The sequence below is a fragment of the Pimephales promelas genome, chromosome 12 (genome assembly GCF_988280905.1).
Source record: "Pimephales promelas chromosome 12, fPimPro1.hap1.1, whole genome shotgun sequence".
NCBI classification, from domain to species: Eukaryota; Metazoa; Chordata; class Actinopteri; order Cypriniformes; family Leuciscidae; genus Pimephales; species Pimephales promelas.
This window is the reverse complement of record NC_142780.1, coordinates 25597314-25885671: the sequence shown is the minus strand read 5'-3', so window position 1 is coordinate 25885671 and position 288358 is coordinate 25597314. Positions and strand designations below refer to the sequence as shown.

Below are 288358 nucleotides of genomic sequence, written 5' to 3'. Positions count from 1 at the left end.
AAATCAAAATTTCGACCAGAAAAAAAAACGACAGTGTTACCCCTTATGTTTTTTTTGGGGGGGCGAAAAATTAAGTTTCCCCAATCTTCTCAAAACTCTGGATTCTGATAGATGGCCATGAGACTTCGACCTGAGTGCAACAATGGAGGCTCTAGACCCTTCCAGAGCTGAGATATAAAAAATCTAAATTTCGACCAGAAAAAAAAAAACGACAGTGTTACCCCTTACGTTTTTTTTGGGGGGGCGAAAAATTAAGTTTCCCCAATCTTCTCAAAACTCTGGATTCTGATAGAGGGCCATGAGACTTCGACCTGAGTGCAACAATGGAGGCTCTAGACCCTTCCAGAGCTGAGATATTAAAAATCAAAATTTCGACCAGAAAAAAAAACGACAGTGTTACCCTTACGTTTTTTTTGGGGGGGCGAAAAATTAAGTTTCCCCAATCTTCTCAAAACTCTGCATTCTGATAGAGGGCCATGAGACTTAGACCTGAGTGCAACAATGGAGGCTCTAGACCCTTCCAGAGCTGAGATATCAAAAATCAAAATTTCGACCAGAAAAAAAAACGACAGTGTTACCCTTTACGTTTTTTTTTTGGGGCGAAAAATTAAGTATCCCCAATCTTCTCAAAACTCTGGATTCTGATAGAGGGCCATGAGACTTCGACCTGAGTGCAACAATGGAGGCTCTAGACCCTTCCAGAGCTGAGATATCAACAATCTAAATTTCGACCAGAAAAAAAAAACGACAGTGTTACCCCTTACGTTTTTTTGGGGGGGGCGAAAAATTAAGTTTCCCCAATCTTCTCAAAACTCTGGATTCTGATAGAGGGCCATGAGACTTCGACCTGAGTGCAACAATGGAGGCTCTAGACCCTTCCAGAGCTGAGATATCAAAAATCAAAATTTCGACCAGAAAAAAAAACGACAGTGTTACCCCTTACGTTTTTTTTGGGGGGGCAAAAAATTAAGTTTCCCCAATCTTCTCAAAACTCTGGATTCTGATAGAGGGCCATGAGACTTAGACCTGAGTGCAACAATGGAGGCTCTAGACCCTTCCAGAGCTGAGATATCAAAAATCAAAATTTCGACCAGAAAAAAAACGACAGTGTTACCCCTTACGTTTTTTTGGGGGGGGCGAAAAATTAAGTATCCCCAATCTTCTCAAAACTCTGGATTCTGATAGAGGGCCATGAGACTTCGACCTGAGTGCAACAATGGAGGCTCTAGACCCTTCCAGAGCTGAGATATCAAAAATCAAAATTTCGACCAGAAAAAAAAACGACAGTGTTACCCCTTACGTTTTTTTTTTTTTTGGCGAAAAATTAAGTATCCCCAATCTTCTCAAAACTCTGGATTCTGATAGAGGGCCATGAGACTTCGACCTGAGTGCAACAATGGAGGCTCTAGACCCTTCCAGAGCTGAGATATCAAAAATCAAAATTTCGACCAGAAAAAAAAACGACAGTGTTACCCCTTACGTTTTTTTTGGGGGGGCGAAAAATTAAGTTTCCCCAATCTTCTCAAAACTCTGGATTCTGATAGAGGGCCATGAGACTTCGACCTGAGTGCAACAATGGAGGCTCTAGACCCTTCCAGAGCTGAGATATCAAAAATCAAAATTTCGACCAGAAAAAAAAACGACAGTGTTACCCCTTACGTTTTTTTTGGGGGGGGCGAAAAATTAAGTTTCCCCAATCTTCTCAAAACTCTGGATTCTGATAGAGGGCCATGAGACTTAGACCTGAGTGCAACAATGGAGGCTCTAGACCCTTCCAGAGCTGAGATATCACAAATCAAAATTTCGACCAGAAAAAAAACGACAGTGTTACCCCTTACGTTTTTTTTGGGGGGGCGAAAAATTAAGTATCCCCAATCTTCTCAAAACTCTGGATTCTGATAGAGGCCCATGAGACTTCGACCTGAGTGCAACAATGGAGGCTCTAGACCCTTCCACAGCTGAGATATTAAAAATCAAAATTTCGACCAGTAAAAAAAACGACAGTGTTACCCCTTACGTTTTTTTTGGGGGGGCGAAAAATTACGTTTCCCCAATCTTCTCAAAACTCTGCATTCTGATAGAGGGCCATGAGACTTAGACCTGAGTGCAACAATGGAGGCTCTAGACCCTTCCAGAGCTGAGATATCAAAAATCAAAATTTCGACCAGAAAAAAAAACGACAGTGTTACCCCTTACATTTTTTTTTTTGGGGCGAAAAATTAAGTATCCCCAATCTTCTCAAAACTCTGGATTCTGATAGAGGGCCATGAGACTTCGACCTGAGTGCAACAATGGAGGCTCTAGACCCTTCCAGAGCTGAGATATCAACAATCTAAATTTCGACCAGAAAAAAAAACGACAGTGTTACCCCTTACGTTTTTTTTGGGGGGGCGAAAAATTAAGTTTCCCCAATCTTCTCAAAACTCTGGATTCTGATAGAGGGCCATGAGACTTAGACCTGAGTGCAACAATGGAGGCTCTAGGCCCTTCCAGAGCTGAGATATCACAAATCAAAATTTCGACCAGAAAAAAAACGACAGTGTTACCCCTTACGTTTTTTTTGGAGGGGCGAAAAATTAAGTATCCCCAATCTTCTCAAAACTCTGGATTCTGATAGAGGGCCATGAGACTTCGACCTGAGTGCAACAATGGAGGCTCTAGACCCTTCCAGAGCTGAGATATTAAAAATCAAAATTTCGACCAGAAAAAAAAACGACAGTGTTACCCCTTACGTTTTTTTTGGGGGGGCGAAAAATTACGTTTCCCCAATCTTCTCAAAACTCTGCATTCTGATAGAGGGCCTTGAGACTTAGACCTGAGTGCAACAATGGAGGCTCTAGACCCTTCCAGAGCTGAGATATCAAAAATCAAAATTTCGACCAGAAAAAAAAAACGACAGTGTTACCCCTTACATTTTTTTTTTTTGGGGCGAAAAATTAAGTATCCCCAATCTTCTCAAAACTCTGGATTCTGATAGAGGGCCATGAGACTTCGACCTGAGTGCAACAATGGAGGCTCTAGACCCTTCCAGAGCTGAGATATCAACAATCTAAATTTCGACCAGAAAAAAAAAACGACAGTGTTACCCCTTACGTTTTTTTTGGGGGGGCCAAAAATTAAGTTTCCCCAATCTTCTCAAAACTCTGGATTCTGATAGAGGGCCATGAGACTTCGACCTGAGTGCAACAATGGAGGCTCTAGACCCTTCCAGAGCTGAGATATCAAAAATCAAAATTTCGACCAGAAAAAAAACCGACAGTGTTACCCCTTACGTTTTTTTTGGGGGGGCGAAAAATTAAGTTTCCCCAATCTTCTCAAAACTCTGGATTCTGATAGAGGGCCATGATACTTCGACCTGAGTGCAACAATGGAGGCTCTAGACCCTTCCAGAGCTGAGATATCAAAAATCAAAATTTCGACCAGAAAAAAAAACGACAGTGTTACCCCTTACGTTTTTTTGGGGGGGCGAAAAATCAAGTTTCCCCAATCTTCTCAAAACTCTGGATTCTGATAGAGGGCCATGAGACTTAGACCTGAGTGCAACAATGGAGGCTCTAGACCCTTCCAGAGCTGAGATATCACAAATCAAAATTTCGACCAGAAAAAAAACGACAGTGTTACCCCTTACGTTTTTTTTGGGGGGGCGAAAAATTAAGTATCCCCAATCTTCTCAAAACTCTGGATTCTGATAGAGGGCCATGAGACTTCGACCTGAGTGCAACAATGGAGGCTCTAGACCCTTCCAGAGCTGAGATATTAAAAATCAAAATTTCGACCAGAAAAAAAAAACGACAGTGTTACCCCTTACGTTTTTTTTGGGGGGGCGAAAAATTAAGTTTCCCCAATCTTCTCAAAACTCTGCATTCTGATAGAGGGCCATGAGACTTAGACCTGAGTGCAACAATGGAGGCTCTAGACCCTTCCAGAGCTGAGATATCAAAAATCAAAATTTCGACCAGAAAAAAAAACGACAGTGTTACCCCTTACATTTTTTTTTTTGGGCGAAAAAAAATTAAGTATCCCCAATCTTCTCAAAACTCTGGATTCTGATAGAGGGCCATGAGACTTCGACCTGAGTGCAACAATGGAGGCTCTAGACCCTTCCAGAGCTGAGATATCAACAATCTAAATTTCGACCAGAAAAAAAAAACGACAGTGTTACCCCTTACGTTTTTTTGGGGGGGGGCGAAAAATTAAGTTTCCCCAATCTTCTCAAAACTCTGGATTCTGATAGAGGGCCATGAGACTTCGACCTGAGTGCAACAATGGAGGCTCTAGACCCTTCCAGAGCTGAGATATCACAAATCAAAATTTCGACCAGAAAAAAAACGACAGTGTTACCCCTTACGTTTTTTTTGGGGGGGGCGAAAAATTAAGTATCCCCAATCTTCTCAAAACTCTGGATTCTGATAGAGGGCCATGAGACTTCGACCTGAGTGCAACAATGGAGGCTCTAGACCCTTCCAGAGCTGAGATATTAAAAATCAAAATTTCGACCAGAAAAAAAAACGACAGTGTTACCCCTTACATTTTTTTTTTGGGGCGAAAAATTAAGTATCCCCAATCTTCTCAAAACTCTGGATTCTGATAGAGGGCCATGAGACTTCGACCTGAGTGCAACAATGGAGGCTCTAGACCCTTCCAGAGCTGAGATATCAACAATCTAAATTTCGACCAGAAAAAAAAAACGACAGTGTTACCCCTTACGTTTTTTTGGGGGGGGCGAAAAATTAAGTTTCCCCAATCTTCTCAAAACTCTGGATTCTGATAGAGGGCCATGAGACTTCGACCTGAGTGCAACAATGGAGGCTCTAGACCCTTCCAGAGCTGAGATATCACAAATCAAAATTTCGACCAGAAAAAAACCGACAGTGTTACCCCTTACGTTTTTTTTGGGGGGGCGAAAAATTAAGTATCCCCAATCTTCTCAAAACTCTGGATTCTGATAGAGGGCCATGAGACTTCGACCTGAGTGCAACAATGGAGGCTCTAGACCCTTCCAGAGCTGAGATATTAAAAATCAAAATTTCGACCAGAAAAAAAAACGACAGTGTTACCCCTTACGTTTTTTTGGGGGGGGCAAAAAATTAAGTTTCCCCAATCTTCTCAAAACTCTGGATTCTGATAGAGGGCCATGAGACTTAGACCTGAGTGCAACAATGGAGGCTCTAGACCCTTCCAGAGCTGAGATATCAAAAATCAAAATTTCGACCAGAAAAAAAAACGACAGTGTTACCCCTTACGTTTTTTTTTTTGGCGAAAAATTAAGTTTCCCCAATCTTCTCAAAACTCTGGATTCTGATAGATGGCCATGAGACTTCGACCTGAGTGCAACAATGGAGGCTCTAGACCCTTCCAGAGCTGAGATATAAAAAATCTAAATTTCGACCAGAAAAAAAAAACGACAGTGTTACCCCTTACGTTTTTTTTGGGGGGGGGGGCGAAAAATTAAGTTTCCCCAATCTTCTCAAAACTCTGGATTCTGATAGAGGGCCATGAGACTTCGACCTGAGTGCAACAATGGAGGCTCTAGACCCTTCCAGAGCTGAGATATAAAAAATCTAAATTTCGACCAGAAAAAAAAACGACAGTGTTACCCCTTACGTCTTTTTTTCTTGGGGCGAAAAATTAAGTATCCCCAATCTTATCAAAACTCTGGATTCTGATAGAGGGCCATGAGACTTCGACCTGAGTGCAACAATGGAGGCTCTAGACCGTTCCAGAGCTGAGATATCAAAAATCTAAATTTCGACCAGAAAAAAAAAACGACAGTGTTACCCCTTACGTTTTTTTTGGGGGGGCGAAAAATTAAGTTTCCCCAATCTTCTCAAAACTCTGGATTCTGATAGAGGGCCATGAGACTTCGACCTGAGTGCAACAAAAGGAGGCTCTAGACCCTTCCAGAGCTGAGATATCAAAAATCTAAATTTCGACCAGAAAAAAAAACGACAGTGTTACCCCTTACGTTTTTTGTTTTTTTTTGGCGAAAAATTAAGTATCCCCAATCTTCTCAAAACTCTGGATTCTGATAGAGGGCCATGAGACTTCGACCTGAGTGCAACAATGGAGGCTCTAGACCCTTCCAGAGCTGAGATATCAAAAATCAAAATTTCGACCAGAAAAAAAAAACGACAGTGTTACCCCTTACATTTTTTTTTTTTGGGGCGAAAAATTAAGTATCCCCAATCTTCTCAAAACTCTGGATTCTGATAGAGGGCCATGAGACTTAGACCTGAGTGCAACAATGGAGGCTCTAGACCCTTCCAGAGCTGAGATATCAACAATCTAAATTTCGACCAGAAAAAAAAAACGACAGTGTTACCCCTTACGTTTTTTTTGGGGGGGCCAAAAATTAAGTTTCCCCAATCTTCTCAAAACTCTGGATTCTGATAGAGGGCCATGAGACTTCGACCTGAGTGCAACAATGGAGGCTCTAGACCCTTCCAGAGCTGAGATATCAAAAATCAAAATTTCGACCAGAAAAAAAACCGACAGTGTTACCCCTTACGTTTTTTTTGGGGGGGCGAAAAATTAAGTTTCCCCAATCTTCTCAAAACTCTGGATTCTGATAGAGGGCCATGATACTTCGACCTGAGTGCAACAATGGAGGCTCTAGACCCTTCCAGAGCTGAGATATCAAAAATCAAAATTTCGACCAGAAAAAAAAACGACAGTGTTACCCCTTACGTTTTTTTGGGGGGGCGAAAAATCAAGTTTCCCCAATCTTCTCAAAACTCTGGATTCTGATAGAGGGCCATGAGACTTAGACCTGAGTGCAACAATGGAGGCTCTAGACCCTTCCAGAGCTGAGATATCACAAATCAAAATTTCGACCAGAAAAAAAACGACAGTGTTACCCCTTACGTTTTTTTTGGGGGGGCGAAAAATTAAGTATCCCCAATCTTCTCAAAACTCTGGATTCTGATAGAGGGCCATGAGACTTCGACCTGAGTGCAACAATGGAGGCTCTAGACCCTTCCAGAGCTGAGATATTAAAAATCAAAATTTCGACCAGAAAAAAAAAACGACAGTGTTACCCCTTACGTTTTTTTTGGGGGGGCGAAAAATTAAGTTTCCCCAATCTTCTCAAAACTCTGCATTCTGATAGAGGGCCATGAGACTTAGACCTGAGTGCAACAATGGAGGCTCTAGACCCTTCCAGAGCTGAGATATCAAAAATCAAAATTTCGACCAGAAAAAAAAACGACAGTGTTACCCCTTACATTTTTTTTTTTGGGCGAAAAAAAATTAAGTATCCCCAATCTTCTCAAAACTCTGGATTCTGATAGAGGGCCATGAGACTTCGACCTGAGTGCAACAATGGAGGCTCTAGACCCTTCCAGAGCTGAGATATCAACAATCTAAATTTCGACCAGAAAAAAAAAACGACAGTGTTACCCCTTACGTTTTTTTGGGGGGGGGCGAAAAATTAAGTTTCCCCAATCTTCTCAAAACTCTGGATTCTGATAGAGGGCCATGAGACTTCGACCTGAGTGCAACAATGGAGGCTCTAGACCCTTCCAGAGCTGAGATATCACAAATCAAAATTTCGACCAGAAAAAAAACGACAGTGTTACCCCTTACGTTTTTTTTGGGGGGGGCGAAAAATTAAGTATCCCCAATCTTCTCAAAACTCTGGATTCTGATAGAGGGCCATGAGACTTCGACCTGAGTGCAACAATGGAGGCTCTAGACCCTTCCAGAGCTGAGATATTAAAAATCAAAATTTCGACCAGAAAAAAAAACGACAGTGTTACCCCTTACATTTTTTTTTTGGGGCGAAAAATTAAGTATCCCCAATCTTCTCAAAACTCTGGATTCTGATAGAGGGCCATGAGACTTCGACCTGAGTGCAACAATGGAGGCTCTAGACCCTTCCAGAGCTGAGATATCAACAATCTAAATTTCGACCAGAAAAAAAAAACGACAGTGTTACCCCTTACGTTTTTTTGGGGGGGGCGAAAAATTAAGTTTCCCCAATCTTCTCAAAACTCTGGATTCTGATAGAGGGCCATGAGACTTCGACCTGAGTGCAACAATGGAGGCTCTAGACCCTTCCAGAGCTGAGATATCACAAATCAAAATTTCGACCAGAAAAAAACCGACAGTGTTACCCCTTACGTTTTTTTTGGGGGGGCGAAAAATTAAGTATCCCCAATCTTCTCAAAACTCTGGATTCTGATAGAGGGCCATGAGACTTCGACCTGAGTGCAACAATGGAGGCTCTAGACCCTTCCAGAGCTGAGATATTAAAAATCAAAATTTCGACCAGAAAAAAAAACGACAGTGTTACCCCTTACGTTTTTTTGGGGGGGGCAAAAAATTAAGTTTCCCCAATCTTCTCAAAACTCTGGATTCTGATAGAGGGCCATGAGACTTAGACCTGAGTGCAACAATGGAGGCTCTAGACCCTTCCAGAGCTGAGATATCAAAAATCAAAATTTCGACCAGAAAAAAAAACGACAGTGTTACCCCTTACGTTTTTTTTTTTGGCGAAAAATTAAGTTTCCCCAATCTTCTCAAAACTCTGGATTCTGATAGATGGCCATGAGACTTCGACCTGAGTGCAACAATGGAGGCTCTAGACCCTTCCAGAGCTGAGATATAAAAAATCTAAATTTCGACCAGAAAAAAAAAACGACAGTGTTACCCCTTACGTTTTTTTTGGGGGGGGGGGCGAAAAATTAAGTTTCCCCAATCTTCTCAAAACTCTGGATTCTGATAGAGGGCCATGAGACTTCGACCTGAGTGCAACAATGGAGGCTCTAGACCCTTCCAGAGCTGAGATATAAAAAATCTAAATTTCGACCAGAAAAAAAAACGACAGTGTTACCCCTTACGTCTTTTTTTCTTGGGGCGAAAAATTAAGTATCCCCAATCTTATCAAAACTCTGGATTCTGATAGAGGGCCATGAGACTTCGACCTGAGTGCAACAATGGAGGCTCTAGACCGTTCCAGAGCTGAGATATCAAAAATCTAAATTTCGACCAGAAAAAAAAAACGACAGTGTTACCCCTTACGTTTTTTTTGGGGGGGCGAAAAATTAAGTTTCCCCAATCTTCTCAAAACTCTGGATTCTGATAGAGGGCCATGAGACTTCGACCTGAGTGCAACAAAAGGAGGCTCTAGACCCTTCCAGAGCTGAGATATCAAAAATCTAAATTTCGACCAGAAAAAAAAACGACAGTGTTACCCCTTACGTTTTTTGTTTTTTTTTGGCGAAAAATTAAGTATCCCCAATCTTCTCAAAACTCTGGATTCTGATAGAGGGCCATGAGACTTCGACCTGAGTGCAACAATGGAGGCTCTAGACCCTTCCAGAGCTGAGATATCAAAAATCAAAATTTCGACCAGAAAAAAAAAACGACAGTGTTACCCCTTACATTTTTTTTTTTTGGGGCGAAAAATTAAGTATCCCCAATCTTCTCAAAACTCTGGATTCTGATAGAGGGCCATGAGACTTAGACCTGAGTGCAACAATGGAGGCTCTAGACCCTTCCAGAGCTGAGATATCAACAATCTAAATTTCGACCAGAAAAAAAAAACGACAGTGTTACCCCTTACGTTTTTTTTGGGGGGGCGAAAAATTAAGTTTCCCCAATCTTCTCAAAACTCTGGATTCTGATAGAGGGCCATGAGACTTCGACCTGAGTGCAACAATGGAGGCTCTAGACCCTTCCAGAGCTGAGATATCAAAAATCAAAATTTCGACCAGAAAAAAAAACGACAGTGTTACCCCTTACGTTTTTTTTGGGGGGGCGAAAAATTAAGTTTCCCCAATCTTCTCAAAACTCTGGATTCTGATAGAGGGCCATGATACTTCGACCTGAGTGCAACAATGGAGGCTCTAGACCCTTCCAGAGCTGAGATATCAAAAATCAAAATTTCGACCAGAAAAAAAAAACGACAGTGTTACCCCTTACGTTTTTTTGGGGGGGCGAAAAATCAAGTTTCCCCAATCTTCTCAAAACTCTGGATTCTGATAGAGGGCCATGAGACTTAGACCTGAGTGCAACAATGGAGGCTCTAGACCCTTCCAGAGCTGAGATATCACAAATCAAAATTTCGACCAGAAAAAAAACGACAGTGTTACCCCTTACGTTTTTTTTGGGGGGGCGAAAAATTAAGTATCCCCAATCTTCTCAAAACTCTGGATTCTGATAGAGGGCCATGAGACTTCGACCTGAGTGCAACAATGGAGGCTCTAGACCCTTCCAGAGCTGAGATATTAAAAATCAAAATTTCGACCAGAAAAAAAAAACGACAGTGTTACCCCTTACGTTTTTTTTGGGGGGGCGAAAAATTAAGTTTCCCCAATCTTCTCAAAACTCTGGATTCTGATAGAGGGCCATGAGACTTAGACCTGAGTGCAACAATGGAGGCTCTAGACCCTTCCAGAGCTGAGATATCAACAATCTAAATTTCGACCAGAAAAAAAAACGACAGTGTTACCCCTTACGTTTTTTTGGGGGGGGCGAAAAATTAAGTTTCCCCAATCTTCTCAAAACTCTGGATTCTGATAGAGGGCCATGAGACTTCGACCTGAGTGCAACAATGGAGGCTCTAGACCCTTCCAGAGCTGAGATATCACAAATCAAAATTTCGACCAGAAAAAAAACGACAGTGTTACCCCTTACGTTTTTTTTGGGGGGGCGAAAAATTAAGTATCCCCAATCTTCTCAAAACTCTGGATTCTGATAGAGGGCCATGAGACTTCGACCTGAGTGCAACAATGGAGGCTCTAGACCCTTCCAGAGCTGAGATATTAAAAATCAAAATTTCGACCAGAAAAAAAAACGACAGTGTTACCCCTTACATTTTTTTTTTGGGGCGAAAAATTAAGTATCCCCAATCTTCTCAAAACTCTGGATTCTGATAGAGGGCCATGAGACTTCGACCTGAGTGCAACAATGGAGGCTCTAGACCCTTCCAGAGCTGAGATATCAACAATCTAAATTTCGACCAGAAAAAAAAAACGACAGTGTTACCCCTTACGTTTTTTTGGGGGGGGCGAAAAATTAAGTTTCCCCAATCTTCTCAAAACTCTGGATTCTGATAGAGGGCCATGAGACTTCGACCTGAGTGCAACAATGGAGGCTCTAGACCCTTCCAGAGCTGAGATATCACAAATCAAAATTTCGACCAGAAAAAAACCGACAGTGTTACCCCTTACGTTTTTTTTGGGGGGGCGAAAAATTAAGTATCCCCAATCTTCTCAAAACTCTGGATTCTGATAGAGGGCCATGAGACTTCGACCTGAGTGCAACAATGGAGGCTCTAGACCCTTCCAGAGCTGAGATATTAAAAATCAAAATTTCGACCAGAAAAAAAAACGACAGTGTTACCCCTTACGTTTTTTTGGGGGGGGCAAAAAATTAAGTTTCCCCAATCGTCTCAAAACTCTGGATTCTGATAGAGGGCCATGAGACTTAGACCCGAGTGCAACAATGGAGGCTCTAGACCCTTCCAGAGCTGAGACATCAAAAATCAAAATTTCGACCAGAAAAAAAAACGACAGTGTTACCCCTTACGTTTTTTTTTTTGGCGAAAAATTAAGTTTCCCCAATCTTCTCAAAACTCTGGATTCTGATAGATGGCCATGAGACTTCGACCTGAGTGCAACAATGGAGGCTCTAGACCCTTCCAGAGCTGAGATATAAAAAATCTAAATTTCGACCAGAAAAAAAAAACGACAGTGTTACCCCTTACGTTTTTTTGGGGGGGGGGGGGGCGAAAAATTAAGTTTCCCCAATCTTCTCAAAACTCTGGATTCTGATAGAGGGCCATGAGACTTCGACCTGAGTGCAACAATGGAGGCTCTAGACCCTTCCAGAGCTGAGATATAAAAAATCTAAATTTCGACCAGAAAAAAAAACGACAGTGTTACCCCTTACATTTTTTTTTTGGGGCGAAAAATTAAGTATCCCCAATCTTCTCAAAACTCTGGATTCTGATAGAGGGCCATGAGACTTCGACCTGAGTGCAACAATGGAGGCTCTAGACCCTTCCAGAGCTAAGATATCAACAATCTAAATTTCGACCAGAAAAAAAAAACGACAGTGTTACCCCTTACGTTTTTTTGGGGGGGGCGAAAAATTAAGTTTCCCCAATCTTCTCAAAACTCTGGATTCTGATAGAGGGCCATGAGACTTCGACCTGAGTGCAACAATGGAGGCTCTAGACCCTTCCAGAGCTGAGATATCACAAATCAAAATTTCGACCAGAAAAAAACCGACAGTGTTACCCCTTACGTTTTTTTTGGGGGGGCGAAAAATTAAGTATCCCCAATCTTCTCAAAACTCTGGATTCTGATAGAGGGCCATGAGACTTCGACCTGAGTGCAACAATGGAGGCTCTAGACCCTTCCAGAGCTGAGATATTAAAAATCAAAATTTCGACCAGAAAAAAAAACGACAGTGTTACCCCTTACGTTTTTTTGGGGGGGGCAAAAAATTAAGTTTCCCCAATCTTCTCAAAACTCTGGATTCTGATAGAGGGCCATGAGACTTAGACCTGAGTGCAACAATGGAGGCTCTAGACCCTTCCAGAGCTGAGATATCAAAAATCAAAATTTCGACCAGAAAAAAAAACGACAGTGTTACCCCTTACGTTTTTTTTTTTGGCGAAAAATTAAGTTTCCCCAATCTTCTCAAAACTCTGGATTCTGATAGATGGCCATGAGACTTCGACCTGAGTGCAACAATGGAGGCTCTAGACCCTTCCAGAGCTGAGATATAAAAAATCTAAATTTCGACCAGAAAAAAAAAACGACAGTGTTACCCCTTACGTTTTTTTTGGGGGGGGGGCGAAAAATTAAGTTTCCCCAATCTTCTCAAAACTCTGGATTCTGATAGAGGGCCATGAGACTTCGACCTGAGTGCAACAATGGAGGCTCTAGACCCTTCCAGAGCTGAGATATAAAAAATCTAAATTTCGACCAGAAAAAAAAACGACAGTGTTACCCCTTACGTCTTTTTTTCTTGGGGCGAAAAATTAAGTATCCCCAATCTTATCAAAACTCTGGATTCTGATAGAGGGCCATGAGACTTCGACCTGAGTGCAACAATGGAGGCTCTAGACCGTTCCAGAGCTGAGATATCAAAAATCTAAATTTCGACCAGAAAAAAAAAACGACAGTGTTACCCCTTACGTTTTTTTTGGGGGGGCGAAAAATTAAGTTTCCCCAATCTTCTCAAAACTCTGGATTCTGATAGAGGGCCATGAGACTTCGACCTGAGTGCAACAAAAGGAGGCTCTAGACCCTTCCAGAGCTGAGATATCAAAAATCTAAATTTCGACCAGAAAAAAAAACGACAGTGTTACCCCTTACGTTTTTTGTTTTTTTTTGGCGAAAAATTAAGTATCCCCAATCTTCTCAAAACTCTGGATTCTGATAGAGGGCCATGAGACTTCGACCTGAGTGCAACAATGGAGGCTCTAGACCCTTCCAGAGCTGAGATATCAAAAATCAAAATTTCGACCAGAAAAAAAAAACGACAGTGTTACCCCTTACGTTTTTTTGGTGGGGGCGAAAAATTAAGTTTCCCCAATCTTCTCAAAACTCTGGATTCTGATAGAGGGCTATGAGACTTAGACCTGAGTGCAACAATGGAGGCTCTAGACCCTTCCAGAGCTGAGATACCAAAAATCTAAATTTCGACCAGAAAAAAAAAACGACAGTGTTACCCCTTACGTTTTTTTTGGGGGGGCGAAAAATTAAGTTTCCCCAATCTTCTCAAAACTCTGGATTCTGATAGAGGGCCATGAGACTTCGACCTGAGTGCAACAATGGAGGCTCTAGACCCTTCCAGAGCTGAGATATCAAAAATCAAAATTTCGACCAGAAAAAAAAAAAACGACAGTGTTACCCCTTACATTTTTTTGGGGGGGCAAAAAATTAAGTTTCCCCAATCTTCTCAAAACTCTGGATTCTGATAGAGGGCCATGAGACTTAGACCTGAGTGCAACAATGGAGGCTCTAGACCCTTCCAGAGCTGAGATATCACAAATCAAAATTTCGACCAGAAAAAAAAACGACAGTGTTACCCCTTACGTTTTTTTTGGGGGGGGGCGAAAAATTAAGTTTCCCCAATCTTCTCAAAACTCTGCATTCTGATAGAGGGCCATGAGACTTAGACCTGAGTGCAACAATGGAGGCTCTAGACACTTCCAGAGCTGAGATATCAAAAATCAAAATTTCGACCAGAAAAAAAAAAACGACAGTGTTACCCCTTACGTTTTTTTTTTGGGGCGAAAAATTAAGTATCCCCAATCTTCTCAAAACTCTGGATTCTGATAGAGGGCCATGAGACTTCGACCTGAGTGCAACAATGGAGGCTCTAGACCCTTCCAGAGCTGAGATATCAAAAATCAAAATTTCGACCAGAAAAAAAAACGACAGTGTTACCCCTTACGTTTTTTTTGGGGGGGGCAAAAAATTAAGTTTCCCCAATCTTCTCAAAACTTTGGATTCTGATAGAGGGCCATGAGACTTAGACCTGAGTGCAACAATGGAGGCTCTAGACCCTTCCAGAGCTGAGATATCAAAAATCAAAATTTCGACCAGAAAAAAAACGACAGTGTTACCCCTTACGTTTTTTTTGGGGGGGCGAAAAATTAAGTATCCCCAATCTTCTCAAAACTCTGGATTCTGATAGAGGGCCATGAGACTTCGACCTGAGTGCAACAATGGAGGCTCTAGACCCTTCCAGAGCTGAGATATCAAAAATCAAAATTTCGACCAGAAAAAAAAACGACAGTGTTACCCCTTACGTTTTTTTTGGGGGGGGGGGCGAAAAATTAAGTTTCCCCAATCTTCTCAAAACTCTGCATTCTGATAGAGGGCCATGAGACTTAGACCTGAGTGCAACAATGGAGGCTCTAGACACTTCCAGAGCTGAGATATCAAAAATCAAAATTTCGACCAGAAAAAAAAACGACAGTGTTACCCCTTACGTTTTTTTTTTGGGGCGAAAAATTAAGTATCCCCAATCTTCTCAAAACTCTGGATTCTGATAGAGGGCCATGAGACTTCGACCTGAGTGCAACAATGGAGGCTCTAGACCCTTCCAGAGCTGAAATATCAAAAATCAAAATTTCGACCAGAAAAAAAACGACAGTGTTACCCCTTACGTTTTTTTGGGGGGGGCGAAAAATTAAGTATCCCCAATCTTCTCAAAACTCTGGATTCTGATAGAGGGCCATGAGACTTCGACCTGAGTGCAACAATGGAGGCTCTAGACCCTTCCAGAGCTGAGATATCAAAAATCAAAATTTCGACCAGAAAAAAAAACGACAGTGTTACCCCTTACGTTTTTTTGGGGGGGGGGGGGGCGAAAAATTAGGTTTCCCCAATCTTCTCAAAACTCTGCATTCTGATAGAGGGCCATGAGACTTAGACCTGAGTGCAACAATGGAGGCTCTAGACACTTCCAGAGCTGAGATATCAAAAATCAAAATTTCGACCAGAAAAAAAAACGACAGTGTTACCCCTTACGTTTTTTTTTTTGGGGCGAAAAATTAAGTATCCCCAATCTTCTCAAAACTCTGGATTCTGATAGAGGGCCATGAGACTTCGACCTGAGTGCAACAATGGAGGCTCTAGACCCTTCCAGAGCTGAGATATCAAAAATCAAAATTTCGACCAGAAAAAAAAACGACAGTGTTACCCCTTACGTTTTTTTTTGGGGGGGCAAAAAATTAAGTTTCCCCAATCTTCTCAAAACTTTGGATTCTGATAGAGGGCCATGAGACTTAGACCTGAGTGCAACAATGGAGGCTCTAGACCCTTCCAGAGCTGAGATATCAAAAATCAAAATTTCGACCAGAAAAAAAACGACAGTGTTACCCCTTACGTTTTTTTGGGGGGGGCGAAAAATTAAGTATCCCCAATCTTCTCAAAACTCTGGATTCTGATAGAGGGCCATGAGACTTCGACCTGAGTGCAACAATGGAGGCTCTAGACCCTTCCAGAGCTGAGATATCAAAAAAATCAAAATTTCGACCAGAAAAAAAAACGACAGTGTTACCCCTTATGTTTTTTTGGGGGGGGGCGAAAAATTAAGTTTCCCCAATCTTCTCAAAACTCTGCATTCTGATAGAGGGCCATGAGACTTAGACCTGAGTGCAACAATGGAGGCTCTAGACACTTCCAGAGCTGAGATATCAAAAATCAAAATTTCGACCAGAAAAAAAAACGACAGTGTTACCCCTTACGTTTTTTTTTTGGGGCGAAAAATTAAGTATCCCCAATCTTCTCAAAACTCTGGATTCTGATAGAGGGCCATGAGACTTCGACCTGAGTGCAACAATGGAGGCTCTAGACCCTTCCAGAGCTGAAATATCAAAAATCAAAATTTCGACCAGAAAAAAAACGACAGTGTTACCCCTTACGTTTTTTTTGGGGGGGCGAAAAATTAAGTATCCCCAATCTTCTCAAAACTCTGGATTCTGATAGAGGGCCATGAGACTTCGACCTGAGTGCAACAATGGAGGCTCTAGACCCTTCCAGAGCTGAGATATCAAAAATCAAAATTTCGACCAGAAAAAAAAACGACAGTGTTACCCCTTACGTTTTTTTTGGGGGGGGGCGAAAAATTAAGTTTCCCCAATCTTCTCAAAACTCTGCATTCTGATAGAGGGCCATGAGACTTAGACCTGAGTGCAACAATGGAGGCTCTAGACACTTCCAGAGCTGAGATATCAAAAATCAAAATTTCGACCAGAAAAAAAAACGACAGTGTTACCCCTTACGTTTTTTTTTTTGGGGCGAAAAATTAAGTATCCCCAATCTTCTCAAAACTCTGGATTCTGATAGAGGGCCATGAGACTTCGACCTGAGTGCAACAATGGAGGCTCTAGACCCTTCCAGAGCTGAGATATCAAAAATCAAAATTTCGACCAGAAAAAAAAACGACAGTGTTACCCCTTACGTTTTTTTTTGGGGGGGCAAAAAATTAAGTTTCCCCAATCTTTTCAAAACTCTGGATTCTGATAGAGGGCCATGAGACTTAGACCTGAGTGCAACAATGGAGGCTCTAGACCCTTCCAGAGCTGAGATATCAAAAATCAAAATTTCGACCAGAAAAAAAACGACAGTGTTACCCCTTACGTTTTTTTTGGGGGGGCGAAAAATTAAGTATCCCCAATCTTCTCAAAACTCTGGATTCTGATAGAGGGCCATGAGACTTCGACCTGAGTGCAACAATGGAGGCTCTAGACCCTTCCAGAGCTGAGATATCAAAAATCAAAATTTCGACCAGAAAAAAAAACGACAGTGTTACCCCTTACGTTTTTTTGGTGGGGGCGAAAAATTAAGTTTCCCCAATCTTCTCAAAACTCTGGATTCTGATAGAGGGCCATGAGACTTCGACCTGAGTGCAACAATGGAGGCTCTAGACCCTTCCAGAGCTGAGATATCACAAATCAAAATTTCGACCAGAAAAAAACCGACAGTGTTACCCCTTACGTTTTTTTTGGGGGGGCGAAAAATTAAGTATCCCCAATCTTCTCAAAACTCTGGATTCTGATAGAGGGCCATGAGACTTCGACCTGAGTGCAACAATGGAGGCTCTAGACCCTTCCAGAGCTGAGATATTAAAAATCAAAATTTCGACCAGAAAAAAAAACGACAGTGTTACCCCTTACGTTTTTTTGGGGGGGGCAAAAAATTAAGTTTCCCCAATCTTCTCAAAACTCTGGATTCTGATAGAGGGCCATGAGACTTAGACCTGAGTGCAACAATGGAGGCTCTAGACCCTTCCAGAGCTGAGATATCAAAAATCAAAATTTCGACCAGAAAAAAAAACGACAGTGTTACCCCTTACGTTTTTTTTTTGGCGAAAAATTAAGTTTCCCCAATCTTCTCAAAACTCTGGATTCTGATAGATGGCCATGAGACTTCGACCTGAGTGCAACAATGGAGGCTCTAGACCCTTCCAGAGCTGAGATATAAAAAATCTAAATTTCGACCAGAAAAAAAAAACGACAGTGTTACCCCTTACGTTTTTTTTGGGGGGGGGGGGCGAAAAATTAAGTTTCCCCAATCTTCTCAAAACTCTGGATTCTGATAGAGGGCCATGAGACTTCGACCTGAGTGCAACAATGGAGGCTCTAGACCCTTCCAGAGCTGAGATATAAAAAATCTAAATTTCGACCAGAAAAAAAAACGACAGTGTTACCCCTTACGTCTTTTTTTCTTGGGGCGAAAAATTAAGTATCCCCAATCTTATCAAAACTCTGGATTCTGATAGAGGGCCATGAGACTTCGACCTGAGTGCAACAATGGAGGCTCTAGACCGTTCCAGAGCTGAGATATCAAAAATCTAAATTTCGACCAGAAAAAAAAAACGACAGTGTTACCCCTTACGTTTTTTTTGGGGGGGCGAAAAATTAAGTTTCCCCAATCTTCTCAAAACTCTGGATTCTGATAGAGGGCCATGAGACTTCGACCTGAGTGCAACAAAAGGAGGCTCTAGACCCTTCCAGAGCTGAGATATCAAAAATCTAAATTTCGACCAGAAAAAAAAACGACAGTGTTACCCCTTACGTTTTTTGTTTTTTTTTGGCGAAAAATTAAGTATCCCCAATCTTCTCAAAACTCTGGATTCTGATAGAGGGCCATGAGACTTCGACCTGAGTGCAACAATGGAGGCTCTAGACCCTTCCAGAGCTGAGATACCAAAAATCTAAATTTCGACCAGAAAAAAAAAACGACAGTGTTACCCCTTACGTTTTTTTTGGGGGGGCGAAAAATTAAGTTTCCCCAATCTTCTCAAAACTCTGGATTCTGATAGAGGGCCATGAGACTTCGACCTGAGTGCAACAATGGAGGCTCTAGACCCTTCCAGAGCTGAGATATCAAAAATCAAAATTTCGACCAGAAAAAAAAAAAACGACAGTGTTACCCCTTACATTTTTTTGGGGGGGCAAAAAATTAAGTTTCCCCAATCTTCTCAAAACTCTGGATTCTGATAGAGGGCCATGAGACTTAGACCTGAGTGCAACAATGGAGGCTCTAGACCCTTCCAGAGCTGAGATATCACAAATCAAAATTTCGACCAGAAAAAAAAACGACAGTGTTACCCCTTACGTTTTTTTTGGGGGGGGGGGCGAAAAATTAAGTTTCCCCAATCTTCTCAAAACTCTGCATTCTGATAGAGGGCCATGAGACTTAGACCTGAGTGCAACAATGGAGGCTCTAGACACTTCCAGAGCTGAGATATCAAAAATCAAAATTTCGACCAGAAAAAAAAACGACAGTGTTACCCCTTACGTTTTTTTTTTGGGGCGAAAAATTAAGTATCCCCAATCTTCTCAAAACTCTGGATTCTGATAGAGGGCCATGAGACTTCGACCTGAGTGCAACAATGGAGGCTCTAGACCCTTCCAGAGCTGAGATATCAAAAATCAAAATTTCGACCAGAAAAAAAAACGACAGTGTTACCCCTTACGTTTTTTTTGGGGGGGGCAAAAAATTAAGTTTCCCCAATCTTCTCAAAACTTTGGATTCTGATAGAGGGCCATGAGACTTAGACCTGAGTGCAACAATGGAGGCTCTAGACCCTTCCAGAGCTGAGATATCAAAAATCAAAATTTCGACCAGAAAAAAAACGACAGTGTTACCCCTTACGTTTTTTTGGGGGGGCGAAAAATTAAGTATCCCCAATCTTCTCAAAACTCTGGATTCTGATAGAGGGCCATGAGACTTCGACCTGAGTGCAACAATGGAGGCTCTAGACCCTTCCAGAGCTGAGATATCAAAAATCAAAATTTCGACCAGAAAAAAAAACGACAGTGTTACCCCTTACGTTTTTTTTGGGGGGGGGCGAAAAATTAAGTTTCCCCAATCTTCTCAAAACTCTGCATTCTGATAGAGGGCCATGAGACTTAGACCTGAGTGCAACAATGGAGGCTCTAGACACTTCCAGAGCTGAGATATCAAAAATCAAAATTTCGACCAGAAAAAAAAACGACAGTGTTACCCCTTACGTTTTTTTTTGGGGGCGAAAAATTAAGTATCCCCAATCTTCTCAAAACTCTGGATTCTGATAGAGGGCCATGAGACTTCGACCTGAGTGCAACAATGGAGGCTCTAGACCCTTCCAGAGCTGAAATATCAAAAATCAAAATTTCGACCAGAAAAAAAACGACAGTGTTACCCCTTTCGTTTTTTTTGGGGGGGCGAAAAATTAAGTATCCCCAATCTTCTCAAAACTCTGGATTCTGATAGAGGGCCATGAGACTTCGACCTGAGTGCAACAATGGAGGCTCTAGACCCTTCCAGAGCTGAGATATCAAAAATCAAAATTTCGACCAGAAAAAAAAACGACAGTGTTACCCCTTACGTTTTTTTTGGGGGGGGGCGAAAAATTAAGTTTCCCCAATCTTCTCAAAACTCTGCATTCTGATAGAGGGCCATGAGACTTAGACCTGAGTGCAACAATGGAGGCTCTAGACACTTCCAGAGCTGAGATATCAAAAATCAAAATTTCGACCAGAAAAAAAAACGACAGTGTTACCCCTTACGTTTTTTTTTTGGGGCGAAAAATTAAGTATCCCCAATCTTCTCAAAACTCTGGATTCTGATAGAGGGCCATGAGACTTCGACCTGAGTGCAACAATGGAGGCTCTAGACCCTTCCAGAGCTGAGATATCAAAAATCAAAATTTCGACCAGAAAAAAAAACGACAGTGTTACCCCTTACGTTTTTTTTTGGGGGGGCAAAAAATTAAGTTTCCCCAATCTTCTCAAAACTTTGGATTCTGATAGAGGGCCATGAGACTTAGACCTGAGTGCAACAATGGAGGCTCTAGACCCTTCCAGAGCTGAGATATCAAAAATCAAAATTTCGACCAGAAAAAAAACGACAGTGTTACCCCTTACGTTTTTTTGGGGGGGGCGAAAAATTAAGTATCCCCAATCTTCTCAAAACTCTGGATTCTGATAGAGGGCCATGAGACTTCGACCTGAGTGCAACAATGGAGGCTCTAGACCCTTCCAGAGCTGAGATATCAAAAATCAAAATTTCGACCAGAAAAAAAAACGACAGTGTTACCCCTTATGTTTTTTTGGGGGGGGGCGAAAAATTAAGTTTCCCCAATCTTCTCAAAACTCTGCATTCTGATAGAGGGCCATGAGACTTAGACCTGAGTGCAACAATGGAGGCTCTAGACACTTCCAGAGCTGAGATATCAAAAATCAAAATTTCGACCAGAAAAAAAAACGACAGTGTTACCCCTTACGTTTTTTTTTTGGGGCGAAAAATTAAGTATCCCCAATCTTCTCAAAACTCTGGATTCTGATAGAGGGCCATGAGACTTCGACCTGAGTGCAACAATGGAGGCTCTAGACCCTTCCAGAGCTGAAATATCAAAAATCAAAATTTCGACCAGAAAAAAAACGACAGTGTTACCCCTTACGTTTTTTTTGGGGGGGCGAAAAATTAAGTATCCCCAATCTTCTCAAAACTCTGGATTCTGATAGAGGGCCATGAGACTTCGACCTGAGTGCAACAATGGAGGCTCTAGACCCTTCCAGAGCTGAGATATCAAAAATCAAAATTTCGACCAGAAAAAAAAACGACAGTGTTACCCCTTACGTTTTTTTTGGGGGGGGGCGAAAAATTAAGTTTCCCCAATCTTCTCAAAACTCTGCATTCTGATAGAGGGCCATGAGACTTAGACCTGAGTGCAACAATGGAGGCTCTAGACACTTCCAGAGCTGAGATATCAAAAATCAAAATTTCGACCAGAAAAAAAAACGACAGTGTTACCCCTTACGTTTTTTTTTTGGGGCGAAAAATTAAGTATCCCCAATCTTCTCAAAACTCTGGATTCTGATAGAGGGCCATGAGACTTCGACCTGAGTGCAACAATGGAGGCTCTAGACCCTTCCAGAGCTGAGATATCAAAAATCAAAATTTCGACCAGAAAAAAAAACGACAGTGTTACCCCTTACGTTTTTTTTTGGGGGGGCAAAAAATTAAGTTTCCCCAATCTTTTCAAAACTCTGGATTCTGATAGAGGGCCATGAGACTTAGACCTGAGTGCAACAATGGAGGCTCTAGACCCTTCCAGAGCTGAGATATCAAAAATCAAAATTTCGACCAGAAAAAAAACGACAGTGTTACCCCTTACGTTTTTTTTGGGGGGGCGAAAAATTAAGTATCCCCAATCTTCTCAAAACTCTGGATTCTGATAGAGGGCCATGAGACTTCGACCTGAGTGCAACAATGGAGGCTCTAGACCCTTCCAGAGCTGAGATATCAAAAATCAAAATTTCGACCAGAAAAAAAAACGACAGTGTTACCCCTTACGTTTTTTTGGTGGGGGCGAAAAATTAAGTTTCCCCAATCTTCTCAAAACTCTGGATTCTGATAGAGGGCCATGAGACTTCGACCTGAGTGCAACAATGGAGGCTCTAGACCCTTCCAGAGCTGAGATATCACAAATCAAAATTTCGACCAGAAAAAAACCGACAGTGTTACCCCTTACGTTTTTTTTGGGGGGGCGAAAAATTAAGTATCCCCAATCTTCTCAAAACTCTGGATTCTGATAGAGGGCCATGAGACTTCGACCTGAGTGCAACAATGGAGGCTCTAGACCCTTCCAGAGCTGAGATATTAAAAATCAAAATTTCGACCAGAAAAAAAAACGACAGTGTTACCCCTTACGTTTTTTTGGGGGGGGCAAAAAATTAAGTTTCCCCAATCTTCTCAAAACTCTGGATTCTGATAGAGGGCCATGAGACTTAGACCTGAGTGCAACAATGGAGGCTCTAGACCCTTCCAGAGCTGAGATATCAAAAATCAAAATTTCGACCAGAAAAAAAAACGACAGTGTTACCCCTTACGTTTTTTTTTTGGCGAAAAATTAAGTTTCCCCAATCTTCTCAAAACTCTGGATTCTGATAGATGGCCATGAGACTTCGACCTGAGTGCAACAATGGAGGCTCTAGACCCTTCCAGAGCTGAGATATAAAAAATCTAAATTTCGACCAGAAAAAAAAAACGACAGTGTTACCCCTTACGTTTTTTTTGGGGGGGGGGGGCGAAAAATTAAGTTTCCCCAATCTTCTCAAAACTCTGGATTCTGATAGAGGGCCATGAGACTTCGACCTGAGTGCAACAATGGAGGCTCTAGACCCTTCCAGAGCTGAGATATAAAAAATCTAAATTTCGACCAGAAAAAAAAACGACAGTGTTACCCCTTACGTCTTTTTTTCTTGGGGCGAAAAATTAAGTATCCCCAATCTTATCAAAACTCTGGATTCTGATAGAGGGCCATGAGACTTCGACCTGAGTGCAACAATGGAGGCTCTAGACCGTTCCAGAGCTGAGATATCAAAAATCTAAATTTCGACCAGAAAAAAAAAACGACAGTGTTACCCCTTACGTTTTTTTTTGGGGGGGCGAAAAATTAAGTTTCCCCAATCTTCTCAAAACTCTGGATTCTGATAGAGGGCCATGAGACTTCGACCTGAGTGCAACAAAAGGAGGCTCTAGACCCTTCCAGAGCTGAGATATCAAAAATCTAAATTTCGACCAGAAAAAAAAACGACAGTGTTACCCCTTACGTTTTTTGTTTTTTTTTTGGCGAAAAATTAAGTATCCCCAATCTTCTCAAAACTCTGGATTCTGATAGAGGGCCATGAGACTTCGACCTGAGTGCAACAATGGAGGCTCTAGACCCTTCCAGAGCTGAGATACCAAAAATCTAAATTTCGACCAGAAAAAAAAAACGACAGTGTTACCCCTTACGTTTTTTTTGGGGGGGCGAAAAATTAAGTTTCCCCAATCTTCTCAAAACTCTGGATTCTGATAGAGGGCCATGAGACTTCGACCTGAGTGCAACAATGGAGGCTCTAGACCCTTCCAGAGCTGAGATATCAAAAATCAAAATTTCGACCAGAAAAAAAAAAACGACAGTGTTACCCCTTACATTTTTTTGGGGGGGCAAAAAATTAAGTTTCCCCAATCTTCTCAAAACTCTGGATTCTGATAGAGGGCCATGAGACTTAGACCTGAGTGCAACAATGGAGGCTCTAGACCCTTCCAGAGCTGAGATATCACAAATCAAAATTTCGACCAGAAAAAAAAACGACAGTGTTACCCCTTACGTTTTTTTTGGGGGGGGGGCGAAAAATTAAGTTTCCCCAATCTTCTCAAAACTCTGCATTCTGATAGAGGGCCATGAGACTTAGACCTGAGTGCAACAATGGAGGCTCTAGACACTTCCAGAGCTGAGATATCAAAAATCAAAATTTCGACCAGAAAAAAAAACGACAGTGTTACCCCTTACGTTTTTTTTTTGGGGCGAAAAATTAAGTATCCCCAATCTTCTCAAAACTCTGGATTCTGATAGAGGGCCATGAGACTTCGACCTGAGTGCAACAATGGAGGCTCTAGACCCTTCCAGAGCTGAGATATCAAAAATCAAAATTTCGACCAGAAAAAAAAACGACAGTGTTACCCCTTACGTTTTTTTTGGGGGGGGCAAAAAATTAAGTTTCCCCAATCTTCTCAAAACTTTGGATTCTGATAGAGGGCCATGAGACTTAGACCTGAGTGCAACAATGGAGGCTCTAGACCCTTCCAGAGCTGAGATATCAAAAATCAAAATTTCGACCAGAAAAAAAACGACAGTGTTACCCCTTACGTTTTTTTGGGGGGGCGAAAAATTAAGTATCCCCAATCTTCTCAAAACTCTGGATTCTGATAGAGGGCCATGAGACTTCGACCTGAGTGCAACAATGGAGGCTCTAGACCCTTCCAGAGCTGAGATATCAAAAATCAAAATTTCGACCAGAAAAAAAAACGACAGTGTTACCCCTTACGTTTTTTTTGGGGGGGGGCGAAAAATTAAGTTTCCCCAATCTTCTCAAAACTCTGCATTCTGATAGAGGGCCATGAGACTTAGACCTGAGTGCAACAATGGAGGCTCTAGACACTTCCAGAGCTGAGATATCAAAAATCAAAATTTCGACCAGAAAAAAAAACGACAGTGTTACCCCTTACGTTTTTTTTTGGGGGCGAAAAATTAAGTATCCCCAATCTTCTCAAAACTCTGGATTCTGATAGAGGGCCATGAGACTTCGACCTGAGTGCAACAATGGAGGCTCTAGACCCTTCCAGAGCTGAAATATCAAAAATCAAAATTTCGACCAGAAAAAAAACGACAGTGTTACCCCTTTCGTTTTTTTTGGGGGGGCGAAAAATTAAGTATCCCCAATCTTCTCAAAACTCTGGATTCTGATAGAGGGCCATGAGACTTCGACCTGAGTGCAACAATGGAGGCTCTAGACCCTTCCAGAGCTGAGATATCAAAAATCAAAATTTCGACCAGAAAAAAAAACGACAGTGTTACCCCTTACGTTTTTTTTGGGGGGGGGCGAAAAATTAAGTTTCCCCAATCTTCTCAAAACTCTGCATTCTGATAGAGGGCCATGAGACTTAGACCTGAGTGCAACAATGGAGGCTCTAGACACTTCCAGAGCTGAGATATCAAAAATCAAAATTTCGACCAGAAAAAAAAACGACAGTGTTACCCCTTACGTTTTTTTTTTGGGGCGAAAAATTAAGTATCCCCAATCTTCTCAAAACTCTGGATTCTGATAGAGGGCCATGAGACTTCGACCTGAGTGCAACAATGGAGGCTCTAGACCCTTCCAGAGCTGAGATATCAAAAATCAAAATTTCGACCAGAAAAAAAAACGACAGTGTTACCCCTTACGTTTTTTTTGGGGGGGGGCAAAAAATTAAGTTTCCCCAATCTTTTCAAAACTCTGGATTCTGATAGAGGGCCATGAGACTTAGACCTGAGTGCAACAATGGAGGCTCTAGACCCTTCCAGAGCTGAGATATCAAAAATCAAAATTTCGACCAGAAAAAAAACGACAGTGTTACCCCTTACGTTTTTTTGGGGGGGGCGAAAAATTAAGTATCCCCAATCTTCTCAAAACTCTGGATTCTGATAGAGGGCCATGAGACTTCGACCTGAGTGCAACAATGGAGGCTCTAGACCCTTCCAGAGCTGAGATATCAAAAATCAAAATTTCGACCAGAAAAAAAAACGACAGTGTTACCCCTTACGTTTTTTTTTTTTTGGCGAAAAATTAAGTATCCCCAATCTTCTCAAAACTCTGGATTCTGATAGAGGGCCATGAGACTTCGACCTGAGTGCAACAATGGAGGCTCTAGACCCTTCCAGAGCTGAGATATCAAAAATCAAAATTTCGACCAGAAAAAAAAACGACAGTGTTACCCCTTATGTTTTTTTGGGGGGGGGCGAAAAATTAAGTTTCCCCAATCTTCTCAAAACTCTGCATTCTGATAGAGGGCCATGAGACTTAGACCTGAGTGCAACAATGGAGGCTCTAGACCCTTCCAGAGCTGAGATATCAAAAATCAAAATTTCGACCAGAAAAAAAAACGACAGTGTTACCCCTTACGTTTTTTTTTTGGGGCGAAAAATTAAGTATCCCCAATCTTCTCAAAACTCTGGATTCTGATAGAGGGCCATGAGACTTCGACCTGAGTGCAACAATGGAGGCTCTAGACCCTTCCAGAGCTGAGATATCAACAATCTAAATTTCGACCAGAAAAAAAAACGACAGTGTTACCCCTTACGTTTTTTTTGGGGGGGCGAAAAATTAAGTTTCCCCAATCTTCTCAAAACTCTGGATTCTGATAGAGGGCCATGAGACTTCGACCTGAGTGCAACAATGGAGGCTCTAGACCCTTCCAGAGCTGAGATATCAAAAATCAAAATTTCGACCAGAAAAAAAAACGACAGTGTTACCCCTTACGTTTTTTTTGGGGGGGCAAAAAATTAAGTTTCCCCAATCTTCTCAAAACTCTGGATTCTGATAGAGGGCCATGAGACTTAGACCTGAGTGCAACAATGGAGGCTCTAGACCCTTCCAGAGCTGAGATATCAAAAATCAAAATTTCGACCAGAAAAAAAACGACAGTGTTACCCCTTACGTTTTTTGGGGGGGGGCGAAAAATTAAGTATCCCCAATCTTCTCAAAACTCTGGATTCTGATAGAGGGCCATGAGACTTCGACCTGAGTGCAACAATGGAGGCTCTAGACCCTTCCAGAGCTGAGATATCAAAAATCAAAATTTCGACCAGAAAAAAAAACGACAGTGTTACCCCTTACGTTTTTTTTTTTTTTGGCGAAAAATTAAGTATCCCCAATCTTCTCAAAACTCTGGATTCTGATAGAGGGCCATGAGACTTCGACCTGAGTGCAACAATGGAGGCTCTAGACCCTTCCAGAGCTGAGATATCAAAAATCAAAATTTCGACCAGAAAAAAAAACGACAGTGTTACCCCTTATGTTTTTTTTGGGGGGGCGAAAAATTAAGTTTCCCCAATCTTCTCAAAACTCTGGATTCTGATAGATGGCCATGAGACTTCGACCTGAGTGCAACAATGGAGGCTCTAGACCCTTCCAGAGCTGAGATATAAAAAAATCTAAATTTCGACCAGAAAAAAAAAACGACAGTGTTACCCCTTACGTTTTTTTTGGGGGGGCGAAAAATTAAGTTTCCCCAATCTTCTCAAAACTCTGGATTCTGATAGAGGGCCATGAGACTTCGACCTGAGTGCAACAATGGAGGCTCTAGACCCTTCCAGAGCTGAGATATTAAAAATCAAAATTTCGACCAGAAAAAAAAACGACAGTGTTACCCCTTACGTTTTTTTTGGGGGGGCGAAAAATTAAGTTTCCCCAATCTTCTCAAAACTCTGCATTCTGATAGAGGGCCATGAGGCTTAGACCTGAGTGCAACAATGGAGGCTCTAGACCCTTCCAGAGCTGAGATATCAAAAATCAAAATTTCGACCAGAAAAAAAAACGACAGTGTTACCCTTTACGTTTTTTTTTTTTGGGGCGAAAAATTAAGTATCCCCAATCTTCTCAAAACTCTGGATTCTGATAGAGGGCCATGAGACTTCGACCTGAGTGCAACAATGGAGGCTCTAGACCCTTCCAGAGCTGAGATATCAACAATCTAAATTTCGACCAGAAAAAAAAAAACGACAGTGTTACCCCTTACGTTTTTTTTGGGGGGGCGAAAAATTAAGTTTCCCCAATCTTCTCAAAACTCTGGATTCTGATAGAGGGCCATGAGACTTCGACCTGAGTGCAACAATGGAGGCTCTAGACCCTTCCAGAGCTGAGATATCAAAAATCAAAATTTCGACCAGAAAAAAAAACGACAGTGTTACCCCTTACGTTTTTTTTGGGGGGGGGCAAAAAATTAAGTTTCCCCAATCTTCTCAAAACTCTGGATTCTGATAGAGGGCCATGAGACTTAGACCTGAGTGCAACAATGGAGGCTCTAGACCCTTCCAGAGCTGAGATATCAAAAATCAAAATTTCGACCAGAAAAAAAACGACAGTGTTACCCCTTACGTTTTTTTGGGGGGGGCGAAAAATTAAGTATCCCCAATCTTCTCAAAACTCTGGATTCTGACAGAGGGCCATGAGACTTCGACCTGAGTGCAACAATGGAGGCTCTAGACCCTTCCAGAGCTGAGATATCAAAAATCAAAATTTCGACCAGAAAAAAAAACGACAGTGTTACCCCTTACGTTTTTTTTTTTTTGGCGAAAAATTAAGTATCCCCAATCTTCTCAAAACTCTGGATTCTGATAGAGGGCCATGAGACTTCGACCTGAGTGCAACAATGGAGGCTCTAGACCCTTCCAGAGCTGAGATATCAAAAATCAAAATTTCGACCAGAAAAAAAAACGACAGTGTTACCCCTTACGTTTTTTTGGGGGGGGGCGAAAAATTAAGTTTCCCCAATCTTCTCAAAACTCTGGATTCTGATAGAGGGCCATGAGACTTCGACCTGAGTGCAACAATGGAGGCTCTAGACCCTTCCAGAGCTGAGATATCAAAAATCAAAATTTCGACCAGAAAAAAAAACGACAGTGTTACCCCTTACGTTTTTTTGGGGGGGGCGAAAAATTAAGTTTCCCCAATCTTCTCAAAACTCTGGATTCTGATAGAGGGCCATGAGACTTAGACCTGAGTGCAACAATGGAGGCTCTAGACCCTTCCAGAGCTGAGATATCACAAATCAAAATTTCGACCAGAAAAAAAACGACAGTGTTACCCCTTACGTTTTTTTTGGGGGGGCGAAAAATTAAGTATCCCCAATCTTCTCAAAACTCTGGATTCTGATAGAGGGCCATGAGACTTCGACCTGAGTGCAACAATGGAGGCTCTAGACCCTTCCAGAGCTGAGATATTAAAAATCAAAATTTCGACCAGAAAAAAAAAACGACAGTGTTACCCCTTACGTTTTTTTGGGGGGGGGGGCGAAAAATTACGTTTCCCCAATCTTCTCAAAACTCTGCATTCTGATAGAGGGCCTTGAGACTTAGACCTGAGTGCAACAATGGAGGCTCTAGACCCTTCCAGAGCTGAGATATCAAAAATCAAAATTTCGACCAGAAAAAAAAACGACAGTGTTACCCCTTACATTTTTTTTTTTTGGGGTGAAAAATTAAGTATCCCCAATCTTCTCAAAACTCTGGATTCTGATAGAGGGCCATGAGACTTCGACCTGAGTGCAACAATGGAGGCTCTAGACCCTTCCAGAGCTGAGATATTAACAATCTAAATTTCGACCAGAAAAAAAAAACGACAGTGTTACCCCTTACGTTTTTTTTGGGGGGGCGAAAAATTAAGTTTCCCCAATCTTCTCAAAACTCTGGATTCTGATAGAGGGCCATGAGACTTCTACCTGAGTGCAACAATGGAGGCTCTAGACCCTTCCAGAGCTGAGATATCAAAAATCAAAATTTCGACCAGAAAAAAAAACGACAGTGTTACCCCTTACGTTTTTTTTTTTTTGGCGAAAAATTAAGTATCCCCAATCTTCTCAAAACTCTGGATTCTGATAGAGGGCCATGAGACTTCGACCTGAGTGCAACAATGGAGGCTCTAGACCCTTCCAGAGCTGAGATATTAACAATCTAAATTTCGACCAGAAAAAAAAAACGACAGTGTTACCCCTTACGTTTTTTTTGGGGGGGGCGAAAAATTAAGTTTCCCCAATCTTCTCAAAACTCTGGATTCTGATAGAGGGCCATGAGACTTAGACCTGAGTGCAACAATGGAGGCTCTAGACCCTTCCAGAGCTGAGATATCAAAAATCAAAATTTCGACCAGAAAAAAAAACGACAGTGTTACCCCTTACGTTTTTTTTTTTTTTGGCGAAAAATTAAGTATCCCCAATCTTCTCAAAACTCTGGATTCTGATAGAGGGCCATGAGACTTCGACCTGAGTGCAACAATGGAGGCTCTAGACCCTTCCAGAGCTGAGATATCAAAAATCAAAATTTCGACCAGAAAAAAAAACGACAGTGTTACCCCTTACGTTTTTTTGGGGGGGGCGAAAAATTAAGTTTCCCCAATCTTCTCAAAACTCTGGATTCTGATAGAGGGCCATGAGACTTCGACCTGAGTGCAACAATGGAGGCTCTAGACCCTTCCAGAGCTGAGATATCAAAAATAAAAATTTCGACCAGAAAAAAAAACGACAGTGTTACCCCTTACGTTTTTTTGGGGGGGGGCGAAAAATTAAGTTTCCCCAATCTTCTCAAAACTCTGGATTCTGATAGAGGGCCATGAGACTTAGACCTGAGTGCAACAATGGAGGCTCTAGACCCTTCCAGAGCTGAGATATCACAAATCAAATTATCGACCAGAAAAAAAACGACAGTGTTACCCCTTACGTTTTTTTTTTTTGGGGCGAAAAATTAAGTATCCCCAATCTTCTCAAAACTCTGGATTCTGATAGAGGGCCATGAGACTTCGGCCTGAGTGCAACAATGGAGGCTCTAGACCCTTCCAGAGCTGAGATATCAACAATCTAAATTTCGACCAGAAAAAAAAAACGACAGTGTTACCCCTTACGTTTTTTTTGGGGGGGCGAAAAATTAAGTTTCCCCAATCTTCTCAAAACTCTGGATTCTGATAGAGGGCCATGAGACTTAGACCTGAGTGCAACAATGGAGGCTCTAGACCCTTCCAGAGCTGAGATATCACAAATCAAAATTTCGACCAGAAAAAAAACGACAGTGTTACCCCTTACGTTTTTTTTGGGGGGGCGAAAAATTAAGTATCCCCAATCTTCTCAAAACTCTGGATTCTGATAGAGGGCCATGAGACTTCGACCTGAGTGCAACAATGGAGGCTCTAGACCCTTCCAGAGCTGAGATATTAAAAATCAAAATTTCGACCAGAAAAAAAAAACGACAGTGTTACCCCTTACGTTTTTTGGGGGGGGGGCGAAAAATTACGTTTCCCCAATCTTCTCAAAACTCTGCATTCTGATAGAGGGCCTTGAGACTTAGACCTGAGTGCAACAATGGAGGCTCTAGACCCTTCCAGAGCTGAGATATCAAAAATCAAAATTTCGACCAGAAAAAAAAACGACAGTGTTACCCCTTACATTTTTTTTTTTGGGGGTGAAAAATTAAGTATCCCCAATCTTCTCAAAACTCTGGATTCCGATAGAGGGCCATGAGACTTCGACCTGAGTGCAACAATGGAGGCTCTAGACCCTTCCAGAGCTGAGATATCAACAATCTAAATTTCGACCAGAAAAAAAAAACGACAGTGTTACCCCTTACGTTTTTTTTGGGGGGGCGAAAAATTAAGTTTCCCCAATCTTCTCAAAACTCTGGATTCTGATAGAGGGCCATGAGACTTCTACCTGAGTGCAACAATGGAGGCTCTAGACCCTTCCAGAGCTGAGATATCAAAAATCAAAATTTCGACCAGAAAAAAAAACGACAGTGTTACCCCTTACGTTTTTTTGGGGGGGGCGAAAAATTAAGTTTCCCCAATCTTCTCAAAACTCTGGATTCTGATAGAGGGCCATGAGACTTAGACCTGAGTGCAACAATGGAGGCTCTAGACCCTTCCAGAGCTGAGATATCAAAAATCAAAATTTCGACCAGAAAAAAAAACGACAGTGTTACCCCTTACGTTTTTTTTTTTTTTGGCGAAAAATTAAGTATCCCCAATCTTCTCAAAACTCTGGATTCTGATAGAGGGCCATGAGACTTCGACCTGAGTGCAACAATGGAGGCTCTAGACCCTTCCAGAGCTGAGATATCAAAAATCAAAATTTCGACCAGAAAAAAAAACGACAGTGTTACCCCTTACGTTTTTTTGGGGGGGGCGAAAAATTAAGTTTCCCCAATCTTCTCAAAACTCTGGATTCTGATAGAGGGCCATGAGACTTCGACCTGAGTGCAACAATGGAGGCTCTAGACCCTTCCAGAGCTGAGATATCAAAAATAAAAATTTCGACCAGAAAAAAAAACGACAGTGTTACCCCTTACGTTTTTTTTGGGGGGGGCGAAAAATTAAGTTTCCCCAATCTTCTCAAAACTCTGGATTCTGATAGAGGGCCATGAGACTTAGACCTGAGTGCAACAATGGAGGCTCTAGACCCTTCCAGAGCTGAGATATCACAAATCAAAATTTCGACCAGAAAAAAAACGACAGTGTTACCCCTTACGTTTTTTTTGGGTGGGCGAAAAATTAAGTATCCCCAATCTTCTCAAAACTCTGGATTCTGATAGAGGGCCATGAGACTTCGACCTGAGTGCAACAATGGAGGCTCTAGACCCTTCCAGAGCTGAGATATTAAAAATCAAAATTTCGACCAGAAAAAAAAACGACAGTGTTACCCCTTACGTTTTTTTTGGGGGGGGGCGAAAAATTACGTTTCCCCAATCTTCTCAAAACTCTGCATTCTGATAGAGGGCCATGATACTTAGACCTGAGTGCAACAATGGAGGCTCTAGACCCTTCCAGAGCTGAGATATCAAAAATCAAAATTTCGACCAGAAAAAAAAACGACAGTGTTACCCCTTACATTTTTTTTTGGGGGGCGAAAAATTAAGTATCCCCAATCTTCTCAAAACTCTGGATTCTGATAGAGGGCCATGAGACTTCAACCTGAGTGCAACAATGGAGGCTCTAGACCCTTCCAGAGCTGAGATATCAACAATCTAAATTTCGACCAGAAAAAAAAAACGACAGTGTAACCCCTTACGTTTTTTTTGGGGGGGCGAAAAATTAAGTTTCCCCAATCTTCTCAAAACTCTGGATTCTGATAGAGGGCCATGAGACTTAGACCTGAGTGCAACAATGGAGGCTCTAGACCCTTCCAGAGCTGAGATATCACAAATCAAAATTTCGACCAGAAAAAAAAACGACAGTGTTACCCCTTACATTTTTTTGGGGGGGGCGAAAAATTAAGTATCCCCAATCTTCTCAAAACTCTGGATTCTGATAGAGGGCCATGAGACTTCGACCTGAGTGCAACAATGGAGGCTCTAGACCCTTCCAGAGCTGAGATATTAAAAATCAAAATTTCGACCAGAAAAAAAAACGACAGTGTTACCCCTTACGTTTTTTTTTGGGGGGGCGAAAAATTACGTTTCCCCAATCTTCTCAAAACTCTGCATTCTGATAGAGGGCCATGAGACTTAGACCTGAGTGCAACAATGGAGGCTCTAGACCCTTCCAGAGCTGAGATATAAAAAATCTAAATTTCGACCAGAAAAAAAAAACCACAGTGTTACCCCTTACGTCTTTTTTTCTTGGGGCGAAAAATTAAGTTTCCCCAATCTTCTCAAAACTCTGGATTCTGATAGAGGGCCATGAGACTTCGACCTGAGTGCAACAATGGAGGCTCTAGACCCTTCCAGAGCTGAGATATAAAAAATCTAAATTTCGACCAGAAAAAAAAACGACAGTGTTACCCCTTACGTCTTTTTTTCTTGGGGTGAAAAATTAAGTAATCCCAATCTTATCAAAACTCTGGATTCTGATAGAGGGCCATGAGACTGAGACCTGAGTGCAACAATGGAGGCTCTAGACCCTTCCAGAGCTGAGATATAAAAAATCTAAATTTCGACCAGAAAAAAAAAAACGACAGTGTTACCCCTTACGTTTTTTTTGGGGGGGCAAAAAATTAAGTTTCCCCAAAAGGATTCTGATAGAGGGCCATGAGACTTCGACCTGAGTGCAACAATGGAGGCTCTAGACCCTTCCAGAGCTGAGATATCAAAAATCAAAATTTCGACCAGAAAAAAAAACGACAGTGTTACCCCTTACGTTTTTTTTTTTTTTTTTGGGCGAAAAATTAAGTATCCCCAATCTTCTCAAAACTCTGGATTCTGATAGAGGGCCATGAGACTTCGACCTGAGTGCAATAATGGAGGCTCTAGACCCTTCCAGAGCTGAGATATCAAAAATCAAAATTTCGACCTGAAAAAAAAAACGACAGTGTTACCCCTTACGTTTTTTTTTTTTTGGGCGAAAAATTAAGTATCCCCAATCTTCTCAAAACTCTGGATTCTGATAGAGGGCCATGAGACTTCGACCTGAGTGCAATAATGGAGGCTCTAGACCCTTCCAGAGCTGAGATATCAAAAATCAAAATTTCGACCAGAAAAAAAACGACAGTGTTACCCCTTATGTTTTTTTGGGGGGGGCGAAAAATTAAGTTTCCCCAATCTTCTCAAAACTCTGGATTCTGATAGAGGGCCATGAGACTTAGACCTGAGTGCAACAATGGAGGCTCTAGACCCTTCCAGAGCTGAGATATCAAAAATCAAAATTCCGACCAGAAAAAAAACGACAGTGTTACCCCTTACGTTTTTTTTTTTTTTGGCGAAAAATTAAGTTTCCCCAATCTTCTCAAAACTCTGGATTCTGATAGAGGGCCATGAGACTTCCACCTGAGTGCAACAATGGAGGCTCTAGGCCCTTCCAGAGCTGAGATATCAAAAATCAAAATTTCGACCAGAAAAAAAAACGACAGTGTTACCCCTTATGTTTTTTTGGGGGGGGGCGAAAAATTAAGTTTCCCCAATCTTCTCAAAACTCTGGATTCTGATAGAGGGCCATGAGACTTCGACCTGAGTGCAACAATGGAGGCTCTAGACCCTTCCAGAGCTGAGATATCAAAAATCAAAATTCCGACCAGAAAAAAAAACGACAGTGTTACCCCCTACGTTTTTTTTGGGGGGGGGGGCGAAAAATTAAGTTTCCCCAATCTTCTCAAAACTCTGGATTCTGATAGAGGGCCATGAGACTTCGACCGGAGTGCAACAATGGAGGCTCTAGACCCTTCCAGAGCTGAGATATCAAAAATCAAAATTTCGACCAGAAAAAAAAAACGACAGTGTTACCCCTTACAGTTTTTTTTTTTTTGGGGGGGGGGGAAATTAAGTTTCCCCAATCTTCTCAAAACTCTGGATTCTGATAGAGGGCCATGAGACTTCGACCTGAGTGCAACAATGGAGGCTCTAGACCCTTCCAGAGCTGAGATATCAAAAATCTAAATTTCGACCAGAAAAAAAAACGACAGTGTTACCCCTTACGTTTTTTTGGGGGGGGGGGGCGAAAAATTAAGTTTCCCCAATCTTCTCAAAACTCTGGATTCTGATAGAGGGCCATGAGACTTCGACCTGAGTGCAACAATGGAGGCTCTAGACCCTTCCAGAGCTGAGATATAAAAAATCTAAATTTCGACCAGAAAAAAAAAACGACAGTGTTACCCCTTACGTTTTTTTTTTTTTTTGGGGGGGGGGGGGGGATGAAAAATTAAGTTTCCCCAATCTTCTCAAAACTCTGGATTCTGATAGAGGGCCATGAGACTTCGACCTGAGTGCAACAATGGAGGCTCTAGACCCTTCCAGAGATGAGATATCAAAAATCAAAATTTTGACCAGAAAAAAAAACGACAGTGTTACCCCTTACGTTTTTTTGGGGGGGGCGAAAAATTAAGTTTCCCCAAAAGGATTCTGATAGAGGGCCATGAGACTTCGACCTGAGTGCAATAATGGAGGCTCTAGACCCTTCCAGAGCTGAGATATCAAAAATCAAAATTTCGACCTGAAAAAAAAAAACGACAGTGTTACCCCTTACGTTTTTTTTTTTTGGGCGAAAAATTAAGTATCCCCAATCTTCTCAAAACTCTGGATTCTGATAGAGGACCATGAGACTTCGACCTGAGTGCAATAATGGAGGCTCTAGACCCTTCTAGAGCTGAGATATCAAAAATCAAAATTTCGACCAGAAAAAAAAACGACAGTGTTACCCCTTATGTTTTTTTGGGGGGGGGCGAAAAATTAAGTTTCCCCAATCTTCTCAAAACTCTGGATTCTGATAGAGGGCCATGAGACTTAGACCTGAGTGCAACAATGGAGGCTCTAGACCCTTCCAGAGCTGAGATATCAAAAATCAAAATTCCGACCAGAAAAAAAAACGACAGTGTTACCCCTTACGTTTTTTTTTTTTTTTTTGGTGAAAAATTAAGTTTCCCCAATCTTCTCAAAACTCTGGATTCTGATAGAGGGCCATGAGACTTCGACCGGAGTGCAACAATGGAGGCTCTAGACCCTTCCAGAGCTGAGATATCAAAAATCAAAATTTCGACCAGAAAAAAAAAACGACAGTGTTACCCCTTACGGTTTTTTTTTTTGGGGGGGGGGGGGGGTGAAAAATTAAGTTTCCCCAATCTTCTCAAAACTCTGGATTCTGATAGAGGGCCATGAGACTTAGACCTGAGTGCAAAAATGGAGGCTCTAGACCCTTCCAGAGCTGAGATATTGAGATATTTATAATGCATAAATCAGGGTTCGAATTACAAAGTGGCTTTCGGGGGAGCCCTATTTTCCGATCCTCCCTGACTGACTTTAACACTTTTTGGTGCATGTTCGGGCATTTAAAACAATAGTGTGATGCAAAACAGGTTCGTTGTGTGTGGGTGATGGAAGGAGACACAGGGTCGGCAAATGCTGGAACTCGTGCACTTTTATTTACAAGGCTCTTTTACAGCGCCTGGTCGCGCTCAAATAACATTAACTAAAAATATCAAAAAGGCAACAGAAACAGATGATAATTAATAGGTTACTCTTTCCGCTGGACACAGCTTTCTGGATACAGATGTAGTAATCCTCTTCTCGCTGAAACCAGCTTCACTGGATAGGCTAAAGTGTATAGACCCACTCTTTCCGATGGATACAGCTTTCAGAAGTCACTTTCTCTCAGGATACGTGCACGAGCTCCCAGTCTCTCTCTCACACACTAATGTCAGCACGGCCCGCTTATATGCGGTCTCCTCACGCCAAGATTGAAATTTTACTGAAATCACAGACAGATGTTTGTCATTTGAACTTGACTCACTTATTCACCGCTCGGCTCCATCCCCTCCCCACTCTCCCACTACAGACTTCGCTGAACCACGCCCATTGCATTTATTAGTGGAGACAGATGTTCGGAAATACAATTGAGGGAATAAACACTGACACATTTTTAATATCATCATTTATTTCAGGAACCTTAATGTACAGAAAATCAAAATATATGCGACACAAAAAAGGGACAGTGTTAGAGCTCCTCCTAAATGTCTCAAAGTAGGCTTTCAGGGGAGCCCAGGTCCTTTTCAGGGGAGCCGAGCTCACCTTAGCTCCCCTGTAATTCGAACACTGGCATAAATGCTACGTGGGATCTCAATATCTCAGCTCTGGAAGGGTCTAGAGCCTCCATTTTGGCACTCAGGTCTAAGTCTCATGGCCCTCTATCAGAATCCAGCGTTTCAAGAAGATCGGAGATACTCAAAATTTTGACCCAAAAAAAAAAACGACAGTGGTACCCCTTTCGTTTTTTTTTTTTTTTTTTGGTGTGAAAAAAAAAGTTTCTCCAATCTTCTTGAAACTCTGGATTCTGATAGAGGGCCATGAGACTTAGACCTGAGTGCAAAAACGGAGGCTCTAGACCCTTCCAGAGCTGAGATATTGAGATATTTATAATGGATAAATGCTACGTTGTATCTCAATATCTCAGCTTTGGAAGGGTCTAGAGCCTCTGTTTTTGCACTCAGGTCTAAGTCTCATGGCCCTCTATCAGAATCCAGAGTTTCAAGAAGATTGGAGATACTCAAAATGTTGACCCAAAAAAAAAAACGACAGTGTTACCCCTTTCGGGGTTTTTTTTGTGAAAAAAAAAAGTTTCTCCAATCTTCTCAAAACTCTGGATTCTGATAGAGGGCCATGAGACTTAGACCTGAGTGCAAAAATGGAGGCTCTAGACCCTTCCAGAGCTGAGATATTGAGATCCCACGTAGCATTTATGCATTATAAATATCTCAATATCTCAGCTCAGGAAGGATCTAGAGCCTCCATTTTTGCACTCAGGTCTAAGTCTCATGGCCCTCTATCAGAATCCAGAGTTTCAAGAAGATCGGAGATACTAAATTTTTTGACCCAAAAAAACCCGACAGTGTTCGTTTTTTTTTTTTTGGTGTGGAAAAAAAAGTTTCTCCAATCTTCTTGAAACTCTGGATTCTGATAGAGGGCCATGAGACTTAGACCTGAGTGCAAAAACGGAGGCTCTAGACCCTTCCAGAGCTGAGATATTGAGATCCCACGTAGAATTTATGCATTATAAATATCTCAATATCTCAGCTCTGGAAGGGTCTAGAGCCTCAATTTTTGCACTCAGGTCTAAGTCTCATGGCCCTCTATCAGAATCCCAGCATGTAAATGCTGTGTTGAGCTCGTAATGTGAATCTTGTCTGTATGTTACAGGGACAGGAGAACACGCGTGTGTTTATCCAGTGGAGAAGAGGCTCATGATGCTGAATCATGTCATCAAAGGATTTGAGTGAGTGTACTACAGAAATGGATAACAACATTAAATCTTAAGTTGTAGTTTATTTGAATGATTGTAATTTCAAATGGAGAAATTACAACACTTTTCTGATTCCTGATTTCTGTGCATTTGCTGCAGAGTGCAGAGCTTTTGTGGTGGACCAGGACCTGCAAGGAAAGATGGTGGCAGCATTTGTTGGGGGAAAAAGGTTTTAGGGAATTTATTCAAATATAAAGTAAGGCTGTTTTTAATACATAAATCAAATGACATTGTGTTGTTAAAATTACTGCTTTTGTGTAATGTTTGTAGGATCTGAAATGTCTGCAGACTGGTGTGAGCACTGAGGATGAGGAACCCAGAGCCTGGAAGTGGTCCCATGAATGAGACCCTCCATCTCTCCATCTGCCCTTATGAGTCCCTCCATCTCTCCACCTGCCCTTATTGCCTCAGATTGTGAAGCGCTTGCAGTAGGATGTGGTGTTCAGCGCCTGTAAATACATGCTTGTACTTTGAATAAAGCTTTGTTTCATGTGTTGTTGACTTGTATATGCATTTGTTTGTCCAAAAAATACAAATAAAAGTAACCATCACATTTTAATTAAAGTTTCTTTCATGATAAAAACTAGTTTACTGCACTCAGCTGGGGCACCTGAGTCCATAGCACCAAGCGCCATCACATAATTCCACCGTCCACAAACTCACTATTTTTTTAAAATGGCATAAATACTACGTGGGATCTCAATATCTCAGCCCTGGAAGGGTCTAGAGCCTCCATTTTTGTACTCAGGTCTAAGTCGCATGGCCCTCTATCTGAATCCAGAGTTTCAAGAAGATTGGAGAAACTTATTTTTTCGCACAAAAAAAAAAAACGACAGGGGTACGTACCACTGTCGTTTTTTTTGGGGGGGTCGAAATTTTGAGTTTCTCTGATCTTCCTGAAACTCAGGATTCTGATAGAGGGCCATGGGACTTAGACCTGAGTGCAAAAATGGAGGCTCTAGACCCTTCCAGAGCTGAGATATTGAGATCCCAAGTAGCATTTATGCCATTATAAATATCTCAATATCTCAGCTCTGGAAGGGTCTAGAGCCTCCATTTTTGCACTCATGTCTATGTCCCATGGCCCTCTATCAGAATCCAGAGTTTCAAGAAGATTGGAGAAACTTTTTTTTCTCACCAAAAAAAAAAAACGACAGGGATACCACTGTCGTTTTTTTTTGGGGGGGGGGGGGGGTCGAAATTTTGAGTTTCTCTGATCTTCCTGAAACTCTGGATTCTGATAGAGGGCCATGGGACATAGACCTGAGTGCAAAAATGGAGGCTCTAGACCCTTCCAGAGCTGAGATATTGAGATCCCACGTAGCATTTATGCCATTATAAATATCTCAATATCTCAGCTACGCCACACTCCTGATTTCTCACGATGATGTGTCAAGCCTGAAAGATGGTCTATCTGTTGAGGCACTCGCGATCCACTAGTTTTACCGCAAATTAGTCAAAATATCCTGTAATCTTATCTATAGCGAGTGTGCATGCGAGACAGAGGTTGAGCTCCTAACCGCGCATGACGGCAGAGAGGTAAGCGAGAGCATATACATAACAGCATATAAAGCTGGCTATGTTTTTACAGGGGTAAATATTATTTCATTGTAGGGGGTAAGATGTGATGTTATAAGCATTACCCAGCATGACACCATGGTGAGGAGCATGTGCGGAAGCCGGAGTTAGGAAGTGGCCATGCGGGTAGCACTGAAGTGTTGTGATGTGCAAGTCATCAAGTAAATATGAAAAACCATCTATCACGCCTCGTCTGCTTATCAATAGTTTAAGCAAAACAACATAATCATTTCTAAGAAATGTCAATCTGGCTTCTTTTTTCATTTTCCCTTGATCTGTTATTGTGTTCATTTGCATTTTTACCTCCTGATGCTTACAGCAATACCCGTGGCTATCTAAAAATCTAAGCATCAAAATGACAAGAGGGGCTCTCTTACCTGCAGGGTATCCAATTATCAGCTCAAACCTGAGAGAAATAACTTGACTTCTAGAGAAACTGAACACTGCACAGCCCTGGCATAGTTATCCACTGCTTCATGCCTCTAAGTGGCATTTCCTTTTTACCTCAGGAAATACTCCCAGAAGCAGAACATCCAATAACAGCATTTAATTCAATTCGCTTCTAATGAGCGGGCACCCTGGTAAACTGAGTAATGAAACTTAAGTGAAGATTCAGTGCTAAAAGGGATTTCACACAGAGTTACTCATCTCATTTCAAACATAGTGTACTGAGGATAGCAGAGACCAGGGTACTTATTAAACCCAAAATATAGTGACAGGGGCATCATTAGCTTGGCTAGAAGTGCGTCACAAGGAAATGCCCATGAATAATGACACACAGGGCAGACTTTGACATGCCAGTGAAACAAATTTCCCACAAGTATAGATTGAAATTTCTCACTCAAACTAGGGGTGCTCATTTATCAAAGTCATAGGGTACAAGGAGAATTTATTTCTATTTTAAAATAATAAACATTTATTTTTAGTTTTACAAATATAGCATGGTTTAGGAATTCTGTGAACAACTGAGACAATGGATTGCATTGTTTACTTATATTTCATTATGTTAACTCGATGGTATAGCCACATTGGACAATTTAACCATCTGTGCTCTTTGGTAATTTTTGACCAAAACATTTTTATGTCAATGCTATGTGATCACACATACAAACAAAAAGATTCATGGATATGAATCTCGAAAAGGTTAAATTGTGGTGAAAAAAGTGTCACACTTTGACTCCTCACGGTCAAAAACAACCGCATTGGAAATGAATGGGAAACAAATTTCTAGTGGAACATTTTGGTACTGTGACCAAACAAAATCTTACTGAAAGCTCATTTATTTGAGATATCAATAACTTTTAACTTATAACTATTCAATAACTTTTTTCGGTTGACCTTTTTCATTTAATAATCGGACAAGTGTCATCTTTAAAAAGAGACCAAACTTAAGTCTGTGCTGCAAAGCATTCATGACAGTTTACGTTGGAAATGTCATTTTCAGGTCTCTGCTCAAAAATGGATTATAACTACAGCATAAAAATAATTTAGTACCAAAAAATACAAAATATAGTACATTCATTTCATTTAAATAATAATGAAAAGTTTTAGGGCAAGTTGACAAGCGTTCAGTCACACCTGACTGGAAAGAAACCAAGCATATTTGATGAGCTTTCTACAACCATGGCTGTGCCTGAATGGTATTAGGTCTTTTTAAGTATGCAAAAAAAAAAAAACTACAAAAAAATCAAATCAACATAATTTATTAAAATGAATTTTACAATTATTGCTTTAGTTTTTGCCATTTTTCTCTACAATATTTTATGCATTATTTAAAACAAAACGTTTAGATCCATTTAAAAAGCATTTTTGTGTTGTACTGTATAGCTGCTACATCTGAGATAGTTTAGGATTCTCTTCATTAATTAAATGTTCAATTTGTCAACACATTGTTTTTTAAAGTCTGACCCCATAGGATTCTGTGTAATAAACCAATTAATAATCAAGTAAAAAAACAAAATAACACTGGCATTTCATAAAACAGTATAAAAGAGTAGAATTTGATCTGATTTAGTCATCTGACTCCCAAGTCATTAATGTTCACTTTAATTATGAATATACACTCTTTGCTCTGTGTACTTCTGTAAAAGTTAAAGAATTCATTTACATATTATAAATTCAGGACCATTTGCTGGTAGAATAACCCATTATATTACTTTCTCTTCCAAATTAAAAAAAGATGAGGAATCCTACATGGCAGTGGCAAGGCTACATAAGGGCCAGGGTTAGTGGACTCTAACCTAAACACCTCTGATTGGCCATTGCATTCAAGAAATCAACAGATATGTCTGTGATTGGCTGCATTACTCAACGATGTAAAAAAAAACACATTGTAAATAGAAACCTTCGACACTCTCCAGAGCACAAACACAGATATGCACTGTATCATTTGCCAAATTACCAATATGCTATTATTACAGAGAAAACCGATCGTAGACCACCAGTTATGGGCAGTTTTCCCTCTAAAAGCAATGAGAAGCAGCAGAAGTCAGTGATTTGAGAGAGAAAATTCCCTCGGCCAGGGGAAGGGTAAGCCTTGCTCAGCCTTACACATACTATGTCTATGATTATTTATCTTCGTTTACTGTCCCTATTACGTTCACAGGATAGTTGATTTTGTTATTCTCATGAAACTGTTGGCTGAAAATATAATCACATTTAACTCAACTTAATTGTCAAACTATTTTTAAAATTCATGTAATTTGAGAGTAGGGATTGGTCCACCCTATTTCACCAAGGTCCGCTCACTTTTAAATTTCTGGCCTTGCCACTGCTACATGGTCAATGTTGTTGGACTCCTGGCTTCAAGTTAGCAGAACTAGAAAAAAAAATATTGAAAGACACTTGTTACTTACATTGCTCTACTGGACGTAAGATGATTGGTTTATATAAAAAATAAAATAAAATATATAAGCCAAAACATATTTTTTCTGACCTTCCAGCGATTACCACATTCATTGCACAGCACAAAGGTGGTCATTGGTTCATCAGCACTCCGAGTTTGCACCTGTGAAGGTTTAAACCATACTCAATATATTTATTTTCACAACAATTGAAATAACTTTGCATACTAGGTTTATATGCACTATAAATATCTACAGCTAAAAATCCAGTAATATTAGAAAATGCTGTTTCATCGATTTACCTGGTTGTAGGTGCAGTTTTTCTTCCTGCACTTGCCACACTGCAGCATGTCAGTCGAGGTTCCTCCAGTCTTTGCCATCTGATGTTCTCGGATAGCCTCCTGGGTCAACACGTTCCTCAACTGTTTTAGTTCATCACTAGCCATTTCCTACAACAGCAAGAACATAGTGTTCATTTATAGACAGCAGATCGGCTTCTGATATACTGCATCATCCTTCTAGGTAGAATATATTTGTTTGACGACAGTTAATTTTTGCAACATTGCACTGTAAACAAACAAATGCTCCCGTTTATACAGTACAATGGAACATCTAATATCTAATAATGTAATTCTTGTTTAAAACATAACTATCAGAACATTTTGGGCAAATGGGGTAAGAAATATTAACTTGCACTACCATTCAAAGGGGTCAGTAAGATTGATTTTACAAGGAATTGATACATTTAATCAGTAAGAATGCATTAAACTGATCAAACCACGACAGTAAATACTTAAACATACATTTATATTTCTTTTGAACTTTCTATTTACCCTTAAAACATGATGGTTTCCACAAAAATATAAAGCAGCACAACTGCTTACTGAAATCTTGAGCACCAAATCAGATATTAGAATGTCATTTCTGTTAGATCATGTGACACTGAATGGTTGAGTAATGATACTGAAAATGTAGCTTTGTCATCACAGGAATAAATTACATTTTAAAAATGATTCAATAAGCAAGCAGTTATTTTATATTGCAATAATATTTTTACAATATTACTGTTTGTACTGTATTTTTAATGCATTTTCAAATAAAATGCAGCATTGGTGAGACTTTCATATTAACTTAGTTTTATTATTTCGTTATAATTTATAAAATGAAAATATTTAAGAGGTCCAAAATGTGCAATCTACCTCAGCAGTCATGGTGGCCAGGCGGCTCAACTCGATGGCTCCAGCTAAGACATTTTTACGGAGATTGGGATTTTTGGGATCCTTCAGGTTACTTATGCGGCTGCGGACTCTGTTCTTGTATTTCATGTCTGTGGCTCTTATCTCCTGGTAGATATGTAGGACAGTTAAGGATATCTACTTTTGAATTTTAAGCAATTGTTTCACTAGTGTGAGTTTCACACTAATTTTCAAAGCAATTGTCAACCAATAATGTCCACCAAGGATATAATCCTCGATTTCAGCTGCCATGCCCTCACAGTTTGTCCCATAGTCTTTGTAGTCATCTAATAGGAAAGAAAAGCATATTGTGAGCATCATCTCCACAATAATGAGTATCAAAACAATATATTTCAGTATGTCTGTGATGCAGGTCAGACTCCGTGCGGGTGTCAAGAGTTTGTTTTGCGTACCATCTGTACGTAGTGCGGCGGTCAGCATTTCAATACATTTGTCCCTGATGGAATCCCCGGTTTGCAGACGAGGAGATAAAGGACCCACACTGGAGCTAAGCGACGGAGAGAGAGGGCTTGTGGGTGTTGTGGGTGTCTTTGGGGTCTCTGGTTTACTCTTGCTGTAAGGGAAAAACAAAAAGCAGGCGTCTTTATTGACCATGTGACAATTATTTAAAGATAGAATGTTCCAAAATCCCAACAGAATCATTGATCACTGCTGTCTGTGAACATTATTTTCAGAATTTGTTAGTCATGATTTGAATGACTTTGGGATTTTGTGTTGTATTATAACTGGAATTTAAAGCAGGCAGAATTCTAAGTATATCTGAGCCCATCCAAAAGGATGAGACATAATACTGTCTCATCTTACATAATACTGAAATAACGCCATATGGCATGCTGGTCACATCAAAATGAGTAAATAATAAAAAACAGTAAAGTATAGTTCTTGCCTTTCACTAGACTTCTTGGCCTGGGGTGAGTTGCCAGACCTTGAGTTAGTAGAATCTCTCCTGGAGAAATAACACATGAGAGTTTAAAGTATGCATTCTGTGATGAACAAGAAAGTCATGCATTTATCTTTGTAAAGGATCAGTAGGTTTGGATAAGGGATGTGCGAGACTAGTCAACTAAACAGTATGGCTGCTAGTCGACATTGGAAATAAGCTTGCAATGCTTACAGCTTGTTTCACAACAGGTTATGTGGGTCTATATACTGGTATGAAATTTGATTCCAGTTTAAAGGAGAAACATTATAATTGAAACTTAGACTGCTTAACAAGAACAGATCGGAACAGACCTATTGTATATAGACTGTTTTTTTTTTTACTATCTTCTAGGGGTTTGTTAGACAAGCCCACCAGTTGGTAATCAAATTTTATTTTAAACGTTAATGAAATTGGAACACATCCCTATGTTGGATACTTGAAGATTTCATTGCAAGACCAACTGCATTACTATAACAAGTTACCTCTCCAATTTAGTTTCACTTGATTGTCGTTTCAAAAGGTGATGGCTTGATTTGGAGTCGGTAGAGTCCTTACTATGGTAAAAGAGCAAAACACAAATGCCTGATGGTCAGTAACCATTTTATTTGGTTTTCTATATGTTTTCTTTTATTTTTAGTAATGCATGAGCAGACCTGTCTCTCCGTCCTTCCATGCTCGACTTTCTAGGATGGAGCTTTTTGGAATCCGTGGAGTCCCTTCTAGGAATAAAAGCAGAGTAGGGAATTTTGGTGACAAATTATACTGTTTTAATGAACAAAGAATCCACAAGTCTTGCAAATTGCCCTCATCCTCAAACTCCCAAGACAAAATGACAACAATGCATGCACTTCTGCTGCCCTCTGCCTACATTCTGTTGCAAAGCATCAATTCAAACCTCTCAATCTTGAGCTTCATTGATGGTCTTTTAAGTGGTTTACTGTCTCTTGTGTTTTGTCTGAGAAAGAAAAAATCATCTCAGCATTTTGGGATGGCGACAAATTATTATCACCACAAGCCATGAAAAGACTTCATCTAGTCATTCTAGTCAATCCAAACCTGTGTGACTTTCTTTAAATATATCACAAAAGTCATTCGGAAGACTTTTATGAAGCATGAAAGCAGTGTTCAAGATATTCCTTTAGTGTTCCACAGAAGAAAGTAAGTCATTCAGGTTTGAAACAAAATGAGGGTAAATGATGCCAAAAGTATTATTTTTGGGAGAACCATCCATTTAAATGAATAACACCACACTGCAACTTTTAAGTATAATTTCACTCAACAATGGTGTTGTTCAAGGGTTAGTATTCATCATATTTCAGACCTATCTTTCTCATTGTGTTGAGACATCCGTCGCTTCGGGTCTGATGTGTCTTTTCTATAGTAAAACAGTTGTTGTTATTCTTCAGATGGTGAAGTAATTAAGTAAAAACACAGGCACACAGATATTCATGTCAGCATGCTTTTCATTTCCTCTGCCCCTAACCTTTCTTTCTCTTTGTCTTTATTTGTGTCTAACGAAGGACGTTTTGTAGGTGTAGGTTGAAGATGGAGAGGAACAGGAGGGAGAGGAGAACTGGGATCCGCTGTTTCTTTTCTAAGCAAAGAAAGTCACTGATTATTTATGAGACAAACACTGCGCTTTGTTAGAACAGTGTTACGCTAAAACAAAGCGAGTGAAAGTACTTTGTTTACTTGACAACAAACCAAGCCCTAACCTTTCTTTCTTCATCTCTCGTTTCTGAGGAGGATGTAGATGGAAAGGTAAAGGAGGAAGAGGGGCATTCAGATCAATTGCTTTCTTTACCCTAGGCAACAAATATACAATTCCAATGTGGCATTAAAATGAGAACAAGGGGAAAAACGTGCGCTTCTGGCAATACTAGGTCAGCTCTTGTGAACTAGAAATTATAATTTACAATTTTACACCAATTGAATACTGAATCATTAAGAGCCAACCCTATTATTTTACAAAATAAAACAAACAAAAAACAAACTAAAGTAATAATAATATAGAATATTGTGCTCTTGTCTTCACTAAAAAAAATCTCTTTATCAAAAAAGAGGGCCATGAACTTGAACTGAAAAGTGTTCAGACCTTTCTCTGTGCTCATCTATTGATGAATGTTTGGGAGGAGGAGGAGCAGGCGGAGGAAGAGAAAGGATAGAAGCAGGAGGATGTAAAGTTTCAGAAGGATCTCTCCTGTGAAAATAGATATTTAGTGGTGACCCCCTTTGTTGGATATTTACTAAATTTTTTATAAATAATACAAATTATGAACACATTCTCCTGAGAGCAATCCCTGACCTTTCTTTCTTCACCTCTGATGAGCGCTTAGGGATAGGAATAGGAGGAGGAGGAGGAAGAGGAGGATGAGAGTGATTATGAAGAGGAAAAAGTTCATGTGTGTCTCTCCTGCAAAAAAAAAAAAAGCCAGGCTCATTGCAGTGTTGATTCAAAATGAAATCAGATATTTTGACGTCACACACTGCATGAACTTATAGCACACTGCCTAACCGTTCTTTCTTTCCATCTGAGAAGGGGCGTTTAGTAGAATGAGACTGAAGAGGACAAGATTGTAAGGAAACCAGAGTGTCTTTTCTGTGTAAGAAACGTAAACATCCAAATTCAGCATTTGAACTCCATGTACACTACTGTTCAAAAATTTGGGGTCATTAAGATTTTTTTAATGTTTCTGTATATTTAAAAAAATGGGATTTATTCCAGTGATGAATCTTCAGCATCATTACTACAGTCTTTAGTGCCACATGATCCTTCAGAAATCATTTTAATATGCTGAGGTTTTCAAGAAACATTTCTCATTACTATCAATGTAGAAAACAGTGGTGCTGCTTAATATTTTTGTGGGCACTTTTTATTGAGGATTCTTTGATGAATCGAAAGTTTGAAAGAACAGCATGTATTTGAAACAAATCTTTTGTAATATTATAGATGTCTGTCTTTAATGTCACTTTTGTTCAAATCTATATTTCCATGCTGAATTCAAGTATTTATATAAAAAAAGAGAGTACTGAACCCAAACTTTTGAAAGGTAGTGTACTTTTGTTTTTGCTGTATTAGCTAACACTGTAGATCACACTACATTGACGTGTTCTTAACTAACACATGCATAAAGCTCTGACCTCTCTTTCTTTACATCTACTGATGAGCGTCTTAGAGGAGGGTGAGAAATGATTGAAGCAGGAGGGAAAAAATCAACGGGAGCATCTTTCCTAAACAAAAGTAAAAATACATCTTACATTGCAACTCTGCTAGCCCAGCATACAAGTGGGAAAAGTAAAACAAAATTATGTCAACAGGCTTGTGCACCACTCAGATTTGAGAATATGTTAAAGGGATACTCCACTTTTTTGGAAAGTGGTAAAATGAGTCTATTTCCAAAAAAAGTGGAATATCACTTTAAGGATATTCCTGATTTTTAATTGAGGTAGCAAACATGATGTATAATTGTAATTTAAGGATTATATAAATGATTACGTAGAGTAATTTTTAAACTATAACATGTTGGACATTTTGTTGTACTGTCGAGAATTTTTTTTTCCTTCATTTTATTGTTTTGATGTTTGAGTATTTAACTTTAAGTTAAATCTAATTTTAATCTAATTCATGTAAAAAAATATATATTTTAGAAATCTGGAAGGGAAACAGGCATAATTAGTCCAAAAAATTAATAATGAAATTTACCATTTTTGTTTTGTTGGAAAAATAATGAAATTCCTCCATTGTGTGACTATGTAAATACATTCAGTAAATTCCACTTTCTGTTCAATTCAAACTGAATTCAACACAAATTGAAAGTGAATTCTTAAAGCTGCAGTACGTAGCTTTTTTGGGTTAAACATCATCCAAAATACATATTTGAGAAAATACATAACCAGCCAGTGTTCAATGCTATCTGCTTGGCATAGTTCGATTCAAAGAAATAAGCTTGTAATAATGTTTTTAAGTCCAGTGGTACTGGGGGATTTCTTACTAGTTCAGATGACATTTTCTGGTAAAAAATTCTTATGTTGGTCATACTTCCAAAAAGAATAATCTGTGATTCTGAATGTCATTATCCACCTCGTTGCGGTGCACGCTGTGCCGTGTTGAGGGTGTCGAAGTACAACTCACGTAAAGTTGATAATTCCACGAATGACTGCAACTGCAGATTTCAAACAGAGATGGCGACAAAGAGGAACAACTCCGGACTGGTTTAAATTCGGATTTTTGCTTAACACTATGGCCAGGAAAACTACAATGTTAACGAAATGTTCAGAAAAAAATGCCATTCATGCAACTTTCATGACCTTGTTAGTTTGTGACATTTTAAACTTTCCTCCTAGATAATCAGAAATGAGTTTGAAATGCTGATACTTTCACCATAATAATGTGGCTTCATGTTCTGTTTTTTTTTTGTTTGTTTTTTTATGTAGTACAAGTGCTTCCTCCTAATCACAGTCACATGCTTCAACCGCATGCACAAGCCCTAACCTCTCCCTCTTCACTTCCCCAGATGGAGGAGGACACTTGAGGGGTGGAGATGAATGCGTCCATCCAGAGGGAAGATGATCACTGTTCAATGCATCTTTCCTAAACAGAATACACGTAAAAATCTAATGGCATAGTTTGGGATGAGCAGAGGGGCTTTATACAGCAGTGGGCCTTCTCACCTCTCTAGCTCCTTTTTATTGTTAATAGATTGTTTCCCTTTTTTCGGGTCACTTTCTTGTTTTCTGTTCCTGAGCTCTGCATCTCGTTTCTCTCTTCTGTGTTTTTCATCTCGTTTCTTGTTGGTGTCTAAGTGTGGTTTAATTTCCGTTGTCGATCTTCGTGGACTGACGAGATAAACAGGTTATACTTCATGACGCAAACCAATTTGCTAGCTTCAACCTCTGCGTAAATCAATGTTAGTAGCAAAATGGGCCACTCTCTTGTCGGCTTTTAGGAAGAGGTTCCTAAAGCTTTCAATTACACAGTACAAAAAATTGTTTCCATGTTTTACCCTGTTATTAGCAAACATACCTGGACTCTCTTTCAGGAGAAGTCCTATTGGGTGACCCTGATGCCTTGCTTGGATGATTGCCATTCTTCACCTCATTTGTCCTCTCAGACTTTTGATTTTTGTCAGCTGATTCTGACAAAGAAAAAAGGCATATAACTTAACATTATTAAGCCAGACTATGTTATACTGCATATGTGAATAACATTAATTATATTAGGTATTATGAACCTTTTTTTTTTCAATGGGATTTGGAGTCAGTTTGATCTGTCTCTGATTTTAAGATTTCATTCATTAACATATTACCCTTACCTAAAAGCTTCTTCCAGCTTTTGATAAGAATCTTTGCCAAGTTGACAACATCCTCATCTGTGCAATGTTTCCTTATTCCGTTCACAGACATGCCGATTCTTGTATCCTGGAACAAAGTAAATACTAAATGTTAGACAAACAGAAGCAAGAGATATAAGACAACCAATGATGACATGAACAAGAACAGATGCATTTGTGCATGAATGTTTTATCATTCATCAGTCTCACACAAAATTAAAAAAATAAAACTTTAATTATAAATCTCTCCATATTACTCAAACATTGATATTTTATTTGCATTGACCATATTGATTGCATTGTGTGTTTATATCGCTATTTGTGATACCTTTGATTTGCAGCTATATTTTCCTACAGGGATCAAAAATATATGCCAATACAATTGATCCAGACATACCTGAAGAAGCTTTAGTGTCATGTTGAAATTTTTCAATTCTCTCAGAAGATCTAGAGCTCCATCCTACACAAGCAGGGAGATTAACAATTATTAAATTACTTAACTAAGTAACTGTTATGATTTTTTTTAAATGGTTTCATGTATTTTACTTGTTTTTCACTGTTAATTTTACTGTTCTCAGACATTATAGCAACACTTTAAAAAATTACAAATCAAATAAATTCATACCGGTTTGAAACAACATGAAGGTGAGTAAAATATGGCAGAAGTTTCATTTTCATTTTTGGGTGAACTATCCCTTTAAATACTGTGCTCATGCGCGTAAAACTATTCGAGTCGGCCAAAACACACACCGCCTACTCGACCTTGTGCCATTTACTACGATAAATTCAGAACATACATGCTGTTAAGTACAAAAACCTGCATAGAACGTCAACTAAACTCTCTATAATGACCAACTTTGGTCGTTGTTCTTGTTGCTGCCCTGAATAAATCTAAAGTAAATCGGCTCAATCCTCAGCCAACACCTGTTGTCACTCGCATGCGTCTCTGTAGTCCTATTACAAACACGTCTCTCACTTGCAACTAAATTACAGAAGGCTTGTGCACGCCATATCTTAATGAAGCAGAATTAAAACGCGCAAATGCACATGCAAAAAAGTTTAAACTAGTTATTCATAAGCAGCATGCGCAGTGATCTCACAAACAAACCGCGTAAAGCGTTGCGTCAAAATTAGGATCTCACCATGTTATTTCTAGACACCATCTTGTCTAGTTTTTTAGCAATCCGCAACAGGTCCTCCTCTCGTGACATTGTGTGCGCATTAATACGCTGTAAGTGAAAATGAGATGTGTTTATAATACGTTATGTCACATAAATCGTATTAATTCAGCGAAATGTACGAAGTTTTGTTCCCACGCATAAGTTGCTCCTGCACGGCCAGTTGAGTCGGGGGGCGGGGCCTTCGGGACAGTCGGAGTTGTCAATCAATTTCATTTAGATTTATGACAATTCCTAAATATAGATGCTACCAGGGGGCGATATAAGGATTTTTAGAAAGGACACACCATGAACTTTGTAAGGGTCTATTGTATTTTATGTCTATTTTTGAATATATACATACTATGAAATTCATTCTTCTGCTGAATTCAAAATTATATAACGTCTTTCATGGCATTTGTTCCATAGTAACTTGGAAATAAGGAATAAAATAACGTCTGTTATTTAAATGTTCATTGAGTAACTCCAATTTCACTCACGCGCGTCTTGTCTGGACATTTGCAAGCATACCTCAAAAACATCAGACCGTCCGAGGCATTTGGTTCAATAGCCTACGCAGTACGCAATACAAACTCGACAGGTTTTACAGTTAAGCAGCAGCAGATGGCAACACTGTGTCATATATTAATGTACTCTGACGGTTGCATCTGCTGTGAACCCCTATGCCTGTGAAGCAGGGCAACGAATTTAAGAGATAGTTTACTCACAAATTATTATCATTTACTCAAACTCATTTCCCATGACTTTTTTTGATTGATTGATTGATTGATTGATTGATATTTTTATTTTGAACATGTAAATATAATTTTAAAACGTTATGAGAAAAAAATAATGGTAATAAAATCAGATGAACAACAAAATATAACTCCATACTTTCCAGTAAAAAAGTTTATTTACATGTAGAAGTAAAACTTATGTAGCCTACTCCTACCCCTTTAACGTTCTTTCTTAGTTTGGCAGAATGTTATTGGCTGACTATTCACTTTCATGGTATATTTTAAATAAAAATGGGAAGAGTGTCAGTCAACATTCTCCCTTTGATGAATTAACATTGTATTTCCTGTGGTAATATAGAGAATATTCACTGACACTTAAGCTTTAAACAACCTGGAATGTAGACACTATTTGGCTATTAACACATTAACCCTCCTACACTTTTCATCACACTCTTTCAATGGGAAAATTGTGTTGTGGGGCCTTTATGTCTAATTGTTATTGTTAATATGCAAAGCATGTTTGAGAGGCTGAAATAAAGCTCAGTGACATCTTTCCAAAATAACACGGCGAATATGGACTTTCATCATAACACCAGCAACTTTTCATACTGTCGTATATACAAATATTCATCACTTCGTCTTACCTACCTTGCAAGTGTGTGCTTTCTCCAATGTCTTCACCCTGAATAACCTCTATGGCTTCGATGGGTGCATAAATTATATAAAATTATCAGCATACGTTTAAAATGTGCTGAATTACAGCAGATTTCTGGGAAACAGATATATCATTACCCTTTTCAAGCACCCCACATCAGTCAGCAACTGCTACCAGTTCAACTGGAACAGACAGACAACAAGTAGAATTTGCCTGGAAGGCCCAGTTTTCAAACCACAGTGAAAAAAAACGAGAAAGAAAGAAGAAACTTGAAAAATGGTTTTCCTTTTGATGACCTCCCACTTCAATTTTACGACAAAATAATGAATCAACCAGTACCCACCTACAGTGTCTTCTCAGAGAGTTTGCGGTGTCTCTACCAATTATAGACACAAGACGCCGGACTCCGGCAATTATGGAGAGTCTGAGATGACATCAGACCAGAAAATGAATGATTTCACCGTGCTTCAGTTTTTTTAGGCGCAGTGAGCCCCTGTAATAAAACTCAAAGATGCTAGGCTGGATTGCCACGGCATGCACACCAGCCTTTGGTTATGGGTGTATTTATAAAATCTCAGCAATAGAACTTTTTTTTGTTGTTGTTGCTTAAGTTGGATAGTTCCTGTGAGCCAACATTTTTGAAGGAACCGATATTTGCTGAGGATTTGAGGTGCTCACACATCAGGAGCAGAACTAGTGCTTTGTATACATGCCTGGTCGAAACCACAAAGGTGTGTTTGTCATTATAGCTCTGAGAAAAGACAGATATTAACAGTTTCATTCAACATAATTAGTCTGGTGTTGCTCAGATGCTGCAAACCATGTTAAACGATGACCCACATTTTCAGACAATTGTTGGCTATGACATGTGTCATTGAATTAAAAGCCTTTTAACTAAACATAACTCATTCATGGAAGTGGTCACAGACATCAATTGCTTCAAAAAAGGAACTTATATCACACTCAAATTCCTGCAATTGACAATAAGTGCCTTTGTGATACCACCGATGCTGAGCTAACAAGATAGTTAAAGGCAGAAGTGTGTTAGTGAGTAAATCCCCTCTTACTCTCATTTCCCTTCCTATCTGCCATTAATCCTTTAGTGAGATCCACATCCCCTTACATAGCATATTCCAAATGCCAAATTCAGGACAATTTTTGCCACCTACAAACCCAGTTTCACTTATTTCTTAATCAGCTTAAAGAGTATTAATCAGCTTGAGAGTTGCAATGAGGGGAAATCTTTTAAACTGGCATGGAAAAAAAAGACTTGTCTAGTCTCACACATAAATGAATGTTGTATTTTCAAGTGTAATTTATTTTATTTTTGATAAACACATTTACTGTTCAAAGGTTTGTGGAAAAATTTTTTTTTAAAGAATTACAATTTTTCTACAGCAAGTATGCATTAAATTGACCAAAAGTGACAATAAGACATTTATAATGTTACAAAAGTACTGCAAAGAATCCTGAACAAAAAAAAATGTGACACTGAAGACTGGAGTAATGATGCTGAAAATTCTGCTTTTGCCATCACAGGAATATATTAAATACATTTGAAAATATATTTCAACAAAAACAGTTACTTATAAATTATAATACTATTTCATTACTTTTTTAAATGCATATATTTTTGATAATTTTGGTGAGCATATGAGGTGTTTGAGTGAATTTTGATTGATTTTATATCGATTGATACAGTTGTTTTCACAGTGCCCTTTCGTTCGGGAACTCCTGCATCTCGTTGGAGGAGTTTCCAATGAATTGGGATCACGCTAGGAAGACCAATTGCCTTCGAGTGAATTAAAACAAGCCAATGAACATTGACATGCAGGTCTTTCTCACGTTGTTCTGAGACCCCGGTTCGGATATGTGCCCAAGGTTCCTACCACTTCGTTTGTAGATCAGGTATTGAACCTGCAAGCACTGCCCCCGGAGGAGGCAGACCCAACCCTAACTTTACTCTGTCCCGTCCATGCTCTGCGTTGTTATGTGGACAGAACGCAAAGCTTCAGGACCTCAGATCAGCTCTTCGTCGGTTACAGCAGAAGGGGAAGGCTGTCTCCAAGCAGAGGTTAGCCCATTGGTTAGTGGATGCTATCGTCCGGGCTTATGAGTCTGATTTTCGTTGGATTTTTCCACGCTCGAGCTACCCTCCAGGTTAGCTCTGTCTCTTCCCCTCGACAGAGCTGTTCTGTCGACCTGTTCTGTGACTACCTCAGGGACTGCCATGTTTCATTACCCCACGGATTAGAACATATGTCTATTCCAGTGCCTCCCTTCGGGCGGGCAGGGGCTCTGCAGCGTTCCCTCCTACGGGTTGGGCACGCTTCCCCAGTTTTATCCAAAATCCACTGAGCGGCTCTTGCAGAACAGCAGTGTGATTCTTCCTAGCTAGCTCCTGCCGTAAAGAAAACTAAGAAACTACTTTGGTGGGAAGCTAAGCTGGGTGCTGGAAGGGGCCAGCACCATGGCGTTTATTATGGTATTCCAATTCATTGGAAACCCCTCCGACAAGACATAGGAGCTCCCGAACGAAAAATAACATCTCGGTTACGTATGGTAACCCTCGTTTCCTGAGGAGGGAACGGAGACATCTCGTCCCGTCGCCATACTTGCTGTACCTTTGCGGAGGACTGGACACCGTCCGGCTCCTCAGCATAAAGCCTATGTGTGTGCCCTCGCTTCCGCTTTATACCCGCACTGGCAGGAGGGGTGTGGAATGCATGTCCTGCATGCTAATGTTCATTGGCTCGTTTTAATGCACTGGCAATTGGTCTCCCTAGTGTGATTCCAATTCGTGGGAAACTCTTCCGACGAGACGTAGAATTTCCAGAACGAAAGGGAACTGTGAAAACAACTGTATCAATCAATATAAAACCCAACCCTAACCCTAACGTATCCGAGACATTTTCTTTAAAGAAGCATAATGGAGCTAAATTCTGTGGGTCATATGTAAGGCAGATCACACACTTAATTTTGGTTGCAATGTAATTCAGACAAAATCTGTACTAAATTTTTAGTTGTAGGGCAACAAAGTCAATAATAATTAATGACATATGCATGTCAACAAATGATGCAATAGTTTGTTTTTGTCAAACTGCAAATCCAATTTTGGATATTCTTATCAGGTCTAGCTCAGAGAGTTCAGTAGAGTTTATTCAATTTTTTCTTTGAGAAACAACCAATACTGCAGTCTGTAGACGTCTCTCTGCCATTCACACACACAAGTCTGCTGACTCAGCTGTTCAATAGTTGCATTAGCACTTTTCTGCTGCGATAGAACATTTAAAAGCTTTTTGACTTTCTCTGGGCTGTGCCAGCATATTTTGGGGATGGAGGATAAATGAGGACCCCTAATGCAAGTGTTGAATTTATCTGCACATAAGTATTGCATTAACCACTAGGAGAACCAGTGCTTAGTCTTTAAAATATGTGTTGGATTTGACTACTGAAGCCAACTATTCAAAAGTTTACTTGTATCATAACAACACTTCAAGACTAGACGTGAAAACACGGTGATCATCCACAGACATACTTAGCTCATTGTTATAATCTGATAAGCTCCTCTCCAGTGTTTATAACCATGTGAAGACTCATCTGTTACTATGAAACACATCCTCCCCTACCCCACATTTTTGGTTAAATGCATAACCGACTCAGAAAATGTTGGTAACTTGATGCACCTAACGTTGCTGATTGGATGTTAATGGGGTTGACCTGTGATGTTTAAAAGCAATCTCTTTGTTGTTCACACCACACACACTAACTGATGATGGCTTGGGCTGAAGCACGTCTGTGTGGACATGGTATAATAAATATATGAGAGTGGAAGGCCTTAAGCCTGCTGCCTGCCACTGAAATTAATACTGACTGTCTAACATTTGATGAAAGTAAAAAAAAGTGTTGTAAAATATAAATGATGAATGATCCATCCAAACTCATTTCAACTGTCCCTTCACTTTCGATCAGGATTTATAGATACCACATGATTCTTGCATTCTAGAGGAAGCAGGGGACTCTCCAAAAACTCTGATGGAAAATCTCCACAATGGCTTTAAGGTCGATCTCAGGTCAGAAGAAAAAAGCTGTTTTTTTCATGGGGTAAGGGATGATTTCACTAGAGAGAGGCCCAAGGCAGCTGATGTCATACGAGAGGCTGTTGGCAGGGCAACTATCTCAACACATCCGTAGACCAGAGGAGACGCAGTCCATTGGGACTTTAGCACATTGCCTTTAGCAGCCCAGAAGGTCAGGGTTTGTAAAAGACAAGGTCCTGTGACTCACCTCCATGGTCAATTTTCTGAGGGTGTTTTCCAAATCATCCCAAGCAGAGGAAGAGGTCACTACGCACAGAGGCTTAAAAACTCTTTAGTCCAGTTATTGCTCCCAAGAGGAAAAAGAAAGAAAATAATGCTGTTAATAGCTTATTCCAGTTTTCAGCTTAATGTTATTAAAGTAAGAAAGGTTTACGATGAAAATGCAATAGGGCCTTATATAGGTTTCTACATTCATTCATGATTTCCATTACACGAGAGTAAATGTTAAAACCTCATGCTGATTTTGTACTCGGCTTTCGCCAAGGTAAGCAAAACTAAGACGTAGCTTTAAAGTAAACTCCTCCATCCATTTACGCTTCTTTCCATATGGTGGTGTGACTCCCCTTCTGTCTGGCGTTAACAGCTGTAGTGTACTTGCCGCGTCAGCACACACAACGGCTGCAACTACAGTGTGGTCCCTAGTGGACCAGCACGACAACTGTCTGGATTGAGCCAAGTAGGGGACATATAGGGTCTTCAATTGGGCACCTTCTGTCCTCAGTGTTTCGTCGACTAGCCCACGACACCTCGACAGCCCACCACGACACCTCGACAGCCCACGACTAGCCCACCCCCAAACCCCCCCCCCCCCCCCCCCCCCACTCAACTCAGCCCAGCTTACTGACCTCTACTCCTGCTACTGAGACCTAACCACAATCTCACAATCTCTCCGCAACCCAACCATACACGCCAACCCGTTTGACTAAGGCTGTCGAGCCCCACTGGTGCGTTAATGCAGTTTCAGTGGCAACGGTTCCATGTGGCATACCACCTACCGCAAAACCAAAAATCAAAATAACATTATAATCAAAATAACATTAGCATTGGCATAATAACATATCTATATTGAGGGTTATTTTGACCCAAAAATGAATATTACAAACCCTTACATTTTTTTGTTGTTGTTGTTTTAGCCTTTTAATCACATGTAAACTTTGAGCAGCCATGACATCATGACTTTTGCTTAAACAACATACACGCCACTTTCAAGTAAAGTGAAATGTGCATTTTGAGCTATCCGCGTGTAATGTATGCATGTATGTCTATGCTGTTAAATGTCTGAGTGATTCCGCGTGTATGTACACGCCGTTAAATGTCCGAGCGAAACGAAGCAAAATCTAGATTTAGATCTGGGGAGTGAAATTTTTTTCCCTAGGATGGTAGGGGAAGACTCATAAATGGTATTAATCCCAGTGACGGGTAGGTTTAGGGACGGGGTTGAGGTATATATTTATATATACAGTAATGTAACATTAAGTCAACGGCGTTCATAAACATTCTGAAAAGCGTGATGGCGCGCCAAAAATGGAAATACGAATTGGCGTGTCATACATGAGCCATTTCATGAGATCCGTCTGGATCAGCAAACATACAGAAGCTCACCCGAACCTGCTTGACGATTGAGAACAAACTTCACTTGCTCTTGTGGAAGCTCAAACGTGCTGCCTAACACAGGAGAATGAATCTCGAACATGCTTGAGCTTCCGTTTACCATAACTGATCTGTGAGTTGATGAATGTTTATTTGTAAAAAGTGTCAAAGTGGTAGCTGCGTAGCTGTCAATGAAGGGACAGAAATTGCTCAGATTTTATGAAAAAATAGTCTTTTTTTTAAATTTTAACAAAAAAAATTGTTTCAAAGATGAACAAAATTCTTTAGGTTTGGAACAACATGAGGGTGCTACCCTATCTCGCGACCAATTCGTACGAATTCGTACGAATGATTCAAAAGTGGCTAATTCGTACTAATTCATACGACCTCACTCGTACAAATTTGTACGATTTGTCTAAACCCACGTGACGGTTATGTTTAGGGGCGGGGTCAGGGGTAGGTCATTCGTACGAATTCATACGAATTTGCTAATTCGTAAAATATGTACGAATTAGCTAAATCGTACTAATTTGTACGAGTGAGGTCGTACAAATTGTTACGAATTAGCCACCTCGTAAAATTCGTATGAATTCCCGTGAGATCGGGTTGGAGGGTGAGTAAATGACCGAATTTAAATTTTTGGGTAAACTGTCCCTTTAAATGAAAAAAAGTATTCATAGACAGTTGAGGTTTAGTGTTCTTTTATAAGCTCTGTTACACACATGATTTAATTAATGACTCATAAGTTGGCCATTGTAGTTGTATCTGGTGAATTAGTTCACAGTTGGAAGACAAACATCCTCTCAGTGAACCTTCCAGATCTAAAATTAGAATCCGTGGACTAATATATAAAGCGGATTTTATTAAAGGCAGCCGTGTGTCTGTAAGCTTCACTCTAGAGTAGCAGCTAAACATGGTTTTGTGATCTGATTACAATGGCAGGAACTGTCTTGCAGTAGAAACATAAATTGAAGTCTTTTAGATGGTCATTAATTAAATCGACAGTTGAATAGACATTGAATTTATAACTAATCTGTGATTTTTCAGGGTTTTTTTTGTGCAAGTTCAAAATGAGATTGTTTGATGCTTTTAATATGTGACAAATTTCTTGCTTATAGAGAAGTAAGAAGAAAAACAAGGAAGACTCATGACTCATTTACCGGTTAGGAACAGAAAAAGGAAGTGTTTGACCTAAATGCTTGATGTAAAGCAATAACATTAGGAGCAAAGAATGGAGTCAACAAGAAAACAGGCGGAAGTAAGGATATAACAGAGGGTGATTAGAAAGAAACAGGCAAAGTAGAGGAAGACACGACTGATCCGATCAAATCCCACTTTGAGCTCTCAGGCGGAGGAATCCAAGCCCACGGTGCAGTGTTGCATCATCACTTTTGAGTCTCTTGGATAACAGCAAGCTGTCTCATTATCTTCTGAGAGCTTATCCGTTCTCTACAACAATCATACAGCTGCAAAGACTGAAACCTACTCTCTCTCTCTAATTGGCTTTGTTTGGAAAGTACAAGCTGCACAGCATACACATTACGGATATCACTTTAAAGCTGCTTTGAAACAATCTATATTGTATTGTAAGAAGCGCTATATGAATAAAGGTGGCTTGACTTAAATCGTTATAGTTTAAATAAACTGAGTTAAGGAGGAGATTAAAAATTGAAACGGATATTTTGTCGTTCCTATAAGAATGGACGAATGGAAATTCTGTCGTATACTGCACAGTATATAGGTTTAGGGATCAGGGGGTGGAGCTGGGTAGGTTTAGGGGTGTGTTTAGGTATTGGGGGTGGAGCTGGGTAGGTTTAGGGGTGGGTTTAGGGTTCAGGGTGTGGAGTTGGGTAGGTTTAGGGGTGGGTTTAGGAATCAGGGGGTGGAGCTGGGTAGATTTAGGTATATGTAAGGTGGGTCCTCCCCGTGGATTTCATGTTCTGCAGTGAGGACCATCTCGATCCAAATGCAGCTTTAATTAGGGGCAATCCAGGCACGTAATCCAATAAACAGGCAATAGGTCAAAACACAGGTAGGCAGTCCAAACAAATAAACAAACAAACACAACAGGCAGGGGTCAGAGGCAAAAGAGTAATCTACAGAAGAAGCAAGAAATCCAAAAACCAAGAGCCATTAAACCAATGAAACGGCACAGAAATACAGAACATCCAAACCCTTGCAGTGAGTGAAGAAGAACATGGTTGAAATTGGCCGAGACTAACAGGGTAATGAGACACAGGTGAATACAATCAGTGATGATGAGTCCGGACAGTGAGTAATGGGAAATGTCATTTGTGAGAGTGACAACAGTCCAGGGTGAAGTGCCCTCTGGAGGCTCTCAAGGGCACTCCAGCTGGTAACCGTTACAGCCCCTGTAATGTGTGTCCACTCAGTGTTTTCATGCAATGCTTTTTTGGAATTTAGCCCACTACTATTACTGAAGGGAAAATACTACTGTGTAGCTAAATGTATGTGTGTGTTGTAAAGCCATTTTTCAGATAGCAGAAGGGAAGAGCTGTCTAAACTCTTAGAGATTTGGTTAACGGTTGACAACAAATCTACAGTAGCCGTTTCTGCTTCTCTCATTCGTTCTACTACATCCCGCCTAAGGCATGGAAAATCCCAGCATCAGCCAGAGAAAATATTCCAACAGACAAACTGAACTCTTCAACAACGCATAAATTTAAGTCAGCAGCCCAGAAGCAAAATCAGTGAACTTTAATGCTGTAATTAAGATATAACCGGGTCAAAGACATAATTTAAAGGATGGTATGTGAACATCTTTTCATCAGGTCTGAATAGTTTAGCGCACCTCCTCCAACTGATATCACTTTTTAACAGGATAAACAACACGATAAGACACATTTTAATTAAGGATATATATTCTCCTGAATTCATTATACTTTAAGCAAGTATAATAATAATAATTCATTTTCTTTTTAATTAAATATTAAATGAAATATGCAATAACAAATATAAAATATTAATATATTTTTTAAAAACATTTACAAAATAAAATAGTAAAATAAAATAATTGTATTGATCAAAAATAGCCTAATTAAAATAAATAAATAAAGAAATAAATAAATAAAAGGATGCTGACAGACTTTTCCTTTGCGGTAATAAATAACAGTTCATTCTTAATAGGCCTGCTGCACTCCTCAGCTGTCTAAGCTTAGTGAGAGATTTAATATCTGCACATAAATCATGGCAATACCCTGATGTTAGACTTCAGATGAAGGTAATGCAACCCATCAACCCAACCCATAAAGTGTCAACATTATGCTTGAAAATCCCACAGGTATTGAAACATGGTAGGTGGGATGCTGTTATCACACAACCGATCATGTTTTACTTAATTTATTTAATTATTTATAATTGACTTTTATTGTCGACTGGTGTGTATTTTTGTGAAAGAGTAGACCACCAGAGAGTACCTGTAAACAACAGAGCTTTTGTTCCAGCAGTAGCCCCCCATTGAAAGATGAGACTTTTTTTTTTAATAAAGAAAACCTGTTTTTCTCATCACAGTCAGGGAAGGTCTGACTCACCACCCTTGTGATTGACCTTGTGCTAGAGAAGGGGCCACATCACGTTTGGTTTCACAGGAAAATATTTTTGGAGAAAACCATTCTGGCTCTTATCATTCATGATAACAACTGCCATATTCACACTGTGCATTTTGGCAAAAGCATAAAATGAAGAAACTCTATTTTTGAATCATTTTTATAAACTTTCAAATATATATTTCAATTATGCATTTCACGCTTTTATGTGACAGGAAGCATCAGTGTCCAAGATACAGTTTCAAAGGGAGGAACTATTTAACTCAAAGTTATCCTAAAATATCTACCCCACCCATCTACACATGTCAGTCACCAATTCTCCCTGGTTTTCTCTAGTTTCTTCCACACAGAGCTTTTGTGTGTTTTACACAGGATCTGAGCACAGACATAGGAAGTTCAAGCCAACGAGGGAATTGTGGGTGGACATGATGTCACAGTAAAGCTAGTGTGGATGATGCAGGCTGACACAGCAGTGACTGAGAAGGAAACGCTGAGCACCCTACAACCGGTCACAGAGAGATATCATTTTATTTCAGCCAAAACTTAATGTACCGCACGGACAACACACACTAGCATACCACACGCACATACATTGACTTTAAAAGTAAGCTTCACATGGTTCAAAAAGAAGTCAATTAAGGACACCATTGAATCAAATATAACATATTTGTAGCATTGAGCTACAAATAGCTTGTAGCGTTAAGCTTTGAGTTCACGTATATTTGACAAAACCTAAAGAGAGAATAGTTCACTCAAAAAGGAAAAAAATCTGCCATAATTTACTCACAACTTCTGTGACTTTCTTTTCTTTTGTGGAACACAAAAGAAGATATTTCTGTCTATACAGTGAAAGTCAATGGGTTCCAAAATTATTTGGACAACAAGATTCTTTAAAATATCTGCAGATAACAGTGAGTAAACATAATTTTCATTTTTGTGTGAACTATTTATTTAAGAAGCCAAAACAAGAAGTCACATACCTCAAGATGGAAGTATTCCTCAAAAATGACCCTGGGAATTTGGCTAATCTTTTTGCCAAACAAAACATCAGTCAAATAAAATATAAATAAAAGTGAAGTGACTTTCCAAACAAAACAAGGGGGGGGGGGGGGGGGCACAAAATAATCCAACAAAATCATCCAAAAACACCTACGTTAGTCAATAAACATCAAAAACACAGAGCCGAATGGGTCTATCTTAGGACAGAAACTTATATCAGAAGGATTATGAAAATAAATGGCCGTTTTGTGTTCTCTTATACCTATAGAATACGGTTTAAATGAAATCCGTAATGATCATAAGCAACAACAAGAATTCTCAAGCATTTGATTGATTTATGGATGCATAGCTAGACTAAAACCGAAGCATAAGTATGGCAAAAAAAATGTCAAGTGTTTGATTACAGCTAAATCATTACCACACAGTCAGACAGTTGATAAATAACAAAGGAAACTTTCACAGAAACAACCAGTGGAACTTCAGGAAAGAGATTGATGCCATTAGGGTGCCTGTATATTTTTCAACCTTGATCAAGGACTAAGAACACTACTTCCCAGCAGCCCACGGCAGCAGCTTCTAAGAATCAAGGAAATGGGATCTCCACAGAGTTCTTCTGAAGCCAAATCCAAATCACACCCCGCCTGCCTCTGATGAATGATGTCGCACTGTAATAACTTTCCTGTGAATGTCCTCACGTTCACCCGACCATACACATTGTTCCGAAACCACCCCGAATCTACTCTAACATAAGCTGTGAACACTATGGATGTGCAGACAGTTCACGGCACTGCTGTAAACAACAACTCTGGTCAATATAAGACGTACAGCGAGAAATGGACCAGGATTAAAAAATAATGTTAAAAAAATTAAAGATTCAAAATTTGTGATTGATATTTTTGGTCAAATTATTGTCACAAGTGCATGCCGTTTATAAAATTGGTCAGATTTTTTTTTAAACCCACAAAATATAAGGAAAAAGTCTATTTAAACTTCAACTTAAAACCACAAACAATTTTAATTTTAAATATCTGATGCTCAATAAAAAAAAACATACAGTAGAATACACAAAATGTATAAAATGAGTAAACTTAAGGTATAAAAATGTAAGGTATTAAAATGTTTATTAAAATGTTAATGTTAAATACATGTGTGTGTAACGTTATTAAAATAAATTATACTGTGTAAGCAACTTAAAAAGAACAAATATGAGCAGGCTAATAGTCTGCTAAGATACAACAGGGGGGAAAAAAATCAGCAGTATAGCAGCCATCATATTCTCAAAACAAAGCATAAAGCTAAAACGAACACAATACAAATAAAAGAAAATGTGCCCACAAGTAAAACAATGAATGATTGTCTATTTCTGATTCCCTCTAAATTCACTCTAAAATGTATTTTGACTCAAAGCTTTGCACGTAAGTGCTCAAGTAAGTCCCAGTGTTCCCATAAAATGGTTTTACTGTGAAATGGGTGGATGTTGTTGAATTATGTGTGCTTTGAAACAATTTAATGTGGGCCTACAGCGCTGTTATTTATAGAAGGCGAGTTTCTGAGTGCGTTCCCGAGGTCGTGTTTATTTAGTTTCTCAGGGAGGGTAAAAACATTCCCCTCCAGAAGTTTTCAAAAGTCTTTTGCTTGAAGACAGCGAAAGAAACTTGAGACAATGGGACACTGTTGCACAGACAGTGGGATGCTCTGTGACCTTGCCCATGATCTCCGCTCCCCGTGCTGGGAACAGAGGATGTCTGAGATCATAGCCCCACAGACAGCCTTGCATCCCCCTCAGCGCACCACAGGCCGCCACACTTGGCTCAATCTCTAGCTTGCGATAACATCCGAGGCTAATTCCTCCTGGAGGCTTCACATGAGAGCCACGTGTGGGGCGAGACGACAACCAACGGAGCATCTCTCCACCTGAGAACATCTGGCCCTGGGCAGAACAACCCGCAGCTTTCATCTGGCCTTGAGAAGCATGGGGATGGAAAGAGTGACGAACTCATACTGTAAATATGGACAGTCTCAGACAGCTCACTGTTTCCTCAAAGCGCATTAGTGTATACTCTTTCTGTAGGGATCAGCGGGGCTTTGCTTTGCCAAACCTGGTGCTATCGATTTGTATTATTCTTCCTCATACATAGTAATAGTCTCAACTAGAAACACCAAACTGTTCTCAGATCAGCTTTCATACTTGCCAGCACCTGTCACGACAGTGAGCTCATTCAGAGGGAGTCTATCCTAGAAGGCTTGGATGGGTGTGTCCCGTTTATTTAAAGATCTCATTCTCAGGATGTTAGGTTAGACAGCAAATAGCTTTGCTGTTTCTATCTTTTAAGAAGGGTCCTGCCAAATGCCACAAGACTGGTCTTAACACCATGAAGTCTTTAAAGATACAACAGGGGGCTCATTCACACAAAATGTGTATTCATGCAAATCAGTAAATACCGAAAAAATGCTAGGAGCTTCCTGTAATCCAAAAACAGCCATATTTATACTGCCAAATTTAGGCTTATTCACCCATTCTATTAAAAATAAATACTGGATCCGAATCATTTTTTATGACATTTGGTTTCGATAACAGTTCCTGCACATGAATTTTTCGTCCAATGTGGATGGAGGATCAGACTAAAAATAGTGTGGAAGTGTTTAGCAGGAAACATACAGTTTACCGACTGGTAAAGTCACATTGCCAAACTAATTACTCAAGGCGGCTCTTTTTACTGAAGTGACACACGGTGCTGTGCGAAAAGTGAGGTACTATTCCAGAATCCAGATTGAATGACTCTTATGAGTAGGTTCTTTTGAGTGAAGTAATAACATACAGCGTGACCAATGAAGTCTGATTCCCAAGTTAATGACTCTCACAAGCCAGTTCTTTTTACTGAATCAAATCCATAGAACAACACAAGCAGTGAAATCTGACTCTTGAACAAAAGACTTGTATGAACTAGTTCTTTTCCAAGATCAGTTTCTCAGTTATCGGAGTCACTTACTAAAGCGCAAATCATTCATTTTCATCATGTGGACATCAGTAGTAAACCTGAACTAATACTTGTGTCAGGCTTAGGAACCTAAATCGGCGCAGTTACTGAGTGGTGACAAAATTACTTTTGTTCTTTTTTTTTTACATTAATAATTAAAATACATTTAAACCTAATATTTCTTTCTCAAAATAAAAAGAATTGTTGATGGAACCGTTAATGAATGATCAGAATCGGTTTTCATCATTCAATTCCTTACGATTCACCCCTATATTTAGGTGTGTTACACCCTGCAATTTTGTTGTTCCAATTCAAAAGGCCTGGCTAAGCAGAATGAGTGAGCATTTGCCTTTGGCTCCTAGCGGCCCATCCTCTGCCAGCACTGCACAGTGTCCAGTCAGGCCTCCAGAAGCACCTAAGCTAGGCCTGTGTTTGGTTTGGGAGCAAGGAAGTGCGGTTGGGCAGTAGGATTTGGTCTGGCCGGCATCGCCCTCCCTCCTCCCCCCTGCAAAAAACCTCCAGAGGCCTGCGGCCTAAACACTGCTGCCATTCAGCTGCCCCGCGTGCTGGGGATAAAGTTAGGATTGTTTGTCAGCGGACTGCAATGCGAGGAATGCAGAGCTCCAATTCCCCTCTGGGAAAGGAACGTTGAAGTGTGGACATTCCGTCCTTTTCTCTCTCTCACACTCTTTCTCTCTCTAGGCCTATCTAACTCTATCTCTCTCTCCAAATCACCGTTTTCTCCTCAGGAACGATCTATTTACCACATTCAGCAGCAGCCTCAATCATAACGGTTGTGACTGAAGTGGAATAACAGATCGGATCTCTCCCTGGTGAGCTATTCTGAGTTCCTGGCAATAGTGAGCTTAGAGGCCCACAAGCCCCTTCACACGAGGATTCCACATCCACTGGCATTTCCTTGCGCGCTCCATCATTCCCTGTGACATCACATTTCTGTCAGACACTCACGCAATTTCCTCCTTGCATAAACGCGATGAACTCACAGTGCCACCGGCTTTACAGCTTGACATATGGGACCGGCAGCAAGGGGCGACTTCCCTAATGAATATGTTCCTGAACTAAACAAACTCAGTGAAAGGCTTCTGCTGAGATTTTTAAAAGCTCCCATTGATGTTTCTCCCAACAAACGAGCCCAGACATCTGCAATGAGAAGCTGATACAAGGAGAACTTGCTTTCAAGCTTGTTAGAGACCACAGAGCCCATAAAGAAAGATGGTGCCTGTTCATGTGTGTTGGCCCACCGGGCCAGTGCCGTGACTTAGACCAGCAGAAGCATATGTTAACCTTTGACTTCTATAGAAGAATGATGTCACTTTATGACAATCATGTGACCAACAAAACAGTTTAATTAAAAACACCTACTGCAGCCTGACAACATCTGCTCTTCTGGCCAGCTGTGCGCTCACATGGCTCAAGAAAACCACCAATGTGCTCCATGACCATGTCACTAAATTAAAAGATAATTGGAGGATCTAGCTCACTTTTCTCTTCTACATAAGAGCACTATATTAACTTTTATTATAAAACTCATTCATGATGTTTAAAAGCTCTCTTCAAAACCTATAAATTGCCTGCAGTATAGGCAGCTGTCTTCAAAGGCAGACACCTTTGGTCATTGAAGCCCATAAGTGACTGATTTGAAACACACTATATTGCCTATAGAAACATTTGCATGCCATAAAAATAACGCTACACTCTAAAAAATGCTGGGCTGGTTTTACACAATTTTGGGTCAAATATGGACCAACCCAGCCGTTGGGTTACATTTTTAAATTGCATTTTTAATCCAACGATTGGGTTTGTCCATATTGACCAGATTGAACCCTTAATAGAGATTTGAAAGTAAATCACCCACTTGAGAGTTGTTACCACCAACCTTATTCAGTTGTGCCATCTTTTTTTCCACACCTCATATTGTCAGGATTTTTTTTTTTTTTTTGTCTACAAAACTCTTTTGGAAAGACATTTTTCCAGTGTTTGTCAGCAGAACAATCCAAAAACACCTTAACAGATGTCTATCATTCACAGCCTCTCTTTACTGTGGATGTCTTTGAAAACCCATTAAGTCTATCCCTCAGAGCCTTTTGCGATAATATCAGCTACACTGCCTCTGGCGTTGAGTATGTAATGCGTAATTGCATTGCGTTAAGTATTTCAGGTCGGACACATTTAGAACCCAATGGCGCACAAAACTGAGCTTGTGTAACTAAAATTGTCTGCATTCTCATGCTTTGGTAGAGCTTTTTTTGGACCCAATGCATCAGGCCCACTGATGTGAAGGGTGTTTGAGTAGCCTACCTTTTTAATTATAATGATTGTTTATTTATTTTTGAAAAAATCTGAGAAATCACAGCACATAGGCCTATCCTATCCTGACATTTCTACGTTTTTCAAAGATAACCTACAAAAACTAAACAATAGAAAAATTGAGCGTCAGTTACATTAACTGATATGTTCAATAGCCTATATATTTCTTCCACTGGTAATGCCACTGATTTAATAGCAGTGGCTCAGCAGATCGACATCTGGTGCTGCAGTGCTGACTGTGGGAGTTTTGAGAGTTGTCCAGCTCTGCAAGAGGGTTCACCGCCTGTGCTTGATGACCCAAGGCCAAGGCGGTTCATGCCAGACCAAAGCCGTTTGAGCGAGTTAATAGGCTATCAATAGCTTTCCTCCCTCGTCGGTTTGCGCTTAACTCTCATTACACAGACCACACATTATCAAAGCCACATGCAGATCACAGACCTCCTGTGGACATCAAAACTACACATACGACGACATGTACTTGTATAGTGAAATTTAACGCGACCGAATGTGTCCTAGTTGCCTAAATACTGTCTCATTAACCATTAATAATAAGCATATTTTACTGTGCTGATTTAAATTCGGTGACTGTGATTTTAAAAATCCCCCATAACCCCATTTTAAAAAAAACAAACTTTTTAGATGTTTTTATTAATTAAAAGTTTCAGCAGTTTATCAAAATTTTATTTTAATGTGGATGAAAAAAAATTGTCGAATAAATATTAAACATATCTAGTTTTATTGGGATATAAACACGTATATTTTATTTCTTCCATGCCTTGTGCCATGAAAATAGCATTTAATGCTAATAGGGCTAATGCTAATAATTTCTCAAAAAATGTAATAAGTCTTTTCTGATTACACCGATTAAAAGGATGAGATGGGGGTAAAAAACATCAACGAATTATAATGAGTGACCTACCTTTTGTGATCTGCACATCTTCAAGTTACAACATTATAGCATTCCTTCAAAAATAGGACTTATTTGGTTTCCTCCTATTGAAAAGAGGCTCGCCCTGTTCATTTTTCCATTCTTTTCTCTGGCCTGATTCGAATGACGAAACATGTGATAACTTTGTCTTTCCCCCCTGAGGCTTCAAAGCACATATCGTGCATTCCAGTTTATGGTTTCATCGTGATGTTTCTCCATAAAACTTATTTCAGTGATGGTAGTTTATAACAAAGGTGCGTTTAATATATATTTGACACATATTAAATGTCAAGATTAATTTAATGTCATATCGAAAATGGCAGACGTCGTGGTTGAGGGAAAAGATAACTTGTTTTTGATTGTTTGGTGTTGAAGGTGTGTGATCTTTTTTAATGAATTGAGAACCGCATTGTGTGCTACAGGCACTTTTTAGGATGTTTTAGACAGGCTGTAATTTAAAATCCCCATTTATTGAGATTGATTCAGCTATTTTGTGTTACACACCAAGATCAGGCGCTGCTTTGAATGTTGCAGACGTTTTAATTTCATAATTTGAATGGCTCATTAATGGAGAGTGAGTCGTCTTATAATAATGAATCATGATTAAAACCCTTACTTTAATTTTTTATTGAACTACATTTGGCATGAGATCACTGTCAGCAGGACTGCACAAGATCAAGAATATTATCCTTGGTGAGTAGTATGAGTTCTCTGAAACAGAAGACACATTTATTAAATTCAAACTTAATTTGTGGTTTTTCCAAATGTCAGCCTGTCAGGTTTACGAATACCATGAACATAATTATCTAAACAGTGAATATTGCACTTTCCCAGTGTTGTGAACGGTCCAGTTGACGAAGGATCCTTGAGTGATTCAAGGATGAAGACAAGGAGTGTTGTTGTTTCATGCAGGGGAAGCAAGACAGACAGGTGTGACTCACACACATAGATGTTATTGGCATGGACAGGGGAGACATATTTCCCAGCCTTAGCAAAATATTAAACATTAAATTCATTTTCCATTAAAGCTTTTCATTTTTACATGAGCCACACTTTTAGCCAAAGACATTTCTGTGCAAAATGTTTGCCTAGTTGACCCAAAAGGTATTTGGACAATTTTGGACATTCAAGACAAAATATTCAAATATTATTGCATTGGCCACAAAATATCAAACAAATCGGCATTTAAAAAAAAAAAAACTGTCAAAAGTTATTTTTATTGGATGTATAAAATTTGTTCTGCTCAGCAAGGGAAAAATACATCAAAAATACAATAAAACAGTTGTAATGTCAAATATTATCGCAAGTTAAAATAACTATGTTGTATTTTATTATGTATTTTAAAGTTTAATGTATTATTGTAAAGTCATAGCTAAATTTTCAGCATCATTACTCCAGTCTTCCCTGTCGTATGATCCCTCAGAAATCAATCCAATATGCTAATTATCTGCTCAAGAAATATTTCTTAATATTATCAATGCTGAAAACAGTTGTGCTGCTTAATACTTTTTTGGAAACTGTGAACATTCTTTATCATGATTCTTTAATGAAAAGAAAGTTTAAGCAACAATGTAAAAGTCTTTACTTCTGATTCTTGGCTGCTAAATACAACTTTTAATTTTTGTCCCCAAACTTTGAATTGTAGTGTAGTGATTGCTTGAAAAGTGTGTTTGTTCTTTACTTATAAGCATTGCCAGATAGCAAACTGACATTGAATCAACGTGGAAATATGACATCGAAACAACGTTGATCTGACATTGTTTTGCTCATCGAATTAACGTTGAACCAACGTCAGACGCGTCATTCTTTCAAAACTAACGGAAAATCAACTTGAAATCAACGCGTTGTTTCAACGTTATGAAAGCAAACCAATTTTCGATTTTCATTTAGCTTTGAAGAATGCCGCGTCTGACGTTGGTTCAACGTTAATTCGATGAGCAAAATCAACGTTGTTTCAATGTCATGAGAGACGTCGTTTCCACGTTGATTCAATGTCAGTTTGCTATCTGGGTTGTCTTGGTGTCCAAACAACTTTTTGTGATTGCTGTATGTTTGTAGGCAAAGTTGTTCATAATAACATTATATGACATATCATATTACCATTTGTGCCATGAAATGATATTGTCATGAAAGTACGCATGAGGTGTTGACCTCATTTTGAAGGCTGCTGTATTAAGTTACTGGTTATATGTTGTGCATTCTATGTTCTTTTGCGAACACAATTCTGTTATAACATTTTCTATTTTTGTTTTTCTGATGTCAAATACTGGTTTCATCTCCAATTACACTTGAGGAAAAGGGTAACAAAAATGCTCTCACAGATAACTGGTATAGATAACAGAAAATATCTGATATAAATGATATCATGATCAAACTGTAACTTGTCCCCTCTTGTCCAAAACATGTCTCAACATGTTCAAGCATTTCCTTATACTGTATATCCCTGAATGTCTCTTTCACGACACACTGAATTAAATAGCACTACCTCATCCTAATTTTTTAAGCCACTGTCTGGCACAGTGTTTCACCAGTGACACTGTTTGAACTGGGCTAGGATATTACACATGGTTTACCAATGGATGTGCTTTTCTTTAAGGTTCCTTAGTCATTTAACGTGGGTTTATTTATATCCTTATAATGTGAGAGCTAACATGAGGGAATAAGACTGGAGTATTATTCCCCCATTATTCTACTTCAGCTTTATGACTGTGCTCCCCTGATGCCTTTTGAATAGTGTGGCCAAAAATGTCTCTCCCTGACACACTGCAATAAAATATCACCTTCACTAAACAGTGAGGTTAGTACACTAAAGAATGTATATTTAACCATTATTTAGGCCTATATACATGTTCTTAAAACATACATTTCTTTAAGAATCAAAACTGTGTACAATAACACTTGTTTTCAAAGTTTAAGTTCGACATTGACATTTTTGTTTATCATATTGGCAAGTGATTCTCTTTAAAGCCACAATATGTATTTTTTCTGCTTTAAAAATAGCAAAAATAACTGTAGCCTATCTATGTTATATATTTATATTAGATGTGTACTTACATTATCCCGACAGTTTCCACCAACTTTCAAATACGGAGAAATTTATAGTTTAATTCGAAGACACGGGACGTTTCTTTATTTCCGTTTCGTCGCCCGTCTATGGCGTCATATAACCTTTGACTCCTCTCTTTTCTCTAACTTCCTTGCGGAACCCGGCGAAACCGCCAAACACAAAGGGGGAACACTGGACTACCGCCAATAAAGCTAAGAAAATGACGAAGAAAAAAAAATAGTACGTATTTTTATGTGTGTAAATCACGTGCCCGCTCACGAGCGCTCACTCTTAACAGACACTGTCCCCGGTGCTGCTCGCCCATAAAGCGCTCCCCGTTCACAGTAACCGCGTCGTATCATTTAAAACAGCCAACTGTTGCTGTTAGCGAGCCGCGCACATTGAATACTCATATGAGTCAGGCTGAGAATGTACGTGCCCGCTTTAGCGCGCTCCTGCTTACTAAACGCCTCACCTCCGGCGCCGCACAGTCACTACATTCCCTTTAGCCTTTAGCACATAGTGGATGCATAACGCAAACCCAGTCAAACGTTTGACTGCAGTATCTTATGTGCTTTATAATCCGGTGCACCCTATATATAAAAAAATGTTCTAAAATAAGTTAGGTCATTCATTGAAGGAGCGTAATATAAATATTTATATTCGTCTGTACTATAGTTATGGACCACGATTACGCTTTGCCCGCACGTTCTGCTGCTACAGCCAGCTCAGTAAAGCTCAAACGTACGGGTGAAAAATATGACCCGAGAAGGTGAAGCATGACACAGGTAAACATTGGGGTTGCATTTAAAGCTTCTCGACAAGCTAAATCTACAGAGAGATCCCGTATATCCGTATATTTTGTGAAACGATGATGTCATGTCATGAGCTGAGCTGGTTGTCATTGACAGCGACAACAACTCCCGTGAGCCCACGCACTTTCCCGACGTCATCAAAGTACGTCTTTTGTTATTATTTTAAATAAGTGGCCAAAAATCGCATACTGTACGTTTAATGTCATAAGAATGTTAAACTCTTAAATGATACTACTTCATAATTATTTAATTAATAAAAAAAGCATATTCTCTTAATATTTTTAAGGATACGTTTTATATACCAAATCTGCAAGAACATAAATCAGTTGAGTTTTAAATAAAAGCAAAATATACATGTTCTCGTATATGGAAGAGAGAATTATTTTAAGTTTTTAACTTATTATTTTAGTCTCAGGGATCTTTTTAGGTGGATGAATTTCTAAATAGATACTTTATTGATTCATTCCCAAAAGGCAATGGCACAAAAAGACTCACAATGGTGAAAGGAGAATTTACAGATCATCCAACTTGTCTAAACCTAGTTACCAATCCTGATGATTAACTAGTAGCACAGCAAGAGAACTGATGTAGAGCTCTTTAAATTGGTAAAAGAATGAACCTGTTGCAGTGACAACTTTAAAATTAAATGATTAATGCCAGGCTTCACAGACAAGACTAAAATGGATGTCTTTCTCAGGCACATTTATAAAAGCAACTTAAATGCTCTAATTTAAGTTAACTATGGCCTACTTCTGGCTTAATCTAAGCCTTGTATGTGAAACCCAGGCCGAAGACTATTTAAACTATTAAACTTTAAGCTAAAGCAATTCACAAAGATAAATTACAGTATATATATTATTCTACTAATCAGTAGAAATCATTTTTAACGTTGCATCCTTTGATCAGTTAGCTTACAACGCAATACCAGCTCCTTGATGTTTACAAAAACAATGACATGGATGTGGCTTTATGAAAAGAAATAGGATTCTATCTCCAGGGGCAGCATCAACAAAACAGCCTTTGTCTGTTTCCTTTAGTGTAACACTAAAAGAGAGACCATTGTGCTTTAGAAAGGATCCTTATGGTTCATGTTCTGGAACTGCAATGGATCCATTTCCTCAGATTAAGAGTCAGCACACATTCAGACCACAACAGTGCTAGACTTTCAAGTTTCATCACTGACCACTGTCACTTCTGCTCTGAATATATAGAAAATCCCTACCATTTGACATTATTTTCCAACACAAATTGAAACATGCCTATAAATATAAAATATGCCTAAAAATACTACTTCAAAAGAGGTTTAGAACACATGAAGATGGGTTTTGTGCTTTTTTAATCACATGGAAATACATGCCTCCATCCCTGAAAATAGAGTTTTACAATTAACAAGGAGACTGAAAAATGGTTTTAGAAAGAACAGGTCTCACTTTTTTGTACAATGTTTTTTAGGCACTTGGAATTACAACAGCAAACATTCCGTTCTTCATGACAAAATAAAATTTCTTTGGTCCTTTAAAAAACCAAAAAGCAAAACAGAGGTTGATTGAAACCACAGTCTGGCATCAAAAATAAAATAAAAACATATAGCTTCATAACGCAAAACGCAGCCTCCTTTTCGCACTTGCATAACCTGCAAGAGTTTAACTGAATCTATAATGAGCTTGAAAGAAGAAAAAAAAAGTTAGTTTTTTTTCCCCCTGCTACATGTGAAAAAGGTCTTCGTTCACTCTGCAGAACAGAAAATGTAAGGATCGGCTCAAATTAGACATACAGCAGTGAACAGTCATTCCATGTCACATTTAACACAAAAACAACTGCCATTGTTTTGTAAAAGCTCTCCTTAAACGTCAAAAACGTGTATATATTCACTTGCATATCATCTTCACCACATGGGAAGGTACAAGGGCTGAAGTCGATTTTTATCAGATGTCCACTGCAGGGGTCAGTTGCAGGGCAACCACGTTGGGTAGGAACTACTGCAGGTGTGCACCAGCGGCTGCACGTGTGCGATGTAGTAGTTACTGAAGTTGATGTCTCGCACGTAGGGTGCCGGCTGGTAATAGCACGTGACGTTGGTAACCGTGGGGATGGCGTTCTGTTCAGCCAGCACCCTCAGCGCGAGCATGGAGATGAGATTTAATGTCTGCCGTCGCTCGTGTCCCATCAAGCAAACCGTACTCTCATTGACCACGTGGTATAACGTGACCAGACAGTCATAACGTTTGTGCTCCATTCCGGCGAAGTGATTCTGCAGGTACGCCTCGAGCTTTCGCTGTTGCTCGCCTATGTCTGGAAAGTCAATGAAGAACCGGGAGCACATGTACCGCTGGAGCGATTTCATCTCCGATTCGGAGGTCGGCCGAAACCCTCGCACCAGAAGGTGGCAGTATTTTAAAAGACCACCTCCCCGGATCTCCTCTGGGTTTCGTGTTGCGATGACCTTGTTGCACAGATGGCCGAGAGCGTCCTCAAAGTCCCCATACATGCTCTCGCCCAAAACCGTCGGATGGAAGCACTCCGACATGGGCGTCTCTGAACAACGGTCGAACAGAAGAAGGGAGTCCAAGACTATGTGGAAGGAGTCCACGCTGAACTCAAATTGCCGCCTCAGAGAGTCTACAAACTTAAGCTCGACATTCTTGCCGGTGTTGTTGGAGAGGGAAATGAGGCTCCAGCGGTCGGTGTCATTGCAAACCTTCACCAACTTCTGCACATAGGCCTCCTTCAAAGTAAGTGGTGAGATTCTTTCCTTGCTGACGCCCTCGGGTAGGAAATCAAGAAGGCTGTCGAGAACCACATCCTTAACCACACGGAAAGCCTGATCATCTGACAGTGAAACACCAAAAATCAGATCCAAGTCCTTGTATCCGAGCCCCGTGTCCTGGTGCAGAACGTGACTGGCAGCAGAGCCGTTCAGCCTCACATCTCGAACCGTGATGCCTCGCTCCTCCAAACGCGCTCGAACCACCTGCATAAAAATAGTTTAAGATCAGATATCGTTTCATTTATTGGTCAATATTCGATATTTAAATTTTTACATTTAGATCACATTTGCAGTCACAATGCTCACTTCAAGTTACTCTTTAAAAATGCTTATAATTTAACACTGTTAAATGTAATCTTAAAAAAAAAAAATCATTAAAAAAAGTAAATCTCAAAATCAATGTTGTGATTCCTACACACACTTCATGTAACTTTTAAAAAAACGAATTTTATTTGTTTTATTTTTTATGCATTTAGAAAAATAAAGAATTTTATTATCAGCCAGCTAATGGTTATTCACCATAACACAAAAAGTATTTTCAGCTTACTATATAAGCCATCATTTAAAAATCCCTCATCATTACCATCCAAGTACTACGTGAACACGTAACCCTTATTTGCGCAATTTGAGGATACTTTGTTCTGCCACCACTGCTATTAGATAATTATCTTATTATTTAGCTAAGCTAAAACATTGCATGGACTCACAGATTTCTTGTATTTCCCCCTCACACTAAGAACAATTACAGTTGGTCTATAGTCAGTGATCAATAACGCATCAATTCACTATGGTCTCTTTGTTGCTGTGATTCAGTAGCCTGGCTACGTCAGACTTTGTACTTCCGTTCAATTTCAGTTTTCAGTTTTCCTCGGGCCTGAAAACAGCCGGCCAATCAACGAATAGAGGGAGGGTAGAGAGCCGTGACGACTTAGATGCTAAGCGGAGAGTTTAGGTTGCATTTTAGGTTAGGGAAATCGAACAACCGCAGATATGGCGATAAAGGGTGCAATTTGCACTGTTGTGGAAAATATTCCCGGCATTTGCAAACTGAACCCCGAACAAGAAGGGCGTTTGTTAAAAATTTTGAACGGAGGTGATGTATAAGTTGGGTTGAGAGGTGATATTGTTATGTGATTGGCTTATGGGTAACCGGGTGATTTAATACTTCCGACAAGCACCACATCCCACCCACGCGCACGAAAAAGAAAACACTTTTCAATTACACCGTTCCAGTAAGACTCTGTCTACGAAGCAAAGCAAAGTAGCAGAGTTTGGTATTACCAGGCTATAGTGATTCAGGCTGTCGAAATGTAGAATACAGACAGCCATATGCTCCAACTAAACCCCCCTGAGAGAATTTTTGAATATGCCACACACACACACATTTAACGTTATTTACTATAATTGACCTTTTAATGGTAATCTTCTATGCTGGATGCATTTATTTGCAAATGGCAAGTTATTATACGTATATGCACTTTATAAACAAAACTAGCCTTGAACTCACCGAATTAACAAAAATCTTCATTTTACTTTTCACTACTAAGCATATTCATAATGTTCCCAGTATATTTCACACACAAACTAGAGCTGAAGCTAATTGTAAAGACCAGTGTTAATGTGTTTATGGACTGTGCACTGACACATCTGTGCATCAGCAGGAATACATCCACTGAGACTTGGAAACATGCACCACTGTGTAGGCAACAGCTGCACATTATACAAAACTGCTCGCTTAAGAATACGTGAAACTACAGAGGCAGTTGTAAGATTTCACATTCAAATGAAGGTCTTATAAATCTTAAATGTGAAATCGGAAAACGCATTAATAAATGCCTGATTCAATAAAGGCAAAAATGTTGATTTTGGCACAGAACACATTTTATGCCTGCCAAGCAGATTTATATGCTTTTTATATTGTTTCGCAACCATTCAAAGATTAAAATGTGCTTAAATCAAACTCATTATCTCCGTCTAGAATGCACGTAACCTTTTTCCACAGCTCTGTCGGATTAATGTCAGTCAGCGCACCTACCCTCACTCCTGTCAATCAAATCATTAGCCTTCTATTTTTACACATTAGGTCAGATTGCAGCAATTGACCAAGTGAATGCAGTGTAGCAAGCACACATGCGGAGAACATATTACTTAAAGTTATACTTATTTGAAGCACAATTAATCCACAAGCAAATTGCAATGTGGCCAAGTGCAATTTATTAAACCACAAACTGGGTGTTATTTAAACAAAAAGTCGGTTTACTTTATTTCATAATGGACTATTGTCAATATGAACATAAGTCAATGAGGTTTCAAAAAATATTGCCAAAGCAAACAGAAACTCAAAGGTCCTTTAATTTCCACCAATGGATTGAGGGTTTAACCGGATCACCTTGCAGTGCATGTGAATATTATGATATTAAGATGATGCCAAGTCAGGTTCACAATTGCATTTAAAACCTACATTTTATGGTTCAGCTGTACATCACAGCCCAAAGCACAAGGTGCAAATGTGCAATCATGACATGGTTATGATGATAATGAAAACAGCCACAAAGTCCATGTAATGGCATGGTGCCGTGGCAAATCATTAGGGTTAGGGAAAACGACTGACAGTGAACGAGCGGCCATCTTTTGTCAATTTTGCAATGACATGTGGAGGCTGTGCAATAAAACATCAAAGTTGTTTTTTACAGGTTTTCCATGAAATATAATGGGCTTCCTAGTTGGGTTTTATTGACAGGACGTTACCATCCGTTCAAACCCAGGCAGATGGAATATTATGTAACGCAGATTGTCAAAAGCTTGACCATTTATCACGGTCCACTTCATGAGGAGCAAAACTGGATCAAAGGAGGGGAAACTTGACAGATTCCACAGTTCATACCAAGTTTCAATCTTCATTTAATTAGAACCAATATGGGCCAATCTTAGGCCAGTTTCTAAGATCTAAGAAATGTCACTGTATAGTGCATTTTTGAAAACACTGAAATAAAAGATGTCAGATGTACATATATGATTAACTGGCAATTTCCCCAAAACTGCTTTCATATGGGATCATATACATGAAATGCTGAAACGTATACACATTTTCTGTTAAACAGCGAGCACATTCTCCCTAAAGAACTTAAAACAAACCCTCTCTTGTTGGATGAAACCATAATACAGGAAGTGATCTGGAGAAAAGATCAATATCTGCTTGCATGTGTAGATGCAAACCACCACTGCTTGTGTATGAGAACAAGAATTCTTTTCATTAAAAAGGGGGGCATTGGTGCTGGTTATCACTGGACTAGCTCAAACAGTGTTACACCGCATGGGATTAGGGTCGGTTATGAGTTGCACTCGGTGTAGGATTCGTGAGAATGTCTAAGTCATTAACAAGTCACTTAAATTTGCTAAGTGCAGTGTTTTCTGTATCTGCTGGAGGGCCAAAGTTTAAGAATGTTTTGCTTATCCCCGGGGTGGGGGGTGATGGGGGGGGGGGGGACATTACACCAACATTTAGTTGGCCATGCAGTGGACATGCCAGAGTTTTGTTTTTTTTCCTTTCATTTATTCCTAGTATCTATTTTTCTAAGACTATAACTTTTTTCTACAAGTAATCCAATATGGACTAGCCTATTTTACAATTGCACTTTTTTATTATACTTCCAGATATTACTTGGCTTCTAAACTATCAGTATAGTGAATAATACCTATTCAATTGCACATTTTTGTCACTGAATTCAGTGTGCATCTGTGATTCAGATATGAACTATTCACTTTCGATTAGTAGTTAATGTATTTAATAAAATTGTACTAGTAACTCTTCATTAGGTTCTAGAAGTCCTCTCAGTATTATCTATTCCAGCTATACTAGTATTTATGAGATATACTATTATCTATAACTAGTTGTTTTTTTACTTTTAGTCTATTTCAACTAAACATCTTACAAAATCGGATTTAAATGTTAGTAGTAACACTTAAAAAAACACACTAATGTCTAATATGACCTAGTGTATATCAATTTACTACTGGGATAACTAGAATATACATTAGTTACTACCATATCTTAGTTTACAACTAAGAAATAAATACTATTAGTAAATTAATAGATATTGACTTGTCAATTTGATATAGTGACTAGCAAGAGTAGTGACTAACTGAATAGATATTAAAAACTACTGGAATACTAAATACCAGTATGTAATGAAGAATAACCAGTGAAATAGAAATAAGCAATAATACTCACTTAAGATGACTTGCTAGTAATAAAAAAATAGGTAAGAGTAACATAAATTATCGTGCTAGTTTTAAGTAACAGATTTTAAAACATCTAACCATATGTAGTATTATTATAAAAGTCAAATGTTATATAGATCCGTAAAAATGTATAGGCTTAAATAAATAAGGCTGAGGTAATGTGCAGAAAAAGTATTCAGAGAGATGCGCTTTCATAATAACCTGAACAATCTGTCGCGGCTGCACCGAAAGCGTCGGGAAGTTTCCACGTCCGTGAACTGGAACCGTCTCGCCAAGAATAGAGTCCAAACGTTGCACCTGCTCCCAAGACAACACGCAAAACCGCCGACACTGCTCTGACACATCACCGGAGGACATGTCGATGGAAAGAACAACTAGCTTTAAAAAGGCAAAAACTTCTGCTCTACACCCCACAGATATCGCTGTCTTTCCTCACAGATGACGCTCAAACGCAAAACCGTCTGTGAAAAGCACAATTCTTTCACAGTTGCTCTCGTTATCAGCTATTTAGAAATCGAGATGGTTCGTGAGGTTATCCAGCTGCGTTAGTGATTTACTTTTCCCAATCCACGCACAAGCAAGAGTCGCTGTAAGTGTTGCAGTTATGCTACAAACGCACCATCTGAATGGTCTTTATACGCATTAGATTAGCATACGCGCGTATTATTGGTTGAATATTTGCTCATGAATAATGTGATGACGCTTTTGGATTGGATTGGCGGAATCGTGCAGCTGTGACACACCCACCGGCCTCGGTTATCACATCAGTGCGTATGAGCTTTGTAATAGTCAATGACTCACTTTTAAAGGGAGGAACCAGAAACAAAACAGTATATCAATGTATGTTTTTTCCCCTCAGCATATGAGCTTTTTTGCATAGTAAAATGAAATCTGTAGCTGTAATATGTGCGGAGTAATTTTCTTCAGATAATTACATTAACCAGGTTTAATCAGTGTTTTGCTTCTCTCATATTTAAAAAATATATAAAATATTCTGGAGGTTTGATTGAACTTAAAAAAAGCAAATATCTCCACCGGACATCACTTTTGTCCACTTTTGTCTCTCTCTCTCTGTGTGTTTGTGTGCATTTTATATTTCTAATAAAATATTAGCATCGATCAAATCTACAAGACTGAAAAGATTTCATAATGATATAATATGCATACTCTTATTTACATAGATCCCCTGAGATTTCTTACCTCAGAAAAATCTTACCACGCATGTCTTTAGGCCATTATTAACTATATATGTTTTACATTAATGATATGAGCCAAATAATTGAATTAGCTTTTTTTTTCACAATAAAATAAATTTGACATGTTCCAGTAGCATAACTAAGCAAAGATTGTACAAGAGAGAACAGGATTTTTCTTCACTTTTCATCTACTCACCAAAAGTAGAAAGAAAATAGAAAACAAAAACCCCATAAATCATGAGGAAGCATCGGAACAAAAGGATTTTTAGGGAACCAAATCAGACTCAGACATCTAAAAAAAGATACATCTGGAACCATCAACTCCTACTGATGTTAACTGCAAATACACAGCTTATTACAACTGGGACTGTCATAAATCTGAATTTATGAGTCTCCTCTGTATTGGTGAATGAAGAATACATGGTTAAAGATGTCTTGATTCCCAATTTTATAATAATGATTACTGTATAACGTTAACAGTATGTTGGTGTGGACTACCAAACACTGTTCAGAATTTGGCTACACAGAGGATGAAAAGCAAGGCTGCTACGCACGATTCTCTGCAGCGTGGCATTTGTGGATGACTCAGCTCACAAGCTGTTGATCAGTCTTGGGGTCAACAGCTGCGGGGGTTGTCATAATAGATTAATGTGTATGTGATCAGAGAGCTCGACTGCTACATACCATTTCAATAGGGGAGGTCCTAATGGTGTGTGTGTGATGTCAATTTCAGTGCTGCCTGGCAACAGCATCCCCCGTCGCCAGGCAGCATGGAAGAGGGAGCCCTCATCTGTGTTCTGAGCGGGTGGTGATATGAGACACCTGCGTCATTGGCCTAAAAATAGCTTACCTTGAGGTAGCAAAGCATTGTTGGTGAAAATCCAGTGCTGGAATGATTTAGAAGGGTCACAGAACATTAAAGCGAGGAGATACTTTTAATTCACCTCGTCGTCACCGAAGGCCCTGCTGGGTGGACATGGTTCTGTAATAGCAATCCGTGAAGCACACTTCAGGGTGTATCCATTCTGCATGTAGACCTGTAGCTTAAGAAACGTTTATATATATATTTTGCAAACAACCAGATAGGCTGTTCCCAGTATCACACCCAAGTAGGTGTGCATCTAAAGCCTGAAACTGTTTATAAAGGATTCACAAGTAGTCTTTTTTTGTTTGGAATGCTGTTCTTAGAGCATTCTTAACACGTCGCCCATCACAGCTTAAGGTCTAATTGAATTCTACCACCCGCATTCTGGTGTAACTGTGCTTTTCATAGGTTGAGGTTCTGACAATGACTTACTCAAATCATCAAAAGAATAAACACAAAGGGCTTAATACAGCACCAAAAAATGTGTTGTACCATTAGTTGCAGTATGGAATGTATCATTTGATTGGTGGATGTCATTACAATCGGCTGATAATAAAGAGAAAGGATAAATAAGGCCATTCTTGAAGGCATAAGGCCTATAAATGAACATACAGCTCACTCACTAGAATGACAAATCCTGGAGAATGTCACAAGACTGACATCTCAATGTGACTTAGCAGGGTTTGACATAATGATCATGAGTACATTTTATCCATATTTCATTAGAGCTCGGGTGAGGCATAAGGCTTTGTGAATAGGATAGAAACACCAGAGTTATGACGCACATTGCATAACACTGCAAGCGAATAGTTGGCTGAAAGAAATTCATACAGGTTTGGTACAATCTGAGGGTCACAAGTTCGCCAAAATGAGTGGACTATTTCCACATGCCAATTAGTTTGCTATTTTGCAAATGAAAATGAAATTAAATTTACATATTTTAGAGTGAATTATGTGTGGATTAAAGGGGTAGGTCACTTTGAAATTATTTTTTGGTATGTTTTAGCTTACCTTGAGGGCATCCAAGATTTAGGTGTCTTTGTTTTCACAGTAGTTTCAATTTTGATATTTTTAGGTCAAACTGTTCTTGTCTGTCAGTCATATACAGGAGGTCTATGGGGTCCACCTCAAAGAGCATGCACAAAGAAGTCCAAATTAAACAAGATTTAATGACTCGTAAATGTAAGTACACATTGATGGCCTAAGACACGAAACAAGCAGTTTGTGTGAGAAAACGAACAGTATTTATATTGTTTTACATCTTGTAACCAGAGCCATGTCCAAGTGATCTGAGGGTGCGGGCGCTTCGGTCTGCGCAAGCGCTGGAAGGGATTTCTCGCACAGTTGTGAAAAAAATTTAACGTTGTCTGTTGATGTATCAAAATCGTCTTCCATTGCGATTGCCTGTATAGCTAAATATGTTTAGATCTTCACATTGAAAGGTAAACCTCTGTGTAAAAAATGAGTGACTTACACACACGAGAGACCACTTCCGGTGCTTGCGCTGACCGAAGCGCCCGCGTCCTCAGATCACTTGGATGTTGCTGTGGTTACAAGAGGTAAAACGATACAAAATACTGTTTGTTTTCTCACACAAACCGCTCGTTTCGTGTCTTAGGCCATCAATGTGTACTTACATTAAGGAGTCATTAAATCATGTTTAATTTGGACTTCTCTGTGCATGCTCTTTGAAGTGGTGACTATAGACCTGCATTATATGACTGACAGACAAGAACAGTTTGACCTAAAAATATCAAAATTGAAACTACTGCAGAAACAAAGACACCTAAATCTGCCCTTGAGGTAAGCTAAAACATATCAAAAATAGTTTTCAAAGTGAACTATCCCTTTAAAGTGCATTACCTTTCAAAAGTTTAGATTTTTTTTACTAAGTCTGCATTAATTTGATAAAAAAAAATACAGTAAATTCAGTAATATTGTGAAATACTATTACAATTCAAAATAAGCTGTTTTTATTTGAATATATTTTAAAGTGTAATTTATTCCATTGAAAGTAAAGCTTAATTTTTTAGCATCATTCCCCCAGTCTTCAGTGTCACATGATCCTTCAGAAATTATTCTAATATGCTGATTTGGTGCTCAAGAAACATTTCTTATTATTATCAATGTTGAAAACAGATGATAAAACAGCAAGTGTTTGAAAATAGAAATCTTTTGTATCATTGTAAATGTTTTTACTGTCACTTTTGATAAATTGAATGCATCCTTGCTGAATAGAAATATTAATTAATTAAAAGAAAATCTGACTGACAATGCCATTTGTCTTTTAGTTTTGGTGTTACTTGGCCATTCTTTAAACTATTGTAGGGTTTGCTCCTGTTAATGTTTGATAAGATCAACAAGTTCTTATCTAGAAGTCCCATGAGACTGTTCAATTACTGGAATCACATTATGTAAGCTTATCTTTGATGTAAAACCTTCTTGCTGACTGACGGACTTTTATGTAACATAATTTAGTTTAAGTCAAAGTGAACACATCATTTTTACACATTTGCTGCAGAGCTTATTATGATCAGTTTAATCTATCTTATCTCAGGTTTAATTCTATTTCCATTTTGTTACATTTCATTGTTGCATAAGTACACAAGCGTCTTGTCTACCTGGTCATGGTGTTCAAAATTCTAATTCTCCATGAAACCACACAGACAAAGGAACAGCCCAACCCATGATAATCTCCCTTGAGGCCCTGTAACACTTTGGACTTAAAGTGGCTACTCTATTTGATTGATTAAAAGCCTATTTTTTTTGTCATGTTTGCTTTACATTTGCGTCATGGGCAGCAAGGTGTGCCAGTCGCAAATTTCCTTCAATTAACTAATCTTTTGTATTTATTTAGGTAACAACAAATTATTTTCTTCAATTAACAGAATGCTTAGCACTGGTTAAGAAAGATTATAACTTGTAGTTCAGCCCTATATCATATTCGGTTTTGGTGGGAGGGGTGGATGACTTGTAACAGTTGCTCTAAGTGTCAAATTTACTGCAGGCCTCTTGTTGCGTAAGAATATCTGCATTTGTCGCTGGAGAAATGAAAAGTGTGGGTGGATATTCACAGATGAAAAATTAACTGATACAACAGTCATTCTTAGAGGATTTGTGAGCATCGTTTCTCTCTCACGCCAAACCACATGTAAAAAGATTGTTTATGTAATACAGTCCAACTGGTTATATACCATTCATATACAGTAACACTGCAAATCTCAAGAGTGACATGAATTGATTTTGTACCACATATAACATTTTCCAGCACACTTCCTAAAAGAGAAGGCGAAGCGAACCTAAAATTACAAGACCTCCCCTCCCTGAATGGAACATCCTACATCAGTAAGAGAACCCCAGCCTTAAAATGAACCATATCAGGAGTTACACAACCAGCGCATATCTGTGCTCATGTATTCGAGCTGGTTCTCCGTAGCCAGACTACCTCACCAGTGAAACGGAAGAAGCAATGATGCATACTAAAGGCCAAAATTGTGCTTTGACATATCAGGAGTCCTCTAGCAGACAAGAAACTCTGCGACTGTCACTGCCAGTGCAGACGTCATCTAAGCTCCTATCTGCAATAATATCCTTTTAAAAACACACAGTAATATGTTAAAATTTGGTGCTTTTAGATAAACCGACCGATAGATAGATCGATAAACCAATAGATAGATAGAATTCAGTGTTTCTCCTCAGATCCTAAAGGGCACATCCATCTTCGTGCAGCTTCCAGTCTCAGCGCTACAGCCAAAGTCCATAATGACAACGCATCCAATAAAAACAGTGAGATGCTATGATTATACAACTAAGTTCCATCTTTAGAGCTCACAAGTAAAGAGCAGTGGCGAGAGATCCAAGAAAAACCACAATGATCTACAGTTGTTGCTTGGCCAATTGAATGCTTAGTAAATGTTCATAAGGCATCTATTTGTGTATCTGTGCTATCCAATCCTAAAATGTTCAACAACCATGGATTTAACAAATTAGATAATATATACTTTCATAATGGTATTCCTGAAATCATGAGGTTTCCAAGACAACAAAATATAGATTTCTAAATCAGATTTCAGTTCTGACTTTAGTTGGCTAAAGTAAATGTATTTTGTTTTAGGGATTTTTAGATATTTCTACTGGAAAACGAGACAAAAACACTTTTTGATTTGCGGTGAAACTTCAGGTTCGTAGGGTAACGTCAGACCCAAGTCTCATTGAATAAAATCGCGCTGTGGCTAGCAGTATGGGGAAACCCAGGCTGTCAGGTTATGGTAATTCTCCAACCAATATCACATCAAATTTAATCAGGAAGATATGATTATGTGACTCAGAATCTGTTTGCTATGCCATGAGGTCATTTTATGAGTCCTGGTAGACATGCACTCTATTTAGATTCATTTAACATCTTTGCTAGCATATCAGCCAATGAATCAGATACTGTGTGTATATACACAAATAGAGCTTAATACACTCACCATGTGTAAGACATGTGGTTGTACGTTTTTTTTGGGATGTCTGTCCACATATTTCACAAAGGGATTCAGCAACCACATTACTGGAAGATAGCATGAATCTCCCGTTACCTAGAAAAACAAAACAATGTTTATGGAAACACTTATCAGGGATTTCTTTATTGTTATTGCACCTGGTATGACCTATTTAACGTGTAGTCTGTTACATAACCTTTAATGTCTCTCTTCATGAAAACATACCTCTTAGACATTGTAAAAAAAAATATATATTTTATTATTTATGTCCTAAAAGTAATAGGGAAATAACCAGATAAACAATGCCATAATACACGTTGGGGAATTCACTCTCATGTACATAAGTGTTTGTGGACACTGACATTTTAACTGTGGTTTTATTGAGATTTTACTTGGTTTTATAAAGATAAGCAAATTGGTTTGCATGTCCAAAGGAGCCTGTTGAATAAGTCACTACACTCTCAGATTTATGAGTTCTCGTCACAGAACTTTTTTAGTTCTCCATGAATGCACTTGAGAAAAATTCAGGAGTTTATCTTGATCATTTGCCGACAACTTCTCACACCCAAAAATTTAAATTCTGTAATTTACTCACCTTCATGATGTTCCAAGCCGGCATGACTCCCTTTCTTCTGTGAATCACAAAGGGAGACAATTTTAATAATGAGCTTGGGGCCGTATTTTAAAAATAATGGAAGTTATTTTTAAAAAAGTGTTCAGAACTTATTTGATTGCTTTGCATGAGTAAGACTGCATAAGTACTAAATCAGGTTGGGAACAAAAAGAAGGTAAGTAATATGACAGAATGTTCATTTTTACATCCAGAGACACAAATTGTAACAATTGTACAGTTACCATGCAGAGAAAGAAGTGCTAATGAGTTAAAATGAGCATTTAACCAGGGATATTAAGCAATGAACCCATTAGAGATGGAGGGAAAGCATATCAGCAGGACCCTGATAAGATCTGACCTGCTAACAAACCGTGTTGTGTACTCAAGACTCGGACTCGGTCTCGGGACCATATTTTAATGGTCTCGGTCTTGTCATGGACTCGTGTGCATTTTGACTCGTACTTGAACTTGTTCCTGAGTCCCATTCAAAATATGTCATGATTATTACTGTATGTTAATATTTCTTTAAATTGTTGTTTGATTGAAATGTCCAATGATTGCTGACTTTCTTGTGCACCACACTGCACATAACTTGAGACTATAATATTCGCAGTGCACAAATGCAGCATGACCCAGGTCAGGTGTGATGTGGAGCCTCTAGCTCAACTATGTATTGAAAATGTCTGCCTTATAATCCATTATTCAGTTTGCAAGAGCCACACAGAATGTGTAAGAGCACTTACTTATTGTAATAATTGTCATAATTGTAACCTTTACACCACCTACAATGTGGCCTTTTTTACCATTACAGTGTACTTGATTCCATAGTATATTTTATTTACTGTTTGAGTATGGTGGCAATTTTATTGTTACCACCAAATATTTTACATTTAGGTCTGGTTTCAGACCCAATCTTAGGTTATCCAACCTCTCTAGTCTCTGTCTCCACTCGACTGTCTTTGGTCTCGGTCTCGACTACAACACTGCTAACAAACCAAAGGTATCGACAGGTATCACAGAACCCTTTGTCCTGAATAAAAAAAAATATGCCGAACATTATTTTGCCAAAATCTTTTTTGAACGTGTTTCATTAAAATTCCACAAACTATTTCTTTTTTATTTTGGGGGGGGAATAAATTAGAAAATACTTTTGTTGATCAAGGATGTGTTAAATTGATCAAAAGTTACAGTAAACACATGTTTGGCCCTATAGAGGAAAAGCAGCATATGGTTCTTCATGGTTTAGCATCAATGAAACCTTTCATTATATAAGGTTCTTTATAGTGAAAAATAGTTCTTCCGATTAATTCTTCAATTTAAGGGTCTATGGGGAACCAAAAATTGTTCTTCTCTATGGCATCAATAATAACCCCCACCCCCCTTTGGAAAATGTATTTTTAATAGCTTATGTGCAATTTATTCGAAATCCCTGAACAGATCTCTTGATTTACTTAAGGAAAAGAGCAGCATGAACATTCTTCAAAATTTCTTGTTTTGTGTTCCACTGAAGAGAGAAAATCCCAGGTTTGAAATTAGGTCAATGACACAGGTTTACAACTGTTTTTGAATGAAATATATGAGAATGTTTTAAGAGAGCTACAGAAAAGAGGTTACACTTTATTTTAAGGTGTCCTTGTTACAGTTTAATTATACACTTAAGAGCAATATTAATTAATAACATGTACTTACTATTGGGTTAGGATTAGATTTTGGTTTAGGGTAAATTGGATGAAATTATGCATAATTTGCTGTCATTACAATTGCAAGTATGTGTAACGTGGAACAAAGTCACTGTAAAATAAGGAAGATTTCCACTGCATTACATCAGCTTTCAGGTGAGGACAGCGGAGTCAAAACCTCAATGTAATTATTTGACTTAAAACAAGCCTGGAACCTTCACCCTTGAACAGTATATCACAGCGTCATGTGTGTACATGGTGTGTGGGTGGACTACAGCGCTTCAAGGAGTAAAGGGTACACACACTTGATGCATAATTTGGGAAATTTATCAGTGATTCTTGGTGAATTTATAACACACGTTTTCCATTAACATCTAATATTATTTAAGGGTCTGTTCAACTTTGATCGTCACTGCAACATTAGAATGCAAATGTTAACTAATTGTGAGTAAATGCAACGAACTCATTGTCTATTAGCGAGTTTCGTCTAATCCTTCACCTGTCAGGCTATTGATCCAATTACAAATGACGGGTGATTTGGACTTATTCCCATATCTTGTCCCATTGATTAGCATAGACCACTGATTGAGCAGAGACTGAACAACTTCTCATGGAGGGCAGAGAAAATGTGAGTAACTAGACCGTATTTGCTTTCGCTGAGGAGAAAATAGAATTTCAGTTTCAGTGAATGACTTGATAAGCAACGCAGTGGCTGTAACTGTGAGGAAATACCATAAGCACACATTCCCTTTTAATTTTCACCATGTGTTTGAAGTGAGTGCTCTCCAAGCCATTTAACACGTGAACACACAATGAAGTGATACTTTACCCTTCTGTGATTTATTGTATTTCCCTCTAGGCACTCTCACTAAAGGAACCTAATTTAAAACTCTTCAGAAAAAAAACACATGCCTGAACATAATGGTATAACAATATGTTGCTACAGTAAATGAGAGGGTTGTAATAGTTTTTGAGGTTCTGGCGAGCAAAATGCTTCCAAACGAACAGTTTTACTTTAAAATAAATAAAAGCTACGTTTAAAAAAGTTGCATGAACATTCTTCAGAATTGTGTTCCAGATATGATTACAGTTACAGTACGGTGACTATCTTCATTTCCTGCAGAAAAGCATTAAAGGGGTTATGAATTGGCTTTTTAAATTGTATTATATTGTTGTCTGAGGTCAACTTATGATGTTTGCTTGGTTTTTGCATTCAAAACCATAAAAATGAATAAGTAATAGGCTATTTTCTATTACCTAGTTTTTATGGGCGCCTCGCATTGAAGACTTAGAATTAAACACCCACTGCTGTGAGTGGATAACAGTTTTGCATATTATAATGAGTTTCAACTCACCCGTCGATGCACTTGGGGGAAATTGTTTTGAAAACGTCCAATGTTGTAAAATGGCAACCGGAATGATTCACCCATACATGTTCGACCCAGAGGCGGGGCTTAACCGGCCGTGTTGAAGTAGGCTTTGATCTTCTTTTGCGGGGTGGTGTTTTATCCTCTTTAACGTCATAGTTCCCCACTTCCAAAATGAGTCGATTGCTGAGCCTGGTGTCAATAATAGCTTTTATAGGATTAAAAAGGACGTTTTCAGTTCTGAAACTTACAGGATATTCTTATAATATGATAACCTCTTAGATGTCAAAAGCTCAAGGAAAATTTGATTTCTCAGCTCATCACCCCTTTAAAAAAAACTACTGCAAACAATAGGATCGTATTAGTAGTTTACCCAAACCAGCAAAAAGCTAATGCACCAGAACAAGCCTGAATCTAAAATATTGAGATACATAAGCCATGCCTAAATCAATGCAGGCTTGTTATTCTGGCTCAATAAAGGAGGGCATGAACTCCTTTGAAGAACTATACCTCCAACCCTCTGCATATAGGCCACAATGTCCATCTGAAGAGCATTATGTTTTAGCCTTATCAATCACTGGCCTTGACATCTGCAATAAAATACTGCCCTCTTCATCTGACCTGTGCCAGCAAACCCTTTGTAGTACTCAACAGGCTAATAGCATCACGGGATGAAGCATAAAAACACTGGTATATGATTTCTTGACTGTTGATTAACCAACAATCACCTTACATGAAATCCAACATATGAAAACAGAAGAAACACTTGCAATGACAAACTTTCACGAATGAACAACTCAAACATAAATGTCTGGTGCATGTTAAATAATTAAATTCAGGAGCCTTACTGGCACAATTAAGAAAAACTGACACAAGACAGGAACAGCACAAAAATAAACGGGTGTAAAAATATGCAAAGATGAATGCAAAAAAAAAGGCTCTTTGCCAGATCAATCTGACATGTAGTACTTTTAATATTGGACACAGATGCTGAGTGCTGAGAAACCTTGGCTTCATCTTCTTCTAGACTAATAAATCTAAGACTGTAAACCTGCTTTTAGAGCTAAGGTAAAAAAAAATAAAAAAGAAGTATGAAATGCTTCATGGGGTGAGCTTTTGAAGTCAAAATGCCAATAAATAATACGCCACTGATACGCTAATGAGATCCGCAATTAAAAACAACAACAAATAACAATTAATACAAACTAGATTTGTACTTGATTGTGCAAAACTCACCACCACAATGTTAGGGAGTTGTTGGTAGTTGCCAGGGCATGGCTACGGTATTCTGGGTTTACAGGACCAAATCGGTGTTCCGGTTGACAGGGTCCCTACGAAGTGTTCACTGCTCCCTATTCCCCTACGCACAAGATATCGGAACACTCTGGAACATCATCCTATACACAAATGAAGCTACAGTATAGTTCCAATTGGAATTTGAAATATAATGACACAATATGCTTATGTAAATAAATGTAATGTAAACGTACATAACGCATGCATGTTTATTTGTATACATTTTAATTTATTATTTTTTTAATTTATATAAATTGTCATGTTTGTTAAATTGAGTGATACATGTGTCAAAATCATTAATATGAAAATGAATGTCATTTAATTTAATTATGTTTTTTTTTTTTTTTTTTACAATAATAATGATAGTTGCACCGCAACAAATACCTGTGACCAACCCTGTACAAAACACATTGGACTAATAAAAAAATAGCCTCAACTCATTTTTAGTGTGTTCATTTTATTCAAACCTCTTTAGTGCCTGAGATTCGCAATGACTAGTGGGTAATTTTCCCTATGCCTGTATCATATTGGAATCTCATTTAAGATGGCGAAAAACCCAGTGAAGTCCACTTCGCAGGGCACTCATGGTCAAATAGAACGCGACTCAAGTATCTAATCGCTTCAATGTTCTGTTCCTTTAATTTTTCTTGCCCATTTTATCATCTGTCAAATGAAAACTGTGAAAAGTATCACTTAAAAAAGATATGAGATATATCTGTAGCACAAATGGATTTGTTCAAATCCTAAACCCTAAGTGTAAGCAATAGAAAAAGCCTCAACAAGCACCACTAATGTGATATGACCAGTCGTAACTATTTCCTGTTTGTCTAGCATCTACAAAGAAGATAAACACCTGTAATCGCCACAATATTAAAGTGGCTGAGGAAGAATGTTTTGCGTCTGAGATGCAAAAGAAGGTACAAATTACAACATGCTGACAGTGTTCATTTTCGCTCAATTGAAATCAGCGTAGGTTGAAAAATAGCAACTTGCAATATCTTCAAGCCAACGTGAAGCGGCCCAGACAAAAGCCGCCGTCTATGTGATGCTTTTGACCATCTTCCTAGTTGGATAAGAGGATGTGGTCTAGGCCAAACACCATTTCATAGCTTTGCAATGACAGACACTTTTCCTTCACTATAACCACATTTGATGTTGTTTTTAAAATTGTTAGTCAAAACGAGCAGATGTTTTCTCTTTTTAAAGCAAATCATTCAAAAAAAATCTAAATGACTTGGACTTTTGTGTACAATTAATTTTATGTACAAAGGAAGAGCTTCTTAAACATGCCATGTAACAACAAAGCAAACCTCAAATCAACTGGGAAATTTCACTTCCTCGGCTCCAGAGTTCTCTAAGAATTGTGGCACGGGTACATTTTCATCTGGAGTCCCAGAAGTTTGAGTTGTTATATTTGTATTTTAGAATAGAATAGAAGCAAGGGTTGCATGAGTGTAATTGTGGTAAATTGTGGGTTAAATTTAATCACTATTTAAAGAAATCTGATGCTAAATACCAATAGAAAAGTAAGAAGCTCCAAGAAAAAGCACTGGATCAAACTCAGCTGACGATTTTGTTCTTCCCTACTGACTTTTTGAAAGTCTAGACTAGCTTACACAAAGAGAGAGGATGCAGCAACCCCGCTATTATGCTTTTAATCATTTCCCATATCCAAACCAGAAATGTCAGCTTGATGGCACTATGGTAAAGCCAAATACCACATCCAAAAAAGCTCAAGTACTGTGAATGCAAATACTTGAGTATATCAAACAGGCAATCAATCAACAATGCCTCCAGGAGAAACAAACTCCTCATGTGACGCATGCAAACAAGAAGTGGAAAACTGTGCCATCTACTGTTTAAATGAACGTGCCCTGTCTGGTAACACAGAAAGTAACAAAAGATGTTATGATTGTGTCCCTCAAAATCAGATGAAAGCATTCATACAAATAAATAACCTTTAGAAAGAACATTTGTTTATTACTTTAAGTCTTCAGGTGAAAAAGGATAGTAACACAAAACACAAGAAAAGTTATACATTCTTTTACTTTCCCTCAAACACTGCTGGCAGTGATAAACTTCTATTTAAGGACTAGTTCTTAGATGTGCAAGACATTTCAACTCATACGGTCAACTTTATTAATGTGCCAGACTCTTTACAAAAGAAAAACTGTCTTGATGATGATGTACATGTAACTGACTCATAATTCATCATTGATCAATTTCAAGGCAAAAGGTTTCAGTTATAACAGTTCTTCGAACAAGCTTAGTAAAAACACTTTAATAAAAACAATCAGAAAACATTTTTTGACCCACTAATAAAAAAATCAGAAATACTACAGGGTTTTTCCTAGATTCAAAATTATTTTAAGTGGTATCTTACAATACATAGACGTGCAATTTTTATTGATTACACTAAATGCAAATAACTAATAATAATAAGCATCATAATATGTATTCTAATTGTTATTATATTTACGTAGGATATAAGAGATCTAAGCATCTGGAACTTTATGAATTTGACAATTTTTGGTAACACTTTGCAAGAAGGTAAAATTTCGTAGGCTTAAAAATTAAAAACTTTTGTATGTATTAATCTAAGTTGTAGTTAATGTTTGTTCATAATACATTAACATTTCGAGTTGTATAAACTATCATTAGTTAGAGTATTATTATACGTAGAATTTAACATTAACAAATGCAGTGGATGTATAGATTTCATTGTTAGATCTTGATACATTAGTTACCTACAATCGAGTGTTACCAATTTTCCTACCTCAAAATGTTCAAGGAAGTCAAACTAACGTCACGTGTAAAACTTTCAGAACTGTAAGAAGAAGAAAAAAAACAAGTTAACTTCCACATTTGCATCCCAGAGATTATTGATTATGAATTTAGGGCTAACTAGTTGTTTAAGGTGTTTGACACCTCAATGGGTCACACAGGTTTTATGATTTGTTGTTTGCGTTGTGCTGTAACACTTTCCATTTCAAAACGTAGAACTCAGGATAAAGAGACAACGATCTGATGGGGAAAATACCGCATCAAAGGCTAATATTATTTGCTTTAGGAAACACAAATTTTCACGTTGGTAGCCACCAAAGAAATTTTCAAAGAAGGAAAAACCCTGTATTAAAAGAGCACAAAATAAGCAGAAATATAAATGCTGTTAATTCACTAGAAGTCACAACATTATACAGGAGATGATAAGCTCTGGATCAAAAGTAACAGTGTATCAAATACAAAGGTAACTCTATAACACTCAAATCCTGAGCTCTCGGATACTGTTGGTGCAAATATTTTTAAACCAATGACTTTATTGTAGGTCTTTAACGCCACACAAAATCAAGAGAAATGAACAAGTGACTCTGAAATACGGCTGTTTTTAGACCCAAGTGACCTTTCAAAGCATATAATTATTGCATCAATGGCAAAAGGCTGAACAAATGGCTTGAGGTTCCATAAAACACTGATCACCTGCTGATATTTCTGTGCAAAAGGACTTAAAACCAAATGCATCTACTAAAGATGTTTTGCAGTTCTGTGTATGTTGATGATAACGGAACAAAAATTTTGAAATCGCTCTTTTATAAAAAAAAAAAAAATCAATCCAGGCTTATTCTCATTTGTTGAAAGATGGCATGTTTCCTGAGAGGATCCTGAGTATAGAACGTCACAGTTTTTTAAAAGGTGTGTTGCTGTTTTCAAAGCGATAACAGAGAGGAGAATATTTGCACAAGGCTGCTGGTGGCTGAGATACTGCGCTCAGTTCAGTGGGATAAAGCCCATGTCGGGAGCGTCACTAAAAAAGAGCGGACTGTGGCCGAGGGAGTACGGGGGGCTGGGTAGATGCAACACGGGTTTGTGTGTGTGAAGAGCAGCCCGTTTGTTCCCTCTCTGGGGGCAAGGCATGTCTGTGGGGCGTCGGGCCTGGCGGCCTGAGCAGCCGGTGGAAGGCTTGCTGGGGGGAGAGACCATGATGGAGACTGTACTTAGTGGACTCTCTTGGGTAACCGGTGAGGTTTTGGGTGTGCCTGGAGTGCAGGTGCTCTGGATCACTGTAGAGTGTGCTATTGATTCTATAAACTCCTTTGTGCCCTGTGTGCACTGCAAAAAAAATGGCAACAAAAAAAGGGTAAGAGACTAAAGACATATTAGATCACACTCACAGTCATACTTTATAGGGTATGCAAGTGCGAACTGATGTTAATGCAGAAGAGCATGAGTATGAGAAGCTAGCCAAATCAGAATAAAGATGAAAGTAGGTTAGTACTGCCAGGAAATGAATGAGAAGAAAATGTGGAAACCAAGCTTGTTTTACGGTTTCCAATGGATGAAGCTGATTTTATAAGTGGTTCTCCAGGGGTCACAAAAGGATGAAAACTCTTCCTTAACATCAGGATAAACATCCATCATGAGAAGAGGTGGAAAAGAACACATGCGCATGATAACTAGCATGACCTCAGTCGTCAGAATCCCAAGACTGGATGAAAGCGAGATAAGCACAGACGAATCTTGATGATGATACATTAGTTAGGAAACAATGACATAATGGAGGAAAAACAAAACAACTGCAGACCTCTGGCGAGCACTAATATATGAACACATGACCATTATAAAATGGAGTAAAAACAGATGTCAGCTAAAACACTCAACTCATTCAGGAGAAAGAAGGAACAGAGAACAGACGACGATATTAATGATTTCCGCTCTCATGAGGGACATGTTTTAAGCAAAGAAATGGAAGCCAAGCAGACAGCCAACGAGTCATGAGAAGGTGGTCACGAATGGCATGCAAGCAGCCCCATAACACACCCTTACCATTGAACGTCAGTGAGCAGCAGGAGCCTTCAGGCAGTGCAGGAGAGCGCAAACTCCTGACAGTTCTCCTCCTGTGTAAGGTTTATAACTTCAAACATCAGGGCTTGATGGAGGTCAATATCAAAACAGCACAATAAACTAATATGATTTGTATTTGTGGACTTTTTTTCCAAGCTAAGAGCATTAAAAACATACATTTTTAAAATATCCTCCTTGGCATGATTTCACACCACTCTAGATTTGTAACACTCTAGATTTGATTTTTGTGCATAATCATATCTTCACACATGAGGATCATTAAGTGTAACTCTTTCCCAGCAAGACATCATTAGCCAGGGTTAATAAATATGATTAAACTTGGATAACCTCACATGCAGTTTCACATGCTTTTCTATGTCAAAGCTTAAGTTTCAGATCTGTTAAAATTGTGGTTTCTGTTTATATTTCCACTACTGTTTAAAGTTTGAGGACATTAAGACTATGTTTTTGAAAGTAGACTCTTATGCTCACAAAGGATTCATTTATTTGATTAAGAAAAACTGCAACACTGAAATACTAATAAAATTCAAAATAGCCGTTTTCTATAGTAATATATTATAAAATGCAATTTATTTCAGAGATGGCAAAGCTGAATTTGTAGCAGCCGTAATATATATATAGCCTAATATGCTGATTTGCAGCTTAAGAAATATTTTTTATAATTATGAATGTTAAAACAGTTGCGTCTGATTTTGCATTTGTTTGAAATTGTTTATTTTTTATTTTTTGTAACTGTAAAAGTCCAAGTTAAACCTTACTGACCCCAAACTTTTAAACGGTAGTTTATGGATTGAAATGCCACAGAATGCTTTTTGGTGGATGGTGGATGCAGTAATGCATGAGGATGTTATACCATAGCTACCAGGGCTTTACAGTGCAACAGCCATGTATATGTGACATATACTAAGAAAAATATGCCTGTTTTATACCTGTGGAACAATTGTGTGGCCTGTGCTACAAAATGTTCAACCTCTGTAGCACCAGTGTAATGTAAAAAAAAATAACAAATAAAAATCCCCTGGCTACAACGCTTTAACTGTTAAAAAAACCCTCTTTATGTTATGATTTTGTAACTAATGCTCCGACTTGAAGATATCACATGACGAGGCACTTAGTGTTGTTTTTGGAGGCCTGTTTTAATTTTAGTCTAGTCTTTGTGTCAATCTGTCATTTTTATTTCTATTAGAAATCACGTCCATACTCTTTATTCCAGTCTAGTTTTAGTCGACAAAAACTGATGAAAATTGCATTTTAGTCTCTTTTTAGTAATGCAAATCTATTTAACCTAGTCAATATAGTCTAAGTACCTAGTAGTATTTTTATTTTAGCCAAACCCATTTTAAACAATCTTATCTTCTGATAGTTATATTATTATATTATTGTTAGCTTATAGACTCAAGAATAGATCCATTCCAGACATGGAAGACGCTCTGATTTGAATTTACAACATATTTATTTTACCAACCAAACATGTTAGAAGTAGCCTACACACATGATGAAATGAAAGTTTTTCCAAATATCATTTCTTCTTTTTCTGCCAAAGACGAATCCCTTTCTCTGTGTCAGACTTAACTTTGTTTGTTGTCATTTATGCTAAGTCCTGTTTCACACATACTCCGCTTGCAGTGTGTATTTTTCCCGCACCCATTAATAGCCTATGGTTAGAGCGTTCACACCGCACGCGGATGCGGTCCGGCAATGCGCTCCAGGAGTGGTGCGTACATAACAGCAGAGCAGAGATCTACATAGTACCTCAACAACACAACATAATGGATGTAGGCTAAAAACATTGATTTGAAATTAAAAATAGAGAATTAATGTTGTGATGGTGGAACAGCCGTAGATCAGTTGCGTACTGCAAACGCAGCACATGTGAAAGCACAATAGCGCATGCTGCTCCTGCATACACACCGCAACACGCATCGCATACGCACTACACACGGAGTATGTGTGAAACAGCCGTAACTCCCGCAGCCGCATTTTCTAAATAATGGGCTTGAGGATGTGAAGTGCGATCTGATGCAGCCCCTGAAGTGACACAGGAAACAGAAATGCTGCATAATAATAATGCAAGTCTCGTTTTGGTCAACAAAAATGAAGAGACATTTTAGCATAGTTTTTTTTTTGTAAACCACATTGTGTCGTTTTTTTATTCGTCAACAATATTGCATTATACATTTAATGATAGTCATCGTCACATGACCATCATTTACGTTGCATCTCGTCTCGTTTTCGTCACGTGATAAAGGTTCGTCGATGGCAATATTTAGTCATAATTTTCGTCAACGAAACCAACACTAGAGGAACTCTTACCATGTTTGTGTCATTCTTGGCCATGAAAGGAGGGAGCTCAGCATCAGAGGTCACAGTTTGAGGTGCGTCATCTGGAGGTAAAAAGCCTCTTCTGTCAATCAAGCTGTAAAAGATGAAAAAGATGAGTGCGTGACCTATTTTGACTGGACTTTCAAAACAAAGCATAGACTGACCTCGGAAAGTCGTCAAAGAATTGCACAACTAACATGTCATGGCTGAGAAACTGTACATCAGTCTGAAGCTAAATGACAAGCAGTTGACATCCTTCACTTACTCATTAACAAACTCAAATACTTATCATTTTTAAACATCTGCGGTACTTACCTGGGTGGTATTGGCCCACACAGCACCACACAACAGTTTGTGAAGATGTTGCTATAGGTGTAGGGATTCCCTGAATCTTCACCTCTTTTACTGGACCAAGAGCCTTTGATCTGCAATGTACAAAACGCTGCAATTAAACGATAAGTATTGATTACATTATTAAATACTTGATTATATAGCTTTTTGATATTATCGATTCAATTTATGCATTCATGGTGATATTTACATCTTCGTTGGTTGTGAGGTTGGAGGCCACAAGATAAGTATGGAAACCTGACAGACCCAGAATGGACCAGATGGAGAAGAAGCAAATGACCAGCTCCACAACAGTGCAGGAAGGGTTAAGGGGTGAAAATATGTTGTAAATTTGTGTCAGTGTCCAGATAAACATTATAAAGGCCCATTCACACCAAGAACAAGATTACATTGTTTTGTTTAATCTAAGCATGAGCTGTAATTTTCTTCTCTCCTGCTTCAAGCTATTTCAAGTCTGGTGGATTCTTACTTGCTGTCTTTGTTTTTCTTGCTAATCAGTAGAAAAAAAAACTGAAACTGAAAAAAAAAAAACCTGAAAAAAATCAGTTTCAGTTTTTGATTTCATTTTTTTTTTTTTTGATGTTATCGTTATAGGTGTGATATAGCCAGGGAAAACCCAGTCAACTTCCAGCAAATTTAGATTTGCTCTGAAAGTTAGTCTGGCAAAGAGCTCATTCAAGCCCATTTCCAATCTGTCGAAATCGCAGCACCAATCAGAAACATTGGGGCAGGCTTTACACGATGACGACAGCGCTGCAGATTTTGTAGCCTACATTACAAAGATGGATGCCGCTGTCGAACATCAGCTCGTTCGAATCAGCTATCGAGTCTAATTTAAGCGATTTGAACGTTTCCTTTTTGGTAAAAACCGAGCAAAGAACAACACTCAGAGATGTTTCTCCGCCGGCCGCCGCTCTGCATACGTCACTCTGATTGGTTTTAGGTCCACTCGTGACGACCGTTGGTGACGCCCCTCTGGAAATAATTAGTCTATGACGCTTTGCCAGACCATAACTCAGTTACAACTTTAACCAGGCTAGGTGTGATATAGTCTCTGCCACAAACTTAAAAGGGGGCTGGACACCAGCAAAATCTGTATCTAGCGGCAGCTGTTGCCGTCCTGACAGGAGAGAAGGGCGTGGTGGAATCCTTGAGCCGATTAGGGATGAATGGGATTAGGAAATAGGCGGAACCAACAGCAGTTTAAACATATAATGAACTCTGTCAGCCGTGCTATTGTCTGCTTACTGTTACCACAGTAAAAAAGGATATCTGGCTGGCCTGTCCTGTATTGCCTGGATGATACCGCCTGCAACTTGTGATCCTGTTGACAAAAGTAACTGATCAGAGAACAAAACTGCTTCAAAATGTACTCACAAAAAGTCAGTCAAAACACAATCTCAAACGTATCTACAGTACTTTTAAAAAGTGTGCATTTAATTAATCCAAAATACAAAGTAACTAGGGCTGGGTATTGAGTTAGATACTTTTTAGGCACCGACCGAATTGCCTCAATACCATTGAGTATCAAAAAAGGTCCAAATTTCGATACCTTGGGGCTATATCTTGTCAACATCAGTGAAACAATAAGCATGCAGGATGGATGATGTGCAATCATCAATTACTGGTGATTGGCTGTGGCGAGGCATTAAAGAAAAACACCAGTTTATTTCGACTTGACAGCAAAAGCGCACGATGCAATGAATGTCACAGAAGAGCACCGCCGTTCATAAACACAGAGACACGCAGAACTTACAGGATTCATATTTAAATCGTCCTTTTGCGGTTTAATATACTCACTTTGACAACATTTAATTTGAGAGAAACTATCATACCATCACAGAAGGTCTACACGGCAACCAGTCAAAATAAAAGTTTGAAATAGAAATATATTACTTTTGTACAGTATAATGTACACATTAGTGCAATACTACTACTACAACTAATAATAATAATAATACAATTAATTTGAAAACAAATTTTAATGTTACAGCCTCTGCTATAACATTATCTGTTCATAAAATTGGTATCGAAAAAGGTATCGGTCAGAAACCGGTATCGATATTGACATTTTAAAGAAAAAATACTCCGTAATAATAACTGTAATAATGTGGAATATTTTTTGCAATTTAAAATAACTGTTTTCAATCTTAATATATTTCAAAAATGTAATTTATTCCTGTGATAACAAAGCTGAGTTTTCAGCAGCCATTATTTCAGTCTTCAGTGTCACATGATCCTTCAGAAATCATTCTAATATGCTGATTTGATGCTTAAGAAACATTTCAAATTATTATCACTGTTGAAACACTGCGATATTCTTGTGAAAACTGTGATGCATTCTTTCTAAAATTCTTTCAGCAGAGCAAGTTCAAAGCAGAATTTTTTTTTTATAATGAATGACTTTCCTTTCACTTTTGATCAAAATTAATTAGTCCTTTCTGAATAACAATATTTATTTCTCTTAAAAAGATGTTTACTGACTTTGCTTTTGAACAGTATTGTACATTATTTGAACAAACCCGATTTCAATGTATACACATGCACTCAAATCTCATCTCCCCACTGACAACTATATTACACAACCACCAAGGCTGTTTTTGTGTGAAAGTGACTGTGGTAAAACTTACGTATAGTGAGGTGAGTAATCACACAGCCAAAGATAAAGGAGGTCAGAAATGATAGTGACACTATGAAGGCATAAAAAAAGCGATAGTTGCGCTTTCCAACACAGTTCCCGACCCAAGGACAGTGATGGTCGAACCGCTCTACAAGGGGAACAGAGCAGAACATAATGAGACACAACACTTACAAGAAACCTCCGTGCATTCTCATGCAATGATTATAAGGAAGGGATTGCACCACAGATGCAACATTATATTTTGTAGCTTTTAAAGACTCCCATAGGTTTTTAAACCAGTATGACTTCCTTCCATGAAATTACAATAAATGGGTACTTGAAAAAGCACAGTAAATGTTTCAGACAAATTAACCAAATGTTTCAAACAAATTAACCAAATGACTTGTGGTTTCTTCTGGGGTTTTTTTGTTTTGTTTTGTTCAGCACTTTGGTCAGCTGTGTTAAATGTGCTTTACAAATAAAACAAACTTGAAAACAAAAACTATTCTGTGGACAAAAAAAAAAAAAAAAAAAACACTCCTCACAAAATATCTTATTTTATGTTACCACAGAACATTCAGATTTGAAACAACATGAGGGTGAGTAAATCATTACAAAATTTCCATTTAATAACTGCATGAAAAAACAGCAACCAAGTCATCATTTAATTTGGGGTTTAGAATAAAATACAGGTGAGTGATAGAGATAACATTTAATCTCTAAATGAAATATTGAATATTATTAAATTTTAAATGCAGAAACTTTGTATGCTAAAAAAATCCTTTCTTACCGACACAGTTGTCACACAGGCTGCAGTGGGATGTCCGGGGCGGACGGAACATCTTGCATGTGAAACAATATTTAAGCTTTACCACCTGGTCATTTATGAGTATCTCTTTAGTGCGGGGAGGTGGACGGTATGTTGAAGATCCAGAATTATCTTGAAAGAAACCCACAATTTTATTATAAACATATACAAGTTAAAAGGCAAAATTAAGACAAATAACAAAGTACATATTCAATGCCTCACCAATCTGTCTCTCTATGTCCGCAGCCTCATCCGGCAAAGCCCTGGGTAAGATCCCTGGGTCTGTAAAACTGGTTTGAAGGAGGGTGAAGATGACAAATACAAATAACACCCCACCGATTACTGGAATGAAGATAGTGAGGTGATCCACCAGAAAGGGGCAACTGTTATCAATCAAGCACAAAGACAAGAACAAAGTTATCAGCTGATACAAACATGGTTTAAAAAGCTTACTTTCTGATGATAAACCATGACCATGCAGATGCAACTCTTAGGGTGGTGGTGGTGGAGATGTCTCTATTGTCAAAAATAGTAGCATTGTCTAGCAGTGTGCACACTGGGGTCTCTGTGAGTAAGTGCATTCTACTCACTCAAATGTGAAGAATAAGCCACTGGTGATGACAATAAGGACGATGGTCAGCGGGAGCACACCACACTGTCTGGCCAACATAATACGACCATCACAGTAGAAGCGATTATTCCCAGGGAAAATCTCCCATTTTCTCCGCAAGCGCTGGGAGCTTTTCCTCCCACAGGGCAGGGTGGAGGACGTTCCGGTGGTTGATGTTCTGAGCGCTCGTGGGTCAATTTGTTGATACTCACAGTTTTTCATTTTCAGAAAATAACTGACGGTCTAGAGTTCGTAACGTTAGATGTAACGTAACCTTAAGAACAGGTTAAATTAACTTGTTACAAATTATTAAAGATACCGTCAGAAATGTACTGACAATTCACTTACCGTGACGTGCTGCTAATATTAATAGAACAAACAACTAACACTTAACGTTACTGAACTCATTTAACGTTAACTGAAAGTCCACATAGCACATAATACGTTGCTCAATGCATTCGTTTGGAACTAAACATCCCCTATAGGGACTATAACGATGAACAATTATTATATTATCATGCCATGTTGTTGCTTTCAATAACTTAGGAGTCTCTTGGCCAAGCTAATTGCGTTAGCTTTTTGACTAACGTTAGCTGTCAACTATCTCAGCGGACATTACTCCTCACGCGCTGTTCAATCGTCATTTGAACGACACTCGGCTCCTCGCGCTGCCCAATCGCTGTCCAACCGCAACGAGTCTGATGGGAATCAAAAATTAGATCAGACTATGTTGTTTATAATTTTCTAGGAGCTAATATAACCGAGCGTTAAGCTATGGATGAGATACAACAATATTTACCTCAGTACGATTACTTCCCTAGCCGAGGACTACCTGAAGAAAGCGACCAATGATGACTCGCAAGGGATGCGTCATCTAAGTCAGACCAATGAAAGATCACTTCCGAGACACTACCACACCCTCTGTATAGTTTTTTTCTGATCCTTATTTGTTGAACAAAAATTTAAAATGTAACAAATATATGCAAAATATCCCAAATATGAATGTAATACAATGGGGCAAAGTGATCCAACTTCTTGTTCTCCTTTAAAAATAATAAAAAATAAATAAAGCAAAGAGCACGTTTTTGTTGTTTTGTAAAGCTGGTCCAATTAACAAAAAAGGCCAACTAAAATATTAATAAATACTATTCTTTACTGTTAAATACTAACAGTAAATAAATAATATTAAAATAACATTGGAACTGTCACAGTCACAGACTCTTTTTTTGACCATTTTTATATGAATACACCACTTAAGACACTTTGTATCCACTAGATGGTGTTACAACACAATATAACAGAGATCTTGTGATGTGACCATGTGCAAACCTATTTTTTACAGTCTTTTTAAACTACAGTCAGTTTATATTTTTTATGGATATCAAAAGTAACTTAGCATTAAAGCACAGCATATAGTTTGCCTAAGGTTGTTTTTTTTTTCCTAATAGAAGAGAAAAAAGATACAGGACTAATTTGTAAACAATCCAAAAAGGATATTTATTAAATAGTTATCCAATACAAAAATATATATTAGCCATTTAAGGAACACCAGAAACGTCTTAAAATAATAAAATGCATTAATTACAAAGATATTTGCCAAGCAGCAATAATATAATTCAAAACCAGGGCAGAGGAATGTTATGAAGACTGAAACAAGCTAATTGCATTCCTGTAACGTTAAGTCCAGGGAAAGAAGTTACAGTGCAGAGCCAGACCTAAAAACCAATATGATATGAAATACCCTAGGATGCATCGTGTATAAACTGAGCAAGACTGCCATTGCATCAAGAGGTAAAGGACTTGATTATTTCTGCACATCCCCACAGCACATCTTAAGCGAGGTTTGTGATCCTTTTGTTGTTGTATTTGGTCAGGCCTGAACAGCCTTTCATCTTGCAGCAGAGGTTCATACTGAAAAAGCAGGTGGCCACTGATCCAGTAGAGCACAGGCGAAGAGGAAGCAAGAAACCGTGTCAACACCTGAGAGGACACAATAAAACAAGGCATGTTGAGCAAGTATACTACAAGTCACATAATAATGATCAATTTCAATAATCTTACCTGCACATGCATAAAGAAAATCCCAAAAAGGAGAAGGACAGAACTGTGCACAATGTAAACAAAGACTTTTGGGTTACAGAAGCCATGCAGTTTTCTGTCTTTTCCTCTGTGTCCCAAACCCAAAAACATACAAAACACTGGGTTAGTCCATATGTACATACATGAGGCGATGGACCCCAGAATTGCAACAGGCAGCGCCAAAATAAAGTTGGGTATCTGCTTCCATTGAAAGTATCGAAGGAAGCCCACATCCCAATAAGCGTCTTGTATGTACGAATACAAAAGTGGTATTCGCCATTGGCACCATCTTGGTGTTGGAGAGTCTGCATCAGCCACACGGTATCCTTTGTCCCGGGCCAAATTAAGCAGCACAGGGGGAACTTCAGTAGCAGTTGGATGGCAAAATGTTTGGTAACCATAGAACTGAAACAGGCAAAAAGGTAGCGCTACAAGAGCTGCATAAAATGCTCCTATGAGCACAAAACGAATAAGCTCCCAGACATAGTGACGATATCGAACGCACCCTTCTCCTTTGCTAAAGGCCCGGGTACGGGCAAGACCCCATTGCAAAGAGAGATACAGCAAAAATCCAGCATTCACTAGCCCATTGGCACGAGCACCCGTAGCAAACCCCAGCAGAAGACAAGCTCCTATTGTGAATCTTTTCTCTAGTAACCAGAGGCCTGAGAAGGTGAGAGCTGCAAAGAGAGTCTCTGAATAGCCTGCAACCATAAAAACATTAGCTGGTGTCAGACAGTACATCAAGACTGCAACAAGGGCAAGTTTTCTGTTCTGCACCACCAAACGACTCAGTTTGTATAATGCCACGGCACTTGTGACAAAAAGAATACTATTGCCTATAGCCACAGCTAAAACTAATCGGCCATGCATTGTGAGAAATCCACACATAGGCCACAAAGCCGTGGCTGCCAGTAATCTCAGGATGAGAGGAAACAGAGGAAAGAATGCAAAATTGTGTTCATATAAGTATCCACGTTCTGCAATGAAGATGAAATGCTCTGCATCCCAGTGACTAAGGCCGCCAAATAATGCTTCGATGACAGGGTCAAGCAGGAGAGGGGTCTCTGATCGCGGAGGGCTAAAGGCATCTGCCACATGGTCTGGAATCACTGCATTCAGTATAGTCTGCAAAGGGGCACAAAACAAACAGCAGTTTTCATATACCCACTTCTGCAGTATGTCACTCTAATCGCGCTTATTTCATGGCGCTTATATCAAGTAATAAATGAAGACATCATGCAGAATACAAGTACAAATACATAATTTTATTTTAGTCTATTTCAGTCGTTCATGTCAGTTGCTTACCTGTAAAAATAGAGAAAGCAGTCGCGTGAACGTTGCAAACTGTACAACTGTCCACACGTCTTGATTTTCACAATTTGAGGGTGACATGTTTTACAGAAACTTTCAACAAAAACAAAACATTTCCCTCACTGAAAATAATCAAAACAGGCTCAGTAAATTACCAGATACGATAAGCGAGGCATCCTTAAAACACAATGAGCCAAAAATGGCAATATTCTTTTTTTTTCCATTGAGTTTGTAACAGCAAAAAACATCGCTGTCGCAGTCGAATAAAACAAAATAGATTGTATTTACGTTTTTTAAATTCGTCTCATAAAGCCACTAAATGGAACGATAGAAGTAATGACACGCACTTCCGTCATGCAGTCATATTTATGTCAAAATAAAAGTCCCATTACCTTAACCGATACCTTATATAAACCATTCATAATATATTACTTATCTAATGAATACTTTCAGAATAGCTAACCATTCAATTATTTTTCTACTTCATAAACGAAGAAAATATGTATATTTTGCTTCAGCTTTTCATGGTCTCACTATGAAATATTCATTCCTTTCAACTAATAATATTAAACTATAGTAGGCTATCAGAGTAATATTAAATCTTGCTCCTTAAACTAATTTGTAACATACAAAGACAACGTTATAAAAAATACGTTTAAACTTTGATTTGATTTAACCATCCATTCATAATCACATTCTATGATAAATGGACTGTACTTTATTAAATAAAATAAAACATCTAAATGAAAATAATCACAAACATCTTACCAAGATTTAATGTACATTTATTCTTACCACGTGGAACATATAGTATAAAGATTTCATAGTGAATAAATGATATTCATTGAGCCAAAAAGGGGAAAAAACAAGGAATTTACATTAAGCTACATAGTCTGAAATACAAATATGCAGAATTCATATCACTGGAGAAAAAATATCTCAACTGTGTTCTTCATCTAGAGTTATTTTGTTGTACCAGGAGAAGAAATTAAAATATTTCAGTTGTTTGCTGCACTATAGAGGAACCGTGGAGGCCAAAAGATGGTTTAGTTTATATACCTAGGGATTTTGATGCAATTAACCCAACTTAAGTGTCCGCTCTTATTCTTCAAGGATAAAAAGGGATAAGAAGCAAGAGTGTGTGAAAGACAGAGAGAGAAAAGGAGGTGTAAATGTACAACATCTTATATACAGTACAGCCTCGGCCGCATCTTAAGTTGAAAACCAGTCCTAGGAGGTGATTTATTTATAGGGGTCAATTCATACAATCAAGGGTTAAAGAGAAGAGGTCAGGGTGTTGTACGTCCTTGATACTTTGGGGGGGTTATTCTCCTCACCAGCAAACTAATGGTTTAAAAACGGAGCTGACTGAGCCAACATTTTCCCCATGTGGAACAGTGCAGTATGTTTGCAGTATGTTTACAGTTGTGGAGTAATGTACAGAAAATGATAACTCATTTCTGCTGTACACGCGTCCAGAAAGTTTGACCGTGTAGCATCAAAATACAACCACCAAACAATGAAGAGTCTACCTGTTAATGTGAACAAGAGCTGTGTATTATCTGCACCCTCTGGGAGAGAACAAAAGAACAATTAACCCCAAAACTTACTGTAAACAAGACAGCAACTTTGGTAAATAGTTTGTTTTGTTTTTTTCAAGCTATTTATTTTATTCATTTATTTATTTTATTATAAAAAGTTATTTCACCTCAGACAAGGACACAAAAGTTGGGGTCCCTGTCCATGTCATCTAGTTGGCATCAGTGTTACAGTTTGTGTCAGTGTGTTGAGGCTCTGGTTCATGAACCACAGCAAATTCGTGACAACCTTCCCAAAGTGAGATGCTGAGAAAAGGGGGACCAGTGGGTGTAATATGAAAGGGCTTGCATAAATTAAAAAAGAAAGAAAGAAAAAAAAAGAAAGTCAATTTTCTCTGCTTTCAATCCCCACTCACAAATGGGGAGGACAGGCAAGGGGGAAGTACGAAAACCAGAGAAGGTGGAGCCATAGCTCCGCACAGCTGTCATGACTGGCCTATCAAAAAGAGTACATCACAGATGACATGGGACACCAATGAGTTCATGAGTGGGGAGACAGAAAGGTCCAGTAGCCGCGATTCATAGAGCGTAAACTCAGAGTGGTTCTCCTCCACCTTAGCGAGGGCAAGCAGAGCCCGAGCAGCCCGTCGCATCATGTCCACACTTGTTGGCTCAAAGTGTGACCCCTGCATGTGCAGTAAGGAACCTTGGCTCTGCTGGAACTGTGTAGCCGCTAAGCTGTCCTCCAAGAAACCCAACAGATTCCCTACACTGGCCTTCTGTACCGCAATGGCACGGGCTGCCAGGCTGTCACCCTGTGCAAGATTGGCCAGCAGCACGACTGCCATCTCCCGACAAACAGGCACCTTTCGCTCTCCAACAAGACGCACAAGGTTCCCAAAGAGCTTCTCTAATCTACTAAAAGGTGACGTTGCCAGAATTAGGTCCACATTGTTGTCCTGAATGCTGAGCTTACAGAGGGTTTCCAGGACTAGTCTCTGGGGGGACAAGGCGCCATTAAGCCCAAGACTAGGGAAGGGGTCTTGGGCTTCGGCTGAAGGACAAACGGCCCAATGTAGCAAGCCATCCAGCAGAGGCAGGCAGATGCTCTCAGTGTAGACTGAGAAGTCAAGCTGGCCTGAGATGTTGGCAAGAGTGACTAAGCAATTTTCCCGCAGTAGCTCCAGACAGTCCCACCACCATTCATCTTTTTTGCTACTAAGACTCTCATCCACCTCTTCTTCTTTTTCGTAGGTTAAAGGTGCCTGCTTTCGCTCTGGATGCAGATGATGGAGAAGCAACAGGCGGCCCAGCAATAGCAACAGCCCTGGGTGCTTGGACATCTCCGAGTCATTGCCCGGGATGAAAGAGAGGCTGCGGACGATGTTGGAGACACAAAGGCAGCGACGGGCAAGGGAATCTTGCCAGTCTGAGAGCGTGACAAGAGGAGCTTCATCCTTGCTGTGTGGCTCATCTTCTAAAATGGCAATGCAGCTCTGACCCTGTAATGATGGGCTTGGAGGTGCTGGCCTAATGTTTTCTGGAGTTGTCGCCTCTGACAATTTCTTGTCTGGATCTTTCTCTAGGTGTGATTTCCCCTCAGAGGAAGTTTCTAAGCAGTCAGCAGGTCTGTCCTCTCTCAAATCTGAAATTCCGTTGGGCACTTTCTCAGTTGATGACTCTGGAGAGGCTGCCGGATGACTCTGGAGAGACTGCCGGTCCACTTCTTTTCGGTGCTCTTCACTGGATGAGGGCAGTGAAGGTGCCTGGCTGTCCTTCTGAGCTCCTCTCTTCTTGTCTGGGACCTGGGCAGGTAGATGCTTCCGTTGGTGCAACAGGTCCATCTTGCTTTCAAAGTGGGTCTGGATGTGTTCTGTTGTATCACCTCCACCGATACTCCAGTGCAGAAGGCCACTGTCAAATTCCTGCAATCGGCCAAGCTTATTAGAGTAGTCCACCACAAACGGATCCTTCTTTCGCACAATCTTCAAGGGAAGCTTATCAAACTTGCTAGCCTGTTTAGGCTTCTCTTGAGCCACAGCCAACTCAAGACAAGGTGGCTCCGAAGTCTTGGGTTCTGCAGGTGACTCCCCTTCAATCCCATGGCAATCTTCTTTCTTTACAGAGTCATCAAGCATTCTTGGCATTTCTTCTTGTTTTATCTGGAGCGGTGCTGAATGTTGTTCTTGATGTTTTAACCTGTGCATCTCCTCTCCTTCATCTTCCTCCTCCGTTTCTCCATCTTCCTCCATGCCCTCCACCAATACCTCGTCATCAACTGTGTCTTCATCTTTTTTGAGCACGCTGGGATCCAACAGAGCTCTTTGTCCTGGATTACCAACTTCATATTCCCTCAGAATCCCAAAGATCTCAATGAGACAACGGCGGAAATACTCAACAATTAATTCCAGGAAACCAGGGAGCTACAAAAGAAGACATTAATATGTTATTTAGGATGAAAACTTAAATAACGGAAAATACATGTCATTTCCCCAAAACAACTCACCTGCATAAGGTTGAAATTCGAAATACTGTTGTCATCATATAACAAGATGTTGATGGTGTCTAAAGCCCATGTGCTCTCTGCCAACAGTCCTGATTTAAGGGACATCATGACTCTCCATGCTTCTGGAGTGCCTACAAAAGTTATATACAGTTATATTTCCATATCTCACAGGTCTAAGCCATATAAATGGCCAAAATGTAATTCACAACAACACGCAATGAACTCTTACCAATTTCTTTCATGGTAAGACGCCTGCGCGATTTGAGAACTGGTGGAGTAGCCTCAATTGATCCTGGAGGGAAGGATAGGTCTCTTCTCATCATTGGAGGCTGTACTGAGGGAGGTACAATGTGAGATGCAGGGACTGGAGGTCCCACCTTCTGCATTTTGATATTGCTGGGCATGTAGGGTGATTTGCTGGGGGAAGTCCTACTTTCCATGGGGCGAGGCATGGGCGTGGGGCTTGACACCTGTGGAATGTGATTTTGCATGGTTTGAGGAGACTGGTAGTTGGACTGCAAGGGTCTGCTCATTGGTGGACCTGCGCTACCAGGACCATAAGGGGGCTGTCGTGGCCCAGGCCACTGCCCATCATGATTCATGCGTGGCTCAGACGACATCATGTCTTCAGATCGGTTCATTGTATGGTAGCCAGGTCCCTGGCCAGGACCAGCAGGTGGTCCTTGACGGTTAGGGTAACTGGGGTAGCCCATATCACCTCGGCCCGGCCACATGCCAGCTTGAGGACCGTCAGGACCAGACTGCATTGGACTGCCCATCATTTGAGGTGGCATGGAACCCTGGGAGTTTGGGCCTGTCCCTGCTTGCATCCGATCTCTTACAAAAGAGAACTGATTCTGAGGACCGGGCGGACGGCGCTCTGAACCGGGGTAAGAACTGTTATACTGGTTAAACATTTCCTGCTGACCACTTGAGGGACCACTAGGGGGAGCCTGTGGTGGTGGCTGTGACTGCTGAGTATTGTATGGCCCACTGAACATCTCACCGTCATGATGCCGTTTAGCTGGTGGGTAGCTCCCATCACCAGGCCTTTTGTAGTTCTAAAATGTAAACAAATTATATAAAATATATGTCAAGACTTTTAGTAACATTTATTCATTATACTAACGTCAAATAGAAAAATAAAAAAATCATTCTATTAACTGCTTTCCTACCAATTGTTGTTGCGGGTACATTCCAGGCTGCTGATTCGGATAAGCACCACCAGGAGGCGCACCTTGCCCAGGATACTGATTACTATAGGAATCATGTCTGCACAAGCACCATAAGTTGGAGAAATCAGTATAAAAGATATAGCCGATATACAAATACAATCTCCATAAAACAAATGGAGTAGTCGACTGACCGCTGCTGCTGTGGAGGGTAACGATTTGGTGAGTACATCCCAGATTCAGCATTGGAAGGCATCATATTTGGCTGTGGCACTCCAGGACCCATGCTGCCATCTGTGCCCATCCCTGACTCTGGTCTATGCAATGCAGGAGAGATTAGAGGTTATTGCATAATTCAAATAGCACCAACAAAAAAAAGGATGAGTTTATATATAAAAAGTAAAAGATTTAGTATACCTTCTGTCATAGCCGGGGCCATATGGATACTGGTGCCGCTGGCCCATAGGCATGTTTCCCATAGGGCCTTGTGGTCCCCTGTTGCACTGATCCCCGAGACTGCTGTTGGGACCCTGTCCACCAGACATGAACTGTTCTCCAACTAGGACCACAAGCACACAGCTCATTACACCATGTGACACTATTATAAAATACAAACTGATATACAAGGTGTGCAGGACAAATTATGTTACAAAAATACAACAACCAATACAAACCTTTACGCATACCACTAAAGTGGTCTTTATTGGGTTCATAGGGTCCCATGCGACCAGGCATTTCCGGGGTGCTCATGCCTGACTGGTAGCCAGAGTTTGGGGTCATAGTACTTCTCCGTGAGAAGTCGCTATCAGCAAATGGATCTTGCAAGTTCACACTACTCCTAAGAAACAGGGCAGGTAAGAAGCGGTTCACACTCAAATGACAGGCAGTAGCACAAGACAAACAAACAAAACTCACCTGCCACTTGGCATTGGGGGCATCTGGCTGTGTGGGGTGGAGGCAGGAGTAGGGGGCTTCAAGTCTCCGCCTTCCGCCATGGAGCTGCTGGTGGACTGTGGAGTCTGGGGACCCTGGAGAGAGCCAGATCCAGCTGTACCATGCAACAAAAAAAGGAGAAGTTTTGGAACATTATATTTCTATGTTCTCAATTTATATGCAAGTACTAGAACATCAATAGAACCACAAAACAAATTCTTGGGAGGGATAGTTTAAAAAAAATGCTCCCATTTCATAAAGGATTTTCTCACAAATAATGCGGAGAAATGCTCAGAATCTAATGTTGTAGACTTGTACTCTCCAATCTGCAATCATATATGTTAACATCTAACATGCTGTAAGGTTTCATGACGCTTTAAAGGTATAATTTAGGACTTCTCCAACCGGTCATTAGTGACAATGCTAAAATACATTCGTTCAAACAGAGCTTGAATTGCACCTGCAATATTAATTGATGAACTTGTAATGGTGCTGCTTCAATAACAGTCATTTTAAAACTATAAAAAAAATTGAGCAAAACATTTATTATACCTTCCTTCCTTCATTTTGAAATAGGGGGTTTGCTGCAGCAGTTTAATTGTTAAGATTTACCTGTACTAGCTTCAATACATGGCATGAGACAAATCTAAGTCACCAGCACTCACCTGGGGAGGGAGGCTGAATTTTGGCCTGGTTCTTTTTGCTATCTCCAGATATAATTTCAGGTGGTGGGTCCTCTCCACGCTCAATCTTACATTCAAAAGCATACAGACATTGGATGTACTGCTTTTTCAGAGAGCTGGCGGCACTGCTGGAGGTCCCCACATTCAGATTTGTGGCCAGCTCCCTCCATTTTTTGTTCTTATTAACCTGCAATTACAAGGATGCCAAAGCATATAAGCAAACACCCTTGAGAGATAATGAGTTGAGACCTTCAACATTATCAAAATGTATATGGACAGGCTGTATATACCTGTGTAAGACCTCCAATCTCCTTGACGGACATGTAGAGGCGGAAGAGATCAAGGGGCTTACGTCCCACAGCTGGCAGGTTACTCATGCCCATGGCTTTTTCCTCTATGAAAGCCAAGTAACGGTCTACCCACATCTTTCTTTCTGGCTCTGGGCCTATCTCATACAACCGAGTGATCTTCTCATTGGTTGTTGTGGAGGAACTTGACTTCTAGAAAGAAGCAGTTAATGTGGAAGAAATTACACATGAGGTGCAACAAAGGATGACTGATTTCTGCTGTAAAGGCATTATACGTCCATTTAAATGTTAAACAAACCTTGGATTTTGATTCTGTCTTGGGTGTACCCTCAACTTTGTTATTCATTTTCTGGGCTTGGTTAAGTTTCCCATCCATAGCAAAGTCCGGACCAGGGGACATGCCTAGGAGAGAAACAAATGTTAACCGTGATTTTAACCTGGCAAAAGATTTGTATTTACAATTTAAGTACTTTCATTTCTGCAAGGTTATGTAGTGTACAAAAAGAAACTTTTGTTATTATCTTACCACTAGTGTTGTTAGACATGTTACCACCCATGGGGTAGGGAGAACCCTGAGTGTTCATCATCCCAGGCATGTTGTTCATTGAGCCATACGGAGGTCCTGAGCCCATCATACCAGGACCAGGAGACATATTGGTGTAACCTGGTAGTCTGTGAGGGAAAACGCAATTTCAATTCAAATAGACTCGTACCACCAGTTGGATTAAAAAAAATTTGAAAAGGCTAACAAATCAGACATTTAAAATGTAACAATCCAGAAGGGGGCACGTGCAGTATGCAACGCTGTTTGCTAACCGCCACAACAGGAAAAAGACCAGAAGAGACGATCTATGCATCAACCCAAAACAAGAGTTCAGATTTAAAAAAAAATAGCTTGCTAGTTGCCTGTACGTGGTGGTTTCTTTTTTGTGACACGTTCCACTAATTTCACTGAAAGGAAACCGGGACGGCAGAAAGCGACATCCTGTTTGGTTTCTTTATTTTACAAATGCACAATGTTGTGTTGTGTTTTATTGTGAGTGTAACAAATCCCTTTAGTTTTTAATGATGTCTTCCTCTTATCTGTATGACCATGAACGACAGAGTATTTTAAGTTGTTTCTGCTGTTATAATGAGACAAAATAATTTGAAATTGTGCCGATGCGTGTCGTAGTCCAGTGTCAATATGTGTGTCCTGAAAATGGGAACCCTAAGGTGCTGCTTCACTAGCCGTCTCCTCGTGGAAAGGTGAAGTAGGCTCTTTTTCCCTCCTTTAAAATGTAATGAACCAAAGACCAAAGTCTTAAAACCAAGATTTTAAATCGCTGGTGTTTCTTACGTCACAAAATACTTTGTAGCAAATCACGTCAACATGTGGGCGGGGCTATATCATTAACTATGCTGCAAAGCAGGGGAGTCTCAATAAACCAGATTATCTCAATAGATTTTTCTGTTGATATGAATCTGTGTGTGAATTATGCACATGATGGATATTACGATGTTACGAACTATATGCCTTTCTCCACTGACTAAGTTGTTCAAAGCATTTCTATTTTTAGCAGGTAGCTGTCAGACTCTGAGATGGCAAAAAGGAACATGGTTAGTGTAACATTAGGAACACATTATTAGCGGTTGATAAGGATGTCAAGAAAGAAGCCAATCATAATAATTACCATAATGTGTCCGGCATTGTAGAAAGTGATAACATTGTGCAGCGTGTACTATAGTAAGTTGAGTAATTACGAGTAAAGCGAGTGGATCTCTGAGCTCGTGTGAGAATTTGCATATTCATGGTTTTCACGTATATTAAATGAAGGAAGGGTGTAGTTACATTCAAGCTATTTTCAGGGATGAAGATTGTTTTTTCCCCACTGGAAATTCGCTGATCAAAGATGAGTTTTAAGGGATAAAATTATTGACTACAGGGGAACACACTAAATGAGGCTACCTCAGGGGGGACTAAATGCCGATAGGTGGAACAAACTGTAATTTGTTTGCACTACTGTCTGTTTAAAATAAATGAAAAGAAACCTAGCATTGGGGATTTGTTGCCTTTTCCTGTCGTACAGATCTCGTATCGAACCGTGACCTCAAAACCAAGGTAAATACCGAATCGTGATTTCTGTGTACCGTTACACACCTAATACTTGTTAATGATATTGTGAAACTTCAGTTGCATTTTAGTTCTTGCGTACCTGTTGTGTATCGAGTTGGAAGGTCCGTGCTGTAATGCTGCAACCTCTTGGGGCTTTCTGTTGAGGCCTGGAGGAGGGCACATCCCAGTTCCCACTTGAGGGGGTATGTTGCCCATATTAGGGCCCATACCGGGACCCATGTTGGGACCCATGTTAGGACCCATGTTGGGACCCATGTTGGGACCCATGTTGGGACCAAAGGGGCGTGCACCCATCTGGCCATGAGGCATCCTCCCAGAAGCCATACCAGCAAACAGTGGCCCTCCTCCTTGCCCAGACATGGGATTCATGGATCCGCCCATGCCAGGGCCTGGGTAATTGGCATTAGGCATGCCACTGTAACCAGGCTGCCTGGGGTAACCTGAAGAGGAAGATGGAAAGTTATAAACAATACTATATAAATGATAGTTTTACAGTGACAAAGCCAGTTAAGTTCCTTAACACAGCAGATTGTAGAGAAAAATGTATATATTTACTAAGAAATCTAATACAGGGTAACATTTTCTGCAATGAAACAAAAAGTCTGAAAACCAAAATAACAGAAATAGCAGTTTGGTCAATTAAAAGTCAGCATTGGCCAAATGTGGTTGGGTCTGGAAGCCTCATTGGTGGACTTCCAGGTCCTTGAGTGCTTTAGCAGCATGTAGCGCTGCTGTAACCCACAGTCACTGTAGCTCCTCAACTGACGTGAGCCATGCTACGTCAACTCCCTTTTTTCACTACTGCTAAAAATAACCACACTGTGATCCACTGGTCACACAAACAGAAAAAGAGGGAGAGTGAGAAGGATTTGGAGGGACACCAAGAAGAGAAAGACTACAATTCAGTCCAATGTTTGCACCTCCACTACAATCACTTCTCTTAACATAAGCCTTTTTAAAATGTGCATTTTTCTTATTTTTGTTTAGATGGTATGAAATGTTTAGCACTACACCACATACCTTGTGGTCCATATTGACCACCCTGAGGCCCATAGTTTGCCACGGAGTTGTTCTGCTGATAAGGAACCATTCCAGCATGCACCTGGCCCCCAGATGACTGACGAGGAGACAAAGCAGAGCTAGACTGTGGAGACCCATAGGGTGCCATCTGAGGGTTTCTCTGCATATATCCTGTGCAGAAAACAAGATGAATCGATACAATAAATAAAAAGTGAGCATGAAGATGGAAATTGAGCCCTGTCATTGTAAAGTAAGAGGACTTGTGCAAACTGAGCTACCTCTCTCTTGGCCCATGCCAGGTTGATTCATTGAAGAGTGCATGATCCCATCAGACTGTCCACTTGAAGGGCGGGGAGGCATCTGGTTCCCTACAAATGAGAAACGCACAAATTGTAGTAACAAAAGGGAACCACATTCTATACCTTTGAGATCAAGAAGAAAATATTTTGTGACATTATGCGTTTCAAATTTAACATTTTGTGTTAAAACTGGAGAAAAACAGATTGCAAATGGGACCACAGAAATACATTTTTTATTTAATTTTGGTAAGTATTCCAAATCCTTTGCATGACAACTCTTAGGACACTTAGGATTTCTATATAATTTCTGGCTCTACCTGGCATCGTGGCAGGAGACAGAGGCCCAGAGCGAGATGCTGAGGTGCTGGCAGGCGAGCCCACCGGCGGAGAAGTGTGGGGGGAGAAGGGTGACTGTGCTGGATTGCTCTGTTCTCCTTGACTGCTAGATACTCCAGATGTGCTGACTCCAGGACTCAGAGCACCCTCCGTACCAGTGGGTAGGTCATCGATAGAACCGGATAGGTCCTAAGCAAATAAAACCGTAAAGGTCAGAAAATCTGAAACTAAAGCAGCCGTGGAAGAAATGATCTGTTGCTACTTCCGTTAAATGTTTTGATGCACATCCAAGTAAAACAGATTATTGAAACATATAAAAATAAATAAGTGTGGGGACTTGGTTCTGTCGAATTGTTCTTGATTGGATGGAGGCGGATATGAATGCAAGCTTGCAGTCAAATGCAAGAAAGGGACCGAATCAAGCGCACTAAATGATGTCTGTCATGCGTCACCAGAGAGAGGTCTGCGGAAGATCAAGTTATGAAGTTATGCAAAAAACATGCATAGATGAATCCTTCACAGTGAGATCAATGACATGCATTTATAAAATGTATAGGGTAAATTTTTATTTCATGCCAACTTCAAAATCACTACTTTTTATTTAAATTCCTTTTAGGAAGACAAAACAAAATGGCAGAGTACAACAAACAAACTCTGCTAGGACTGCGAAATTGAAGCCGTCAAGCTGACTCAAACAATTCTTCACATCATTATCTTCAGCTTTCACAGATTTTTAAAGAATAATCGCTAAAAAAGAAATCCACATTCAGCAGCACAAGAACATCTTAGGACACAATATATACATACACTGTACTGAAAATTAGCCCAAGGACAAAAACAAACAAATCTTAAATCAGCAGCACAGCAGCTAATTTAATTGTACAACAAAACTTTTCATCTTCTTAAGAATAAATCTCCCAGTGGCAGCTTCTTCCACTCTGCAACAATGAACTCTGGCACACATTTTTTCTCTCTCTGGGACACACACACACTCTCTCTCCCTCTCCCTCTCTCTCTCATACACATACAATCACACAGCCACAGGCTGCTGGCCTTATTTATCTCATCTGGGAGAAAAAGAAAAAAAAAGAAAAAGTGAGATCACAGCGTCCCTGAGGTTGCCATGGCTACGGCGGTCGGCTGCACGTGTGCTGAGTCAGCACAGCTGGGTGTCTCTCCATGTGTCCTTTTCAGACAGTCTTGCAGGTCATAACACACACTCAAATGCAATTATATCTTGGCAACAGAGAAGCAGAATTCACAAGGAAAGAAGTAAAAAGGTACCGAGAGAACCAATGACATATATTTTCGTAACGGACCACATGAAGTTCTCCATTTAGCAACAATCTCAAAGGTCCTACATAATTACTCCTGAGAAAAAGGTGCAGCTAAGGCTGAATTATGGTCACATCTTCAAACTAATTACCTGGCCTGAACTAAAAGTCAACATAAAATTGAACGCTTTCGACCGAAACAACTTGATTGTGAATTTGACGTATTCACAAATGCACAATGTATCACAATGTATCAACAGCCAGTGTGAAATGAAAGTGTCAGACTCACTGGTAGACTGGAGGGTCTGCCCTGCATGTCCTCTGTGCTGTTCTTCGATGCCAGAGGCGGGCCGGAGGTTGGAGCGCTGGACTGGGAGCTAAAAGACTCCTGGGAAATCTCCTGTTGGGGAAAAAGCCATCCCAGGTTAGTCGATATAGGTATTTAGGACAGTGGACACATGCATAGATGCTTTTGCTTACAGATATTATGGGTGCGTTTAGGTCAGTCTCATTGTTAATAATTAAAGTTTCTGTTTTTGTACTTAAGAATAACCAGTTACAATCTTACTTTTATTACCATATGTGAAATGAAATGCATTCCAGATTTTAAAATAAATGCAAAAGCAGCCATCCAATTTAGTTCAAACACAAAGTGAATATTAACCATGCAATTCACATTTACATCGTAAATAAACAGTAAATAGTTTGACAAAACATCATTCAGTGTAGAGAACATATGCAGTTACACTTGTTATTTGGCAGATACAGTCAACACTTTACAATAATGTTACATTTGTTAATGTATTGTGTATAAAATGACCATTTTCAAGTTTTTTTACAGCATTTATTAATCATTCTTAATTCATGTACGTTCATAATACTTTATTATAAAAAATATAGACTATAAGTCAAAGATTTCTTATTTCAACATTATTTTAAAGTCCACCAGGTATCGTATGCTCGCCAAGTCTGCATTTATCTTATAAAATCAAAAATACAGTAAAAGCTGTAATATTGTGAAATATTTTTTTACAATTTAAAGAACTGTTTATAATTTAATATAATTTATTTCTGTGTTGAAAAAAGCTGAAGACTGGAGTAATTCAGAGTCCTTTCATTTTCATCCACCAACTTGGATAAAAAGCAGAAAGCTTAAGTTACCTGAGGAGGAGGAGGAAATCGCTGATACGGTGATGGTTGTTGCTGCTGCTGCTGTTGTTGTTGTTGTGGGGGATTCTGGGAATATGACGTAGGCTGTCCCGGCGGCATCTGTCCGTGTCCCGCGGGCTGCTGAGAAGCAGGTGTGGGCGTCTGCGGTGGCTGCTGTGATGGTGGCGGTGGTTGCGGCTGCTGCTGTTGGGGACCTTGGCCGGGCGGGTAACTGGGCTGGGGCTGGGATGCAGGAGGGGCCTGGGAGCTCCCCTGCTGTGAGGGCTGGGACTGAGGCACCTGTTGCTGTGGATATGGAGACTGGCTAGACTGGGATGCTGCTGAGGACTGAGAGTACGGGGACTGGGACTGGGTTGGGCCCGGAGAGGGGCCGGGCATTTGACCTTGAGGCTGCTGGGACATGTGGGGTTGTTGGTAAGAAGGGCCAGTCTGTACATGCGGGCCAGATGACTGGGGTGCATGAGGTTGCTGTGAATAAGGTGCCTGACTTCCTGGTTGCCCAGGGGAAGGCTGGGGGTATGGCGACTGCTGCTGCCCAGAGTGAGGCCCCTGACCATGCTGGCCATAATAAGGCTGCTGCCCCTGCTGCACGTAACCCCCTGGTCCCTGCTGTCCGTATGATGGCATCTGCGAAAACAAGTAGGATGGCACTAAAGATCATTACACTCAAGGCATTTCCTACACTGATTTAACTCATGCGAGTAAATGGACAAAAAAAAAAAAAAACTTTTTCCATGCAATAGACAAGGTTCCCACTTCTTTTGACAAATGATGCTTTTATTCCTGTTCATTACTGTAAAGCTGCTTTGAAGCAATCTGTGTATTGTATTAAGCACTATAAAAGTTGACTTGAATTTCCATGACTTTTCCAGTCGCTCTTAATTAAAGGGTTAAAAGATTTGAATGTCCAAAAAAAAAAAAAGAAAGCCAAAAATGTCCTTAGATTTGAATGTAGGAAAACAGAGAACATTCCATAATATTTTAACACACAGCATAAGAAAAATGGATATTTCCACATCAGAAATTTCCATGACCCTACCAGGCCTAGAAATCACATTTTCTTTAATTCCGATATTGTTGATATGAGTTTAAATGGACAAATGTCAATACAGGGACAGAGTTTATGGTTAAAGTAACAAGATCAGATGGGTTTTATTTATTGTTTATAACCTGTACATAATGAGCCCAACCACATTTTATTCTTCATATTCCCTAAATAATAAGAAATTGATAAAGATTTAGCTTTTTTTTTTTACCAGAAAGTGTGACCTTATCTGGCATCACATTTGTAATAATTTATTAAGGCTAGGAATGGCAATGTCCCACCTGAGATCCCACCTGGGACACAATATGCTAGTGCTACATTTTTGTATTGTTTTGTAACACCAAAAAAACAGCCAAGAATTAAACCATTTTAATTCAAATTAAGAATATAATCATTGTTAATCAGTCTTTTTTCCTCACAAGAGCATGGATTCTGGGAGTTAAACATTTAGTTTGGTGCTGCTAAACTAACTTTAGACGCTTAAAAATCTTGGGAAAGTACTAAAAAATTACATGGATACCAGTACATCGAAATCACAATTGAAGAACACTGCAAACCAATCCAGTATTTCCCCCAAATGGCCGAGTGCATTGTAGTGTTAACAAAATATGCATTATTAGTTACAACATTTCCAGAATATTGTCATTTAATAACAAGAGTGCAGCACATAAAGCAAAAAATGGTAACAATGGGTTGGGACAGTATAAATGGCGTAACATACGACGTATCCCTGAAACCCAAGTCAAAGTGTGAAACCCTTAAAACACTGAGAAAGAGCAATGACCTGTTGGCCGTACTGCATACGTCCTTGCATGCCCATAGGGTATCTCTGAGGGCCAGGGGGCCCATAGCCCTGGCCTGGGTAAGCAGGGCCCTGCTGGGGCCCTGAAGGAGGCCCTTGATGGGGCTGCTGGGAGTAAGGCCCACCTGACCCATATGGCTGACCGCGCATTTTCCCCATTTGATCCATGGAGCCTGGAGTCTGTGGAACGAGAGTGACAAAGAGGTTTTGAGCAAAGGAAACTCAGATAATCAGAAAAGCATAAACTGAATTTGACACAAAGACATCTACAAAGCCTTCAAAAACTCAAGGACACATTTTCCAAACCATAAAAAAAAAATAATAATAATAAAACTCTGCAACTGCAATCCCACACTGGAGAATTTGATTTTAAAAAGCCAGGGTGGAAATGAAAGAATAGCAAGGACAACATAAAAATGCAAGAACCCACAAGAGAAGACGAAAGAAGAGAACAGCCAGGGGGGGAAACGATAGTGGAAAAAGAAGGAAAATGAGAGACAGCAAATAACCCTCTGCTGCCGATTCCCACGGTTATTAACCTGACCGTTACCTTGCTCAGCCTTAGTTAAGGAAGTCAACAGTGCTATATATAACTCATTTCAAATGGAGGGCAGTCTGCCGAATATTTAACACATCCCAGCTGTAGCTCTGCTTGAGCCGCGGCCAAGTCAGCTTTTCCTTTTTTCGAAAAAAGACGGCAATCTTGGCACCGAATGAATGACACAGGGCTTAATGACATGAGTGGAGAAGTCCAGCTTGACTTGCAATGAGTGCTGTTGCATAAAAGTCCAAAATGAGGGGTCATGTAAATATTGGAGTTGGAATAGCACTCATGTTTTTGTAAACTAGCAAATATTGGGAACAAAACAACTGCACAAACATGGATGAACTAGGGCTGGGCAATATATCGAGTTTACAGAATAAGAATATATATTGATACATCGTACAAACGACATGCAGTTTATATCGACATACAGTAGTATTATGTTACAAGCGCATCTGAAAAACTGCAGAGAACACGCAAGTGAGCTGCTGTGGGGAAAGTGCATAATCAAATTTGTCCCAAATATGAGACATGCTTGATGTTAAGGGCTTCAAAATAACTCGTAAGATATAGTTAACACGGCTTGCCCATCAAATGCTCTGACAGTGTGTTGTTTAAGGCGTTTGAGATATAGTGTTTTCCTCAGTGCGCAACTTACATTTCACAGGTACTTTTGTATTTATTTTTTATTTGGTGATTTTAACTTCTGTTTTTAGACTGTAATGTTGTTACAATGTAAGAACATAATGTGATTCTAACACTATTTGGCACATAATATATAGCATAGATTACATGTAGGGCAGCACGATTTATGACAAAAATCATAATTGTTGGTTATTCCCTTGAAATTGTAATTGCGATTATTACAATTTACATTGAATGATGTTTTGAATAGCAAGTGGTTCTCAACTTGTTTAGCCATGGGACCCATATTTTTCCATGGTCACCAAGCCGCGACCTACTTGTTTGGGAATAATATACATCTATTGTAATAAATTTGTTTACACATAAATTGTTGACACTGTCCCCCTTTACTTAACACACACATAAATTGCAAGAATATGACTAAATACTGATAAACAGTAGGCAGGCCTATGAGGTTAAGTTATTAAATAGCCATCCCAAACTGTTTTTTTGTTATTACCATGTAGGTATGAGCCACCATAGTCATTTAAAAATATAGAAAATAACCCAAAGTGAAAATAAAGTGGCATTTTGGGGTTACGGACACAAAAGTGGCCATGATGTATTGAGCCGTTAATGAAACATGGAAACTGCTCCTGATGATTAGAATGGATATCATCCCTGCATGCAAATCCTCCTTGTCAGCTAACACATGACATACCAGTAACACGATTTATTGGCATTTTACTTTTATTTTTTGACTTACTAATTTACAACGCAAGCACGTTGCATGCTTGTAGATTCTTTTGCACTTTATAGGCTATAGAGAAGCGATATACTGCACGCGCAATTGAAGACTTCGGGCTATAGTGCAGTATGACGGCTGACGGGACAGTAAAGTCAGTTTCTCTGAGGCGAGACATTTTTTAGTTTAGCATATACTTACGTCACAGCCACAGGTGGTTCCTATTCTGAAGTAGTCGTAATTCGCCTCTCACAACGTACCATACTTCAAACGCACTTTTTTAGTAATTGTGGCATCCGTAATCGTAATCTCAATTAGAAACTTGATTAAATGTGCAGTGCAGCCCTACCTACATGGTTACATTAAATCAGTTTTCATAGAATTCAATACAAACATCATTTGTAGGACATTGTGCATGATGTGACATTTTTTTTTTATACAGAATGTATCCAAACAGAAAGAGAATACATAGCCTACTGTATAACACTATTCAGCAAAAAAAAAAAAAAAAGATATGAACTTTTGGCCACAACACCCATCCCTAGGATGAACGGCAAAATACAGCCAGTTTCCAAAACCCATTCCTGCTGAATACAACAACAACAACAAAAAATGGCAGTACATTGTTAATAATCTGACGGATTCAAACATCGCTGCCTAACCACTTAACACACATAAAAAAATGTAAATCTTGTGAAAAAATAAATAAAATTAATTTAAATAATGTTATATTGTGTCCTCACAACATTTATTAATTTTACTACATGTCTATTTAACATTTATTAAATAATAAGTGAATGTTAATTGAATTAATAATATTATGACTTAACATTAGTCCACAATCCTGCAGGGGAAAAAGAAATGCCTTATAAATTAAAGTATTTCATCATACTAGTAATAGACTTACTCACACTTCAACAAACAAACCACAAATCACAACAGAGAGAAAATCACATCAGACTGTTTTCTATCATAATTCATTCTGTACATTCACAAAAAACCCAAAAACAATCAGAAGCATGAAATATTAAGCACACATTAATCCATTGCATCTGTTGTTTCATGATGTGAAATCTATCCAACATAAAAAATGAGATCCTGAAGGTCAGCTTAATACATTACAAAGATTACAAAGCAGCCAAATAAAGACTCCTCACCACAATATTTGATATCTTAATACAGAATACAGTTCAAAGTTTGGGGTAAATAAGATCCGTTTTATTCCACAAGGATGCATTAAATTGTTCAAGAGTGACAATAAAGGCATGTATACTTTTATAAAAGATTATTTCTAAATGCGAAATTATGTTCTGCTTCCCACAAAAAAATATTAAGCAGCACAAATAGTTTCAACATTGATAAGATATTTAAATCTTATTTACCCAAAATAAGTAGTGTACCATATTACAGCACGTAAAGCATATGGCTGGGTGATAATAAAATTAAATAATAAAATTAAGCAAATGTGTGTATATGGTGATGATTTTAATGAGCTTTTTAATTGGCCATTAAGTTCCCTAAAGAGTAGAGTCAAACAGATGCATGATCCCCCTTTTAACTCCATGGATGAAAGTTATGAAAGATGTTTTAAAAATGTCTAATGTACACACAAAACATCATCAAACAGCTGGAAAAAAGAAAGAAAATCAAGATACCATGATAGGTTTAGCTATAATTGCCCATATCCTTACATACATTACGTTTTTAAAATTTCAACATCTATCTTGAATCATGCTGCTGGTACGATTATGACACTATATTAATTAAGCATCATGTGATGGTAATTATTACGATAATAAAATATACTCAAGTCCATTAGGAAACAGATCAATCATTGTAATATAGTAATGTGATTTTTGGCATAATTATATTTCAGCTTCTGTTTAGAAGACAGGAGAGCAACATAACTGTAATGCACCATAAGTGTAGTTGCACACATTCATATTACATTTGAATCTCACACTGATATCACAAAGACCTTTTCATCTTTGCATGCGATGACCCAGAACATAAAAACAAACACTGATTTGGATTTCACAAAGTCAAATGACAATGTCCAAATGAGGCATTTATGCTGACAACGCGCTACTGTGACAAATTTGAAATGCATATGTATGTCTGAAAGCAAAACTAGGAAACAAATTGACAACAGTAAAATTCAGTGAACACTTTTAAAATGACCCTTTGTCTTATTTTTAATTTAGCTCTTAAACCATTTTTCTAGTGAATTCAAGTCAGATTTTGTAAAAATGGATGTCACAATCTGTTTGTTTCTCACAGATGACCACTGACTCAAACAAGATTAAACATCATCACTGAATGACACACACAACCATGAAAAATAAATATAGACAAGAAAGTACACCACGTTCCTATCAAATTTGCACCAGTGAAACCACATAGGATGCATGTCTAATATCTAAGAGGATTGTTTTGAATTTAGCTTGAGTTCAAACCTTGAAAGGTCTATGGCTGTAAACGCTCTGGAGTGTGAAATGACTGAGGGCAAAGCTGCTCTTGACAGTTTCCAGTGTCCTAACGGAAAAATAAAATAAATAAAAGCAGCACATGGCTAATCTGCATAAGATAAAGTGAGGGCTCCCTTGGCAGGAGAGGCTGCTGGACGGGCGCTGTGATTGGCCACGCGGGAATGGGGTGGACACTAGACGACTTACAGATCGACTGAAGCTGCAGTAAGCATAACTCTGTTTGAGATTCAATAAGGACAGAGTTCAAAGCTACAGCTAAATAGCAGAGTCAGAGTCAGAAGCTACAGCAAAATGATTCAAGCTAATATAATCAAGATCTGTACAAATTCTAAGTGACCTACACTACTGTTCAGATTTTATTATTAGGCTACTGATTTGTCTGCATTAAATTGATTAAAAGTGAGTGACCGTAAATAGGCCTACTTTTACATTGTTACCTGAAAAAAATCTATTAAATGCTGCTTTATAAAAGAATACAAAAAAGTAGCAGTTTCCACAAAAATATTAAGCAAAATAACTTTGATAAGTATAAGAAATGTTTCTTGAGCAGCAAATCAGCATATTAGAATGATTTCTGAAGAATCATGCCATACTGAAGAAGACCGTTTTAAATATCAACCCCAAACATTGTGAACAATATGATCTGGGTTTTAGTTAGTGAGGTTGGCTGCTCACATCATATGGTTTGAAGACTAATCAACAGATTTTTCATCATGATACCCGAAATATTTTTGGCCCATTTACAGATGCTGTGGAAATTGATTACCAAACCATCAAACAGCTCTTCTTGTAACACTTTACAATAAGGTTCAATAGTTACTATATTAGTTAACATTAACTAAGAATGAACAATACTACTTCAGCATTTGTTAATATTTGTTAATGTTAATTTCAATATTTACTAATACTTTATTAAAATCTTGATAACATTAGTTAATGCACTGTGAACTAACATGAACAAACAAGAAACTGCTGGATTTGTATTAACTAACGTTAACAAAGATTAACAAAAACAGTAACAAATGTATTACTCATGGTTAGTTCATGTTAGTAAGTTAATACATTAACTAATGTTTAATAAAAGAACCTAATTGTAAAGTGTTACCGCTCTTCTTTGGCGGCAAATTAAACTCACAGATCATACTTCACTTTTACAAGAACTTTACTAATAAATTTATATTTTCCAAGAAAAAAAGTGAGCAATCCCATTAGAGATCCTAATCTAGTAAACAAAAAGCATAGATAATGCTTAGATTACTACGCACATTCAAAAAAAAAAAAAAAAAAAGTCCACAGTACCATTACCATAATATAACTCCTGATTAATTTTCTTCAATGAAGAAAATTAAGAAACTGAGCAAAAAGTTTCAACCCCCTTATCAGATCAAAACTGAAGCACATGTAGCCTCAACTTAGTATTAGAAACTAAGTTAACTGTGGTAAACAGATGTAGTTCAACCTTGAAATTGCACTTAAAAGTGTTTGGACATATCCAAGACAAACAATCATGATAGGGACCACATGAACAAGAATTTAGCATGCAGTGAATGACCAGACAGGAAATAGTGCACAGCATCATACTGTAAACAACTGGCATGAATTAAAGAGTTCAAAAAGGGTTTCTAGCTCAATATCTAACAGGCTAGAGAAATAAGACACATATTCAAGTGTCTTCAATAATCAAAAACGCACTAAAGCTTCTCAGTCAATAAATGACAGAGTTTGTCATTTAAAAAAATATTTTTTTGCTGTTTATTGACATTTTAAAATAAGTTTTGAAAATAAATCTTGGTCTGGCGCACCATCACAACAGATACGAGCAACAAGATTGGCAAAAATTAGAAATTAATTACTATTTACATTATCTTTTTCCCATACATGAAATAATAATAAGGCGAACTGACAGGAATCCTTTATAAAAATGCATTTTATATGCATATTTTATACACGCATCATATAAGTTGAATAAAAGCTTATAAAATATTCACATGCAGTTAAAAGTATCAGTGTCTGAATACTGCACAACCCTCAGTTATTAAATTAATAAACTCCTTCTTTCCCAAAATGTAACTTAGTACAGTTCAACCTAAATGTGCGGATCACATTAATTTAACATATACATTACATGACTAAAAGAGTGAGGGAGATGAGGAACATGGACTAATCAGCAAGTGTTTGAGTTACATCATATGCAATTATAAATGGCCAAGAGCACAGGATGCGGAGCCAATCAGATCTCAGTGAGCATGTCAACCCAAGACCAACTGTCTCCTGCCTTTGACAGGAGGATTTTACCTCCACAATTCAAATCCCACTGCAAACCAATCTGCACTTACTCAAATCACTGGGCTTGTTTACAAGCTGCACGCACAGAGACCGACATTCAGTTGGAGTCTACGCTTTAAAAGTAAAGCTTTCCCTCGTCAAATATACTAGAAACGTCATTTTAAAGTGCGTTTAAATACATTTTAGTCCAAAATAAGGTTAATTAGTCTGTTTTTCTCGAACACAGAAGCGTGACAAGCACGTATCGGTTTACAAAACACGGGTTTTTCCACATGAAATATCCGCTTATTTTATGTTAATAGCTCTCCTAATTAACATCAGAACAGATAAACAATACACCAATCGGATAACTTACATCTTAGGTAAATATACAGAAGAATAAAGCATATAAAACACAGAAAGGCCTAAGAGGGAAAAGCTAAATGCGTTTAAGCCTTCTTGATGGAGAAGTAAGTTAGCTTGCGCTAGCATTTTCAACCAGAGATCTACCTTCAGTTCATCCAATAATAGCCAACCGTTTTCGTCTCACAACACACGTCCAGCTACGAACCTAGTGGATTTTCGAAAGTTTCGTTATTTTAACTAAAAATAAAGAGTTAAATTATGAGCTGCTATGGAAAACCAAGGAGGCAGCCATTTTATAGAGTCTCTTGCTTAGACAATTGCAAGCACAGTGCGTTTCAACCACTCATATGACTTGAGCAAAGCCAGAGAGATGCAGTTTTACAAGGCATTAGGGTTGTAATTTTACCTGATTTCTACCCAGGGGCTGCCCGGTACTTCCAGGACTCATGGGTGGCGGGTGATGGGTCCTTTGTTGCCAACCCGGATGGCCCCCACCGTACTGCCCGCCGCTGCTGCCTATATCTGCTGGTCCCTTAACACTGTCCTGGCTGTTGAAGTCGCTCGGTGGGTAATTCGGGTAGCCCCGGCCACTGCTCGGGGAGGTGAGAAGCTGGTTAAGAGTCGGAGTGGATGTTGGCTGCGGGTTTCCCATGTTATACCGCTGATTGCTGTAAGAAGCAGCCGCTGCTGGCTGCTGCTGTTGCTTGGCTGACTGCCCCCCTACCGCCTGAGCTTGAGGAGCGCTGCGCGGAGAGTTAATGCCGTAGCTCTGGCCCGGGTACGGGCTCCGGCTCCCGAACGGACTGTAGTTGTTGTACTGGTGGTTCGGGAAGCTGTGATCATGGGAGTTGGGTTGATATGAGTCCATCATGCTGCTCGACAGCGCGCCTGGCCCCGCTGCAGCTGCCATGCCAGGGCTTTGTTGTCCGCCATGTTGATGAAAAGGGGCCCGGCCGTAGTGCTGCGCGTAGTTAACGTTATAGGAAGCTGGCTGAAACCCGGGCGCGTGATGGTGTACCATCCCAGGGTGGTTGTTCCCCTCCGGTCCGGTGGTCTCATTTTGATTATTATTCACCCTCGACGGATTCCCGTTGCCGTTCTTCATCTCCGACTCCCCTCCTCCCCCAGCATTTCCCACATCGGCCCGGTCCTGCAGTTCCCCGCGAGCCGGAGATCCACTGTCTAGTCCCGGTTCCTTATTTTCCTGCTGCTTCTCCCCCGGTACCGACTCCTCCTTTGGGTCTCGATCCGGTTTTTTCAGCTCGGAAGGCGGGCTGGTGTTGAGAGAGGTAGCGCTGGCGACCTGAGCGGCCATGATCCCCCCCCCTCCTCTCCCTCTCGGCGAGTCGGTCACAATCAAACGCGAAACATTGAATGTAAATACAATAGTTTTACAACAATTTACCCGTGTCCCGACTCATCCCCACCCCTTACGCCGGACCGAATCCGGACTCCACCGTCGGCCCCGTTTTTTAGACTCTCTCTCACCGAGTTCCCGGGAAATGAAATTTAACCGACACGGAATTTGTGGGGGTTCTGTTGCAGAAGTAGACTACAGCCGAGGAACGGATCACACCAGCACGAGGCTCACTTAGATACAGCCATTTTACCGAGGTGCGCTGAGACCAGTAAAATATGGCTCGGACTCTTCGAAGTGCGGAATGGATTCGGAGAAGGGGGGCTGGTGATGGTGGTGGGAGGGGGGTGTTAAATTGACGTTGCATAACGGCAAGGTTGGAAACGGCCCCTCGAACAGATTTTGGTGGGAAAACTGTGGCTGTAGTGAACCTGAATGTAACCATATATGCAGGCATTACCATAGCATTGGTTTTATGCATTCTCCCTATGAAGCAGCTAAGCTTGTCTTACTGGTCTTCTCTAGCATAGTAAAGTCTGCAGAGTGACAAATGCTTCCCATGGCAAATTCATCTGTCACTTTAAGCTGGTCAAAATATGCATATGCCATGTTGAACATCATCATAAAAAGTAAAACAAAACAATATATATATAGGCCTATATATATATATATATATATATATTTGCAAGATAAATTTAAATACACTCCAATTCAATTCACATTTATTTGTATAGCGCTTTTCACAATACATATTGTTTCAAAGCAGCTTTACCAATTACTGGATTTCAGAAATGTGCATAATTACGCCGTTAGCTAACAAATTTAGGGCAGAAATTGAATGAATGAATCCTAAATTAATAGGATACATAGTAAAAATTTCCATTAAATACAGATTACTGCGGGTGTTTATGCATTTTAAAATTGCATTAAACTGAAGTTAGGTTAATAATTTTCACATTGTCTGGCATATACAGTACATGTCAATACATTTAATTTATCAGTACATTTTATTATTGTTTAATTTAAAAAAAAAAAACTATTTTGGTTTTCACTTGATGCAAAAGAAAGGCCAATAAGTGTCCTAAAGTCAAACCGGTTAAGAAACTGTTTTAGGGGGTTGTGCTGATAGAAATGTGTTAGGAAAGTCAGAGAAGGGAGGGCTGGTGGTGGTGGGTTGAGCTAGTCTGCAAAGCAGGAAGTGAAAATGAAAAATGAGAGGGAGGGAGAAAGAGAGAGTACGAGTAAAGAAGAAAATCAGATAAACCACACAAAGTGGTTGAAAGGCAGAATACATTATCATCAGAAAATAAGCCCATCTATTTATACTGTGGTTCAGTTTGGTATCTAAAAAGAGATAGAGAAAGGATCTCTGGGGAAAATATCTCTTTAGGAGAGAATAACACACAGTCTCGTTCTCTGCTCTCCCCACCCCCTCTCTCCCTCCCTCCCTCCCTCTCTCTGCCTGCCTCTCATTCGAGCTGAAGCTTTGCTGCTTGCAAAAGCAGCACAACTCTGCTTTGGTATCTCAGTATGGGGGATGGGCAGGGCAGCACAGCACAACCTAATGCAATGCAGAGCCGCTAGCGTTGCTGGCCAACTCTAGTTGTGTGTCCTGTGAAGTGTAGGAGATCCTCTCTGGCACTTTTTAAGAGTAGCCTATATTGAATTTGGGGAATGTAATTCTCCCTATACATATTTCATCTTACAGCAAAGAATATGGAAATCAGATGAATAATTTATGGAAAATGTGATATGATGTTTCACATGTTTGATTTGGAGATCTAAAATCTCTTTGTTAATATTTATTTGAAACCGTCAGTGAATTATAGAAAGGTTAAATATATTTAAAAATACATTTGATGCATAGTATAATAAATATATAAAGCATACAATGCTGTTATTTTACAACAAAATAGCTGAAACAATTGTGAAGATAAAGTTAATTTTTGGGAGAGAGAAGAACAGCTAATAAAAATCATTTCATTTTATGCCTTTTACCTGCATGCTTTTATCAAAGCAGCATTTTTCAATGCTGTTATTTTAGCATAATTGATACATGGGGTTGGACAATGAAACTGAAACACTGGCCGATAATGTTGAAGGTTTTACGTCTATCTTCACAGATTTTACATTAAATCAATGAGAGTAGAGTGTGAAGGTTGAATTAGCAGAGCAAAGGCACAGCTGTACATACAATATTGCAATCCACACAACATAATTGGAGAAATATCAGAGGTCAAAAGAGGACCAATTGTTGGACCAATCTATGACCAGAACAGCAAGTCTTTGTGGTGTATCGAGTTTCGAGAGTTATATGATAAAACCAGTGTTGGGGATAACGCATTACAAGTAATGTGAGTTACGTAATCAGATTACTTTTTTAAAGTATAACATTACTTTTAAATTTACAACAAAATATCTGTTACTTTTTGTAAGTCTTGCCATTTATTTACTGCAGAGGCATTGTGCGCACTGGGTAAACATGTAGTTCTATACAAAATGTAAGCAGGCCTTACTCATCTCACAGGCACAGATTCAATATTCCTCAAGGAATAAAAATGATTAAAAAACGGTGAAATGCAAACTCAGAATATTACGCAAATGTTAAATAACACATATACACTTTATGTATTTAATCTTACTTTATTAACCAACGTCTTTGCTGCTGAGTGCTTACCTTCGATGATCCAATTCAGCTATACGAATAAGCAAAAGTTACTTTTATATAAGCATCATATTTGTTTCAGTTTTATTTCTGATTTTTTTTTAACTAAAAACAAGCAAGCAACCAAAGCCTAGGTGAGAAGAAATAATGCAAAAGTAATGTAATTCATTACTCTATGTAAAAATGAGTTACTCTTTTAGGGAGTAATGCATTATTTAAAAAAAGTAACTTTGCCCAACACTGGACAAACCACATCCAACAGAACTCTCGACACAAGAGGAAGCTGTCTGAAACTCTTCAGGTACTAACCAAACAACATAAAACCACAGCTGCCCAAATCACAGTAGAATAAAATACTCTTCTGTTTCTACGAAACTGTCATTGTGAGCTGAACCTTTGGTCACTCGTTCTAATGCCAAATGTCGCTTTCAATGGTGCCAGCAGAGGAAATCTTGAGCCGTGGACAAAGTGAAACATGTATTGTCCTCTCTCTGAGTCCATCTTCACTGTCTTTACCACATCCATCCATGGGAGTTGTGGTGTGGAGAAGCCTCAAAGAGGTTTAACAATTGGCCCATTGCATGCCAAAAGATGAGCTGCAATATCATGGAATTCCCTACTGTGCTTGATGGGCACGTCACTGCCAAGCACTACTGAACCATTCTGGAGGAACATGTGCACCTAATGGTTCAAACATTGCATCCTGAAAAGGATGCTGTGTATCAGCATGATAATACACACAGCAAGACTTGTGACAGAATGCAAGTCTTCATACAAGATCATCGACTCGTAACACATTTTCCTGTGAGATCAGTTTGGCTTTCCGGATCAAACCTGTGACCTTGGTGTTGCAAGCATCAAGATCTGCCAGTCAACAACAAAACAGACACATCTGTTTTGAACTGTGATATTTAGTGTATTGTAAATGATCCCCATATTTAGAGGATATTTAAAAAAAAAAGTCTTAACATTTAGATAAAAACAAGTAATTAAATCCAATAAATTGTGCTAAATAGTGGTTGCAGATTTTCCATCTAAACACTGTCATTTCAAATTTGTTTGCTCTTTGCCTAAAATATTTGAGAGCAACATAATGATTTTGCTGAGATTTGCAAGCGAAAAATGAAAGCCAAACAAGTACAGCTTTCATCTGTCCTTGTTTGTCAACAGTTTTAATGAGGCAGAGTACAAAGTATGCCACATTTTCTGTGTAAACAAAACCATGTGTACTCAAACCCTTTCATGACCCTTGGTGCGCCAATAAGCCACATGTATACACTGCTGGTAAAGGGAGGAAACTGCTCAGCAGAGCCCTTCATTCAATCAGACTTTCATTCAATCCCTTGTTCTCAGACACACCCCCACATGGGAATCCATAAAGTAGCAAGAGCAGACACAAGGAAGTTGGTCCTCAGCCAGCAGGTTGCTGGGCAGCCGTCACACACACACAAAATTACTCTCTGAAGTGTGCTAGGGAAGGAAGTGCCACTCCAGAGAGCCATAGGAAACCATAACTGTGGCATACACTCATGACATTTATAACAACACAAGTATTTATGGCTACTTCATGATGAATGCATTTGCCTTCATCAAATGCATTTATCATGATATATGCATTTGCCTGAGAAAAAAAAAAAACAGGCATATATCTATTATACAACGTTTGTATTGTCTTCTTTTTAAAAATGTTGAGAAAGCTTTATAATGTGATTTTCAGACAATTCGTACACACATTTAGCCTACTAATTTTAGCTTAAATATATATATAAAAAATGTTTGTCTCTGTCAATTTATTTTGTCAACAGAATTTAAAGATCATGAGACCCAAATTGAAAGAAAATGTGCAAAATAAAATATTTCCTATCCAGCACATCTTGTCTTTTAGTTCAATAGCCACACACCAACTAGTTCCCGTCAGACTGAAATATCTAAACTTCTATCTGATGCCTAGAGCAAATGAAGTGTCAAGCTTGCTTGAACATACTCAAAACCTGTTAAGCAGAAACAGATTTCACATTGCCAACTCCATTCCCTGTCTGTCTCCTGTTTTTACTCTGCGGATTCGACTAAAATGTGATCTGGATCATAAACCAACATGGATAACGCTTTGGCACATTAGGTTCTATTGAGATACACAGTGTGCAATAGCATAGTTCACTCTCCACACAAGAATATTATAATCTATCATTCTTTTTCAGTTATATATTACAGTATGTCACAGCATATATAGATATATAGTTCATTTATAAATGAAACCAGCAAGTCATCTGACTGACACAAGCGTTTTGGGCAGTCTATGGGTTTGAGACAACAATGTAATTTCTTAATTCCATCCCACGTTTTACATGGTTCCCAAACCGAGTGCGCTAAGAGGCGAAGCACTTCTTTCTGGTTCCCGAAATACTTCCGTGGCTCGCACAAGTAGCCTGTGTGTTAAGGTGACTGTTGTGTGGATTTATCCTGCGAGAGTATTCCTTTCATACATAAAAATTAAATTACTAGATCATATTGTACTGATCATATTAGAAAGAAACACCTGGCCCAAACAAGACAAGTTCTACAAACACTGAGTAGCATATGTGTTAAGGTGATTGTTGTGCTTATTTATTCCTGCGGAATGCTGCGGCACTTTTATACATAACCTCAAATGACTGGATTTTACTGATATTAGTAAGAAAAACCTGACCAAAAGACAAGTTCTACAAACCCCGAGCACTATCTAACGTAACATAGTTGTCATGTCTCCCTCTCGTGTACAATGCATTCCTGTATTCCTCCGCGCTCGAGAAGGCCTTTTCAAGGTCCAGACTACACATGATATGAAAGGTGTTCCGGCTCTGCCACAAGTTCGCAAAAAACGCGCCCTGTATCATGAGAGCGAGTGAGAAAATCTGCGCAAATGATTACACTAAATCGGAACGTTTTATATTTTTTACGAGGGTGTAACCAATAATAAAATACCCAACGTTCATTGATTTCCAAACGAATTGTTGCCAATTTCACACATCTAAGCACGACAATGACGTGTTAGTTTAACGTGAGCCATATGAATTACAATTTTACTGTCAGAATAAAAATAAGTCGACTGCGGTTTTCTAAAATATAATAATAAACGAGGGAAAAGCTGACTACTATACTGTGTGAACAAGTAGCCGTTACGACTGTGACCTCTAGTGGTGAGACTTCCTTTGCGTTTACGCACTAGTCCATGAGTCTATTTATGGATCATATTTTGATATTTTTATAGACACATCCATTGTTTTGTTGATAATTTCTTTTATCTATTTTTTTTTAATTACAAAATATATATATTGATTTAATTGTTTACCTTGTGAACTCACATCTAATAAACTGAATGGTCTAGTTATTGTTTATGTTGCTACATTTTGAGACATGCATCTAAAACTATTTGAAGTGCTCAAGACAACTATTTCCTTATTACTAGATACAAATCAGTATTTTAACGTGTGGAACAAAACAATAATTTATTTATTCCATTTTTTTTTTTCATTTTCTTTGCTCCTTTGTGGAATTTCAACATGTCTACAGTGTTTTAATTTGTGAAATAAGACATCTCTGCTATTTTTTCTTTTTCTTTTTTTTTTAATCAATATAAAAAAAGGGTTACAAATCCATGACTTCATCCTCCACAGTTTTCCCAGCAGCCTCCACATATTTCTCCTGTACACCAAGAGTTCTGGGATAAATTGTTAAGGACAATGTTACAAGATTGCGATTGCATAAATGAATGGAAGTGTTAACATAACTTTCACAAAAACTAAACAGTATGATAAGGATACGTGCTGAACTGGAAGTCTGCTCCAACAGCAGCAGACATCATGGCCTGCATGTTCCTCTCCTCCAGGTCTCCAAAGCAGTAGCCGTTGGCTTTGTCCACAGTTCTCAAAACTTGCATCATGCTTTCCTTGTCCTGTAGAAAAACAGTGCTCAAAAGATAGTTTGATAGTTACATTTATGAATTTGGCAGGCGCTTTTATCCAAAGCGACTAGGGGTGTTTTCACAATTGCCAGGTTTGGTTAGATTAAAATAAACTATGGTGAGATTGATCTGTTACTAACATCCGAACCTTGGTGCAAACTGAAACAAGCAGACCGAGACCCCTGAAAACAAACTCTAGCGCAATTACACTCAAATATGAATGCAACACAGAGAAAAGACATCTAAACAAACCAAAAACAGGACAAGAGGTCACAAGATGCAACCCCAAAAAGTTTAACCCAGCACACAGCATTGTTTGGGATGTACAGTAAGTTCTATCACAATATTATATATATATATATATATATATATATATATATATATTTTTTTTTTTTCTTTTTTTTTTTTTCTTTAAATATATATCTTCGGGTCGGTGTTAAAAATTACAGTGTGAATGCTATGCAAAACAAGACTAACCCCTGGTTTCACAGACAAGGCATAAGTCTAGTCTCAGACTAAAATGCATTTTTGAGCTGTTTTAATTGAAAGCAACTTGCACTGGCTATCTTAAAACATTTTGTTATAGGTTATTGTAATTATTTTGTTTGGTCTCAAAATACATAGCAGTAATGTTTTTTTTTATGCATGTATATAAAAGCTTCTTAAATGTCCTAGTTGAGCTAAGGCCTAAACCTGGCTTAATCTTAACCCTGTATGTGAAACCAGGCCTAAATGTATCATTTTCCAAGACAACCAAACTACAACTCTAAACACAACTTAAGGGTTGGTGTGATCAAAACACACATTGTTGCATTTACTCTGTTAGTGTGGTTCATTTTGTATTTTGCCATCCGAAGCTTGATGTGCACCAAACAAGTGGACCAAAAGTCACTTTTTCTAGGGGTCTCTGTTCACTTCCAAACGAACTCTGGTGCGGTTCAATTAAAATAAGGTCGTAACACGGACCAAAGACCTCTAAACGAACTAAAAACAGGACATGATGTCACATGATGTGACTCTAAAAAGGACAAATTGCTCAATTATGCCTGTTTTTTTTCTCAGCATAGGCGCTGTGTTGCCTATTACAGTTTGGTTTGGTACAGACATCGGAACCACTGTCTCTGTTTGTGTGCAACAGAGGTTTTGTGCTATTTTGACCACACACTCTTGGGCAAAAAAAAAAAAGGGCAAAACTAAAAATGGCAAAATATTTTGTGGTCTTTTAATGATCTTAACCATTTTAATTGCATAAATACTGTTGATAAATTAACAAAGGATACAAGTTTCCCAACTTGTAGACAGCTTTTTACAGGAAGAAGAGTCAGTGTTGTTCCACTCAATGTTAATGGCTTCACGAGCATGAGCAGTAGAAAAAACGTCTCCCAGTTTTGAGTTTAATATGAGACAAAAAATAGGATTTATAGGATTTAAGTCTGGACTCTGACCAGGAAAAATCATGAGCCTGATGGACTTGTTCTGAAGCCACTAGTTGGTTGTCTTTGCAATTTAGGGAGGAGTATTGTCCTGTACTATTTTTATTAAAATAATAGTACTCGGTGCAAAAGAACCAAGCCAACCAAACTACAAGTGTGAACACAACACATCCTTACATTGCACTCAAGTTACACATTTTATCATTGTTAGCTTTCCCTGGGAATCAAACCCATGACCTTGGTGATGCTAGCACCATACTCTACTGTTTGAGTTACAGAAAAATTACAATTACAAAAGTGTGCACTAACCTGGACGTTCAGAGGTACAAAAGACACCAAGCTGTAGTCCTGGATCACTTCAGCTAACTTCACATTCAGGTGGTGAAACTTCTTGAAGAACGGGTCCAAAGCAAGGTGCTCCACCAAATACGACAGGTCAAGAACCTCAGTGTAAAAGTCCAGATTGAATGCTTGTAAGAGAGAGTTGGTATTACAGGAAAAGTTAATCAACAAATGATTCTTTATTCAGACATTCTGCATCAGTCTGGACTATTTTATCTTACCAAGTCGGCCATATTGCTCAATGAGGTCCATTTTTGAGAGCACATTGACATGTGGCAATTCAACCTGCAGCATGGTGGACAGGGATGTACACAGCACAGAGATAAACTTGGCCGGATCAGCACAGTAATGGGAATCCACCAGATGCACTGAAGTCAGCTGTAAATATCAGAAGAAATCAGACAGGAAAATACATCTTTATAAATCAGAGAGAAGTTCAGGAAAAGTACCCACCATGTACTTACCCTAAAATTCCACTTCGACAGTTTGGCAAATATATTCTTCACTGAATTATGATGTGTGTAGAGTTCCACCTGACCTGGGCAGTCAAAAAGGAAGTAGCAGTCATGGTGGTGCTTGAGCTTGTTCTCTAACCAGTCCAAATTTGCCTCTAAATATTCCATAGAGTAGATGAGGCCACCATTGGGGCCAAGTTTTAGACTGTCCATCACATCATCCAGAGTGATGAGCTCGGATATGTCCACGGCACAAGGATAAGGCAATGTTTCATTGGCAGGATCCAGGTTTACAACAACCACCTTCCGTCCAAGGTGGCTAAGGAACTCCTGCATGCCCCGGCAATAAGTGGTTTTACCTGAACCAGGTGGACCAATCACAACCTGGCCAAAATGTAGAGCTGGTTTTGAAGGATGTGATGACATCATGCTGAAGAGAGGTTCACCACTATGCAAACGGACAAACTAGGTTTCATCTAAAAGAGAAAATTACAGCTTTTTAGAAAATAGAGCCAATTCAAAAGTTTAACGATAAATTAACCATGTTCTTATTTAAAAAATTCAATTCTGTCATTAGTGTCAGTCACCATTTAACGTTACTTGTATTGTAAGGACAGTGCTGTCATTCCGGTTTGGAACAACATGATGAGTAAAATATATAGAATGATTATAATCTCTTTAAGAGAAATTGAAGATTATAATTAGCAAAAGCTAAATTTAATTTGATATTTAATTTTTAATTACTGGTAACTGTTAATTATTATTATCCTTATTATTAGATATTGACTATGTAAGATCTGCTCGGGAATAGGCACCCGTAAACAAAATATTTTAAACATATAAGACAAATGGATTACTAGAATTAACGTATATTGTAAAGTAAATATGTATAGTGTCGTAAGACAAACATACATAAACAAAACGCAAACCTTTAAAAGTCAGTGAGTTATTTCGCTGCATCACACCGCCATAGACATGCTGTGAACCGGATGTTGATTATTCCAAAATAAAAGTCCCATTAAATTGGCTTGATGCTTTAAGTTTAAGTGAATTTAGAAACTATACAAAACTTGATTAATCGGGGGAAACATAGCATAAGCTCCTCAGTTATTTATCTCACTAAAAATATGAGCACTGTATATTTTGTGATTGTCATAATATTACTTATGTAAACTGAAACATTAAAAATGTAACATTATATAATCACTGCATATAGAATTAAAAAAAATCTGAAAAAAAATTGGTTTTCTTAACTCAATGCACATTTGACAAAGAAATAACGTTTGGCTCATCAGAGGGACCATCAATTTCAACTATCCTCATTTGCTCTCACAACGTGTGCAGTCAACCATAAGGCAAAACATTCATTATTATTATCCATATTTATTTTTACAATACAAAACATCTAAAAAAAAATCAAATATGAATGTACTGTGAGAGAATAGAAAATATCTAAAGAAAGATGGCATCTTTTGTATAGCAATTTTCAAATTAGTCTAATTATTTATGAATAACCACGAGGATGATTAACTTGCTGGCGATAACTACCAGGACACAGTATGTCTCTAATCACAGACTACAAACTAAAACACATTAAACAAGCACACATCAAATACATCCAGTATATTTACAGTAACCAAATCTGGATTATATGTACTTCTTCAAGAGTATCCAAAATATAATTTTTTTTGAAGATAGATTAATTAGTTCTGGCTTTGAGCACTTGCTTTGAGTGACAACACTGTACACAGTTTGACAGGATACAAAAGCTATCCACCTGAGAATAGTCATACAGACAACTTGGGCAGGCTAAAGCATTATCGTTTCATTGTCCACAAGGTCGCCTTGTTCCTACGGAGGAAATTCTTTCGAAGAGTCCAGCACAAAACAGGTAACTTTGGTAAACGCTGAGGCGAGAACTACTCATCCAGGCCTTCATCATCCTCTTCTTCTTCTTCTTCCTTCTTTGTGTCAACCTCGGCTGTGTCAGAAAACTCATGAAGTAGTACGTACTCTCTGCTGCTGAAGCCAAACTTCAGCACATCCTTTTCTTTGAGCTCGTAGTAACGCTGAGACTCTATACGCTGATTGTTCAGGTAGGTGCCATTACCAGAACCCAGATCGATGATGTACGGCTTCACTCTCCTGCCCATGGTGCCGTCCGCCCGTGTGAACTCCACTAATCTGAAGATGATAAAAGTCACAGAGAAAAGGACAATTACTATGGGAAGAAATTTCCACATAAATTCAATAAATTAGTCACGTTAAGGCATGTGACGGTATCAAAAACTGTCATTCTAACAGGTCCAACTTTCTCATATAGCAAAAAGAACATTTAAATACAATAAAATAATACACAAAAATGCATAAACTAAACAAATGTTTCAAACAGATTAAAGTGCAACTATAGAGAACGCTAGGTTAGTTAACGTTCCATTAACTAACAATGAGCAACATCTACGATTACAGTAGTTAATCTTTGTGGATGATTAGTTCAAAAAATACAACTGTTCATTATTAGTTCATGTTAGTTCAGATCCATTAAAAATAATATAACAGATACAACTTTTGATTTTGATACAGTATTAGTAAATGTTAAAATTAACTAAGATTAATAAATGATTTCTAAGTATTTTTAGTGTCAATGTTAACAAATAAATTGACTAATGGATGGAACCTTGCTAACTAGCTATAATGTTACGGAACATTGATAAAAAGCTGGAACATTTTCAATCAATGTCTAAGACAGATTAAAATGTAAAAATGTTTATGTTCGCAAATAAATAGCCTATTGCATCTTTAAGTATTTGGTGCTGAGATAAACACCAAAGCGAATACAATCTGAATGTCTCTTAAAATAACATTTAAGTCTTTTCTTTGGTATTGTGACATAATAAAAAAGTGAAAAAATATGTAGCAGGGACTTGGTTCTATCCATCGTGGTTGATTGGATGGAGGCAGATCTGAAGGCAAGTTTGCAGTCAATGGGCCTTTTTCACATTTCTGGGGTTCTCAGAAGCAGAAGTCATCATAGATGGGTAACCCTATAGTGGTGAACGTAAACTACAACATATAACATTTTTGTGTTCCCATTTGCTCCAATAGAAAATCCATGATAGCATTTCTAGGTGAGTGAAATATCGAAATGCTGTAGAAATATCGTCCATTGTTAGTTCATGTTAATTGGTGTAGTTAACTAATACTAACAAACAAAACCTTATTGCAAAGTGTTACCAAAATATATTTTGTTGTTCTGACCTGTACTGAAAAACAGCATGCTGTTTGGAACAAGAAGGGTGGTCGATAGGAATGTCTGCAATCTTCCTCTGTCGTCCAAGTAGATAAGCACTCTGTCTGTGGATGTACATAACTGGGAGCGGCTCGTCGTTCTTAAAGGGGTACAAACGCCATCTTCTTTTGGGTATGCGGGCCTCGGGAGGCTCATTATACTTGATCACCACCCCTCTGAATGTATTTGTATCTTCCACCAAGGCACCTGATAGCTCAAAGTTGGGCTTTTCCTTCTCAGCTGCAGGGGCGGAATCACTATCCTGTTGACCACCGAAGTCCCGTTCCTCGTCGTCACCACTGCCACTCTGAGCCTCCTGCCTGAGGCGTTTCTCTCGCCGCCGTTCATTGTGTCGTTCTCTCTCAGCCTGCTGTTGCTGTTGTAAGTGGGCATCACGTTCTCTTCCCCTATTTCTGTCCTGTTCTCTGTCTCGATCTCTTTGCCGTGGATGCTCTCTGTCCCTTTTCATTCTGCGATCATTTGAATCATCCCTTCTGTCACGAGGCCGATGACTTTCAGGTCCTCTGTGATCATCTTGCTCCTGTAATAAGAACGAAATCTCCTTACAACCTCCACCTGGTATGCCTTTTAGCAGCGTGTAATATATATATATATATATATATATATAAAAATACAGAAATATAACAGTGGGCCTGTAAAGAATTTTTTTTAATTTATAAAAGGTTATAAAGCAAGCTTACAGAACTAAATCTACATAGAGTAACTTGTATTTTAAACTTCTATTAAAGAAGATAATTTACTATATGTATGACTATATTGAGTCTGTAATGTAACTATAAAAAATATATATATATAAAAAACATAAAATATCCAAAAATACTAAACATCCAAAATTTAACATGTTAAAAATGTGTATTTTAAAATCACTTTAAAAGGAAATAATAATATAGCCTATTATATATTAAGGGTCAAAGTTTAACTGTCAAAACCCTCTGTGGCCGCCTAAAAGGACTTTGCCTTTAATCACTTCGAAAGACAGTTTTCTCATGACACACGAGTTGATCTGTTTCTGTATTGAGCTCACCCGCTTTAACCTGACGTCAGTGCTGCGATGCGGGCTTCTGCTGGTCCGGGGTCGAGGTGACCTCTCCTGCTGTCTGCCCGAAGAACGGTCTCTTCTCGCAGGCGATCTGTCCTTTCTTCTGACTGGTGATCTAACGTTACAAATACAGTTCAGGAAACATTGTGTAGAAACCACTGGCTACATATAAAATAATAACCTGTTGATCCTCCCCACATACTACAATATTTGTTCGGCCAATCATTTTATTCCGCGGAGCTGTCATTTAAGATAAACAAAGTGTGAGGCTGCTTATAAACCTGCTGTCGCGTCGTCTCGGTGGAGGGCTGTTGCTGCCGCGGCTGGAGCCTGAGCTGGATCGACGTGCCCGCGGAGGCCGCGCGGGACTAACTTTTTCTTGCTTGATTTTTGTCTTTACAACCCGGCCAGGAGATTCTCTGTGTCGTCTCCTGTTATCCATTATGAAATAAGCTAGCCTATTAGCTTCGTAAAAAGGAAAAGTCGTTCATATCAAAGGAGAGTAAGAGGAGAACATGAAAACAGATTCAAACCACATTTACGAAACTCCCATGTACACTTCCGGTCCAATGATTGTACGCTGAAGAAATATGTCCCTCCTTTTCTATGGAAAACAATTTAGTTCCGCTTTTTTCAGGGCATCAATGTACCGAGTTTAAAAAAAGAGAGATGATCGAGAAATGAAATAAGAAACATTTTTAATAATATACAATAAACAATATTTTACAATTTTAACAGGTTTAATTACCCAAATAGTAAAATAAAGATAAGAAAAATGGAAATAAATGAATAAAGTGTTAAAGCGTATTAAAAAACAAAAACAAGTATATAACGAAAAGATGTAAAAGTATGTCTGTTCACTTATCAATCAAAATCATATTTAATTTTACATGCGCCAAGTCTTTTTGCTTTAACGTGCAACTTAACTTACGTTAGTAGTGCCACCAAGTGGTGAGTTCTGTCTTATTAGAAAAATAAAATACCACAATATAAGTTATTTGTGTAATTTATTTTAAAAGGCTTAAGTCATAAATATGTAATCGGTAAATTTGGCAGTAGCCCTATAGTTAGTAAAGAATGTATTTCCCACCATTCCTGCGGACTGCAGATCCTTGATGGGACCATGGATGGGACGGACAAGCCCGGTTGTTATAGCAACGTAACTGTTAAACAGCGAAACGAAACTTCTCCAGTGCTACCGAGTGAATTTGAGGTCTTCCTAAAACAAAACGCAGACTATCCTTATAAGCATGATTACTCCGTCTGACTCCTTGTTGAAGTATGATCATCCGGTGTTAGTGAGCAAAAATAGAGAGAGGAAGTCTCCAAAGGTAAGCAAAGCTATTGAATGTAAACGTTAATAAACGAATAAAAACAAATCTGCTAAAGTTAAGTATACATTGTCTTTGTAATAAAGCATTAACACTTGATTTTCATCTCTTCCTTCACATTTGACAGAGTCGCCCTTTGAAAGTGAGTCCCCGACAGATGGTTGAACTTGACACCGGCCCGGTACCACCTCCACCCAAACCCAAGAGTCCCTCAGCGGATGCCAGCAGCAAGCAGCAAACCGAGGAGGTCCTAAATTCCATTCTACCACCAAAGTAAAACAAACCTCTTACAATAATTAGTTGAAGTTTTCTTCAATTGGGTGCTGATACCACACATTAACGTTTAAAATGTTGAGTTTAGTAAGATAAATAATAATAATAATACTTATATTCAGTTTACGTATATTATAGAATTATATTGCTTTTACAAATTATTTCTTTTTACAAAGAAAGTATATTCAAACGTGAAAGTAAAAACAAAGAATTTTCAAAAGATTTCTATTTCAAAGAAATGCTGTTGACATTGAAGAGAAGACTGGAGTAATGATGCTGAAAATTCAGCTTTTAAAAAACATTTAAAAAAATAGCTATCCCCAAACCTTTCAATGGAACTATATAAATCATTCAATTGGTTATGTTGCAGTGAATGGATGGAGGATAACCAGCTATGGGTGCAGCCAGTGTCCAGTGCTCCATGCACACGAATGGATGTTATTAATTTGCAAGAACAGCTGGACAAAACCATGCAGGAGAGGCAGGCCAGAGAGACCGGCATCTGCCCAGTCCGCAGGGAGCTCTACTCTCAGTGCTTTGGTAAAAATATATTCTAAATGAAGTGTCATGTTAATAGTTCTTGACATTGATTTACATGACACTCCCTCTTTCAATCTCTTAGATGAGTTAATCAGACAAGTCACCATTAACTGTGCCGAGCGGGGGCTCCTGCTGCTGCGAGTAAGAGATGAGATTCGCACGACCATCGCTGCCTATCAGACTCTGTATGAGAGCAGTGTGGCCTTTGGCATGAGGAAAGCACTTCAGGGGGAGCAGGGAAAGTCTGACATGGAGAACAAGGTCCTTAAAAGGATAGTTAAATCAAAAACTTGCTTTCTTCTCCAGAACACACAAAAGGATATTTCAAATATATAATATATATATGTCCATATGAAAGTCAGTGGCATCCAAACCAAATCGGTTTTATTTTTGTGGGGGGAAAAACACGAGACATTATTCAAACTATCTTTTTTGTGTGTCTGTGTGTTCTGCAAAAGGAAAACCATTATCTTTAAAACTCTTGGTAGATTTCAGAGTTGGAGAGCGAGAAGCGAGATTTGGAGAGGCTACTGAATGAGCAAAAGGCTAAATGTGAAGCAATCGAGAGACGGGAAGCAGAACGGCGCGAAATCGAGGAAAAGAAGCATGCCGAAGAGGTCCAGTTCCTCAAACGAACCAACCAGCAACTCAAGGTAAAGCAGAGATAATCATAATCAGGATTTCTGTCATTACGTTTTCAGACTCTAAAGTGTCCATTTATTTTTTAGACACAACTGGAGGGCATAATCACCTTGAAGAATAAAGCCTAAATATCATTACAATATTAATACACAAACTATTCAGTTTCAAAGAATAAAACATTTATAAAAGCACCTGTTCTGAGTATTTATTGTTTCTTTTTTTTTCTCTAAACAAAAAGACAGAACAGACATAGATGCACGGGTACATGATCAGCCATTCAACACTGCTGAATCAGGACACATAGTCTTAAGTTAAAAACTTTGAAAATGCACAGTGCTGAAATGAATTGTAGTCAATGTTCAATGAGAATGGCTGGAGCCACAGTATGAATAAAGTGCATTGGTACGATTGCATCACAGATCAACCAAACCTTGACCTTTACACAAATCAGTGTGATTCCACTCCAGATGTTCCAATTTAGCCACCGACATGACGATGGAAACAGGGATTGATGTGACTGGGTTTCTGACCAGGTCTTATCGCTTAGCTCGTTTGGATTTCTTGCCATCCAAGGGCATTTTTCGGTTCTTATTCTTGTTCTTGACATTGTGCGTCTCATAATAGCGGACCCCCACTTTCTTAACTTTCTGTGCACGCTCCAGGCTTCTTTTCTGTTTGGGTGAAGTAGTTCAACAGAGAGAAAGATATTAGTTTGGTCTCAAATGTATTTAACACGTCTTTACTATGGAATCAGAAACAATGACAGCAGAAGTGGAGCTGGGAGAATAGTGCATACCTCTTTAGATGTGAGTTTGGTAGCCTGGGCAGGCTCCTCATCTTCCATAGCTTTTCTCTTTTTGCCCACTGTCACAGCTGGAAAACAAAAAGAGGTTGAGTGTCTTTTAAAAGCACCATACTTTTATTTCACAACGATGCATTAAATTGTCAAAAGTGACAGTAAAACATTTATAATGTTAAAAAGATTTCTATTTTAAATAAATGCTGTTTTTTTACTTTTTATTTACCAAAGAATCCTTAAAAATCCATCACGGTTTCCACAAAAACTGTTTTCAATGTCAATAATAGTAAGAAGAAATGTAGAAATAAATAAATGTAGAAGTTTTGTTATACAATATTACTTTTTCTACTGTATTAAGTACAGTGTTGTGCCTGAACGCGTTCAATGAACGTTAGTTCATGAATGCGTTCATATTTTGGGCAAACGTGAACTGAAGGTACTGTATTACTGCTTGATGAACGTTATTGAGAACGCGATTATTCTGGTGTATGTGAATGCACACTCTCTCAGTTTAACTTCATTCAAAAGGGTGGCAAATTTCTATAGAGCCTTCCAGACGAAAACCCAGCTTAAACACACGTAAACAGGCCTTAATATGTAGCTAAAAAACACCCAATCTGGCAACACAAGACACCAGTGTAGCATCACGGCCGCCGTCGACAAAGCAGCGAGCGAGGAGGCGTCGTATGATCATTTAAACGGATTTTATGACGAGGTCGGTGAGGATGGGAAAAATCTTACATTTCTGTGCAAACTGCCCATCAATAAAATAATTGTTGTCTGTGGTTCTATATGGGCTGTGGCAATAAATAAAAATAAAAAAAGAAGCTTGCAACATAAGAAAAAAAAGAACTATAAATGAACTTGTTCATTTTAAAATGTGTGAACTGAACTTTGAACTAGTTCATGTAGGAAGTGAACTTTCTCAACAATGATAAAGTATTACTGTATTTTGATTAAATAAAGACAGCAAATAGTGAGCATTAAATTTAATTGAAAAGATAAAAAAAAAATCTTACTCCAAAAATTCTATAAAAATATAACTTAATATATATATATATATATAAAAAATAGATGTACATTAAATATGCAGTTCTAGCAACCATATATTTTTTTAAAACACAAGCATTTGGCATCAACTTGTGTTAGTTGGGTGGGTGTACCTTTCCGTTGCAGATTCTGCTTTGCTGTGGTTTCAGTGAAAACCTTTTCAGAAAGGCCTTTAGGAATGCTGTAAAAACATCAGGACAACACATTAGAATATCAATAGATAATAGCGAAACATTGAACTCACTTTTCAATACGAGTTTAAACAAACCGTATGGCGGAGAAGTGCTTTGACTTGGCACGATCAAGAAACTGTTTCAATTTGGCAATCTTCATATCCATCTCTTTATTCACTTCACGTGTGCTCTTTTTCTCTCCTGTGGTCGGGGGGCCGGAAACAGAGGATTCTTCTTCCTGTAGTTCTCCACTCTGCTCTTTTTCCTCATCCTCGTCATTTTCCTCATCTTCCTCATCTTCTGAACCCAAGGGTTCCAGGATGTCAGGGATATCGACAGGCACAAGGTCCTCCTCGCTGAACTCCGGAGCGACGTTTAATTTGCCAAAGTTCTGCTTGACGTTACTGAAGATTTTCTGCATCTCCTCTTGTTTCTGTCTCAGCAGCTTTTGATCTTCCTGCTGGCTAGATGAGGCCCCCTCCACATCCTGAGCTTCAAGTCTGTTTTCCAACTCTTCCTTCGCAGCCGTTTCCAGCATCAGTTTTGCTTTGTACTGATTGGAAAGATCAAGTGTCAGTTTAAGACTATAAATGTTTAAAAGTGCATTAGGGTCTGCCCGTATAAAGACTGGCAAAATTCAAGAAATTTTCTTGGCCACAGCGACTTGAAAAAGGATTTGTACCAAGTAATTCAATATGCATTAAGGAAGTTACATGTAAACAAAGTCTTCAGAGGTCTTTTAGAACACAATGCTCTAATTTTACAAAAGATTTCTCTTGGAACTCATTTTTCAATGGAGACTGAGCTATTGTTTTACTAAAAGAATCTAAACTTTGTGGGAAATTAAGAACATTTACCTCTTCATCCATCTCGGCCCCAGGCGGCTTTACAAAAAAGGGGATGCGTCCCCTCTGCCAATCGTTCAAAACCATTTTAGACACGGTAGACAGATCTGGCTCTCCACCCTGTATTACAAGGACAACAAAATACCAGTCGTTACAGCACAGACATGTACAGTATTTAGACAAAGACATGTGAACTGACCCGTGTAACCAACCTGTAGGCCAAAATCCTTTTATAAAATGTGAGTGGTTTTGGCACGAGAGTATTGAAAATGTGGCTATTTGAACCTTAATTTAAATGTTTTCCACCCGTTTAAAGTAAGCAAACTGTCACATCTCAATCGGACACGAGAGGAACGAATAAACAAATGTGCCGCGAGGACCGAGCTGACAGTTCATTTTATCAGATACTCCACAACCAGAACAGACCTTAAGCAGTTTTCCGGTGCGAAAGGCGAGCTTTTCCAGGAAATCCTCGGCGGAGCTCCAGGATGGAATGCGGTATGTCTTCTGGATGTACTCCGCTTTGGCCCTCTCCAGCACCGCTCCGATGTGATCCTCCGGAGTTCGGATCTTCTCCACTTGGACCTAAAAGCAACAGATATAAAACAAGTGGATGAAGTGGCTGGCCGCTGGGATTGCAAAATCCGAACGGTTGACTTTGAGAGTCCAGGCCATCGTACCACTCCCTTCAGCACAATGTCGGTCTCGCTGTCGTCGGAGGGGTAGACGACGCCGGGACAGTCGATGAGGAAAAGGCGTCTCATTAGTGTGATATACTGCCAGACCTGTCGGACAGAAACAAAAACGGTTGGTTGTGGCATAAAGATTAAGCTTCAACCAGTCCATACATTCATCCATTTAAGAAACCACAAGACCGAAAATATTTCAATATAATGAACTGCATTTAAACAAATGCGATTTATAATCATTTGTGTCAAGCTAGCAAGCAGTCAATTAGCTTTTGAGTTAATAAAAAAGAAAATAAACAGTGATTGAAGCAAATGTAAAAGTATTATAATCAATCAAATCAATCTATTTACTCTGTTTTTATAAGAAAAGTGGAAAGAAAATGTCTAATAATTGAAGAATCACCCATATCAGGGGTACGCAAGGGAGATTTTAAATGATACAATTTATCATTTAAAACATAAACAGAAGAGCGTAGAAGTCCAGATTTGTTTAGAATTTGATTTCAATCTGGCCTCTGTCAGTAATGTGTTTTTCCTTCGCCTTGAACTTTCACTCACTCTCAGTTCCATGTTTGTAAAATGAGAGGAACATTTTGACAACATAAAAAAGTAATTTCACACAAAAACATGAATACACAAAAGTAGCAGCCAAAACCAAACTGCTGGAAACTTAAGCCATCCAAAATGTTAACATGTCAGGAGCTGGCAGGTAGTCTTGCACTCCTACAAAACTACACTACTACAAAACAAATTCAGGATCATTTAAATGACCCTTAAAAGAAGAGTGGCTCAATCGTCTTACGTTTACGATCAGTACGTAACAACTACAAGTGGACGTTATAGGAACAGCTCACCAAAAATGAAAAATCTTAAATAAAAGGCGACTTGAAATGCCAAACCCAAAATATCTTCAGTTGGTTTGGAACAACTTGGGAGTGAGTAAATGACAATTTTCATTTTTGGGTGAACTTCTAAACGATTATCATTACAAATTTAACAAGACGGTTGTGGCGCATTGCATTTTCAAGTGCATGTTATAATCGACCGAAACTCACAGCACACGCAGAGATGAGTTTGTGTGGAGCAGCATTTACAGCGAACCAATCAAGCCACTCCCAGACACTCAAATCTTTTGGATCAAGCGCTGACCGCATGGTAAAAGAACAAAATATTTTAAAAGTATTTGAAAATACAGAAAGCCATATAAATATTACAAAAGGACAAAATCCCAACATCCCAAGATGAAAACTAAAAATGATTCTGAGGCCTTACCTTAGTCTCACCAGCAAGGGGTGCCACGTTACAGACTTTTTTGGAGCGCAGGGTATTGATAACAGAGCTCTTTCCAACATTGGGGTAACCAATGAAACCAACGCTGATCTGCTTTTTGTCTGAGTGGAGCTTAGAAAAAATCAACATGGACATGTTAATAGTACATTTTGACGGTAGCAAATAAATAGAAGAGTTACATGCATATTGTCAAGTCCTCTGATATAATGTCGGTTTCATGGTATTTGCACACATTGCCTCTCACATTTCACTATTCATTTTTGAAAGGGGGGCCCCTGTCCAAAAAATGAAGACGTTATACAAAAATGTACAAAAGCCTCTTAAATGTCATTACACCTTCAGATTTATATTGCATGCATGGTAACTGGGATATTTTTGTGCCGGTGTTTTCTAACTCCTAAAAAGTGTCTTGACATATAACTCTCACAAAATTTATGTTACGTAAGCCCACACTCCTTTTTAGTATTTCCAAGTTTTTGTTTAGGGCTGTGCTCCCAAAAATAGCTCAGAGGCAGATGTGAAGACAGGAGAGGAGACCAATGGGAGGGTGGGGAGCATCTGGTACTTGACAAAACCATTGCTGTCTATATCAGTTGCCATTACGGATCATAAAACAGGCTGATCTTGTTCTAAAACTGCGGTTTGAGTAGATAAACGTTGTGGAGCCAAACTGCTGTGTATTTAAAACCTGCTGCCCCTGGTTTGCATGGCATGATGTGTATGATGTGAATGCACATAAAAATAAGCTGTAACTGTTTAAGTCCTTACCTTGCCAAACTGCCGCAGGAGCTGGATAAGGGAGCCCTTGCCGAAGGAGTTGGTAAGGCTGGCGTGAAAGGCCAAAGTGGGGTGTTCCTGAGAAAGAACTGCAACCCAGCGTTTCTACAACATACATACATGTATAAGCAAGGATCCGTAGAATGATCCTAAGTGAATGATCCTAGTTAGACAGTTTATAATGATTTATTAAACAGCCATATGCATCTTTTTTTTCTTCCAAAATCCATCCCTCTTTATAAATCGGGGTTCATCTTAAATTCAAGAGCATATTCGTATAAAATGTGTATTAATATACTTATAATTGTTTGTAGCCAGCTACCCCGACTATATCATGGTGAGAAGAAAGTGAAAGATATAAATCAATGAAATAAAAATATAGAATTTTTTTTTTTATGTTTCTCTTTGATAAATTCTAAAACTAAATCAGTTTCTGCCTTTATAAATCCCATTTTGTTTATTACTTCTGATGTAGGATGAAATTCATGGGATTTAGGATCAAATCTGGTCAAATGTGGGCTTTCTAAATATTATGTCGCAATGTCTAGACACTAGAAGTGATCTATGAAATGAAATGTTTTTGATTAGAGAGAACTGATAAAAAATAAAATAAAAAAACACGGGCTGCCCAACAAGAATCACTGCAAAATGATAAGTGATTCCCTCTAAACAACAAAAATAATGGGTTTCCCAATCATTTTCCTGTTAGGTTTACAAAAGATCGGTCATAAGTCTAAAGGAGGTAGGCAAATGTTTCTTCGGCTTGAATGCAAAAGTCTATAAACTGCGGTAGAGCTCCTTCGTTTCCTGTTGCTGCATTTCAGAATCGCCAATAACACAATTTACAAACAACAAGAATTATAGATGTGAAATATTGGAAAACATGTGTCAGGGAAAGAACTTTTAACTGGTTAACTATTACAAAAGTTGGGGCAAGCCAATTTAAACATGCCTGTCTGTCAGTGAAACAAACACCAGAGTTGGGATAATTGAATGTATGACAGGACACATTGCAGAGAGTGGCCTTTTTCCAAAAACCTAGTGAGCTGCCTTGCTGTCTACTGCCTACATAGGCGGCTCCATACATCCTAATTGTCCAGGAACAAAAAAAGCATCCATTTTGGAGCTCTACACAGGCAGGAACTAACTAAGTATTTGCTAATAATTGATACTATAATAGGCATATAAATACATAACACATAAATATGCGATTAAAGTGTTTTTATTAGATTTAACCTTAGTATATTATATATAATATAAGTATATTTATCATTAAGACTTCTGACATTTCTACCACCAACTTAAATACATATCAAAAGAGCTAGAGTTATCATAACGCTAAGCTAATAACACTATTAAAAATGCACTTTACACACAAAATGTTGGGTAAATAGTGTTTTTGTTTTGTATTACCAATATCTTCATTCCGAAATACAATTTTTTCTCCTGAATAAGTAGATTTATCATCAAAATTTTGAAACATTTTCCTTCACCAACACAGGCTACGTTAGAATATTGCTAAGCTAACGACAAAATACTCTGACACATAGCACAAACAAATGCTGGAAATAAATATGTTTAATAATATTTTTTAAGCTAGATTTAGATTTGTTTTTAATTTAGGCACTGTTCTGGGCTGACACTGTTTCTGCCATTTTTGATTGGCCTTTCCCCCAACCTAGCTTACTGAAGTGCACTTTGCTTGCATTCTACATTGAGTTTCCCTAAGTGAAGGTATCTTAAAAAGCATCAGGAAAATCAGTCCAGTCTACATAGGCAGCTCAACAGGTCTTGGAACTAGTATTGAAGTATTCAGCTTTATTTTCTTACCGTAACCCATGTGGGAATGAGGTCACACTTGTTAAGCACAAAGATGAGGTGCTTCCAAGGTTTCTCTTTCTTTAGGTAGGACTCAATGCTCTGGGAACGAGTGCCCATTGGGTCCCGAGCATCTAGCACCTGGATAACGACGTCTGAAGAGTCGATCACCTGTGCAAAACATACTTCATTTTAAGATGTGGCATCATCTGGCAGAACTGTGTGTTTTTTTTAACTATGAAAGAGCAAGTTGTTGTGAGATGTTAATAGCTACCTTATACAGCTCGCCCCAGATCCTCTTTGACTGACCCTTCTTGAAGATTTCCTCCCGAGCCTCATCCCTGCAGTGATGGCGAAATGAAATGGCTTTGAGGCATTCCAGTTATTTCATAATATATATACCCATTTACTATACAAACAGGTCATAGTTTCTGCAGTAGGGATGTACTGAGCTATAGGAACTTTAGAAATCACCCCACTCACTTGACTCCGCTGTCCTCAGACACCAAATCACGGTCTTTCTCAGTACTGTAGCTCTGAGCCGAGACCTCTGCCTTTTCAGCAAAGTCCTTCAGCTCTCCGACAGTCAAGTTGGGCCTCTTTCTTTGTGCCTTTGGCCCAAAAGTGGTCTCGAACGTCTCTGTGTCCAGAATGTGCACCTTGGAGTTCTACAAGAACCAGCAGAACATCAATTGACATACATGTCATGAGAACTGTTATATCCTCCTACCATGATCTCCACAACTTTAGGAATTTCTTTGAAGAGTAATATGTTCTTTCAGCTCTTGTAAGCATTTTTACAGCTATCTAAATTTTGCATTTTGACAGCTATCCATTCCTAAGAGGAAAGAAGACCCAATAATTTATTGGAGAGCGGAGTGTACTCAACACATTTTATGCCATAAAAGAGTATGATGTGACTTTATTTATATTGCATATAAATCTATTTTTTCCTATCTTTAGGAAAGACTGTTTGATGAAGGGCTGAAATCTGTTTGTTTAGACAGTGTAGTCTAGTCTGTATCTACTATAATAAAGATTTAGGCGTCAACAAGATGCTAAATGACAAAATACACTTAACAAGGTTAAATTTGTATTTGGTCACAGCTCCAGAAAGCATTGCACACTTTGTAACATCCCAAACAAAGAAAACTTTGATCCGATCTAGACGTATTATTCCAAAAAGAAAAATCTGATTTGTAAATACAAGGTTTACATATACATAATTGTATATACCCTACTGTTCTTAAGTTTGGTGCCAGTAAGATTTAAAAAAAAAAAAAAAAATACTTCTTTTCATCAAGGATGCATTAAATTGATCAAAAGTGATAGTAAGGACACTGACATTGCTGTAAAAAAAATCAACTTAAAATGAATGCTTTTCTTTTTAACTTTCTATTCATTAAAGCATCTTGAAAAAAAAAAAATTTATCATGGTTTACACAAAAATATTAAATCAAACTGTTTTTAACATTGTTGAAATGTTTCTTAGGCAGCAAATCAGCATATTAGAATGATTTCTGAAGGATCATGTGACACTGAAGACTGGAGTAATGACACTGAAAATTAATAAATAAATAAATTACATTCTAAAACATATTAAACTATAAAAAAAGTTGTTTTTAAATGTAATCATATTTCAGAATATGATTGTATTTATTGTATTTTTGATCAAATAACTGCAGCCTTGGTTAGCATAAAAACCTTCTTTTAAAAACATTTTACAAATCTTCCCGACCCTAAACATTTGAGCGGCAGTGTAGCTAGAATTTAACTACCATTTTAACAAAAAGGCAGTTAATTTTACAGTGCTGAAAAACAAATATTCCTATATCAAGATGACAAATCCTAAGAACAATGAACGAAACATCTTACACCTTTAACTTCACCCTGCTAAATTGCAATCTGTAATGGCCTTAAAAAAAAAAACTTTAAAAAAAACGGCCATACCACAGTTGCAACAGAGGATGGAATAAAACGACAAGCAATTTACAGATCTTGTCAAAGCCAGTAACATTTCTCGTAAGAAATTCTACTTCTGCTAAGATTGCATTTCTTCGGAACAATTGACGTCGATGATAAAAAACAATCTGATTTGAGGCTAACCAGTAACCACCACATCACAACATGTTCAAAATATTTCTGAGAAAGAAAAAAAATGTGCGCAAACAATGCCCATTATGGCACACGCAAGAGGAGCTGCTCAGACACCACAAATCAAAAAGAGAGGAAAATATTGCCAGTTCCCTGCAACCAAGGTTGAATATAAGAACAAAAACATAGTAAGTGTCACAGTTCTGAGACGAATAAAAGTAGAGTGGAGAGTTCATTACACAAGGTCCTAAAAGGTTTTGCTCACACATGGAACAGTTTAGATCCTGAAGCGAATCAACAACAGTTGCAGAAGGAACATGAAGAACAGAGCAAAACACGACATTTTGTTCTCAGCATATATTTTTGCTCTGTTCTTTACTACTATCAGTTGTATCGCAGATCAGACCCTGGCCTCACTAGTGCACTGCCGTCAGAATAACAAAATAAAAAAATCGTAAAGACTACGCTACATAGAGTGTTCTACACCAAATCGAACTTTTGCAACCAACACAAAACGAAAACAAAGTTGCACAGCTAAAAGTGCCATGCTCATCACCCACTATGGCAGTGGGACTAAGGCCGTGTGTCCACCAAAGCGTTTTTAGGGAGCTGAAAATCCCAGATGCTCTGCTGAAGAAGACGCCTAGCTTTGGGTGCTTGAGAGCGTTTTTTCAGTTGAGACGTTTCGTTGCTATGATACAGAATATTCGCAGCACAGTTTACTTGTAACTGATTTTGCAGATAATTTGTTTCATACTAAAAAAAAAAAAATTTCGTCCATTTTGTTGGGTTTGCTCTGCTGGTTGATGTCGTTGTAAAGAAAAAATGTTGTGACAGTTGGTCGGTGTGGTTTAGTCACGCCCCTCCTCCACTGTTATTGGACAGTTGGGTAAAAACTGACAGTGATGAGCGCTACTGTTTTATCCAAAGTTTAAAATTTTTCAACTCTCTGCAACCATTAAAAACGCCGGGCGGTCAATGCTTTAGGCCGTGTGTCCACCAAAGCGTTTTTTTCACGCGCCTGGCGTTTGTTTTCAATTATCTTCAATGGGAGTGCCGCGTTTTTTAAATGCCATGAGCGTAACGAGGCACTTTTTTACTGGTTGCCGAGAGTTGAAAAATTTTCAACTTTGGATAAAACGCAGTGCAGTTTTTACCCAACTGTCCAATCACAGTGGAGGAGGGGCGGGGCTAAACCACACAGACCAACTGTCACAACATTCAACATAACACATTAAAATCTAGTGTTGAGTGCTCATGTGATATTCTACATTAGTAGTGTTGTGAAATTAATTGTTGCATAATAATCGTGAAAATCATTAAATCGTGATTATTTCTCAGACAATAATCGTACTTACAAAATCCGTAATCGTTGCATCCCTAGTGGTAAGCACACGTTACAGGAGGTCTACAAGTTGAAACGTTTAGCCAAGAGCTGTCCCGAAAAACAAATACAAATGACCAAATGCAAATTTTGCCGGAAATGAACAACTGGTCATTCAAGTCGGAAATGGACTTTGCGGGTGGGCAATTTTATCCTTGAAGTATATGGTCAGGGACATTTTTGCTTATTTTTTTTTTTTTATAATCATATGACAACACCACACAGAAACTCTGCAAATCACACAAACTCTGCATATCATAAAAACAGCGCTAACAATCTATTATCAATCGTTTCCACTAATTGAAACAAAACTATATCAAAAACGTAAACTTAAATGTAAACTAGAAATTAGATGTTAAACTGGCAAAAACTGAAATAAAATTAAAGCTACAACCGATAAAAATTACCAATGAATGGCACACATCTCAATGACTAAACTTTTAAGTGAAAACTGAAAATATAAAAATAATAGCTAATTTGAAGAAATATGAATAAATAAATACCATAATACTAACTAATTTAAAGGCCAGACTTGGACGTTAACATGTTGCTACCATAGCATTATGATACTCTAAAATATGTAAAACTTAGTTTTTCAGGTTTAAGGGAATTATAAAAAATTTCCCTTTTTTAAACAGCTCATCCCAATGAATTATGGGACAGGCTGCTCAGGCTTCACGCAAACCTGTCTCCTCTCAACAAGCTACATTAGGACTAAACAGGATTTTTGTATTTAAAAACAGTGGATGTATACCAAGGTATCTGCATACTCACGTGTGCCTTTATTCGGTCATGCAGCAAGGACATCGGAAGCTTGCTCTGTTTCATCACTACTCTGTACGGACTTTTCTTTACTGCGTTCATCTCTTCTTGGAATTTCTGCAATGATGACTGCTTGATGACACGTGTATTAGCTGCACAGGGAGCACATGAGAAAAACAAAATAAATATTTATATATTAATCCTAATCCTATTTGGAAAAAAAGAGGACAATTTAGTCACATATTAGTCAGTCACAGATTAGGATTCATTAAAACTCTAAAATGGATTGCTCTTACCGAACCACTTGATGTTGGGCTCAACTCTGGCCACCGTTCCAGGAGCAACTGTGTTCTGGTACTGCAAGGGCTTGATCACCTTACCTCGATTGTTGCTGTGAGCATAATAATGGAAAAAAAACATGCATGTTTTATCAATTAACTTGAGTTCTTGTCAAAACCTCACAACCCATTACAATACATGTAAATAAATACATGCTTGCAAATATGTAGATGTATGTTGGATGTACTGCAATGGCTAAGATGTATAATTTTGTGATTTCATTAGAGTAATTGACAGTATTTTTGTTTTATTTTATTTCTATGGCTCTCTGTCTTGTATCACTTTGTGGACCCCAGGAAGATTGGCAAGTTGCAACCACTTTCTGGAAGCTAATGGGGATCCGAATAAAGAACTAGTGTTTGTTGCAAATCTGAATCTTGTATATGTAATGTTGTAAATCACAGGTCAAACTGTACCATCTCTGCTTCTGTCTGTACATATTCAACCGTCGGATGGTGGCACGGTCCCTCATGTTGTTCCCTCCAGCTCCCTTGACTCGGTCTGTAGGGTTGGGAATGTCAAAATAATATGGATAAACATTGTTATACACACAGGGACATTATTCAATCTACTTTAATTTTGGGTGAACTGTGATAGTGTGTTCAACTGGAACACAAGGCTTAACAGAATGGGTCCTTGTGTCAGTTCAGAGGTCTACCAACTGCTTTGTGTGAATGGATAATGCAAAATTTCTGTTTTTATATATTTGTAATTAATATTATGTCAAATATCACGGCTTCTGTGTACACCTCAGTTGTCTTCAGTATATTTTATCTGCCACATACATATCAACAATGAATGTTCAAAAAGTAAGGGGACAGTGAGATTTTGAAAGAAGTCTCTTATGTTTACTAAGGTTGCATTTTTTTTAAAATTAGAAATACAGAAAAACATTAAACTGTTTCAATTATAATATACTTTATAATGCCATTTATTCCTGTGATGGCAAAGCTAAATTTTCAGCAGCCATTACTCCAGGCTACAGTGTCACATGATCCTTCAGAGATCATTCTAATATGCTGATTTGATGCTCAAAACATTTATTATCATCATCACTGGTGAAAACAGACCACAATATTCTGTTGTCAATGATTCTTTGAAGAATAATTCAAAAGAACAGCATTTATTTAAATGTCTTCACTGCCACTTTTTTGATTAATTGAATGCATCCTTGCAGAATATTTTTTATTAATTTAATATTATTGTATAATGTGTAGCATGTGTCCTTAAACTTATTCTTTGTTACATTCAATACGTGTGTTAACTTCAGATCGGTTATGTGGTCATATATGCTATTTGTTTATTATTTTTTTTACAAAAACAAAGATCGCCTTTTGTTTGTAAATAGTTTATATATGAACAAAAATAATCCGATTAATAGCAAAATAGCACTGAAAGTAACAAATCTTTGGGATGTATAAAAATGTGACAACCGCTGTAAGTGACAGCTCCATAATGAAAATCATTCAAACAATTGTAGCAATCTAGTACAAATTTTTTTAATTTGATAATTTTCGTGTAAAAACAAGGCACGTTTGGCAAACTGACACGACCATCCCAATACAACTGCCAACCGCCTCTGATGGGACATTTTAATGCTTGACAGATGCCGTTATTACACGCAATCAACGAGTTACCCTGTACGTCAAGAAGCAAGTTGCTTTACAACATATAGCTAAAACGACTCGTGTACTTCTCAACAAGAGTTGGCTAATAGCGTAGCCTTGCTAGCAGTTCACATTCAGACCAGCGGTTCATTTCATCTTACCGGGATTACTACTGGAGGTTGAGGGATTTATGGAGCTTTTCCCCTTGTATTTTGGTTTAACCATTGTGATCGATTACTCCGGTACACTCCCAATACTGTAAATATAGAAATAAAGCAGTATTTCAGTCCACTGTAGATTTCCACGTGTTACAATAAACTACATAAACCAGGAAGTACGTCATCAATTAAGCGACGGATTTTCTTTCTTTTACCGTTGAGAAAAGTCAGTAGCTACTACGACTCATATCAAGCATTGGTATGCAATGTCCCAATGTAAACATACCAACTTGTTTTTGAAAAAGATTTATTGTATGCTAAGTATACTGCAAGTATATTTACATACATGTATGTAGGCCTACTTAAATACCCTGCAATTGTACTGTTGGTATAGGCCTGCTAATTTGATAAACTTATGTTAAATTGGAACAACTAATTTTTTGCACTTATCTGGAAATAGTGCTGAGGTCCGACCATGGGTCCAACTAAAGATAAACATAATGTTTGATTGATTGTGTAACTATTGCAAGTATACTTTAGGTACACTTTAAATAGGCCTATTAGCCATAGACTGGTGTAGGAGGCTACTGTAGATCATATATTTACTAAAAGTAATATTAAAACTAATTTTATGCGTAATATTAAGAAATATGCATTGTGCAATAAAAAAAAAGTACTCAAAAGTTTCATTATAATATTTATAAGGAATATAGCTATAGGAAACTAGCCTATATAAACTTGTACTTATAAATTCATCAATAATTTAAATGAAATATTGATATTTGTTAAGACAAATGCACATAGCCTATTGTGCACCAATTACTCATATTTTAAAATAGCCTACCATGTTTTTTTCCTTCTTTTATTTGTTCAGTATATTGGGTCTGAAGCAACACAAAGGTAAACCAAAGCTAGCCCATATGTAACAATGTATTTTTGGACAAACACAGCATCATTAAAGTTATTGCTCTCATGCTGTTAGATTAACAGGGAAACATTAATTTGGGAAACTCTTTATTTGCTATAAATATCAGAATGACTATTTCTGGGCCAATATAAGCATTACACTCATGTAGGACTCTGTATACCCAGAAGAGGGCATGCAGTGATAGTTATTGCTAGTTGCATTATCCTGTTCCATGTCTTTGAGCTTCAACCAGTGTCTGTTCGCTACATTTAATTAAGAATCTGTCTTCTGCTTCTGGACCGATTAAAGAGAGCAGTTCGAACTCTAAATTTTGATGCTATATAAGATGTATGACTTACCTGTTTTCTTTCAGCACATGTTCTACTCTAGATTACATTCCACTCAAGTTAAAGAAAACAAAGAGGAAAAAGGAACCAAAAACTTTGTATATTCTCAAAATGGTATTATAGAAAACATTACACAGATGCATCTAATAAACAGTTTTCAGCTTGGAGCAACGCTAAATTTGTGTTGTTTTGCCAGCCGGTGTATCGTGTAAACTTAAAACCTGCACAGAGCCTGTGTGGAATGCGTAGATAATGGCTTCTGGGGCGGCCAACACAGTCAATGAGAACCAGGCATACCTTGTATAATACTAGTATTCTATAGACTTAGGATCAGATTTACTAACAGCTTGCGTCAACGCAAACCCTCCAATGCACAATAACTATAAAATACGTTTAATATTAAAATACAATTAGGTTGTGTTAACATGACCTCAGGACATCTTAACAATCCATATTCATTTGACTTGTTTAGTAAACCTGGCCCTAAAAATCCAGGACAATAGCTTATCAGAGATCACCTTTAATAGTTTAATATCGCAGAATATTCTATAAGACTAAAACTCGTATAGTCTTTATAACTCGTAGAGTCTTTTTTTATCACAGATTTGAAACAGTTCAGACTGATGTTTTTCTTCAGTTGTTCGCTTTCACTCAGTTAAAATCAAATGTGACAACATCAGAAATGCTCTGCAAATAAAGTTCGACCAAGAGAGAAAACAAAAACAAAGCATAAATTATTTTCAGATTTAATTTTCCGTTTTAAGACCCACATTACTCTGATGTCCAGCTTGTCAAGCTGACATCATAAAAGAGAATTAGAGGCAAATCATCATGATTTCCTGAGACGTTTTCTCAGAGGACTGTCTGGCTATTAAATTGAAGTTGCGGTTACGTGAAATTCGATATTTTGTTTCCAATCCCTTTATGAAATCTGCATGACATAAAGGGACATTTTGCTCATTTAGATGAATTCTTGGCATAAACCACCATACACTTTTGCAAAATTAGATTGGATTCCAAAAGTATTTTGTTGTCTATTAAAATTTCTCATCAATAATATTTGAAAATACTGATGGCATATTAATTAGTTGCCCTGAATATTTGAATAAGCAAAAACAGTTATTTAAATTATGTCTAGAGAAGGATTTTGTTAACATAAATAGTATGCAAATAACTCGAAATTGCATTGGAAAAGTCAAACCAAAACACGTTTGATGCTAAACACTATATAATAACAGCCCGATATTGAGCTGCGTCCTAAAATAAAATATTCAGCATGTATTATCCTGTGTTATTTGAGCAATTCAACAGCAGTTGCAAACAGGTGCTCCAACAACCAATGCCAGAGTCAGAGGTTTTTTAAGATAGCTTGCTGATAGGTCAACTTTTTTCTGTCAGGGAGAGAGAATTTGCTTGTTTGATTTTTCCGTCAAGATTGGGTAAAGTTGCAGGGTCATGATATCCTTTTAGCTATTCACTTAATCTGTTCTCGGCATTGCCAGTAAACAGGCAGCCGCATGGGAGAAAGTAATGATGGATGAAGACTAAAGCCTTTGCTGGATTTTGGATGTGTCTGGCTGGTGGCGGGAAATGCACTAAGCGGGCTATTTGTTCAGGGTACCTTTATCATTCAGGTGTACGCTTGACTGTGATAAATAACTCATACTTCTACATCAATAAAATTCTTTGCATTTCATATTTCTAAAGCAGAATAGGAAAGTAAAAAAACTTGGTTACTTGTTGGTTATATACAACCAAATCTATCTGAATATATCGAACATAGTAGAGGAGGTGAACAATTCTGTTTTTTTTTTTATAAGAATACGGCCTATAATCTGCTTAATTATTAAAATTCAAGATTAAATTGTATCTTATTTACTTTATAATACCAAATATAATTGAATGCACTCATATTTGTTTAAATGTCACTTATATTGGTAGCACTTTACAATAAGGTTTCATTTGTTAACATTAACTAACAATACTTCTCCATTTATCAATCTTAATGTTAATCTCAAAATGTACTAATATCAAAAGTTGTATTTATTAACATTAGTTAACGCACTGAACATGAAGTATTATTAAGTAACATTAACAAAGGTTAATAAATGCTGTATTTATATGTTGCTCATTGTTCATGTTAATCTATGCATTAACTTATGTTAACAAATAAGCCCTTATTATAAAGTGTTACTGACATATTTAATAATATAAAGTTTGTGAGCATACACAAATATATTATAATTTATATTACAATAAATATATAATTATACTTGTGATGATTATAATATATTAAAATTGTGTTCAATGTGTTCATTGTGTTAATATTCTTCACAAATATTTCAGTTTTTCCTTTTTAATAAATGTGCTAAATTTTCACAGATGTTTTCTGCTTTGTTATTGGTGTATGGAGTGTAGATTGATAGGGAAATAGAGTAATTTAAAGTAGTTTAATTTAAGGAAGCAAAAAAACAAAAAACGTGTTTGAATATTTTTGCCTGCCACTGAAGTAATAATATTCAGTGTTAATATAAACCTGATTTTCCAATGGCAACTTTAACAATCTGATGATTATTATAGAAACGGCCAAAACAAAGCCAATGCAGGTTACAACTATGTGTCATATAATCATCTGTAGTGCAGAGATGGATATCTAGCTCCAGAGTTACCTTTCAACAGTCATGGCAGGCCTACAGCCTCCTTTTGCACTGTGCAAATCATAGCAGAGTCACTGGTAAATGATACAAGATTAACGTTTACAAAAACAATTGAAAGCAGACAGTTTCTCCTTTTTTAAAAGGCCAAATGCTATCAATTATTCTCATCAGCAAAGGAAAGTACATGATGCTATACTTAAAGCAGGATTTTAGGCTAAACTGGTCATTTAACCATCAAGATAAATTCCCTATTGGCAACACTTGACTACTGGCAAAACAGAGAGGCAAAACACTAACAGACTAAAGACATAAAACAGTTGCTCTTTTATGCAAAAGCAAAAGGATGAAGGCACAAGTACAAGCAAATTAACACAGTTTGACCTCACATTTATTATCTACATTTTATTCTTTTATTTTAAGAACCTGCAAAGGAAATGAAAATATCTGTTTGCACACTTCGTGACTTTGTACATTAATACAGGAAGCCATAGACAGTTCTCACACCAGTGATAGGTGGTAAATATTTTAAGGCGAAAGCCAAAATCTTTAAATTCGTTGTTTTTCTGGCATTCAGAGACATTCAGCAGTTTGATTGCAGCTGCTTTCCAATGAAAAAGCCAGAGGGTGATTTTTTTTTTTTTTTTTGTATCAGAGTGGCAAACATGTGGAAATGCAATATGACCATCATCTTTATATCAACAAGTGACACCACAACTCATTGCTGACAATCATGGAGGCTTTCTAGAGACTTTACATTTTGTAACATTGTAAGTTTAACAGAGTTAGCAATAAACCTTTTGCTGCTGTAGCTTCATAAGATAAGTCGGTAACACTTTACAGTAGGTTTCATTTGTTAACATTGGCTAACTACATTACTTAACATGAATTAATAATGAACTGCAATTCTACAACATTTAATAATCTTTGTTAATGTTAGTTTCAAAATTACTAATACATTATTAAAATCAAAAGTTTTATTTGTTAACATTAGTTAATGCACCGTGAACTAACATACCATACTTTATTTATATAGCACAATTTAAACAAACAGCAAGGTTACCAAAGTGCTTTACAGAGATAAAAAATAAAAGATAAAGCAAAAACTCACATCAACAATGACAGAAACAACGAAGACCGCAGCAGCTCTCATGGCCAGAGAATAAAAAAATGTTTTTAAACAAGATTTAAAAGTGTGGAGTTTGGGTGCCATTTTAATATGAACGTGAACAAACAATTGTATAGCAACAAATGTATTGCTTATGATTAGTTCATGTTAATACATTAACTAACGGTAACAAGGTAACGTGTCACCAAAAAATCCAAACATTACTTTATGTAAATATGACTTTTACCCGATTAACATGTTTCTGAGTGTAAAAAATTACACTCAGAAAGAAAAACTAAACAAACTATGACAAACACATAAAAACATAAGTGATACGAGACCGAACAGGATTTTTTTTTTCCGGGTTTATAAATGTAAACATGCTTCTGGTTAAACAAAAAAGAATCCCAAATTCACAATGATCTTTTATAAACACTTTGGTTCTTTGGTCAGACCATAATATGCTGTGGCAGAAATCATAAACATTTTTTTTTTTTACTAAAACAGTTGAGCTCCTACTTTGTCACTAGACACATTCCAGATACAGAAGATGCTATTCTAAAAGGTATGTCTCTTTCAAATCGAAACCACGCCGCTGGATAATCAAAACATGCCTCATGACAGATATTCCATTACACTGCACAGTCAAGTCGAGTTAAATCACTGTGTCTTATGATTTCATATGCCCAACTCTGGATAATATTTCAGCAGGACACGTTACTCATCTTTATCGGACAGCAATGTACAGTTAGCATGAAGCACTGCAGGCTTCAAATGAAATAAAATACTTTTTATGTTGTCAGCACAGCCATTTTTTTTAAAACTAATTCTTCTATAACCTTTGCCAATTATACAACGAAAGAAGAAAGGTGTTTGTTAATAAAGTTAAGAAGCCAGAGTTAAAATACAATAAGTTTGTATAATACAAAATAAGGATTTCCTAATATATACATTTTAAATTACTTAAAATAATGGCATTGAAAAGGCCAATGACTTTTTAATTGATCATTATTGTTGTACTTTATATATAAAAATGATTGCCTTTACACTGTAATTAACTGTAAAATATTGTAAAAACGCTATGGGGAAAAAAACTGTTAATAGGTTAAGTATTACCATAAAAAAACTGTAAAAGTTTCATGTACTTTTACTGTTAAGAGATTTTAGAAGTGAAGCAGAACAAATGAAATTATAATTTACAGTGAAAAACTGTAAACTGACATTCCCAGCATTCTCTATGTGACACTTCATATTTCAGGGTATTTTGTTCTAATAATTTCTTTGCACATTTAGAATTGTGTAGCAGTTATGCACATTTGGGTTTTATCTCTGTTTATAAACAGAATGAATGCTGTTAACATTTAATGAATGATTATTGCATGTCATGTTTTACCATGATGGCTTACTTCATGATTCATCATGGCTTCCTCTTTTAACACTTGCATATAGTATATGTTACTATGTATATATTACTAAGTATATGTAAGTTGCACATTTTCTTGTTTGTAAATTACAGGTTTACTGTAAAATGTACAGGTTGTTCAACATCAACAATTAAAACAATTTAAGAAGCAAGTGAATACATACTGCTAAATGCAAAAGGTAACATCTGAGCCAGGACATGTGTGTGTATGTGTGTGTGTGTGTGTGTTTTTGTGCTTTTTGTGTGTGTGGTGTTACATTAATCCTGTAATGTGTTTATCTTCTGTTAAGTTACTCCTTAAGCTTCCACTTGTTTAGCTCTTCGCTCCCTGGAGCCTCAGTTTTCGCACCACATAAATCACAGGGCAACATTATCTCCTGGCAGCAGCTGATGGAGATAGTGCCAGGAACACGCTCCTTAAACCACCAGTGTTTATGAGGACCCCTCTCCTATGTAATTCACCACAGTAGACAAGGAAATAATATGGTTAATATTTTGATCCTAAAATAGTGCGTGACGAACCCAATGAACTTTACCGTACTCTTTTTTTGGCCCTCTTGGTGGGCCTCTTTATACTGTGTGTCAGCAATGTGTCTGTTTTAAAAAGATCAGCCAGAAGCTCTTCTACTTGTTTCACAGCAAGAAACAGGAAAACATCTATATCTGTAAACCAGACTAGCCAGGAGCATAAGAGCCATCTGAAAAGTGTGGGGGGCTGTGGGAATGCACATTATAGCTTTTATTATAGCTTTTATATGTTACTAAATCTATTATAAGCTTAGCAGGAATTAAAGCTTGGATGATGACAGAAGATGACACATCAGAGGAAAGAAGGGATGGAGAAAGTGTGCACAGGTTTCGCCTGAAAGTAACTGGTAGGGGAATTGGTGGTGCATGGGTAGTAAGTTGAAGACTGAAGGTAATGAGGAAATGGTCTGAGACGTTGAGAGGTTTCACTAGGATATTGTCTGTGATGCAATTGCGTGTGTAGACCAGGTCCAGTTGGTTGCCTGACTTGTGAATACCTGTGGTGATGAGCCATTTGAGATCGAAGGAGGCTAAGAGAGAGGTGAAGTCTGTAGCATACGGCTTCTCTAGATCAATGCTGAAGTCGTCAAAGACTACAAGTGGGATGCCATCCTCAGGGAAAGAGGACAGCAGCACATCCAGCTCCTCTATAAAGCTTCCCAGTTGACCTGGGGGGGGGGGGGCAATATATGATTACAATATGGATCTTAATGGGAATTGTAAGTGTAATAGCATGATCAATTCATTCAAATGAGTTGTTATTGCACTGTGGGTTGAGTATTTCCAATTGTTAGAAATTGTTAGACTGGCGACGGGTGTGAGAGAAAGAGAAGTTGTTAGAGAGAGCAGCAGGGGTTGCTGAGTCTTCTGGATGAATCCAGGTCTCAGTCAAGCCCAAGATATTAAGAGTAGAATGATCTGCAAAGGCTGGAATGAAGTGAGCTTTGTTGACTGCTGATTGACAATGTTGATATGGTTGGTCTTGGCGGAATAGATCTGCTACGCTGCTGCTGTTATTGATGCTGATCAAGTACGGGAATTGCAACTGCCAATACATACACACACAATGCTGTGAACAAGCAAGACATGATGCTGCTGTACAATATAACATACATGAATTACCCCTATCAGATCCATAGAGGTGGAGCTACGAAGGTCTACAGCAAATGTCAAACCAAGTATTTGAAGGTTGAGCAGTGAGCTCATTGACTACTGACACAGCAGGAACCAATCAGCTGTGCCTTTTGAATGATAAGATTGCAAGCAGATTGAGTTTGATTGATCAGATTGACCAATCAGCCAATGCCAGTGAGTTTCATGATAGAATTTCATCACATTCAATTTGTAAAATGGAAGTTAAAGTTGCATGAAATGGAAATTGCAGGAAGTTTTATTCCCTATTGTGATGCATTTCTTTGTGAAACTGCATCTCGAACAAGAAAAAAAATGTAGGGCAGGACTTGAATTGTCGATCGGGAATTGACTGGATCATTGGATCGCTGTGGTTTGCAATTGATGTGATCTCATGTAAGTGACAGGTTGAACCTGGATTGATGTGTTTGCTGTGTGTGCAGTCATGCCAGTGGTGTGAAGATGTAGTTTTACCCTCTTTCTCAGCTTCTATGTTCGTCTAAAACCAGTAAATTAACTTAACATATTAAGGCAAGTAAAAAAGCTATTCTATTCTATTCTATTCTATTCTATTCTATTCTATTCTATTCTATTCTATTCTATTCTATTCTAACATGCAGTATTTTGCCTGGTATGCTTTGTAATGGATAGTCTGTTCATAAAGTGACTTTGTAGTGTCGATGGCACAACTAATGTTGAGAAAATGTCTATATGCTGGTTTTCTTCAAGACTTGTGTTAATCTAAAGTGTAATGCAAAACGGCTCTCCACCAATCTCAGTTTCACAAACCTCTAGTCCTGCCAGACCAAGTCTGTTTTAAGTCTAGCCTAAACAAACAAGCTTTTCCATCTCGAACAAGTCAGACAAGCTGCCATGAAATTCTAGTCTCTCTTTGCATCACTTAAGTGGATCTGGTTTGCTGATATTCCACAGGTATTTGAAGGGGCATTGGATGTGCTTTTGATGGTCAGGCATCAAAATCTGCATCTTAAAAAATAGCTAACCAAGTACTAATAGCTAAATACCTTAACTGAAAAATAAAACATCAATAAGATTAACAATTTATATGATTTTGTCTATGTTAATCAAAACATATTGATTCAGAAACATTTAGATTTAATGAAGAATCATTAGCTGTGCAATCATAAGGGAATTTATTTCTCTATTTTTCTTATTTGCTCATAAAAAGCTCACATCACAGGGTAACCCGGGAGCCTCTGACTCTAGCGGTTATCTTTTGCCCTTTAACATAGATAGGGACAACAGTGCATGGCATTTAGCTCTCAGTCATGTTCTTTCTGACTTGGGCTTCTGTTCTTTGTTCACTACCTAGACTGTAAAGACTCAGACCCATCTCTCCAGAGGAAGTAAAGTAAAGATCAAAAGAGGGCACACTACTATAATCCATTCTATCTCCTGGACAACATTCAGTTTCCACCCTTTCACTTAGAGGTTAGAGGGGAAAAAAAACAGCTCACACAAGAGCTTTTAGAAATAAATGTGGTGGATGTTGATTGAGTGCATAATGTTCAAAATGTCCAAACTTTGTGAATTATAATCCAATGCTTTAAAGGTTTCCAAAGAAACACATCTGTGGTCACTTCTGATCACTGGCTCGCCTGTCTGGCCGAGGAAGAGCAGGTTGAAAACAACCACTAAATTACGGAAAAGTTGTATAATCTCATTTAATTGTAAGAAGTAAAATGTTAGCTGTGTAACTGTGTTACAGAAGAGCCACAGAATAAAACATCTCGAAATTGAATTGGTCATGGAATAATTGTTGGCTGTGCTTTATTAAAATATTCAGAGAAACTGAACCAAAATCATTCAATTCTCCATCCTAATATGATTCCCATTCAACTTCAAGAGGCCGTAAAGATCCCTATCCCTTTGGTTGGATATTACAAAGGGGTTTTACTGAATCGCACAAAACAAATTATTTGCCCTGTCTGTTTTCTATTTTCTGTGGGCCAAAAGTATATCTCGTTCTGCACTCAATCTCTACATCCAACCTGGTGAATCTTTTTTCACGTATCTTGTCAAAGGCTGTACATTGTCAGAGAAGTGTTGTCACTTCTATTTCTCCTATACACAAACACAAATTAGTTTATCAACAGAGGCCAAAAATATGCTCCTTTAAATATTGACCTTGAGTGTCAGCAAACTGTTGTTATTTCTCAGGACAACAGGGAAATTTGTTCTGAAAAAGTTATTTCTTCAAATTTAGAGCGGTTAGCCAACTATACTTGGATTCCTTGCCTCCTTTGACCGAGAAATTGAATGACTTTTCCTGTTTCTCTTCTTTGCTCTTTCCTCAGGCCAATGTCTGTTTGACATCAAAATGGCCAGAGATGATTAGTGTTTTGGGCTGATGATGTTTATTCAGAAAATGGCCTTGACTTTTCATCAGCTGTTTCCAAGAGGATTATATGTGGTTTCAGTAAATAGGGGTCTATGACTTGTCATATGTCAGCCTCAATCACACATTTAAATGCTTTTCTGCCTACTATAGAGCCATCATGGATTTGTTTAAAACCAGTGTCATTTGCAAGATGAAAATATCACTATGCACACATTCTGGGTCAGTGTTACAAGGTAGGCATGTTGTTTGTGTGACCTCAAACTTGTGTAGCCAATACACCATATCTGGAATTAGCCTTGTTCTATGATGCACCTATTGCTCATCAATCCATCACACTAGATTTCTCCTGGGATGTAAATTTACATGAATAATGGATGCACTTTAGATACAACACACTGCTTTCGAATAATTTAATGATCTCTGCCAAGGTGGTCATAAAAATGGCTTGTATGTGAATCAGACCATATTTCTTATTCAAATGTTTCTTTGTTTAAAATGTTACTGAATCTTGGAACTTTCTGTTTATTTCTGTTCCTGTCTTTTTTCTTCTTTTACCAACAATGATTTGTGGGTTCTTATGATCAGCACAATGTTCAAAGTTAAACACTTTGAAATAAAATGAAACGAAACACTTATGTTTATTTTGTGGCACAAAGGTGCCAAAGAAATCAACTCAAGGTTTATTGACTTTGATCAAAAGAAGCACAATTTCTTTTGTGCTTCTGTTTGCACAGAAACTTCACAAAAGATCGGTTGGTATTTATAATGTGGATGCCTAATACAAATGTTGTTGGGATCTGTTCCTCACACAGCATCTCCTTTTATGTTCCGCAGAAGAAAGAAAGCCATACAAGTCGGGGCTGCTAACACAATACCGTTTTAACAGAAAACGCTTAAGTTCTCTCCATGCCAACTTTTAAGAACACTGATGGTGTGCAAATGCATACATACATACATACATCTTCTTCCGCTCATCCGGGGCCGGGTCGCGGGGGCAGCAGTCTAAGCAGAGATGCCCAGACTTCCCTCTCCCTAGACACTTCCTCCAGCTCTTCTGGGGGGATACCGAGGCGTTCCCAGGCCAGCCGGGAGACATAGTCTCTCCAGCGTGTCCTAGGTCTTCCCCGGGGCCTCCGCCCAGTGGGACGTGCCCGGAACACCTCCCCAGGAAGGCGTCCAGGAGGCATCCGGAACAGATGCCCAAGCCACCTCAGCTGACCCCTCTCGATGTGGAGGAGCAGCGGCTCTACTCTGAGCTCCTCCCGAGTGACCGAGCTTCTCACCCTATCTCTAAGGGATCGCCCAGCCACCCTGCGGAGAAAGCTCATTTCAGCCGCCTGTATCCGGGATCTTGTCCTTTCGGTCATGACCCAAAGCTCATGACCATAGGTGAGAGTAGGAACGTAGATTGACTGGTAAATCGAGAGCTTTGCCTTACGGCTCAGCTCCTTCTTCACCACAACAGATCGGTACATCGACCGCATTACTGCTGAAGCTGCACCGATCCGTCTGTCAATCTCCCGTTCCATCCTTCCCTCACTCGTGAACAAAACCCCAAGATACTTAAACTCCTCCACTTGAGGAAGGATCTCTCCACCAACCTGAAGTGGGCAAGCCACCCTTTTCCGGCTGAGGACCATGGCCTCGGATTTGGAGGTGCTTATTTTCATCCCAGCCGCTTCACACTCAGCTGCAAACCGTCCCAGTGCATGTTGAAGGTCCTGGTATGAAGGGGCCAACACGACAACATCATCCGCGAAGAGCAGAGACGAAATCGTGTGGTCCCCAAACCTGACACCCTCCGGCCCCTGGCTACGCCTAGAAATTCTGTCCATAAAAATTATGAACAGAACCGGCGACAAAGGGCAGCCCTGCCGGAGTCCAACATGCACCGGGAAGAAGTCTGACTTACTACCGGCAATGCGAACCAAGCTCCTGCTTCGGTCATACAGGGACCGGACAGCCCTTAGCAAAGGACCCCGGACCCCATATTCCCGGAGCACCCTCCACAGGCCGCCTCGGGGGACACAGTCGAATGCCTTCTCCAAATCCACAAAACACATGTGGACTGGTTGGGCAAACTCCCATGAACCCTCCAGCACCCTGTAGAGAGTATAGAGCTGGTCCAGTGTTCCACGGCCAGGACGAAAACCGCACTGTTCCTCCTGAATCCGAGGTTCCACTATCGGCCGTATTCTCCTCTCCAGTACCCTGGCATAGACTTTCCCAGGGAGGCTGAGAAGTGTGATCCCCCTATAGTTGGAACACACCCTCCGGTCCCCCTTCTTAAAAAGAGGAACCACCACCCCGGTCTGCCATCCCAGAGGCACTGTCCCCGACCGCCACGCGATGCTGCAGAGGCGTGTCAACCAAGACAGCCCCACAGCATCCAGAGACTTAAGGTATTCGGGGCGGATCTCATCCACCCCCGGTGCCTTGCCACCGAGGAGTTTCTTGACTACCTCGGTGACCTCAGCTAGGGTGATGGACGAGTCCACCTCCGAACCCTCAGCCTCTGCTTCCTCAATGGAAGACGTGACGGCGGGATTGAGGAGGTCCTCGAAGTATTCCTTCCACCGTCCGACGACATCCCCAGTCGAGGTCAACAGCCGCCCACCCCTACTGTAAACAGCATTGGTAGGGGACTGTTTCCCCTTCCTGAGGCGCCGGACAGTTTGCCAGAATTTCTTCGAGGCCAGCCGATAGTCCTTCTCCATGGCCTCACCGAACTCCTCCCAGGCCCGAGTTTTTGCCTCCACGACCACCCGGGCCGCAGTCCGCTTGGCCTGCCGGTACCTGTCAGCTGCCTCCGGAGTCCCACGAGCCAACCAGGCCCGATAGGACTCCTTCTTCAGCTTGACGGCATCCTTTACTTCCGGTGTCCACCACCGGGTTCGAGGATTGCCGCCTCGACAGGCACCGGAGACCTTACGGCCACAGCTCCGAGCAGCCGCTTCGACAATGGAGGTGGAGAACATGGTCCACTCAGACTCAATATCTCCAGCCTCCTTCGGGATCTGGTCGTAGCTCTGCCGGAGGTGAGAGTTGAAGATCTTTCTGACAGGAGATTCGGCCAAACGTTCCCAGCAAACCCTCACAGTACGCTTGGGTCTGCCGAGTCCGTCCAGCCTCCTCCCCCGCCATCGGATCCAACTCACCACCAGGTGGTGATCAGTTGACAGCTCCGCCCCTCTCTTCACCCGAGTGTCCAAGACATACGGCCGCAGGTCAGATGAAACGACCACAAAGTCGATCATCGACCTACGGCCTAGGGTGTCCTGGTGCCACGTGCACTGGTGGACACCCTTATGCTTGAACATGGTGTTCGTTATGGACAAACTGTAACTAGCACAGAAGTCCAATAACTGAACACCACTCGGGTTCAGGTCGGGGGGGCCGTTCCTGCCAATCACGCCCCTCCAGGTGTCACTGTCGTTACCCACGTGAGCGTTGAAGTCCCCCAGTAGAACAACGGAGTCCCCAGTCGGGGCACTTTCCAGCACCCCTCCCAGAGACTCCAAGAAGGCCGGGTACTCTACACTGCCGTTTGGCCCGTAGGCACAAACGACAGTGAGAGACCTATCCCCGACCCGTAGGCGCAGAGAAACGACCCTCTCGTTCACCGGGGTAAACTCCAACACATGGCGGCTGAGCTGGGGGGCTATAAGCAAGCCCACACCAGCCCGCCGCCTCTCACCATGGGCAACTCCAGAGTGGTGAAGAGTCCATCCTCTCTCAAGGAGTGTGGCTCCAGAACCCAAGCCATGCGTAGAGGTGATTCCGACTATCTCTAGTCGGAACCTCTCAACCTCACGCACAATCTCGGGCTCCTTCCCCGCCAGTGAGGTGACGTTCCACGTCCCTAAGGCTAGATTCCGTGTCCAGGGATCGGGTCGCCGAGGCCCCAGCCTTCGACTGCCGCCCAATCCTCTCTGCACCGGCCCCTTACGGCTCCTCCTGCAGGTGGTGAGCCCACGGGAAGACGGTCCCACGTCGCTTCTTCGGGCTGAGCCCGGCCGGACCCCGTGGGGAGAGGCCCGGCCACCAGGCGCTCGCATACGAGCCCCAACCCCGGGCCTGGCTCCAGGGTGGGGCCCCGGCTGCGCCATACCGGGCGACGTCACGGTCCTTGGGTGTATTTCCTTCATAAGGGGGTTTTTGAACCGCTCTTAGTCTGACCCGTCGCCTAGGACCTGTTTGCCTTGGGAGACCCTACCAGGGGCATATAGCCCCAGACAACATAGCTCCTAGGGTCATTCGGGTACTCAAACCCCTCCACCACGTTAAGGTGGCAGTTCAAGGAGGGGGTGTGCAAATGCGTATTACGAATTCATTCTATAAGTATGAGGTATCCGCGTTTGAATATGTGCGCAGGCATCAACAAACTTCTTGTCTGACTTTAAAATTTCGAATACAGAATTTTAGCGCTTCAGTATAGCCGCATGAACCGCAATCCTGACAATGATTATCTGGTAAAGGGAAGTAGGCCTTCACAGGGAGGGACTAGTGACACTTCAGGACTGCGTTGTCGTCACGTCCAGATGCAGGTCCTTCATCAGATCTGGATACGGCCTGGATCCGGCGGACTGTGGTAAACCTTGGGTCTACCTTAAAAAAAAGGATCTACCACCTGCAGACGATTTTGATATTCTAGGTATTATCAACTAGCCTGAATTTTGAGATCTCAATACACGTGTCGTGAAGGACTATAATGCATTAAGAGCTCGCTAAAGTAAACACTAATTTATAAAGGCCTGTCTCATATACAAGCTGGTGCAGTTCAACGATTTGGGAAAATAAAAGCCCGGGCTATTATTTGAAGTTTTACGGCAGATAGGGTTTTGTTTATTTTCTTCTAATAGGGTTGAAAAATAAGCAGATCTAGCAGCTTTTAAGGCCTCTCTGTATGCAATCGAGCTCTCCTTCCATGAAATGCGAAATACCTCTAGTTTAGTTTTCTTCCAGTTTCGATCTTTTTTATGGCTGCTCTCTTAAGGGCCCGAGTGTGCTTGTTGTACCACGGCATTGGACTATAGTATTGTCTTTAATCTTCTTTAAGCGCAAAGAAGCAACTGTGTCTAAAGTGCTGGAAAAGAGAGAATTAAGTTTCTGTCGCAATATTGTGTTATTCTAAGCTATCTAGGATGCTGAGATGATGAAACTGATCAGGAAGATTATTAATAAATCATTCTTTAGTGGCAGAAGTGATAGTATAAGATTTGTAACACGTTTGTAACAATGTTGTAACAACATTTGCATCTTTTTCATTATCTACATGTATATTAAAATCAACAATTAGGACTTTACCTGCAGCCAGTACTAACTCTGATAGAAAGTCATATGATGACATATTTAAAAATTCTGGTTGAACAATCCCTTTAAACTTTCAGATTTGTCAAGATGACCTTCAGTATTAATGGAGGGTTACCAGACATTCAGTATGAGAAAATGTTCTTAATTTGCAGCCAGCTCTCAGTAGAGATGACGTTTTAGGCCAAATATAACATTCAGTCTGATGCATGCTCCAGGACCTGTAAATTAGAGTAAGGTCCCCCATGCTCCTCTGGTGAATGAGCCTTGCCAGATATAATGGTGTTCTCTAGCCGGGAAGGCATCTGCGCAGGCACTCACACGGCCAAAACTGTCTTACTACACTTCCTTCCATAAATTTGCTGAAACCGAGGTCACACCATTTCTGTGTGTCCAGGCTTCATGTCAAGTGAAAGAAAAGAAGTTAACACTAACATACAGGCAAAAGGGGGAAGATAAGTTGCATCACCGTGGAAAAGTCAACCCTGAAAAATAGATGTGTCCTTGCTCTTTATTTCAGCACTTTTGTAAACTTCCAATGAAGTGATATAAAATTTAACAGTTCTGACACAAAGTCATGTCTTGCACCTCATTATTGAGTCCGCACTCTTTTGTGTGTTGAGCAAATTGGGCTTTTACCAGCACATAACCGACAACCCAATATTAAAATTTGGAATACAGCTCCAAATGTTCTCTGGTATGAATTAGTCTTGTCTGTACTTCCATGTGACTCATCTTTATTCAGAATGCATGCCAATATTTGTACCAACAATTGCCTTAGTATTGTGGTCAATTGCAACGATTCCAAATTGTTGATTACATTTTTTCATCAAGTTTATCTAAAATCTCTACAATATTGTAGAGAAAACATATGACATCAACAAAGTGATCAGCTCATCTTCATTAAATTTGTTCTCACTCACATTCCAACTAAATGTTTTTCTTCCTTTTTAACTCTGCACTTCCAAATGTCCACTCAGATGAAAGCAAAACAAGTGGCACAGAAACAGCCCTTGACAGAGACACTGCACTCATGACTTCAAAGTGCCTAATGTTACATCTCTCTCTCTCTCTCTTCCTCTGTGCAGGGCTTGATTGGGTTCAGCTGCGGCAGATTGAGTTGAGCAGCAGGAGCACTTAAATGCTGAGGAAAAACGGCAGTGCCGGAGAGCTCCATGTGCATGCATAGAGCTCCGTTGTCATTTTGTCCTTTGTCTCCTGCACCAGACATTAAGCCCAGATTGTTGGAACAGTAGCTGTTGATGTGCTGTTCTTTAGGGGGGGACATGAGGAAACCTTTTTCCTAATTTGATAGCCTAGTCCAGTTCATTCATTACGATCCAAACAGAGAAGCGACCAACCACCTCCACATTTTCCCTATTTAAATACAGTTTCACAAGTAGTGTAATTCAACCAAGAATGGTGACACAAAATAAAATGTTTTGCTTTTCTAAGCGTGTAAAGTGGATAACTATATTCAACTCGACGCAGCAACATCATCACTCGTGAAAAGTCCTGGGTTAAGTGCTATTAAAGGGTGTTTCTCAAAACCTCGAATAAAGTTGTTATTTTTGTTTTATTTCCGCACAAAAAAGTATTCTCGTTGCTTGATAAACTTATACTTGAGCCACTGTTGTCACATGGAATATTTAAACATTTTCTTCAATGACTTTCTGGGCCGTCAAGTTTAAATCCTTTAGGAGCCTATGTAGCAGTGATCCACCTCTCAAATTTAATCAAAAATATCTTCATTTTTGTTCCAAAGATGAACGAAGGTCTTAAAGGGTTGGTACAGCATGAGGGTGAGTAATTAATGACTTAATTTTCATTTTTGGCTGAACTAACCCCTTAAACGAGCAGGAAGTACCTAAGCTTTTCGATGCGGCAACATTTGCAGACAAATTTGCGCTTACTCATAAAACTGTGTTAACACTTGACAGCGTAAACATGACTAGCCAAATTGGAACTTCTCAGGAACTTCTTCATGTTATATCAGAATTATCATAAATGCGAGTTTACTATTTAAAAAAGTTCCCAAGCTGCGTGGGCCACAAACTTTAAATTACGTCGGAGGGGAGAAGGATTGCTGCTAAGACTGCTATTCTTTGTCAATGAATGTGACACTAAATATCATATTGGATTTAATCATTTCCAATTAGGCAAGAATAAACCTGCTCCATGGTTCCTGTTCTTTCTGGCGACAAAGCGCTTGAATGTGCCAAGCTTGTAATCACCACTTCAGAAGTGCTAAGTAGGAAATTTCTGATAGCATGTGAAAATAGCAATACAAGTTACCTAGTTAAGAATTGGACATGAACGTCCTCTGAAGTGGTTTCTACAACTTTGTTGAAGCTTGGGGATCGTTTTGATTCCGGAGTTCTCGAGTTGGGTGTTTCAAATCGCAATATTCTGCACTAGTCATGCAGAACGTTTACAGAACCTTTATGGAATTTTGCTATGGAAAGTTCAGACCCAGAACCATTCCTCAACCCAAGTAAACAGGGTTTGGAATGAAATGAGGGTGAGTAAATGATGGCAGAATGCTCATTTTAGGGTGAACTATCGCTTCAAGGATGAGGAGAATTTTAAAGTTCTTCCATGTTTCTGTTTTGGGTGGGGCAGAACAAAATAAAAGTTGTCTGGTGCCATAACTTCATAAGCAACTATTTGACATCTGGCTTTATGAGGGCAGAGCCCATCTGGTATAGCAATATTATGTCTTCTCCATAGAAAAAGATATTTATTTACCATACTGTGTGTTCTTCACACACAGCCGGTGTGTGATGAGAACATAAGTGTGCAATTTACTGCCACCTCACTTAGCCTGTGGCTCGCACATCTGGAATGGATCAGGTGAGAAGGTTGAAGAAAAATTAAGGAGCAGTTTAAACAGCAAAATATTTAAATTGAGCCAGCTGATATAGGATGTGTGAACTCACAGTCCTGCTGTACGAATGCAGCTTGTGAGAGCATCTGGTGCAGAGGCTTGATTTCAAGCAGACGTAAGAGGGATGCAGAAAGAAAAGCCATATAACACAGGTCATTCAATCTTCATATTATAAAGCTCTTTCACCAAGAGGCTACTTCATCACATGAAATGTTTGTCATTCAACTGTTTTTAATTTGGCGACCAATTGCTCATTTAGAGACATTGGCAGCATTTGCGTGTGTGCTGAAAGCTTCTATTTTAGTAGAACAATTAGGAGAACAAAAACATCAGTTAGTTTATAGGTTCACAAGAGAAGTGTTTTTGATGAATTAAGGAGACGGCAGGTCCATATGGTTGCCTGCAAACTTCAGCTCGTCACTTCATCACATGGCATGAAAATAGAACACAAGGAAATCCCTATAGTGGCATTCAATGTATATGGGCTGTGTGTGGAAATTGCCCAATTAAGTGTGTGACACGTCCAGACACGTGCGACATGGATAACACAGTCTCATCCCAAGTCGTCATATAACTGACGTCTCGGGATGTCTTTTGACCATACGTCAACATCCGCCTTTTTAGGGTACCCTTAAACGTCGGTTGGTTGACGATCCCGGGCCGTCATACAACTGACGCTTTACCTTTAACGTCAGTTAGGTGACGGGGTAGGTTTAGGTCTGGGGTAGGGTTAGGATCCGATAACGTCATCTAACCGACGTTTAAGGGTACCCTAAAAAGGCGGATGTTGACGTATGGTCAAAAGACGTCCCAAGACATCAGTTATATGACGTCTTGACATGGAAGGTTTGTGGCTTATGGTACAAGTCACGGACAGTACACCTGAAAAGTTCCGATTTAAGAAAAAAAAAGCAGATTTGCCTGCAGTCAGAACAAATGCTTACTGACCCAAAACTTTTGAACAGTAGTGTTTGACATTAAACCAAATATTAAATGAACTTCAACCAAAGCTAACATTTTGAATGTATAATCATGGCAACCCAATGATTAAGTAGCTCCAGTTTCCAGATTAATGTCACCAATCAAAGCCATCGTGACAATATAGCAAAAAAATGTAGTCAAGCAAATGACATAATTTGTGTTAAGAGAGGATTACAGAGGGCCAATCAGTGGTGAACTCAGTGTTTTTACAGAGAGCTACTTTCCAAGAGATGAGCTCATCTAAACTCCCAAAGATTACAGCTATGTGAATGTAAGCGTGAATTTCTTCCAGGATAAATTTATTTGCTTTATTTCAAGCAAATAAAGGCACCTTTAAAACAATCTTAAAACACTTAAGATTTATTTCAGACATGGAAATTTGGCAGTAATTAAGATGGAAAAACAAGTTACATTAATGTGTCTTGTAGGAAACTTATTAAATTATTACCTGAGTTTTATTTCTCCATAATAAGGGGTTGTATTTCTTGGCTGGGTTTTCTGATAATGATAAAACAACTTAACATAATACATTATTTTATGATGGAGTTTCACACTGCATGTGTAAGCGATACATTATTATTTCAGCATACATATTACAAAATACAGCATTCATATCGTCCGATTATATGATGTAGATCATTTCTTAGCTTTCTCGTTTTTCTGGAAACTTAACAGATGCACTCAGAAAAGCATTACAGGCCTATGAAGTAGTGGACTATATGATCTATATATCTTGATAAAGAGAGACACTTTGTATATTCATAAATCTGTTTTGAGGGCTGCACACATATATCTGCCATTATGCAACATGCATTATGTTACTGCCTAGCTACTAGACTTGAAGCTGACATTGGAAGAAGATGAGGTGGAAAAGAGAGAGAAAGCACTCATCAAAACTATTTGTAATAGTTTGTTTTTTTGTGCTAATAAGATAACAATGCTTTTGGGAAATGTGTCATGGACATTATGCAAATACTATACCAGCTTTATCTCATCTGACAAGAAATTTGATTTTTATTCATGGTGTTTACTGCAAATGACAGACTAATTACAAACACATTGACATTTCCATCGCACGGTGTATGTAAGCCAAGGTCACAGATGTAGCGCACAGCTCTGGTTTCGATTGAATGACCACCATTTTGACATTAGCAGGCTCAAAGACTTTGTGCAAAGTAGAGGCATTTCCTCTGCATATTTACACTTCCATTTAGATATACGACACAAAAAGACACAAACTTTAGTAATGAAGTGATAAAAAAAATGGCAGAAAATCTTCTGGTAATTCATTTCTTTTGCCACAAATAAACCATTAAAGTTGGTTCTGACATCAACAAGAAGGTGGCAAAAATAAAATTAGATCTTTTCACTATTTATCAGCACTGCAATATTTAATTACAATATATTTTTAAGAAGTAACAAAATAGAATGAACTTGGGAAAAAAAATCTGTGAGGCTAGATTCAAGTTCCAAAGTCTGTAACTAAGCTTGTTTCTGCCAGAAAATGAAATATTTTAAAAAGATAATAGCGACTTATCTAACAATTGCGAGTTTATATCTCACAATTCTGACTTCTTTTTTCAGAACTGAATTCTGAAGGGGAAAAAATGACTTTTTTTCTCAGCGAGTTGATATTGCATTATAAAGTTAGAATTGCGAGATAAAAAAAAGTTATAATTGTGAGATTAAAAGTCACAATTACTTCCCTCTCTCTCTCACTCTCTCTGGTGGAAACAGACTCACTTATTTAAATCTGAAATAATACAGTATGCAGCTAGATTTTATTTAACTTTACAGAAATTAGCTCTGGAGAAATTTGAATTTTGAAAGAATATTGTTAGACTTATGCCTTGACCTAAGTGACCTGAATCTTCTATGCCCCCCCCCCCCCCCCAGCTTTTTTTGTTTGAAAAGCGTGAAAGTATTTATTTGAAAGTTTGAAAATGTTTATTTGAACATTGAGAAAATGTTGAACTCGCCCTGCCCATTTCTAAATGGTTGTACTTGTTGTATTTTATTTGTTCTCTCTCTTTGCTAATGCAATTCTAATTTCATTTATTGAACTTTGGGGATTACTGTCTAAACCGACTGTACCTTGTTTGACGAATTAATCCATTTTGGATAAAATCGTTCCACTTTTATTGTCATGATTCCATCTGTAATTTAGTATGTATGTTTTCTGCTCATATTTTGGTCATAAGCAATATATATTACTATCAAGCTGAATTTTAAATTGCTTTGAATAAAAAGTAAGACCTAAATGGCCAATGTTTCCCCAAACTGCACTTGTTTTTTAGTTAACTTTAAAAATATCTGTTTTTAAACACCAAGGTTAAATCTGGTCCCATGACCCAGAGGGTTTAGGATAAAACACGTTTTAATTCTGTCAAATTAAAGTTAAATCATGCAATCATTCAGATGTTTTTGTCCATACTTTAAAGCTCATAAGAATGTATTTATTTGTACAATAAACAAACATACGTGGTATAATAACTGTCAGGCGCAACACTTCCTCCCCGTGAGACAAGGCTGGCAAACATGTTGCTGCTTCTTCTTCTTATTGTTTTTTTTTCTTGATCTCACACTAAACGTTGAAAGGTATATTTATGGAGCAAGATTGTAAGAGTTGTTTCAGATGGTTTCAATTCATCAGCTGGATCATACATCTGTTCCTGCTTCAGACAGTAAAAAAAAAAATGCTTAACATACAAAAAAATGTTTATTTTGGATTACGTTAGCATCAGCCTCTCCAGTCCTAACAACTTGTCAAATGTGTCCAGATGTATTTGTGTATTTTCAGATGCTGAAATCTTCAGGATAAAGGACTTCATTTGCAGTTGACGGGCACAAATCAAGTATTGATCAGTCCTTCTTTTCATTATTTATTTATATATGTTTTGTGATGTCCCAGACGCTTTTTCTCAGTCTATGGTCCGAACGAGTGCACTGCAGAAAAAATTGTGTCAGTTGGTCATTCGAATGTGTTTAAAAAATTGAACTCTTGCGAAAGGCTACGGATGGTCCGACAATTCCAGCGGAAGTTCGCGTTGCTAATGATACTGATAAACAAACCTGAATTCTTAACTTGTAATGAAATAAAAAATGATTTTATAATAAGTTGTCATCTCATTTTTTTCATTTACATGATTTCCAACATTATTAGGGAAGTTACAATTAAAATGTATAATTAATATTGTGGCCGTTTTCCCTCACCCCGCTCATTCACATACAGCCAGAAAATTCCATGTTGGCAAATCGTCGGCTGGTCAATGCTCTTGCTGTTCCTCTCCTATACTGGAGACGCAAGCAGAAAAAGAAGAGATCGAATCTCTCCGCCATTTTTGTTTTACTCGCTTCTGACGCTTTTCAACGGTGTAGTACGACGTCCACTGGGGGAGTAATGTGTATTGCGGAGCTGATTTCAACTGCAGTGTGAAGGCGGCGTAATTCTTAGAGCACCTTTGTTATTACATTTTCGAGTTTACAGTATTAATTTTTTGATAAAGTTACGTATTAGCTGAGAAGGAAAACTTGTCAAATGCATGGAACCAAATGCTCAAAGAGCTAAAGCAGAAAGTTCCTAGCAATCACTTCCATTTGATGTCGATGAACTCATTACCCTTGTAATGTAGAAAGCATAAGAGTTGATACTGGCAGGACAGACTGGATAGAGGGAAAAAGAGGACATTTCCATTGATTAATACCTTTAACTGTTCCCAGACATCTGTGGAGATGTATTAAGTAAAGATAATAACAATAAATTTATAATAATATAAAAAAAATATTCATGATTAGTCAGATTTTTATTGGGTAATACATGGAGCTTGTAGAAGCTAGGCAGGGAAACTGCGGTAGTTGTGAGATTTAACATTTATGTACCTCCTAAGGGCAATAAATAATGCTTTGGAGAACAGGTAGAACTTATTACATAATGTTCTGTATGAAAAGAACAGTTGAGCTTTCTCCATGTAATCTCCATGGTTTACACTTGTGATCAGGAAAAGGCTAAATGACAACAAGAAAGAACTAACACAGAATGCCGTTCTAAAATCTATTAAAAGTGACCACAATTTTTTCCCCCCTTTCACAGAACATCCTTCTCCACCACTCCACCAGACGCCAGGACATTTGATGTACTACAGTAAAAAAAAAAAAGATGTCCATTTTTTCCTTTGCAATATCACTTATATCATTTGAAACGATCAAAGCCTTGTATGCGGATCCACTTTTCAAAGGGCTTGAGAGAGGAGATTGTATTCTGTTAATAACTACACATTTGGAAGCATTAAATATAACTCAAAGATTACAGTGCAGTCCGTTCCAAGCAAAACACATTTAGGAAATATTAGCCTGGTTTCTTTGATTTTGTCCAAAGCAGTGGAAACATGATATACAGTACAAAGAACAAAATTAGGGAACATTAGAGAAGTGCTTTTTTGAAGAAATATACTGATGTCTATATTTCACTAAACTAAAATGAAACAAAAGGAAAGATGAACCAAAAGATAATAGTGATATTACAAGACAAATAAGAGCTTTCGTTCAATTTTGGCTTTACTCTCATTACTCTATTCCTATAGTGCAACCCAATTGCAATGGAAATGTACTGTATGTAATTTGGATACCATTTTGTTTTGATATGGGTTATGCCTATATTAGGTAAGGTTTTATGTTGATAATTTAGTAATATTGTTGCTTAAGTTCTACAACACTTGAACATGGGGTACCACAGATGTGTCTTAAATCTGTCTGGTACAAGTAAAACCCATTTAAGGCTACTGCGTATTGCCTATTAGCTTGGCTGACCATAATCTTGCAGGAGTTTGAGAGCCAAGAAAATTAAGGTCTGACCATGAATCACTCCAGTATAATTGCTCTGACACGTATGCCAGTCAAAGGCTAGGTGTCCTTTCGGGTCTCGAGGAAAGTGCATGATAAAAACGAACTGCTTTCTGGCTGAATTTGGGCGGTCAAGGAATTAATTTATTGCTATATTTGCTTTACTCTATAAATATCACCTCAGAGTGCTCTTCAGATACACCTGACAAGCATAAAGATCCTCAACCTGATCATCCCAAAAAAGAAACCCTCTGATGTCTCTTTTTTGGGGAATTGCATTCTAAAAGCATATCTAATGTATTTCTTCAAGGGGTTAGACAAATAAAGAAAGCAAACAAGTTCAATATTGAAATCCTGGGCTGGCCAGACTTGGGGCCAGATTATACCTGATGGAAATGTCCCTTTTAAAGAGATTAGATTGTTTTCAACAACTTTAATTTTACCTTGGAAGGATGACGGTCAAACTTGGTAAGATGAATAAACCCATAAAACATGGCATTGAACAATTGACTTTTCCTCCTCCTTCAGGTAAGTTGAAAAAAGATGTTTTGACCTGCTGGAGAAACAAAGAATCTTTAGAAGAATTTCTGTGTTGTCCAAATTGTTAGTTCCCCACCCCTTTGCATGTCTCTATTTATGATCAATGGAGTCTCGCAGATACTGGATTGTTGTCTTCGCCTACATCAGGTTGGCAAACAGTAACCTTAGCTATTGTTTTATGCTCCACTAGCCGTATAGATCATCCTTTTGCACAAAAGCCAGGCAATTCCTCAGCTTTATGGCTTCGATATTCAGGGCCTTACCTTCACCTCAGGCTGCCTTTGCCTCCCGGAGATTAGTAATGCCGGTCAAATAAGGGCACAGCCTTTGAGTTCAAGCCCAAAGAGCTCATACCACAGGACATAAATTGCTCTGCTTGTTAGTGCTCTTTAGAAAACGTCTGTGTATCTGGCAGAAGACAAGAACTGAGAGCAAAAGCTAATGACTGAACTACCATCGGTCTCGAAGAGAAATGAAGATGAGCTGAAGTTTTTGCAAAGCTTCACTGAAGTGTATGTGTTTTCTGTGCTAAATAAGATCCAGTTATTCAGTCCCTATAATATGTTGTATATTTGTGCTTGAAAGGGGACATATCAAGAAAATCAGACTTTTTCTGTGTTAATATTTACCAACCTAGAAAACGTGAAAAGTGACAACCCAGTAACTTCGTTTTGGTAAGCCTTTCCCTGCAAGCATGTCAAAATATCACTCCCCTTCTGACGTAGGAAGGGGATCTTATTATAATATTACCACCACTTAATCAGCACGTTTGCACCCATGGCACCGCCATTTTGGTTCTTGCAAGCAACAACAGTGTAACCAGTTCGAATGCAATGGCAAAACTTTGAGCAAAGCATGCAAACTGATATGCCGTTGGCTCCACAGACGAGCACAGCACAGAACACTATTTGACCAAAAATTGTCACAGCTGGTTTAAATACCTCAGAGAACTGTCAAGTTAAACACGATGGTACATGCAAGTCGATGAGATCAATCAATGTAACCCCACAACAACTAGGCTACATAAACGTATGTCCACTAACCATTCAGAAACATCCAAGTGCAGTCTAAGCAACCTCTTCCCGAGTCTCTCCATAAGGCTGCACTCCGCTAGTGGTTATTTCTGACATTTTGGATGAGTGACATTATTCGTATGTTTTGTTATAGCCGGAGATTCCCAAGATTGTGTAAAGGATCAGCTGTCTATTGAATGCAGGCGGGGGAGCAGCAGCTCATTTGCATTTAAAGGGACACACACAAAAACAGTGATAGACTTTTCTTCCCTGTTGTGACATGGGGTCAGTAATATTTTTTTAATCTTGATCACCTGTTTAATCGAAATTAAACAGTAATATTGTGAAATAGTATTACCATTTAAATAACTGTTTTCTCTTTTAATATTTTATTAAATGTTTTAAATGTAATTTATTCCTGTGAATACAAAGGTGAATGTTCTGCATCATTCCTCCAGTGACAGTCTTGATCACATGATCAGATATCATTTTAATATGCTGATGTGCAAGAAACAGTTCTTATCATAACAGCTATGCTGCTTAGTATATTTATGGAACCATGATATATATATATTTTTTTATCAGGAGTCTTTTAGTGAATAGAAATAGTTTGTATTTGTTAGCAAACATTTGTAACATTATACAGCAAAGGCATTTACTAATCAATTTAATGTGTCCTAGCTATATACATTTTTAAAATATATAAAAATCTTGGTGCTGCTTAACTGAAGTCTGAGGATCCAAACATGTGCAAACTTGCTTTTCATGCTAGAATTCCTTTGCTACATAATTTCTTACTGTTATTTGGCCAAAGAACCAGCTAAATATAATGTCCCATAATTCAATTAGATTTTTTTCTTCAGATCACCATCAAAAAGATGCATCTGCACTGATGCGAGATTAAACTTGAGAATGTTTCATGTTGTTCTTTTGAAACTTAAGATCACATTTCTCACACCTGTTTCAAATCCTTGAGAGTAGCACATTAAAAGTTTGTAATGTCTTTAAGAGACAGTGCTGAATCATTCGTGGAATGGATCATCACAAGTTCAGCATGATAACAGAAAGGCCCTTATGTTCTTGATTGGATATCACACAGGAACGTGTTCCTGGTACATGTTTCTCAATTAATCTTATAAATGATTCTTTGATTTGTATCCCTAAATGAAATGTTTTTGCATGATCCAAACGAACCCATCACTATAAGCACGCCTTTACAGAACAGCACCAGATCAGCTGATGACTTATCTTAACCAAAACAAACACTTTTATTTGATTTACCCCTTTTCTATCCATATTTTTATTGAATTATTCAATATATAATATAATATAATATAATATAATATTCTTCTTTCTTTACTGTCATGTATCATCATGGGGCCCTATCTTGCACCCAGCACAATTGACATTGTAACCTGAGGCATGTATCATTCCCATTTTGCACCCATGCAAAGCAGAATTTTCCCTCCACAGACGCACGTCGGTAAACCAGAAAATGAACTTGCGCTCCCTGGGCGGGTCGGCGCAAAAAGGAGTCGTGTTTCGGTGCAAACAATCCCTGGTGTTATTTTGCAGTTCCAGAAAACAATTACGCCAATGACCAGAAAAAAAATTAGTCTAAAGTCAGTGGCGCGTTGCGCGTACATTCAGATGCTATTTTAAGCGCGCATGCTTGGTCATAACACAGAGAACAAAGTGCATACACTGTAGACGATTCTCTCATTTACACAGATGCATTTTACTTTTTGCTAATGATGCATTATTATAAGGAAAAATATTTAAACACGAGGGAAATCATTGTTGTGTCCATGACGATGGGAAAAAATAGGCATAAAGCTTACACATTTACCCAAATTATTATAGGTTATGCATGTTCAACCGAAGCTAATTTGGGTGGGTTTGTCCCGTCCCCAATGTCACTTCTCTTTCTTTTACGACTCTGACGAGAACATCGAGCTTCTCAGCTGTGAATCGATTGTGAAGAGCGCCTGGTAAATGCGCCGTTAAAATAGAATCGCGCCATGGAACAAGCGCATCTTGTTCATCACGCTCTTTAAAGGGAATGTGAGATGACGCCTGTATTAGTTTGTTTCCCGTCATGCCCAAACTACACCTATGAATAATGAAGCTACTTCAGACCGAGCCCTTTTAGATTTGCGTCGGGCGCAAGAGTCATTTATCGCCCAAGACCTGCCCACAAAGTTGCTTGATACTTGCATTTTGGATCGTTGACATGGGGCCCGATGTGATCAGGATCCAGCAAAATAAAGGTCAGTAGGTCAATCAATGCTATTTTCAGAAACTTCACTTGTTCAGATGACAATTTTAGGTTGAAAATTCTTATGTTGGTCATACTTCCAAAAAGTAGAATCTGTGATTCTGAATGACAGTATCCACACCAGCGTGGCGACTGACAGCCACACATTCTCCTCAAAACATTGCGATTCATCTGCGCTGTGCCATGTCGAGGCACAACTCATGTAAAGTTGATCATTCCATGAATAACTGCAATTGCAGGTTTCAAACAGAGATGGCGACAAAGAGGAAAACAGAAAGACTGAAAGATATTTTTGGCGTCCTTCCTACATGATTCGGGAAAAGTGTAACTTATCAGCTGGCTCTGACGGTCGTTAAGAAGATGGGATCGATGTAATGAAAAGCCTGTGGTCGTTGTGGTTTCTCCTTTGGTGGCACTCATGAAGAAGTAAGTAAAAGAAGCAACACTTGTTATTTAACTTCTAAAATAAATAAAGGTAGGCTACGTTCTGTATTTGAAAACTGCGCTATGCAAAGGAGTTGACTTACTGCGTTGCTCTGATTGGTTGTAGGTCTACCGACAATCCAATTGAGTGCAGAGGTTTTTTTTTTTTTCCTGGTTCGGTTACGACACGCCTCATAATCAAATCCCAATAGAGCGGTTTCAGACTCATATTCTCTCTTGAATACGAGTATGACGAAGTCAGGCTAAAGACAAACGACTGTGGCTGTGCAAATGGCTAAAATAGCCGAAGATCACAATTTTCAGTATGCATATTAATAAATAATTATAATTATATGTTTAATTTAGTTAATTGTTGGCAAAAGGTGATACAACCTGAGACGTGTGTAAGTGCTACTTGTAGCCAATGCTATTCTTGACCGTTCATGAGTCATAATATGGCCAGCACATGTTGGCAGTTCTGGGCACATTGTTTCCAGCATGATCAATCCTCATCTTGAAACAGTGGGAAAGGATTCAAAGAAAATACTTCCCATAACATTCTTGAGTTCCACATTTACTCGCATGGCAAGGCAAGATTTTGTTTGAATGTTCTCAGCAGGTTTTGGATGTCTTTTGAACAGTAAGATGAATTGTACAAAAGGATCATTTGCAATAAAAAACAGTCATTGTCTTCTATACTTGGCCTACATGGACTTAAGTGCAATTAAGAATTATCTTGTCTCCAAACAACACACAGAAGTGGGTTTTCTAAATGTATCACTATTTTTTAAAGATTCGTTTGAATAAATATTTCATTGACTGATTCATTCAGCAATAACACACACACACACACACACATATATATATATTAGTTGAAGGAATTTAAGCTTGTGAGATTTTACTTTGTCAAAGAAGTTAGTGTGTTTATCGAAAATGTTCTTTTCATGTATTTTTTAATATGAACTTGGAGGTGACTGAAGGGTCTGGACCATGCCAGGAGTGCAGTAACAGTGCTTGCTCATTTAGCCCATTTTCCAAATGAAAGGACTTGTTTAAACATGTGTCAATACATGCGTCTGCTTTTCTAGGGTACCTAGGTCTTTTGGAACCAATTTATTGTTATTGGAACCAATAGTTTGAGTGACCATTTCATATTTAAAGGCTTTACTTTATTATTAGATTAAAGTCCTCTCATTAAGAGGAAAGTACATGTTATCTTGATGTTTTGAGAAGAGTCTGTTAATTGCTATAGCCTGACCAAATCCAACCTTGAAGAACCTGTGTGTTGGTATTCTTGGTTACAGGTTAAGGAGCAAATGGCATTGTTGGAGATTGACTGACTTGTTTTCTTCGACATGATGGGTCAGTCTTGTGACCTCGGAGGACCACTCAAACCTAACTCAGGGTCCTGTTGGCACTGCCTATCTGTCCATGTGTGGAAAATAACTATGTTTATCCAACGCATTCTCATCCTAGGGCGTCATATAGTGACGCTTTTGACAATGCGTATACATCCAACGCACATGGCACCCTTAAGCATCAATATAACACGCTTCAGTTATGGGTAGGTTTAGGTCTGGGGTAGGATTAGGGTTAGACCACTAGGAGGCGCCTTCTGGCCCATATATATCTGAGTCTCATATTGACGCTAAAGGGTGCTGCCATGTGCGTTGGATGTATACGCATTGTCAAAGGTGTCAATATATGATGCCTTGGGATGAGAACGGGGTGGTTTATCTATTCATTCAATCTGCAAGCAACGACGTAGCTTAGACCTTGACGAAGGGTATAATTGCTGTGATCTTTGTAACTGTAAGTGGGGCGGCCTACAAACTCCTTGTGAGTCTTTTTTGGTTCTTACATTTCTTTATTTCCTTTAATTACTGAATGGTTTAGTCCAAGTGGGAGGGGCTTATCATTTTTAAGAGGGCCTCTCAGTGTCTTAAGGAAACTCATAGAGTTAGTTAGGAGGTATTTGTTGCTCTACTTTGGATCAATTTATTGACATAGCCGAAAGATTGTGAACTGATAACTTTATTTTATTTTTGTTTTTGGGGGATTTCAACTGTAAATATGCACTCCATTGGAATACACACTGAACTTTTTTGACTTCATCTTCACGTCACTTAATTTTTTACGCCTCCATCAGCCGGTACATACAGAGCAGTGGTGCTGCTACTGATTGAACATCTTTGGGGCCTCTTGATAACAGTTGGCACACCTTTGTCTCTGTTACAGGTACCAATAATTGTGACCAACGTGTTTTGAAGAAAAACTTTTATTTTTATAATCAATGTGACCCCCAACCACACACACACTATCAATTCTTTTACTTCAATGAAAGGTTCGATTTTGAATGAAAGATCAGAAGGATAAACGATGCCGATTTATTTTTTACAGCCTGTTTTGATCATATTTACCAGGGGTGCCTTTAATTCTAAGCACGGCAGTATATTATATAAACACAAACTTTTGTTAGATGCGATTCATCGATTTGACAGCACTATATCAAACATAATTAGTAAATATAAATAGTATTGCCTGCTGAAACTATAACACAAAAAACAAATACATGTCAAAGTGTCTGCTGTTAAACAGTGGATTTTACAGTGGATTCCCACACTTCAGCATTAGACGATGGCCACGTTCTTTTTGGGAGGGGATTAACATCTCTGCAAATGCTGCAGACCCCTAGTGAGTGACTAACCCGATGGCAGACAATGTATGAGCTGTGGATGGATTAGGGTGTCTGCATCGCTCGCACCCTGTTTACACCACCCTGCCTTTCACGCTAAGTTTGCAGAAAAGTCAAATCAGTCAAAATGGAACGTTGCCCAGCCATAAGAGAGCTGTAGGATCAGGTCAAACTCCTGTTGCCAGGCTGTATCGCATTGTGCAGCCTTAAAAGATTTGGTTTGATTTCAAAGCTTATTTGATTTGACTTTCAGACGGCACGTCTCTCATACACTTCATGCTGTTGACATTATTGGTTTCTCGGTTTGAAAGGAGAGGTTTTTATTTCTATTATATATTTCAATGACACTATTGTAACACAGTAAGAAAGTTGATCAACACCTATAAACCAGATTTCTTGGTAAATGTAAATGGATAATGTATAAAAACTGAGTTCAGGAATTCCTAAGTTTATTGCATTTCTTTTTTCACCATAGTGGTTTGTTTGCTCTGATGAATTGCAATGATGAAAAGATCTCATATGGAGATGACGAGAAAGAGAAAACCAAACAAATTAACGCCTGCTTATAATATAAATGATTCCGTCTTACATCAGTAACACATGTACAAAGAGTTTGTGTCAATGACTACCATATGAAGAAAACCATACAGGCTCAACTTCAGAAAGCACATCGCAAATGCTCCACGGAACTGAAGTGTCACTTCACAATTTGTTCGAGTTGTGCAGTGAAACAATAGATGAATGACACAAGCTTTATAAGATCAAAAGAAGAGTTTAGTGGTGAGGACAGAAAGCAATCTTGCATTAAATATTCTCACGAAAACACAGAAAGAATGTTACTATTTTGGCATTAATGAAGACAGAAGAAGATTTATCACGTCACCCAAAAAGCTGTATTATATATGGGTAGCACTTTACAATAAGGTTCCAATAGTTGACATTAGTTAATAAAGCATTTTATTAATGGAGTTTGCAAAACTTATTTTAAAGTTTACACTATTCAACATTCATTGATGTGTTACTAACATTTGTAGACTCTTTATTAACATGACTTTCCATTAATAAAACAATTATTAATGGAATTTATTGTATTTCAACATACCAATGCCTTATACACAACAGTATTTTTACATAACATGGTGAGTTAGAAATGTGCATACTTGTGTGTGTCAACTGCTACATAAAGTAATATAAATATGTACAGTAAGTTAACCTTACAGAACAGTAAAGCTATTTACAGGCATTGTTCATAGTTTGTTCATGTTAACTAATGGATTAACTAATGCTAACTAATAATAATGCATGTGTGATTTAATGTTAACAAATATTAACTAAAGCTGAACAGAGGTGTTGTTCATGGTTAGTTCATGTTAACTAATGCATTAACTAATGTAAACTAATTGTGCTGTTAACAAAAAATTGATGCATTAGTATATGTGTGAGTTAACGTTAACAAATAACTAATGCTCCTGATAATCCTGAAAAAAAATTTATCATGGTTTTCTAAAAATATTAAAAGCAGCAGTTGTCAATTGTAAATAATAAGAACGTTTAGTTGAGCACTAAATCAGCATGAATGATTTCTGAAGGACCATGCGACACTGAAGACTTCTGCTGTGTGTTTCTGGCATTATTTTAAATCAATTACATAATGTGAAAGAAAATACAAAAATGATCTATATGCACTACCATAATTCGAAGAAGCAAGAAGTAAATCTGCACATCTCATGCGAGTACAGAATCACATCACAGATTCATGACAGACTGATGGTCCGTCTCTCTCTGCAGACATTATCACAACATTTCACATGGTTCTTTTACTCCCTGGACAAACTTGAAATGCTTAAGCCATTATTAACCCGACAACACGGCATTGTACTTTATTTCAGTTTTCACTCCGGCCTATTATTCATTTCTATCTCATGATCTAACCAAAGGATTATGATGATATTCCTTTTGCCGTGATGTATCCATGTTTTATTTTGACATTTACATCCTGATGCTGGAGTCATAAACCAATCATTAAACATCATTAATCCCCAGGTCTCTCCTTAAACCGGCCATTCTGCAGTCTACCCTGGAGGTATTACAGCAATCTTAACTACCATTGGCTGATAGACTTCAGCAAAAATTATTACCTTAATAAAGTCCATTTTACAATATTTGCATGCACAAGCATCTTATATCTGACACCGCAAAGGCTGTCTGGCTCATTTTAAGTGCTCCCTCTGGGAAGTTTCTTGGCAGGATAAGTGATGTGTGGCACTCCCATTTGGAGAGGGACCGCAGTGATGCCGTTTGAGTAAATATGGGCTTTTAACTCTGTTCCAAGTCATCTTTAGGTTAAAGTCCATGTCATTGCCTTCTATATCCTTGCCTTCTCCACCACACTCTCTCTACCCCTTTGAGCTGGAAATATGAAAATAATACTGCAACGTCACCTCACGTCACCTCACAAATACAGCTGGAGGCGTCTGCAATCACCAAATTTAAGAACAGTGTTGTAAACTTAATTAATGATCACAGCAAAAAGCTAGTAAAATTCAATGTCCAAGAACACTGTTTATGGATATTTAACTTTTAATAGCAATGGTGGTGGGAGCTGGGAATGACTTTTGATTTGGCATGGAAAGTGTAAAGAATCCTGCTGATACTTGCGCCACAGGTTAACAACACAATTTCAGTTCACAGAAAAAAGAAAAAAAATCCCTGCGAGATTGCTTTTGCAACAGTTGATTTTGTTGAGATTTAAAGTGAATAACATTTTTCAAGGAAATAATATATGGAATGACTTTAATGATACAGTGGACACTGTTAAAAAACGAAAAGAAGAAGAAATTGCAAATGCCAAAAAAAGATCCAATTATAGAACTCTGTGACAAATTTGGTATTAAGAGGCGATACTAAATTATTCCATGTGAGAATGACAAATTGTATAAGACACATGATAGTTGCTTTGACCATTTTAGAGATTTGCTTTATGTTCCCTACTAATAAAAAGGGGAATCTGAAGGGATAGCAAGCAGATGCTTGGCCATAATCTTCACAGGTCCTTCCCAAATGAAAACCATAGGTCATAAATCTCATCTCAGTAATGGCCGTGTGTGCTGTTTTAAAATCACTCGTCAAAATATTACAAGATTTAACTGACATCCAGAAATGGTCCGTAATTGCTAGGGGAGAACGAGGCTGTTGTCAGTTTGTAGTCCAGTGAATATTTCTTAGTGTTGGTTTATTTTAAGTCAGTTTAACATTAAATACGTGGCTACTGAAAATATACAGAAAATGTACAAGGACATTGCTCAGGTAAAAAGATACACGATAACCAACGCAGGGCATCTTGTCACATTTTTCTGCAAAAATGAAGAGTAAAACAATTATGAGAAACAAAACAAATCATCAAATGATAACTATATGGCAATGTGAGCCTACTGGCATTTGGATGTGCTCAACTTTTAACAAAAAAATATTAAACTTTTATTTTAATGAACAAATGTATAACATTTTAAATCTATTTGACAATTAACCTTCATCATATATACGGTAGGTGGAACGTAAATGCATGGTTTTACTGTACTTAAAAATTACTGACCAAACCTTAAAGTACTTAGGTATATCTCTTGTAAGGACATCTTACCCATGCCATGTGGTATTGTATCTTCTATAAAGTAGCTCTCAGACAGGATTTATTCCCTTGAATGAGACCCCACTCCAGAAAATCCTTTTCCCACCATTCCTTAAAACCCAATGCTTTCTTTTATGTCTTGCATCCACTGTGAATCCTTCACTATTCTTGAAGACATGTATTATACTCTTCTATATAAGCGAGACCACCACTGCTTTTCTTTCGCCTCTGTCTTCATGGGGAGTGCTGGATTAAAATCCTGGGGGGTGGATTATAGCAATAACCGTTTATTAATTTCTACAGACCTCAAAGGTACAGTATGATCTGTGAGAAAAAGAGCAGGACAATAGAACTCCTTCATCTCCTGGTGTCTGCAAGATTCATTGCTGTGTGTTACTTTACAAAGCGCCAGTGAAAAGAAACAGATGTTGTGTATCTGATACTTTTAAAAACAGTGTAAATCATCACTACCTCTGAGTATACATTTTTAAGATGATCAATAATAGCTATACTTAAAGCTTTTCAAGTTCCCCCGAGAACAAAGGCCCAAAGATCCGGTTTAAAGAAAATACTTCATAAGCAATTCAGAGCAGAAGAAATACAAACTTGTAGATTAATCAAGCAGCGATTCTGCCCATATCTGGACAAAACGTTAATACATAAAAATAAGGAGTGCTCTATATTGAAATTATATAAGTGAAATTATTTACAGTAATAGAACCTATTGCCAATGTTAACATACTGTATGTCATCCAGTTAATATCATAAAGCATGTATACTTAAGGATGAGTACAATGTTGGAGGCCTGTATAATTATTGAGAAGTCTACAACTCCACTCAGACATGTTTCATTCATCAACAGTCCATATCAAAGATTTTCAAAATCCCTAAACATAATTATAAGGGGTGATTATGATGATTTCACTTTTCTAACTTTAGTTGCTGTTTGATCATAAACAACATCTGCAAATTTACAATGCTCAAAGTTCTAAGCTATTGAGATATTTTCTTTTAAAGACTACATAAATGGCTGGTAGGGACTACACAACATTCCTCTCAGGCTAGTGACATCACTAACCCTGAAATGTATTTATATTTTGCGATTTATAGATTATCACGACAGAATATGCTAATCAATGACTTAGAACATACACATAAGCTACAGAAATTCAACTATTCAGAAATATCCTGTTGCATTCAACATGTTGTCACTTCTTCTTGAGTCTCTCCATCTTTATCTGACTCCGGTTTGAACATAAAAGGCGAAAGGATTTTTTTTAATTGTCAGTTTATGTATGTGTGAGGTTATCAAAGCTGCTAAGGACACAAGTTGTTGAAGCTCCGCCCCCTCTGAGGGGAGCAGCAGCTCATTTGCATTTAAAGGAACAGACACAAAAACTTTGTGTTTTTGCTGACCCCACGAGAAGTGACAATTTTGTATAAAAATATCTATGGGGTATTTTGAGCTAAAACTTCACTTACACACTCTGGAGACATCAGAGACTTATTTTACGTCTTGTGAAAAGGGTATCATACCACTCCATTGCTCAGTGTACTTTTCTAAGTGACTGGACTGGCCTGGCCTGAAAGATGATAAAATGAGCAAATAAAAAATAAATAAATAAATAAATCCCCCAGACAACCAACCAATCAACCGCTAGCCATTGATGGACAGCAGCATTGCTAAAAGTAGCAAATATACACTGACCGGCCACTTTATTAGGTACACCTGTCCAACTGCTCGTTAACACTTAATTTCTAAGCAGCCAATCACATGGCGGCAACTCAGTGCATTTAGGCATGTAGACATGGTCAAGACAATCTCCTGCAGTTCAAACCGAGCATCAGTATGGGGAAGAAAGGTGATTTGAGTGACTTTGAACGTGGTATGATTGTTGGTGCCAGAAGGGCTGGTCTGAGTATTTCAGAAACTGCTAATCTACTGGGATTTTCACGCACAACCATCTCTAGGGTTTACAGAGAATGGTCCGAAAAAGAAAAAACATCCAGTGAGCGGCAGTTCTGTGGGCGGAAATGCCTTGTTGATGCCAGAGGTCAGAGGAGAATGGCCAGACTGGTTCGAGCTGATAGAAGGGCAACAGTGACTCAAATAACCACCCGTTACAACCAAGGTGGGCAGAAGAGCATCTCTGAACGCACAGTACGTCGAACTTTGAGGCAGATGGGCTACAGCAGCAGAAGACCACACCGGGTGCCACTCCTTTCAGCTAAGAACAGGAAACTGAGGCTACAATTTGCACAAGCTCATCGAAATTGGACAATAGAAGATTGGAAAAACGTTGCCTGGTCTGATGAGTCTCGATTTCTGCTGCGACATTCGGATGGTAGGGTCAGAATTTGGCGTCTACAACATGAAAGCATGGATCCATCCTGCCTTGTATCAACGGTTCAGGCTGGTGGTGGTGGTGTCATGGTGTGGGGAATATTTTCTTGGCACTCTTTGGGCCCCTTGGTACCAATTGAGCATCGTTGCAACGCCACAGCCTACCTGAGTATTGTTGCTGACCATGTCCATCTCTTTATGACCACAATGTACCCAACTTCTGATGGCTACTTTCAGCAGGATAATGCGCCATGTCATAAAGCTGGAATCATCTCAGACTGGTTTCTTGAACATGACAATGAGTTCGCTGTATACTCAAATGGCCTCCACAGTCACCAGATCTCAATCCAATAGAGCATCTTTGGGATGTGGTGGAACGGGAGATTCGCATCATGGATGTGCAGCCGACAAATCTGCGGCAACTGTGTGATGCCATCATGTCAATATGGACCAAACTCCCTGAGGAATGCTTCCAGCACCTTGTTGAATCTATGCCACGAAGAATTGAGGCAGTTCTGAAGGCAAAAGGGGGTCCAACCCGTTATTAGCATGGGGTACCTAATAAAGTGGCCGGTGAGTGTATATTGGTATTCACATTGAGGTAGTAGCGTTGATTTTGTATGTTTTACATTACTATTCAAAAGTTTGGGGTATTGTCATTTTTTCAATAAAATACTATTTTTATTCAGCATGGATGCCTTCATATGATTTTTTTTTTAACAAATGCTGTTTTTATAACTTTCTATCCATCAAAAAAAGAACACTGAATCCATGGTTTCAACAACAACAAAAAAATATTACCCAGCACAATGGTTTTCAACTTTGATAATAAGAATAAATGTTTTTTAAGCACCAAAGCATATTAGAAGGATCATGTAACACTGAAGACTGGAGTAATGATGCTGAAAATTCAGCTTTGCTTTCACAGGAATAAATTACCTTTGAATATATATATTGAAATAAAAAAGAGGTTTTTTTAAATTGTAATAATATTTCACAATATTACTGTTTTTATTGTATTTTTGATCAAATTTTACATTTCTCTTGACAATATTTGATCAATAATGATGTATAGAATCAAAACAAGCTGGAATTCTGAAATGAATGACTCTTTTGAGTTAGTATCTTCACTATCTTGACCAGACCATGAGTTATTTTCTTGAGGCCACCAGTTACTATCTTGAGGCCACAAGATAGTTATAATTATTTATTTTAAATCACTTATAAGTGGGACTAGGGGGGCTCCGTATGCAACAGATTAAGTGACTGATTAAGTAACTTAATTAAGTCATTAATTAACTTACCTGTAAGCAGATTTTATGTCATCTGTATTGGGTCAACGTTTTCATGGTATCTGTTAAGAGGAATCTCCAGGAACTGACGTTTATGTCCCCCTGTTGGATTGTGAGGAAATGGAAAATGCCTTATGATTGATGTCAGCTTCATATGCAGTCAGGTCAGGTCAACACTTGCTGCTGTGAATGGACCATAAAATACTGAATACTGATCTCAGAATTGCCCACACACTTTCTCAGTCTTCTTTCTTTTCTCTTATAGACCACCAATGAACATTACATTAAAAGATTAAAACTAAAAGAAAAAAAGAAAAGAAAAATCATTTAATTGTATATGTCAGAAAAAATTACCTTATACAAATAACTATTTAGAACCTCCTAATTACCGGTGCAGACGATTAAATATCCAGAGAAGCTCGTTTTAAATTCTTTCCTTTATATACTGATCCCTCTACGTAACAATAAAAAGTCAGGAAATGACTCCCAATTATATAAATTAAAATGGCAACACCTAACTCTCATTTAAACTCACAGAATGAGAGAAATAGAGAAGCTGCACTGTGGGCCAACTGTTGTTTTTCAGTGGAAACTTTTGATAAATCTTTTATCTTTGAACTAGGAAAAACTTTTAGTATGAGTCCATGTCATGCAAGATTGGTTTATATGAGGCCAGATCTGGTGTAAACAATACATATTTTCTTTTATATTGATAGCTCAGCCAAAACTCATAAGAAAACTCTCCTGCTCTTTATTAGACTACGGCACGCACTCTCAACTTTGTCCTGACAACAGACGAGCAATCCAAGGATTGGTCAAGGAGTAAACAAACTAAAACAATGGAGGAAGTCTAGATGATTTAGAGATTAGCATGATGTGGGTTGGTGAAAAAAAAAAAAATCATAGCTGGCTCCTTGCTGCCACAAAAATTGCAGGCACAGCCAAGCTGGGGTGGGCCAGGATAACGCACACTCATGGCAAATCATAACTATGTAATGTATTGGCAAATTGGTTGTTAATTTGTACAATCTCATTCATACAGTTTCATATGATCTGCTTACGCCCTATGAGGGTTAGGTTTAGGAGGTGATTAGGGCTGGACCTTTCTTTTTTTTTCCTGAAAATCTTGTTTTTGTACAAATTAACCCCTGGTTTCAAAGACAAGGCTTAAGCTAGCTAGTGTGAAATGCATCTTTGAGCCGTTTTAACTGACGTATCTTAAAATATGTCAATTGGTTTGTCTCAAGATGCCATACCAATAATGTTTTTCTTAGGCCTAATCCTAGACAATCCAAGCCATGTCTGTGTAACCAGGCCTAAATTGTACAAACACATTTGAAATCCAAAAGTTACATTTTCTGCAAGACGTAAACAACACTGGTCCAGAAGCACTTCCTGTTTCAGTTTTTTAACACTACATAGCTGGGATAAAATACAACCAACAGAACATATAAAACTGAATCAAAAAGTTAAATAAACATCTTTAAGATGTTTTCTTTACATGTGAAATAAAGAAAACAGTTACAAACTGAAACAGGAAGTGTTTCTAGACCAGTGTTGTTTAGCCTCCGTCTTGCAAAATGGTCTTGGTTTAAAGAAATAGCCTAAGAAGTGCCAAGAGCTAAAACAAAACAAATGATTTTAGCTTAGATTTATCATTTTATATTTAATTTTGTGATATTAAAATCTTAACATAAAACTTTACATAATTTGGTGAATATTGCCAAGGGTGAAAAATTTGCAGGTCAGTATTTTTTTTCCCCATCATCTTTTCAGGCTCTCTACACAACACGTTTGAAGAGTTGCTGGCAAGACTGGACTATGCCTACAAAGTACAGTGGTGTCCACTTACTTACCGAGGACAGTCTTGTATCTCCATCTGCTTGTTTTTTTCTAGCCACAGTGTTTGTTTTCTCTCTCATGATCAAATGCCCCCGCCGCCCGTCGAAACGGTTCTTCTCTCTGTTTTGTAGCGTTCGAATTTATTAATCATAAATTCTTGAATAAACTGTAAAATAAATAAACAAAAAGCCTAAAATGGTCAAACCTCCTTTTGGAAAATTGGATTCATTCTATCTAATAGGTTCATCCAGCATCGGTTCGTCTCAAATGGTCCTCTCTAGCTTCGGAAAGGCAGATTCATTCTAGTGAATCGGTTCGTTCGGACGAGTCAAGTAACTATTACAGATCAAATCATGATGTTTATGACTTTTTGCGATTTAGTGTTGTATTTTATTTAATACAATTCCGTAAAATTTTGCTGCTAATTTTCCAATCAGTAGGCCATTTAAACATGTTATACTTATGATGTGTTTTTTAAAAGCATGTGTTTGTAGGCTATTTATGAAATAATATTGTAAAAAAAAAAAAAACATTTTTGAAAATGTATGTTAGCGCAACATGTGACTTCCCAGTGGTAAGCATGCAGGCTAATAGCTCACTGGCAGGTACAAAGTTCCTTTATTTGCTAAATGATTTGACAGTTTATAATGTCTAATGTTTAATGTGTTGCTCTGGATGCTATCCAAGTGCCCTGGCATAGAACCATCATCAGGTGCCATGCTACTCAACTAGAATTTATGTGACTCTGTTTCTGTTACATTTCTATTTTCTAATGTGCAAAATATTTTAAATTTGGCTAGATTTTAAATAAAGATGTTATTTAATTCTTGGTTCATCCAAAAATGAAAATTCTGTTATTCACCCTTAATTCGTTCCAAACCCGTCAGACTTTCGTTCATAACACTTTCTGTCCTTCCATTGAACTTTTTGAAGAGTCTATCCAACTACCACTTTGACTCTTTAAAAAGTTCATAAAGAGATCATAAAACCAATCCATTTCATACCATGAATGACCATTGGTTTAGTCCAAATTTTCTGAAGATAACTGAACGGTTTATATTGAACAGATTCAATTTTGGCATTTGTATACATTTAAAAATTGATCAGCAAACATAAAAGCTCAACTCAATCTGCTTGACGCACAAGAACAATCCTCTTGTGGTAGCTCAAACGTGGCGCATAACACAGGAGAATGAATAAACCTCATTGTTTTTCGCATGCATGTCAAGCGAACATATTATTGAGCTTCCATTTACCATAACTGATGTGTGAGTTGTGAATAAAAGAACTAAATTAAAGCTGCAGTCGGGGAAAAAGAGTTTTTCCTCTTGGTTGCCATCTCTGTTCGAAATCTGCAATTGCAGTCATTTGTGGAATTAGCAACTTTACGCAAGTGTGTGGATACACAATGTTTGAGGAAAGTGTGCGGCTGTCAGTCACTGTGGCGGTGTAGAGACTGTCATTCAGAATCACAGATTATTCTTTTGGGAAGTATGACCAAGATAAGAATTTTCACCAGGAAAATGTCATCTGAACTAAGAAACGTCCACTTTTGTTCTGGTTCTGTCATTGCAGTAAATCGCACTGATTAACATTTGCTTATAAGTTATCAAATCATGCAAAACTGCATGTGCAAATTATAAAAACTGTGGAAATTATACTTTGTTCTCAAATTGTTAATGTTAACAACATCTGCATTGTGTGACTACATGTAATGTAGGCTACTTCCGATATGCATCCTTGTTTTCACATGGGTTGGTTGCAGTCTCTTTTTTCACTCCGGAGTCTTTTGCATTTTACAGCGGGTGAATCTGTTGTCACTTGTGATTGTCAATTGAACATTTCTGGATCCGCCATCAAATTAATAAGTTTAATTATATCAAGTGCTGTAAGAAAAGGCTATAAATATCCAGCATCATCACACGCAATATCCCAACCTGACTCCTTTATGTGTACAGATGTGATGTAATGATCCAAAGACATGCTCGAATCTCCCGCGGAAATCCACCAGTGCCACTGGAGTTAAAAACTAAATTTTCTCAAATATGTATTTTGGATCATTTTTAACCCAAACAAGCTATGGACTGCAGCTTTAAATCTGTTCATCAAAAAAAGCTGTTACATCCTGACCATCATTTTTCACAAATGAACATAGCCTGTTTATAAACATAGGTGGTGGGAGGCTGCATCTAAAGCTGCAAGGCACAATTTTGCTGCCACTTGAGGTAAAAAAAAAGTGTTTATACAACAAAACACTGGAAAACATTTAGCCTTCTCATGAAAACAATAATAATAATGAGGAATAATAATATTCCTTATTGCAATTTATTTATCTTTTAAATATGAATATCATAATTAACAATCAGACATATAATAAAAGTGGTCTTTGAAGGTCCCTATACAGATGTTTTAATTTAATTTAATTTTATTGTTACAGATAGATAGGATGGAGGGATAAAGTTTGTCAATAAGGTGAATATCTAAATAAACAATATTCCATCCCAATTCCATCACAGGTTTTTTGTCTGTCAGTGTGTGTTTTTGAGGGGTGGGGCCAGATGAACCTTCAGCACTCCGAAACTGCTCTAGATGGAGTTGGATGCAAACTTCGTGAGGTAGAAGCTCTCCGCAATGACTTGGATGCTGTCCGGAGTTTAAAAGTGGATTTTTGTTTCAGAATTACGGCAGAGAACCGCAAAATAAACCAGGCCTATATGGGCTCCATTAAAAGCGCAGTTGAGTGGAATTAGGGGATTTATCTTTGGGATTTTCTATTTAAAGTCATTTTTGTTTCTTTTCCATTCTCCCATGCCCAGTCTTGCTCAGATTACGCACGGGGACACTGATGTAAACTGTCATGACATTTTAACCGAAGTCAAGAATCGCACGTCCCATAATAATCATAGTTGACAGCAATCTGTTGCTCAGCCGCTGGTGTCTGCTAGCAGCGCGAGGAGAAAGCCATATTACAGACACATAAGAGCCTCGCGCTCAGTGGATTAATATGACGCTCGCGATACTTAGGTAGGTTATTCGATCGGCTTACTTCATTATTTTCGAGTGTATCAAAAGATTAATTTACGTCTGAGAGATCGCCACGGAATAAAATCCAGTTTCATTAGACCACGCAGAGCTTGAAATTGAAAATTTTATTAACTAACCTAATATTTTTTTCAGATTAGGCTATATCTAAATGTTAGCCTACTTTTAATTTATGAGGACGCTCGGCAAATATAATGTAGCCTATGATTATGCACGGAGACTTACGTTTTTAATCATTAGGCTATTATTTTATTTGATCAGATAATTATTACCATTTTGTGTACATGAATTTTATAAACGTTTTTTACACTATTATTAAAAATAATAATAACAACAACAAATCCTAAATATCGAAATGTCTTTGTATTATTATTAAATGACATACAATCAAAAATCGAAAAAGATAAAATGTTGTAATTAATAAGAGGATTATTGTTATTATATTATTCAGTAATTCAGCTTTCTAGACCGAAAAAAAGCTCACAATAAGAATTTTGTGTTACATAATCAATGTCCTTTATCTTTGATTTACTGTATTATTGAGGGCCAAACAGGGTTGAGAATCGAGACAAGTTCATCAGGGATATTCAAGTTTTGACCTGCCAGTTACTAAAATCCAGATCTTATGGTTTTTAAACATCCCTTTGTTCCTTCTCTTGCCCAGTGTTAGGTAATCTGGCAGCGCATTCTGCAGTAAAATCAATAAGTGTTTTTGAGAAGACCTGTCCAGAAGGAGAGAAGATGATGGTATTATAGAGATAAAGACAGGTGCAGTCTGACAGCTGCACGCTTGGTGCCAGTAAACAGATTTAACAGCATAATTTACTGCCTTAGACAGATATTTCAATGAAGCTGCTGTGGTCCTGACTCATGGGTGTCGGTAGATCCACTTCGGGGTGAAGTGAGTGTGATGTTGAGGGCAAAGAGAGGGTCACCCATTAGTGTGCTGCAGATTTATTGTATACTTTACTCATAGTTATTGCATGGGCATTGTTTATTTTTGTGGTTTTATGTTTGGCTGCCGTGTATACTGAAACAATATTCCCCAAAAGAACTTTATATGTGCCAAATACACACTCCGAATTCCTAATTCTTTGTCAGGTCATCACCGCTTCTTGTTTTGAGTCTAGTCCCTATAGGCTATTTTATTTCATTTGGGATGGATGTTGAACGTTTTACTCTCTTTCCTCATTTCTTTGGGATTTCTTTAGCGGAGGAATTCCAGGGGGTCTGGGCCATGGTTCCAGGCCAGGCCAGACAGACATCCACTCTGTTTTATTACAGATTCTGTTTATGGCCTGTTTACTGCTCTGACCTTTTTCATGGTTCTGCCTGAACTTGCTGCCTAACACAACTGCCTGAACAATGTTCTGTGGAATAGGCTGGGCTTTTGGACTTCGTCATACACAATAGAAAAAGGCAGTTTAAAGAAACAGAGAAAACAGTTGCTGATGCACTGAAGTGGACCTGGAGCTGAGACCACCGGTGGTCCTTGGGATTCTAGGTGGCCCGCTAGTTGATTGGCTGATAGAAAAATAGAAAGATATTTTATATATGAAATTGTAATACATTAATATTATTATAATTATATAAATATATTAATGATGCTGTATAATAATTTATATACACATATGTTTGGAAACATTACTATTTTTAATGTTTTTGAAAGAAGTCTCTTATTCTTATCAAGCCTGCATTTATTTGGTCAAAAATGCAGAAAGAAAACAGTAATATTGTACAGTAATATTATTACAATTTAAAATAATGTTTTGTTTTCTTTTAATACACTTTAAAATATAATTTATTTATGTGATGCAAAGCTGCATTTTCAGCATCATTACTCCAGTCTTCTGTATCCTTCAGTCTTCTAAATGTTGTAATGTTAATGTTTTCCAAAATTTTTGGCTAGTTCTGTACAGTATATATTACACTAACTTTGAATTAAGTGAGTCATTTATACTCAATGAATTAGCTGATTCATTATTTTTAAATGATTCATTTTATGTACAGAAATAAAAGTTCAGTCCAACAGACATTAGATGAGTCTAGATTAGTAATTTCATTGAAATAAAAGGAAAATTGCAGTCTAGAAAAATTATGAATCAGTGGCCAACCTTGAATGAAATTCGAATTGTTTTGCCACCTGAAAAAGTTTTTCAATATATTGGGATTCAATATATTCTATATTAATTGTTGTACTTTGAAGTTGATACCTGCATCAGGAGAAATTACACAACAGACCATTTAAGCTTCTTTCTATAAATGATATAGTTTTGGCATTTAGCTGAATGAGCACAACAGAAGAACAGGATCTGTTGTTTGTAAATGAGAGGACAAAGACATGAAAAGCTGTCACACTGTCCTAACAAAAGCTCGAAGGCATAATCGGTCAGATGGTGGGGATGCCCCTCATGCTGCACTCAGAAGCTAATTTGGGAAATGACAGTGGATTTGCTTGGATTTGACTTAAATGTAGATAAACATTGGTTACACAGTTTTGATTAGATTTCTCTTTGTGGTTTAGATGGACAAAATCTGTTCCCGATTTCACCTGAATCCTGAAAATATAAACTCGAACATCATCTATCTTTTATTTTCTGGAGAAATCCCCTTTCTGGTTCCAAGGCGATGGCATATCTGTGCGTCAGACTGGACATATTTCTCCAAATGAATACTGCTGACAAGCGCTAGGAACAGCAGGCAACGGGAGGTTTTGGCTATGGGTTATAAATACAGAGAAAGTGTCAAAGACATCGGAATATTATTCATTGCCTAAGATAAGTAAATTTCGGGAAAAGAAGATGTCCTCAAAATTTTGGTGGAGAGAGAGGAGGTTGTACGAAGATTTCTTCTTATTTCTTCTAGACTAGAGATCATCGTTTAATGCTTGATGTGCATAATAAATATTGTTTCCTTTTCCCGTCATTTAAATCATGTCCACTATAAGCACATCTGTGTTTGTGGTTTATTAATTTTTGCTGTCGCTTAGTTTTACCACATTGCTGTAACCAAAAGATCCTGTTAACAAAGGGCAATAAATGTTTCTTGTTATTTGTGATGTATACCGTGCTAAAATTAAACACTATTAAACTTCTTATTAACAATGGTTTATATTCGCATGACATATTTGCACAAAGTGGCTTTTCCACCCGCTGCATTTTCATCGTTGCTTTTGGAAGTCAAATTCAAACCAAAAGGAGTAAAAATCATGTTTGTCTTGCATGTTAGCTCATAAATTTCAATTTATAGACTCAGCAGCTTTTCATATTTCAGGAGCGTTGAATGGCTCAAATGAAATATAGATATCTGTAGAGTTTTTGTTGGCATTTAAAAGAACTTTTTGGTATGCTAAGAATTAACAAATAACATGATACAAGATCCAGAGGACCTGTGGCCAAATATGGCCCTGCTTTCCTGATGCATGATGTCTCTCTTGCGTAAATCCAGCACGCTCATCCATTTCTGCTGGAATGTGATTAAGAATCATTCTATAAACATATCTATCTGTCATAATGAGAGGCGTAATGTGACCGCTTTCTTAGCTTGACAAACGTTTTTTTTTTTTTCTGCCTATTGTTTTTTTTTTCTGACAGATGGGATAAACATGTTTTTTCCTTTCTCCATTCCTCACTTTTGGAAGTGCATCGACTATAGGTTATTTTCACGGTGACCTATTTCTGATCAGTTCAGTTCTAGCTTTAGTGGCCGGACTATACAGCTCTCGTCAGTCTTATAATGGGGAAATTACAGTTAAAATGAAACATTTTGTTTGCTTTCCCGGCTCATGAGTCTATCTGGTGAAGGAAAAAAATAAGCATGGCTGGAATGTGTGGTTAAAACGGACAAAATAACAGTTTCAGATTATGTTTCACAATCTATTGTGTCCGCATTTATAGTTCCAGACCAGACTTCCATGAATCAATTTAACAAATTTAGAGCGCAGAAATGCTGATCTTCGTTGAGAAAGAGCAGTGATAGAGATGAAAGAGTGCAGTTATGTAAGCCCTCCGTAAGGCTGTTATATTCTTTCCGACGCTTTTTCCTCGATACATTTCATGACAGTTTACAGAAAATGCAAAAGTACTTTTTTTTTAAGTTTTCAAAAACTTGCATTTCTTCCCCTTCCAAAATATTTGGACTTTCTTTTGACACGCTGACTTAAAGTACGGATTTATGTACATGTCTCATTGTGCTTTTTCTCCCCCCATTCACCCACTCCTCTCCACATCTAACTCCCTCCTTCCCTCGCTCGCCCCCTTTTCTCTGTCTCTCCGCAGCAGATCTTGGCACTGACGGATGCGTTGTCACGCGTAGGAGTCCAGAACCTTTCTCCATCTCTCTGGGGTTTTTTTCGGCACTCACCCTCCTCCTCCCAGCATCCCTAATAAGACACATGCTCCTGGGCTGTGTTGCTCACTCACGTTAGGATCTCCTGGCAAGCTCCCGCCACACTCTTCTCTCTCTTTTCTCGGTTTCGCCCCAGGCTTCATGGGTTGAAGGGCAGTTTACGTTGTCCACAAGATCTCATCATCTCACCTCGGCTCTCCGCACCCAGACTTCATCATCTTCAGCTTCATCATGTTGAGTGCTATGGTTTGTTCCCCAAAGATGTTCGGACTTGCAGAGGCCTCCAGCCAAGGGCTCGGCGACCGACTGTAGTCGACTCTGTTCCACCTGCCACAGCGTGAAAGAGGCCCTCAGCTGTGATCTGTCTGCCTGCAGGCGGGACCCAGCGTGACTGGGCAGCAGGGACTATGCATTTGGGACTGGTGGTGCTGGCAGTGGTCTTCCTCAGCTCCATGGGTCACGGCGATAACCTCAAGGCCTTCAAAGCAAGAAGACAGAGACGGAGTGAGTGTTGATGATCTCTCATTATTAGGTAGCTCGGGTTAAGTGTCTCTTATGGCTCATTCCTTTTCGTGAAAGTTTTGGTGGGGTATTACTAGTTTAGGACCTGCTCTGCTGCTTTTAACAGCAACTTTGCTTTTAAAGGCGAATTGTTAATGAGCATGTCATGTTCCAAAGCGTAGTCAAATTTGACCAATTACAGTTTTTAGCCTGGATACAAGTACAGAGCAAATCGAATTTTTTAATGACGTTTTTCATGCTATATATATTTTATGGAAAAGCTAGTTTTGAAACCCACACATTGCAGCAGAACTGACTTCTAATATTGCAACATGTTTTGTTTCATATTCAGAATAATGAAAAATCAACCTGCACATTGCTGTCGCTTAGTTTTACCACATTGCTGTAACCAAAAGATCCTGTTAACAACCCTTTAACAAAGAGCAATAAATGTTTCTTGTTATTTGTGATGTATATCATGCTACAATTAAACACTATTAAACTTGGTTTATATTTGCATGATATATTTGCACAAAGTGGCTTTTCAGTGGAGCTCACTTTGAAATATTACATAAGTTCTCTCATGTGTCTCTTAGTAAGAGCACTGGTGTAGGATTATTGTCTCATATTTTAATGAACATGTATGTTTATAAAAAGTAGTGGCCTATCTTTTTGTGTAGTATATTGCTAAGAAATAAGTACTTTTGAGCTTTGGTATAAAGTAAAAAAAAAAATCAGAAAAAATTCTTATCATATTGTTTATTCAGTGGGAAATGTACATTGAAGACTGCTTGCAGTGTTGAGGAGTGTACAGCGTCCTCTAGAGGGAGTTGTACGTAGTGCAGAGACATTCACAGTGGTTGTACACAAAGCTGCATAGCATTTGCTAATGGTTAGACTGCTCTTATTTAACTTTGTCAGTTAGTTTTAAAACATTTACATTTATTCACCTGCCATTCACTATTAACAACAAAACAACTATCACTATGACTATATCACGTTGCACTAGGAAGACTAGAAGTGCTAATCAAAACACAGCACCCATGAGAATGTAGAGAGCTATCTGTGGAGAAATAAACAGTGTGTAACTTGGTCGAATAAATCAGCGGATGCTTCACTATCTGTTAAGACTTCTTGACCTCACTGTAAGCTAATCCGACCAGTGCTTCTTGATAGTGGAGTTTTTTTTAGCGTTCTATCAACAAAATGAAAGCAAACACCTCTGACAGCTGTTATTATACAAGTGATTGATCAGCAGTCACACTTTAGTCCTGTTGGTACTTTCCTGCTTTTTTTTTTCTCTCTCGCTCTAAATGTATCCAAACCATACTAGCAAAACATCTAATATTTCATTCAGTCTAAGAGTTTATTTTTGTTAGTTATAAACTATTTTAATTAATGATACCGCTCTGTGCATTAATCCAGCTATTCTGCCTCCTCTATAATTTTTCTCATTTTTTTACCGTTTTCCGGTCAAAAATGTCTAAACATTCATTAATAATCATTCATTTTAAAACACTTTTAAAATTGTTTAAGCAATAAGATTTGCTTTCAGGGAATATATCTTGATTTAAGTTTTCTTTTTCTTGCTTGAAGCATTAACCTCATTACATTTTGCTAGACTAGTGCTTTAAACGAGAGAAAATATATTTTCCAGTGAATGAACAAATCAGCAAATATTATCTTAAAGAAAGTAAGTCTGATGCAATTCATTTTATTTAAAATATTTGTATGCCAGCTAATTTGAAATCAATTCATGCGTTTGATTTCTTGTATATTGAATTGTAGTTCCTCAGTACAGCGATGTTGATTAGTGAATTTTGCTTTCTAAGAAATATTCTACTTGTCTGTTTCTATTTGGCCCCTCTATAATTTTCGTAATTTTAGAATTTTGCCACATCTAGGGTTAAAGCCTTTTTCATATGAACATGTTCAAAGTGGAAAACTTTACAGTACAGCTCATCAGCAACAGCTTACATTACCAGTCCACCTAATGATATTTCAGGGATAATGAAAGGGGAAAAATGTTATTCAGCTGGAGAAAATCACTCATTTTATGGTTTCAAGGGGGATATATGTGAATGTGACCAGCACAGTCTGACAATTTTGTGATTAAAGCAATGAAGACGGCTATGTATTCTGGGAAAATATTGTGAAAAATAATTAGTAATAATATCTGGATTACTTTCATACAAAATTTCTTACTGATTGATATATATTGCATGTATGTTTTAAGACATATTTTCAATGGTTAAAATTAAGGAATCTAAAAAAAAGATGAAAATGTCACTGCGTCTGGAATCAGAGGTGCATTCGTTTTAAGATACAACCAGAGATTACCATGAGGCGAATAGCATAAACAACGAAAAAGCTAATGTAAAAATAAAAATAAATATCTTTAACTTGAAGTGGCTACATTGAGTTGTCCAAGAGTTAACTAGGTGCAGAACTCTTGCAGGCAGAAGTTCTATGCAGAATGCAATTCTATTCATAGTCAGTGTGTGACTTCACATGGATAAGTCTATATAGCTTGTTTAGTGATGTGCAGCAATTTTATGGAAATTTTAGATTCTCTGCTAATAAATTGCCTTTAGAGTTGGGAAATTAGATAGTTCAGGGTATTTTAGGTTGTATGACATCATTGGGAGTTTGATCATAACAAGGTCTTATTTATTCCTTGCATGTTTTGTAATCTTTCGCTTGAATCCAAAGGAGACCTTCTAGTCATCATATTAGAACAAGGTCTAGAAGTGCAAAGGCTGTCTTTTTTAGTGTGTGCAAGGTTTGTGTGTAGTGCATGCTATGCAACCTAACCAACCTTCCTGCATTTTTGTCCGGGCTAACTGCCGCTCAAAAGACCCGTGCAAAACAATTTTTCACGTTCATCATTTATAATGCTAGTTTCATATTTGTTGCTCCTGCTGAGAGGCCTTTTCATTTATTTCAGCTGTGGAGAGGAATGCAGCGATCGGATAATGGACACCCATATGCCTGAAAATGATCCATTTTTATGGACTTTTTTGGGTGGTCCTTGTTCAGCTGAACCCACCACTTGAGTCCTTGCTACTGAATATTAAAGGAGTAGTTCACTTTAAAAAAAAAAACTTTTGCTGATAATTTACTCACCCCCGTGTTATCCAAGATATCCATGTCTTTCTTTCTTCAGTCAAAAAGAAATTTAAGTTTTTGACGAAAACTTTCCAGGATTTTTCTCCATATAATGGACTTCATTGGGCACCAAACGGTTCAAGGTCCAAATGAGAGTTTCAGTGCAGCTTCAAAGGGCTTTCAACGATACCAGACGATAAATAAGGGCCTTATCTAGTGAAATGAATCTTTTGAGTCATTTTGTTCGTTGAATGAACCAGATTAATTCATTTTGATGAACGACTTCAAACAGGAGACTCACGAACGTGCATCACAGAACAGAGCTAGGCGAGCATTTGTGCTTATAAAACGTAAACTTTGTTACTTATTTTTTAAATGACCGATCGTTTCGCTAGATAAGACCCTTATTCATCGTCTGGTGTCGTTTAAAGCCCTTTGAAGCTGCACTGAAACTCTCATTTGGACCTTGAACCTGAACTGGCGCCCAGTGAAGTCCATTATATGGAGAAAAATCCTGGAATGTTTTCATCAAAAACCTTAATTTCTTTTCGACTGAAGAAAGAAAGACGTGGACATCTTGGATGACATGGGGCTGAGTAAATTATCAGCAAAAGCTTTTTTAAAAGTGAACTACTCCTTTAATAGTAAATCATTTGGTCATGTTTTCCAGTAAAAACATATGTAAACATCCCTAAAATAAGATCATATTAAGGGATTTATTCATCCATTAGGTTGCGTCACTGTACGTGCTGCTTATTTACAGCTAGATGGTTATTTTAACAGCATAGAGATTGATTGCCTTTTGAGTGTGTATATTTAAAGCTGATTCTACACACATAGACCCATAAATTAAAGCAGATGACCGCGGTTTGACTACCAGAAACAGGATGTGCACTCTGACCTCTGACATACTTTCAGCGTAATCGTTTATTTCTTCTTGGCCTCAAACACTGAATTTTTCTGGACGTTAAAACCAAGGCATGAAAGTCACAAGGGATGAGTGAGCTTTCTTGGATATCTCTAGCTGATTTTTATTTCATCATGTGTCAGCACTTTGGTGCACCTGAACAGAACAAGAACAGATTGAAGTTTCAGGCCCCTTTGTCCCTAGTTGACCCATCACAAATCAGGGCGTGATGTCCCCAAATTTTGACCGTCCAATTCCAAAATACCGCAACATCATCCAATGAAAGATTTCCACATGAAAACGAACAAGAGTACAGAGCTGCAAACACAGAACACTGTGTGTAATAAGATAAACCAGTGCCATGTTTACAGCCCTGTAGTCTGAAGTGCTGTTTAGAAATCCTCATGCTGATGTGTCATATGATGAATCGCGTGTTCTCACATTGCTCTCTCAAAATGAATTATATTACGCCAACAGAGTTTGTATTATCATACACTGTTTTGCTCAAATGACTAGCATAGCTTGTCACGTGTTGTATTTTGGATCTATCCGTCTGTCTGTCCATCTGTCAATCCTTCTATATAATATAATATGTTTATTTATCTTGATATTTAGGGGTGATGGTAAACTCGTAGTAAAGGACCTTGGTTGTTCATTCAAAGACTGCAGGTTCAAATCCAGGTAGAAGAGTATCTGACATTGTAATCCAGCTGTCTACTCCTGTGCAAGGCACTTAACTACTTGGGAACTAGTCATTGTAAGCACTTTGGATTACAAAGGGCGTTGTACACTGTAAGAAAACACTGCCGAATATCACGCTCCTATCTTTCTGTCTTTCTTTCATCAGTAAGCACTGAAGTGCCACCATCATGCTCAAATGGCTGCGAACACTGCTCAGAGTACAACGGCTGTCTTAAATGTCGACCCCGACTCTTCATCCTACTGGAGCGGAACGACATCCGTCAGATTGGCATTTGCCTCGCTGCCTGTCCTGTTGGATATTATGGCATTCGAAATCGGGATATGAACAAATGCACACGTGAGTCTTCAAGCTCTGCTGGAATATTTGTATAATGTCAAAACTGTAAATAAGTATACAGGGAGAATGAGGTAAGCATGGAATGTTTTCATCAAAAACCTTAATTTCTTTTCGACTGAAGAAAGAAAGACATGGATATCTTGGATGACATGGGGGTGAGTAAATTATCAGCAAAAGTTTTTTTTTTTTTAAAGGGAACTACTCCTTTAAGCTTATTGGGAAGAAGATGGCACAAATGATGCAATTACAAAAAAAAAAAATAATAAAAAAAATAATCACCACATTCATTACTACTGTAGTCCACCAATGACATTAAACTTGCGCATCTGACCCGTGAATGCCAAGCGTTTTGTTTTCTCTTACTCTGCGGTTGAAAAACAGGGTTGGGGGATGAAATGCAAAGCAAAACATTGATAATACGCTGCTGTTTGTCTGCTTCTCCTAGGAAGTATGTGTTATTGTTGTAGGCAGTAAATGCAGAGGTCATGATAGTTCAACTCTGGCCAAATTTCTTTCATTCTTTCTACGCAAACCCTACGCAAAAAGCATGATGAGGACTTACCTTAAAACGGCCTCTTTGTTTTAACAGAGCGCTCTCTAGGTTTCAGCCGGGGACTCGGCGGCCTGTTCCCATCATGTGCGTGAGCATTTTTACTGTGATTTAGGCAAAGCAGGGGAGGTAAACAAGGAAATACCTCTCGTAAATTGATTGGTGGTACCTCTTTACTCCTGTTGTGGGAGGAAATTAATAGCTTTATTTCTAACTTCAACCTACCGAAGCTTTTCCAGTGGTAAATTGAACGTCTTGCTCCCCTTTCAAGCGTGTTTTGATAGCCAATTAGTGTGAACCACAGCTTGGAGTCATTATATTTTGTTATAGGAAGAAAATACTTTTGTTACCAAGATACACTCTTGCATCACTCGGCCTAATACCTCTCAGATGGTTCTGATTTCAACTTTCATTCTAGATAACCTTAAATTTAAATGTTAGCATCAAGGGAAGTGAGAAATTAGCGGAGCACTGTTTTTATTTCACAACCCTCTGGAGCCTTTAATTCATCATTCCTTGACTGTATACTTTACACTTGCTTTGAAATACCACATGCAGCTGTCCGCTAGTTAGCCTAAGTATTTTTTATGACCAACACATTGAGACCGAAACGTGTTGTATCCACAGGTGTGGACTCCAAAGCGCTCCGGACGTCACCAGACCTCTCATTGTCAAAATTTCCCCTCGACGTATTCGTTTCTTTCTCACTTGGAGTGTTTCAGTCGTGTTTTGAAAGACGGCTGTGCATGCGAACCCCTCCTTTATCTCAGACCTCTGAGTGGCTGCCCCGCTGCAATTATTCAATCAGCTGTGTGCATTTGATTTGTCTCCAAATCCCCATGATGTCTTGTTAACAACATTTGTCTTGCATTATGGGTGCATTTGTAAATGCTCGAGTGCAAAAGAATTTGCTCCACACATTACTAATTTAGTTGTCAGGCATTTTAAGTAGTAATTGAGAGCAGAGATTATAACAAAAAACACGGCTCAAGTACGTTGTTGGGCCCTCTTCTGCTTTTGGCCGGGACTCAGAGATATCTGAGATATCCGTGTGCTGCTGCTCTGAGAAAGTCCCAGGTATTTGAACGGAAATTTAAGAGCTTTATTTTTGGACATTTTTGCATATGTCACGGTAGTTTAACGATTAAATCTGTTTCGCAAAATTATTAGCAGTCCTTCTTGATTCAGAATTCAAAAAGTCTATGTCAATCCGATTTAAAGCAGAAAATAATCGGTTTTAGGAGTTTACATTTTGTATTACTTTAAAACGTAGGGAAATGACCTAAAATGAGGAGCATTTACCAGATGGACTTTTGCTGCCATTGAAGGACTTTGAAACATCATTCTCAACATGACTTTTAGAGCCGTTTGTACAGCATCAAAGGAAAAGATTGAGAAGGATATTTAAGAACTGGATCCCCTGTTTATCATAATGAGGATAATAGTAATGGGATTATGAGTGGGGCAATAGATTCTGTTTCAGGGATTTCATTCTGCCAAAATCCAAAAATTCCCTCCAATTTGAGGCAGTTTGCATGTTTGATCAGAGATGGCAGGCTTCTAATGAGACAGAGGTGTGATGAAGCCATTTAAGAGTCTTAACATTCTTGAATGGACTACTTTTTGGATAAGAAACTACAACAACCAGACGGTGGACCACTTGTTCATAGTTTACAATCGGTCTTGCTAAAACGATTCCATAACTTTTTATGTCTTTCTTCATTTCAGAATGTAAAATAGAAAACTGTGAGGCATGTTTTAGCCGAAACTTTTGCACAAAATGTAAGGAGGGCCTGTACTCGCACAGAGGGAGGTGTTTCTCTAGCTGTCCTGAAGGATTCACCGTCAATGGGACCATGGAGTGTGTAGGTGAGTGAGCAGCATTGTTTTTTATGTTTCGCTTGTGTGTCTTTTTCATACGATTCTTTCTATGATAAATGAGTACCTGATTTGGAACATATTTCTGTTAGATTTTATCCATTTTACCAGAAAAATGTGAACACCTTTAAGCATTTTAACACCTGCTATGCTCGATGAAATGAAAATACAACTTCTTTCAAACGTAAAAACTTTGAAACCTAAACCTAGATCACGGTGTCATTTGCAATTACAGTTCACACGGCCAAGTTTTGTGTTTGATTACGTTTTTAAGAAACATTTAGTATTTCAATTGTTTTTAATTTTTTTATTTTAAAAGCAGCCTGTGTTGTTTTGTGCATGTCATCAGTTTTTTATGAGCACATGGTACTGTATTTCTGTCATTGCAAATCACTTATTCTGCTGGAATGATGAAACTGGACAGTTCTCGCATACCTTGTGTTTTTTGTATTTCTTTGAATTCTCTTTTTCTGTGGTTTCTCAATCGCTGTTGGAAAAAAGCCTGTTTGATGATAAGAGTTTATTGATTTCTTTTGAAAATGTTTCTGTCAAAAGCAAGCAAACACAGCACTAATAGCATTACTCACAATGGTGGTGCTGGCTCTTCCAGGCTGCTTGGCCTTTAAATGTAGAGACTCGACTTCCAGTGTGACATTGTGCCAAAGCTTGTGATGCCTCACCTGCGTCAATGAGTCAGTCCACCACTTTGTATTGTAATGTGTATTGTTTTGGCATAGATGAGTTTCTTTTGACCTTCCTGCCCCCAAATACATTAGACCAAAAATTGCTTGAAAACAGCTCAATTCAATTGAAAGTCTGGAGCTTGACAGCTTGTCATTACGTTGAATAAAAATGGAGCCTACCTCATACAATCATAACACAAGCTCTGCTTTTTAGAAAAAAGTAATTGGAAAATGTGAGTGCTGGGTTTTAGAAGTCTGAATCTCCACTGTGGCTCTTTCTAATGTAGTTTCTTCAACTTTTGTCTGGAGTAACCCCATCCAGAGGTACAAAATGTTCAAACCCAAAACAGTTTCTGTGTCTTCCCTATTGTTTGAAAATATGAAATGTGTACTAGATTCATTCTGAAAAAAAAAAAAAAATTGTTCTTTCTCTGTTGCAGTCCAATGTGATCTAAGCGAGTGGAGTCTATGGGGCCCTTGCATGAAGAAGAACAAAACATGTGGCTTTAAAAAGGGTAACCAGACCCGTACCAGGGAACCCGTACAGATTCCAAGTCCTGCCACTTCCACAGGGGCCGCGCCGCCCTCGGGCTGTGTCCCAGAGACACAAACCCAGAGATGTACCGTGCAGAAAAAGATCCCTTGCAAAGGTAAATCAGAGAAAGAACAACAGAAAAATGTTGGAAAGAGGGTTGATAGGAAATACTTGCGCCAAAAGGAATGCGTGAAATCTGCTATCCAACTTCAATAAGCATGTTTGCAAATTACAGATTTGTTGATTTATCGGTCATTTATCTTTTTTGGCCACTCGGAAAAACATGTAAACAGTCTCCTGAAACTAATTTGATTTCATTTATTTACGTTTTTTGACATAATACGGTGTAAATAAACTCCTGAGTGTTCCCAGTAAATAAACAGAAGCCCAGCTGTTTTGTAATCTTTTCGTCGCTGGCTGCGGATCTGAAGGCGGCCTTTTGTTAGTTGCTTTAACTTACTGGAAAGTGAGGTTAAAACGCTTCTCTGGCTCTCGAGCGGAAATGGAACGTTAGTGGACCTGTAGTGGACCTGTTTGATGTAAACTTAAAAAAAAAAAAAAAGTCTGAACAAGTTGTTTCTTCCTGCAATTGCACTCGCCTGGATGGCTTTTGTAGATTTCAGCCTATAGGAGTTTACATTGAGGAAAAGTTTCAAAGTAGTTTATAATATACAAAGTGTACAAAAAAGCTTTCGACTGCCCAAATAAATATTTGTTTATTTTATTTTGAGATGTTTCCTTTATATAGTGTGTATATATATAATATGTGTGTATATATATATACACTACTACTACTACTGTAAATTTCTCTTGAGCGACAAATCGGCATATTCAAATTATTTCTGTAATATCATGCGACACTGAATACTGGAGTTATGGCTACTGAAAATTCAGCTTTGCCATCACAGGAATAAATTCTGGAATATTGAAAATAGAAAATTGTTCTTTTAAATTGTAATAGTTTTTCACAATATTACTGTTTTTGCTGTATTTTCATCAAATACATTTAGCCTCAGTGAGCATGAGAATTAAATTAAAAATTATTACCAACAATTGCAAAAATGCATTTGCAAACATTAACTTTCGGCATTTTTTAGTGCTATAATTTTTGTTTCTTAAAACAAAGTTTAACTTTTCATTATTCAAGTTAAGCTGAATTAACTACAGTGGTATACTTTCTTTTTAAGGAACCGTTTGCCCAAAATAAAGAACCGTTGTTCTGCTTTAAACCCGAATTACATTTTCATCTGTGAAAAATAAGGATGGGAAGATGATTATTCCAACCGTCAAGCTTAAAAAGCCCATAAACGTACAATAAAAGTAGGCTAGTCAATACAATCAATTACTTTGTGTGAAGACTGCAGATGAATGCTAAAATGTACTACAACAGACTAGCTTACAGAAGACCTTGCAACATCTCATCGACAACACAAAAAAAAATTAAGCCATCATGCTAATAAAAGTGTTGACGTGATTGTGAATGCTTTTGTCAATAGATATCTCTCAAAAACTGAGGTCTCTTGAATTTAATCACATGTTGTTAACATTAAGGTGCAAGCATACCTAGATACCATACTCAAGCGATTTTTATCAGTTTAGGAAAATGCATGACTCATGACTCAGTCTAAATGCTAAGCTAATTGTAACGCCACCCAATGAGCGGTCCCTAAAATAAACACCAGAATATACCTTCTAGAGCTCCTAGTTTTCATCAAATTATTGAGAAACAGTGTGTTCCTGGAAATTACGTCTTATTATTGCGAACAGCCTCACAAGATCAAGTTCTCGCTGTTCTGTCGGGAGAAGTGGGCTCCATGCTTTGCTGGACAAGGTGTGACAGCGCCATTTGAGAAATGAGAGGCAAATTTACTCTGCATGACGCCCGTATTGTGGAAAGAATTTTCACTCGGGGTCCATAAGAATAATTAACAGTGAAATATTATAAACTGCCCCATAAAAGTGCTATATCGCCTGCCAAATTTCTAAACTTAGAGAGTCCACTTGTCGTAAAAGCTTTGCAAAGAGAGAGAGAGAAAGCTACGGTGAACTAATAGGTCTGGACACATGTAAAGTCATTTGTTTGTAGTTCAATCTCATAATATCATTCTTGTCCTAACTATGATAAGGTATGATCAAGTAAGAGAAGTGTTGTGGAGCCGCCTGGAGTCAAAAAAATGTTTTCCCCACAAAAGTAAAGCGGCACCACCCACCCGAAAAGAATTAATGCAAATCAGGTGTCACAGAAAGCATAGGTTATGGGGTTGCATGACCCAAACACCCTCTTTTTTTTCTTAGTGCGTAAATGTTCACCTTGTGCTAAATTAGCAAGGCTGTGAATACATCTGCAGGAATTGGCTGACAGGGCTGCTGTAAAAATCACAGGGGGCAGTGCTTGTATAACACCGGTGATTTACTGGTCTGCAGATCTCACGCTTTGTGTTGATTATGCCAAGCTACCCCCTTTCTCTTCCCCTTCCTGTAGCTTAATAAATGTCTTTGCACGAAAACCGAATACACTAAATGCATGATTGCCTTTGTCAGGCGATGGTGTTTAGGTTGGATTGAGCAGCGCTGTAATTATTGCTGTCATAAATGAATGGATCCTCCCCAAGCGCTCTTACCGCTTTATCAAAGCTAACAAGTCTCCTCCATGTGGATCCAAAGTTTAAGACTCCATTTCCTTCCATGTTTTTTTTTCTTTTCGTTTCACCTCGGTTTTTAAGTCGTGATTAAAGGAGACACTTGTGTTGAGCTTTATGAACTTATTGCCTTTGAATTCCTCACATGAACAAGATTGCTCTTCTCGAAGCAGTGAGTACTAAACGATTGAATTCAATTAGACATCTTTTGTTTTTGGAAGTCTTCCGGAATCTGGTCACTGATAAAACTATAAAATGAGTAATTGTTTTTACACAATACATACAACTAAGACCTAAAATGAACACTCACCAAGTGCCAAATGCAAAATCGGCGTTGGCGAGTATACTGTGTGAAAGAGTATCAATCGCCAGTTGGCCGGTAATATTTTAAGAATTCTAACAGTTGCAATATTGTGAGAATGTGAACGAACGTGAACGACGCTCAGGACAGATGACAAGCCAGTTTGGCATTGTCACAAAAGTGCAAGAAGACAGGAAAGGGAACTCGATTAGTTTCTCGCATGCTGAGAAATCCACATCTCAGCCAGCACGCGAATTCCAAATGGAGCTCTCCTTTTTCTTCTTGAACTTGAACAGACACATTCAAACAAAAATATGTCCAAATCGTATCCTCTCAAACAGTCAGTTATGTCTTAAGTGAACATAAACGGTTATAATATATTCAGTATATATTGGATCCGTGCATTAGCTCTTAAAGTGACAGCAGCCGAATATTCTTGCTGCTGTCTGTGTTTTTAATTCGATTCATACAACAAAAGACAAAAAAAAAAAAAAAAAATCACTCTCTGCTCTTGACTAAAGAAGTTTTGTAACTTTAATAAAGATTAATCTATGTTTCATGGCTCGTATAAAATATTTATGGCCGGAATATTTTCTTAAGTCACCGGGCATTGGCAGGTTTTTTTCAGTAGCACTTCATTGCAGTACATGAGATCAAGGAGGCGGAGTTGGATCCAGATATAAGGGGTGGAGATGGTAAGGATTAGGGGTGGGGTTAGGGATCAGGGGGTGGAGATGGGTAGGTTTAGGTATATGTAAGGTCTGGATCTGGATCCAACTCCTCGCCCCGGATTTCGTGTACTGCAGTGAGGACCATCTAGTTTTTTTAGGCCTTGTGTACAATATATTTATCTTTGGTCCTCTAATCTGATTGGATGAGCACTTTCTTCTGTCCTCTAATCTGACTGGACGAGCACTGGGAGGTTTCACCACTTGTCTATCTTTCAGTAGGTTTCATTGAACCATTCATTTAGATGATTTGTTAAAACCACACTGATTAAAGGAATAGTTCACTTCTTTCTTCTGCTGAACACAAAAGATTTTGAAGAATGTCGGTAACCAAACAGTTTATTGACTTCCATTGTATATTTTTTTTAAGTCAATGGCGCCCATCAACTCTATGGTCACTGACATTCTTCTAAAAATCTTCTTTTGTGTTCAGCAACTTGGTGAGTATTTTAAGCGAACTATTCCTTTAATTTAGAAACTAAACAAGTGACTGGCTGAGTCCGAAATTGCATAGGTACTTCTTTCGGAAAATTAATTACTTTGACTGCTGAAAAGTACATTGTATGTAGTATGAATATGTGTTGAATGAATGTACCTTATTTGTCTATCGACTGATCAGTGCCAGTTGTGTCACTTTACTGCCATTCTCTCACTTGGCCTCATGGGATAGTAAAGTGTCCATCAGATATGCACTTCAGAATATTGTATTGCACTTCACTTATTTCATATTGTTTTATGAAAAAGTCCCTGTTCACATTCTGTTTTTCACCTACTATATATTAGGGAAGTTTGCAATTTTGGTCTTTATGAGTGAATGAGTGAGTGAGTCATTGAATCATTCATTCAGCTGATTTGTTCACAACACTACTAATTTGTTCTGGAACAAAACAAGTGAGTGTCTTAATTGAGTCATTTGGGTCAACAATTTGTTTAAAAACATTAATTCAGAAATGAAACACCACTACTGGGTGTTTCTCCGAAATGTGCAGCGGCTCTCCTGTGGCTTCATTGGAGCTATTTTCGCTAGTAGAGCAAAACATATGAAGTACATGTACATATTGTGTCATGTAGAGCTGTTCGGAAAAGTGCTTGTGATAACCTGCAGCTGAATAACAGTACAACAGCACTCTTTCTCTTGTGATATAAAGAAAATGTTTAGTTGTTGATGCTCCAATTATAACATTATATCTCCAGATTCAATGGGGGAGATTCAGGGGGAATGGGCTCTATGCACGGCGTTATTTCCGGTGAAGGATTAAGGATGCTCGATAACTTCCGCCGATCATAGAGTCCAATGCAATACCGAGAATTTATTTTGAATTTTATACTCCATGGTTATACTAATGCAACGTTAGTCACAAAAACAGATAAAACAGACACCCCTCGTTGTGTTTATGCTTCTTTTTAAAATTATCTTAAATAAACATAACTATATATAAAATTACATCTAAACGTATGTACGTTTCGTTTCAAAGACGGGAGGACAGTAAATATTGAAGATAATCCCGTTTTCTCCGGTTTTCCTCCGCTTTAATCTACACAACCGGAAATGGACGAGCATCCTTGCGTCAAATGCGGAACTTATGCGTGCATATAGCCCATTGTAATTATTGCTTGTTTTGTTGTTAGATTGTCCATTAAACTCTTAAATCTTTGCCAAAGAAAGTTGTTTTTTGTGCGTTTAAGATGATGCCATTTCAAGTCAAAAATCTGTAAAAGTGAAACTGCTTTTTATATAACTTTTATTAACAACAAACGGTTTAATTAAACAAATGTTTGTTTGCGCCCTTCCCATTTTATTTTTAATCATGCATTTTATGTGGAACAACATCAGGGCATCAGGATGAGCAGAGAGCCAATTTCAGGAGGCGCAGTGCGGCTGTGTGTGTGGCTCATGTTATCAAGTGCAGAGTGAATGCTCTCCAGCACCAAATGAGTGTTGACTTTGGTTTCCAGGGAACACTGAGACTCACAACACTAACTTCATAACAAATATCAGTCAGTCCGGGGCCCTGACTCCCCTCTTATAGTGGTGCAAGTGAGGCTGATGGGAAACAAACCAGCCTGTTTTTCAGTAAGGTTTTAGGACAGTACTATAGTTCAGCATATAGAGCTGGTAAGTCCCGCCCATCCGTAAAACTCCAAGTGGACCTCTAGGTTGAAAAAGCGTCAATGCAAGTGAATGAGAGAAAATAATTATTTTCTGATCCTGTTTGAATTGTGCCGTGAATGTAACATATGTTGTCTGTGAATTTTTTTATATAATTTCTCATGTAACGAGTTTGGCAGTATATTGTATGATTCTTTGGCTAGCAGTTGTGGAATAGACATAACGAGAAAGACTACACGTCGCAGATGTGACGTCGCCGCATAACACATTTTCCCTCCACAAATCACGGTTTTCACCACACTCAACTAGTTTGTCCTCTCCCTGAAAGAAGGCGGTGAAGTGCACCAAAGACACAGGATCCGTGTGCTGGTGAGGGTGATGTACATCAAACACGTCGAAAGAGTTGTAGTCCACAAAGTGCTCTTACACAAAGTCTAACCATATGAAAATTCTACCCGCTAAATTGTAGCATTCTTCACATGAAAAATTATATAAAAAATTCACAGACAACATATGTTCACATTCATTGCAAAATTCAAACGGGATTAGAAAATAATTATTTTCTCTCATTCACTTGCATTGGCGATTTTTCAACCTAGAGGTCCAGCGGGGTAAGCTGAAGGGGCGGGACATTTGAATATACGCTTCCATATGCACAGCTTAAGAATTTTTTTTTTTTATGACTCAATTGTATTCATTTCATATTATATATTTATATACTGTTTGTGTGTGTGTATATACTTGTGTGTATGTATGTGTGTGTGTATTTTATATACTTTTTATTTCCCTAAAGCTAACCACTTCTCAACAATATATTAAAAACACAATAGGTAGATAAATGTAAATTGGTTATTTTAATTAATTTTATTATTCAGATATTTTAGTGTTTGAATTTCATTTTTAATTTAGTTAAAATGCAAAACATGGGAGTCAGACTATAGGAAAACCAACTTGCATAACTTTTTTGAGAAAGTAACTTTTTTATTGTAAATCTAAAAGTAATGTGTTACTTTACTAGTTACTTGAAAAAATTACATAACTTGCGTTACTTGTAATGCGTTACCCACAAATCTGGTTGCAATTAGAACATTGAAGATGTATTAATGTCTGGTTACAATATAACATGATATATATATAAAATATATAAAACATGATAAATACACTTAAACAAAACTGTATGTATATTTTTAATTAGATTTATATTTCTTACCCCCAACCCTTTTTTTTTGTGTTTTTTTTTGTTTTCAGAATAAACCTCACTAAATCTTTTTCAATATAGACTTAAAACAAGAAAAAATATCCAGACATACAATTAAGAGATAATATGTAGTTTTCTTGTACCCATGTTTTTTATGTTAAAAATCAAACAAGCAAGCCCAGCCTTGCATTACTTTCCATAAAAAGTAGCCTAACTAATTAACACAATTCGTTACTTTTTTAGGAAGTAACACAATGGTGTATTGTGACATTACTTTTAAAAGTAACTTTTTTCCAACACTGATTGCAACTTTCTTTTATCTAGGGGAAAATAAGAAGAACCCACAGAAAAATGAAGAGAAAAAGGGCAAGAACCGTGGACGAGAGTCCAAGGAAAGTGGCAAAAAGAAAAAAAAGACCCCAAACCGGTCCACCACTGTCCCCACCATTACAACGAGCATGGTAACCTAACCTTATCATGGGGTCAGGTGAGCCTGAGAAAGGAGAAGGCCTGGCCCACCTTTGTTGGCTAAAGACAAACAGTATTTGATTGTGACATCAAAATTATGCAAAGAAAAAAAAAGGAATAACGCTGCTACACGTAAAACATGCTCAATGAGAACTGGAGGATTGCTGTACTAAATAATGAACTGTGTAAACTGAGTAAAGCTTGGGGGATCCGAGGAGCTGGGTTGCTTAGTCTCATGCTATTTGGAAGCACCCAGAAAGACTGTGCGTGTGCAGGGTCATCTTTTTGTAAGCCTTCCCACAGGAAACAACATTGTTTGTGGTTGGCAAAACGGTCCATATGTTTCTCTTTAGACCTATCAGAAAGGATTCTGAACTATAGAAGACACTGCAAATCCCCACCGTCCAAAAAGAACATCTAAAATACATTAGAAACTCTTTCTATTCACCTAATCCAGCTGTTATCACATTCTGTTTGTCCAGAGTTGGATCTCCTTACGTTCGTGACAGGTATACAGTCTTGAGTCTGTGTCAGAGTGAAAAGTATTTTTTTAAGTGCTTTTTTTATGTTTTCTTTTTCTTTCTGTTGTTTATAACAAAAGAAGGCACTGGAGCTGATATTGTGGTTTACAGAGAGAATGTGGACAAAGAAGAACTTTAATGATGATGAAACTATCCAAACATGAAGAAACGCACTTATAACTTACAACCGGTAGAGCGGTTTTACTTGTTTTAGTGTAAAATAAGTATTTTGTTTAGGGGAAAATAATTACAATATTTTCTGCACAGATGAAGGCAGCGATAATATGAGGAATGTACAGTGTTTAAGTATGTGTATGAAAGATGAAAGATTGTGTGCGTGTGTCAGATTTTGTGTTTTTGAATCTGTGTTCTTGTGTGCACCTTTATGTTGTAAAGCAAGGAGAAGAGAGAGGTCAACAGTACATTTCTTGTGACCAAACCAGTACAATGCTTAAGCAGCATTGATTATATGCTTTATAGGGTTTTCATTGCTCAGTTATCATATTTGCAACAGGTTCAATATATCACATAATTCATAATGCTTTGCAACATTTAGTATCAGTATCAGAGGAAGGAATGCTGTACATCCTACAGTTATTTAAATGTAGCATCCAGTCACACTTAGTCTGTTTGATTACCACAGCATCTTGACCATGGGCTGCAAAAAAAAAAAAAAAAACATTGTAAGTATATGTAGATTGTTGAGACCTGTGATGCTAATGGTTTCTACCATATCCTATAGGCTTACTATGCTTTTGGGAAATGCAGTGGGTTTTTACTTTACAATATACACCCCGAATGAGAATTATAACACTGAAAATGTCAGCTTCTGTTTATCTTGATGCAATATACATATTGTTATTATATATCTATTTCTATAAAAATCTACAAGGCAAATAAACACTTAAATAAATGTTTGGATGCAGTTATGAATAAATTTTTGATTTTTTTTTTGTACAGTCTTTCTGTGTATGTGTAGGGGGGTCGGGGCTGGTTGTGTGTGTGTGTGTGTGTGTGTGTGTGAATATCCTTCTCCACATTATAATATGAATATTATTTAACATTTAGTTAGTGTGGTAACACTATTTTACAGTGTCCTTGTTACACATTACATGTACTTACTTGCTATAATAACAACAACAGTAAATTATGCATAATTACAAGCAACTAACCATAAAATAAATCCTAATCGTAATCATAACCCTATAAGTACATGTTGTTAATTATTATTACTCAGTACTTAATAACAAGGACACCTTAAAATAACGTGTTTCCAAGACAATATACTTTTAAATCAATGTCAAGTTGGGAGCAAATTGTCCGTCGGGTTTTACATGTTATGAACGTACACAAACTATTACAAAATTAATCAGCCTAAACAAAGTTTTGAGATTTTTTTTTTTTGGCTACATTTCCTTTTTTTTGCTGTTTTATGAATTACTTTGCATTTCATAATTGTTTAATTGTTACATTTAGCTGAAAGCCTCTATTAGGCTGTGTGTCAACTTACACCATAATGTGAAGGTGGGTTCAGTGAACTGTATGTTTTTCTTTTTTCCTAGCTTGTAATATTAAAAACATGCATTTAAGGTGTTAATACAGAGAGATGAACCTAGAAATATTTACTGAAGTTAAAAGGGTAACCAGCACCTTAACAGAAAGGCTATTTTAAGGGACTTTTAAATATTTTATTTTATTATAATTACTTTTCAGTTGTTGAAATACTGAGGGGGAAAGTAAGTCTTCGTTCAGTAGCCTATAATCCCCATTGTTGGAGGATTTTTTATTAATATTTTGCAGGGGCACAGCACTGGGGTGGTGTGTGGAACAACATGAGAGATGACAGTATTTGGTTAGGGAGGTGTTTGTGTTTGTACATACAATTGTGGGTCAGAATGTGTGGCGGTAGTTGGTGCCCAGCAGTAAATCTTGAGACAGAAATAAAAACTAATGATGTGTCATCGCCAGGGGGAGGGGCTTAAACAGGATCGCACCCTCCAACTGCAACAGCCGTTTCTCATTACAGAGGGGAGGGCAGAAGAACGGTAAAGAGTGGACCGTAAATTACACTTTCATCCCCCTTCCTGACCATAAATTCTTGCGCTGGCTCCACGGGACGGAGCTCTCCCTCTCGTTCACCCTCTCTCATCCCTCGAGTCGCACCCCTCCCGTGGCCTAACCTTCGTTCGGTTCCTCTCTCTGCCCATAATCCATGTTTAACATTATGATTAAAGTCACCATTAAATCAAAATAGACAATTCTTCTTTTTGTGTGTGTGTGGAATTGCAGCACTATAAATGATTTATCTGACTGTGGACATTTTTAAAAAAAAATCATCACGGGCCCTCGTAATCTTTAATCAAAATAATGTCCCCTCCTACTTGCAGCAACAGGTGTGTTCGACTTGAAGCAATGCTGTGCAGACCGGCCGCTATATGACATCAGTAGAGCGATTCGAAAGCATATGGAACTGTCTGCTCTCTAATCGCTCTCACGGTACTTTGATGTCATACACAGATCTGCGCATCTCTTCTCTGATGATGTGTTTACTGACGCGAGGGAGGGGCAACATAACTCAAAAGCACTTGAAAACAATATAATTATCCAATCAATTTCTGATGGACAAAATCAAGTCCTGTTTTGCATTTGTTCTGCTTCAAGAAGCTGTTACACTCTGATCACATCACAGGGAAGAAAAGACTATTGCAACTCAGTGGTGACTGGTGGGGTTTAAGATACTAAATTGTAGCAGTCTGGGGATCCTTATTCTCCTGTAGACTGACAACAGAAGGTCTTTCCCCATAGCAGCTTTCATTGGACAAGGACCACCAGATGTTGACTTTGAAAATCCTGAAGTTTCCAATTTTGCGTGCCATTTGCATCAGATGTGCAGCCAATAACGTCTGAGGCTGAGATTAGGGGAGGCCTAGGTTTAGGGGGGGAGGGGGGACCAAACAAATATTGTTTCCCTCTTTCCTCAAATGATTTCTATCACAAAAGTTTTACGACTTCTGGCGGAACACAAATATCTACTTATTTTTCCTTAACTTTTAGGGGCTCCAAATATTGACAAAGCAGTACAGTCTTAGAAAAAAAAAGGTTCAAGTGGCTTCTTTTCTCAGTTTTAACGAGTTGTTTAATTAATACAATTTAATTAGAAATAGAAATTGTAATGAAAACTAAAATAATTCATTAATTAAAACTAAATCCATAAAATGATCAGAGCACGTATTAATTAAGAATCATAATGCAAAGAGTAGCTCCAAGTGATAAATTCTTAGAAAATTCTTAGAAATGTGGGCGTTCACTTAAAATGAAAGAAAAAAATCCTACTAAAAAAAAAAAAAGTAATTCAGAAAGTATCTTTCCCCCTTAAAAGAGGTCTTAAGGTCAAAATTGTTAGGAGTACGGACGAGGACTTTTAAGAGGCTTAAGAGTTTCTTTAGCAGAGGAGAAAATGTCAGAAAGACAAAGAGGGAGAAGAAATGTGTTACAGACAAAAGATTTCAGTTGAGTTAATAAGACGGCGCTATAGATTGACATCCGGCCCAAATTTTCCTTTAAGGATGGCCTTGTGTTCATTAACTAACTGGACAAAACAGTAAACACTGTTCCTCTGTCCAGTCGAGCTTTCTTGTCCTTCTTGGTTTTGATTCCATGTTACATTAAAGCCAGCATTCAAACCACCACTTAAATATGCCAGCAATCAGTGTAATTGGAAAGAGTGGAACAATTTTTATCATTCTACGCCAATCAAATACCTTATAAGAAATTAACAGCATGGTAAATAAAAAAAGTTTTATATACACACAATAGGATATATATATATATCAAATAGGAAAAATCACGCATGTAATTTCAAAGACTTACCATAGACCCTATTAAAAATCACTCTTCTTTCCTTCTTGGACAACCAACCAATCACAGTCTTTAAAAGATTGTGTCATAGCAACACATAGCAACGGGGTCAACCCCACCTCCTCACTAAGATGAAAGATTTGTCTTTTCCTTAAGACTCCTACATAAACGTTTTTACGCTAAATTAAGAGTTTTCTGAAAGGATTATTAGAATCTTTATGAATATGGCCCAGATGATTAGAACCCCTAAAAAGTTCCAATTATGAAGTGCCTGACAGAACCATTAAGGTTCTATATAGAACATAGTGAAAGTAGAATGAAAAAACGTAATGTTTGAAAAACATCACAAATATGCCCTCATCTGAATATTTCACCTCATGAGGGCCGAGCATTTTTGCTTAGTCACAGAACTGAAAATGTCCCCCGTCCTCCCTCTCAGGTCATGGACTCCTCTAGAGCAAATGAGGCCACGAGTCTCCTGCATGTCATATACTCTTCGCACATAAGCCAGTGCTTTCCCACTGTTATTACCAATTACCCAATTTCTCTCTTTCTTTCAAATCATAACCAAATCCAGCTCTCTTCACATGAACTCGGGGCTTCCCCAGAGAGAAAACTGCTGCACGGTTTTCAACTCTCCTGCCCTGAAACACAACAGCCTCTCTCGTATGGATCGAGATCTGAGGCGAGGGAAAATGGGGGCCAAAAAGGGATGTTTCTAAAAGGGGTCCCTCTGGAACAGAGAGTGATGGAGTGTGTGGGTGGTGGGATTTATTCGCTGGCACCGTGTGTGTGGTGTCTACCAGTGCAGGAGGTATAGGCCTATCTCACCCACTGGAACTCCAGAGGTTTTAATGAGATGCAAACATGCACAGCATTATTTCAAAGGGAAGCATGAAAACAACTGGCTGACGATTCATGCGAGCTTGTGAGATGACGGGCTACCAGAACCAGCCCTGCTCAGCAGGTGCAGACAGAGAATAAAACTCCTGTGCGTGTCAGGATGAGACCGATTGAGCCAAGAACTGTGCTTTGGCTTGCCTGGGAACTCCACAAACGTCTGCTTCACCCATCGGAGAGCAGTGTTTGATTCATAGTTTAGGCACTTTCTTATTTGCTTGTATTAGTTGAAGAATTGTTCTTGTCAGGTTTTCTAAATCAAGTGTTTTTTTTTTTTTTTTAGACTGATGGTCAGCTTTTTTGGTTGAAAAATTATTATACTTTGCTTCTATTATTTAAATGACACTGGCACAAATACTTAAAAAAAAAAACAACAAAAAAAAAACAATGTTTTATTAATGTTTGCATAAAATGGAAACTTAAATATTAATTTGTCCCCTATAGTGATGTAGGCCTATATCTGAGTAAAACAGCTTCTTGATTAAGAAAAAAATGTAAGGCGGGACTTGATTTTGTCCATTCGGAATTGATTGGATAATTGTGGTTTTGCTATTGCTGTGATGTCATTTATTGCGGATGCAGGACGTCCAGCTAATAAAGCATGAACTAACTTTGCATAAGAAACAGATTAGCAATGTTTCTAAGGTGCAAAAAGGCTGTTCTTGTAACATATGAAATATAATTTTCAAAAGACAAGTTGCGGTCCAGTATAACAACCAGGTCTTTTACTGTAGTGGATAAACTAACAGGACATCCTTCTATATTAAAGTTGTATTGTAAGAGGTTTTGATGGTAGTTTTTTATAAGTAATTCCTCGGTTTTATCTGAATTTAATGGCAGGAGATTACACGTCATCCAGCATTTTATATCTTTAAGACTCTCTGTCAATTTGGATAAGTTAGTGTGTTCATCTGGTCGTGATGAAATATATAGTTGAGTGTCATCAGCATAACAGTGGAAATGAATTACATTTTTTCTTATAATATAACCAAGTGGTAGCATGTAGCGTTTATATTGAGAATAGCAGAGGGCCTAACACCGATCCTTGTGGTACTCCTCCATAGTCTACTGACATTATCTTTGATTTTTCCCCATTTAAATTGACAAAATTGTAACGGTCTGATAAGTACGATCTAAAGCAGCTTAATACCTGTCCCTTAACACAATTGTAGTTTTGTAGTCGATCCAAGAGTATTTTATGATCTAGTGCCGAATACAGCACTAGAAGAAGAGTAGAACCAGTATTGAGATACAGTCTTGGTCAGAAGCTAAATGTAAATAATTTGTCATTTTAACTAGTGCAGTTTATGTTACTGAAATTTTTCATAGATCACATTCTTGCAAGAAAGAGAGCACAATTGAGTGGACACAACTTGTCTTTTTCTAGTATTTTAGACATAAATTGGAGGTTTGAAATGGGTCAGTAATTTGCTTGGTTATTTGGGTTTAATTGTGGTTTCTTAATAGGTTTTATTACTGCCAGCTTGAATATTCTTGGAACATGACCTAAAAATAAAGTTAATAATATTGAGAAGAGGCTCTTCCACTACAGGTAACACTTCTTAATAGATTAGATGAGTGAGAATGACCAAATCATTTACATTACATCATTACATCGTACAGGTCATCAAAGAATCCGTTCTTTTGCATCCAAACTTTTTCATTGTTTAGAAATAAAATGTGGTAAAATAAAATTTATTCTAACAATGTCGAGTTAACCTTGCGATTTCATTTAAAACGGCCTTTTTGTAGTTTATGAATATATAAGTGCCTTGAGTTTTGACATAACAGAAAAGTATAACAGAAAAGTGAATAACAGAAATACAGAAATTTTGAATAACAGAAAAGTGCTGCCACTTAGTGGTTGTTGTGCTCCAGCACTCCTCATCTGAGGGTCTTTGTGTGAAGACGTTAACATTTAATATGGTCTGTAATAATTACTTGGGTAATTTTGTTGGCTATATAATTTTCTAAGGTTATGAGATTGAATACATTCTAAACAATAAAAAATGAATAAATAAACAATGCCTTACAAGCAGCAATAAGATTAACACTTAGATTGTATAGCCTACTAAATTGGCTCCAGCATTTAATTGGCTAGTTTTTTTAATATTCTAAATCAATAAACATAGACTACTATTCAGAAATAATAGACAGCAAAACATATATTTTTAAAAAAAATATTTGGACAGTTTCAGTCAAACCTATTAGCACATGTCAATGTGATTATTTATGTGAACTTTAGGATAACCAAATCAAAATGTAGGCTACATTAAAATTAATCCTCATGGAAGCATTGTTTTTTTTTCCCAAGGTATTTTACAAATGTATTTATTTTACTGTAGGTTCTCAGATACATATTTGTTGGAACAACTTTACAATTTAGGGCAAAGAAATTTGGAAAAACAGTCATGCTAACAATTCAAAATTTAGATAATTATTTTATGGGTAGGCTAGGCTACATTTAGATTGAACCATGGTGGGTCAGGCACCCACCAAAAATAGCCTACTTCTACTCTGAACGCACAGAAACATTATTTGACCAACAGAGGGTGCTGCTCGTTTTAGCAGCTTTACAACACGTTTCCTTATATTCATCTATGTAATCATTATCATCTTCAAAGTACTTCAAACTCCCTGATATAACCTTTTTTGTTGTTGCGGTTGTTGTTGTTTTCCATCCAAATAATCAGAGAGAAACGTGCATCAATTCTCGGATTTTCTATTTCTGTCTTGTTTTTTTTGTTTGTTTGTTTTTAGTCGTATTTTGAAAAATACTGCCAATAACTTGTCCAGAGACACATGGAAATGTTATTATAGGTCTAAACAAGACACACCCTAGAAGTGCATAAAAACAATGAATTTTAAATGAATTTATTAAAAGTTTGACTTTAATTCAGTTCAACAAGTGCAATATGTTTCTCTAGGCTGGGGTCTGGACACACTTTGGAAGGCTTTAGGCCTACTAGCTTTTTCGCAACAGTTGCGTGTTTTTCATTTACTGGATGTGGTTGTGCTTTATGTGAATGAAACCAACCTTAAAATAGGAACCAGTAAAAGCCCACCCTTTGAAATGGAGTAAGAAGAACACTTTATTTTTTATTAATTTTTCATGTATTTCTTTTAATATCAATAGCACGCCTTCACCTTTCCTATAATTCTGTGAATAAAACCAACCTTAATTTGTTCTTCTACGAATCAGTAACAACACACCCTTTGATGTTGAGATAGAAGGCGTTTGTTTTAAATTATTTAACAGGTATAAAATTAATAAAATAAATGGTGTGTGTTCTGAATTCCAAATGTGAGTAAAATATGCATGGAAATGTTCTATGAACCAGTAACAAAACAGTCGTATTAGATTTGAGGTGTATTTTAGATGCCTTTGTGGTGGTAACACTTTACTTGAAGGGGTGTGCATAAGAGTAACATGACACCTCCATAATCATGATGACACGACACATTTTATGAATATGAAGGAAGTTTTATGCATGTTTATGACATTTGTGTCATGTCAACATGCCATTAAGTGTCATTCGCTCAATTATGACATTTTTAATGCAAATATGACATTGTTTGAGATGTCTTGTTTATGACAACTTGACATAAACCAATACATCATAACCTTCCATAAACTGAGTCTTATGTTATGGAAATTTTAATCATTAGTGAAGATTACTTAAAAGCATGTTTCTTTTCATTATGCTAAATCGTTACCGATCTATTGAAGATTTCCTATAGGCTCAATTTCTGACAAATATCAGAGGGTCTAGCCAACTTTCTATCAGTTGTGTTCTCTAAATTGATTCATAAATGTTTATTTATGAATCATGCCCTCATAATGGTTCCTTATTTAACCAGCATATTGAACATTCTATTCAGCCTAATTAATATTAATAAGAAAAGGACTTGGCTTAGACAATACACACAGGGCACAAACAAGTTTATGTCCGCATATTGGTGACACTTTATTATAACTTTAAAGGGTCACTCCACCCATTTGCATTAAGCTTTCCATTGTTAGAAACCCAGTCATACTATTGAATGGTTGAGCAACACTCTCTCATTGTCCCCTGAGACGAGAGAAATCTGCTGTTTTCCTTTTTCACTTCCTCCTACAATGACGCAAAAATCGTCATTTTACGTCATTGTAGGAAGAAGTGTAAGAGAGGGGGATTTCTGTAATAAGCACTAGATCCCATAGATGCTAGATCTCCCGCCCATAGGGGGTTGGACCTAATGCGCTAACAGACCAATCACAGATCAGTGCCAGTGCGTCTGATTTCACCGCAGAAATGTTTTGAAAATATGGACGAAGGTACTGAATGCGCAGACGGATACATTATGGAGGATTGGGATTACACATCTTTTTTGGAAGCTAACCCTTATGTGCTGTTGTGGCTGTTTTCAGCCTCTATGGGGTATAATATCAGCCACAACACATAAATTAACTTTTTCCGTGTTTTAGCAAATGATTTTTGGTGACAAATCTTATTTTGACACATATTTTGGGAAAATGCTCTGAAATTTTTTAATAACTCAACAGTACACTCTGGGCAAATTCACTACCCTTTCGTTATGTTCATGTCTGAAAACAGCCACTACTTTAAACTGCTGTAAACATGTATCAGTTTTTTTGTTTGTTTTTTCTTTTGCGTAAATCTATTAATCAACCTCAGTCCTGATCAAAACTACTAAATATTTTTTTAAAATTCAGGATTTCAATTCTTTAATTGCCAAATTCATAAATGATGTCACTGATTTGGGGGGGGGATTTTTACCTTTTATCACAGTCTTGGACATGTCAAAGATTAGAAACAACATTGGTTTTGATGCATTGCTAGTTTTTGTGCAGCATCAGATTTTAACTTTTTCTCCCTCATTTACTGTTCGTGGCTGTTTTTGCCCCATTGACTTCCATTATAACCACATTTTTTTATTACAAAGCCATGACACCATAAAATCATGCATTTTTGATTGTTGGTGGTTTTCCCATTTGGGAAGAGGTAAGAAAATTGCTAAGAAAATAACTAAACGTAACTTACGTCTCAGGTGCTGCTCATCGGTAATCATGCCACCGGCCTCGCGTCGTTCTCCACACAGCTCTCACTCGTCCGGCTTGCCACAGTAAACACTCGCATCGTTCTCCACGTGGCCCTCACTTGTCCCGCTTGCCACAGTAAACATGACTCGCGTCGTTTTTCAGTCCACACGGCCCTCACTCGTCCCGCTCGCCACAGTAAACATGGTGAATGACCACTGTAGAACGCAAAAGCCCAATCCCGGACATTTTGGGCGATCTCGAAACACATTTTCAGGCAGAAGCATCACTGAGACTCACTAGCCTAGACTTGTTTACCTGCGCGCTTACCGGTAGGCGTGGCCTCCTAGGGCAGCGAACCAAGTGCATTCTGGGAGTTGTTGTCTTTCATCCACATAAGCCAAGCATACATTTTCTGTCTTTTCTCAGTCTAGAAAGCTCTAAATTCAAAAATAATTTCACATTTCTTCTACATAAATTACCCATTTTAAATACACATTCATCTTTCCGGAGGTGGAATGACCCTTTAAAGCTTAACAGATTAAAAAATATGTTATCAATATGCCAGTTTACTGAGTTTTGAAATCAGTGATGGTGACTAATGTTCTTTTTATGTATCAAGTATCTTATTTCTCTGGATTGTGTTGTAATTCTTTATTCAGTTTTTTAGTCCTGTTTGTGCAAGTGTTGTATCATGACGTTGCAAACTCTCCTTTGACTGACTTTCTGTAATATCTTTTAAGAGCCAGGTGTAATAGAGCAGTGTGACAGAGTAGCTACTGCATTTTATACTATACCATATTTCTGCAATTATAAAGGTTAAAATGCTAAAAATGTTAATAGAATAAACAATAAATATTAAATAAAACGAAATAGGACATGATGAGATAACCATAAAAGTAGGTGTGTTGATTGTGATTCATTGTTTGCCCACTAGAGGACGGTGCATCATAAAATTAACTTGTTTTGTTCTGAAGTTTACTCTCAACTGATACTATCAGCAATATTTCTGTACCCTATGCTCTATTGATAGTTATCATAGCACACATTAGGGATGAAAATACTGAACATCTTTATTTAGCTGCTTTTGATTGGGTCCTGTCTAAAAACAGAAAGCTTGCTAAATATACTCATGAGACTCAATAAAGTGAGTAATGATATTTAGGACATTTTATATAATTCACTTTGATCATCATGTGTGAAAGCTGCCCTTAAGTCAAAGCTTAGATCTTTAAGACATCAATGTCACCATTGTGAAATGTCTCAAGGCCACATGACAGTTTGTCATGAGTCAATTTTAGCATATTGCTACCATGTTTGTTCTCTTAATTGCTTAATTTAATGCAATAATTCCTGGAAAAAAAGACTAAGAATTGTTTAAGGGACAATGTCCTGTGTTGTCAGTGAATTAGGCATGACTTCACATGACCTGATCTGCTGATGCACATGCCAGATTAATGTTAAAATAGAAGCAGCCATACAAAAACAAATTGAATTTAACATTTAAAGAAATGTTTATGAATTCTCATATCTTAGGACATGTGCTAGTATAAAAGGTATGGGACTGTGCATGTTCTTTTTTGGTGCAATTAGTCAACCGGTGCCAACATGCTTTTCCTGATTAGTCACATATTACAGCTCAGATCAGATGATCAGCTTCAAAAATTAAGAACTGAGCAAAGATGGCAATCAAATTGCGCACTTCCAGCGCAAGCCGAACAACTGTTATTGAGATAAATAGGAAGGCTAATGGATTACAGAGCCTTCATTGGTTTAAGAAAAAAAAAGCAGCTCCTATGGACGTCCAAGTACACGTTGAATTGCCAAATGGAGTTTTGGTCAACACAAAAGTAACGGATGTCGTTCAGTTGTCTTACTGTAACCCTGACACATTGTTATATTTAGGCAACACAGCCCTTTTTCACCCGCAGAAATGGGTGCTTGAAGAATGGAGTGTCGGATAACCACTCAAACCATCGTCGTCAATCCACAGGAAAGAAATGTCTTGACCTCAGAGCGAGAGAGAAAGATGAAGACAGAGAGAAGGGAGGAAGAATATATTTTAGGGAAAGCCAAACCGCAGGCACAGCTTCCAGAGCTTTACCATTAAACATCGAGCCTATGGGTGTCACTTAAAGACTTAGACTGATGACTTCGTGTTTTACCATTGAGCTACAAATTCTCTCATCTCTCATTTTGGCCTGTTGTGTTGACAGGAATCGAGAGTGATGAGGTTTTTTTTAAAAAAAAAAAATACCTACAGCAAAAATACATCTGGCTCAATTTGCTGAAACAGACCTCAATGATGTTTTCCCTGACAGAAAAATCATATACATTGATTGTACTTTTGAACTAGATTAATATAGATGGAGAAACATCCCATTTTCAGTTTCCCTCAAGGAATAGATTTTGACCAAAATCAGCTGTATTTATGCAACTGTAATATTTGTCTATTATTTTATGTTGTGAGATCCAGTTTAATTTGCATATTCAAGAGCCTGCGCCTCCAAGTGTTGACTGCACAGACATGTCTGCGGCCAAGCGAGGCCGAGCACCGTGTCATGTGGACGCTCGCTCTAAACCAAACGCTAACAGAGACCGGTCGAGAGCTTCTCTGGGATTGTGACTAAACCCTTGGAATGCACTGCCTGGTTTTACACGGCTCCTTCACTGCACATGCCTAGTGCCACGTTTCACAGCGGCAACAGTGAAAGGTCATCCCTTTTTTCCCTTTCACAATTCTTTTCCCTCCTCCTCCTCTTCTCGCTCCATTTCTCTTGCTAGTTTAAACACACCAGCCTCTAAATTATGATGTAGCCATTTTTTTTTTTAGAAATCTCAAATGTCCAAATATGATGTTGATTATGTTTGATTTCAGAGCAAAAAATGTTCTACTGAAAATTGTGAAACTCACATGAGTGTTACTTCTTCAAGTGACCAGATATCAAGTGACCCAAATATTTAGGGTGGCAATAGTAAAACTGCCATTTATAAACATTAGATCTAAACATTTAACGATATTTATACCGTTCCACTCCGTACTGAATTTTGTACGTCAATATTCTGTAGTTTTTTGTCATCTTGACCTAAAATTATATCAGAAAACTGCCCAATAATTGACTTTTACAAATATTTACTTAAGAAATCTGACACAAGTTAACCCCAGCCAGGCTGACTAATCTTTGTGAATGCATGTCTAGACCTATGGGACTCTTTCACCCAGTAAACTGCAGCTGTTTTGTGTGTGATAAGATATCAAAGCTGACATAATTTATGACTGTGTAACAGTTACGTTTCCCTCCCTCATTGTTAGAACACATGGAAAAACTTAAGCTCAAATGCGTAATCGATGTGATTCATAAGGACTCTCAACGGCTGCGAATTTCCTCAGCTCCCAAATTGCTTAGGACGTTGACCTTCTTTAGCAATTATATACGCTATTTTTAGGTTTGATGTGTGCACCAGTATGCTACAAAAAGAACACACAGGCTACTTTTACTGCAAATGGGTCCTTGATCTCCCTTACGAAAAATAAGTTTATTGTAGTTTATAGTGTTCTATTAGTATACTTCTTTTTTCTGTGCTTTATAGAGCCACTTCCTGTTGAGATGGAGTCCCTGTTTTAATGAGCATTTAAGTTCCATTAGCCTCCCACTAATTTTACTGCCAAATTTAGTGTGATGTCTTTACTGGTTAAATAATCACTGTCTGGCATGTGTTATAAAATGTGTCTTGATAATAACAAGTATTGGACACATAAACCAGTATTACATTGCTTAGCAGCTTATATGTGGAAAATGTAATAAGACTTGTAAAGAGGAGAACCACAGCCACAATCACAATTGGAGTTATCAAGACATTAAGCTGAATGAAAGTGCACACAAAACATGTTATAAGCTATTGTTTCCCACAGTGCTTCATTACTCACCACTTAGTGTCATCATGGGAACTAGCAGTGTTTACAATAAATAATCTGGTATTTTCAGAGAGCATTTGGCTTCACCGGACAGGCTAAATGTTATGGACATTTCAGCACTTAATATACAAAGCTTTTAGATGTCACTTGAGAATAAAGTGAGATGACATCACACACTTTCTCATGCCAGACTTCCAGGCATTATTTGGATAAATAAGAATTGTAAGTAGAATCCAAGGAATGCACAAATTACATTAGTGATATTTTGGTTTAAAATGAAAGCTTTTGGATCAGCAGTGATGTACAAGAACATCAGATGTTCACTGCCAATCTGGTTTTGTATGCTTTTTTTTAAGAATACCATTTATTGGAACAAAGTTCTGTTCGGAATATATATATTTTGAATGACAAGTAATGCTTCCCAGTTCATTTTGTATTGGTTGTGAACTCTGCTCTGAATGATTCACTGAGTCTGATACTATACACCACTAACTCTCAAGTGAGTATGAGAATGTTTAGTGAATCGATTTTACCAAATTAATAAAAAAGAACCAGTTCTTTTCAACAAATTCTGTACTATAGAGCTGCCCTAAACTCTATATATTTTTCTCTGTCAATAGCAGCAATTAAGTACATCAATGACCTCCAATGTTTGTGACGGTTTCAAGTTCCGGAAGTATTATTTTCAATTTTTTTTTTTCCATAGACATTTACATTATTATTATTATTATTATTATTGAAATGCCTTAAACCTAACTAACTTCCTCTAAGGCTTTGTTTACAACTGGCATTAAGATGCATTTTGCTTGTCCACTTTCAACCACTTCCAGAGGCAGTCAAAAACACATTCTCCCGGATTGCTTTCATAGCGTAAACACTCACGCGTTGGAATGTGTTTGAATACCCACAAAAAAAAAAACGCCTACTTTCCACCTACAAATTTAATGTGTAAACATTATGGGAAGTGCGCTAGCCAGACTGGATTTAAACTTTGTCAGCTGAAGATCCAAGTATGGTTTGAAGATTAAAAATGTATCTAGCACAATGTTCTCTCACCATTCCTGATTTTTAACACACACACACCACATTAAGCGGGGTCTTGCAGCTATCAGAGCAGAAACGCAAGCAAATGCTCTCATGCTTTCCATTGTCTCCAGATGCGTTCATATGTAAATTGTGCGAGCTTATTTTGTCCAGCCCCCCCCCCCCCCCCCCCCCCCGCCCCCCCATACATTTACCTGCCCATAGACTCTCCTCTTAAGGAAATCAGGACAGAAGAAAGTTGACAAAAGAGATGGATTAAAACACCAGGGCCTGGTTTCACAGACAAGTTTCTGCCCTTACAGTTTCACTCTTATCAGTCTCTCCTTTATTTGTAATCCTTCTTTAATCTAATGTATCATCTAGAGAATCCTTCTTTGATCTAATATATTATCTAGCTGTCCTCCATTTTTTTGTGAGACAACAATTCTGATGTTGTCACACCAATCCTCAAAGAATGTTGTCTAGTTCCTGCAGATTTAAATAGTTTCACATGATGTATCTTAAATCTACCTTTTAAAGAAAATGTTTTGAAAAGAATTTTATTCCTGTCAGCTGCATTTGCACCAAGTTTCAAATAATCTGGATAAGCCTTTCCAGTCTGGTTTTTATCCTTGGGAGACAGCTCTCTGGAGTTTCTACCGTTTGTTAATGACCGTCTCAGTCTTCTCCATTTGAACCTTTAACCATGAAATTTGATACGCTGAAATAATATACTTCAGCAATTGGCATCGCTGACACAGGTCTCTCCTGCTTAAACTGAGCAGTTTGTTTTTTCATTAACACAATCTCTTTCTCCCTTTTTCACAAGATGTGTACTCCAGGGATCAGTTCTTGGTCCTCTTCTTTTTGTAAACTGGTATACAATATTGTTTGCAATTACATGTATTTTGTCACAATACATGGCTACTTTAGGATGTTTGTAAATGGAAAAATCAGATAGTATTACAGAGAGCTACCAGTAGGGGTTAACAGCGTTATGCTAACCAAATATTTAACTCCTTGGTTTTGCCCCACAATACTTTGCTGATCTGCTGCACTAATGTACCATGTGCATCAGCTACATTGTTTGTATTTTAATACACACAGCGCAGACATTAGACTGTCAGGTAAAGTTAAGACCCCTTTAAATACAGGAGCAACTTCAGTCGGTGTAGTTTTGAATCACTTCAACTTCAGAGTGTCCCACAAGCCTTCGTTGCTAATGATTCACCCACCACTCATGTGATACTCCTAACCATGCTCTATTGCCTCACTGACCCTCTCTTTTTTTCCCATAAACCTCTTGACCGTGTGTATGTAACTGAACCCCAGTGGAAGTGTCATGGACCAGCTCCAAAAACTTCAATCTTCTCTCCCTCTCTCTTCTGTCGTCCTCTCATTTTCATTTTCGGCTGTTCTCTCCCACGTGCTTTCCCAACGTCCACCAGAAGGCCCCCCTCCCCCACCAGCATCATCTGTTCTGCTTTTCCATTTCCTTCTTTGGTGAAAATGCTGAAAAAGAGAAGGGGAGGAAGACCTTCACCATTGTTGAGAGAGAGCGGATTTGGCCACGTGTTTGTTTTAAGTTCTTATGCCTCATCAAGGCAAAGAAATAGCACACTCAGCACGTTTCCACATAAACACACCCATCTAGCGGCACAAGGTAACACTGAATGAGATTGACGACTGTATTGGATAGCAGGCTCTTAGGTATGCAATTGAATGTCTTTGGCCCAAATTTAGTCAATTTGCCTTTTGCATAATCTAGTCTAATCTAAAAAAAGACGTTGGAATTTGTTTAATTTATAAAATATTTATTAACAATCAATAACAATTGTTTTTATTTTTTTTAAATGAAAAATTTTTTTTTCACCACACCCCAAACTTACAAAGCTTGCATCACTTGAATCATTTTCATTAAATGCACATTAGCCAACTTTTTCTCTCCTGCATTTAAGCTCAAAGTGAATATATACTTACACATTTAGAAATATCCAGAGAGTGAAACTAGTAAAATTGGCATTAAAAATAATACTTACTGACTCAATTCGACAACATGCATACTATCATTTGTGACATACTGACACAAATATTGTTTAATTGCATTCACTCTTAACACAGAGACATGTTAATAAAGATTTAAGAAAATGCTGACTGTATAGGTCATAATGTAGACAAATTAATTATCAAACAATTAAAAAACAGAAAGTGAGCAGGAAATAGTATGTAGTTTGTGTATATACAGTGTAACGTGTGCTGTATCTTTGTTTCCGTGCTTCTATAGATAATTCAAGCTATAGTAGTGCAAATGCAAGTCCGTCTTCCACCTGTATACAAAATGCATTTCGAACTTCATTTTTCCACTCATATGGACCGCAGAAACATTTGAGCTGTTATGCATTTTGCATTTTGGAAGACTCTCCACTGTTTTGAATGCTTGTGCAATGCATCAAGAGAACAAATTCTGCTTAGAAACAAAAGGTATTAGTGAAGTTTTAGAAAAAGTGCTCACTAACTACAGCATTCAACAGTCACATCCATATTTATGTGTCATACATGGAGCGTAAAAAGCTAGATGTTTAGCTTTGGGTGCCTGCTTCTCAAAGTGTAACTTTTATTGTACCCAAAATGCTAATTAGGTTGTGCATTCATTCCTGTTCTATCACTTGGCGCAGAGTGTTTGGAACAATTCTAAATGGCCGTTCAGTCACTTTAACAGAACACCAAACTTTAACCTCTGGGTGTTTGCGAAGGAATCTGTTTGAGTTCTTTCACAGGCTGCAAACACAAGGCTACATCCACCCATTAATGACCATTACGAGCCTAATGACAGCTCTGGTTGACCAGGAAAAATAAAGATGGGAATAACTAGTAGGCACCTCAGATATTTTTATGCTTGCATACTGTAGAGACTTGCACATTAATGGAGTGTTGATTCTGGATTGTGCAACGGATAGACTATAGGCTATCAAGTCTCAACAGGAATATTTGGTGCATCTTTTAGAAGACCTCCGGTATTTTTTCCGGTGGCAGTATTTTGATGAAGCTGAGACCATTGTGTGAGGGGTTAGTTTGCTGTAATCTCAAACAGCAGGATCAGCATGGGCGTCAATTGAGACGGGAAGTTCTCAGGATAGGGCACAGCAGTGTAAAATAAGGATGAATGTATGTATATGGGAAGGTAAGGTGTGCGGATGGGGGTTGCGTTCTATAGGTTGCTGTTGCAGTTGCGACAGAGGATCTCGTCTTGCTCGGGAAAGAAGCCGGCACCCACCAGGGACACGGAGCATCTAGAGCAGGTAAAGCAGGGCTGGTGCCATTGCCGTTCCTCAAACGAAATGTACTTTCCTCCACCAAAACCTAAAAGGAAATAAAAATGACGTATAAGATATTTGTAACTTTTTTTATTAAACGAGTTCATGACACAATCATTTTAAATAACCTCTAAAGCTCCCAATCAGTTTATAAAATAAAGTACATCCAGGCATCTTTTACCTGTAATGGGTTTGCTGCAGGCTTCACACTTCTTAGCGTACAGGTTTCCAAAACATTTGATGCAGTATGGGCTATCCTCACGGGAGGTAAAGTGCTGGCCAGCTAGTTGGACTTTACAGCTTGTGCACACAAAGCACTCCTTATGCCACGGCTCATCTCTATAGGTCACACCACCTTTAGCCAAGGCCTGAGTTCAACAGAGACATAAACACATTCTAAAACATCTTGTCAGTCATTCATATAATATGTAACAATTGTAAGCCAGGCATGGTTCACTATAGTTGAGAAGTTTACTAGCTGTCCAACAATTGAGTAGTTTTATCTACTGTAGATCTGAAGCCAGATTAAAGCACCACCATTACAACCAATCCTTTTTGAGACTTCCACATTGCCCACATTAGCTGTTATTAACTTATCAAATCAGGGTGAGGTGAACTCAAAACCAGCCTAATTATACAGATTTTGAAAATACATAGTTTTTCACAACCCTGCAGATAATCATTTTATCTATCAGCTAAATTAATGTTTTTTTTTCTTTTTTTTTTTGCATTTCACTGAAATATGAAGACTCCAAACAGATGCTTGCCTGTCAAGATGTGAAACTGTCAGCCAGAGTTAATCAGTGACTGTTCTGATATGCAACATGAAGGAGAAATGACATCAGAATTCTGACTTTTTGTGGAGGAATTTGTGTGGACTGATGAGGAACACATGGTTATGTATTTCAGGCAGAGAGGCTAGTGAAATCCCACCACTGACCTGTTTACATCGAGTACAGCGTGGTGCGAACTTGTTCTCATAGCAGGGTACACAATAGTGGTCATCTTTATCTGGGATAAAGGACTTGGAGCCTATTGGTTGTTGACAGCTGTTGCAAATGAAACAGCTCTCATGCCATGTGGAGCCGGCGTACTCAAGCTTCCTGGTTCCTGTAAGAGAAAAAGAAAGGAAGCCTTTAAAACAAACAATTTCCTGCTTAAACCACCGTGCTACAAGATATAGAACTTTAAAGTAACTTTAAACATATAATAAATAGGGCTGTGAATCGATTAAAAATCTATGTGCCCATTTAATTTATTTGAAACAAGTTTAAATATCATACTTGTGATACTAACTGGGGACTTGCTCTGACCGGATCATTTGAATGAGTGAGTTGTTGACTCAAGAACAGATGCAATCAAATCAGTCCAATTCACGAATGAATCATTCAGTTAGATCTGTGTACCGATTTAACTTTTCAAGTTAATTGAAAAGAAACAGATCGTTCATGAATTGGACGCTGTTTCCCTATAAAAGACGAATTTAAGCTTTCTAAGGTGACAAAATGATGATCTGACAGTCGAGGCCCATCAACTGATTAGAAGGTTAAAGGTTGACGGTCATAATCCACAAAAGCGTTTCACACGTTAACCAGATCAAAAGCCCTGCTGAGAACCTACTCAAGAGGCCCCACTGTCAAAATCACCAAAGTTTTACATAGAGAGCAAAAGATAAAGGTCGTAATCCCTTGGATAATGAAAGACATTTTGAAGAAATATCCAGTTACATCAAGGCTGTCTCCCTCAAGTTCAAAACTCACCTCAAAATATATCACTACATCCATCAAAGCAAAGTATAATGTGAAACACAGAGCCCTCCATCCTTTTCTTTTCCCCTTATCATCTGTACATCATAAACCACTAACAATGTGTTCCCTCTACCTATAATGTAGCCCTCAGATTACATGCATGAATCTGGACTCAAAATTGTGGCGGAATATTTTTTATCTTCTAGTTTTTGGTTTGGCAACTTTTGCAGGTTGTAATACAGTTTGATTTACTCACTGGATTTACCTCAAAAATAACAGCCACAGGTTGTAATGTCAATAGCAACTTGATTTACATTTCAAGGGGGAAATGGAGTGGTGCATGGATGACGTCAGAACCCGGAAGACTAATACGCCAGTGGTTCCTTCGGGGTTTTTGTGGAGTTTTTTTGTTTATGAGTAAAATAAAGTGTGTGGCTGTTACGTGCCACGTGCACTAAAATAGAGAACGACGTCTCCGTCTCCTGCTCCAGTAAATACTTCACCACGCAACCAAGGAGTTAAGGAAAAATCAAGTATTTATTTGATTACATGTAGTGGTAAGATTCATTCGTTGTAAAAGAAAATATAGAACGAACTGAGAGGGTTTAGTCAGGCACAAAAACAACAAACAAAACGGGTCTTCTAACTAAGTTTTTAGGCGTCTTCCCTGCAATTGGAAATAAACTAAATATACAATTCTTACCTCCCTGCTAACCAATAAACAGGAGAAAAAGTGAAAAGTAAAATAAAGGGCCTTTGGACCTCCCAAACAGTCTAAGACAAAGACAGAGTTTCTCGACATCATATTTACCGGCCTATACCGTTCACAATAAGGACACTGCTCGCTGCTTACTTACGTTAAAGCTCTCTCACATACACATGCTCTACAACGAAGCAGGAGGGGAACTCGACGAACAAGCCTTAACGTCAGTTAGATGATGCTATCTAACCCTACCCCAGACCTAAACCTAAAGTGTCAGTTAGATGATGTCCTAGGATAGCGTCATCTAACTGACGTTAAAGGGTGCCCTAAAATGTCGGATGTTGACGTATGGTCAAAAGTGTCAGTTAGATGACGTCTTGGGATGAGAATGTTTTGGACCAGACCAAATCAGCAGGATCATTATAGCCAAGGATTGTTTGAATCAGTCAATGGTTTATTATTTTGTGTGTAGACTATAGCCTATACACTCACAATAAAAAAAAAAAACATTGCTTGTATAGAAAAGAAAACTTACAGCTTTCCTTTCAGTGAACTACTGAACTTGCTTCTCAAAAGCGATCATTTTGATCATGAACCGAAATACATTTGGCATATAGACATTGGCAATTTATTCCTTTTGATGATGATGATTCTGTTCTTTGTGCAGCTTTGTGCATGCAGGCTAAAACTAAACCCCTGGAAAAAATGTTTGTGTGTTTTTAATGGGTCATGGGGGTGTTTTTAATCTTGTCGGTTAATGAAGGGAGAATGATCGCGACGGTTGAAGGTCGCAGGGGGAAAAAGATTAGCATAAATGTTTTTAATAGTTACTAAGTAAACTTTATATATAGGCTATAGTCTCCATAAAAAAAATAATAAACCATTCACAGATTCGAATGATCCTTGGCTATAATAATCCTGCTGAATTGGTCTGGTCTGACTCAGTTCATCATTGATTGGGAGAGAACAGTTCAAACTCGCTGGCTGTGTAAAACAGTGGAGGTGACTCATTATACGATTAGCAATACGGAGTAAAATAGGGAGCAGTCTGTTCAACCAAAATAACGTTTTTATGTCGTCATATAGCAAGATGAATGGTGTAAAAAGCGGTGTTCCATGCACACTAAAACGGCGTCAAATACGGTGTCATTGATGTATCACTTAATAGTTTTGTGGAAATTGTGATGCATATAGGGTTTTTTGATTTAATTTTGATTCATTTACTTTGTCATTGCTGAATAAAAGCGTTAATTTCTTTAAAAAATAAATAAATCTATAAATACATATCTTATTGACCCCAAAGCTGAACAGTATTGTAAGTGGTTCAGGCTGAATTAGTTGCAGAAGTTTCATACTTGGGCCTCGCAGGCATTATAAAAATATGTAAAAGTCTTTCAATATAGGCCTCACCTTGCAAGCCTTGTTAAAGAACATACGTAACCTCCTGGAATTGTTATCTACTTTTCAGATAGATGCAGCCCCGCTGAAATGTTTTACTGGCTTATCTCCTCCTATCTTCAGAGGCTTGGACGGCAGCCATGCACAATGATTTGGCTGAGAGACAGCAAGCCAGGCAGACTGGCAATTATTTTGTCACATCTAACCTGGTCCTCACCACTCTCTCACTTCTCTCTCCTTAAGTCATGCTGCTAGTATTTTGGATTTGCTTTGGCAGAACTTCGCAACCTTCCCCCTTTCTCTGCTTTGGCTCCTTAATGTTTGTGAATCTAATGTTACCTGCATACCTGTGGTCATGGCAAGCTGTCAGTTTCAAAAGTGCGAAGACTTGCAGTCTCACACAACAGGATTGAGAAACTAAATGAGCGGCGAAAAAGGAACTGGACTTGAGACCAGTCTGAACAGGATATCTCAGATAATGACTGATATTATCATATAAGAGTTATGACCAGTGGGGTCTGTGGTGTGCTGATGTCATTTTTACCAGGCATGACTGTTTTATCGCAGGCCACACATTTGGAGGAGAACTCGTTGCAGTAGCAGTCGTTGCACAGAAGAGCATCGTCCTGGCTGGTGAAGGGCTCATCGGCCAGCGAACGGTCGCAGCGGAAACAGCGGAAGCAGTGTTCGTGGTAGTGACGGTCCTCGTAAAACAGCTCCTAAATCACACAACACAGGCATGTTACCGAACTTTATTAACTACAGCTTCGGGGGGTTAATAAAGGCCTTCTGAAGCAAAGCGATGAGTTTGTGTAAGTAAAATATTAATATTTAACATGTTACTAGTTTGGGGATGAACATACACAGTTTACTTGTGCCTAAAGGACAACTTAAGCAAACTTATGACGTCAAAAGTAGCATAAATATCATCAGTAAGTCGCATTTCGCGGACAAGTTGCGCTTTAGATTTCAGTCGAATCCGTATGTTTGGGCGGAAGCTAGTTAGTTTACTTTATAAAGTTTTAAATAGTAATATTTTCCTAACACAAACCCATCGCTTTGCTTTAGAAGGCCTTTATTAAACCCCCAGATCCGCGTGGAGTTCGTTTATGATGGATGTATTCACTTTTTTAAGCTTCAAACTGTTGGTTGCAATTCACTTCCATTATCAAGAAGAGCCAAGGATATTTCTTTAATATAAATCCGATTGTATTCGTCTGAAAGACGAATACACCTCGGATGGCTTGAGGGTGAGTAAATCATGGGCTAACTTTCATTTTAAAGTGAATTGCTCCTTTAAGATAAACTCTCCCTTTAAACCAACATGTTTCACTAGTATCTTGTAGCTCAAACAGCAGTGCATACTAACAACACCAATATTATGGGTTCGATTCCCAGCGATAAAGATGTAAATGTGTACCTGTGCAAATGCAATGCAAGTCACTTTGGATTAAAGCATCTTCCAAATGCATAAATGTTATGTACTGTAAATGTACAAACGTGAGCTAGCAGCAGAGGGTGCACTGGTGTCTCCATATTAGAATATTAAAAATGTGGCGTTATTATAAAAGACAAGTTGACAAATCCACAGATTAGCCTTGTTTATAGGAAAAAAGTAAAAAGAGGCCACAAATTAAACAGCTTTTCCACAATCCCAAGTACATTTCTCAAGTAATGGCAATGAAATAGCATATCAAACCCTAGCACATGTGCATCTTGTTATTTGTGTGTGTGTGTGTGTGTGTGTGGAGTACATGGTGTCTGGGTCGACTCCTCATCTAAAATATGTAAACACATAGTAATAAGACAGGGAGGGTGAAATTTATGACCTGTGCTGCAAACGGCCAAGACAAACAGCGACTTTATTTAGCATCTGCTGTCCCTCATTGTCATCAGAAGCTTTGTCTGTTTGTGCACAGATTCCTGATTTCCTGTGGGGAGTTTACTACAGTGCTTTATTAACTGCATTGTTTGGTTTTTATTTAATTTAGAAGGGATTAGTTACCCTCAAAACGGGAAGGATTAAAGTCTCAATTGGTTGCTAATGTTTTGCCTGAGGTTTTCAACATTGTTGCTCTGACTGAAGTATAATGACATTTCTAATTGGACAATAAATGCCTTTTCTCAAAAGAACTGCTAAATGGACAGTTTCAGGCTGAAACCACATAAAAAAGCTTTCACAGTGTAATTGAGTCTAATTCCCCCATCCCACCCGACCCCACCACCACCACCATGGAAATGCTCCTGTAAAAGCAAAAAAATTTGCTGTACAAAGTGAACCAATCACTAGATTCACTACTTTTATCCCTTCAGAGGGAATTCACTCAATTTTTTTCCATTTTGTTGGTCTAAAGCTGTGGTCACATCTACTTGACACATTTGTTCGGCAAACATTTTGCGGGCGAAATCCGGTCATTCCAAAAGGAAGAATCACGCAATCCTAAATTATGCATGAGGGCCAAAGATTTAACCAAGCAGGGTTCAGGTTCATCACTCAAATTCTTTGCGTTTGTGTGACCATGGACAGGGGACCTTTTTGTCTGCAGAATTTCATTGAAAGTCATTTAAATTAAATTAAAATGTAAATTAGGAGAACTATCCCATTAATTAGTGCAACTCACTCTTGAATCGTGGCCAATCAGCTCTTTGCACTCATCACAGGTGTTGGCGAACAGGCTGTCGTAGCAAGGGATGCAGTAAGGGTTGTCCTCCGCCTGGATGTACTTCCTGCCGTATAGGGACTCCTTGCAGTTGTCACAGTCAAAGCGCTCGCTCATGTTGATCCTGATCCGAGTCAGTCCCTGTAACACACACATAGAAGGTACAGTTGGTTGTCAGTTACATCGTCCTGAGAGAGAGAGAGAGAGAGAGAGAGAGAGAGAGAGAGAGAGAGAGAGACACTAACAAACACATAAATGCAGCTCCGTCATGAGGCACTCTGCAAAACGTCCATTAAGTTTTATAGCTCTTTGATGATAGCTGGGAAACGAGAGGGAGGAAGCTGGAATTTTAGCAAGCGTACTCTGCGACTCTGTGCTGCATGTGACGTGGCAGCTGCAGTAGAGCTTGAATAGGAGCCCACTTTTAGAGAAATAACCATTGTTTTAAGAGCTTTGTTTTGCTTGGCCAATGAGGAAAGATGGCTTTGAGTGATGTTTTTCAAAATTTTTCATCACCATCTCACTGTGATGGCTGTTTTCTTTAAGACACAGTGTGTCACAAACACAGGGGCTGTTTTAAGTACTTTTAACTTAAAAAAAAAAATCCATTTGGCCTTTTTTGCAATCTGTTTTGTCTGCATCTTACTTTTTTTGAAAGCAAGATCACATCCGGTGTGAACGGGCTCGATTATTGCAAGCCTTTTGGTGCCTTTCAGTAAATTATATAGGACTAAATTAAGCAAACATTCAATCATAATTTAATGTTCACAGATCAGACTGATAGATCTATTAATATTGATTAGTCACCTTACACTACCAATTTAAAGCAAGGACACATTTAATTGGTCAAAAATAACAGTTAAGACATTTATAACTGTGACAATAAAAAGAAATGTTTCTTAAGCACCAAATCAGCATTAATGTTTTCTGAAGGATCATGTGACACTGAAAATTCAGCTTTGCAATTACAGGAATAACTCTGAATTACTTTTTAAAATATAGTAATATAAATAATTTGGAATAATATTCCACAATTTTACTGTACTTTTGATATCATTTCTTATGAGATCAACTATTACCCACACATTTGAACGGTAGCCTAGTGCACATCACCTAATTTATATATACATTTTACATTTAAGCATTTGGCTTTTGTCCAAAACTATTTACAGTACTGAATTAGAGGGAATACGTTTTATAACTTCTTGCTTCCACATATGGCCAAATAGGCAGCAAAAGCTTAGTTTTGGGCATTGATTTCCCATCGATTTCCTCTTTGTTATGGGTTTTTTTTTAATCAAATTCCTGGAGTTTGCACCTAACCCAAGTTTGAACCCATGTGTAGAAAAAAAAGACAAATTCATCACTGCATGATGTATAAAAGGCCTTCAAGATCACAAAGGTAAGACTATATTCTTGTTTGGAAAAAGACCTCATTCTGTTGGAGGTCTGCACATTTGCGTGCTTCACCAGCAAATATTTGTGAATAAACACTTCTGCCTTGGATGTGCAGACCACCTAGGGAGAGTGTTTAGAGAACAGCAAAAGTGACAAGAACTCTTAATTTTTTTTTGAAAGAACAAGCACTGATCCAAAACAACACTGATGTTTTTTATTTTATTTTGTAATGCCTGTCTTATCACAGAATCTTCACAGGGGAGTAACGATCATATTTGTTCACATTCGGTACAATAACATACCCCATGTTCACAATGCGAGGTGTTAAAGGGTTAGTTCACCCAAAAATGAAAATTAAGTCATTAATTACTCACCCCCATGCTGTACCAACCCCACCTTTGTTCGTCTTCGGAACACAAATGAAGATATTTTTGATTAAATTTGAGAGCTGTCTCACTACCACATTGGCTGCCTAAGGGATTGAAACTTGACGGCACAGAAAGTCAATGAAGAAAATGTTTAAATATTCCATGTGACTACAGTGGCTCAACTTTAAGTTTATCAAGCGACGAGAATACTTTTTGTGCGAAAAAACAAACAAAAATAATGACTTTATTCGACTATTCCTTTTCTTCATTGTTGGCCTGAAACGAGACTTCCTTAGATTTCCACGACGCATGCGCGAGAACTGAACTGAAGTAGTTGAAGGAGATCGCAATTCTCGCGCATGCGTCATGGAAATCTAAGGAAGTCTCGTTTAAGGCCAACAATGAAGAAAAGGAATAGTCGAATAAAGTCATTATTTTTGTTTGTTTTTCCGCACAAAAAGTATTCTCGTCGCTTGATAAACTTATAGTTGAGCAACTGTAGTCACATGGGATATTTAAACATTTTCTTCATTGACTTTCTGGGCCGTCAAGAGCCAGTCCCTTAGGCAGCCAATGTGGTAGTGAGACAGCTCTCAAATTTAATCAAAAATATCTTCATTTGTGTTCCGAAGACGAACGAAGGTCTTACGGGGTTGGTACAGCATGGGGGTGAGTAATTAATGACTTAATTTTCATTTTTGGGTGAACTAACCCTTTAAAACCATTTACAGTAAACACATAAACCAAAAGTGTAATAAAAAACAACACTCGGTTACTAACGTAACCTAGAAACAAGTGTTGCTTAAGCTAGCTGGAAATCTCGAAGCAAACCAGAACGGAGCACTAGCAGGGCAGGGTTACGCAACACTCGTTCCCTCTACTAGAGAACCGAGGTTACGTTAGTAACTGAATGTTGTTCTCTTACGAGAGTACTCTCGAGTTGCGTAAGCTAGCTTACGCTATAGGAACCCAATGTAAAATGCTGTGTTTGCTGAAATCATCTATTTATAGTCCCAAGGGCAAGTGCATGGAGCCTAGCTCTGCTCTGTGCAACAATGCCTTTTACATGTAAGAAAAATTAAAGAATATGTTTTTGGCTTTAGTATTCTTGAGAAAAGGGATTTTCCAGTAGTGTTAAGCAACGCGAGAGTACTCTAGTAAGAGAACACCAGGTTGACCTTAACGTGAGCATACGGCCCTGCGAATGCCCGTCACGGACTAATATTGTTACAGCGTTGCGGCAACGCTATCAGGTTGCCAAAAGAGACGTTGGAGGGAAAGCCTCATGATAAGCGATAGGCCTCCCTGGCAGAGACAAGCCCAGTGTATCAGTTTTTACCCAGCTAATAATAATAATCAGCCACCGCTGAAATAATTAATCTATTTACGCTGCCTGTCTCACACACGCCCACAGGGAGGGTGTAATCACGGGATGCGAGATGAAAGATATCAACCACAGTGTTTCATCTTTCCTCTTTCCTCTAGCAAGACAAAAGGCTCAAATGTTCGTGGGTGTGAAAAGCTAAGATAAAAAAGGGCGCTGCACCTCTTGAAGCTTCATAAATAATCAGCTGACACTCTTTTACTAGATACCACTTACCCTCAGCTGAGAGCTCCTTTAAAAGCTTCTTTGCCCTGAATCTGCTCGTAAATTAGGGAACGTTCATGTTTAAGGCTCCCGTGGCCTGAGGCTGCCCCTGGTTTACATCATTACAGACCTGCGTTTGAGGGAATATGAACCTTCTCTGTTCCCATCAAGGGTATCATGGTTCTGTGTTTTTCCTAGATTGGTCAATGACATGACACACTTTTTTTTCCAAGTCATTAATTAATTCAATAGTCCATTAAAAATGCATACTCTTTTAATATATAATTTGGCTTTGTGGAAGTGAGACAAGGCTGGTTCAATGGGACTCCCCAAAAATGTAATGATTCTTATGAATTTATCATTCATAATGTGTATAAAAATTTCTTTTTACCTTGAAAATAAATATGTTTAAAAAGAGATCGATGCTGAATAGAAAAATTTACTCTAAAAATATGTGGTTACACCACATGACAATTTTAGAGTTGTTAAATTGAACATTGTGTTTTCAAGATGAAATAAAACCAAAATTTATTAGAAATTGGAACACATTATAAAAGTAGATTTTTCCTTTTATTTACTCTTTATTGTCATTATACCATTAAACCCCCATCAGTGCTATTTTGGCATTATTTATATACTACTAAAGTTATATAATGGCTTTTATATTTATACTTTGTTTATGTCCTTTTAATAATTATTATTTTCAGTTTTTATTTCTTAATAATTTCAGTTGTATTTTTATTTTTGTTTTAGTTTTTAGTACTTCAACATGAACTTATTTCAGTTAGTTGCAGCTTTATTTCGATTAACAAAAATGTTTGTTAATAACATTAGTTTTAGTCAATGATAACAAAATGACAAACGCGGAAATCTTTGCTGACAAGTAACTGGAAAAGATGTAAAATTGAGTAAAGAGAGCTTTTGTGCAGGTGTGTGAACAACCACCATCTACTTCCTTGATCTTGCCTCAGATCTCTAGAGCTAATGGCTCTCACTTCCTGGCAACTTGATAGACTGAAAGGAGGAGAAATTAAACCAGGCTTAGTGCTACAGTAAATGTAGCATGTTATAAAAAGAAGTTATGAAGGTCTGATAAACATCTTTTAAATGTACGTGGAGAAAACTATGTTGCTTATAATGAAAGTCGGCAGATCTATGAATATTTTTTTCTTTGATTTGGCAAGTATATGCTAAATTTCACATTAAGTTTAATCTAAATACAGGACGGGCTGTTTGCACACGCCAGGAAGGATCGCCAACAGTGTTTCGAAAGCCTCATCGTTCACCCAAGTAACGTCAACAATAGCGGTTCTGCAGCCTGACTACAAGTGTGTTTACGGTCTCTGGGGAGACGTGAGCTTTAGTTAGAATAACTCGCCTTCTGGTAAGCATTAAATATGAGATAGGAGCGAGTCCTTCACTGTACGGAGGGAAATATTGTTCCAACCCAGATGATATATAAATACTAATGTTGTATAGGGCGGGGGTTGTTATTACTTCCTTTCTGTCCTCAGTTTCTAATACATCATGGGAGCAACAAGCAACATGAGAGTAAATGGGCACTTTGGACTAAGGTGGAGGGCATGATGTCATCGGTGACCCCAGGGCTAAACGTCCAAAAGTGATTCAATCCAGAAGCTGGGAAAATGAAGTAAGACCTCTCCCTCTACTTACAAAGTCAGAGCTGGCTTTGGTTGAAATCTAATGTGGTATTTTGTACAGGAATCCTCTGACACATTGCATTTGAAAGACTATCAGGGATTTCATTTGTGCAAAGTGTTTTGTTACTGATGAAGTGGCCTCTGGTTAAATACCAAAACTGTGAGCAAAACAGTCCTTGAAGTTGAAGATAGTACTACAGATATTCTATAAATATACATATGTTGTATATTAAAAAAAAATAAAAAATATCTGTCTTACACATGATCGGAGCCAACTCCTGATGTTTCTGGTCTCTGGCCTTATAATAATGATAATCTTTGCTTCTAGTCATGTCATTGTAGCAATACTAACATACTAACTAACTATAAGCCCCTTTTTTATGTTGCTGATTGCACAGTGATAGTGAATACTGTCGCCTGCAGCGTTAATAACCTCACTCGGTTACAGCGTTTTGCATGGTTGGTCACTTCGCTGTCAGTCCTGCAATTCTATGAGAGAAATAACTGCTTTAGTGACCATAGGCCAGCTCTTAAAAATTTCAAAGCAGCTATCTTGTCGCCTTCTGGTCCTATCTGTATCTGAAGGATATGGCGGCCCTTCTCAGAACAGTCTGTGAGATTCTTGGGGAATGACAAGGCCACAAAGGCATGTTTGTCTAACTGCAGAGAGGCCAGACTGAAAGGGAGCAAGGCTGCAGGGGCATGGGCGGCGTGTTCACGCAGACCCCCTGTCCCACTGCAGTTTCAGAGACAACAACACTAATCCTCTGACCAAACTCCCATCACGCTCCACTTCACATTAAACGGGCCGGCAGTGCCTCCCGCTGGGAAACTGACCCGGGCCCTTCCTGTTTCTGGGGTCCAGCCAGAGTGACCGGCCAGTGAAACGTCTGCCTGGGCAACAGGAGGCAATGGCTACTTGCCACCTCACCGTGACTATTATATAACACCCTAAATTCAATAACTCACTGACTTTTATATCGTCAGATATGGTTGACTGATGTTTTAGGTGTGTATGTGTTGTTATCCATATGTTTAGGCAGCACTAAATGTTTTGTTTTAACAGTTGATAGAATTTTATAAGTCTAATAAAAAACTGTCCGAATGTGTTTTTCATGTGTGCTTCTAGCATTACTTAATCTTATGGTTCGTTTCTACAAGCAGGACGTTTGCAGGTGCCGGCGGGGACACAAACATTGTCGGTACGAGTCACATGTGGAACACACACATTGCGGGAGCAGCTCAGACATTCTGCGGGAGCAGGGTTAAGAAAACAGTCCCGCGCAGGGTTCTAGTATGGTTCACTTTGACATGTTCATGACCTCTTATCTTTGAAGGTCTAAATGCAGCAAAATTTTGCTTACACTTATGTAACCAAAGCTGTATTTCTATTCCCATGTAATGGGTCATGGTCCCACAGTACCTAAACACCCCTTGGCTCCACCTGCTACGGTAGCCACGCCCCAAACTCTCGCTATAGGTTGAGCTGAAAAAAGACTGACAAATCTGAGTGGATGGCTTTCAGTGTTTAGATGGTGCCTGGGGGGGGGGGGGGGGGGGTTCAATGTGTTCAAAATAAACCCATAGTAATAGTAACAATAAACTGGGTTAAGAGAATGTATATTAACTAGGGCTGTGCAAAAGTTAATTGCGATTAATCGCATCCAAAATAAAAGTCTGTGTTTACATAGTATATTTATGTGTGCTGTATATAATTATTTTGTATATATAAATACACACACATGCATGTATATGTTTAAGAAAATGTGTTATTCCTATATAAAATATTTATATTTATATAATATAGATTATGTATTTATATATATATACAGAATTTAAGCGCAAATAATTCTTAAATATATACATGCATGCATAGGTATTTATATATACAAAATAATTATATACAGCACACTCAAATATATTATGTAAAACAGACTTTTATTTTGTATGCGATTAATCGCAATTAACTTTTGCACAGCCCTAATATTAACATAAAAAAATCGTACATACTTTAGGGAAAAACAGAGTAAGGGAGGGTGAGTAGGATTGCAAAGGTTTATAAATAAAACTGGCGAGTGAAACTCTAGCATAGGATATATACATATATATATACCATGTATTATATTTACTGTACATTAACATTTATTATATATTATACAGTATTCAGGATGAATACCTATTTTTTGTAGGCTAGTTTTTGTCAATTCGTCAACTATAATCTTATTTTCATTGACTAGATTATGCAATTTCAATTAATATGTCAATAAAATATTAGGTAAAACTTAAAAGGACATTTTTTTTTACAAGTTTATATTTAAGTGCAGGAGTAATTTTTTTTATTGGCGAAATGTGTTGCATAACCAAAATAAACCAGGTATTCTCAAGTTTCTTAGACCAAACATATTTTTTCCCCCAAAAATAAGCGTTTTTATATACACATTTTTTTGCCATAACAAATACACATCGTTAGTTTTTAAGTAGGTCAATGCTACAGTAAAATAAGTGTACACTTTTACACTGACTCCATACTGGATTTCAGAGATCAGACATCCATGCTGAAATGAATAGCTGACATGATGGGATGCTGTCTGACAAACAAAACATTTATGGTTCTGTTGTAAAGCCACAGTATCAACATGAAAAAGCCGCAGCGAAGAAGATGTAAATGTACACTTGGTATTGCCTTTTAGGATTGGCTCCAGTCACATCAGATAAGGCAAAAAACAGCAAAGAGAGTGAGGGAAGAGAGGGAGAGAGAGCCTTATCGGAGGAAGCAGGGAGGCAATTGGCGATGAAGATGAGATCACATTCAAAAACAAATCCAAATGTTTGTGCTCGCTCATTGACACATTATCTCCATTAAAGTACTTGGTGCACGACAGACAGATGAGATACGAGAATGAGATGAGAACTCTCTCTACTTACATTAGATATTTTAAAGTAGCTGTCTTCACACATCTGCTGTCATGTGCTGATGTTCTATAACAGTGGTTTTCAAACACCCCAAACTACCAAATACCATAAAATTATTAATTACCATTTAAGCTTACACTACACTAACTTATATTACACACCAACTTGAAATAATACATTTAGTGACAACCTAGAAACTAAGCTAACTGGTGCTTGTCCAATCAAAAGTCAATGGTATTCTGAGGCATTCTAATTTTTTGCGCATTGCAAGCAGCTTCTATTGTTTGTGGTTGCTTATATCCATCCACCAGGCAAAATGTATAGGATACATAAACTACTGACCTAAAAGTTTACCAGACTGCGGTTTTGTTTTATATGAATTGAAATTAATTAGATTTACTAGCTACTTTTAGCTAATGAACCCAAATGAGCCAAATGTTTACTAGTTAAAAAGTTAGTTCGGTTGCCTTTATCTCTAATCAACTGTTTTATCAATGAAATTAAAAAATGCTCATGAATATTACAAAAATAATTATATAAATGAGTATATTAATAACAAAAAAAAGTCAGTAAAGAATATTTATGGATTTCCATCCAATTCTAATTATATTTATGAAATATTCAATCTATTTATGAAAAGTGTATATATTTTTGTAATTTTTTAACAATTTTTGTAACCTGCAGACCAATGTTTGAGATTCCCTGCTCTAGAATATGCCTCTTGGTAATGGCTGTGCTTGTGAAATTGGGCCTTTGTTGTTTACTCTGGAGCGGATGATTTGACAGTGTTAGTAAATGATCTGTTCGACTGCCGCCACAGAGTTTAAATCCTACCCATTTTCTCTAGTGTGACAGTGATAACAGTTAACATGCATACTGGCCAGACACTCAACATCGCAACCGCAAAGGACTCGGTCTCGCTTACACTGTGAATCCATCTACTGTTACAGGCCCAGCCATGTGGAGTAGACGTCACTGACCACAGTTATCCTTCAGAATCAGAATGACCATCATCAGCAAATAATCCAAACCGAGACAGCTATGGAAAACAACAAGGTTTGACGTAAACCAGACAATGACCAGCATAAACAAGTTCTCTTTCTTTCTAACCCTTTTTATCAACCCAATATATTATTTACCCCTGCAAAAGATTAAATCACAACTTGCATCATTGACACAAAGAGTCGGATACTCTTGGCTGACTGATCAGGACTGTTTACTCATTTCGAAGCTTCTTCTATTTTAGTACATGTTAGATGTGAGACAGGAACAAGCCAGAAGAACAGACACAGACCAGGCATAACATGTCATTTCCAATGAGCCCTTTAAACACGGCCTTATGCCGCACGAGGATGGCACAGCCAGGTTCACCTCGTAAACATCAATGAACATTAATGAGCACCTGCTTAGGGAGCTAACATTAACAAGGATGTCATTTTCCAAGCTTTTAAGCAGACGAGAGTTGTGAATATATATACTCTGAAAATCACCCTCGCAAACCACAAGCCCTTCCAGAGGTATATAAATGTGTCTGTAAGCCATCATCCAAGGCTAACTCTAGCTCCATCCACAACAATAATGACCTTATTTGACCCTTTTTGGCATTTTCATAGTTGTTTGACATTTTACAATTGATCTGTGCCAAGACTGTTAGGCTAGAGCAGCAGTCATTAAAGAGGACGCGTATAGCTACACAGTCAATTAGCAAGCCCTAAAGCCATTGTCAGCAGTGCTAGCTGAAGTCACTGCGCTTTAGCAAAGGCAACGAGGAGGAAGAAATCTTCTATTTTACAGAAACTTTACTCGAAATAAAAGCTCTGTATGAAAGAGAAAATAAGTGGAAAAAAGAAGAGGCACAATAAAACAAATATGATGATGCTAACTTTACATTCAATCTGCTCCGTTCAAAAGTCAGTAAGATTTGTTTTTATAAGAAATTATTACAAAAGTGACTGTTAATAATGTTACAAAAAATCTATTTAAATGAAGCTGTTCTTTCTATTTCTCAAAGAATCCTGATAAAAGATTCTACAAAAAATTAAGCAGCATAACATGTTTCCTAGGTACCAAATCATCATTTGAAATGTATTAAAATAGAAAACAGTTATTTAAATTGTAATATTTCAGACTATTTATGTTTTTACTGTATTTATTCAAATAAACGATTGTTAAGTGGTAGCATAGCACATTGACAGAATCATATTTATGGAATGTGACGAGCACCCTCAGAGGAAGCAGCGTCGCCCTGGCAACCAACACAAAACACCTGCACGTCCTCATCGCTGGCTGATCGGTCACAGCTGCTCCCAATCAGCCCACAGCCACATAAGCAGCACATGCTTAGCAAACAGACAGACACTAGTCTCGAACTGAATGGAAGTGCTGGTCTAACCTTTCTCTCTATTCTCTCCAGAAAGCAGCGAGTGACCGACAGCCCATCATTTGTGGAGCCCGTTTTGGAAACCCACTTTCATTTGAATTGAGCACGGAAGAGCACTTAAAGCACCAGCCACCACAAGCCATCTGAACTTCTTTCACCAACTTTATTTGATTGTAAATAAATCCACCCTCTGGGGCCTTTTCACAAAGCCAGCCTTGTCGAGTGTTTCTTCACCCCGTGACAGTGGTGGAGAATGCGGGCAAGTTCATGAAGAATCACCGACAAGTTCACCGCCCCAACCTCTGAATTTTTTTTCTCTTTTCCTGTGCACTACAGGTGGCGGAAAGCGGCACGCTCATCCCCGCAATGGAGGAAATATTAAAACGCCTCACTGAAGTGAGCATCCGCCAGCAACAAATTGTGGAACATCTTGCCACTCGCCAGGGCAGGACGGAGGAAGAACTCATCGCCATTGGTGCTTCCGCCACCCAGCGCATTCCGCTACCTGATTCTCGCGCCCAAGCAACACGCCTGCTGCCGAAAATGACCGTTGATGACGACGTAGAAGCCTTCCTGCAGGTCTTTGAAACCACCGCTAAGAATGAGGCATGGCCCGAGGATGAGTGGGCACGCGCGCTGGCACCCCTCCTCACCGGAGAAGCCCAAAGGGCTTATTTCTCACTTCCCCGTACGGATGCCGAAAATTATAATAAAGTCAAGCAGGAAATTTTGGCGAGGCTCGGCCTCTCTTCCATCTGCGCTGCCCAGCAGTTTCAGGAATGGGAGTTCAAGCCCCGTGTGCCGGCCCGGGCGCAAGCAGCCGAGCTCAGCCGTATTGCTCAACACTGGCTCTTGGAAGGGAACCCCACCGCAGCTCAGGTAGTGGAACGTGTGGTGGTCGATCGCCTCCTCCGCGCTCTACCCCGTGCACATCGACAAGCGGTTGGGATGAGGAACCCTACCAACATCCTGGAGCTTGTGGAGGCGATGGAGCTGGCGGATGCAATCCATCACCGTGAGGCTGGGGATCGAGCGCTGCCGTTTCCCCGGAGGGTGGTCCAGGAGCGACGGCCGCTCGAAGGGACCCCACGACCAGCCAGCAGACCGATGGTTTCCCCACCGCGAGATGAACCCATGCCCAGCGCTGAACCACCGTCACCCCAGCGAGCATGGTTAGCGGGTTGCATCGTTCACCAGCATGTACCATCGGGAGCCCCCGAAGCAGATGTGGTGGTTGAAGGGAAACGTTTCCGGGCCCTGCTGGACTCGGGTAGTGCGGTCACCCTAATCCAGTCGCGGCTGTGTGGGCCCCGAAGCGGCCAGAAGAACTTCCTGCCGATTACCTGTGTGCACGGAGACACTCGCCAAGTACCAGCGCGTAGAATCACTATCTCGTCACCCCAAGGTACCTGGCCGGTGGAGGCTGGCCTGGTAAAGGACCTGCCGGTGGCCCTACTGCTTGGAAGAGATTGGCCCGGCTTCGACAGACTGCTCACTGCCGCTACTCAGACTGCCAGCCCAGAAGGGAACCGTCAAAGACGGAGACGGCCTCGTGGACCCCGCCGCCGACCTGCCCTGCTCGCCTCCGACAGCGGGAGAGATGGTGAGTCCCCCTCCCAAATCACTAATCTGTTTTATGATGTATACCAACAGGCTGCGGGAGGGGGATCCTTTGCCAAGGAACAACGGGAGGACGATCGGCTCAAGCATTGTTGGGCTCAGGTGCGAGCCGTCGATGGAAAAGACGTCCTCCCCCGGCCCCACCCTCTCCCGCATTTTGTCGTTGAGAATGGCCTGCTGTACTGTGTCGCTCAGCGGAGGGGGGAGGAGAAGAAATTACTGGTTGTTCCTAGAGCCAAGACCGGAACCATCCTAGAGCTGGCGCATTCCCATCCCATGGCAGGACACCTCGGGGCAGCCAACACCACTCAGCGCATCCGCGACCGTTTTCTCTGGCCGGGCCTAGAGGCCGAAGTGAAGCGGTTCTGCCAAGCCTGCCCGACTTGCCAGGTCACGTCGCCCCGGACCCCTCCCCCCAGCCCGCTCATCCCGTTGCCGATCATCGAAGTGCCCTTCGAGCGGATTGGAATGGACATAGTTGGGCCGTTGCCAAAGTCTGCCCGGGGGCACGAACACATCCTGGTGATCGTCGACTATGCCACCCGGTACCCAGAAGCAGTGCCCCTACGTAAGGCCACCGCAAAGTCCATCGCCCAGGAGCTGTTTCTGTTGGCCAGCCGAGTCGGTCTCCCCTCGGAGATCCTGACTGACCAGGGGACCCCGTTCATGTCTCGGCTGATGGCGGATCTCTGCAGGCTGCTACGGGTGAAACAGTTGAGGACCACAGTCTACCACCCCCAGACGGACGGACTCGTGGAGAGGTTCAACCAGACCCTTAAGCAGATGCTTAGACGAGTGACGGCAGAGGATAAGCGGGATTGGGACCTCATGATTCCCTACGTGCTCTTTGGAATCCGCGAAGTTCCCCAGGCCTCAACTGGGTTCACCCCCTTTGAGCTCTTGTTCGGTCGTCAACCACGTGGACTCCTGGATGTCGCCAGGGAAGCTTGGGAGCAGCAGCCTGCCCCTCATCGTACTATCATCGAACATGTTCGACAGATGAGAGAACGGATCGATCGAGTAATGCCATTGGTCCGCGAACACCTCTGCAAGGCCCAGCAAGCGCAGCAACGCCACTATGACAGGGCAGCCCAACCACGAGAATTCCAGCCCGGAGACCGCGTCATGGTCCTGGTCCCCAGCTCTGCCTGCAAGTTCCTGGCCTCCTGGAAAGGGCCATATACGGTACTGGAAAGAATTGGACCCGTCACGTACAGGCTGAGGCAACCTGGTCGGCGGCAGGCGGACCAACTCTACCATGTCAACCTCCTAAAGAAGTGGGTGGGGACGCGGGACCAGCTGGCTGCCTTGAGTCTCACCGAACCTGTGGTTGTTGACGTCAACCCTCATCTCTCGGCTGCCCAGAAGGTGGAGTTGCAGCACCTGGTCAGTCAGTTCCAGGATGTGTTCTCTACCCAGCCCGGGCGGACCAGCGTGATCCAGCACGACATCAAGACATCCCCTGGAGTCATTGTCAGGCAACGGCCCTACCGTATCCCCGAAGCTCGTCGGCAGGCTATTGAGGATGAGATCCAACAAATGCTGAAGTTGGGGGTTATTGAACCATCCCGGAGTCCGTGGTCCAGTCCCATTGTAATGGTCCCAAAGCCGGATGGCACCCTCCGCTTTTGTAATGATTTCCGCCGCCTGAACGAAGTCTCTGAATTTGACGGGTACCCTATGCCTCGTGTCGACGAACTGCTGGACCGCCTCGGAAGGGCCCGGTACATCAGCACCCTAGACCTCACCAAGGGCTATTGGCAGGTACCACTCTCTGAAGCTGCTAAGCCGAAGACTGCCTTCTCAACTCCCAGTGGCCACTGGCATTACCGGACCCTTCCCTTTGGCCTGCACGGGGCCCCTGCGACATTCCAGAGAATGATGGACATCATCCTGCGGCCCCACCAGGCATACGCAGCGGCCTACCTAGATGACGTGGTGATCCACTCCGAGGCATGGGAGGAACATTTGGATCGCCTGCGGAGGGTGCTCTCAGAACTCCGGCGGGCTGGACTCACCGCCAATCCCCGAAAATGTCACCTAGCCCTCTCCGAGGCCAAGTACCTGGGTTTCCAAGTCGGACGAGGCCTCATACGGCCGCAGGAAAAGAAAGTAGAGGCCATCCACACTGCCCCGAAACCCCGGACGAAGACCCAGGTACGAGCCTTCTTGGGGTTGGCGGGTTATTATCGATGTTTTATCCCCAACTTCTCCTCTTTAGCCGCCCCCCTGACAGACCTGACCAGGAAGGGGCAGCCAGAGAAAGTATGCTGGACCCCAGCGGTCGAGGAGGCCTTCGCCCGGGTCAAAGCAGCGCTGACGTCCTCACCCGTACTCCGCGCTCCCGATTTCAGCTGCCCCTTTCTGCTGCAGACGGATGCCTCCGACACAGGACTGGGAGCCATCCTGTCCCAAATCCAGGAAGGTGAGGAGCATCCGATCATTTATATCAGCAGGAAGCTGTCCCCGGCCGAGAGGAAGTACGCTGCCGTGGAGAAGGAAGCCCTGGCTATCAAGTGGGCAGTCCTGGAGCTCCGGTACTACCTCCTGGGCCGCAAGTTCACCCTGGTCACAGACCACGCTCCCCTGCAGTGGATGGCCCGCACCAAGGACACCAATGCCAGGGTGACTCGCTGGTTTCTAGCGCTACAGGACTTCCACTTTGAGGTACGACATCGGGCCGGGGTCGCCAACGCGAACGCCGATGGCCTCTCACGGATCTGGACAGCTTATGCAGGTCTGTCAGGGGTCATTCCCAACCCTCCCCATACTTCACCCCTGCTGTCTCCATTCGTTCACAGGACCAGAACGACGCTTAGGGGGGGGGGGAATGTGACGAGCACCCTCAGAGGAAGCAGCGTCGCCCTGGCAACCAACACAAAACACCTGCACGTCCTCATCGCTGGCTGATCGGTCACAGCTGCTCCCAATCAGCCCACAGCCACATAAGCAGCACATGCTTAGCAAACAGACAGACACTAGTCTCGAACTGAATGGAAGTGCTGGTCTAACCTTTCTCTCTATTCTCTCCAGAAAGCAGCGAGTGACCGACAGCCCATCATTTGTGGAGCCCGTTTTGGAAACCCACTTTCATTTGAATTGAGCACGGAAGAGCACTTAAAGCACCAGCCACCACAAGCCATCTGAACTTCTTTCACCAACTTTATTTGATTGTAAATAAATCCACCCTCTGGGGCCTTTTCACAAAGCCAGCCTTGTCGAGTGTTTCTTCACCCCGTGACAATACCATTAAACATATTACTTCATAGAATGCTATGAAATGATGGTAAAAAGACAAACTAAAAACATGGTGTCACTTTTTCATAGCGTTTGCGTTTATACTGCATCTGCATGTGTGCTTCTCATCAAGCTACCAAGAAAAGGTGAAAATAGAGGTAGATTTATTCATCATCTTTATTTATATCCACGTAAATGGTTAAAAAAGGTCTCGCCTACATATTTCTTCCTGTGTAGTGAGAGACAGAGGGAAAAAAACTGCCATACATTACAGTTTAACATCTGCTTTCTATTGACAGAAGTATGCAGTTGACTCCAGAGTGCCAAAGTAGGTTTGGAGAGTCATTGCCCGAAGAATGCAGGAAGGGCTGTCTTTTTTTTTTCTCTTTTTGTGGTATTTGCCGGTAAGTGCTTCAGAGGCAAAAAGAATACAAAGATAGAAACTGACAGTATGAAGGGTGGACTGGGATGAAGAGAAAAAGGAGCTTTGTATGGTTTGAGTTGTATCAGGTCATGGAAATCAAGACAAACCAGAGAAAGACCTGGTGAATAAATGTTCACAGCTTTGCTGCATTAAAAGAAGGTGAGGATAATATAAAACGAGAGCGGTGGAGAGTCACAACAAGAAGTATTGTTTTAACCGTGTTAAAGACGACTGAGATTGGTATATTGTAGGGGGAGGGTGTTCAGAGGATAATGTAAGACAGTAAGAAAGAGGCAGTGAGTATATTATTGCTCCAAGAACAAACAAAAACAATTGTAATCCCATGAGCCCGCTCGCTTTTCTGTTTCCCAGTGATTTCGCGGTGTAGAATTTTTGACCAAACATGGTCATTGGCGTCACTGTCCTCCATGTGTCATCAAACGTCTGTAACTGAATGCTCCTTTGCTTTTATGTCTGAGAACTGTTAGCTAAAGTCACATACTGTCAGACAGGTGAATATCAACACATGCCCTTTTAAGGGATGATGCAAGAGAGGAGAGGCAGAACGGGGAAAGAAAAGAGGAAATGAAAAGCAAAAGGGAAAGTAAAGGAAAATAAAATGAATGCAAAGGGATTATGAAATGGGTTGCTAAGAGGAAAGCAAATAGGCAAGGAAATGGAAAAGTCAGGGAAACAAGAACGCAGAGGGAAAAGGAAATGGGAAATCTGTAAAGTAAAGGGAAAAGCAAACAGGAAAGTAAAACTACAGCAAATTGGAATGAAGACGAAACAGAAAGGAATGGAATTGAAAAGGAAATAGGAAAGGAAAAGGAATGCAAATTCCTAAGCAAATGGAAAAGGGGAAGTAAAGGGAAAAGCAAACAGGAAAGTATACTGGAAGGGAAGAGGAAACTAAAGGGAAAGGAAAGAGGAAAAGATAAGTAAAGGGGGAAGAAAAAGGAAAATTGGTGATGAATGGATTGACTGATAAAACTCAAATAGCAATATAAGTAACTCTTTCTCATTAAAGCTAGAATACACTTGAATTGAGTAGGAACAGCGCTGAGCTGATCACTCATCAGATATGAAGTGTGGACACTGGATGTCTGAGTGCTGCCCGTTCTGCTCTGTATATTCTAGAACAGAGCAGAGTGCTGCAGCGGCTTGGCAATGCTACACGTCAGATGTTTCTTCCCCATGCCGGGTAGAAAATAAAGACCCAGAAAGGTGGTCTGGCAAACACAAGGGGCATTTGTAAAGCATTTCCTTAGGATAAGGGTGGGCTCCTGAATTTCACTGGTGGTTTTTCAACAGAGAGCTTTTTAACCTCTGGAACACTTGCCTTGATCAGATGTCTTTTGATGTTGTTCATGGAAACTGCTTTTGAGCACACTGCTCCATCCTCAACATGACAAATTATTTACAATGGTTAGAATAATCGCTGATGAGGTGGATTGAGCGTAACATTCAAGTTTGCCTTTCCAAACCCACTTCATAGGAATGCCCAATGACAGCACTGACTGAGACGTTGTTCATTGACCAGACAACAGAATAACTGAAGAGCCTGAACTCATCTGCTCAGTTACCAAATCTTAAAGTAAATCTTTATGTTGCTTTCACTCTTTTGTGCCTCTTTTCCACCCCAAACTTTGGACAGAAATATCTGAGAAGCCAAGTCAAGTTGATGTGCTCTGACCTGTTTAATGTTATGAAAACAATGAGAACAGTGGGAACATAGTTGCGATAAGTTGAGTCAAGTTGTGATTTTCCTTCATGTGCCATAACATAGCAGGCCGTGAGGGGGTTCAAGGCCTTTCCTATTTGCTTTCTTTGTTTGTACTTCTCTCTGCTAGTCACAACTGATATTCGTTGGCATCACAATGTGGCCTGTTAGGTCTAGTCTCCAAGGTTTTTGGTGCTATCTCCTAAATTCTTTCTCGAGCTAGATTTGCTTAATGTTTCCATTCGTGGCAAGCACCCCACATGGAACGAACATCTTTCTTATAGTGCTTGCTTTGCAAATAACAGCAGAGTATAAGAATGCATTCACGTAACACATGAAAGGGTGGGTTTAAACCTGGCTTACACCATAACCACAGGACCGCATGAGCATAAGGCTAATTTGGGTCAAAAATGGTTGCTAGGCCACCTAGGTCCTAGGTGGTCCTTGTCTCACTTTGTTCTTCAATGAAAAGTTACTTATTCAGCAAGGTCAGTCTTACCAGAATGAGAGCAGCCGTGGTTTACAGGTCATTCCATGCATCTGTAAGCAATTAACCCTCAAAAACACAAATTTAGTGCCGCTATGACCAACCTATGAAAATAATGCAGTGCGTCTTCACTCTTCACTAGTATTTTATAGGAGTAAAAAATACCAACATTTTTTTACTGTCAATATTTATTCACCCTAATGTTGTTCTAAACTGTATGACTTTATTTGAGCAAAACATTCGATATTTCAAAGAATCTTCATTCATGTCTTTTTTTTCCAACAACAGTTCATAGTGATGGCTGTAAAGCACCAAAAAACACTATACAAGTAGTACACATGACTCATGCGCTATATTCCATGGCTTGAAGCCACACTTTCGCACATTTTCTCGACGCATGTGCGAGAATTGCGATCTCCTTCAACTACGGGAGTTCAGTTCTCGTGCGTGAATCGTGGAAATCTCTTGAAGTCTCGTTTCAGGCCTACAAGGAAGAAAAGGAATAGTCGAATAAATTTGTTATTTTTGTTTGTTTTTTCGCACAAAAAGTATTTTTGCCGCTTGATAAACTTAAAGTTGAGCCACTGTTGTCACATGGAATATTTAAACATTTTCTTCATTGACTTTCTGTGCCGTCAAGTTTCAATCCCTTAGGCAGCCAATGTGGTAGTGATACAGCTCTCAAATTTAATCAAAAATATCTTCATTCGTGTTCCGAAGACGAAGGTCTTACGGGGTTGGTAGAGCATGGGGGTGAGTAATTAATGACTTAATTTTCATTTTTGGCTGAACTAACCCTTTAATAGGTCAAGAAAATTTGATCATATAACCCCAATTTTATCATCTCTACACTGGTTACCTGTTAAGTTCTGTATCAATTACAAAGTATTAATGGACCTTCTATCGCCCTACAATCCATCGCGTTCTTTAAGATCACTAAATTAGAGGCTTCTGGTCATTCCTAGGATATGCAAGTCCACTAAAAGGAAGGAGGACGTTCTCACATTTACCTCCTAAATTCTGGAATAGCCTTCCTGATATTGTTGGAGGCTCAGACTCGCTAATTTAAAAAACTACATTAAAGACACATCTCTTTAGCCAAGCATTCACATAATGCTTACCTTTACTACTGTTGAATCAGATCGAATACATTAATATTATGAACAGCAGCTATGCAAATTATTTCCAGATGCTTTTCTGCTGTTAGGTAAATAGCGTTCGTCAGCTCCAGATTGTATCCAGCCTCTAACGGTGACTTCAGATGCCCCAACACCTGCGATGAGATGACTAAATGGCCGTGAAGAGACGACTCAACGCTGGCGATATGTTTTACCCTAAATTAATACATGATTAACTGTATTTTTTTCTATGTACATTTCTGAAATGCAGTTTCTGTAAAGCTGCTTTGAAACAATATGTATTGTGAAAAGCGCTATACAAATAAATTTGAATTGAATAGTTAGTGCTGCAGGTAATTATGCCATAAAAATAACAATATAGTTGCAACGATATACGTGTTCATTCATGTTGTCAAAATCACCCGCCGAATTGACCACACGCTGACGTCAGACGCACATCCATTTACAAACCAATTAATGTCAAGATGCAGCCTGCATTGATGATGACAGGACGCAAGTATTCAACACAGTAAGATAAAAAATATATATTTTTTTTAACTTTTGTGCTACAGAAGAAAGTAAGCCATACAGTTACACAACATGATGGTGAGTGAATGATGACAGAATTACTACTATTGTTTATGGAAGGCAGTGCTTTTGACATTTTTATTTAGCCTTGTATAAAATAAAGACTGGCAGTGCGGAAGGAAACAGACAGATTTTCTCTCTTTGTCCCTGGCAAAAGTAAGCTGAAAGAAAAGGAAAAAACTCATAATGCCATAACATGTGAAGGGGTCCTGCTAAGTAGGAAGCGTCCAGGATGATTTAGCATCAGAAGTCAGTCCAGGATACTATCCTTTTATTTTTTCTACCATCTTGTTTATGGTTCTTCTCCTTGGCAACATGTAAACAGTGCCCTGGTTCCACAGAGCAATAAAATAACCATCAGTGATATCTACCTTCATCATTCGAGTAGTATGGGCACAGTTTTTTCCTGTGTTGGCATATTTACTATTGAAACAGGATGTTTGGTTAAACGTATTGTAACAGGTTGGTTAGAAAGGTATAAATCCCATTCATTTTGTCCATAGTGAAATCAATTTTTATCAGTAACTCATAAACATTTAAAGACAGACCTACCTTGAGCTCAGAGGTGGTTAATCAATGGTGTATGCTTCTGTTGAAGCCATCAACCCTTATTTACTATAACTATAACTTGATTCTATGTCTCACTTCATTTGCATCAAACTACGTCTATATTTGTATACACAATACTGTTCAAAGTTTTGGGGTCTGTAAGATTTTAAAAATATTTTTTAAAGAAGACTGACTGCAAATTTCATTTCATTCTTGTGAAGCAAAGCTGAATTTTCAGCAGCCATTAATGAAGTCTTCAGTCACATGATCCTACCTTTTTTTGTTTTGTTTTTTTTACATATAAATATTTTGTAACTATGTAAAAGTCTTTATGGTTGGTGACATTTGATCAATTTAACTCATCCTTGCTGAAAAGTATTTATTTCTTAAATTAATAACTTTCAAACATTGGCGTGTCTAATGTTGTTTCTATACTTGTGATCAAAAACTTTAAATAAGTAATTTTTCCATTGTTGTCGCTCGCAATGCATCATGGGACGGTAGATCATTCCCTCAGCAAAGAAATTAAGTACATGGTGTTGCACCTTTTTTTCTCCAAATAAAAACATTTTGCAATTATATTTTTAAATAATTCCTTATGGAAAAAAATATTATAGAAATAAAAGAAAAAATAAGTGCAAATATCAAAAAGTGTTTTTTTAAGCCATAAAAAGGTCTGATGTCCATTGTCTTTTGTCCTGCTGTTGGCAATGCAACATAAACTAGGGTGGGTTCCTGTTGTTAAGTGACCTAGCTACATTGTGGGGGTCTTCCTTTTTGTCAGCTGATCACAAAACCAATCTATAAGACATCTGAACTTCTATAAGACCCAGTAAAACTGTGCTTATAACACTTTAATGCAGCCCATTCTTTCCATTGTATATCAACTGAAAGTCTCAGTTTTCTCAGGGGGTGTCTTCGTATAGCCCTTCATTCAGAGATCTGCCCAGAGCATCTGACAGCTAGACAAACAAACACAATTTGTCAGTAACAAAAACAGAAGGCAAGACAGGGACAAGGGAGGATGCGGCCGATGCACGCACACCAAAACAAAAAATAAACGCAGCAGAAGATCTAGAAACAATGGGGTAGTTGTTCAGGAGGGGTCGACACTACGAGCAGCTGCATACACACATATTTTCTATTACTCAGTTGGTGGTTGCTTTCCACAGCGTATAACCACAACCACACACTGGCCTACTCCTAATTCAACAGACTAGATAAGATTATATAATGCGATAAAGTTTGGAAATGAGCTACACAAGACTGTCAGGTCTAATTCCCAATGGTGGATGAGAGAAAAACTATTTCTTTGCGCTCTGGAATTCTTGATTCTGATTGGTCAGTAGTGGAATTCTGCACATTATTTTATGACTTCTAAACTGACCTAAATTATCCCAGGGAACTGATTTACTATTATTTATCATTATTACTATTAATATTTGTCATACTTCATAATTTTTGTATCACTCTTTGCGCACACTGGCTATCTATAATCCAATCAAAATTTGAATATAAGTTGATGCTCAATGGTAATTGATATATGAATAGCCTTTCCTTGGTGAAAAAAAAAGTATACTTGCAGCCAGACTAGTTATCAGTATACTTCAAGTGTGGTATTTTGAAACAACTAATTTTGTACTAAGTATATTTTAGTTGTAATTAAATAGTAAAGTGTAACTTTAAGTGTATTTAGAGTACTAAATTGGACCAACTTCAAGTCAGTGGTGGAGCCAGAGGGTGGCCACCTGGCCATACTTTGAAAATATTTAAAGATAGTAAACATTTTGTTAGTATATTTTCAATGTACTATTGAAATAGGGAATGTATTTTAAATACAATAAAGTAGGTCTATACTTTTTTTCATAAGGGTTGGCTACAACAGCTAACAATAAATTGCTAATTTTTCACAAACCATGTTGATATTCGCCATCTGAGAATCAGACCTCAGCATTCAAACCTCATTTTTGAGACCCTCTTTAATACACTGTTTTTCTTTACGTTTTTATAAAAATGCTCAGCAATTGTGTTGATAGAAGAATTTACACATGGTTTCTCTTAAAGCATATTAAAACCATACATAGACAAATAAACAATATTAAAAACACTAAAATTAGTGTTCTCAAAAGTCTCAAAATTAATATCCATTTTTCATTCTTTTCTGTACATAATTTTGTGACACCTAAATTCACTTGTGGAATTTAAGATGAATTATATTCATTTTCAGGCTTTTCTGTTTTTAGACAAAATATTACCGAATTTTAATAAGCCTTTTTTGGTAATTGATCATAACATGAAATATCAGCCAGACTTTATCCCTACCATATTCAGTAGTAACAAGTAGCCAGTCAATATTGCAAAATATGAAAATGCTAATCACTAATTATTTATTCTGCATGATGTTACAATGTACTTACATAAAAAAAAGAAAGTATAACACATATATTTGGCTTGCATACAAGCAAATAATTAGTCAGATTGTTTTAACTCACTGCAGAAAAAGAATGCTCCTAAATATAGACTTACATGTACATCTGCAGACACACACTTTTTTTTTTTTCCTGTGGAAGGATCTAAGAAAAACACAACCGTCACTGGTGGCTGGATTGGGCTTAAACATGTCTCCCTTGGTTCTCTTTTATGACTCTCCAAGGACTCATCTAGACCATCTCCCTTCTTTTCCCCATCCTCTCTTTCTTTCCTGCCACGTTTTTCTGTAACCTTCAAGATAAATGTCACATGCAGAAAAGCAAACCCAGAAAAAAAACTTTAGCACATGGCTAGACGCATGCCTATAAATTGCCATAAAATGGGGAAGCATATACTTTGCATGCAAACGGCTGTGGGTGTTGGCGACCTCCAGGGGTCTTTTTTCCCCATTTCCATTCACAGGGGACTGGGCTCCAGGCACCAGAAAGCAGAGCACTGGCCACGCTGCAGGAATGATCTCACTTCAAAGGTGACCATAAATCAAACAGTTGTGCCCCCGCCATCCGCTCCACCATCCCCCAAAATCCCTTCTGTCATTCTCAAAACGAGGGGGCTGGTAGAGAGGCATTACCTCATAGACTCTGGGTTTAGGCTTCTGCGCTCATTGGCTGCATGTAAGGGCTGTGACTGTCGTTTAATTTGCTGGTTCCTCGATTATCAAACTACTAAATTCAGTTACAATAAAAGCTAAGGCTAAAATGTGATATATGTGGCTGTGTCTGTTCATTGGTCTGAATCGCAGATGTACTGAAATCAGATCAAGGGACAAAATAATGTCGCTGAGTCCCAAGGTGGGTAAGGCATTTGTGGGTAGCCTCTGGTTAGTTGCTGGATCAACGTTAGGTTAACTTAGCAAACGATAAATAGTCACACAATAGTATTGATTTCATGTACTTTGCGCAATGCATTAGTCCTTAAGATTCACTAGGGCTAAAATTAGCATGATAATTAGCTTAGCATACTTTAAAATGCCAATTCAGCGGCATCACACAGATATTCTATAGTGTGGCATCAATTGTTTGAGGATGTTTGAGGCCATGAAGTACGTACTGTAATACTCTAAATTGATTGCATATGCGATTTTAAGTCTGATGGGGTAAGTTGGAAAAGATACATTTCTTTGACTTTGCAGAGGATAAGAAGGGCAATTCATCATGTTCTTATCTCACTGTGTCACGTGGGACTCTCTTTATCATGCATCCATGCAAAAACACCATTTGTCTTCAGTGCCTTGTTCGTTGCAGGTGATAAAAATGCATGTTGTTTCTTGAGTGTAAAAAAACAAAAAAACGCATTCATGGATAGTATGGTGAATGCAGATAAGACGGTATAATTATGCAGATATCAAATCAGAGGGCCTCATCTAAGTGTCTATCAAGCTTGGGCACCTCCCTCTCAAACCTCTCTTACTCTACGCCGCTTTCTGCCATGATGTTTCCAACCTCATTAAACCCCAGAACCCTTTATAATCTCCATCTGTTCCACTTACTAAAACAAACCTGGTTGATTTACTTGACAAACTGAGTTCCACTGTGCAGTTGTGCATTTTTTAGGCCAAGTGGAGCAACTCACCACAGATAAATGAATATGCAGACAGCCAAACAGACCCAAAGCCAGACGTAAAGACATCGGTCTTAGGTGGCGAGTGGCGCCAGGTTCTGCACATGGCTTTCTGAAAATCTCATCATAGATCATCCAAATATATAGATTTTGTCATGACAGCCGCATATTAATAGGAAAGACTGCAGTTTTTTGGGGCTGAGCTAGCAGCCTAGTTCAAAGTCAAGGCATCTTGTTTTAATAGGATTGATTTATTCCTTCACATAGAGCATAATATACATTGTTAAATATCAGTACACATTCCCAATCTTCTCAGTTTATTTTTTTTCATAATCATAAACAGTATAAGATTATGAAAAAGGGCTTTTAAGTTTAACATTCAGCAGTTGGATATTTTCAGAGTGAGGCAATGGCTCTTAGTGTCAGCACTCCTGCACTTGAGTTTAGGCAATCTGGCTCTTGTTTTGTGTAATTATGCATTTCATCCATTTTCCTGCACTGGTTCGCAATCCCTCTGTCTCTTGTATATATTTAAAAAAAAAACCTGGCAACTTCATGCCATGGGGAGAAACACAATGTTATTGTTTCCATTGAAGAACCCCTTATTCCAGTTCAGTCAATTTAATTCCTCTCTAACTCCTCCTAAGACCTACTATTTGGGAAAATTCATAATACTTTGACTTCTTTTCTTGAGAGACATAATTAGTCATGCCATAAAGTTTATGTGATTCACTGTATGATTTGAATGTTTTGGAAAAATGCCATTATCTCTAGACAAGAGATGCAAAACTATTCAAATATATTCCTCTTAAAAATTTTCCGAAGCTATGAGGGAACGTCTTTAATGCAATCAGTATGACAGGATGTGACATAATGCAATAAAACTGAATGGTTCCCATTATAAATCAACCTAGCTGTCAACACCACAAGAGTCAAAACGTTGCACACATGCAGTGTAGACAGCGCTATAGATTATAATGGGAGCAATCACGTTTTGACACCATTGGAACCTCTGTCAAAATATGACAATGGTTGAGAAGTGTTTAAAATGTAATTCATGGTTTGGTAGACTTCATGTGCTAAACATCAACAGAAGTCATCGAAGCATTCAAAGCGGCTCTGTGTTTGTAACCTCAAGGTTTTGCTCAAGGCAGCCTTGTCAACAAGTGTCTTTGCTTTCCCACTCCTCTGCTCTTATCCAGGCCCTCCGCACTTAATCATCTTCATCTTTCTATCCACTATAGCCGACATCCTTTTATAGACACAACGCGGACACTTTCTCCCATTTATGGGCTTCTGTGAAGTGCCAAGCCATGGTCAGCGAAAGACTTTTGAGGTGTTCCTTCAAAGAAGGCGACAGCTACCTCCGCTCCGCTTACTGCTCAATGGAACATTGCAAAAAAATAAATCTCCTCAAAACCTCAAGGGTTGTCACGCTACCACAACTGGTGGCTACCAATACCAATTTCAGAATTCTCTATTCCACTTTCGATACCACAGCAGAAATACGGGGCTGTTGAATACTTGATTCTGATTGGTTGACCAATATATGTGAAAATATTTTTTTTGGAGTAGTCCTACCAACGCGACGTCCTTGCCAATGTAGATATCGTGGAAAATGAAAGAAAGCCTTGGGACACGCAAATCAGATCTGAACAGTAATGAGTCAATCATTTAGATCAGATTCCAATCAGATACACAAATAGTTGGATTTGGACTGACAGAGTGTATGTAGTCTTTGTCCAGCATGTTCTCTTAAGACAAACTGAAAGCGTTTACATTCATACACTCTAAACAATGCTGGGTTGTTTGAACCCAAATTTGGGTCAAATATGGACAAACCCAAATGTTAAAAACGTACCGTAATTTCAAATTTTAACCCAACTTCAACTTTCAACTGTATTTTTTTAATTGCATTTTTAACCCAACATTTGGGTTTGTCCATATTAGACCCAAATTTGGGTTGGAACAACCCAGCATTTTTTTTTTTAATTTATCTATAAGTGCATTTGACCATTCACACAAGCATCTGCATGGCACTACCAGATTTCTTCATGATGCAAGTATCTTTCAGCTGTTTACTTTAGAGGGAAACACTCTTGCACAGCTGTGCACCACATTAACATCTGTATAAATCGGAGTGTAAGGGGACAAAAAATTTCAGAAGCAATCCCAGTGAGCATTGGTTTTTTTAACCCAATCCACTGCAGGGCGCTCTGTAGGGCAGCTAGGGTGAGCCGGTTCATGGTGTTCCATAAAAGATTATGACAGCTTGTATGCTGTCGAAGTCACGGTTTGTTTGGAAGTCCAAAAGCAACCGAAATTAGTCATTCATCCCCACATACAAACACAAAACAGATGCACAATCACCGAATGGAAACACTTGAGTCAGATTTCCTCATCAGAAATGATGTCACAGCCATTTGCTCTCATCTCTTACAGATGTGGAGGCTAATTAAGCAATGGGAAGTGATCAGCACTTACAATCCTGACTTGGCACCCTATAATGTGCTTAAATGTGTCTGCTTACACATGCGGATTTGAGTGTGTGTGCATGGGGAGATTCGGAGCTTTATTAAAATAAGCCCTTTACAAAAACAGGAACTGTGGTGGGATATTGCACGTGTAAGATGTAATGATTGTGATTAATCCTTTTAAATGCCTTCTTGGATAATGAATGACTCTTCTTGATGATTCCAGGCCCAGTGGAAAGCTAAACAGCTGGGCCGCTGACTCTGATTAGCAACCAGTGGTTTCAAATCTAAACATTTGTTTTAATTTTTTCCTACACATACTATTCTCTTCATGCTTTCATGCTGTTAGCACTGAAGATCCAGCATAGCTTTTACTGGATCACATTGACCCTACTTGACAAATCACAGCTCAAGTGCTGTTTGTAACTGAGCATGTGTGAGAGAAATGGTGACAGCGAAAGCATTTTACAGTGCTATGTGAAGCAATTATTTTCCTTGTTTAATGGAACATACAGTAGTATAAATCATGTCATATTGAAAAAGCAATTTTAGACTTTTTATGCTTGAAGCAGAAATCTAAATAGATAACACTATACCTTCTTTAACTTTTTAATATAAAATGTTTGTGTTGTACACTTTTTTACTGCAGCTGTCTCCGTTTTCGTCTTTTAAAATAAAATAAATAAATAAAAAATGTCAAACTGATGTCACTGATAATGGTTTAAGCTGTCACTGATAATGGTTCGAAATGTCAAGCTGATGTCACTGATAATGGTGGCACAACTGACGGAACATTAAAAAAAAGTTTAATTTATCAGCAAGAATGAATCAAGTCGAAACAATCAGCCTGCAGGACAGATGTTTGAACCAAGTTTCCAGCACGTGGTGAGTCACCAACCAATGTAGCAAAAACTCCCAGCCATGAAGACCATGTGTCTCACTATTTATAATGTGCCATTATTGCTCAAGACATGCTTTTTATTAGTGTTGCATCGGCAATATCATAATCTGTAAACAATATTTCACATTTTTAAAGATATCCTGTTTTATTCTTTTTCTTAATTATTTGTTTTTATTTTTGCGTCTATTGATATTTATATATATATATCTTACAGGAAACTCTGCAGATATTTCACTTTCATTCAGATCATATGTTACAGAAGGTTTGACAGTCATAGCTTGGAGAATGCCAACCAGACACGTTTTATGTGACTGTTACAAGTACAGACCAGTGTTTACATTCCAGTGTGGGTATTCATTGTCAGGTTGAATGCATCTCTGACAGATTTGGGAAAATTTCCACTTGGGAGTTGGTGATATGTGTACGAGAAGAGGGGTGAAAACCCAACCCTGTGACGGGACAGCGTATAGTGCCTCTCACAGCCTGCACCTTTAAGGTGACTGGATTCCTAGATCTGTACGAAGATTAGGTGCGTCAAAGGTGACTCAGGGACTGTGTCTGGGTGACAAAAGAGTGTGGATGGATAAACGGCACAGTAACATCTGCTAGTTGTGATACAGTTGGTATAACAGACTGTGACGAGCAGAGTGAGGCTGTGGGAAAAGTGCGAGGCACCTGGGCGCATTGAACATTTGGAATTAACTAGGGCTAAATAAATAGCAATTCTAATATAAAAAAGTGGCAACATACTTCAGTCATTAACATACTTTTATGAAACTATTGTTGGTTATGGCTCTGATTTAAGTCTCTTAAGCCTTAAAGGAATATTTCACCCAAAAAAGAAAAAAATTGCTGTTATTTTACTTTTCCTCAGGCCATCTAAGATGTACTGTAGGTGACTTTCTTTCTTCAACAGAACACTAAATATGATTTTAGATGAACCTTTAGATGATTCATAAAATGCAAGTCAATGGTTGCCATCACTTTTTTGAGAGTCAAAAAAATTGAAACGGGTAACACAAAATGAATACCCGTGGCTCACGGTTCTAAGCGGAACGATCAGTCTGTGCAAAACACTTGAACATTATTTACATCAATATTACCAGGCAAACAAGAGTCTGGAACTCAAGCTTTCTATCGCATGATGTCTGTCCATTAGTGTTCTACTGAAACAAAGTTATCTACATTTTAGCCTGAGGGCGAGTAAATTAAAAGGACATTTTTATTCTTTGCCAAACTATTCCTTTAAGTATAGCAAAACACAGTAGGTAAACTGTATTCAATGTGCTATTAAAAATTTTGATTAGAGCCATTTGTTCAGGAATCGGACTAGACTTTTCTAGCACATTCAATGTTGTCTGATTTCCGTACAAATGACACTGTACGTATGTTCTGCACTATTGATTTATTAATGGTATTGCTGCACCACTGAATAAACAGTGCAAGAATTCCATCCGCATTGGCGGAAGAATGCGAGAAACATTATCAGAATGGGCTCAACTGGTCAAATCTTGACCTCTTGGTGTTTACATTGACACAGAGCAGCATATTGGTGGGTGGTGATGGTGCAGTGGATAAGTCACATGCCTTTGGTGTGAGATTCAGGTTTGAATCCACTTTCGAATTAAGAGCAAGACACTTAACCCCAAGTTGCTCCAGAGGCGTGCGACCTCTGACAAGTCGCGTCAGCTAAATGAATAAATGTAAATGTATATTGGAGCAAACTATGAGTGTTGTAGAGAAATCACCGGAAGAAAGACAGACAAAAGGGTTTAAAACAGGTGGCTCAGAGCAAGACACTAAGCGTCTATGAAGGACAATAAGGCTTGCGAGAGGAAGAGAGGGGAAAGGTAAATAAACAGTACAAGCGAGCCGATAGCACACTGAGCAGTGGGTCGCATCTCTTGGGGCCCAGGCTGTGAGGATCTGATTTCATCCAGTCATTCTCCCCAGTCTGGGAGGAAACCACCATCTTACTGGATCACAGATGCACCTGGAGTCCCCTGCAGGAAACCAGCAGTGACTTCCTTTGATTCAAAGTTAACCCCAAACAACCCCCATGTGTTGTTTGAACTGAAATGTGGCACATGTAGCAGTAGAACACAAAAAGTCTGAATCCTGATAAAATATTTTCACACAGCGAGTTTGTGCTATATATATATATAATGGTCCCATAGGCAAAACACTAACTCATGATGAAAGACAGAGAAGACAGTAAATGCAGTGTACTGGCATGTGCTATTCTTTCAAGACATTTAAATTCACATTGTTTCCTCTGCAACTCTTATTAGAGATGAATTAAAGGGTTCATTGTCTCTGGATTTGAGTTATCTTGCATGTTTGGATACAGAGCAGCTCTATTGACAAACAGATGTTCAAGTCCAATGGATTTGCATGTGGATGGTCTGATAAATCTTTATGGCTTGGACACACTCTTTTGTAGGCTGTTAACTCTTGTGAATGGACAACTACATTCAGTGTTTGTAGTGACCAAGCAAGTGGTAGGCTTTGAATAGCATAGTATACCACACAACTCTTTCTAAGGCTGCTGAATATAGTAGCCTATGTATACAGTAAGCACAGTATGACATTTTTTTTTATACTACATTATTGCCAAGTAAGCGGTATTCAATGGAGCTTACTATATAGAATAGTGCATCTCAAAATGCATTGCACTCAGTCCTATCCCTGATGAACAACAGCCCATGCATAAGGAAGTGTTTCCAAAGAATGTGGCCATGATCAAGACTGCAGTCACATCAGTGAAAAAACAACAAATAAATGCATTTTCAATCTCCTTCAGTTTCTGATAAGTCTGAATATTCCAGACACTATTCAAGAAATTCACTTCTGAGATGACATCACATTTTATTGACTTTTTGGACTTTATGGACCTTACATACTACCAAAGGGTGTAGGGATTTCGGAACCACAAAGAAAAAAAAAACTCACCATAAAAATAACAAGACCGAATTCTGTTGGCACAGCAGGACAGAAACCACGGTTCTTATAAGAGTAAGCCCTGTTGTGGTTAGCACAAATAAAATATGGCCCAATTTACTAATTTTGATTTCTTTGATGGACATGATGAGTTATCCACAAGCCACTTTTGATGGAGCAGTTTTTCCATGTATAAAATATGGTAAACAGGGAGAGTCGTAGTCAATCAACTTTAAAATATGTAATAACATGTGTGTCTATTTGTTTTATTACATAAAGGTGATTTACTGCGACTTCTCATCTCTAAAAAACAGCTCTAAAACTCACCAATTTAATATATATATATATATATATATATATATAGTAACAGGTCCCAATGTTGGTAAAAGCGATACATTTTTTATATAAACCACGATACCCTTTTTTCAGGATTCTTTGATGAATAGAAAAGTCAAAAGAACAGCATTTATTTAAAAAAATGTTTTTGTGTGTGTGACAACACAAACATCTTTAGAGTCAGAATTGATTACATAATACGCTTGTGGCATATTAATGAAAGGGATGGAACTTAATTTCTAAAGGGATGATTTTGTTACTCCATAAGTGCCTCTGAGCTCCCCCTCTTGGAATAATGAATGGGAATGGAATGGCAGAGGGCTGGCGGCAGACACTATGGGAATCTGGCTCTGAGGTAAGCAGTTTCAAAGGCTTCTTAATGCACCAAAACGCACAGTGATGCACCTCAAAGATCTCTAGTCTACTTTTTTCTCACACACACAAACATTCATGTCAGCACATGCCATGTTGCACTTCAAGTGTGTCCTCTCTTTAAGACACACTTTAAAAGTTAAAAACTCAAATGACCTACAAGGTCTACTACAGGATGCCAGTCACAGCAGCAGGGCTCAAAAGAAAGAGGAAATGAGTAGAGAACCCAGATTTGTTCTTCCTGCTAATTTTCATTACCTATTCAGTGCAGTTTTTGCCCTGCTGTCTGTCTCGTCAAGACCTTTCCAGAGTCATAAAGCATTGCTTAAACGAAAAATCAAAGGAGTTTAGTCATCGCTGGATCTGATATAACAAGAGGGGACCCACCTATTGATAGATAAAATATTTCCACTCACCTTTTTTCAATTACTCAAGGTGTGTCTTTATGAATCACACCATTTACTGATATGTGTAACCCATTTCCTGTTTCTTGTTTAACTCAAGGGTATACTTTCTATAAACACTGCACAGATTATGAAATACTATAAATATTATCAATCTGACTGGGTGTATATATTAATACCTCACCGAACAGGGCAAAAAAGTGAGCTGTAACTTGCAAGAGACCTTATGAGCAGTTACTCAGACTGTTCACTGGAATGCAACATGTTCTGGGATGAGGTGTGTTCAAAGATGAGCGATCAAGTTCCAACCTGGATCTGCTTTTGACAAAACTCAGGAATATGTCAGGTCCCCCCACAGCATGCATGCATGCCTGTTTTTCTAATGGTTATCCGCATGCATATATTTAATGCCAATGAAGACATGAGGTTTGGCTGTCAGAAAACTTCATAACTGTCATGTTGTGACACGTGTCCCAGATTCCTCTGAGAATTACAAGTGTGTAGAGTAGAGTACAAAAATTTCACCACGGGCATGTCATTAAACTGACTTTAGGGAGAGTTAAAGATGACATTGAAAGGGCTTGCATTTAATAAATTAGTCTATTTTCTCTCACTCAAGAATGAATGGTCTTTTTAATACTGCTGGTTCAGCAGTTATTGTATTTTACACTAAAGCTCAAAATAAGTAGCCTAAGGTTTCAACAGGTGTTAAAATTTAGTAATAATAATAAAAAAATATTTTAATTTACTGAGGTAGAACAATAGCCTACACTTTCTAACACTTTTTCAGGATACTCTACCATAACCTGGATGAATGAAAACATTCACAGGCGAACAATTCATCGATTTTTCCCCGCTGGGTTTGAATGAAAAACGGGCTGATGATCATTAGCTCTGTGTCACGTGAGTTTCTAATTTCAAATGACAGCAAAGAAAGAAGAGAAAAACTGCTCTTACCCTGTCAAAACTCTTTCCGTGCTCTGTCTGTCCGTGATGAGTGCGCTGGGGTCAGTTTGGTTGGCCTGTTTAAAAGATATGTAGTCCTGTTGCTCCTCAAGGTTGTGCAGAAGTGTTGAGCTCTCTCAAGAAAGCACCGAATGAGAGAATGCTCGCGCTCAACTCTTCCATACGCTACTATAGAGGAAGTTGTGTGAGTCACAAGCTCCCGCGGCCCGCCCCAGTGGATGAAAAACGGTCTTCCTTCTTTCCTGAAGGAAGTTCCATTAAATGGTCTTTAAATTGAGGCAGCTTGAATTGTTATCTGTCTGGAAGATTGTTGTTTGCCGGTAGCTTAGGACGCAAGAGAGACTCTGTCTGTAGGCTAACCATAGAAGCTTAATTATTTGTTTGGTCAAAACCAGACTAACCATTAGAATAGACAACAAGTATATTTTTTTCAAAAGGTTTAAAAAAAAAAAAAAAAAACAGACTCATCATTTATTTGCTACTTTTCAAATGCCGTAGTTTTTTTTTTTTACCATATTAAATTTTTTGACAAAGAGAGAATTATGGCATATTTAAATATTTATTTATTTTATAATTACAAATTTGATTAAACAAGCTAGGAATAACTCCTTTATTAAATATTATAAATATTATTATATATTATTATAACATATTATATTATACAAAATATTTAAAATATCAGTTTCACACAATGCTGTTGAGAAGAACATTAGCTACTGTGTTTATTAATAAAATCTAAATGATTTTCCGAACTAATGACCATTAAAAAAAACTGATGCATGTAAGCAAGTCCACTGGAGTGGGCTATACCTCTTGTGCAAAATTAAAGAACACTTTTGTTACACTCCACAGTAATGGATAAACAGATTATTGCATATTTACAAGAGTTTGATATGGGAAAAACTTCAGGCACTTAAATGTTATTGTATTACAAAGTGGTAAATGTTGCTTCGATATCTGTTTTCACTATACACATATTTGTAATGTAATAGTTGGATGAAGATACAAAATGAAGAACCTCTTTGAGTACCTTTGTCCTTGTAATAATTCAGGGAACTACAGAAAACACTGAGCAATTGTTGTGAATTAAATTATGAAATTCGTGTTTAGTCATATCAGAGATTACCGAAACCCCAAATTAGTTATCTTGAGTTGACTTATTTGCTAACAATAAATAGACTCAGCCATTGCCTCTGACGGGTTTTTCGTTATCCTCTTGTATAATCTTACCAAAGAGATCATGTGTAATTGAAATTCATTCAATTACACCAGTGGCAAGAAAGTTCTTCTCTTAAACATATTACAATACTGTTTGATCCTCTGCATCAGAACTATAATGCCATTGAGGTTTTATTGCAGCTCTTTTGATGGTTTAAAAGAAATGTTGATCAAATTACACCAAATTAAATCAAGTGTAAATAGTGTGAAATGCCTCCATTATACCCACTTAGGATAAAAGGTACAGCTCTTATCCCTGAAAAAAAAGGAGACAGTTGTGTCCTTGTCTTTAGATTTTTCTTTATGACCTTCAAATCTTTATTTTGACATTTTGTTCTGCCAGCTCAATCTGGATATTGTAAATAGTGGGATGACTGTTAATTGTCCCATATCCACACTTTAGAAGGTTTTGTGGTTGAATTTTGAGAGTGATAACCAAACATTCAATAGAACCCTCTTCCTGGAAGGATCTATTCAGACGAGCTGTTAAGATCCTTCGTAAAACCTGAAATTATAAGTTTTAAATCTCTTAAATGGTTTTCAAGGAATACTCCTCTAAAACATTTCCTGCTGTCACAGAACATGGAGTAAAACATAAATAAGATTTCCCACAAACAAGACTACCCATAACTGGAATCAAGCAGAAAAACATTTAAAAAAAAAAACCAAACAAATAAAAACAAACAACTAACATGACCCTGAAAATGTAGATGAAATCTGAGTTATGAACTATGTAATTCAAATGAGAGCTCATCTTAATGTGTATAGCACAATCTCACCGTCTGTATAGAAGCCTTACATTGGTTAGGAGAGACATTCCAAGTTCTTGAGCTCAGCTACTGGCCAGTAACCTTATGTCATTTGTGTGATTTTTAAAGGCCCATATTAAAAACCAAACAGTAATATATCTGTCAAGCAAGGGCATTCCAGAAACTCAGAGCTATCATAAACCTATAACCCCTTGTCCTGCCCATTTGACATTCTGCCCTCTCTTAAACACAGGTTTGAATACTAGTTGTTCCCTAAAGATTGTTGTTTTTGTTGAGAAACACATAGGCCTATAATCCAATTAAAATGCACAGGGAAATACTTTAAATCTCATGTTTTGGTTTAACATGCTATACTGTGGTTCAGTTTCTGTAGGAAAAGTCTGTTGGGTCACTTGGTTTTATATGTCTTCCATAAAGAAGTTGAAAGCCCACAAACCCTGGGTCAATCAAAGCTATGACATCATATGGAAAAAGTAACCCCATGAAGGGTTTCATTCTCAACGAAAAAAGGATGCATGTAATGCGCATCTCACACATTCGATTGGTTTTCAATCATGAAAGAGGGAATAAAGAACAAAATGTCATATGAGGTAATACATAGAATGTGTTTGTATTTCTTCCACGGTAAAAATTAGATGAACTTGTGCATTTCATTATAGGTTAAGCTACTACTACTACAAAAAAAAAAAAAAAAAAAAAAGAAAAAAAACAGTGGGAAAGGATTCACAGCACCAGAACATGATGTTATATTTCTGAGTAATGCGCAGTGTTTTGGGCCAGAGGAAAATAGTTGTTATTTCAATTCTGTGCTTATATCCCATGTCCTGCATTTTTGACACAATTTTCTGCACTCCCCCTTATTCTCAGAAGACAAGCCAACGATAAACTGGACCTTAGGAGGCGCACAGGTGTCGTCATCAGACCTCTGCTCTGACATTTGTCACACTAATGGCTGAAAGCTGTCTTTCTGGTTGAGATTCAATTAGGTGCCTGTACTAGGCCACTCTCTAAAAACCCTGTTTGAAACAGTAACCAAGTATTATTTGTTAGTGTTAACCAATCTCTTTGGCAGATAGAGGCTGTCATTATCATGACCAAAGAGAGTTAAAGTGTCAACACACTGGCCAGGATATATAAACTAAGTGTCTCAGCACCCAAGGTTTGTTATTGAGTTCTTCCATGTCGTGAGCCTGGATATCTTCCTCATACAGAACAGTAGACAACTTCTGTGATGGATATCACTTTAGATGGCCATATAAAGCTAATGTTGTGGTGTAAAGCACAATGTCAAAGATACAGCTTGTGACTCTAAGCAAAAGTGCAGTTTTTGGAGAAAGAGTGAGTGATTAGATTTCAAAACATAACATTTACTGGAGTCAAAACACTTTTCACTATGGAATTTTCCATTTTTAAAGGTAGTTTTTGGATGAATCTGAGAATGGCGTGAACACAATGCCTGGATTATACTGCCATCTGCCGTCGACACTTAAAGCAACATTTTTTTAAGGCATACTCTTAAATTCTTGATTCATTTGAAGCGTTTACATTGTTAAATAATACCGAATAATAGCCTAGCCTAGTAGATTTTAATCAAAGATACGATTTATTAACAATTTTACTTTTTACGACAACAGAATAGCTTTAATGTAAACCATAATATTAAAATAATTATCAGTTTTTGACATTTTATACATTGTTCATATTCTGTATATTAGTTTAATTTTATTTAATATAATTGTTTTAGTTTTAAAAGAAATGTACAAATATTAATAATGTTCATGTGCTTGATTATGAACGTAACCTTGTTTTGCTGCGAATCTGCTTCCGATAAACACCACGCTAGCTGTGAAAGAGCCATCGTATCCACGTGAGCGTAGAACTAATCGAAATTGTGCGGTGTATACAATTTTCTCTTTACGGTTTTCCCAAAAAAACACAGTCGAATTTGTTTTCAGATTGTTACAGCCATGTCTTCTTTTAGAAAAGCCTCGAAAACTAAACAACGAGACCACAAAGAGCGATCACAGGTAAGTGTAAACATACTGCTCGCGTGCTGCCTTATTAAATTGTTGTATTACAAAATAACTCAAATTCGTAACAATGTATTATATTTCATCTGACAAAATAATTGTTGAAAGAATGTAGATGTGGGTTAAGTTAATTCGGTAAAGTAAGGGTTTTCTGAAATCCGATGGCCTCTTTAGCATTTGTCATTTCCTAGCGAATGAGAAGACTTAACTTACTTTAGCTCACCAAATCTCTTATTTGTTTATTAACGTGCATTTTCCCCCATCACAGCTCGGTTTCAGGAAACATTTGGGTCTGTTAGAGAAGAAGAAGGACTACAAACTTCGTGCAGAGTAAGAAATAAAAAATATTTGTCATTTTATTGTAGGATGTTGCACGATTTACGTTTTGTTGTTTGAAATGTTCAAAGTCTGAAATGTTTTGTGATTACACAAGTAGCAGTTTGTCGTTCTTTAAAATAAATTATAGTTCATTAGATAGTAGTAAATAAAAGGTACTTTGTACAGTGTAATAGCACTGAGTTCTGTATAATAATTTTAGAGCTAACGTTGATGGTGATACATTTTATGGTGATAAGATCACATTGCATTATATTACCAAAGCTGATTTACTTTTACCATAGGTTTGTTTATTAGAATATAGTTAATGCTGCACATTATCATTTCAGTACAGTTTACAAACCAGTTTTTTTGTAATACAGTGATTACCACCGGAAACAGAAGACCATCCTGGCCTTGCGCAAGAAGGCCATGGATAAGAACCCTGATGAATTTAACTTTAAGATGATACACAACCAATTACAGGTTTGTTGCCTCTTAGAAAGTCTTCAGGGGCTACTCTTTTTGCAGTTTCCAACTACAGTAGTCAACAATTGAAGTTCATTAAAGTTGTCCTAAGACAAGAACAGGCTTTGTTCAAACTTTAATGAAAGGTTTTGATCCACTTCAAATGTTGACTACTGTGTAATATAACCCTGCTTATATTGTGCTTCTGTTCATTCCGGTTAGGATGGTGTTCACGTGATCAAACCAGAAGAAACAGTAATGACGGATGAGCAGAAGAAGATGATGAGGACCCAGGACATCAGATATGTGGAAATGAAGCGGGTGTCGGAGATGAAGGTATGGCTAATTCTTAAGTATCTGAGTATCTGCGGTTCCATCCCCCTTACTGTTGAGATTAATGGCATAAGTGTTTGTATTTTTCAGAAAATCGAAAGGATGAAGTCAGAGCTCCATTTTCTTGATGTCAATGAGGAAAAGAAAAATAAACATGTCTTTTATGTGGACTCAAAAAAAGAAGGTAATCTTGTATAACTGTACCTTTTGGAGGAAACCGATGGAGCTTAACCCTTTTACATAGTGTTTGAAATCTAATGTTGTGTTTTAAATGTGCCCTATATAATAATAACAGGTTTATAGTACCATATTACATGCATTATGATGATTACATTGCAAAGCCAGAAAAAAATAAACATTATTATTGCAATGTACATTTAAATTTGACTCGACTTTAGCTTTAGTTGAAGATAATATTGTGTGACCGTGTACTTGTTGTATGCGAAATTTTATGAAATAAAGTTTAACATCAACATTTTATTATTAAATTCCCAAATCTGTTTTTGTTTCATGCCAGTGAAGGATTTTGACCTGGCCACACGCCTCAACACAGTGCCTGCATTGGTGGACCGAGTTTATAACAGACCAACAATAGAGACCCTGACAAACGAGAGCGTTCTGGGAGCGGTGGAATCTAAGTCAATAAAAGTAACACATTCTCTGTATAGCATACTATATACATACGTAT

General features: G+C 38.6%; 12 protein-coding genes and 2 long non-coding RNA genes across 26 annotated transcripts in view; 4 read left to right on the top strand and 10 right to left on the bottom strand.

Moving 5' to 3' along the window:
- Positions 1-38545: 38545 nt before the first annotated feature.
- LOC120484282 (uncharacterized) lies at positions 38546-39310 on the top strand. The gene is made up of 3 exons (XR_005623710.2): positions 38546-38719; positions 38846-38915; positions 39017-39310. It is a non-coding gene; the product is annotated as an uncharacterized LOC120484282 (long non-coding RNA).
- Positions 39311-42011: 2701 nt separating this feature from the next.
- Positions 42012-52151, bottom strand: tcea3 (transcription elongation factor A (SII), 3). 5 transcript variants are annotated; one of them, XM_039679698.2, is made up of 24 exons: positions 51992-52151; positions 51818-51904; positions 51073-51135; positions 50658-50763; positions 50369-50480; positions 50017-50181; positions 49838-49936; positions 48487-48576; positions 47861-47944; positions 47651-47758; positions 47441-47545; positions 47061-47150; positions 46829-46939; positions 46667-46720; positions 46241-46300; positions 45999-46064; positions 45828-45899; positions 45310-45369; positions 44816-44976; positions 44633-44689; positions 44367-44521; positions 43470-43616; positions 43260-43331; positions 42012-43142 (listed from the first exon to the last, which is right to left on the bottom strand). In XM_039679698.2, exons 1-24 carry the CDS (start codon positions 52067-52069, stop codon positions 43134-43136), a joined length of 2211 nt encoding a protein of 736 aa, XP_039535632.2. In that variant the 5' UTR covers positions 52070-52151; the 3' UTR covers positions 42012-43133. The 5 variants fall into 5 exon arrangements, with proteins under 5 accessions (XP_039535632.2, XP_039535634.2, XP_039535637.2 ...); XM_039679700.2 differs by lacking the exons at positions 46241-46300; positions 46667-46720 and having other exon boundaries at positions 51992-52146; XM_039679703.2 differs by lacking the exons at positions 47061-47150; positions 47441-47545; positions 47651-47758; positions 47861-47944 and having other exon boundaries at positions 51992-52072.
- Positions 52152-74893: 22742 nt separating this feature from the next.
- Positions 74894-81180, bottom strand: tent5ba (terminal nucleotidyltransferase 5ba). Its single transcript, XM_039679996.2, has 2 exons — positions 80785-81180; positions 74894-76545 (listed from the first exon to the last, which is right to left on the bottom strand). The coding sequence occupies exons 1-2, from the start codon at positions 80938-80940 to the stop codon at positions 75520-75522; spliced, it is 1182 nt and encodes a 393-aa protein (XP_039535930.1). The 5' UTR covers positions 80941-81180; the 3' UTR covers positions 74894-75519.
- Positions 81181-94037: 12857 nt separating this feature from the next.
- zdhhc18a (zDHHC palmitoyltransferase 18a) lies at positions 94038-104526 on the bottom strand. Of its 2 annotated transcripts, XM_039679664.2 has the most exons (11): positions 104454-104526; positions 103635-104352; positions 103267-103427; positions 103027-103176; positions 102247-102384; positions 100889-100940; positions 99807-99909; positions 99581-99690; positions 99257-99359; positions 96905-96975; positions 96113-96190 (listed from the first exon to the last, which is right to left on the bottom strand). In XM_039679664.2, exons 2-10 carry the CDS (start codon positions 103874-103876, stop codon positions 96934-96936), a joined length of 1101 nt encoding a protein of 366 aa, XP_039535598.2. In that variant the 5' UTR covers positions 103877-104352; positions 104454-104526; the 3' UTR covers positions 96113-96190; positions 96905-96933. The 2 variants fall into 2 exon arrangements, with proteins under 2 accessions (XP_039535599.2, XP_039535598.2); XM_039679665.2 differs by lacking the exon at positions 96905-96975 and having other exon boundaries at positions 94038-96190.
- A 597-nt stretch (positions 104527-105123) lies between these two features.
- pigv (phosphatidylinositol glycan anchor biosynthesis, class V) lies at positions 105124-107681 on the bottom strand. The gene is made up of 3 exons (XM_039679338.2): positions 107042-107681; positions 105716-106861; positions 105124-105634 (listed from the first exon to the last, which is right to left on the bottom strand). The coding sequence occupies exons 1-3, from the start codon at positions 107126-107128 to the stop codon at positions 105332-105334; spliced, it is 1536 nt and encodes a 511-aa protein (XP_039535272.1). The 5' UTR covers positions 107129-107681; the 3' UTR covers positions 105124-105331.
- Positions 107682-107815: 134 nt separating this feature from the next.
- Positions 107816-130918, bottom strand: arid1aa (AT-rich interaction domain 1Aa). Of its 3 annotated transcripts, none has more exons than XM_039679336.2 (20): positions 129689-130918; positions 122232-122429; positions 120394-121029; positions 119522-119632; positions 117940-118147; positions 117602-117691; positions 117324-117494; positions 116383-116743; positions 114714-114859; positions 114486-114589; positions 114170-114379; positions 113862-114066; positions 113179-113311; positions 112938-113095; positions 112681-112822; positions 112458-112580; positions 112267-112363; positions 111321-112152; positions 111092-111222; positions 107816-111008 (listed from the first exon to the last, which is right to left on the bottom strand). In XM_039679336.2, exons 1-20 carry the CDS (start codon positions 130595-130597, stop codon positions 109071-109073), a joined length of 6903 nt encoding a protein of 2300 aa, XP_039535270.2. In that variant the 5' UTR covers positions 130598-130918; the 3' UTR covers positions 107816-109070. The 3 variants fall into 3 exon arrangements, with proteins under 3 accessions (XP_039535270.2, XP_039535269.2, XP_039535271.2); XM_039679335.2 differs by having other exon boundaries at positions 112938-113101; positions 129689-130917; XM_039679337.2 differs by lacking the exon at positions 122232-122429 and having other exon boundaries at positions 112938-113101.
- Positions 130919-136704: 5786 nt separating this feature from the next.
- Positions 136705-140516, bottom strand: gpn2 (GPN-loop GTPase 2). Its single transcript, XM_039680059.2, has 6 exons — positions 140404-140516; positions 139484-139950; positions 139241-139397; positions 138987-139147; positions 137105-137235; positions 136705-137001 (listed from the first exon to the last, which is right to left on the bottom strand). Exons 2-6 carry the CDS (start codon positions 139901-139903, stop codon positions 136929-136931), a joined length of 942 nt encoding a protein of 313 aa, XP_039535993.2. The 5' UTR covers positions 139904-139950; positions 140404-140516; the 3' UTR covers positions 136705-136928.
- Positions 140517-140837: 321 nt separating this feature from the next.
- snip1 (Smad nuclear interacting protein) lies at positions 140838-144403 on the bottom strand. Its single transcript, XM_039679523.2, has 4 exons — positions 144105-144403; positions 143809-143938; positions 142733-143304; positions 140838-141658 (listed from the first exon to the last, which is right to left on the bottom strand). The coding sequence occupies exons 1-4, from the start codon at positions 144263-144265 to the stop codon at positions 141394-141396; spliced, it is 1128 nt and encodes a 375-aa protein (XP_039535457.2). The 5' UTR covers positions 144266-144403; the 3' UTR covers positions 140838-141393.
- Positions 144404-144928: 525 nt separating this feature from the next.
- dnali1 (dynein, axonemal, light intermediate chain 1) lies at positions 144929-146846 on the top strand. The gene is made up of 6 exons (XM_039679522.2): positions 144929-145154; positions 145282-145427; positions 145798-145967; positions 146050-146228; positions 146456-146620; positions 146696-146846. Exons 1-6 carry the CDS (start codon positions 145074-145076, stop codon positions 146735-146737), a joined length of 783 nt encoding a protein of 260 aa, XP_039535456.2. The 5' UTR covers positions 144929-145073; the 3' UTR covers positions 146738-146846.
- gnl2 (G protein nucleolar 2) lies at positions 146789-160600 on the bottom strand. Its single transcript, XM_039679521.2, has 16 exons — positions 160398-160600; positions 159046-159130; positions 158587-158681; positions 158303-158442; positions 154534-154718; positions 154325-154391; positions 154063-154221; positions 152224-152337; positions 151438-151566; positions 150157-150261; positions 149903-150061; positions 149489-149596; positions 148727-149184; positions 148572-148639; positions 147406-147482; positions 146789-147280 (listed from the first exon to the last, which is right to left on the bottom strand). Exons 1-16 carry the CDS (start codon positions 160459-160461, stop codon positions 147146-147148), a joined length of 2148 nt encoding a protein of 715 aa, XP_039535455.2. The 5' UTR covers positions 160462-160600; the 3' UTR covers positions 146789-147145.
- Positions 160601-164692: 4092 nt separating this feature from the next.
- On the bottom strand, positions 164693-235619 carry LOC120484364 (uncharacterized). 6 transcript variants are annotated; one of them, XR_016145760.1, is made up of 7 exons: positions 235282-235619; positions 208387-208790; positions 200938-201089; positions 199094-199183; positions 185315-185427; positions 167859-168029; positions 164693-167282 (listed from the first exon to the last, which is right to left on the bottom strand). It is a non-coding gene; the product is annotated as an uncharacterized LOC120484364 (long non-coding RNA). The 6 variants fall into 6 exon arrangements; XR_016145761.1 differs by having other exon boundaries at positions 164693-168029; positions 185315-185424; positions 235282-235617; XR_016145758.1 differs by having other exon boundaries at positions 164693-168029; positions 235282-235616.
- rspo1 (R-spondin 1) lies at positions 208720-226440 on the top strand. The gene is made up of 5 exons (XM_039680220.2): positions 208720-208816; positions 213676-213867; positions 216146-216286; positions 217419-217628; positions 224814-226440. The coding sequence occupies exons 1-5, from the start codon at positions 208720-208722 to the stop codon at positions 224957-224959; spliced, it is 786 nt and encodes a 261-aa protein (XP_039536154.2). The 3' UTR covers positions 224960-226440.
- A 7630-nt stretch (positions 235620-243249) lies between the features above and the next one.
- Positions 243250-282667, bottom strand: fhl3a (four and a half LIM domains 3a). Its single transcript, XM_039679545.2, has 6 exons — positions 282528-282667; positions 250001-250180; positions 247924-248098; positions 244471-244640; positions 243712-243898; positions 243250-243576 (listed from the first exon to the last, which is right to left on the bottom strand). The coding sequence occupies exons 2-6, from the start codon at positions 250154-250156 to the stop codon at positions 243425-243427; spliced, it is 840 nt and encodes a 279-aa protein (XP_039535479.1). The 5' UTR covers positions 250157-250180; positions 282528-282667; the 3' UTR covers positions 243250-243424.
- A 3685-nt stretch (positions 282668-286352) lies between these two features.
- utp11 (UTP11 small subunit processome component) overlaps positions 286353-288358 on the top strand; it is a 2978-nt gene continuing 972 nt past the window's right edge. Inside the window, exons 1-6 of the mRNA XM_039679546.2 lie at positions 286353-286551; positions 286823-286884; positions 287253-287355; positions 287560-287673; positions 287761-287854; positions 288188-288318. Of these exons, the coding sequence (XP_039535480.2) occupies positions 286492-286551; positions 286823-286884; positions 287253-287355; positions 287560-287673; positions 287761-287854; positions 288188-288318 (564 nt within the window). The 5' untranslated portion in view covers positions 286353-286491. The remainder of the gene's footprint in view (positions 286552-286822; positions 286885-287252; positions 287356-287559; positions 287674-287760; positions 287855-288187; positions 288319-288358) is intronic.

Coding starts and splice junctions, on each gene's coding strand:
- snip1 (XM_039679523.2), bottom strand. CDS start 144,265: ATGGATAACAGGAGACGACACAGAGAATCTCCTGGCCGGGTTGTAAAG. Junction 143,305..143,808: donor CTGACGTCAGGTTAAAGCGG/GTGAGCTCAATA, acceptor TTCTTATTACAG/GAGCAAGATGATCACAGAGG. Junction 141,659..142,732: donor CATGCTGTTTTTCAGTACAG/GTCAGAACAACA, acceptor TATCATCTTCAG/ATTAGTGGAGTTCACACGGG.
- zdhhc18a (XM_039679665.2), bottom strand. CDS start 103,876: ATGAAAAACTGTGAGTATCAACAAATTGACCCACGAGCGCTCAGAACA. Junction 102,385..103,026: donor CCTGTGTGACAACTGTGTCG/GTAAGAAAGGAT, acceptor TTCCCCTTGTAG/AGCGGTTCGACCATCACTGT. Junction 96,191..99,256: donor CCAAGAATGACACAAACATG/GTAAGAGTTCCT, acceptor TTTTTTTTGCAG/TGCACACAGGGCACAAAGGA.
- pigv (XM_039679338.2), bottom strand. CDS start 107,128: ATGTCACCCTCAAATTGTGAAAATCAAGACGTGTGGACAGTTGTACAG. Junction 106,862..107,041: donor TGCTTTCTCTATTTTTACAG/GTAAGCAACTGA, acceptor GCCCCTTTGCAG/ACTATACTGAATGCAGTGAT. Junction 105,635..105,715: donor TTTTCTTTATGCATGTGCAG/GTAAGATTATTG, acceptor GTGTCCTCTCAG/GTGTTGACACGGTTTCTTGC.
- gpn2 (XM_039680059.2), bottom strand. CDS start 139,903: ATGATGTCATCACATCCTTCAAAACCAGCTCTACATTTTGGCCAGGTT. Junction 139,148..139,240: donor TGAGCAATATGGCCGACTTG/GTAAGATAAAAT, acceptor CTCTCTTACAAG/CATTCAATCTGGACTTTTAC. Junction 137,236..138,986: donor TTGTACCTCTGAACGTCCAG/GTTAGTGCACAC, acceptor GTTTTTCTACAG/GACAAGGAAAGCATGATGCA.
- arid1aa (XM_039679335.2), bottom strand. CDS start 130,597: ATGGCCGCTCAGGTCGCCAGCGCTACCTCTCTCAACACCAGCCCGCCT. Junction 122,430..129,688: donor AGCCCCTGGGTAGAAATCAG/GTAAAATTACAA, acceptor CTCGTTCCACAG/ACTCCAGGCTCCATGGATCA. Junction 112,364..112,457: donor TACCCTCCACAGCAGCAGCG/GTCAGTCGACTA, acceptor GTGCTTGTGCAG/ACATGATTCCTATAGTAATC.
- tent5ba (XM_039679996.2), bottom strand. CDS start 80,940: ATGTCCTCCGGTGATGTGTCAGAGCAGTGTCGGCGGTTTTGCGTGTTG. Junction 76,546..80,784: donor AGCCGCGACAGATTGTTCAG/GTTATTATGAAA, acceptor ATTTTTATGCAG/GTGGTTCGAGCGCGTTTGGA.
- gnl2 (XM_039679521.2), bottom strand. CDS start 160,461: ATGGTTAAACCAAAATACAAGGGGAAAAGCTCCATAAATCCCTCAACC. Junction 150,262..151,437: donor CCCTTGCTGGTGAGACTAAG/GTAAGGCCTCAG, acceptor TCTGTCCGACAG/GTCTGGCAGTATATCACACT. Junction 149,185..149,488: donor GGGCCGAGATGGATGAAGAG/GTAAATGTTCTT, acceptor CTTTCCAATCAG/TACAAAGCAAAACTGATGCT.
- rspo1 (XM_039680220.2), top strand. CDS start 208,720: ATGCATTTGGGACTGGTGGTGCTGGCAGTGGTCTTCCTCAGCTCCATG. Junction 208,817..213,675: donor AGCAAGAAGACAGAGACGGA/GTGAGTGTTGAT, acceptor TTCTTTCATCAG/TAAGCACTGAAGTGCCACCA. Junction 213,868..216,145: donor GGATATGAACAAATGCACAC/GTGAGTCTTCAA, acceptor TCTTCATTTCAG/AATGTAAAATAGAAAACTGT.
- fhl3a (XM_039679545.2), bottom strand. CDS start 250,156: ATGAGCGAGCGCTTTGACTGTGACAACTGCAAGGAGTCCCTATACGGC. Junction 248,099..250,000: donor TGATTGGCCACGATTCAAGA/GTGAGTTGCACT, acceptor TGTGTGATTTAG/GAGCTGTTTTACGAGGACCG. Junction 244,641..247,923: donor CGATAAAACAGTCATGCCTG/GTAAAAATGACA, acceptor TTTCTCTTACAG/GAACCAGGAAGCTTGAGTAC.
- dnali1 (XM_039679522.2), top strand. CDS start 145,074: ATGATTACTCCGTCTGACTCCTTGTTGAAGTATGATCATCCGGTGTTA. Junction 146,229..146,455: donor AGTCTGACATGGAGAACAAG/GTCCTTAAAAGG, acceptor AACTCTTGGTAG/ATTTCAGAGTTGGAGAGCGA. Junction 146,621..146,695: donor GAACCAACCAGCAACTCAAG/GTAAAGCAGAGA, acceptor TTTATTTTTTAG/ACACAACTGGAGGGCATAAT.
- tcea3 (XM_039679698.2), bottom strand. CDS start 52,069: ATGAAATTGATTGACAACTCCGACTGTCCCGAAGGCCCCGCCCCCCGA. Junction 46,301..46,666: donor CAACACAATGAGAAAGATAG/GTCTGAAATATG, acceptor TTTCTTTCTCAG/ACAAAACACAAGAGACAGTA. Junction 44,690..44,815: donor CGCCGCACTACGTACAGATG/GTACGCAAAACA, acceptor CTTTCCTATTAG/ATGACTACAAAGACTATGGG.